The following is a 270,167-nucleotide window of genomic DNA, read 5'->3' on the forward strand; positions in this document are numbered from 1 at the left end:
GAAGAAGAAGAAGAAGCAGTCACCCTTGATTCATTGTTTTCTAGACCAAACACTTTCTTCTTATCTTTGCTGAGTTCAATTGTCTCCGTCTCCAAAACGTATCTTGTACTTGACTCCTCCTCTCCACCATCTATACGCTGGTCTAAGCCACCATCGTTGCTCACTCAGGCAATCTCCACCCACCACTTCCCAGGGCTCCCTTCGACTGGACTGCCGCTGCCCCCTGCAGTATTCGATGTCCTCCCACATCAGGCAGAGAGGAGCCTTTAAATGCAAATAAGAACCCTCCTTCCCACGCTTCCCATCTTACTCAGACTGAAACCTAAGCTCTCACCTTGGTCTCCACTCTGCTAGCTACCCCCTCATCACCCTCCCCCTCACTCATGAAGCTGCAGCTGCAGTGGTCTTTGTGTGCTTGATGATATCAAGTTTGATACAACCTCAGGGCTGTTGCACATGCTGTTCCTGCTCCTTTTTTTTCCCAGATGTGCACATGGCCAGGCACTTCTCATCTACTGGTTTCAGTTCAAAGGCCATCTCCTTGGAGAAGCCTTCCCCAGCAACTCCAAATCAGCACCCAGCCACACTCCACCTGTTATCTGGTTCTATTTTCCTGATAGCACCTATCACTAACACAAATTATCTTGTCTGTTTATATACTTGCTTCTTTTGTCTGTCCCCTTCCCTCCCCCAGTGAAATGTACACTTCAAGGAACCTTGTTTTGAAGTTCCCGTCATGGCTCAGTGGAAACGAATCTGACTAGGGTTCGATCCCTGGCCTTCCTCAGTGGGTTAAAGATCCGGCATTGCCGTGAGCTGTGGTGTAGATCACAGACATGGCTCAGGTCCTGTGTTGCTGTGGCTATGGTGTAGGCTGGCAGCTATAGCTCTGATTTGACCCCAGCCTGGGACCCTCCATATGCTGTGGGTGTGGCCCTAAAAAGCAGAAAAAAAGAAAGAAAGAGAGAGAGAGAGAGGGAGGGAGGGAGGAAGGAAGGAAGGAAGGGAAAGGAAAAGAAAGAAAAGAAAGAAAGGAAGGAAGAGGAAGGAAGGAAGGAAGGAAGGAAGGAAGGAAGGAAGAAAAAGACAAAAGGGGGGGATGGAGAAAACAAAGACACAGGGAGGGCTTTCTAAGATGGCCTTCAACGATGCCCATCTCTCCCATTCATGCCCTTGTGTGACCCCACCCACTGAGCCTGGGCTGGACCTAGTGATTGCTTCTGGCCAACAGGATGTGACACAGGCAATGGGAGGCCATTCCCGAGACTGAGTTGCAAAAGCCTGTGACTTCTGTCTTGGCAAACTCTTCTGCCTTCTCAGCTTGCTTGCTTTGAGGAAGCAAGTAGCATGTTGGGAATGTCCACCTGTCAGGGCAAAGAACTGAGAGTAGTGTCTGGCCAACAACTAGCAAGGAACTGAGGCCCTCAGCCCGTGATGCACTGAAACCTGCCAACAGCCACTTCGTGAACTTGGAAGAAGATTCTTTTTCAGTTGAGCCATCAGCTGAGACCACAACCCAACAGACATCTTATTACAACTGAGAGACCCCACACTACAGGACCTAAGTTGTGTCCAGAGTCCAAGCCCCCCCAGAAACTGTCAGAGAATAAATGTGGGGGTTTTGGTTTTTGTTCTGTTTTGTTTTGTTTGCATACTTGCTGCATATGGAAATTCCTGGGCCTGGCATCAAACTCAAGTCACAGCAGTGACAACACCAGTTTCTTAACCACAAAGCCACCAGGGAACTCCTATATGTGTGTTCTTTTAAGTCACTAACTTAGGATGATAGATTACACAGCAATAGAAACTAATACAGAGAGGTCAAATGACTTGCCTAAGGCCTAAAAGAACTAGGTAAAGTCTTGAACCCAAGTCTCTCTGACTCTAAAACTCTTAACCACCCACCTGACCCATCTACCATAATAATAGACAGAACATATCAAAAGATTGATTCAGGCCTGGCCTCATATTTCACGTGAATTCTCTCGAGCCCTCACGGGATCTTTGAGGCACTTACTTGTGTCATAGGTACAGAAAGAAGGAGTGTCCCACCTTGAGATCACACATCAGGAACGTGAATTCTTCTATTATCCCCAATCCAGGGATTTGCCATTGGATTGAATTAGAGTGAATTTGGGGCTAGCTCTACAAATGTTATCCCTGTCTTAGTCTGGGCTGCTCCCAGAATCCCACAGACTTAGGGGCTTATCAGCAACAGACATTTATTTCCCAGAGTCCTGGAGGCTGAAGTCCAAGACTAAGGCGCTGGGAGATTTGGTGTCTGGTGAGAAGTTGCTTCCTGGTTCACAGATGGCTGTCTTCCTACTGTGTGTCTTTGCATGGAAGAAGGGGTGAGGAATCTCTCTGGCATCGCTTTGATGAGGACATTGATCCTATTTATGTGTGCTTCACCCTAGTGACCCCCATCTCCACATACCATCCCCTTGGGGGTTAAAATTTATCATGTAAATTTGGGGGAGGCACCAAAATGCACTCTATAGCAAAGTCCGAGAGTGTAAGAGGGGGAAAGGGATGCCTGGGGTACACTGCACCCCTGATCCCCAACCCTTTCTGGAATCCAGCACCCCTTGGAGAGAAAGAGGGCACCAATCTGTGTTCATCCTCATTCACCTATGTCTTGGCCGGAGGCTTTGGATGTGTGTGTGTGTGTGTGTGTGTGTGTGTGTGTGCATTCATATGCTTATGCTCTCCCCCCTTCCCCAAGCACTTCCTCAGCATGGAAATACCCTTGCACCCAGAGTCATATGGACATGCACAGAATGAAAATCCCCAGTCATCCACATCCTCACTCAGCCCAATAGACTAGACACAAATTCCACAGGCACGCGGACACACCGCATTCACCCCCATATATCCCAGGCCATGCCGGGTCACATGTGGATTCATGCAAATTCTCACCCATATCCATATAGACATTCTCAATATCTTGCAGGAGGCTGAGCAATCTTGCAGACTCGGGTACATTTTTCCTTCTTTTTATTCAGCTGCTTTCTTTCTTTCTTTTTTTTTTTTTTGGCTGTGCCTGTGGCATTTGGAAGTTCCAGAGCCAGGGATAGATCCCTTGTCACAGCAGTGACCCAAGCCACAGCAGTGATAATGCCAGATCCTTAACCCACCAAGCCGCCAGGGAATTCCAACTGCTTCATTTTGACTCTCTGAGTTTGTCTGTGTGATTTCGTGTGTGTGCATGACCACGAGTACCTATTTTGTGTCCTGCCTTTGTGCCGGCAAGTGTGTCTATGTATCTTTGTTTTTCAACGTGACTGTCTGCTTGGGTGTCTGCCTGTTTCTGAGTCTGCAGCTCTGCTTGAGTGGGTGTCTGGCTGTGTGTCTCTCTGTGTGTGTGACTAGATCTGGCTATAAATTTGACTTGTGGCTGGGCCCAACTGTGTCTGTCCCCTTGTTACTGCTCTATGTCTATGCGCTTTGCGTTTCTGTCTCTTGTCTGGGTCTCCTTCTCTGTTGTCCTCTTTGAATTGCCGGCTGTGGTCTCTGCATGTGTGTCTGCTGTTGGTTGTCTCTGTCTGGAACTGTCTGCCCGCTGCTACTGTGTGTTGTCTTTCTGCATCTGTCATCTAGATGGACAAGGACTGCTCCATGCTTGTGCTGTCAGTTTGTGTCCATGACTATGTTCTGCCCACATGACTTGATATCTCTCTGTGTCTGTTTGTCATCTGTGGCTGTGCTGATCTGTTTGTCTGTGCTGGTCACTTCCTGGCCCTGTGTCTGTTGTCTGTCTGTGTGTATGTTTTGTCTGTTGTCTGTCCACCTGCCTGGTACTATGTCCCCTCTCCAGCCTGGCTCCCTCTGGTGGTCATACAGGGAATGGCCAGCGCAGATGGACCAAAGGAAAGCAAGTTGAGGGAAGAGGAAGCATTTTAGGCAAACTGGAATACTTGGCTGCCACAGAGAGGAAGGCTTGGGTGTGATATCAGGGTCCAGATGTGGCCCAGCCTGGCAGCATGAAGCTGGGGGTCTAGCCGATGAGCCTGCACCACCTGCTGCCCACCTATCCAGTGGAAGGCTCTAAGCAGGATGCCTAGGTCTCTGGTTGTGGGTGGGGGCGGGGACCTGCCTCCGGGGACGTCACCCATTAAACTTCCTCTCTAAGCCACACAGGAAGCTGAGCCAGCTCAGGGCCCAGCCCTGTGAAAACACAGGCCCCCAGGACCCTGGGGAAAGGGCCCCGCTGGGCCAGCCCTGCAGGGACCATGGGATCCACAGCCGAGTAAGAGCCACCCCCTCTCCCATCCTCTGGACCAAGATTCCCAGACCAGGCCTGGGCTGGGGCCAAGGGAGGCAAGGTTGGGGCAGGTCCAGGAGGGACCGTGAGCCACAGGGACAGGTGGCTGGAATCTGAGCAGGACTCTCAGCGGGCATACAGTATGGACTCTACCCTCTGGCACACTCAGGCCACTTGGGACCTTCTAATCCCTCCCTCTCTCTCTTTCTCTCTCTCTCTCTCTCCTCTTGGCTCTATACAACTAAGTTTGTAACTCTGAACGTGTGTCTCTTGGTGTAATTTCTGAGTGATGGGGAGGCTGGCTTCCGGGGGTTCAGCAGCAGGGACGGGGGCGGGGGTCCTCTGTGTATCCATGTGTGTGATTTGCTGTGTGGGTCCTGTGTCGGCGTGAGGATGAAGGGATGGGGGTCCCCATATTTGAGACTGTGTGTCTGCACTCACTCCCCATTCTCTTCTTCTCTCTTTCTCCCCAAGACCAAGTCCCAGCATCCCCTGCGTGGTGGACGGGGGAGGGAGGAGGGGAGGAAGGCAGAGACTGCATGGTTTGCAAAAGGACCAGGGCATACTGCTTTCCCTCCTCTGATGAGAAATCTGGGGTTGGTATCCAGGACCCCAGGAAGTCTCATACTCAAAGACACACATGCAGGGGCTCAGACATAGACCCAGTGACCTGCATGGCCTTGCAAGAAAATGGAGGTGATATTCACCCTCACTCTGGCCACACCTACAATCAATCTTACCTGACACATATCCTGGACACTATTTTTCTTTTTTTGCCTTTTTTTTTTAGGGCCGGGCTTGCAGCATACAGAAGTTCCCAGGCTAGGAGTCAAATCAGAGCTGCAGCTGCCAGGTCTGCCCCACGGCCACAGCATGCAGGATCCACACCCCATCTGCAACCTATACACAGCTCATGGCAATGCTGGATCCTTAACCCACTGAGGCCAGAGATCAAAACTGCATCCTCATGGATACTTGTTGGGTTTGTAACCCCGGAGCCAAAACGGGAACTCCAGCCCTGGACAGTCTTATCCTTTCAGGCAGATACAGAATAGAGTCACACACACACACACACACACACACACACACACAGGCATGCACACATGTGTAGACTCCGCACAGACACAGCCATATACACAGAAGGGAGTCCCTGGACCCACTAAACACTTTCCTGTCCCACAGAGGGGATCCCCCTGCTGTGTTTGATTGGTTCTTCGAAGCGGCCTACCCTGCCTCCCTGCAGGAGGGTGAGTGGGGGCCTTGGTGGGGGTGGGAAGATGGGGGGGTGGGTCCAGGACCTTCAACTTAGGGCCCGCTCTCCACGCAGATCCCCCTATCCTGCGGCAGTTCCCCCCAGACTTCAGGGACCGGGTACGTAGGCTGGTTCCTTGCTTCCCCCCCTTGCCCAGGGCCTGCCCACCTGGCGGAGGGGATGGGGGCTCAGGGGTGGGGCCCAACCCGAGTGGCCAAGCAGTGTGTGCTTCTCTCCACCCCCAGGAGGCTATGCAGATGGTGCCCAAATTCTGCTTCCCTTTTGATGTGGAAAGGTATGGAAGGAAGCAGACACCCAAGGACCCGGAGACTCAGACCCCAGGGACTCAAACACTCAGAAACTCAGATATCAGACACCATATCCCCAGGGACACTGGGGCTCAGGGACCCAGGGACTCAGACACTTAGGCACCTGGGGACTCTGACAAATAGTGACTTAAACACAAAGGGACTCATTTACCCAGAGACCCAGGGGTCCAGGGGCCCAGGGATCTAGGGGTGTAGGGACCCAGGGACGCAGGGATCCAGGGGCTCAAGGACCCAGGGACTCAGAGGTACAGGGCCTCAGGGAGTCAAGGCCTCAGGGATCCTGGGGCTTAGGGACCCAGGGACTCAGATCCAGGACCTCAGGGTGTCAAGGGCTCAGAGACACAGGGACTCAGGGATGGGGGACCAGGGATCCAGGGCCTCAGGGATCCAGGGGCTCAGGGACCCTGACATCTAGGGACCTATACACTCAGGGCCCCAAACGGTGAATGCAGTACTAGGAGTATTGCTGGGGGCATGGAGAGGGGTGGTCAGGGAGGTGGGATGCTTAGGTCTCTCTGAGAGCCTTTCCTGCTTCCAGGGAGCCCCCCAGCAGCGCTGTACAGCACTTCACCTTTGCCCTCACGGACCTGACTGGTACCCGCAGATTTGGTTTCTGCCGCCTTCGTGCTGGTGCCCACAGTTGTCTGTGCATCCTCAGGTGTTAGGATATAGGGGTCTGGGCATGGGAGCTGGTGGGGAAAGGGCCTCTGCCTAGGGGCACTGCGTGGAAACTGTGTCTTCTCTCCACAGTCACCTGCCTTGGTTTGAAGTGTTTTACAAGCTGCTAAACACAGTGGGGGACCTCCTGGCCCAGGACCAAGTGAGACCAGCCCCCTTGGTATTCCCGAAGAGGTCCCAGCCCCCACCACACTAAGCCCCAGCCTGGCTCAGAACTCCCAGGGTGGGAGTTCCCACTGTGTCTCGGCAGTAAGGAACCCAAATAGTATCCATGAGGACGTGGGTTCGATCCCTAGCTGTGTAGGTCACAGACCTGGCTCAGATCTGGTGTTGCTGTGACTGTGGCATAGGCTGGCAGCTGCAGCTTGGATTCAACCCCTAGCCTGGGAACTTCCTTATGCCCAGGGTGCAGCCCTAAAAAGAAGAAGAAAAAAAAGAATTCTCAGGCCAAACCTGGGCCTCTTGGCCCCTTCCAGACCACCCAGCCTGAGCCAAGGTCCTCAGAGTCCACAGCCCACGTTCTGATTCAGACACCCCACCCCCACCCAGGTCTCAGAGGTGGAGGAACTTCTTCTAAATCTGCTGCAGCAGCCCCTTCCTGGGACTCCGGGGCTGGAGCTGGTGAGTAGCCCCTCACCCCTGGAACGGACCTCAGGTGGATGAAGAGAGGCTGCATCCCAGCCCTGACGACCACATACAATTCTCACCCAGGGCAGCGAAGTGACGACCTCCAGGGCGCATGCCATCCCTCCCCCTGCCCCCGGGAAGAGCAAGCCGGTGAGGAGAGCTAGGGACCCTGGAAGGCTGGGCACCTATGTGGGGCCAACCCCCTGACTGATCCGTCCCCCGCCAATCCTTCCACCAGCTTTCCTGCTTCGTGGCCCCTGACTCTGGCCGCTTGCCTTCCATTCCTGAGAATGTAAGTGGAGACCAGAGCGGGAGGGAAAAGGTCCGGGAAACCGGAGGGGGCTATCAGGTCTCATGGTCCCTCGAGTCTAGCCTTCCTCTCTGTTCCTCAGAGGAACTTAACGGAGCTGGTGGTGGCGGTGACCGACGAGAACATCGTGGGGCTGTTCGCCGCGCTCTTAGCGGAGCGAAGAGTCCTGCTCATCTCCAGCAAGCTGAGCACCGTGAGGCGGGGTTGCTGAGCTGGGGAGGGGCCGAGACCCGGCTTGACCCCTCGGGGCGGGGCAACCGGGGCGGATTCCTAGCTCTAACCCAAAGTCTCTAACCCAAAGGCGCGAGATCCAAGGGCAAAGTCCTGGTTCTGCCCCCTTTGAAGGTCAGGGTTGAGTTGAATTCTGGTTCCACCTTTATGGGGGTGCTGAGAGGGGTCTGCGCTCTAACCCTACCCCTTTGGGATCTCTGAGTCCAGACTCCACCCACTACGGCCCAGAGCAAGACTGGCTCCTCCCCTTTGGAGAGTTAGATCTGGGCGAGCTAAATTCTAGCTCCGCCCCTAAGGGGGAAGGACGGAAGTAGGGATGGAGGCTAAATGCTGACTCCATCCTTAGGGGGCGGGCCGGGGGGGGGGGAACTGACTTCTAGTCCCGCCTCTTTAGGGGAGGTGTCAGTGGTCCCTGAAGGATGGACCAGGGCAGGCTCAGTCTTAGCTCTGTTTCTTTCAGGGTAGGGTTAGTGGAATGAGTCACTGTCCGACCCTTAAGGAGCGAGATCTCGGAGGGCTGAATGTTAGCTTCGCCCCCTACAGGGACTAGTATGTGCTGAGTCCTCGCTCCCCAGTCCCATAGTCCCAGGCACTGTAATTTATGGAATTCTTGGCCTTCACATGAAAGGGGTTTGAGTTTTCACCTCTTCCCCAGGAGCTAGTGGGGAAGAGGGGAGGGATGTGTGGAGAGATAGGAAGCTGGGGACATGGTAAATTAAGCCAGGAGAGCTACCGTCCCAGAAAGGGTCCTTGAAGCTGGAAGTCTAGGCCCTGACTCCTTGTTCCCCGACCCGTCCCCAGTTGACATCGTGTGTCCACGCGTCCTGCGCCCTTCTGTACCCCATGCACTGGGAGCACGTGCTCATCCCAACGCTGCCACCGCATCTGCTGGACTACTGCTGGTGAGGGGCAGGGACTGGGGAGGGAGGGATTGGAGGAGAGGCCTGGGGTCCTGGGGAGGGTGAGAACTGCTCCTGCATGACCAGCCCCCTGGGTCGCCCGCAGCGCGCCCATGCCCTACCTCATCGGAGTGCATGCCAGTCTTGCCGAGGTAAGTGGGAGTAGGAACTGGACGGTGGGGGGGGGGTCCCCCGTAGGGGGGGTCCCCTTCCCTCTGCATCCCCAGGTACTCTTCTCTGCCTGGGATCCTCAAGCTCTGAGTGCCCATACCCTCGTGCTACTCAACTTCAGAGAGTGCGGGAGAAAGGCCTGGAGGATGTCGTGATGATGAACGTGGACTCCAATACCTTGGAGACGCCTTTCGATGATGTGCAGGCGCTGCCCCCAGACGTGGTCAGTGTCAACCCCTTCCACCCTCCTGCCGCATCCGGGAGGCGAGGCTGCACAGTTGCCTGCTCAGTGCTCCCCCCTTGTCCTCCAGGTGTCCCTGCTGAGGCTGAGGCTAAGGAAGGTCGCACTGGCCCCAGGGGAAGGAGTGTCCCGTCTCTTCCTCAAAGCCCAGGCCCTGCTCTTCGGGGGCTACCGCGATGCACTTGTTTGCAGCCCGGTGAGCAGCCAGGATGTGGAGGGAGAGGCCCAGTGGGTCCCTGAAAGATTCAGAATAAGACCTTGCATTTATGGAGTGCTTACTCTGTGCCTCTGATTGCTCCTCTGTAAAATGGGATTCCAACAGTACACCCAAAATGGTCATGGGAGTCAGTCAATGGGCATTGCAAAACACTCAGATTGTCCCTGGCACAATCTGCAGCATTGGATAAATGCTAGATTTTGCCATTTCTAATATGACTTCATTTAATGCCCACAACAGTATTAAGAGAGAGATACTATTATGGCCCCATTTTACATATGAGGAAACCAAGGCTTAGAGAAGCCCTACCATGTGGGTGTTGAAGCCAAGACTTTGATCTGCTGACTTTTGACCCTGACACCCCCTCCTCCCAGTTTTCCACAACTATTCTATAAGAATGTGGTCAGGGAGTTCCCTTGTGGCTCAGAGGGTTAAGGATCCAGCATTGTCACCGCTGTGGCTCTGGTTGTAGCTTTGGCGCGGGTTTTGATCCCTGGCTGGGGAACTTCTGCATTCCATGAGTGTTGCCGAGAGAACAAACAAAACAACAACAAAAATGGTCAGGAGTCCTAGTGTTTGAGAATCTTACTTTCCTGTGGGCTCTGCCCTTAGAACCCAACCAGAAGCTACCCATCTATCCCCCTCCTCTGTTTCTACCCTGACCTGGTCCTCACTGTTGCTTGCCTGAATCAGGGCGCTCACCCTTCACCATGAGTCCCCTCTCACGGGTTCCCACCCTTATGCTCCATGTCTGACCTCCCCATGTCAGACCTGGGAGCATCTGAGCCAGGTCCTGTCTGCCTCTGCCCACCACCGTCCTAGGGCTCCCACCTCCCTGAGCATAAAAGCCCAAGTCCTCCCTGTGGCCCACAAGGCCCTGCATGAGATTGGGCACACAGAGGCGCTCCATCAACCTTTGCTACAGAGATGAACGGTAGAATAAGAGAAGCCCAATCAGGGATCAAAGCAAGCCGCGGGGAACTTAGAATCCAGGTTCTTCTTCCAGGGCCAGCCTGTAACCTTTGATGAAAAAGCCTTCTTGGCCCAGAAACCCGGGGCACCCCTGCAGGCCTTCCACCAGCGGGCTGTGCACCTGCAGCTGTTCAAACAGGTGCGCCAGAGACCTTGGGGGGAGGTGGGGGCTGCAGGGGCAGGGCTAGGGGCACAGACACCCAGATCCCAGGCAGTGGAGCCAGGGGTGGAGGGGTGGACACCTGGATCCACTGGGTGGGGCCAGAGTCAGCCTGGTCAGTCGGATCCCCCAACCCAGGGATGGGAGAAACAGGACTGAACTCTTGGGTCCTTAAAGAATGGAAACCCTGATCTGAGTTCCTAGGGATAAGATCTACTTCTAGGTCCCTGAGGAGACCGGAATGGAACCAAATGATTGAGCCTCAAGGCAGAAGCCATCTGGGTCAAGGGTGGATGTCCATGTCAAAGACTCTTTGGGGGCAGGGCAGATGGGCTGGACTCTTAGGTCTTATATGCACGGACTTGGGGGGGAAATGGAGCCGGACTCCTGGGTTCTTGGGAAAAGGTGGGATGAACTTCAGGGTCCTTCAATGCAGGCTGGCTTCTAGGGTCCCAAGAGGTGGGGCCCCTGGAAGCAGGCCTGTCTGGAGTAACAAGAGATCTACTTCCCAGACCCTGTGAGAGGTGGGACTGGGGGTGGAGGGTGGGGCAGGGAGCGTGTGGACCTCTGGCTTCCTGAGGGGGGATCCAGACTCCTAGGGCTTAAGGATGGGTTTCTGGAGGAGTCAAGGATGGCTTCTATGTCTTGAGGGTGAGCGGATCCCTAGCCCTCACATTCAGAGTTCTGGGGCACCCCTTCCCCCACCCCCAGTTCATCGAAGGCCGACTGGAGAAGCTTAACAAAGGAGAAGGTTTCTCAGACCTCTTTGAGCAGGAGATCACCTGCAGTTGCGCCTCATCAGGTGAGCTCTGCACCTGGTTCAGAGCGCCCACCCCACCAGCACCCCGGCCTGAGCCTGACCACCGTGACACCCCTCTCTCCTCTCTCTAGGCACCCTTCGCTCCTACCAGCTCTGGGCAGACAACCTGAAGGTAGTAACACTGAATGTCCCACCCTTAATTTTTGTGAGGTTAAACAGTCCCCACTATGCATTTACAGATTGAGGTGGAGAAATTGAGGGGCAAAGAGGGCACAGGGCTGATCCCGTGCCACACAGCCTGAGTGGGTGGGTGTGGCCTGACACACCCCCATATGCCCAAGCCTCTCTCCCTTGGCTTTCTCTCCCCAGAAAGGTGGTGGTGCCCTCCTGCATTCTGTCAAGGCCAAGACCCAGCCAGCTGTCAGGAACATGTACCGCTCGGTGAGGCTGGGCTGGACGGGCTTCTTACTGGGGTGACAAAGGCAGAGGACAATCTAACCCCTCGTTCAGAGCACCAACATCTTTATCAGAACCAAAACAGCAGTTACACCATTTATGTTTCCTATTTTTATTTTCTGTTGACCGCCTTCATTCATTTTTGTCGGATCTCATCTTTTCTATTTAAAATTGACAAGCACAATTCTTTGGCAAATGTCTTCTGTCCTTCTGAGACGCCACAATCCCAGCTTTTGCCCTCGTGTTTCTTTCTCCCAAGCCCAAAGTTTCCCAGGACCAACTTCTACAGCTCAGAACTGTCCACTGGATTTTATCCTTTGCTCTTTTGAACACTGACACGTTTTTATGATGCTCTGTTTTCTGCCACTCCTCTGTTTCTGTTTCATTGGAAGGGCTGGTTATTGCCTCCAGGAATATTCCTTTTGTCTTAGTCAAAGGGGCAAAGTGTGTATTGACTTCGTAGGTGGTCCACGGGGAATTTGAATATATTGTTGAGACACATGTGAGCAGATAGCAAGACGAAGCAAAGCTGTCCACAGGGTTGGAGGGCTGAGTTCTCAAGATCCCGGGGCCAAATCATGCTCAAGTCTAATTCTCTTTTGGCTCCTCCAAAGGCAAAGAGTGGCTTGAAGGGTGTGCAGAGTCTTCTGATGTACAAGGTAAAGCTAGGGACCAAGGCGAAAGGGGCGGCGGGGGAAGGGGCTCCTGGCTCACCCACCTTGTTCCTAGGATGGGGACTCTGGCCTGCAGAGGGGGGGCTCCCTGAGGACCCCTTCCCTCACCAGCCGATCAGATCGCCTGCAGCAGCGGCTGCCCATCACCCAGCACTTTGGACAGGTGAGAAGCCCCTGCCCCCATCACCAATGCACACACCTGGAACTATCACCAGGTCCTCCTCCATCCCCCATCTCCATCCAGACATCTCGTCTACCCCAAAATGGGGTGCCCACTTCACCCATTCACCCTCCTTTCACACAACCCCCAATCCTGAGGCCCCACCCCCACCGCCCAAATCTGTCCTTTGCAGAACCGGCCCCTTCGGCCCAGCAGGAGACTCCGGCTGGAAGAGAGACCTTCTGAATCCCTCGGGGAGGGGTAAGGCTCCAAAGCAAGGGGAGGAGGCAGTGTTGGAAATGGGGGTCCAGGACTGATGAGGAAGTTGGTCCCCAAACTCCAGACCCTTCAGAGTAGCCAGTCTTGGGCAGATATCTGAGGCCACCCATCCTCACCCAGGACACCCCCTCTGAGTCCTGGGGATGCCCAGGAACCATGGGCAGAGGAAGCTCTGGACGGCAGCTTTCTGGGCTCTGGAGAAGAACTGGATTTGCTGAGCGAGATTCTGGACAGTCTGAGCACCAGAGCCACAAGGACCAGCAGCCTGCGGCCCAGCCAGAGTTTAGATTGCTGCCACAGAGGGGACCCGGACAGCTGCTTCAGCCTGGTGAGAGCCCCCTTGTCCTTCTCCATTTGCCCATCCACCTTGCCAGCCTCTCCTCCACCTCCAGGACGGCAACTTCTCTCCCCACCCCGACCCAGCCTGACCTATCAGGAAGACCAAGATGGCAAGCAGATGACGAGACACCACCAGAGCCCCGGCCCTTGTCCCTGCCTGTCAGCCCGCCATCTCTGCACACCCCCCAGCTTTTGGATGCCGGGACCTCCTCAGAACACCCCATTTCCCAGCTGCCCCCAGAGGCCAGCGGAGAAATCGCTTCTCCATCAGGGCCTTCAACAGCTTCTGCAGACCCCAGCAGCAAAGGGGACTCCGTATCCTCCCTCACAGAGCCCCAGTCTCTAACCCTCCACCTCTCCCCTCCCCACAAGGCAAGCGAAGACCCCATAGCCCAGGAGAACCCCAGCTCCCAGCTCTCCACCCAGCCCCACCCTCCAGAAAGCCCTCAACGTCCGGTCCCCACCAAGCCCAACTCAGATACGACCTGGACATCCCAACCCCTTGATTCTTCCTCGGATCCTGGTTCCCCAGAGAATCCCAGAGCCCAGCCTTCTGAGGTCCTGCAAGTGGAGCACACTCACCTCCAGCCCCCCAAGGAGCTGGGAGGCCCCGGACGCCCTGCTAGCACTTGGCAAGAGCCTGCAACCAGGAGCCGGCCCAGAGTCTCTGAGCTTAAAAAGTGTTTTGAAGCTTAAGGATCAGGGTCTGGAGGAGAATCCAGCCCCTCAATAAAGCCGCCAAGATCCCAAAGCTGGTTTTTCCTGGTGGGTTTATCTGGGAGCCTTCTTTCTGCTCAGAAACCGCCCCCCCACACACACACACCTTTCCTGCTGAGGCAGCCTCCAGCTGACTCTTGGGTGCAGCTAAAAGCCCCTCCTCCCTTCCAGGAAGCCCTCCCAGCCCCTAAGTTCCTCCAGACCTTACAATTCATCTCTCAACAGCCTCTGCACCCTGCACGTGTCTCCTTCACCTAGGCTAATACCTGTCCCCACCAGCCCTCCAAAGGTTTAATTATATATATCGCACTCCCCATTATACATAGAGAGATATATAAAAAGTAAGCCACCTCACTCTCCCTTGCCTTCAAGGGCAGAGTCTTTGAAGCACCTTCTTCCCTTCTATTCTTAAGCCCTGGCCGGGTTTGATTGCCCAGAAAGGACTCTGCCTTCCCCCAAGGTAACACAGCCAGGAAGGGTGATGGATAGAGGAAAGGGACCTAGATGGGCAGGCAGCCCCGCACCGTCTCCTTGGAGTCCTGGGGAGCCCGGGCCTCAGCTGCGTGGGAGAACTGAAAGGAAAGGAGATGGGAGTTGTTGGGCTTTTGTGGCAAGGGGACAGATGGCTGAGCCAAGGTGGTGCAGCAAGCGGGGAGGCGGGTCCCCAGCCCTGGCACCCCAACAGCGGGCAGAGACAAGCAGAGGTGGCATGCTTCGAAGAGCCCGCCCAGCAGGCACCCCTTGGCCCCCCAGGTCCTCCTGAACCATCAGAGGCTGGTGTCTCAGTGGCGGCTGCCATATGTGAGCAAGTGCCGGGCAGTCCTGGGTAGTGGTGGTGGCTGCGGCCAGCCCCAGGGTTCAGATGAGCCGCTCCTCAGGCGGCAGCTTGAGGTTGGGGGGTGGTGGAGCTCGGGCACCCACCTGCTCCTCACTGCTGGGCCGGTAGGTGCCCTCTGTCTGCCGCTTTTCCCGAAGCTTCCGCACCAGTAGTGCCAGGCCCACAGCCAGGAGCAGGGCGGCCAGGAGGGAGAAGACCACAATGATGGCAGTGATGGCCTCCTGAGACTGTGGGAGAGGGGAGAGGTGTGACCCACCTGAACCTGGGTCTCCTGTCCACCCCCACCTGAGAATCAGCTGGGGAACCCTAATCCCTTCCCCCCACACCTGCCACTTTTGCTGATGGGGTTCCTCTATCAGGATTCCTGATCTCCATCAATCACATCTGGTCCTGGACTCCCCCATCTGCCATGTCTGGGGTCCACCCGAAGCACCTGCCACATCTAGTTCCTAGCTCCCCCCTACCCCCTGCATGAGAGGCATATGAGGCTCCTGACTCCCCACTCTTGCTATGTATGATATTCTCTCTTTTTTTTAATGGCTGCACCCGAGGTACATTGAAATTCCTGGGCTAGGGATCCAATACAAGCCACAGCTGCAGCAACATCCAATCCTTAACCCACTGCACTGGGCCAGGGATTGAACCCAGGCCTCAGCAGTGACCCAAGCTGCTGCAGTTGGATCCTTAACCCGCTATGCCAGAGTGGGAAGTCCCCGTGTACGGTATTCCTGTCCACCCCTTCCTGGGATTCTTGGCCTCTCCATTTGCCATGCTGGAATCTGGTCTCTCCCACTTAGGGTCCTCCAATGCCCTCCTCCACAAAAACTTAACCAGCTACCTCCGGGAGTCTAGGCCCCTCCACCTGCTAGAGAGGGACTCCTGAATAACACATCCCTGCCGCCCTTCTGCACGTACACCCCAACTCACCAGGCCCCCACTGGAGCCAGAGCCGGCGGCGGAGGGTGTAAAGGAGCTGCTTGCATTTGCAGGGGAGACTGATGCTGTGGGAAGGGAGGGAGGAGAAAGGGTAGAGAAGATGAATGAATCTCCATCTACCCTTTCCATCTTGAGACGTCTGCATCTTCCTTGGGCATCCCCTCATCAGACCTCTGCACTTCTGCGTCTTCCATTAGGTCAGTACCCTCCACACAGGGGCCACCCCCAAACCAGCAGTAAGTAATCAGCTAACAAGTTTGCAGTTAGCATGGAGTTGGGGGCTATTGTAATGGATGGTGTCCGGAAGCCCAACCCCACCTCTCCGGCCCTCCCTCTGCCCTTAAGGATCTGGGCGGATCCTGCCTTTCCCTGGAGTGTCTGACTCACACCTCCCCCAAGGCTCCCGAAACTGGACTAGAGGGCTCACTGAAAGGCAGGGTCCACACCTATGGTCAACCTGGGCTTGGAGCCCCAGGCAGGCCTCCTCCTGACTCCCAAGTCCCCCAAACTCTTCAACCATACTGAGACTCAGGCATGCAGGCCTCTTCCCCCAGCTCACCATTCCGCCCAACTCAGGAATTCTCCTAGGCCAGCTCTAACCATCCAAGGAAGAACTCAGAAATTCTAACCCCTCAGCCCTGACCCTGTAGAATCCTGCCCCCCAAGGCATTCTGTGTCAGCTCCTGGGTTCCTGACATCTCAGGGACCCAGGAACCCAGCGCTTCTAACCCCAGAGCCCAGCAACCCCAGCTGGTACCTACTTTGCCCCCAGACCCGGCCCCAGCGGGCCAGCAGCAGCGGCAGGCCGAGCGCCAGGAGCAGCCCCAGACCGGGGCTCGCCATGGGCCGGGCAACGAGCTGGTGGCACCAGGGACGGGGCTTGTCGCGCACACCACTCCTACCGCATCTCCGGCCGGGGATACCTTCGACCCCTCACCTGGGAGCAAAAGAAGGAGAAAGGCCGGGGCGTGGGGGAGGGGGCCAGACCCGGGCGCAGGCCCATGGGAGGGGCGACCCGCGCCGTGCACCCGGGAGCCCCGCCCCGCCCCCGTCGCCAGAGGTCAGAGATTAAAGATTAACTCGCGGCGGCGCGTTCCAGGGGCTGGGAAAAGGGGAGAGGAAAGGGGGAAAGGGCGGCAGGCCAAGCCTAGCGACTTGCCTCCCTACCTGGCCCGAGCGTCTTCAACCTCACTCAAGTTCCTGGTCCCGGTCCCTCTCTCGAACCCTCAGTGCGTCGGTCAGTGCTCGGTCGGACTCTTCCAGCTCCGCCCGCTCACGTGACCCGGAAAGTTTAGTCACTTACCTGGGAGGGGAGCGCACTTCCGGCTTATGCACCTGAGCCTAGATGAGAGGGCGGAGCCAAGCAGGGGCGGGGCCGCGCCACGGACGCACCTGTAACGGGAACCCAATCCTATTATTCGGAGGGAGTAACTAGGGGCGGAAGGGCGCAGGTGCAAAAGAGGCCTCCCACCACCTGCACTGAGGGCACCTCTGTAGAAGCATCCAGATGTGGAGACACCTGAGACTTGGAGACACTCCTGTCTGGGACAGACCGGGATAGGGGGCCTCTAATGAAAAAAACACCTGTGTGGGACACACCTGCATGGGAGTGAACGTGTATAGAAAACATCTGCACGGATGTGTAAGAATGTCTATTGGAGACTTCTGCTTTGAATCCTATCTATTTGGAGTATAGCTGAATGGAAGCATAGCTGTGTGGAAAATAGCTGTATAGAACACACTTGCATTATAACAAACACCTGGCTGAGGCACTTTGGCACCGGTTACATCTGCTTGGAGAACACCTCTGGGTGGCTCACCTATGAAATGAACAAGACTTGCATGAGAAATTTCTGTGTGAAAAGATGTTAGAGACACCTGTATGAGACACACCTGCATTTAAGTACACCTTCAGGGGACCCAGATCAATGGAAAGCCCCATATGGGTGAATACTTAAACAGAACACATCAGTGGTAGGGTAGGCCATATAATGCATACCTGGGTGGTGTAACACCTGTTGAGAAACATACCTGTGAGGTGAAGGAAAGAGACTTGCATGAGGGGAAGCTGGGTAAAACTGAGCTCGACTGAGATGAAGAGCTGAGAATGTCTGCATGAGGAACACTCACTGAAGCACAAGGTGGGGGGGGCGTGTGCATTAACGTCTACCTGTCAGGGATGTACCTGTGAGAAAACACTTGTTTAGGGCATCTTCGTGGGAAAATATCAGTATCCCCCGGATTGTAGGGCACCTTCCAAGAACCACCTGTGAATAAAAACATCTCTGAGGGGACTCTCTATAAAAGGCTTGTCTTGGACACACCTGTTTGAGCACACCTGTCTGGGCAGAAGCTTAGTGGAACCATATGTACCCTCACTGGCCATATATCTTGGGATAAAGAAGGGTGGTGATAAGACGACCCCCTTCTAGGGACTCTGGAGTGAAGAGTGATGGTTAAGGAAAAATTAATCCCTTCTAGGATACAGAGTATTGATGGGTAAAAATCTCAGGTCGGCTTAAAGCTCTGCCTTGCCCCTTACTGATCATGTGGACTGGGGCGACTGGCTTACCCTCCTGTTTCTTTATCTGTGTACTGGGAAAAACAGACCCACCTACTTTATAGGGATTTGACGAAGACGACTCGAGAAGTGAGTAAAAGGCCTGGCTTGTGCAACGCACTGAATCAGTGTTAGCTATTGTTGTAATTATTCGCCTTCAAAAGGTCTGGGCGCCCCTCCCCCTAATGGTGAATCGAGAAACTGCGCCCGAAACTAGTGGGAGGGACATTCGGCAGGTGCAGCGAGCGCGACAGACCGGTGCCCCGCCTCCATCGCTCGGCTATAAGGTCTTCATCCCCAGCTACTCCTAGGACTCTGAGATCTGCACCAGGAGAGTCGGGAGAAAGCAGACTGCTTGGTGTCCGGCCAAGGCCCCTTTAAGACTTTTGGGCGAGTCGGGGGCGGTGGGGCCCAAGGCAGCCCAGGGTCAGAGGGGAGGCCCCGCCTAGATGGGTGGGCAAGGCGGGACAGGCGGGCGCAGCTTCTGCGCTCTGGCCAATAGGAAACCGACTCCGCAGCCGCGCCGCGCGTTGATCTTCCGTTTCCCGGCCTGAGTGGGACCGAGAAAGGAGGCGCGCGGTCGAGATGAAAACACAGAGGGAGAGCAAGGCTTCGGCTTCTGTGGCCGGGTGGGGAATGTGAAATGAGCCGGCGGGCCGACGGAGGGCTAGATGGGGCAGAGTTGGTTCTTGAGTACGTCTAGGAAAAGCGAGAACGTTCGTTCCAGAAGAGGATTAGTAGAGGAGAGAGGTCAAGTGGAAAAGGATTACGTAACCCACTCCCTGACATCTCCCTACCTCGCCCCGTTGGGCAGAGGGTAAACTGAGGCATGCAGGAGCGGAACTCAGAAACCAGATCTGAAATCAATGATCTCTCTAGCCTCCCTTCCCAGAATGAACCCTGTTGCTCCCTAAACTGTGCTAACACCAGAGCATCCCTGACACCCGCCCCCCGCAACAGCTCCGCGCCCAGCCCCCTCCCCCAAATGCAGGTCGGGGGAGGAGACGCAAGTTCTGGCGCAGGCGGCGACAGCAAGCAGTCACCACCTCCTACAAGTGCGGGAGCCCGGCAGGCAGAGCTGAGGCTGAGGTAGCAGTGGCCGCGGAGCTGGCCCTGCGGGGTCCCGGGGGGGAGAGGGGGAGCCGTCAAGCCCCCGTTGAGGCCGCCGCTGCCGGGCCTCCCCTCCCCCCGGGCTGGCGCCATGCGGGGGGGCCCGGGCGATGCGGAGCGGCGTCAGCGCTGGGGTCGCCTCTTTGAGGAGCTGGACAGTAACAAGGATGGTCGCGTGGATGTCCACGAGTTGCGCCAGGGACTGGCCCGGCTGGGAGCGGGTGACCCGGACCGTGGCGCCCAACAGGTACCCCCTCTGGGACCCTCTCCTGGCTCGCCGCGCTGGGGCCCATTCCGAGCCGGGTAACCCGAGCCCCTGAATGGAGCGCCGGGAGCCGCCCTGGACCGCCTGTGGCTGGACTCCGGGACCTGTGACCAGCTTGGGTGTCTCGGTCCCTTCCCCCTGCCCGCCCGTATCCGGGCTTAACGGGCTCGCTCAAGACAGGGCCACTGAGGCCCCAGGCCTGCAGTTCCGCTGCCAAACTCGCCCGCCTCCTCCGTCGGAGTGGGGGATGACCTCCAGGGAATGGGACCACGTGTGCTTTCCTGCCCACTGCCCGGGACACACCCTCCTCTGAACTCTTTGCACAGCCCAAGACATGGCCTGCACCCCCCTCCAGTAGACACACTCTCCCCACCTTCCTTCCCTTCTCTGGGCACCCACTGTCCTCCTAGGCAGCAGCCCCAGCCTTTATGTTTACATTCCTTTCCTGGTCCTTTCCTGGTCCTGGCTGGATGCCCCAGGCTGTCCTAGTCAGGGACCCAATCCTCTCTGAGGTCGCCCCTCAGCTGGGGATACACATATCAAAGCAGGAACTCAACCCCCAGCGCATTCAGGTGTCCCCTCCACAACTGGAGCCCCGGATGCCACTGGACTGTCTCCAGAGATAGCATCTTGAGATCTCCATTCAACTTCCCACTTTACAGATGGGAAAAACAGAGGCCCTGTGGCTGCTCAGCTTGGCCGATGTGTCATTGTTCCACATTACCCAGAGCTCTCTCCAATGGGGAGCTCCTGGAACTGCTATGTGGATGCATTCTTATGAGACAGCTGGAAGGACAGGCTTTCAGAGATGAGAGCCCAAGTCCACCCACCCTCTTCCCAGCTCTGTAACCTTGAACAAGTTACTTGACCTTGGAGAGTCTCATTTTGCTCTCCAGGAAAACTGGACAATTACTGTCCACCTCATAGACCTACTGTGGCCTTGGGCATCTTGGGAGGGGGTGATTTCCCCACCCCAATCCTCTAGGTGCAGGGCTGGGGTGGGGGAGGCAAGGCAGCTGGGTTCCTGGGGCATAAGCTGGTCATGCACGTGCCCTCTAGATTGGGGAAGCAGCTTCCTGGAGCTCTTTCTGACCCTTCCCCCTCTGCCAGGGCATCTCCCCAGATGGAGGCCTTGACCTGGAGGAGTTTATCCTCTACCTGCAGGAGCGGGAACAGCGCCTGCTGCTTCTGTTCCATAGTCTGGACCGAAATCAGGATGGTAAGGCCCAGGGATGGGGCTGTGGGGGCCCCGGAGGAGCCAATGGGGTTAGAACTGGCAGCGCTGGGCGGAGGGGGGGAGGGCCGCTTCTTCCTGATGACTCACAGGCTATTTTGGGAGCTCTCCTCACCCCCAGCTAGGTAGTTCGGGGCCCAGCCGGCCTATCTCACCTCCTTTTCTTGCTGGGGTGGGACCTCTTTTATTTATTAGTCTTATTTTTTTGTGGGGGAGACAGAGATTCCCCCCCATATTGCTCCTGGATTCCCTATGAGATAGAGATATCCTATCACCGCTTCTGGGTGTCCAGTATTGCTTCTCAATCTCCTGCGGATTACCCCTGGATTCAGTCCTTCATTCATTCATCAAACAGAAGATCTCCCAGTGTCCAGTTTCACCTTTCTCATCCCAGTGGGTCAAGGACCCCCCCACACACAACCCTGCCACAAACCTCACCTTGGGTTCCTGGACCCCCTCGACTTATGAGACCGTCCCCATTCCAAGCTGTCCTGCTTCTCCATCTCAGGGTCCCCACTCACACCATTCCCCACCTTGGGTCCCCTCTCCAGGTCATATTGATGTCTCTGAGATCCAGCAGAGTTTCCGAGCTCTGGGCATTTCCATCTCACTGGAGCAGGCAGAAAAAATCCTGCACAGGTGAGTAGATGGGGGGTCCAGAATTCTAGGTCACTCAGACCCCTCGGTCACCATGAGCCTCTGGGCCCCAGACCCAATCCCAGGGTGGGTGGAGCTGGGATCTCGGGCCAGTTGCTCCCCGTCTCTGAGCCTTAGTTTCCCCCTCTATAAAATGGGGACCTCCCCAGGGCTGAGGAGTTGGTCTCCCCCCAGAACCAACTAGAACCTCACCTGGCTCACCCCTGGCTCCAGGCACTGATTCCATCCCACCCATACCCCTCCCCACCAGCATAGACCGTGATGGCACCATGACCATTGACTGGCAGGAATGGCGTGACCACTTCCTGTTGCATTCGCTGGAGAACGTAGAAGATGTGCTTTATTTCTGGAAGCATTCCACGGTGAGGTGGGGGCAGCTGTCCCAGCCTGGTGGTCGGGCCCTCTTCCCCTGGGGACTTGCCCTGGTCTCCCCAGGGCAATGGGGGGGAAAGGCTGGGTCAGGACGTTAGAAGGAGGAGCTACTGGGAGTGGCTGAGAGACAAGGCTCTGCACCCCTCTTCTGCCATCTGGGGCTTGGGGGACCCATTTGGGGAGGTTTCTTCTGGCTGATTTGAGCCCTTCAGACTTACTGCAGGACCTATAGGGGTGCAGGGAACAAAAGGCTCACCAGATGGGGCTGGCCTCCCACCCCCAACCCACATGGCTCCCCTTCTGCTGGTTTCTTTCTTTCTTTTTAATAGTTGATTTACAATGTTCTGTCAGTTTCTGCTGTACAGCAAAGTGATCCAGTCATACATGTATATACAAGCTTTTTCTTTTCTTATTTTTTTGTTTGTTTTTTTAGGGCCGCACCCGTGGCATATGGAGGTTCCCAGGCTAGGGATCTAATCAGAGCTGTTGCTGCTGGCCTGCACCACAGCCACAGCAGTGCCAGATCCGAGCTGCATCTGTGACCTACACCACAGCTCATGGCAACGCCGGATCCTTAACCCACTGAGTGAGGCCAGGGATCGAACCCACAACCTCATGGTTCCTAATCAGATTCATTTCCACTGTACCATGACAGGAACTCCCCAAGCTTTTTCTCATATTGTCTTCCATCATGTTCTATCACAAGTAATTGGATATAGTTTCCTGTGCTGTACAGCAAGACCTCATTGCTCATCCATTCTGAATGTAATAGTTTGCATCTACCAACCCCAAACTCCCTGTCCATCCCTCTCCCTCCCCCTTCCTTCTGCTGGTTTCTATCTCCCTTGGGAAGGGATTCTGATGCTGAAAATATAAGTTAGGAAGCCTCTGGAAGCTGGGGTGGGGTGGTAAGGAGAGCGCTGGACTGCCATTTCCTGGCTGGGACTCCCAGAGTGGTGCTTCTGGTGGGATCTGATAACATCTGAAAGGATTCCATCCAGGGGATCTGGTGAGAGCCTCTTGGGAGAGCCAGGGATTCCTACCCTGAAGGGGAGGCTTTGATGGGATTTGGATGGTGGTCCCTAGGAAGGGTGTTGTTATATTTTGTGGAAACTGGAGTTCTGGATCTGGTAGAGATCCAAGACAGATCTCTTGAAGTGAGATTCATTGAGGGACTCTATGGGTGTCCTGGGATTCATGGGGGAGACACCCCCCCCAGGGGCATGACACCCTCAGCTTCTGCATCCCCAGGTCCTGGACATTGGTGAGTGCCTGACAGTCCCAGATGAGTTCTCAGAGCAAGAGAAGCTGACTGGCATGTGGTGGAAGCAGCTGGTGGCAGGTGCAGTGGCAGGTGCCGTGTCCCGGACAGGCACCGCCCCTCTGGACCGCCTCAAGGTCTTCATGCAGGTGAGGGGCCCTGGAGAGTCCCATCCCTTCCCCCACTTCTGGGCCCAAAGAAGGGACCCCAAAGCCACCTCGTCTCCCCACCCAGGTCCATGCCTCTAAGACCAACCGGCTGAACATCCTGGGGGGCCTACGGAGCATGATCCAAGAGGGGGGCGTCCGCTCCCTGTGGCGTGGCAACGGGATTAACGTGCTCAAGATTGCACCTGAGTCGGCTATCAAGTTCATGGCCTATGAGCAGGTGAGGGCCATTGTGGGCAGGTGCGGGCTATGGCCAAGAGGATTTGCAGGATTGGCTTGGGGCAGAGGTGTCTGCAGATCCTCAGGAGTGGGTGTCTGCTCCCCTGGGAGATGCCCACAGCAGGGGGACAGCAAAGGGGAGGGTCCAAGTGCTGGGAAGGCCCAACCGCTGAGGTCCTGCTACTGCTATGTCTCCCTCTCAGATCAAGCGGGCCATCCGGGGACAGCAGGAAACATTACACGTGCAGGAACGCTTCGTGGCTGGCTCACTGGCTGGTGCCACAGCTCAAACCATCATTTACCCCATGGAGGTGAGAAGGAGGGAGCCCCTCGCCAAAGAGGCACCACTACAGGGTGGGGAGCCTGCAATAACCATTTTACTCCATGGTTTGATAAGCATGGGGATTATAACATTGCCTCTTCCTGATGCTGACTGTAACTCATTGGAGCAAGACTGTTTCATGTGTAGCTGGTCTGGGTATCACAGTTTGAGATGTGACTTCTGGGGACAGTAGCATTGGTTTAATTGTTTAGATAGGGGCCAGCCATGTATAGACATCCCTCTTCAAAGGATTCTTATCCCCAGGGAATCCTTTCCAAGTGAAACTGTTTTCAAAGAAATCATTTTCAATTTTCAGGTTGTGCCAGGCATCAGTTAGGGTTCTGAGTGATGGAAAACTAAAATCGCATAAACGCAATCTAGAGGTGTGACATTCAGGGATAGTACAGGGGCGTAAGAGTGTTAGAAACCCAGATTCCTTGCCTCTGTCTTGTTCTAGTATTTCAGCGTGTAACACGCACCTCATGGACCATAGTGGCTGCTTGTGCTCCAGCCACAGCATCCACATTCCAGCCAAGAAGGAATAAAAGAAGGAATACCTCCCTGCCTTTAAGGATGCTTTCTGAAAGTCTTGCACACCTTTTCACCTTCTTTTTCATCTGCTAGCACTGAGTCACATGGCTCTATACCTAGGGAAGCTGAGAAAGGTAGTCTTTTTTTGGGAGGGGCATGCCCGTAGCATGCAGAATTTCCCTGGGACCAGGGATTGAACCCATGCCACTGCAGTGACAATGCCAGATTTTTAACCCACTGCACCACTAAGGAAACTTCATGAGAAAGGTGGTCTTTATTTCAAGAGGCTATCTGCTTGCTGAAATAACAGCAAATTCCCTTCATGGCTCAGTGGAAATGAATCTGACTAGCATCCATGAGGACGCAGATTTGATCCCTGACCTCAATCAGTGGGTTAAGAATCTGGCATTGCCATGGGCTGTGGAGGTGGGGGGTGTGTGTGTCACAGACATGGCTCAGATCTGGCGTTGCTGTGGTTGTGGTGTAGGCCAGCAGCTACAGCTCCAATTCGACCCCTAGCCTGGGAAGCTGCATATGTCATGGGTGCAGCCCCCCCCCAAAAAAAAAGAAGAAAAAACAAAATAACAGCTTCTATTGCTAAGAGAGAAGGTATCAAAATACTGGGAGGCAGTTCTGATAGGTATAACCATCTGTAGGTATGGAGTTTGGGGCTAGAAGAAGATTCTTTTTTTTTAATATTAGCGTTTTATTTTTATTTGCTTATTTCTTTTTGGCCACCCTGCAGCATATGGAGTCCCCAGGCCAGGGATCAGATCTGAGCTACAGTTTTGACCTGAGCCACAGCTACAGCAACACTGGATCCCTAACCCACTGAGCCACCAGGGAACTCCAGGGAATGCCCAGTGAGTGTGTTTTTAAATTCAGTTATTTTCAGAGTATCTCCCTCCAGGAGGAGCTATTTCTAGGTGTCCTCATTCCTGGATGTAGTGCTTGGAGGCAGCTTTCCCACAGCTAACCAGGTTCTCCCCAGGTGCTGAAGACACGGCTGACCCTTCGCCGGACAGGCCAGTACAAGGGGCTGCTAGACTGCGCTTGGCGGATCCTGGAGCGAGAAGGGCCCCGAGCCTTCTACCGAGGCTACCTACCCAACGTGCTGGGCATCATACCCTACGCAGGGATTGACCTGGCCGTCTACGAGGTCTGTGGCAGCCTGTCCTGTCCTCCCTTCTCCTCCCCTTGGGGTTTGCCCCTGGGACACCAATTGGCCCCCATAGCTAGGGGTGGAGAAGCACCATGGGCCTCAGGATCTTGAGGAACCCCTTCAGGCGTTGAACTCCTCTACTCTTCCCTTAGTGTTGTGAGAACCTTCCCTTTGTAGTTTGGCTTTTCTAGGTCTTAGGAGCTGAAAAAGGCAGGGTCTACACTAGTTCACAGTGTCACTGGAGCAGGCAAAGATGAGCTTCGAAGATGTCCTTCTCCCACAAAGCATGGGGCCGACCTGCCTCTGTGTCCAGGCCAATGTTTTCTTCGAGACCCGCACATTTCAGTGTCTGCCATCACTAAAAACCAGCATCTTGGGACCTTTATCAGGAGAGGAAGGAGCAGGGAGGTTTTGCTGTTTCTCTTCCAGGGGCCTCATCCATTGCTTTTCCTGTCTCCTGGTGGGACCACCAGGTTCTCCCAATTAGCACAGCCTCAGAAGTCCCCAGGCATCTGCCCCGCCAGACTTTTTTTTTTTGTCTTTTTTAAGGCAGTACCTGCGGCATATGGACATTCTCAGGCTAGAGGTCAAATCGGAGCTGTAGCCACTGGCCTACCCCATGGCCACAGCTGGTCTTTTTTTTTTTTTTTTTTTTTTTTTTTGTTAGTTTGTTTTTTCTTTTTAGGGCTGCACAGGCAGCATATGGAAGTTCCCAGGCTGGGGGTCAAATTGGAGCTGCAGCTGCCAGCCTACACCACGGCCACAACAATGTCAGATCTGTAACCTACTGAGCCTCCACGGATAGAATCTGCATCCTCATGGATACTAGTCAGGTTCGTTACTGCTGAGCCACAGCAGGAACTCCTCAAGTCTTTGTATCTAGCCCAGCGTCAATGGGCAGGCCACTTGTACGGTCCCCAGTTCAGAAGAGCTCTGTGCTTGGTTTAAGGCTCTGCTGTCCCCATCTTGAAATTCTTACCCATCTTTAAACAAAGAGCCTCCCCTATTTTTATTGTACCCTGGGCCCCACAAATAATATAGCTGGTCCTGATCTGAGACCCTCCATATCTGCCATCCACACGTGCTTGCCCAACACCCACCATCTGTGGAGCCAAGTGAGGCAAGGCTTCATTGACTTGTTCATCCATTGATTTATTCATTCACTCGTTGGCTTAGCAGTTGTTCCCTAAACATCCCTATGTGCTGGGCACTGTGCCAGCTGCACATTCAAGAAGCACAACCTAATTCTTGTCCTCCCAGGACAAACCTCCAGTGAACAAGGAAGGCAGTCAACCATCAAACAAGTAGTTTCAAATCCTAAAACGTTCTCAGAAGATCCTAAAACAAGATGTGTAACCGAAAGGAGCCGTGCGGGAGTTCCCATTGTGGCTCAGCAGAAACGAATCTGACTAGTATCCCTGAGGATGCAGGTTTGATCCCTGGCCTTGCTCTCAGTGGGTCAAGGATCCGGTGTTGCTGTGAGTGGTGAGGTAGGCTGGCAGCTGTAGCTCCAATGGGACCCCTAGCCTGGGAAGCTCCATATGTTGCAGGTGTGGCCCTAAAAAGACAAAGACCAAAAAAAAAAAAGATGGACATTCTGACCAGTGTGAGGTAGTAACTCGCTGTGTTTTTGATTTTCATTTCTCTAATAATTAGTGATGTTGAGCATCTTTTCATGTGCATTTTAGCCATCTGGATGTCTTCTTTGGAGAAATGTTTATTCAGGTCTTCTGCCCTTTTTTTTTTTTTGATTGGGTTGCTTTTATTGTTGTTGTTATTGAGAAGTAGGAGTCTTGAGTGGCTGGAGGGAACTGAAGAGTAAGCAAGGACTTAATGATCATGAGTTTGGGTTTCTTCTAAGTGCAGTAAGAAGCCATTGAGCATCATGAGCAGAGATGAGACACAATCTTATTTCATTTATTCTTTACCCAAAAAGGGAGTTCATAGGTCTAAGAAGCTTGAGAAGCCCTGTGGCCTACTGAAGATTCAAGATCTGTCCCTTAAAGGATCTGAGAAGTCCTGCAGAAAAGTGATTTTTTTTTTTTTTTTAAGCCCAGTGTTGGTCATTCTTATCCAGTCATCAGAACTTCTTCTTAACAGAACTACTCTTTTTAAAAACTCATTAAGTAGCTCCCATTGTGGCTCAGTGGATTAAGGAACTGACATAGTGTCTCTGAGGATGTGGATTCTATCCCTGGCCTCGCTCAGTGGATTAAGGATCCGATATTGCCTCAAGCTGCAGTGTAAGTCACAGATGTGGCTCAGATCTGGTATTACTGTGGCCGTGGCGTAGGCCAGCAGCTGCAGCTTGGAGATTCAACCCCTAGCCTGGGAACTTCCATATGCCACAGGTGTGGCCTTAAAAAGGAAAAAAAAACAAAAACAAAAAAAACAAAAACGCTTTAAGGGCATTCGCTCATGGCTCAGCAGGTTAAAGATTTAATGTTGTCACTGTTGTGGCTCTGGCTATAGCTGTGATGTGAGTTCAATCCCTGGCCCAGGAAACTGCATGACATGGATATGGCCAAAAAACAAAAAACAAAGAAACTCATTAAACACCTATTTGGCAGGTGCTGCACCAGCCCTAAAAGGCGACAATTAAAATTACAAAGGCAGTAATGGTAAATGCTTTTTATTTGCTCAGTCCATGCCCAGGTCAGACATCACCAATCTACCACAGCACTGAGTGACCTCTCAACACAGTTCCAGGCAGCCATTACCAATGGAAGAGAATTGGTATAGGGGAATTCCTATTGTGGTGTGACAGAAACGAATCTGACTAGTAACCATGAGGTTGCAGGTTCGATCCCGGGCCTTACTCAGTGGGTTAAGGATCTGGCATTGCCATGAGCTGTGGTGTAGGTTGCAGATGTGGCTCAGATCCTGCATTGCTGTGGCTGTGATATAGGTGACAGCACCTGTGGTTCCAATTTGACCCCTAGCCTGGGAACCTCCATATGCCACCGATGCAGACCTAAAAAGGAAAAAAAAAAAAAAAAAAAAAAAGAATTGGCATAGGAAATGAAACCTATGAGCCACCCCAGTCTCAAGGCCAAGTAGAGATCCTGGATTTTTGAAGGCCTTGCAGAAGGGATTGGCCAAGAGCTCTGTACTTGGATGTGGCTTTGAATATTGATTGCCACCTTTATTTGGGGGCTTTGGGCAAGTAACTTCCCTTGGTACTCAGTTTCTTTTTTTTTTTAATTTCTTTATTATAGTTGATTTACAATGTTTTGTCAATTTTTTTTTTTTTTTGGTCTTTTTGCTATTTCTTGGGCCGCTCCCACGGCATATGGAAGTTCCCAGGCTAGGGGTCAAATTGGAGCTATAGCCACCGGCCTACGCCAGAGCCACAGCAACACTGGATCCGAGCCACGTCTGCGACCTACACCACAGCTCACGGCAACACCGGATCATTAACCCACTGAGCAAGGCTAGGGATGGAACCTGCAACCTCATGGTTCCTAGTCGGATTCATTAACCACTGTGCCACGACAGTAACTCCTGTTTTGTCAATTTTTGCCTCACAGCCAAGTGACCTAGTCATACATATGTATATACATTCTTTTTCTCATATTATCTTCTATCATGTTCTATCACAAGTAATTAGATATAGTTTCCTGTGCTGTACAGCAGGACCTTATTGCATACCCATTCTAAATGTAATAGTTTGCATCTACTCACCCCAAACTCCCTATCCCTCCCACTCCCTCCCCACTCCCCCTTGGCAACCCCAAGTCTGCCCTCCAGGTCTGTGAGTCTGTTTCTGTTCTGTAAATAGGTTCATCTGTGCCATATTTTAGATTCCACATGTAAGTGATATGATATGGTATTTGTCCTTCTCTTTCTGACTTACTTCACTTAGTATGAGAATCTCTTGTTTTGTTCTTTTTTTATGGCTGAGTAGTATTCCACTGTGTATGTGTATTGCATCTTCTTAATCCATTCATCTGTCAATGGACATTTAGGTTGTTTCCATGTCTTGGCTATTGTGAATATTGGCCATTGTGAATATGCAATGAACATAGAAATGTGTGTATCTTTTTGAATGAGAGTTTTGTCTGAAGACTTAGTTTTTCATCATTAAAATGGGGATACTGGGGAGTTCCTGTCATGGCGCAGTGGAAACAAATCCAGCTAGGAACCATGCGCTTGCAGGTTCCATCCCTGGTCTGGCTCAGTGGGTTAAGAATCTGGCGTTGCCGTGAGCTTTGGTCTAAGTTGCAGACACGGCTCAGATCTGGCATTGCTGTGGCTGTGGTGTAGGCTGGTGGCTGCAGCTGCAATTCGACCCCTAGCCTAGGAACCTCCATTGCTGTGGATGTGGCCCTAAAAAAAAAAACTTAAGAAAATAAATAAATTAAATGGGAATACTAATAGTATTTGTCTTAGTTTGAGGTCTTCCAGAAGCAGGAATGGAAAGGCAAGTGGTTTGTGGGGAGGTCCGGAGGCAGGGAAGGGATGGCAACAAAAGAGTAGCAGGCTTGGAGTTCCCGTCGTGGCGCAGTGGTTAACGAATCTGACTAGGATCCATGAGGTTGCAGGTTCGATCCCGGGCCTTACTCAGTGGGTTAAGGATCTGGCGTTGCCATGAGCTGTGGTGTACGTCGCAGACGTGGCTCGAATCCCGCGTTGCTGTGGCTCTGGTGTAGGCCGGCAGCAAAAGCTCCAATTCGACCCCTAGCCTGCGAACCTCCATATGCCTCGGGAGCAGCCCTAAAAAAGGCAAAAAGACCAAAAAAAAAAAGAGTAGCAGGCTTTAGTTTCCTGAGGCTGCCATAACGAAGTGCCACCAACTGGGTAGCTTAAAACTGCAATCTATTGTCACATCTGGAGGCTAGAAGGTCAAAGCTCCCTTTGGAACCTGTAGGGGAGAATCCTTCCTTGCCTCTTCCCAGCCTCTGGTGTTTGCCAGCGATCCTTGGCTTTTGTCAGCTTATGGACACAGGACTCCAGTCTCTGCCTCTGTTGTCACATGACTTTCTTCTCCTCTGTGGATCTTTCTCTTCTCTTCTTCTAAAGACCCCCATCATAATGGATTAAGGGCCCACGGTACTCCAGTATGACCTCTTTTTTATTTATTTTTTTTTTTTTGGTCCTTTTTAGGGCCACACCCATGGCATATGGAGGTTCCCAGGCTAGGGGTCCAATTGGAACTATAGCTGCTGGCCTACACCATAGCCACAGCCACAGCCACAGCAACGTGAGATCCAAGCCACGTCTGCGACCTACACCACAGCTCATGGCAGCGCTGGATCCTTAACCCACTGAGCGAGGCCAGGGATCTAATCCGTGTCCTCATGGATGCTAGTCGGGTTCGCTAACAACGGCTGAACCACGACGGGAATTCCTTTTTTTTTTTTTTTTTTTTAAATGGCTGCACCCATGACATATGGAAATTCCCAGGACAGAGACTGAATCCGAGCCCCAGCTGGGAGCAACGCCAAATACTTCAACCCACTGCACCAGACCAGGAATCAAACCTGCGCCTCTGCAGTGACGCAAGCAGCTGCAGTTGGATTCTTAACCCCCTGTGCCACAGCAGGAACTCCAGTATGACCTCATCTTAACTCGTTACATCTGTAAAGACCTTTTTTCCAAATAAGTTCATATTCTGAAAATAAGTTAAATAAGTCCTGGGGGTTAGGACTCCAACATGTCTTTTTTTTTTTTTTTTGGCGATGAGGGGGTGAAATTGAAGCCATAATAGTACATTATCAAGCAAGATACCTCAGTAGATGAACAGGTGGAGCTCAGCCTTGGTAGGGACATCCGAGAGAAAGCATCGAACATGCCCCCATCAGAATGGATAGGGAGCTTTCTGGGTATGGATACACCAGGTCAGTTGTAGTTTGAAGGCTGCCTCTGGGGATGCTAATTCCCCAGCACTTCCCACAAGTTCCTGTGTGCTCAGAGAACCAGAGAAAATCCTCAGGTAGAGCTATGGATGCTGCAGGTTTGAAATGATAAGGGCTAAGCGTGGGGCAGCCACCTTAGAGACTGTATTAGCTTCCCATGGCTGCTATAACAAGTGACCACAAATGTAGTGGCTTAAAACAGCATAAACTGGAGTTCCCATTGTGGCTCAGCAGAAGCTAACTAGTATCTGTGAGGATGCGGGTTCAATCCCTGGCCTCACTCAGTGGGTTGGGGATCCAGCATTGCCATGAGCTTTGATGTAAGTCGAAGATGCAGCTCACATCTGGCGTGGCTTGTGGCTGTGGTATTGGCTGGCAGCTGCAGCTCTGATTCCACCCCTAGCCTGAGAACCTCCATATGCCGCCCATGCAGACCTAAAAAGGAAAAAAAAAAAAAAAAAAAAAAAAGGCCAAACTCATTATCTGACAATTTCAAAGGTCAGAAGCCCAAAATGGGCCTTCCTGGGCTAAAATCCAGGTGTCAGCAGGGCTGCTTTCCTCCTGCAGGCTCTAGGGGAGAATCTGTTTCCTTACCTTTTCCATTCATAGCAATGCCCACATTCCTTGGCCAGTAGCCCCTTCTCCATCTTCAAGGCCAGAGCATAGCATCTTCCTCTTTCTGCCCCCGCCCCCATCTCTGTGTCCATCATCACATCTCCTCTGACTCTTCTAAGGAGGCTTGATGACACTGGACCCACCCAGATACTCTAGGATAATCTCCCATCTCAAGGTCTTTAGCCTAATCCCATCTGCAAAATCCCTTTTGTCATGGAAGGCACATAGGGTATTCACAGGTTCCAAGGATTAGGGCTGGAAGTAGGGGGAACCTTTGAGGGCTCAGAGAGAGGATGCAGCTCTAAAGTGTTTGGCCCACCCCAGGGCATGCAGAAGCCAGCCAGCAGGGCCTCTGAAGTCAGGGTTCTGATGTCACCCACCTGCAACCCACCCTCCATTTTCCACCCCCATCCCCCCACCAGACCCTGAAGAACCAATGGCTCCAGCAGTATAGCCACGACTCAGCCGATCCTGGCATCCTCGTGCTCCTGGCCTGCGGCACCATCTCCAGCACGTGTGGCCAGTTAGCCAGTTACCCCCTGGCCCTGGTGCGGACCCGCATGCAGGCCCAAGGTGAGGCCGGGGCAGTGGGAGGAGAAAGGGAAGGTCTCAGGTGGTCCACCCCCCCACACCCCCCCAGCCCCTCCTCCTGAGAAGGCAGAGGCCCGGGCTGGGATCCTCCTGGATTGGGATGGCCTTGACTAATGTCCCTACTTTTCTCTGGGCCTCAGTTTACCCCTTTGTGACTTTGGCATGGGCTCCCTTTATCCCAGCTGGGAAACAGATACAGCCAATGTCAGAAGAGCATCCTAGCAGCCTCAGCTGGGAGCTGCCTTCTGGGCTGGTGACTTGAGTTCTAATTTGCAAGTCTGGGTTATGGGGAGGGGAAGGTTAGGAACAGGATTAAGGAGCAGCAGGGCCTGGCTGCTTATTGTTTTAGTGTATTTCTCTGTGTTGCTCTTTTAAGGTTCTTTTTTTCCTTTTCTTTTTCCTCACCATCCCTGAAACTTTTTTTTGAGAATTTCCCCAAGGGTTTTAGCGTGTGTCCTTTGCTATTTTTGCTGGGAGTTGTCCGTACATAAAACACAGTACTCCCCCACCCCCAAAGAACTCCCAGGCTAGAGGAAGATGCTGAATAAATCATTCCACAAGTCAGTATGGATTTAGGGTTGAATAAAAGGGAGAAGGAAGAGCTACACTCAGACTGGGGCACCAGGGAAGGCTCCCCTGAAGAGCTAGTTTGGAATGGAGGCTGGGAGGATGAGTAAGACTTAACTGGGAGAAGAGGGCAGGAATTGAGTTCCAGGAAGAGGAAACTTCTGTGCCCTCTCCCACCCCACCCCACCTCCACACATACCTGCTCTGTGTCTAATCGTTCCCAATCTTGGGCCCTCCAGATTGGGGTGAAAAGGTGAGCAGCCAGTTCCAAGGCCAGTAGAAGTCCTGACTCTGAGTGGTAGGTCCCACTGTTAGTCTAACCCTCCTCCTTCCTGCTGCACTGGCCACCTGACGCAACCCTGGGGGGCAGGAGGGGGAAAGAGAGGGGGGTACCTTTGGCCTTACCTGGCCTCCCCACCCACCCCCCAGCCTCCATCGAGGGAGCCCCCCAGCTCTCCATGCTGGGTCTGCTCCGTCACATCCTGTCTCAGGAGGGCGTGCGGGGCCTCTACCGGGGCATCGCCCCCAACTTCATGAAGGTGATCCCGGCTGTGAGCATCTCCTATGTGGTCTACGAGAACATGAAGCAGGCCCTGGGGGTCACGTCCAGGTGAGGGACCCAGAGCCCGCCCCCTCCCCCAGATCCCTCACCTCAATCATGACGTCCCCCACACCTGGGCCACTGGAGACTGATGAGCCAGCCTGTGGATCCCCGGTCACCCTCCCACCTCTGTTCCTCACACTTCATGCACTGGGCCCTGCAGTCCCACATCCCAGCTCCTGGATCCCACATTGCCCTGTTCCCCCACAACTACTGAGTCCTGGACCTCCGTGTCTTAACCACTGGATCCCCCACCACTGATACCCCCATCACAGCAGCACAAATCCCATATCTAGATACCCAGACCCCAGCTGCCTCAGGCACCAGATCCAGTGTCTTCATGCAGTCCTGGATCCTAGATCCCCAGCCCCACTGGTGGATCATAGATCCCCATGCTTCAAGCCCTGCACCTCCAAGCTCAGCCACTGGATTCTGGATTTCAAGAAACCTCAGCCACCGGATCCTGACAGTGCAATGCCTAGATCCTGGGGCCCCAACCACTGGATCCCAGATCCCCTCACCCCAACCACTGGATCCCTGAATTCTTTTACCTCGACACTGGGTCCTGGGTCCCTCTACTTCAACTACCGGATCCTTACATTTCAACTATTATAACCTCAATACACCCCCTCAACCACCAGATCCCAGATTTCCAAGCCCCAACCTGTCAGATCCTAGCTCCAAAAACCACAGTCGAGAGAGCCCATGGGAAGAGCAAGTGGGTCCTGACAACCTCAGAAGGGATCCTGGATCCCTTCACTACAGGGACTGGATATTAAAACTGCACCCATGAGAGGCAGACCCTGACACCTCCAGGCACTGGAGCCCAACGCTCAGCCCCCAGTCGAGCTCCCCACTGGCCAATCACAGCATCCTGGATCCCATGCACCCCCGTCCCAGACACAGACCAGAGCCCAGTTACCTCCCACCATGACACACACCCCAGAGTCTAGGGAGCCTCCAGGAAGCCCAGGTCCTGGGCTCCCAGCTCCAGAAAACCCACGGGACTCATCCACTGTCGTGACATGACACAGATACCAGCCACAAGGGGAGGAGATGCCCCTCCCAGGCCCTGCACAGACACTGAACTCTCCTCACCTTCCCCAGTACGACCTCAACTCTGCGCCTGAGGGGAAACTTCTCCCTCAAATGCCCCCTTCCTAGCCCTCTGCTGTGTCTTCCATCCCCTCCTCACCTTACAGGTGGCTAACAACCCGGAAAGCCTAGGTCCCTCTGGAGGATCCAGTGGTTCTTTCTTTGGGGCTGGCAAGGAGGCAATCCCAGGCCGGGGACACATTAAGGGGACCCTCCCACCGACTCACACCCCAGCACTGCCACCCCTTCCCCAGTCTTCAAAGTTGGAAGCCAGAAGCAGCTTCCTTAAACCCAAGCATCCAAGGATGCAAAACCAACAAGTCCCAACCTCTCCCCCCAGTTCACTCCAGGTCTATTTTTCTATCAGAGGAGCATCTGCCCATCCGCCCGACTAACCCAAGCCCCCAGCACCCCCACCCTGTACCTTCTGCACTTTACAGTTGGATGCTGAGCTTAGGATCACTGGGGGGCCCCTCTCTCCACTACTTCCATGCCCTTGGGGAACCCCATTAAGGGACTTTGAAAAAGGAACCAGGCTGTTGGGGGGAGGCGGGAGGCCCCCTCTCCGAATGCTTCCACCTCCCCCATGCCCCACCTCCCTGCCTGTGTGTGTTATTTCAAAGGAAAAGAACAAAGGAATACATTTTCTAAGCTCTTTCCTTGTGGTTTTTACTGAAAAGGGATGGGCGGATGTGGGACCACCTCAAACTACCTGTAGGGAAGGGATGTGGTTCTGGGAGGCCGGAAAATGATTCCCTCTTTGAGCCTCAGTTTCCACATCTGTAAAGTGGGTGCGAGGAAGAGCCCACATGGAGGAGCCCTTTTAACTTTTCCAGTAATTTTTCTAATTACACAAGTGTGTTTTTTTCCCCCAGGCTGTCGTAAAAAGTTACCACAAACAGGGGGGTTAAAAACAGCCAAATTAGGAGTTCCTGTCGTGGCACAGTGGAAATGAATCCAACTAGTATCGATTAGGATGTGGGTTCGATCCCAGGCCTCTCTCAGTGGGTTAAGGATCTGGCATTGCCATGAGCTGTGGTGTAGGTCGCAGACCTGGCTCAGATCCCGAGTTGCTATGGCTGTGGCATAGGCTGGTGGCTACAGCTCTAATTCCACCCCTAACCTGGGAACTTCCATATGCCATGGGTGCAGGCCTAAAAAGCAAAACAAACAAACAAAAACCAGGAATTTATTCACTCTCAGTTCTGGAAGATAGAGGTCCAAAATCAAGGTTTCAGCAGGGCCATTTTCCCTTGGAAGGCTCTAGAGGAGGTTATTTCTGTGCCTCTTCCTAGCTTCTGGTGGCAGCCCCACACTCTGGTGTTCCTTGGATGTTGACTCATCACTCCAATTTCTGCCTGCCTTCACATGACCAAACTTTCTCCTCCATGGACCGTGATAATCATCCTCCAAGATGTCCCCTCAATGATCTCTGCCTCTTGGTATTCACCTTCATGGAGAACCTCCTCTGTCATTGTACCAAGGAGGGTCTCTGTGACCAAGGGAATACCGCAGAAGTGATGGTATTTTACTTCCAAGATTAGGTTATAAAAGACACTTCAGCTACCATCTTCGTGTTTTAAGCTACTATGGTTGGGGGGATGGTTGTTATGCAGCAATAGCTAACATATATATATGCACATACATGCGTAGGATTTTTCACACACTTAGATAAGGGATCAAGCCTTGCTAACTGTTTTGTATGTTTACTTCCTTTGAATTATGTCCTTAGGATCAATTCCCAGAAGTGGGATTTGTGGGTCAAAGGCAATGACTAACTCAGGGTCATGCCTCCACCAGAAAAATTATATGCAACACACATAGCTACCAACAAGGAAACAGCATTACCAATTTTACTGCAGCCATGCCAGCATTGAGTGTTACCACTTTTTTCCTTTTATCTTTTTTAAATTTTTAAATTAAATTAGTTGATTTACAATATTCTGTCAATTTCTGCTATACAACAAAGTGACCCAGTCATGTGCAGTTGCTGTACACATTCTTTTTCTCATATTATCTTCTGTAATGTTCTATCATAAGTGATTGGATATAGTTCCCTGTGCTATACAGCAGGACCGAATGTTACCACTTAATTTTATTTGATTGGGTCAGTTAACATCCATTTTTCCTGTCCACTTTCTTTTTTAAAATTCCAGTTTTAATGAAATACAATTGACATATAGCACTATATCCGTTTAACTGTACAGCATAATGATGTGACTCATGCAGATCTGAAGTGATTGTCACCATAAGTTTAGTGAACATTCATCATCTCATATAGATAGAAAATTAAAGAAATAGAAAAGCTTTTTTCTTGAGAACTCTTAGGATTTACTCTCTTGATTTTCCTATGTAATATACAGCAGTGCTAATTACACTTGGCATGTGACATTACATCCTTAGTATTTTTTTTTTTTTTTGTCTTTTGTCTTTTTTTTAGGGCCACACCCGTGGCATATGGAGGTTCCCAGGCTAGGGGTCAAATCGGAGCTGTAGCCACCAGCGTACACCACAGCCACAGCAACGCCAGATCCAAGCTGTGTCTGTGACCAACACCACAGCTCACGGCAACACCAGATCCTTAACCCACTGATCGAGGCCAGGGGTGGAACCCGAGTCCTCATGGTTACTAGTCAGGTTCATTAACCGAGCCACGACAGGAACTCCTATTTATCTTTTTTTTTTTTTTTTTTTTTTTGGTCTTTTAAGGGCTGCACCTGAGGCATATGGAAATTCCCAGGCCCAGGATTAAATCAGAGCTGCAGCTGCCAGCCTATACCACAGCCTCAACAATGCCAGATCCAAGCCACATCTGCAACCTATACTGCAGCTGAAGACAACACTGGATCATCCTTAACTCACTAAACGGGATCAGGGATTGAACCTATATCCTCATGGATACTAGTCGGGTTCGTTACCGCTTAGCCACAAAGGAAACTCCCAGTACTTATTTATCTTTTAACTGGAAGTTTGTGCCTTTTGACCACCTTCATCCAGTTCCCACTGTCCCCACCCCATGCCTTTGGTAACCACAAGTCTGAATCTCTTTTTCTATGTGTTTGTTTTTGAGGTGTAATTGACCTACCACACTGTTATTTCCTGTTATGCATTGTCCACATTCTTTTTTTTCCCACAACAATACATTTAACACTTAGGCTCTGCTGGAGTTCCCATTGTGGCTCAGCAGAAACAAACCTGACTAGCATCCATGAGGATGCAGGTTTGATCCCTGGCCTTGCTCAGTGGGTTAAGGATCCGGCATTGCTGTGAGCTGTGGTGTAGGTCAAAGATACAGCTCAGATCTGGTGTTGCTGTGGCTGTGGCGTAGGCTGGCAGCTGCAGCTCCAATTTGACCCCTAGCCTGGGAACTTCCATGTGGTGTGGCCCTAAAAAAAAAAGGCTTAGGCTCTGCTGATATATAGTATGACATCAGACAGGCTGCTTCTCTCTTTCTAAGCCTCAGTTTCCCAGCCCACAAAATAAAGGGAAGAGAACTTAACATTTACTGAACAAGTACTAGGTTCCCTCGCTCTGTGCTAAGCCCCTTAATATATTACCTCATTCATTTATTTATCATGTATTTATTGAACACTGACTTTGTGCCAGACCCAGTTCTTGACAGAATGAATGCAGAAATGAATGAAAACAAACAAAAATCTCTGATCTCATAGACCCTACATTCCAGTGGAGCAAGATGAACAAGAAATAACACAAGTAAGTGAATAAGTAGCAGTGTAGAGAGCTAAGGTGTTATGGAGAAAAATAAAGGAGAGAAAGGGGATGAGATATACTGCAGGGCCAAGTTTAAATTTTAAGTAGGGTGGTCAGAGAAGGCATCAGGGAGAAAGTGATGTTTGTGTAAGATTTAAAAGTGGTAAAAGGGAGTTCCCATCGTGGCGCAGTGGTTAACGAATCCGACTAGGAACCATGAGGTTTCGGGTTCGATCCCTGCCCTTGTTCAGTGGGTTAAAGATTCGGCGTTGCCGTGAGCTGTGGTGTAGGTTGCAGATGCAGCTCGGATCCCGCGTTGCTGTGGCTTTGGCGTAGGCCAGTGGCTACAGCTCCGATTCGACCCCTAGCCTGGGAACCTCCATATGCCGCGGGAGCGGCCCAAGAAATAGCAACAACAACAACAACAACAACAGTAACAACAACAACAACAACAACAACAAAAAAAAAAGTGGTAAAAGGAGTTCCCATCATGGCTCAGCGGTTAATGAATCTGACTAGCATCCATGAGGACACAGGTTCGATCCCTGACCTGGCTCAGTGGATTAAAGATCTGGTGTTGCCATGAGTTGTGTAGGTTGCAAACGCGGCTTGGATCTGGAGTTGCTGTGGCTGTGGCGTAGGCCGGCTGCTACAGCTCCAATTCAACCCTGGGAATCTCCATATGCCATGGGTGTGGCCCTGAAAAGACAAAAAATAAAAAGACAAAAAAAAAGTGGTTAAAAAAAATTAAAGATGGTAAGGGAGGATGCCACGGGGATGTCTAGGGAAACAGCATCCCAGGCAGAGTAAATAGCCAGTGCAAAGGCCCAGGGGCAGCACGACGCCTGGTGTGTTGGAGGAACTACAAGGAGGCCCATAAGGCCAGAGCGAGCAAGGGGGAGAGAGGGAGGAGGTGAGGGCTGAGAGGGAGACAGGGATAGGTGGTGCAGGGCCTGGTGAGCCAAGGAGAGGACTTGAGTTTTACCCCAGGGAGGTGGAGCCCCTGTGGCCTGTGGGCAGAGGCAGGGTGGGGCTTGACTTGGGTGCTCACAAGCACCCTACGATTGCTGCTGCAGGGAGGACAGGTTGTGAGGGGTGAGGGCAGGGGCTGGGGGATCTGAAGTGGAGGCCACTATTCAGGTAAGCGACCATGGGGCTGAACCATGGTGAAGGCCAGGCACATGGTAAGAAGCAGCCAGATTCTGGATATACGCTGAAGATTAAGCCCACAGGATTTGATGACAGACTATGAGAAAGAGAGGAATCAAGGATGACATCACGGCTTTTGATCAAACATCTTGGAAGATGGAGATGCCCCCTAATGAAGACTCTCACTGGATCCTGTTGACAACCCTCTGTGGTAGAGTTAATCATTACTTCCAATTTCCAGATGGGGGAACTGAAGCTCAGAGAAGTAAAGCAGATATCCCGAGGTTACACAGCAAGAAGTGTCTGAGATGGGATTCAAACTCAGGTCTATTTGGCTTCAAACCTATGCCTGTCTGATTTTAGGAAAAAACTGTGTGTCTGTCTCTCCCAGAGCTCCAGAGCCTTCCCGTTCTCCCCACGTATATCTCCTATTGCCATGACAACGAAACCCAGTGTATCAGTTTCCCGTGGCTGCTGTAACAAATGACCACAAACTCAGTGGCTTACTATGGAGGTCAGAAGCCTGCCGGGAATCTCGCTAGGCTAAATAAAATCAAGCTGTTGGCAGGGATGGCTTCTTCTGGAAGCTCCGGTGGAGAATCTGCTCACTGGCTTCTTCCTGCTTCTAAAAGCCACCTGCTTTCTGCGGCTTGTGGCCCCACCTTCCATCTTCAACGCCAGCAATGGCCAGCAGAGTCTTTCTCACATCTAATTCCTCTGACTGTTCTGCCTCCCTTTTTTCAGTTTAAGCACTTCTCAGATGGCACTGAGCCCCTGCAGTTAATCCAGAACAATCTTTCCATCTCCCCATCAGCTACTTAGGAACCTTAATTCTATCTGCAAACTGAATCCAGCCCCTCCCGCTTTGCCAGGTAACCTACCACGTTCACAGATTTAGAGGGATTAGGATGTGAACCTTTTGGGGATGGGGGGAGATGCTCCCTCTGTCTACCCCATCCAGTGAGGTCACAAGGGCCTCTGTGACATCATCAGCCCCTGGAACCCAAATTACAAGGTGCCTCTCCCACATGGTTGCTGGATGGGCAAACCTCACGCCAGGGATTTGAACCTGAATGTCCTGACCCTCCAGTTGCCATGGGAGCCCAACCACAGGAGGCTCAGGAGCCTTGCTCCAGAGTCCAGACTCTGTTTAAGACGGTCAAGGCCTTACTCAGCAAAGCCCACACACCCCCACCCCCTTGCCGCTCCCGAAACCCAGGCTGTACACACGTGTATGGGTACGTGTTTGGGCACGTGCGTGAAAGTGAACTGGAACACCTCCCCACTCAGCAGGTAAGTTTGGGAACCGAAGGCCTCCCTGTGCCACTAACCCAGTCCTCCCAGTACCCAGGACTGCAGGGGTACGAGACCACATTGCCCATCCCCTCCACATGGCCTGCTCCCCTCCAAGCAGATGAGGGTGGAATTCCATCTTGAAGCAGGGGGGACCAGGGTAGCCCTTTGACTGGGATGGGGTTCAGAAGCCATTTTGGGGCAGGAGCTCCAGCCTGGCTGAGTGTGGGCGGGAGCTGGGTCTCCCCTGCAGGTGCTGGACACGGGGGAGCAGCTGATGGTCCCTGTGGATGTCCTGGAAGTGGATAACGAGGGAGCCTTGTGGAAGTTTCTCCTCTCAGGAGCCATGGCTGGGGCGGTGTCTCGCACTGGCACGGCCCCTCTGGACCGTGCCAAGGTGTACATGCAGGTGCGGGGTAGGGTTGGGGAGCATGGCGCTGGGGCTGTCGGGGTGGGGACAGCCGGAGGTGGAGTTCAGGATGGGGGTGAGGGTGCAACCAGAAGCAAGTATGAGGGGGGAGTCAGGGCCTGGAGTTAGAAGGGGGCTCAAAGGAGATGGGGTGGGGAGCTGGAGTTGGGAGGAGAATTGTACCAGGTATAAGGTGGGGGTCAGAGAATTGGGGATGGGGTCTTTGGATGGCTTTGAAAATAGGTCTGGGGAGTTCCCGTGGTGGCGCAGTGGTTAACGAATCCGACTAGGAACCATGAGGTTTCGGGTTCGATCCCTGCCCTTGTTCAGTGGGTTAAAGATTCGGCGTTGCCGTGAGCTGTGGTGTAGGTTGCAGATGCAGCTCGGATCTGGCGTTGCTATGGCTCTGGCGTAGGCTGGTGGCTACAGCTCCGATTCGACCCCTAGCCTGGGAACCTCCATATGCCGCGGGAGCAGCCCAAGAAATGGCCAAAAGACAAAAAGAAAGAAAGAAAGAAAGAAAATAGGTCTGGGGAGGAGATGAAAATGAGGGGTGAGATAGGAATGTGGTTGGTAATGGGTCTGAGTCTGAGCTGTGTTCAAGATTTCTAGGACTAGCCAGGGAAGGTGTCGAAGAAGGAATGGGGGAGGAGTTCCCTTCTTGGCTCAGTGACTAATGAACCTGACTAGGATCCACAAGGATGCAGGTTCAATCTTTGGCCTCACTTAGTGGGATAAGGATCCGGCATTGCTGTGGCTGTGGTATAGGCCAGCAGTTGCAAGGCCGATTCAATCCCTACCTGGGAACGTCCATAGGCCACAGTTGTGACTGTAAAAAGCAGAAAAAGAAAAAAGAAGAAGGAATGGGGATGGGAGGGGGTAGGGTGGGGGTTGGGCAGCTGGCGACAGGAGGGGTTGAGCTCCAGGCTTGGAATGGGAATGGAGATGGGGTGGAGGACTCCTCACAGAGCCAGGGGCCCCTCCGTATCCCCAGGTGTACTCCACCAAGACGAATTTCATGAACCTGCTGGGAGGTCTACGGAGCATGGTCCAGGAAGGGGGCTTCTGCTCACTCTGGAGGGGCAATGGTATCAACATACTCAAGATTGCACCAGAGTATGCCATCAAGTTCTCAGTCTTTGAACAGGTATGGGGATGGTCTGATTTCCCCAGCCTCACCGTCAAGTCTTCATTTCTCCTGTACCACCCCTCTAGCACTGCCCCCAAAAGCCCATATCCTCCCCCCCCCTTTTTTTTTTTTTAGGGCTGCACCTGTGGCATATGGAGGTTCCCAGGCTAGGGGTCAAATGGGAGCTGCAGCTGCTGGCCTACACCACAGCCATAGCCATGAGGGATCCGAGCCACGTCTGGAACCTACACCACAGCTCACGGCAATCACAGATCCTTAACCCACTGATCAAGGCCAGGGATCAAACCTGTGTCCTCATGGATGCTAGTCAGATTCATTTGCACTGAGCCACCACAGGAACTCCAAACCCAGATCCTTATCCAAGATATATTTTCAATCTCCAAGTCCCAAACCTCTTCCTCTGAGTGCGTTTCAGGAAGGAAGAAGCTTAGCTATTTTCTCACATTTCTCTCTCCTGTCCCAGTGTAAGAACTACTTCTGCGGAGTGCACGGATCCCCACCTTTTCAGGAACGGCTCCTTGCTGGCTCCCTGGCTGTGGCCACTTCCCAGACACTCATCAACCCCATGGAGGTAACAGATTATCTGCCCTGTGAAAGGTGAAACAGGATGTTGCTGCTATTATGACTTCCTTTCCCCTCCCCCTCCCCCTCCCTCTTCCCTGTCCCTCCTCTCCCTTTTCCTATAAGATGTATATCAAACTTTTATTCCAGATTGAAGTTCCTGTCATGGCTCAGTGGTTAACGAATCAGAGTAGGAACCATGAGGTTTCGGGTTCGATCCCTGGCCTTGCTCAGTGGGTTAAGGATCTAGCGTTGCTGTGAGCTGTGGTGTAGGTTGCAGATGTGGCTCGGATCCCGCGTTGCTGTGGTTCTGGCATAGGCTGGCGGCTACAGCTCCGATTGGACCCCTAGCCTGGGAACCTCCATATGCCGCGGGTGCGGCCCTAAAAGGACAAAAGACAAACAAACAAAAAAAACACTTTTATTCCAGATGGCTACCTGGTCACCTCAGCAGTATTTACTGAGTGGGTCCTCTCCTTCCTCATTTCCAGTTCTTAACCTGCTGAGCCACAACAGGACCTCCTAGGCTTTACTCTGTAAAGCAGTTTTAGGTTTAAAGAACAATTGAGCAGAAAGGACAGAGTGTTCCCAATACCTCTCCACATGTATACAGAGTTTCCGCTGTCATTAACATCTTGTATTTGCCCCATAGGTTGGTTACAATTGATGAGCCAATATTGATATATTATTAGATACATTATTTATTTATTTTTGTCTTTTTACCAACTGCATCTGCAGCTTATGGAAGTTTTCAGGCTAGGGGTTGAATCAGACCTGCAGCTGCTGGCCTACACCACAGCCACAGCCATGTGAGATCCAAGCTGCGTCTGTGACTTGCACCACAGCTCATGCAATGCTGGATCCTTAACCCACTGAGTGAGGTAAGGCATTAAACCTCATGGATACTAGTCGGGTTCGTAACCCACTGAGCTAGATACATTATTATTAATGGAGGTCCATAGTTGACATTAGGGCTCACTCTTTGTGTTGCAGTTTGCTATGGGTTTTGAAAACTTGCGAGAGAGCCACCATAATAACATCGCAGAATATTCACTGCCCTAAAAAGTCACTGTATTCCACCTATTTACCCCTCCCTCCATCCCACAGGCCCTGGCAACCACTGATCGTGATTCTGTGTAGTTTTACTTCCTGTCTTTAATTTGTTTAATTAATTTATTAGTTTTTTGTCTTTTTCAGGCCGCACCCACAGCTTACGCAAGTTCCCAGGCTAGGGGTCAAATAGGAGCTGTGGCCTATGCCACAGCCACGGCCACGCAGGATGTGAACTGCATCTCATGGCAACACCAGATCCTTAACCCGCTGATTGAAGCCAGGGATCGAACCTACATCCTCATGGATATCAGTCGGATTCGTTAACCACTGAGCCACAACAGGAACTCCCTTGTCTTTAATTTTTGAGGCCTGATATTATGTCTTATTCTCCATCCCTTCTCTCTCCCTCCGTGTGTGTGTGTGTGTGTGTGTGTGACCATCCACATATGGAAGTTCCCGGACCAGGGATTGAACCCTAGCCTCTGCAGCAACCAGAGCCGCTGCAATCAAATCCTTAATCCACTGTGCCAGAGCAGGAACTCTTTCCCTCCCTTCTCCTCTTTATCAGTTTTCCAGGCTATTCTCTGTTGATTTTTCCACTTAAACTTTAGGAGCAACCTGCCTCATTCAGAACACAAAATCACCTACTGCTATTTGTTTTCTACTGGACAGGGAGCAATTCGTAAATGAGTGTAGAGATTATTGCCATCTGTAAAATATCAGGTCAACATATCCACGAACACTTCCATTTGCTCAAGTCTCTTTTTTTTTTTTTTCTTTTTTGTCCTTTAATACTCTTGTAAAGCTTTCTTCATATAAATCCTGCCCTTTTCTGGTTGAGTTGCTTCTGAAGTGTTTTTGTTTATTGCTTGCTGCATAGCAAATTAACACATGCAGTAGCTAAAGATGATACAGATGTACTATCTCATTGTTTCTGTGGGTCACCACCTCAGGGCACTGGCTAATCCGGTCCTCTGCTCAGGGTTTGATCAAGTGGAAATCAAGGTGTCAGCTGGGCTCCCAATGAAGCCATCAGAGACTTGGGGTCATCTGCCAAACTTGTGTTTGTTTCTTATGGTTGTAGGACTGAGGGCCTCAGCTCCTGGAGGCCACTGTCTGTTTCCTGCCACATTGTCCTCTCCGCCAGTTTGCTTGTGGAAGACCAACTGGAGAGTGTTCTGATGTTTCCAATCTCTCTGAGACCTTCTGTTTCTGTCTTTTAAAGGGTTCGCCTGATTTGTTCAGGCCCACCCTGGATGATTTTTCTTGTTTAACTTAAAATCAGCTGTTTAGGGGCTTTATTACATCTTTTTTTTCTCTCTCTCTTTTTTTTTTAGGGCCGCACCCATGGCATATGGAGGTTCCCAGGCTAGGGGTCCAATCAGAGCTGTTGCTGCCGGCCTACGCCAGAACCACAGCAACGCCAGATCCGAGCCGTGTCTGTGACCTACACCACAGCTCACGGCAACGCCAGATCGTTAACCCACTGAGCAAGGCCAGGGATAGAACCCGCAACCTCATGGTTCCTAGTTGGATTTGTTTCAGCTGTGCCACGATGGGAACTCCGGGGCTTTATTACACCTACAAAATCCCTTCATCCTTGTCATATCATGTAACCCCAGATATGATCCGGGGAAGCAATAGCCCATCCCATCCACAGGTCTAGTTCATGGTCAGGGGCAGGAGGGAGGGCAGACAGTAAGCCCAGAATGTGTATCAGGGGAATGGGAACACTGGGGACCACCTTAGAATGTTGCCTACCACACACAGTGTGCTGTCTTTTGCACAACTGTAGAGTTGCCAGTATTTTGATAATGGGCATTTCATAAAAATTCCAATTCCTAGCTTCTTTTGGGAAACTGGTAGATCTGACTACCTGGGATCCACAGGGCTACATTTGGCTGGTATTAAGACAGAGATGCCACAGGAGTTCCTGCTGTGGCTCAGTGGGTTACAAACTTGGCTAGTATCCATGAGGATGTAGTTTGATCCCTGGCCTCACTCAGTGGGTTAAGGATCTGGTGTTACTGCAAGCTGCAGCATAGATTGGAGATGCAGCTCAGATCTGGTGTGGTTGTGGCATAGGCCTGTAGCTGCAGCTTTGATTCAATCTGTAGTCTGAGAACTTCCATATGATGCAAATGCAGCCATGAAAAGATTAAAAAAAAAAAAAAAAAAAAAAAAAGAGCTGCCACAGACCCCACCCAGCTCACAGCGCTTCCTTCACCCTCTTGGGGCCAAGGGATCTGATGGCTCTGGCGTTGAAAGCCAGCTGTGTGCATTCTTGAGCAGTTTCCTCCTGCATAGATGGGCACAATGGCCACTGCTGGGCATCACTGAGAGGAGGAAATAAGCTGCCTCACTCCCTATCCTCCCCAGGTGCTGAAGACGCGGCTGACCTTGCGCCGGACTGGCCAGTATGAGGGGCTACTGGACTGCGCCAGGCAGATTCTGCAGCAGGAGGGCACCCGCGCCCTTTACCGTGGCTACCTGCCCAACATGCTCGGCATCATTCCCTATGCCTGCACCGACCTGGCTGTCTATGAGGTGTGGCTCCCGCAAATGGGGTGGCAGGAGTGGCGTGAACCCAGGCCCATAAAGAGCTTCCTCCTGGCTTTTTTCTCTTGCAGATGCTCAGGTGCCTTTGGCTGAAGTCAGGTAGGGACATGGAGGACCCTAGTGGCCTGGTCAGCCTGTCATCCGTGACCCTGTCCACGACCTGTGGCCAGATGGCCAGTTATCCACTGACATTGGTACGCACCAGGATGCAAGCCCAAGGTCAGCCTAGCCCCGGGAGGCACTTTCTATGCTCCTCCCTACCTTGCTTCCACTCTGGACTTTCTCGCCCACCCAAAACTGACTCCCAAACTTTCCATATCTGATCCTGACCACCTTTGCTGACCCCTGAACCCGCCAAGACTTACATGCACCCCCAGACCTAACCCCAGCCCTTAAAACTAATATGACATACCACTGAAAGGAACATCCAGGAGTTCCTGTTGTGTCTCAGTGGTAATGAATCTGCTAGTATCCATGAAGATGTAGGTTCAATCCCTGGCCCAGTGGGCTACAGATCCAGCATTGCCATGAGCTGTGGTGTAAGTTGCAGATGAGGCTCAGATCCCGAGTTGCTGTGGCTATGGTATAGGCCAGCAGTTGTAGCTCCAATTCACCCCCTAGCCTGGGAACTTCCACATGCTCTGGGTATGGCCCTAAAAAGAGTAAATAAATAAAAGGACCACCAGCTCCCAAACAACTCTGACAAACCTCCCTGAATGTGACCCAGGCCCCCATACTGATCTCAAGACAGATGGTCCCCAAATGACCTCCCAACTTCTCCAAATCAGACCCAGCCCTCAACAGGCTCCACAAATCAAATCGTTCTTAAATTTGCCAGTTCTGACACTTAAGACATCCCAAAACTTATAACTACTTCTGCTACTCTCCTGGAAACTCCCCAAATGGGACTCCCCCAAGTAGACTCTCAAACCCCTAAAGAAATCCTCAAACATCCAAAAAGGTCCTTAGCCCACCACCCCGATCTTGAAAACATCTCCAAAGGACCCCTTAGCACAATCTCCACATCTCTAGCAGAGCTTGAACGTTGAAATGTTTTCTAAAATTCTCTAAAAAACAAATCCTGGGAGTTCCCATCATGGCACAGTGGTTAATGAATCCGACTAGGAACCATGAGGTTGCGGGTTCGGTCCCTGCCCTTGCTCAGCGGGTTAAGGATCTGGCGTTGCTGTGAGCTGTGGTGTAGGTTGCAGACGTGGCTCGGATCCCGCATTGCTGTGGCTCTGGCATAGGCTGGTGGCTAGAGCTCCGATTAGACCCCTAGCCTGGGAACCTCCATATGCTGCAGGAGCGGCCCTAGAAAAGGCAAAAAGACAAAAAAATTAAATAAAAAACAAATCCTGAGGAGTTCCTGTTATGGTTCATCAGGTTAAGAACCCAACTAGTATCCATGAGGATGCAGGTTTGATCCCTGGCCTTGCTCAGTGGGTTAAGGACCTGGCATTGCTACAAGCTGCAGTGTAGGTCACAGATGTGGCTCAGATCCCAAGTTGGAGCAGCTGTGGCATAGGGTGACAGCTACAGCTCTGATTAGACCCCTAGCCTGGAAACTTACACATGCTGCAGGTGTGGCCCTAAAAAGAAAATAAAAATCATGAAAATTCCTGCCCCTCACTCTACCCAAACTGGCCAATTTCCTCTAAAAGCTTCCAAACTTCTTCTTTTTCGTTTTTAATTCTTTTTTGGCCGAATCGGGACACAGGAATTCCTGGGCCAGGGATCAGATCAAGCCAAAGCTATGATCTACATTGCAGCTGTGGCGATGCTGGATCCCTAAACCACTGTGTTGGGTTGGAGACTGAACCTGGGTCCCAGTGTTCCAGAGACACCACTGATCCAGCAGGAACTCTTCTTCCAAACTTCTTTCGAACTAACACCCAGATCCCCTGCTCCTGACTTCACTCCCCATTCCCCAAAATTCCAGCCCCGCCCCCAGGAGGCCAAATCATCTCTGGCCCCTGGCTCTTAGCTTGCCCCTGTCCCTGCAGACACTGCGGAGGGTACGAACCCCACCATGTGTGGAGTCTTCCAGAGGATCCTGGCCCAGCAGGGCTGGCCAGGGCTGTACCGAGGCATGACCCCCACATTGCTGAAGGTGTTGCCAGCAGGTGGTATCAGCTACGTGGTATATGAAGCCATGAAGAAGACCCTGGATGTGTAAGCAGTGAGCTAGGCAACATGCCCTGGGCAGAAATGGACAGGAGGATCCAGTGTCCCCTGGCTCCAAAGAGTCCTTCCTCCAGGCTTGGGACTCAGGGCATTTTTTGTCAGAAGTAGGCTCGGGGCCTGGGTCAGAAGATTCCTGGGGCCTCCTCCCCAGGGTGCAGCCTGGGACTAATCTGGAGTCCACTTTGTCTGGTTGTTACTTGTTCTGCTTCCAAGGCAAAAGGGTGAATGTAGAGACAACCAGGAATAAAGAGATGGTTTCTGCTGTTCGTGTCTGGGATACCTGGGTCCAGGAGGGCAGCTGGGGACCTGGATACCTGGCTCCATGGTGTAACCTGCGGACCTGGAATACCCTGAGTCTAAGAGGAAGCTGGGTGCTTCCAATATCTGGGCCCAAGAGAGGAGCTGGACATATGGGACCCCTGGGATTTGGAGGAGGGGCAGGTATTATGGGCCCCTCCGTTCTGAATGGGAACTGAAGCCCCGACGATGCCTTGGGTCCAGGAGAGAAACTGAGGGGCCTGGGATCAGAGCCTGGAGTTCATATCCAAGGACCTTATGTGAAGCGACTGTGGAGTATGGAGTTAGAATCTAGGATCCCTGGGTCCTGGGAGGGAACCAAAGGCCCTCGACCCTTGAGTTCAGGAGGGGAGCTGGTTCCGAGTCCTGAAAGAGAAGTGGAAGCTCTAAGATCCCCGGGTGGAGAGAGGAGAAGGAGGTAGGTACAGAGCATCAACGGATTTCCTCTTGCTCTCGGGCCACCCCACCCCCTGAGGCACCCGTCACCGAGGCCTCAAGCAGGCCACGTGCCTGGCCTCCCCAGCTAGGCTCCTAGGGCGCTAACCCAGACGACAGGCCTGAATTCCGCCAGCCGATCGCCAGTGCCCACGTTGGCTGCCATTCACTTCGGCTCTGGCTAATCCCCTCCCGCCGCTTGGTGGCCAGCTCCGCCCCAATGCAGCTGCGCTTCCACTGGCTCCCACCAAAACCAGGCACCTTTATTTCCTTCATTACCGTTTGTCCCGAACAGAGTCAGTCACCTTACACCCGCCCCCGGCGCTCAGCGATTGGCTTAGAAGACACGACTAGAAAAGGATTCTGGTTAACAGGGAAAGTAATCCTCCCTAAATGCAAGCCCATCACACAGAACCCGTCAGAGACTGGGTTAGGATGACTGCCAATCTCTACAAGAACCGCCTTTCCTGTGTACTTATTGGCTTGCGTACCTGACTATCTCACCCGGCTCCTGCCCAGCCCGTTCAAAAGAACCCTTTCGCCAGGCCCCTCCTTCCTGTCCACTTGACTCTTCGGAGCCGTCAATCCGGTTCTGAAGCCGCCCCGCGATTCTGGAACTCCCGCTTCATTGGGCCTCCAGCCTTCTCGGATCGCTTCGATTTGCCCGCCCAGTGCCGGCAACCCGCAGCCCATTGCCTCCGAGAGCTGTCGATCTCGCGGCGCCTCCCGCCCACTGCCTCTCGCGGAACTCCGATTGGCCGCTAGCCTCCAGAGCCTGCGATTGGGGTCCTGGGAGCGGCGGCCACCTCCCATTGGCCCTGCGGCACCGTCCATCAAGCCGGCGTCGGGAGGGGCGTCCCTCTCCCTCCTCGTCGTCTTCCCAGCCGCTGGGTTCCCAGAGTGCTCCGCGGCCGTGTGGAGCGAGGCCTTGTTCCCGCGTTGAGCCGCCGCTGCCGCCGCCTCCTCCTCAGCTTCAGCCTCCGCGCCAGGCCCGGCCCCGCCGCGCCATGTCGGACTACAGCACGGGAGGACCCCCGCCCGGGCCGCCGCCACCTGCCGGCGGGGGCGGGGGATCCGGAGGAGCCGGGGGCGCCGGGGGAGGCCCTCCGCCGGGCCCGCCGGGCGCGGGGGACCGGGGTGGCGGCGGCCCTGGAGGCGGCGGCCCGGGCGGGGGGTCGGCCGGGGGCCCCTCGCAGCCGCCTGGCGGGGGCGGCCCGGGGATCCGCAAGGACGCCTTCGCCGACGCGGTGCAGCGGGCCCGCCAGGTGAGGAGGCCGCGGGCCTGAGGGGCGCGCGCGCGGGCGGGCGGGGGAGGGGGCGGGGTCACGTGCGCGCGCGCGCGGGGTCGCGAGGCGAGGGGGGGGCCGGGGCCGCCGCGAGGTCACGTGGGGCGGTAGGTGGGGGCCTGGGCCTCCCCCGACGTCTGGAGTGCCCCCCCCTCAGGTTGACCCCCTGCAGGAGGAAGGGTCGTCCGGGGGGTCACCCAGAGCGGCCCCTGGGTGTGCAGGGGCTCGGGAGCGCGGGGACTCACTTAGTGGACTTCCCCCCACCACCCCAAGCTCCACTTCTGGAAGCAAGGGTCCGTCTTCCCAGGGAGAAGATCTAACTCTGCCCCCATCTCCCTTGAGGGCAAAGAGCCCTGCCTGCTCCCCGAGAAGGAGGGACTTTGGTGGGGGAAAAGTCTTTCCTTTTGAGCCCAGAAAGTGGAAGGAGGACCCTTTGGCTACCAAAGAGTGGCCAAGCACTTAGATGAAATGGGGAGGGTGGGCATAGGAGCTGGTCTTTTTGATGCTTCTGGTGGCTCGAAAGCTTGGTTTGTCTTGGGGAAAGAGGGGAAGGGTCCCACCACTGTGTTTAGGGGCATGATGACTACACAGGGGGGTCACATGCTTGTCGGACTGACCTCCCTGGCCCCATTCTCGGCCTCCCCACAGTCTGAGGGGAGGAGGCCCATAGAAAGGCAGCACTTTGCCGCCCTTTCAGGAAGCAGACCTGGCTCAGGCCATTGAGTGCTTTCTCACTCAGGGTTCGTCCCACTGCCTCCAGGACAGGGTGGGAGGTCCCGTTAGGTGAACGCCCTGTTCCCCTCCCAGTGTGGTCTGTGTCTTTCACCTCTGAAGTGGAATAGTGCAATTGATCTGGTTGCCCACCCCATTACTGTCTTGATTGAGAAGCAGCTATAACTTGGGGAGTTGGTGCTGTCTGTTGGAGTGGGATAAGGCCACATCTGGGCATCCCAAGAGCTTTGGCTCAAATTGTTTTTTTAAAAAAATGAAGAGGTGAAAAGATAGATCCTCAGTTTATGGTTTGTGTTTTTTTGGAACATTTGTAATAATCCCACCAGCAGACTCTGGTTTTAAATTTGTTGGGATTTATTTGAAGTTGCTGTTTGTGTGTTTAAAATGTAACATGTGTTCCAAAAGGCCTTTTATTTTGGTCAAATGAAGGTTTCAGATGACTTGAACCAAAACCCTCCCTAAAATTTGTTCAACAAATGCAAAGATTTTAAGGGTGATGAAGATGAAGGAGAACCGTGCTCTTCAGCATCCCAGAGGAGTGAGCACTTAGGGAAGGAAGTTTCTGAAAGTTCCCTCTCTTAGGAGGTGATCTGAGGACCTTCCCTGGCACCTGAACTTCTGTTCCTTTCACCCCTAGAACAAGTCAGTGGGGATTACAGTCTGGCACAAACGATTTAGGCATAAGTACCATAGAGAAGGGAAGTTTTTAAATTCCCAAATAACTCTTAAACTCTAAGACCTTAGATGAAAATTCTAGAAGGTTTTAACCAACAGGCTGTTTCCTAAATCTGGGGAAAGCCACTCCCAGGCTAGATAGCAAGACCCATTGGGTTCTTAGGACTCAGAGAGGGGAGAGTGAGAGGATGATCTGCAGCATGGAGGGTAGTCTTAGGTGGTGATTCTTCTCTGCTTACAACTTTATTTCTAGATCGCAGCCAAAATTGGAGGCGATGCTGCTACAACAGTGAATAACAGCACTCCTGATTTTGGTTTTGGGGGCCAAAAGAGGCAGTTAGAAGATGGAGGTAACTACCTGCTGGGGGGGGCAGAGAGCGAAGTGCCTTTGTTTGAATGTGGTTGGGGGCTTGGGGGGGGGGGCTGCTGCTATTAAAACCTCCCTGGTCCCAGCTTTGTTCATTCTTTTTGTTTGGGCTGCCATCCTGAGGTATCAGGTGGCTGAGAGGAGGGCAGATTGACTTGACCAGGTCTAAATTGTAAGTTCTTGAGATTGTTTCTCCCTGCCTGTTAAGTAAGCCAGGGAAGTGCAGGTGGTTTTGTTGAGGCCCCATGTTAATATGGTTTTATTGGCCCTGGGGCATGCAACATTATTCATAGCAGCCAAAATTATCAACTCAGTGATCTGCCTGACTTCCCCAGGGCAGATTTGGTCCTTAGCTGGAAGGGCTCAGGGACCACCATCATTTTCCCGCTAGGTGCTAGTAGTGGGATTGAGGAAGTCTGGGGTTGATCTCTTCTACTCTGCTGTCTTGGCTTTGGGGTTGAGGGGACGGGACAAGGCGGGTGGCGGGAGGATTGTTTGCCAGGACATGTGGGACCAGCATCAGATTTGAGGCAGCTGTGGGTGGGTAGGTGGGTGCTGCATCTGACATCCTCTTTTCTTTTCACAGACCAACCAGAAAGCAAGAAATTGGCTTCCCAAGGAGACTGTAAGTCCATTGGGTGGCACAGGCAAAGGGCAGCTTCAGGATCTTAGGTTTTTAGCGCAAAATGGGGACCTAGAAGTACTGAGCAGACAGTACCTCTTTTATGGAAGCTTTTGGTGTTCATCACCTGGTGTCCATGGCTCTGAGTGCCTTGACTGGGGCAGAATCTCAGGGCATATGCGTTGTGAGACGGGCTCCCATCAGAAGCAGTGTTAACAAGTGCTAGTCGCCCCTCGTGCAGGCAGTAATGACAGGGTCCCAAAGAGGAAGGAGCCAGGCCAATCTTTGCTTTGGATTTTCTCTCTGCAGCCATCAGTTCTCAGCTCGGACCCATCCATCCTCCCCCCAGGTGAGTTGTGATTTGGAGAACGTGTTTCCTGTCAGTCTCTGGCCTTTCTTACTGACTTGAGGGAGAGCTCTGTGAGGGCCACATCATTTAGGGCTTTGTCTCTATTGCTGGTCAACTGGGGAGAGGCCTGAGAGGCAGAAGGGGTTTCATTTGTCCCCTGTACTTACCTGTCTGGGCCTGTAGGGAGGACAGGGCCGTGGCCTTGGGCTGTATTGAAGGCAGGTGGTCTCTACATCCCCTTGCTTTTTCGTTGGAGTGGGGACACTCAGAAGCACAAGCATCCCTCCTAGAAAAAGGTTGGGAGCTGGCCTTGGCCTTTTCATCCACTGTCTGCAAATGCTTGTTCCCTGAGAGCTGGTGGGCCGGGGAAAGGGAGGGGCGGGTCTTTCCTACCTTTTTGCCCCCAGAGTGACTTCAGTGAATCTGACACAGGTGGATGCTTTATGAAGGACTACGTTGTCTTTTCTTCTTTTTTTTCAGTTAGCCAAAGTTTTGTGACAGTAAATTAGTAGGAAAATGAAATGAAAAAGAAACAAAACCATTTCCTCCTAATTAAAAACTAAAATCAACAGACATCAAAAGACACCGTGAGGTTGCTGTGAAAGTGTTCAAGTTCACGCTCTGGCCCTGAGTCAGTAGGGCAGCACTGGTCCAGGGGGTCACACCATCCCAGACCAAGCCTCCCGTGGCCCGGATGGGGAAACAGGCCTTGAGAGGTTGAGATGATTTGTGGGGCAGGGAGCCCCCGTGCCATTGTCAGACCCTGCTTATGCCTGTGAGATCGTGGTCCCCATGTCATAGGAGGCTCTTCCATCCCCTTTACTTCCCTACCTGAGGCTGACTCTCGTTGTGTCTCTTTGCAGGACTTCAATGACAGAAGAGTACAGGGTTCCAGACGGCATGGTGGGACTAAGTGAGTGTGGGTCACCATGGTCAGGGATGCCGGGGGAGGGGGGCAGTCTCCTGGCAGTCCAGAAACCTTTGGTCTGAAAGAGCCCGTTTTGTGCTCTCTCCACCATCATCCCTGGACAGTGGGAAGCTGTCAAGCTCTGCTTTTCTCCTTTTTCTCCACATAGTCATTGGCAGAGGAGGCGAACAGATTAACAAAATCCAACAGGATTCAGGCTGCAAAGTGCAGATCTCTCCAGGTAACGAGAAAAGTAGATCTGTGCCAGGATGAGCACTGGGCTGGGTGGACTTAGGCTGTTGGCATTTATCTTCAGTAACCACTTGACTGTCATGATCTGGTAGAAGGGCTGGTGTTCTGTTGTTTATTTTTTAATTTATTTATTTATTTATTTATTTTGTCTTTTTGCTATTTCTTTGGGCCGCTCCCGCGGTATGTGGAGGCTCCCAGGCTAGGGGTCCAATCGGAGCTGTAGCCTCTGGCTGTAGCCAGAGCCATAGCAACACAGGATCCGAGCCGTGTCTGCAACCTACACCACAGCTCACGGCAACGCCAGATCGTTAACCCACTGAGCAAGGGCAGGGACCGAACCCGCAACCTCATGGTTCCTAGTCGGATTCGTTAACCACTGCGCCACGACGGAAACCCCTGTTTATTTTTTTATGTTTTTTTGTTTGTTTTTTAGGGCTGCACTCGCAGCATATGAAAGTTCCCAGACAGGGGTCAAATCAGAGCTACAGCTGCCGGCCTGTGGCACAGCCACAGCAATGCCGGATCCGAGCATCATCTGTGACCTACACCACAACTCACAGCAATGCCAAATCTGTAACCCACTGAGTAAGTCCATGAATTGAACATACATCCTCATGGATACTAGTGAGATTCGTTTCCTCTGAGCCACGACGGGAACTCTGGGCTGGTGTTTATTGAGCACGTTCTGTGGGCGAGGCTCAGCACAGTATCTCAACTAGCACAACGCCTCAAAGTACAGCTGCAACTCCTGTTTCCTTATTTCCAATGAGGCAGAAGAGCTAGAATTGAGTACTGAGAGCCTCACCTCAGATCTTTGCTCTGACCATGATGCTCAGTTGCCACCTGAGCTTAAATGCCTGGTGGGGAGCAGGTGGGAATGTGTGAGGCGAGAGAGCTCATTAGAAAGAATAGCTTTGGGGTCAGGCTTGGGGTTAAATCCAATTCTCCCTGTTCCTTAGTAAGTGCCTGCTTTGCAGGGGTTTCTGGTACATGCGGTTCATTGACTAAAAAGTGCTCAGTCGTCAGTGGTGATAGAAGGGGCCCAAGTTTTGGACCTTCTGAAATCTACATCTCCTTATGTTTTTCTTTAAAAGTTCGGCCTCCCTTACTGAACTTTAAGTTCCTGGTCTTGGCCTTGCGTAGAGTATCCTTCCAGGCGCTTGGGGAGGTAGATTGTCAGGCTACCGAGTGATAGCAAAAGTAGCTGTTGATTGTTTTAGAGGTCTCCTTACTTCCATGGAAGGTCTCCCTGGTGTCCACAGACCCAGGAAGACATTGACCCTGTCTTTTCTTCTCTCCCAGACAGCGGCGGCCTACCTGAGCGCAGTGTGTCCTTGACAGGAGCCCCAGAATCTGTACAGTAAGTCCCCAGCTGGGCCTGTCAGGCGGGCAGAGGCCCTCTGGATCCCTCTGAAGTTAGGGTGACTCCTACACCATGCTCCTCAGCCCTGTCTTCCCTAGGGGCCAGTATTGACACAGTGAGTCCCCTGCTTCCTGAGATCTGGGGAACCTGAGCCTGAATGGCCCCAGCCCAGGGATGGGACCCCTCTCCTATCATCTGTCAGACATACATGTTGTAATCCTGTTCCCTTGGCCCTGGGTGAAACTGCCAGTGACAACACTACTCTTCCTCTTCCCAGGAAAGCGAAGATGATGCTGGATGACATTGTGTCTCGGGGTCGTGGGGGCCCCCCAGGACAGTTCCATGACAATGCCAACGGGGGCCAGAATGGCACAGTGCAGGAGATCATGATCCCCGCAGGGAAGGCTGGCTTGGTCATCGGCAAAGGCGGGGAGACGATTAAGCAGCTGCAGGTGAGGGGGTGGGACAGAGGTTCCTCCCATCCTAAGAAAGTTTCCTTCTTGGGGCTGTGTGTCTGTACACCACCACCCTTAGCTGCTTTCCAGAGTCCTTTACATCCTCTTTCGTCCTCCCTGCTTGCCCTCTCATGGCCCCAAATGCTTTGAAAGCTCAGCACTATCAACCTTGGTTGTAAAGGAACGGGCTGGAGTGAAGATGATTTTAATCCAAGATGGTTCCCAGAACACAAATGTGGACAAACCACTCCGGATCATCGGAGATCCTTACAAAGTGCAGGTGAGCACCCCCTGGGGGTTGGGAGGACAGGTTCTGGGGAAGAGAGAGGGTGGGCAGGTGGGCTGGAGATTTGTGTGCCAGTGGAGAGGTTTTTAAGAGCACCAGCTAGTGTTTTCATGCTGAATTCTACCTCCCAGCTGTGAGCAGGTGGCCTAAACTCTAGAAAATGGGGGTGCTCATGACATCTGTCTCTTATGGCAGCAGATAAAGAGCTCAGCACATTGTGTTTCAGTCGTTAGCTTAGACCTGTGACCTCAGCACCCAGTGGGGCGGCAGTGCTTGCGTGTGCTCCATGCCTTGTGTGTTTGCAGCAAGCCTGCGAGATGGTGATGGACATCCTTCGGGAGCGTGACCAGGGAGGCTTTGGGGACCGGAACGAGTATGGATCCCGGATCGGTGGGGGTATCGATGTGAGTGTGAGCCTCCCCAGGAGGGTGGAGCGCTAGGGTGGAATGGGGGCTTGGCTGGTGGGCAACAGACTGCAGACAAAACCTAGCTGAGCCTCCTGTGTCCCGTTCTCCCCCAGGTGCCAGTGCCCAGGCATTCTGTGGGTGTGGTCATTGGTCGGAGCGGAGAGATGATCAAGAAGATCCAGAATGACGCCGGTGTACGAATACAGTTTAAACAAGGTCAGGAGCCAGCCCGGCACCAGGGTTCGCCTTGTCAAGCCTCTTTTTGCATTGCCTTGTTACTCCTAGACCAGCAGGACACGCTTTGTTCCTCCTCCATGGGACAGCCACGTGAGAAAGTGGGTGACAGGCAGACTTGGCAAGTCGAAGAGGAGTGTGTTTTCCTCTTCTGTCAGATCATCCCTTTTGTCTCCCCCATCAAAGGGCTCTCATGATGGCAACCTGGGCCCCTAGGCCAGGCTTCTGCCAAGCCTTGGTAAGAATGTCTGAGCAGGTTTTTTTGGCTCTGCCAGTAGCATGTGCAAGTTCCTAGGCCAGGGATCATACCTGAGCCACAGTAATGACAACACCTAGTCCTTTAACCTCTAGGCCATCATGGAATGTGCTTTTTAAGAGATTTGTGGCCATTCTTTTTTTTTTTTGTCTTTTGGTCTTTTTTTAGGGCCTCACCCGCGGCATAAGGAGGTTCCCAGGCTAAGGAGTCCAATCGGAGCTGTAGCCGCCCACCTACGCCAGAGCTGCAGCAACACGGGATCCAAGCCATGTCTGCAACCTACACCACAGCTCACGGCAATGCCGGATTCTTAACCCACTGAGCAAGGCCAGGGATCGAACCTGCAACCTCATGGTTCCTAGTCGGATTCGTTAACCACTGAGCCATGACAGGAACTCCAAGCTTTGTTGTCACTCTTAGTCCTGGGGGTACCAAATGCAGAAAGAAGCCTCAGCCACCACCCTCTTTTACCCTATCAGTTTCCTTCTCTGGGAGTGTGGGCCTGCGGGCCTCTTTCCCAGCTGCTGAATACGTAGAGGGCGGCCAGTGGCCCTCAGTCTGAGATATTTCAGACGCTTAGCCCAGTAGGGGCTCTGCCCTGAAGGGGCACTGTTGGGGGTGTGGAGTGCATTTCCCTTGTAACTGCATTTCTGCTTTCTGGGTGCTGCCTCAGATGACGGGACGGGTCCTGAGAAGATAGCTCACATAATGGGGCCCCCAGACCGGTGTGAGCACGCCGCACGGATCATCAATGATCTCCTCCAAAGCCTCAGGGTAGGTGGTGTCAGGTGCATGGAGAAGGGTGAGGGGGCCAGGTTGGCTTCCTGCATTCACCCTCTGTCTCCTCCCTGTCTTGCAGAGCGGTCCCCCAGGCCCTCCAGGGGGTCCTGGCATGCCCCCCGGAGGCCGAGGTCGAGGCAGGGGCCAAGGCAATTGGGGGCCCCCCGGTGGGGAGATGACCTTCTCCATCCCCACTCACAAGTGCGGGCTGGTCATCGGCCGAGGTGAGTAGGCTCTGCCACTGGCTCTGTCCCTCCACCACTGTCTTCCCACTCTCCCCTCACTGCCTGTGGCTCCCACAGGTGGCGAGAACGTGAAAGCCATAAACCAGCAGACTGGCGCCTTTGTTGAGATCTCCCGACAGCTGCCACCCAACGGGGACCCTAACTTCAAACTCTTCATCATCCGGGGCTCTCCCCAGCAGATTGACCACGCCAAGCAACTCATTGAGGAGAAGATTGAGGTGGGCCCAGGGAGGGGTTCTGGGATACTGGGTCTGGGTCCTGCCTCCCATCCTGCTGACCTCGTCTGGTCCTCCTTCCTCCAGGGTCCCCTCTGCCCAGTCGGACCAGGCCCCGGGGGACCAGGCCCTGCTGGCCCCATGGGGCCTTTCAACCCCGGGCCCTTCAATCAAGGGCCACCTGGGGCACCCCCTCAGTGAGTATTCCTGCCAGCCTCCTGGGATCTGGGCTGTGGGGTCACTGTTAAAGAGTAGCAGTCTTTTTTCTTCACAGCAGGAGGTCCATGCCCGCCTTACGGAAGTGTAGTGTTTGGGCCCCCAACACCATCCAGTCCAGCCCCTCACTTCATAAGCACCGTTTTTAAAAGATGCCACGGTGTTGCCCCTGGTCTTCTCCACCCCTTACATAGATTCCTACGTGTTGCACCTGGGGGACTTTCACATTCTTAAGCCAAGGCAGCCCATGGCCTTCGCATTGTTCATCTCACACCTTTCCCTGGGTCAGGAGCCCACAGCTCCGTGTGGGCAGTGCTCTGGGCCCCCTGCCCACCCATACCATCCTCAGTGGACACAGCCTGGTTCACGTGTTCCGTCTCTTCCCCTGCAGTGCCGGAGGTCCCCCTCCTCACCAGTACCCACCCCAGGGCTGGGGCAACACCTACCCCCAGTGGCAACCACCTGCTCCTCATGACCCAAGTAAGTCAGAACCTGGCCAGGGGAGGTGGGGAGGGGCCAGCTTCCTGGGTCACCCCTCAGCCCACACACCCGTCTCCTGCAGATAAAGCTGCAGCAGCTGCCGCAGACCCCAATGCTGCCTGGGCCGCCTACTATTCACACTACTACCAGCAGCCCCCAGGCCCTGTGCCAGGCCCTGCACCGGCCCCCGCGGCCCCCCCCACCCAGGGTGAGCCTCCTCAGCCCCCACCTGCTGGCCAATCAGACTACACTAAGGCCTGGGAAGAGTATTACAAAAAGATTGGTGAGTGCACGGGCTGCCCCGGGGGTGCAGGTCAGAGGGGCAGGCCGGCGGGTGGCCATGTCCCTGCCCTGTTCTCTGACCTCTGGGTGCTTGCCTCCACAGGCCAGCAGCCCCAGCAGCCTGGAGCACCCCCACAGCAGGACTACACAAAGGCCTGGGAAGAGTACTACAAGAAGCAGGGTGAGCTGCTGGGGCCTCAGGGGACAGGGACAGGCCCATTCTCACACCAGCCACACTCACCCACCCTCTCTGCTCCCCCACAGCTCAAGTGGCCACCGGAGGGGGTCCAGGAGCACCCCCCGGCTCCCAGCCAGACTACAGCGCCGCCTGGGCGGAATATTACAGACAGCAAGCCGCTTACTACGGACAGACTCCAGGTCCTGGCGGCCCCCAGCCTCCACCCACACAGCAGGGACAGCAGCAGGCAAGTGGGAATTGCCACCCTCCTCCTCCTCCTTTTTCCTTCCAACCCCCGGCTACCGTCCATCCTGCCTTAGTGGGTAGCGCCGGAAATCCCTTCCCCTGCGGGGTGTGTCCTTGATGCCTGCAGCGGGGGCCGTGTGGCCAGAGGTCTCCAGGAGTCCCCACAATCCGGGGAAAGTGTGCGCTGGGTCCAGAGGTTAAACGAAGAGGCCTCCCTCCGCCGGCCCGCTTGTTCCTGTGTAACGCTGTCGTGATGCTGGGGGAGAGTGTGAAACAAATAAAAGAAGGAACTGTTGAACTGGTGGGTAGTCCTGGGGGTGGGGGGCAGGCCGTCCGCTCAGATGTTGGTCGCCGTCCTGGCTGCTAACACTCAAAATCTGGCCACTTGGGAAGAAAACGGATATTTTTTTCCCCTCTCTGCATTACTTGTATGGTTTTTGTTCTCTTTATTCCTTTATTTTTGAACCCATGATCTCCCCGCGTGTCCAAGTGACTGTGCTGCAAGCGGCCTGGTGTGGCTCGGTCGAGGTGCCGAGGTGTGGGCGGGGTGCAGAACAGGTGCGGGGAGCCCCCCGCCGCTCCACCCGGCTTGGCCTCTGTTCTGGTGCCTGCCTGCGTGTCCCGGTCTTGTCTGTGAAGTGGGCGTGACGATCGCTGCCACCTTCCAACCTACCTCACAGGGGTGTTGTGGGGACACCGTGATCTCGGGTTGTTCATGTTGTGATGCGCCGGGAGCCACCTGCCGCCGCCTTCCTCAAGACAGAGGGCACCCTCCTCCCCTCCCACCCTGAGCGCTTCTCTCTCTCTCTCTCTCTCTCTCTCTCTCTCTCTCTCTCTCTCTCTGGCCCCTGCTTCTCCTTCCTCTGTCTATCTCCTCCATCAAGGAGCCATTCTGACTTCAGCCGAGTCCCTGGAGCACTGACTAGACAGCTACAAACACATCCTTCAGGCTCGGGAGAGGGGCTTCCTGGCCCCCTCCTTGCCACCGCCCCCAGTCTCCTGCCCCCCTCCCCTTCCCGTAGTGACCAATTCCTATCTCTTCCCTCTCCGCAGGCTCAATGAATCGAATGAATGTGAACTTCTTCATCTGTGAAAATCTTTATTATTTTTTTTCCATTTTGTTCTGTTTGGGGGCTTTTTTTGTTTGTTTTTTTTTTTGTTTGTTTGTTTTTTTTTTTTTTCTGTTTGTTTGTCGAGAGAGCGATGGCTGCCAAGGGGGGTGCCGGGGGAGCCCTCACTGTGAGTGGCTTGCAGGTCATGGCACGGGCTATGCCAGGCTCTCGCTCTCTCGCTCATTCTGTGTGTCTCACATGCTTTTTTTCTTTCAAAATTGGGATCCTTCATGTTGAGCCAGCCATAGAAGATAGCGAGAACTAAATCTCTGCAAAAAAAAATAAAAAATAAAAAAATAAAAATAAAAAAGCAAAACCTATAAAATTATATATATATATTAAAAAAAAAAATCTATCGCCCTCCTCTCCCCTAGCCTTCCTGAAACTGCCTCTTTTCAGGAAAAAGCAATTCATTCACTCCCTACTACCATCCTTGGCCCTCTTCATGTTTTTAAAATAAACTTTTAAAAAGGAAAAAAGTCATTCTTGCTATTTCTTTTTTTTTTTTTTAGTTAGAGTTGGAACATTCCTTGGACCAGGTATTGATATTGCAGGAAAAAACTGCCCCTGCCCCACATCAGGCAGCCCCTCGGCCTCTCTGCTCCTCCTCTCGCTCTCCTTCCGCCCCAGCTCATTTCTCTTCCCCCCGCCCCGCCCACCCTGCGGTTCCTCCCGCCCCCGACCCCCAGGACTGGTCTGTCGTGTTTCATCTGTTCAAGAGGACATTGAAACTGAAAACAAATTGAGAACAAAACAAAAAATTGTATGGCAGTTTTTACTTTTTATCGCTCGTTTTTAACTTCACAAATAAATGATAACAAAACCTCCCCGTGTCTGCTGGGTGCCGTCTCTCTTTCTCTCCCCGTAGAGTTTTGAAGCAGATGTTTGTTCTTTATAGATGTTGTAAAAAGCCTGATAACGGTGATTGGAAATTACAAGCTTTGTGTTGTTTTTCTTTTTTTCTTTTTTTTAAAGAAAACAAAAATTATAAGAGAAAATAGTTTTCTGCAGGCGCATTGTGCTTTCCTAATCTGCCCCCCACCCCTTTTTTTTTGGTTAAATAAAGTGCTTTTTGTCTAAAACTGCGTTCTGGCCGCAGTTGTGTTTGTAGAGGAAACAAGTTGAGGAGGAACAAGGCTTGGCCGATGAGAGTGAGGTGTGGGACCCCCAAAGCATGCCCGTCTAGTTTTGTAGGGAGAAGCGGGCTGAGCTCCAGTGGTGCAGCCCTCCCCCAGCTTTTTCCCTCTGGGAACTTGGGGAGCAAAGCACCCAGGAGGGTCTCTGGGGACAGGCGTTCCCTTGGATACAGCTGCCTCCACAGCAAACCCACGGCCATGCCTCACAGGAGTCAGCCTGGCCTTGATAGGTGCCCAGCTGTGGCCCGTTTTGTTAGTGAGTCTTGAGGTGAGAACTGGGCCTGTTCTAGGTAATGGTGTCCCTTCCAGTGGTTGTTGGCAGCCTGTGGGTGAGGGCAGAGGTAGGAGAGTGAGGTGTCTGGCCCAGGGGTGATTGTTTTGAGGCATACTCTGGAGTGTGCCTTTGGGGTTTATGGTTGAATACCAACACTTAAAAAACCAGGCCCACAGGCTTGAGTGGCAGCATCCAGCAGAGGCCAGCAGCAGCTGCCACCTCTAGGCAGGGCTGTTCTAGCCCACATGACATTACAGGTTTGTTAGGGACCTGCCCTGTGAAGAGTGTTCATTGGTGGCCCCCGGTCAACCCACTTGTGGAGTAGTGACCCAGGAAGGAAGACGCTGTTCTGGGGTCACATGGGCAGTTAGCTTGGATTAGAATCCCTCACCAGGTGTCTCACCTCAGGCGGTGTACCCTCTTTGAGCTCTGGGGTGAGGGGAAAGCCTCCAGCCCTCTCCCGCCTTACTGCAGACCTTCCGTAACAGAGCAGCACTTAGCAAAAATGTTTTCTGGAGCTGCTTCTGCCAAGATCTGGAGAAGGGGAAGCAAAGGGGGTCAATTCTGAGTGTCACTGTCCTCTACCCCTGACAAAGGGAAGACAGGTTCAAAGGCCTCTTTTCATTAATTACCCGTAGAGTGGAGAGGTTTGGCCTCAAAGCCATGTGGGTGAGGGAAAGGGGGAAATGGGTCTGGAAGGCTGTGGTATAAAGTTTTGCATTACTAACAGCTGGGTACTTGGCCACACAAAATGTTTGGAGGTTCCATCACTGGGAACAGGCCATAGGATCAGGGTTGTGCCAGGCTAGCCCACTGCCTCCCCACCCCATCCTTGGTAAATGAGGTTAGCCTGTGTCATGCTCACTCTTAACTTTCGTTTGGGAAGCAGGAATAACATAGAAATTCTCTATCTTACACAGTAACAAAAGTACAAGAATTACATGGGTCACTCATCCCTACTTTCTACCTGGAGAGCACATGGCTGAATTTGAGTTAAACTCTGGTTGACCAGTTGTCATAAGCTTATGTTTTATAGACATGTTTTAAAGTATATTTAATTTTGCAGTTTTGGAGCCGGTTGTCCTGTTTAGACCATAAATGTCCTAGCAGCCTGCACCCATTCTGCCTCATGGAAGCAGTGGAACTTAGTGTACATGCCTGGGAAACTGAGGCCCAGAGAGGCCTGGGAAGCAGGGCGATGGCATAACCCTTGGGCTGTTTCATCTGGACCTGCTCCCCTGGGGGGCCAGGGGAGTGAGTGGCAAGCTGGGAGTACCTACATTTCGGAGCAGATTCTTCTGCAGGTAGAAGGTCAAGGTGGGCTTGAACAGGCTGAGGTGCGTCTCCAGGCACTGGCAATGGTGGTAGACTCGCAGTCATCGCAGTCATCTGCCTGAAGCCAGGGATAGAACCTGCTCACCTGGCCCCGGTCAACACTCTTCAGGACCCTAGTCTCCATGGAACAATCAAACATGACGATGATGATGGAGGGGGCCCGGCCCACCTGGACCCCTGTGAAAGGGGCTGGGTGAGGAAGAGGCTGGATGCAGTGGTCCCCAGGAATCTTGCCCCCAGTAATCTTGCATGGAGCAGCAGAAACCAAACAACACCAATGGGGAAGGGTGAAGAGTCCCCTCATTGTTCCCAGGTGCCCAGTTTCACCCTCCCTGGAGGCAGTCGAGTTTCACCTGTTTCATGCATCTCCTTCCAGAACTATTTAGGCGTATATTGTACCTGGCAAATCTAGTTCTGATGTTTTGTTCCTCCTCCTTTATAGAAATAGTAAAGATACTGATTTGCACTTGATTTTATTCACTTAGTACTGATTGGCACATGAGGAAATTCCTGGTTATTTTTTAAAAATTATTTATTTTGCTTTTTAGGGCTGCACCCGCAGCATACGGAGGACGTTCCCAGGCTAGGGGTGCAATCAGAGCTACAGCTGCTGGCCTACACCACAGCCACAGCAGTGCGGGATCCTACACCATGGCAACGCCAGATCCTTAACCCACTGAGTGAAGCCAGGGATAGAACCTGCAACCTCATGGTTCCTAGTTGGATTCGTTTCTGCTGCACCACAACGGGAACTTCCCCAATTATTTTTAATTACTATATAGTATTCTGTTGTGTGGATGTGTCATCATTTACTTGACTGGTTCCTCACTGGTGAGTATTTAGATTGAAATAGTCCTTCTAAGATGGATTTAAGCAGTTTTCAATTGCCTTCCTTTTGCCCAGGCACTTTCACTTGGGAAAGGAGGAGAGTTCCCGGCTCACGGCTACCCACACCCACTGCTCTGCCCTCCCACCTCGGGACACCTCCCTGGATCTCCAAGGTCGCCCAACTGTGAGCTCTACCTCCTCCTAGTTTCTCCAGCATTAACTTGTAAAATAGAATCCAACAGCATTTTTAAAGAGTCATGATCAAGTGGGATTCCAGAAAAGCAAAGATGGTTCAATATAATTTATTGGGTCAACATCATAAGTAAAGAAAAAGGCATGAGAATCCTTATTAACAATAATTTTTTTTGGTCTTTTGTTGTTGTTGTTGTTGTTGCTATTTCTTGGGCCGCTCCCGCGGCATATGGAAGTTCCCAGGCTAGGGGTCGAATCTGAGCTGTAGCCACCGGCCTACGTCAGAGGCACAGAAACACAGGATCCGAGCCGCGTCTGCAACCTACACCACAGCTCACGGCAACGCCAGATCGTTAACCCACTGAGCAAGGGCAGGGACCGAACCCGCAACCTCATGGTTCCTAGTCGGATTCGTTAACCACTGCGCCACGACGGGAACTCCTGATTTTTTTTTTTTTAATGAGAGTTTCAATGTTTATTTGAGGTTCTCTCTTGTTTTTTTGTTTTTTTTTCTTTTTTGCCGCATGGGCAGCATGTGGAAGTTCCTGAGCCAGGGATTGAACCTGGGCCACACAGCAAACAGGCACAGCAGTGAGAACATAGCAGCCTTAACCCGCTAAGCTATCAGAGAACTCCCAGAAAGAGCAATTTAATTGCCAAAATTTTTGCATTCCTGGAGTTCCCATCATGACGCAGTGATTAACGAATCTGACTAGGAACCATGAGGTTGCAGGTTCAATCCCTAGCTTGCTCAGTAGGTTAAGGATCTGATGTTGCCGTGAGCTGTGATGTAGGTCGCAGACTCGGCTCGGATCCCAAGTTGCTGTGGCTCTGGTGTAGGCTGGTGGCTACAGCTCCTATTAGACCCCTAGCCTGGGAACCTCCAAATGCCACGGGTGTGGACCTAGAAAAGACAAAAGACAAAAAAAAATTTTTTTTTGCATTCCTGGTTAAAAAAGAAAAAATCCTAGGAACTCAGAAAATTTCCTCAGTATCTTACTTAATGAAAACTTGCTTTCCCACTAAAGTCAGGAATAAAATTGCTCATTCTTGCCATTATGACTTAGTAAGATATGAGAGGATTAGGAATGAGATAAAGCAAATGGAGAAACCCAGTTGGAAAGGAGATAAAATGTTTGTTTGCAGGTGGTGTGATATATTCTGGAAAACTCAAGAAAATAAACTAATACAGACTGAAGATAATTTGATAACAGAATGTAGCATTAACAAACAGACGTCAAGAGCCTACATGTGTACAAAAACCACCAGTTAGAAATAAGAAAGAAGGCCCCATTTACAACAACATGACAAGCAACAACAAAAAATGTATAAAACACTCAGGCCATACTTTTCCCCAAAGTATGCAACATGGAGTTTCTGTCATGGCTCAATGGAAATGAATCTGACTAGCATTGATGAGGACGCAGGTTTGATCCCTGGCCTTGCTCAGTGGGTTAAGGATCGGGCATTGCCGTGAGCTGTGTGGTGTAGGTGGCAGATTCAGCTCAGATCCCGTGTTTCTGTGGCTGTGATGTAGACCGGCAGCTACAGTTCTGATTAGACCCCTAGTCTGGAAATCTCCATATGCTGTGGGTGCAGCCCTAAAAAAAAAAAAAAAAAAAAAAAAAACAAAAAGCAACATCTTTAAAGAAGATCTTTAAGGAAAACTTACACAAAAGATTTAAGTGACTCAAAAGGATTTTGAGGAATTCCCTGGTGGCCTGACAGGTTAAGGATCTGGTGGTGTCACTGCCATGTGTGGCTTAGCTCACTGCTGTGGCATGGGTTTGATCCCTGGCTTGGAAACAGGCTCAGCCAAAAAAAAAAAAAAAAAAAAAAAAGTAATTAATTTAAAAAAGCAATCCCTAAACGTGGAAAGCCAAGCTGAAATGAATGGACCTGTGTGTCAATGCGATACCACAACTACACAGAGAAAATAATTATCTCAAGGGACCAAGTGTTTTTTTTTTAAATGGCCACACCTGTGGTATCTGGCAGTTCCTGGGCCAGGGATTGATTCTGAACCACCACTGCGACCTATGTCACAACTGTGGCACCACTGGACCCTTTTAACCCACTACACTGGGTGGGGGAATTGAACCCATACCTCTACAGCTACCTGAGCCACTGCAGTTATTCTTTTTTTTTCAATGTTTGTTTTTATTTTACTTTATTTTTCTCTCTCTTTTTTTTTTTTTTTTTTTTTTTTTTTTTTTTTTGCCATTTCTTGGGCCACTTCTGCGGCATATGGAGGTTCCCAGGCTAGGGGTCGAATCGGAGTTGTAGCTGCCAGCCTACGCCAGAGCCACAGCAACGCAGGATCCGAGCCGAGTCTGCAATCTACACCACAGCTCACAGCAACGCCGGATCGTTAACCCACTGAGCAAGGGCAGGGATCGAACCCTCAACCTCATGGTTCCTAGTCGGATTCGTTAACCACTGCACCACGACGGGAACTCCTATTTTTCTTTTTACAGCCACACTTTTGCGGCCTTTGAAAGTTCCCAGGCTAGGGGTCAAATTGGAGCTGCACCTGCCAGCCTCTGCCACAGCCACGGCAACACTGGGTCTGAGCTGAATCCGAGACCTTTACTGCACCTTGTGCCAATGCTAGATCCTTAACCCATTTGAGCAAGGCAGGGATCGAACCCACATCCTCACGGACACTGTCGGGTTCGTAACCCACTGAGCCACAGCGGGAACTCCTACAATCAAATTCTTAACCCACTGGCACCCTGGCAGAAACTTCTGAGACCCAGTGTTTTTATTATATATCCACAGTGAGATACATTGTATGGAAAACCAGAGCTGCAAAAAATTCCTAAACTTCCTTTGGTAGTTTTATTCTCAGGAGTTAATATGGGTTATGTTATTTGGAAACCATTTTTCATCTAATGAAGTAATGTAAATGAGAATATCAGTGGTTTTAGGAACCAAATTTTTTAGAGAAATGACAAATAAAACCCTGAGGTTATGTGTGAGCTGGAAATCACAGTATGAACTTGTGATTTTTTTTCACTTTCCTAAGTGTGTATTTCCTAGCTCTGCTGGAAAGGCTAGGAAATGATGACAACCAGTAGCAGTGAGTACCTGGCACCCAGATAGGACACCCCTGAAAAAGGGCTCCACGGACAAGTAGCTGATTCCAGGGCTGGGCAAGAAGTGTGAAAGGGAGTGGTGGGGAGTTTTGTGCAGAAAGAGACAAGTGTGAAATGGGGCTGTATCTAAAGGACACTGTGCCAAAGATGTGCCAACTTGAGCAACAGCAAAAGGGAAGACTGATTGAAACACTTTTAAATACACTGAGATCGGGAGTTCCCAATGTGGCACAGCAGAAATGAACCCAACTAGGAACCATGAGGTTGTGGGTTCGATCCCTGGCCTCACTCAGTGGGCTAAGGATCCGGCATTGCCATGAGCTGTGTGCCGTGAGCTGTGGTGTAGGTGGCAGACGTGGCTCGGATCCCACGTTGCTGTAGCTGTGGCATAGGCCAGCAGCAACAGCTCCGATTCTAACCCTAGCATGCGAACCTCCATATGCCATGGGTGCGACCCTAAAAAGCAAATAAAATAAAATAAAATACACTGAGATAGGAATTCCCACTGTGGCGCAGTAGATTAGGAATCCACTGCAGTGGCTCAGGTTGTTACAGAGGGGTGGGTTCGATTCCTGGCCCAGTACAGTGTGTTGAAGGATCCAGCATTGCCGCAGCTATGGTGAGAGAATTTCCATATACCACAGGTGTGCATCAAATCAATCAACCAATCAATCAATCCACCAAGGAGTTCCCGTCGTGGCGCAGTGGTTAACAAATCTGACTAGGAACCATGAGGTTGCGGGTTCGATCCCCGGCCTTGCTCAGTGGGTTAACCATCTGGCGTTGCCATGAGCTGTGGTGTAGGTCACAGACATGGCTCGGATCCGGCGTTGCTGTGGCCCTGGCATAGACCGGCGGCTACAGCTCCAATTCAACCCCTAGCCTGGGAACCTCCATATGCCACAGGAGTGGCCCTAGAAAAGGCAAAAAAAAAAAAAAAAAAAAAAAAATCAATCCACCAAGATCCCCAGGTTGGTAAGGATGAGCGAGAGAACAAAACCAAGGCAAAATAATGAACCTCACTATCGAGACAACTAGGACACCCACCTCTCAGTCTGAAAATGGCCCCTAAGGGGAAAGGATAACCATGTATATACCACCTACCACTGTGTTGTAGCAACTGTATTTCACAACAACCAAGCAGCCCTCATTGAGGAAGGACATTTCTTTTTTAGGGAAGAATTCCAGCGAACCTATGTGAGAAAAAAAATGACTGAAAGAGAAAACCACGCATTTCTAAGGCTTCAGATCGTTCAGAATATGAATTGATCCCCATCAGCAACGAATGCAGCAGCAGATACAGAGGTCGATGGGGCAGCTGATCTTGTAGGAGTTTGCGAGGACTGCCACACCAAGTGTCATAAATCCAGTGACCCCTACAATAGAAATTCCATTTCCCCACAGTCCTGGAGGCTAGAAATCTGAGACTGAGGTGCTCCAGGGTTGATTCCTTTGGAGGCCACTGTCCTTGGCTGGAAGATGGCTGTCTTCTCCCTGTGTCCTCACGGGGTGATTCCTCTGCATCCAGGTCTCCTCTTCCTGTGGGGACGCCAGTCATACTGGATCAGCAATGATCTTAATGACCTCTTAACGTAAACACCTCTTTAAGGATCCATCTCCACATCTGATCACATCCTGAGGTACTGGGCATTCAGGCTTCCACATGTGGATTTAGGGGGACACAATTCAGCCTACAACAGGTCACTTAGTAAGAGTGGGGCAGCCGGGCATGAAGGAGCCTCCTGAAATGATGCAGTACTAAAAAGTATCAAGTCACAGTGCACCAAATCCACACCAAATCGGACAGCAAAAGAACTCTGCAAGCACAACACAAATTCTGTTCTTCCACTTTTTCAAGTCTACTGCCTGAGCCCAGGGCAAACATTCAAGGACCTGACTTCTCTTAAATAACACATTGAAACACATTTTTTAAAAGCTTTTTTTTTTTTTTTTTTTTTTTTTTTTTTGTCTTTTTGCCATTTCTTGGGCCACTCCCGTGGCATATGGAGATTCCCAGGCTAGGGATCAAATTGGAGCTGTAACCACCGGCCTACACCAGAGCCACAGCAATGTGGGATCCGAGCCGTGTCTGCAACCTACACCACAGCTCATGGCAACACAGGACATCCTTAACCCACTGAGCAAGGCCAGGGATCGAACCCACAACCTCATGGTTCCTAGTCAGATTTGTTAACCACTGAGCCACAACGGGAACTCCCTTTAAAAGCTTTTTTAACCAACCACAGCAAAGAGACAACTAAACATTCCTTGCTACCCAACAGGAGTTCACATCATTGTCTGTGAAGTGCAGTTGGAAAAATGGAATCTAAGTCCCAAACCAGACTCTAGGCATGCTACCAATTCACAGGACACATGGAGGAGAAGGGAACATAGTTTAAAAACAAAACCAAAAAAACACAATCAGCAAAATCCACACTGTGAAATAAAGGAGAGCCAAAGACTAGGTTTCTTCAATAAATAGACATAGGGAGCTCCCTGGTCTCAGTGGGTTAAGGATCTGGCATTGTCACTGCTGAGGCTCTGGTTACTGCTGTGGCTCAGGTTCCACTCAGGGAACTTCTGCATGCCCCGGGTTTGGCCACAATTTAATTAATTAATTAATTAGAGAGATGGAAAGGGCACCTAACAGGCAGACATCAGAGATATGGTGGGTTTGGGTCCAGACCACCACAGTAAAGTGAATGTCACAATTAATCGAGTCACTTCAGCAGCTTGGGTGGCTGCTGTGGTGTAAGTTCGATCCCTGGCCCCGGAACTTACACATGTCAAGGATGAAGCCAAAAAAAAAAAAAAAAAAATACTTTCTTGCTAAAAAATGCTAACCGTCATCTGAGTCTTCAGCGAGTCATGATCTTCTTGCTGGTAGAGGGTCTTGGCTTGATGTTGATGGCTGCTGACTCTCTTCCTTTCTTTCCTCTTTCCTTCCTCCCTTCTTCCCTTCCTCTCTTCCTTTCTTTCTCTCTTTCTTTTTGCCATGCCCACAGCATGGGGAAGTTCCCAGGCCAGGGATCACTCTTCCTTTCACGAACAATTTCTCTGTAGCAGGCACTGCTGGGTTTTTTTTTAAGATTTTTATTTTTATTATAGTTGATATACTTATTTTATTTTTTTATTTTTTTGTCTTTTGAGAGCCTCACCCGCGGCATATGGAAGTTTCCAGCCTAGGGGTCCAGTCAGAGCTGTAGCTGCTGTCCAACGCCACAGCTACAGCAACTTTGGATCCGAGCTGCATCTGCAACCTACACCACAGCTCACAGCAATGCTGGATCCTTAACCCACTGCGCAAGGCCAGGGATTGAACCCATGTCTTCATGGACACCGTTTGGGTTCATTAACTACTGAGCTGCATCGGGAACTCATATTTTTATCAGTTGATTTACGACGCTGCTATTTGATAGCATTTTCTCCACAGCAGAACTTCTTTCACAATTGGAGTCAATCCTCTCAAACCTTCTGCTGCTTTATCAACTAAGTTTGTGTAATATCCTAAATCCTTTGTTGTCATTTCAACAGTCTCCAAAGCTTCTTCTCTAGGAGTTGATTCCATATCCAGAAACCACTCTCTCTGCTCATCGATAACAAGCAACCCCTCATCTGTTAAGTTTTATCCTGACAGGGCAGCATCTCAGTTCCATCTTCAGGCTTCTCTTCTATTCTAGTTCTCTTGCTATTTCCACTGCATCTGCAGTTCCTCCTTCACCAAAGTCTTGAGCCCCTCAAAGTCATCCAGGAGGGTTGAAACTGACTTCTTCCAAATTCCTGTTACTGTCGATATCTTGACCTCTTCCCATGAATCACAAATATTCCTAATGGCATCTAGAATGGTGAGTCCTTTCTGGAAGGTTTTCAATTGACTTTGCCTGGATCCATCAGCGGAATCACTGTCTATGGCAGTTATCATCTTACCCAATGTATTTCTTAAATCAAAAGACTTGAAAGTTGAAATGATTCCTTGATCCATGGGCTGCAGAATGGATGCTATGCAGTGGGCAGGAAAATAACATGCATCTCGTTGTCCATCTCCACCAGAGCTTTTGGGTGATCAGGTGCTTTGTCAATGAGCAGTAGTATTTTGAAAGGAACCTTTTATTCTGAGCAATAGGTCTCTATAGTCGGCTTACAATACACAGTTAACCTGCTGTCAACAGATGTGCTGTCATCCAGGTTCTGTTGTTCCATTTATAGAGCATGGGCAGAGTAGATTTAGCATAACTCTGAAGGGCTCTAGGATTTTAGGGATGCAAATGAGCGCTGGCTTCAACTGAAAGTCATCAGCTGCATCAGCCCTAACAAGAGAGTCAGCCTGTCCTTTGAGGCTTGGAAGCCAGGCGTTGACTTCTCCTCTCAGGCTGTGAAAGTCCTGCATGGCACCCTCTTCCAACAACAGAAGGCTTTTTCATCTTTACTGAAACTCTGTCTAGTGGAGCCACGTTCATGGATGCTCTGAGCTGGATCTTCTGGGTAACCTGCTGCAGCTCCCACACCAGCCCTCACTGCTTTCCCCTGCTCTTTTCTCCTAGGGAGACAGCTTCCTTCCTTCAGCCTCATGATCCAGCCTCTGCCAGCTGCACACTTTGCTCCTGTAGCTTCCTCACCTCTCTTAGTCTTCATAGAACTGAAGAGAGGGCCTTGCTCTGAATGAGGCTTTTTTGTTTTGTTTTGGTTTTGTCTTTTTTATATTTATTTATTTATTTATTTTGTCTTTTTGCCTTTTCTAGGGCCGCTCCTGCGGTATACGGAGGTTCCCAGGCTAGGGATCTAATCGGAGCTTTAGCTGCCAGCTATATCACAACCATGGCAACCCAGGATCTGAGCCACATCTGCAACCTACACTACAGCTCATGGCAACGCTATATCCTTAACCCACTGAGTGAGGCCAGGGATTGAATCCAAGTCCTCATGGACACTAGTCAGTGTACAGGGCAGATGAGGGATGGAGGGCGACAACTCACATAAGAACAGTCCCAAGTGTGAGATGTTGCACAAAAGAGCTGAAGTCTTTAACAAAGCAAGCAGGGAGGACTGCCTGTCTTGTATTAGGAGGCACCTGGCAAGACATGGCCCTCTGTTTTTTCGTTTTGTTTTGTTGTTTTTTCTTTTTAATAGTTATTTCCCCAATATAATTTTTTTCTACTGTACAGCATGGTGACCCAGTTACACATACATGTACACATTCTATTTTTGCACATTATCATGCTCCATCATAAGTGACTAGGTATAGTTCCCAGTGCTACGCAGCAGATCTCATTTCTAATCCATTCCAAAGGCAATAGTTTGCATCTGTTCACCCCAAGCTCCCCAATCACCCCACTCCCTCCCCCTTCCCCTTGGCAACCACAAGTCTCTTCTGCAAGTCCATGATTTTCTTTTCTGTGGAAAGTTTCCTTTGTGCCGTATATTAGATTCCAGATATAAGTGATATCCCATGGCATTTGTCTTTCTCTTTCTGACTTACTTCACTCAGGATGAGAGTCTCTAGTTCCATCCATGTTGCTGCAAACATGGCCCTCTGTTTTACTCCTAAATCTGACCAGCTGGAACTCGAGATCTTTTTCAGTTGTCAGGGAAAGGCAGATGTGGACAGGGCATCAGATGGCCTCAGGGGATTCATGTTAATCACCTGGGATGCAGTTGGACAAGGAAATAATGCCCATGACAGGATTTGGGATATGTTTCTGAACACATAACGGGCCATCTCAACCAGACGTTTTGGCACTGGTAAAGCAAGGATGGCCAGACCGCAACAGCAGTCCGATGGGGATATGAGGAGATCTATTGGACCCTTCCAGTCTTGCACGTGTTTGAAATTTGGCATCGTGAAAACACCAAAGATTTCCTTGCTGGCTCTTCCACTCGGGGAGCACAGAGCACACACAGATACCAAGAATACTTCTCTTTCCTAGTGAGGACAGTGGCTGTGATGCGGGTGTCTTTATTCTGTCCCCAGCTCTCCAGCATCAGGCTTCGAGGGGTAAACATTCATTGGCTGACTTCAGTCGGCGGTGTTTCACTGGCAGCGATGTTATTTTAAGAATTTGAATTCCATCCACTTCCTTTTTCTGTTTGACTTTTTTTTTTAAGGCAGTGGTGACATTTTGGGAAATGGAAAGTGGATGTCATTTGGCCATAGAGGCGACTGTGAAAACAAATACAAACCAGGGCTAATAGCCTGGTTCTGATATTGGACGACAGTTGAATAAGATATCACCATTCCCAGGAGCCTGGTGCAGGGTTCTGCATGACTCGTCCACTATCTTGGCAATTTCCTGTGAAGTTATAATTAGTAAACAGGCTTTTTTGTTTTTCGGTTTTTTTTTTTTTCTTTTGGCCGTGCCTGCAGCATGTGGAAGTTTCCCAGGCCAGGAATGGAATCCACCCTACCACAGCAGTGCCCAAACCACATCAGTGACAACACAGGATCCTTAACCCACTGAGCCACCAGGGAACTCCCAGCAAACAGTTTAAAACATACATCATGTTTGGAGTTCCCATCATGGCGCAGCAGAAATGAATCTGACTAGGATCCACGAGGACACAGGTTCGATCCCTGGCCTTGTTCAGTGGGTTAAGGATCCTGCGTTACCGTGAGCTGTGGTGTAGGTCACAGACATGTCTCAGATCTGGTGTTGCTGTGGCTGTGGTGTAGGCCAGTGGCTACAGCTCTGATTGGACCCCTAGCCTGGGAACCTCTGTATGCCATGGGTGTGGCTCTAAAACAAAAATAAATAAAAAGACATCGTGTTAAAATGTCCTTCTTGGACCCTCCCCAGATTATCTTTTGTTCCACAATATAGGAGACACTTTGGGAGAATGTGGGCCTCCTGTCCCTGGACATTGTAGGGAATCTGTTCCTGGGGGCTGCAACCTAATTAGGATAACTGGAGCCACGCGTGCATCCTCAGGTCCTGCCCGTCCTTCCTGGGTAATGATCATTCAACTTACTCTACTCGCTGAGGGCTGGGCTGAGATCTGGACAACAGTCCCAGGTTGACTCCCCAGAGCTTGGGATCTCAGGATAGGTGCAGAGGTGACTGCAGCCATCTTGGGCACAGATGTCAAGGTGTCCTCGGCATCAGCCCCACCCTCTGGAGGAGGTGCTGGGAGTATTTCTGTGTTCACAGATGAAACTCAGCCTGGGAGGGCCAACCCAGTGTGGACAGGTGGAGACAGCGGCCAAGTATGACCTGAGCCCCTGTCTTGCTGCCTCCAAAGCCAGAGCCTGAACTAGGCCGGCGCACTGCCACCCACCAGGCAGGGCTAACCTCAGGGAACCTTCTCTGCTCCGGTCTCATCTTCCCCAGATGTTAAATAGGGACATTGGTCTTCTGGGAACATCGAGGTCGTGCCTAACCCTGGCCTTCTGTGAATTCCAGCACCTTCGATCCCCAAAGCACAGAGAGAGCAGGAACAGCAGAGGGAAGAATTCTTGGGCATCATGCCCTTGAGCTTGAGACTACTGCTCTGGAGCTCCAGCCTCTCACCAGACCTGCTCCTCCAACTCACCACCAGCCAGGCTGGCAAGCCTGGCAGATCACAGCTGAAAATCCAAGCTGGGTGGCTCCAGGGACACCTTCCAATGCAGACCCCAGACAGAGCCTAAGGCAGGGACCGCCACAAACTCGAAGGCCTACAGGACCCAGGCGTCTCGCAGAAATGTAGAAAATTCTCTGCAAGGAAAACTCACTCTTCATAACCTATAGCTCCATTCATCTTCATTTTCTTGATTCTGAGAGCTTTCCAGAGCAAAGCATGTGTCCTGTTCCCTTAGTGTGGAACCACAATGCAATCTGGCCCCTAAATAGGCCTCCATGAAGGACAGGGAGCTGGTGCAGGGGGGACGGCAGTGAGTACAGAGGGCACACCCCATCCACGTACTTCAAATTGGGGCCTCGGTCCTGCCTCAGCCGCCTAAATTGTGTGACCTGGGCAAGCTCCCTGATCCCTCTGTGAAAAAGCAGGTTGCTAATGGTGTGGGCTCCTGGAACGTTCAGGAAGATCAGAGTTCATCTGTGCAGTGAGTCGAGAACAGCCCTGGACTGGTAAAAAGCTCAGGAGGAGTTCACGCTGCTGTTGCCATGGGGATGTGCCCCCTATGTTGCCAAGTCAGGCTTTCTTTCAAGAGAGGCTGGGAGTTTTGTTGTGGCCTCGCTGGATTTTCGAAGGTTGTCCACTATTAAAAAAAAAGTGTCAAACGCTGAAGAGTCCAAACCAAACGCATCCATGGATCACACGGGGCCCGAGGGCAGGGAGTTTGGAGCCTCTGTCCTGATGCTTTACAGCCACTGGTGGAGCCTATCCAGCTGGCATCGGTGACCAGGCTCCTACTTTTGGCAGAGGTTTTCATTAGCCTGGCCTTTGCCCTCTGAGCTCCCAGGCCAGGAGAGGTAGCCCAGTATTTACCCTTTACCTTCATCACCATGAACCAGGACAGGGTTGCTTCGTGGATTCAGTGGAGGTGTGAACAGAGGGCAGGGCCCCACCCAGCCCCTCCCAGCCCTCCCCACCACCTCCTGCCAGGTGACCTTTGTCTGATTCCTTTACTGGGCCTGGAGGCATTTCTACTGGCAAGTCCCAGCAGAGCCCAGAGGCCCCCAGCCTGCTGCAGTTTCTCTTTCCCTGCTCAGCCCTCCCCAAACACTCCAGTTGTGGCTGTTCAGGTGCCCGGGTGGATGACTTTTCATGAAGTCATCGCCGTCTGTCCCGCTGGCTCCTCCTCCATTGCTTAGCTCCCAGTGTCCCCACTGCAGGGGCCACCCCACCTGGACCACCCAAACTGATGTGGCCCACTGGTGCCTCTCCAGGATGTCATTTTGTTTTTTGTTCTTTTTTTTTTCTGGCCCCGCCCACAGCATGCAGAAGTTCCTGGGCCAGGGATCAAACCCACACCACAGCAGTGACAATACTGGATCCTTTAACTGCTAGGCCACTGGGAAACTCCCTTTATGTTCTTCACGGCCCTTACCACCACCAGAAATTTTTTTTTGCCTTTTTTTTTTTTTTTTTTGCTTTTTAGGGCCACACCCATGGCATAGGGAAGTTCCCAGGATAGGGGCTGAATAGGAGCTGCACCTGGTGGCCTACGCCCCAGCCACAGCAACACCAGATCCAAGCCGCATCTTCAACTTACACCACAGCTCACAGCAACAATGGATCCTTAACCCACTGAGCAAGGCCAGGGATTGAACCTACATCCTCATGGATACTAGTCAGGTTCCTTTCCACTGCGCCACAATGGGAACTCGTCTGTTTTTTTTTTTTTTTTTCTTCTTTCTTTTTGTTCCCCCAACTGCCCCATGGCATATGAAGTTCCTAGGCCAGGGATCAGATCTGAGCTGCAGTTGGGACCTATACAGCAGCTGTGGCAATGCTGGATCCTTAACCCACTGTGCTAGGCTGGGGATCGAATCTGTATCACAGCTTTGCAGAGATGCGCCTTTTCTGTTGTGCCACAGTGGTAACTCCTGTTTTGTTTTGAACAGAACTTGTTGATGGTGCCTGTCTGTCGAGCCCTAAGAGCAGGGACCCCATGTGTTATGGTATAGTCCCAAGGATGTAGCTCATCCTCAAGAGCTATTTCAGGGACAGAAGTTCAAATAAACAGATGAACGAAGAGCTATATTCCAGCTTTACGGTGATGCTAAACCCACCCACCAAGCAGTGGGCAAATTGTCTACAAAGTGCAGGGAAATGTTAAAATGACTTTGTCCCTGCCCTTGGAGAGCACACCAGCTCTTTACCCAGGTTCTAGAGGCTTCCAACAATCTCCTGGATGTCAAATTCCATTTCCTGGTCTCAATTCCTCTTGCCTCTTCTGATCTCCACTGCAGGTGGGGAGGAGGCCCATGCCCTCGCATGCTTTGGGGTCACTCATAATGCACTCAAACTCCTTGGCCTGCTTCAGTTCCCCAGGGAAAGCTGTCAATGAGGGGAGCCCCAGCTCTTGGGACAGGACAGCACGTGGTCACTGATCATATAGAGGATGACGCCCTGGGGAGAGAAGGGGTGGCTGTGTTCAGGGCCCAGGGCCCCTCACCTGTGAGGTCACCTTGACAAGTTCTGGTGAATTTGGGGGGAATGCCAGCCTGCCTGGCACCCTAGATTCGGAGTCTGCACTAATGTGGTGGGGCCTCTGGGAAGCACTTCTGAGAACTGGGCTCATTTGCTCATCACTACTGTGAGGTAGTGGAGTAACTTCCATTTTACAGGAGGAAAGGGGGCCAGAGGTGACCACTGATACATATGCCCTGGGTCTGAAAGGGAATAAATATTAGCCAAGTGTGGGTGCTTCTTAAAGGGCCAGGCACTCTGCCAGGCACTTTATAGGAATGATGTCATCCAACCTGCAGCACAGCCCTGCAGCATAGGCCTTTGCTGTGGGTCCAGCTGCTCTCCTATTTTACAGTTGAGGACACAGAGGCTCAGGGCAGTAAAGCAGCAGCCAGTGGCCATGGCCTGCAGGGCCTCTCGGCTTCCACACGGCCTTCCTGGGAAGTTCCTCCCTATGCACCCCCTTCATCTCTCTGCCCCTACCTCCCCGAATCCAACCCCCCACCTCCTCGTGCCCATGAGCTCTCACCATGGGCACCAGGAGTCCCTGCAGCATGATGTCTCGGATCTTCTGGCCCCATCCGGTGCCCTGTTGGGCCTCCTGCCCCAGCAGCTGGCCCAGCCCCATATGGCAGAAGCCATACTTCGTTGCCGTGTTCTTGCACTGTGTCCCTTTGCTACAGCCTGGGCCACCATGAAGATGATCAGGGGGGACTTGAGGATGTCTCTGGTGCCCAGGGAGGAGGGAGTAGGGTTGGTGCCTGGTAGGGGCCGACAGGCACCAAGGTGATTGTAGGCACAGCTTGACAACATGGGACACACAAATGCTGGTGGACTCGTTTTTGCCCTAGGGTGGCATCTACAGGTGCATTTCCACATCTAGCGGCATATCCAGGTAGGGCATGCATTAGTGTTGCTGTGGGTTGTGTGGATAAGGATGTGAATCCGAACAGGCCAGGCCCTTTGCATGCAGCACCTTCTTGAAAGCATCACAATAACCCCATCACCCCATTTTACAGTTGAGGAAACTGAGATGCACAGAGGGGCAAGGACTGGCCCATCCCTCCAGTGTCATTCCATACCATCTTCCCCTTCCTTTACAGTATTTCAGCCTCAGTGGCCTCCCTTCTGTCCCTGGAACTCATTCCTCCCATGATGTTCCTCCCCATTCCCCCCTCCCTGGAAGTCCCTCCTTCAGGTCACAGCTCACCCATCAGGTCTTCTATATGCTCTGTCTAAAGAGCCTCCCATTCCATTATTCCCAGTCTTGGAATCCCATTCCCTCCAGCAATGCCCCGATCAGTAATGATTTTGCCTGTTTACTTGCTCTTGTCTCCCCAGCCAGATCGCTGTATTCCATACTCCATGAGGACAAGGACTATTTGTCTTTCTCATCCCATCTCTATATTTCTTGTCTTTTCTTTTTTTTTAGGGTTGCACCGGGGGCATGTGGAGGTTCCCAGGCAAGGGGTCCAATCGGAGCTACTGCTGCTGGTCTACGCTACAGGTACAGCAACGTCAGATCTGAGCTGAGCCTGAGACCTACACCACAGCTCACAGCAACGCCAGATCCTTAACCCACTGAGCAAGGCCAGGGATCAAACCCACAACCTCATGGTTCCTAGTCGGATTTGTTTCTGGTGCACCACGATGGAACTCCCCGTCTCTATATTTCTAAGTAGTTGGTGTGGTTTCTGACGTATGGTATTGGGTAAGGAATAAATGAAAGTCCATAACTATCAGACCCACCCATGGAGTGCTGTAGTTTATGGTGCAGTTTTGGTGTCTTTGCTTAGCCAACTCCTAGTTTAAAACGTCCCTCTTGGAGTTCCCGTCGTGGCTCAGTGGTTAACGAATCCAACTAGGAACCATGAGGTTTCGGGTTCGATCCCTGGCCTTGCTCAGTGGGTTAAGGATCCGGTGTTTCCATGAGCTGTGGTGTAGGTCACAGATGCGGCTCGGATCCCGCGTTGCTGTGGCTGTGGCGTAGGCCGGCGGCTACAGCTCCGATTGGACCCCTAGCCTAGGAACCTCCATATGCCGCGGGTGCGGCCCTGGAAAAAGACAAAAAGAAAAAAAAAGTCCCTCCTCCCTGAGCCACCTGCTCTTTCCCCGTAGCAGCCCTGTTCTTCCTGGCTTGTAGGTATCATTTTCCGAGACTGTATAATCCACCACAACCTCCAAGAGGACAGGAGATGGTTTGTCATATTCACCATGAACTGCCCAGAACCCAGCCAGCAGGTGCTGAAAGTGGATGGAAGAATGGCTGGTCCCGAGCATGCGAGCATGCGCAGTTGTGTTACTACATGGTGGGGGAGGGGTGTGTGCACACCTGGAATTGGACAGGGAGGGTACTCGTACCTCTCGTACCTCTCTCCTGCCCTCCATAGCCTCCTTCCCTTCCATCCAGTTAGCCAGCCACCTCCGCGATGTTACCCTTCTGGGGCCTCAGGGCCCTGGCCATCTGTGCAGCTTGAACTTGCACAGACCCACTCCGCCAGCGGCCGGTGGGGTGATCCCCACCCAGGCCTTGACCCCTCCTGGCTCGGTTCCAACGTCACAAGGGCTCCTGGCCCGATCACTTGACGAGATTATGGTTTCCCTCCTGGGGCTTAGGGAAAAAATGAACACCAAAGAGACTCAGGTGGAGCCGCAGTGTTTCCGTGCGAAGGAGGTCTCAGGCACCATGGTAACGCGGCCTCCTCGGACTCACTTCCGGAGTGGAGTAGCGCATGCGCAAGGCTTCTGGGCGGCCAGGAAAAAGGCTTGTTTCTCCACCCCTTCCCAAGATGCCCCGCGGTCCTTAATTGGGACGTCACGAGCGGGGTGTTACTATACAGCGTGATTGAGTTATCCGCACTATATATTGCAGTCAGCTGGTGCAGGAGCAGTAGTAGGTGTTGCTTTTAAGTCAGATTCGGAGCCTGTGACGCGGCCCACGGGAGAGTTTCGCTTCCGGTTTAAGTGGCTGCGCAGGCGCAGACGTGGCACGAGAGGCCTCAGAGGCTGACCGCTGTTCCAGCGCCACCCCCGGATAGTTTTTCCTAGGATTGGCGGCTCGGGGTTCTCGATCAGGGACCAGAGAGCCGAAACCTCGAGGGCGGCTTCCGCGGGACCTAGAGACCCTCATCCCGGGGGAGTCGAAAAGGACGAGGATCCGACCAGATTTCTACCATTGCGCATCGCCCATGGCGGCCCTCGTAAGTGTAAGGCGAGGGGTTTCCGGGGTCCTGGCTGCAGCCTTTATACTCCCTCACTCACTGCACTGCTTTCTCTCCCCTCAGGGCCCCTGCAGCCAGAATGTCACTGAATATGTTGTCCGAGTTCCCAAGTAAGTCCCAGACCCCAGTTCCCCGTCTCCTCCCAAAAGGGACTAAGCCTTCAGGCACCTCCTGATTCTCCTTCCAGACCGGTAGCAATCTAAGGGCAGGGCTGAGGTTGAGCCGAGGTGTCTGGGGCATCACTGTTTTTTGAAGAGAGTGAATGAATGAACGAATGGGTGCATTATTAATACACAGTATGGGGAGTTCCGTGTGGCTTAGAGGTAAGAAACCCAGCTAATATCCATGAGGATGCGGGTTCAATCCCTGGCCTCACTCAGTGGTTTAAGGATCCAGTGTTGCTGTGGCTGTGGTGTAGGCTGGCAGCTGCAGCTCCGTTTAGACCCTAGGAACTTCTGTATGTGGCCGGTTTGGCCCTTTTAAAAAGCAAAAAACAAAACAAAAACAGTGCCGGTATGATGCAGCCCCCCTACCTAGCATTCCCTCTGCCACTGCCCACTGTGACTGCTGGGTGGATTCTTGTTGATCCTGGAAATCCTAGTTCCACTATATTCCCTATCTGCCACCTCACCCCCCTTGCCTAGGGCTGAGTTCCCAGTTAGCGCCAGATCTTGGGTTCCTAGAAATCTTTGTCCGTTTTTCTGAATGGAGTTGAGAATATGGATCCCACTTTGCCAACAGACTGGGAACCTCTGAGGTCTTTTATGGGTCCCCAGCATTGCCTGACACAAAGGGCTGAGCCAGGGAGGGTTTACTGAATGAATGACTGAGCACTGCCTCTTCATGTCCATTCCAGAAATACCACCAAAAAATATAATATCATGGCCTTCAATGCAGCTGATAAAGTCAATCTTGCTACTTGGAATCAGGTATGTTGAGGTTCGGAGGGGGTGAGAGAACCCAATCATGGACTTTGTGGTTGTTATAGTTGTTTAGTTGTGATAGTAACCAAGGCTTAGCTTCCTCAGCTCTTCACCATGGAGATAAGTGATGACTAAGGCCGAGGCCAAGTTGCTGAGCATGCCTGAGGGGTAAATGCAGGAGGTTTTCTCCTGAAAGGAGCTGTGCCTACCAGTGGGCATCTTGGGCCTGGATTTATCTGGGCAAGGGAGGGGGCTGCCTCCTACAGATGCTCTAAGAGCCCCCATTGTCAGAGGCTCTAGCAAGGGCTTTGGGAGCTGTCTTAGCTCATTCAGGAGGCTATAGCAGAATACCAGAGACTGTGGTTTCTCAACAGTAGAAATTTATTTCTCACAGTTCTGGAGGCTAGAAGTCTAAGATAAGGGACCAATAGGTTTGGTGTCTGGTGGGGCTCTGCTTCCTGGTTCACACCTGGCTCATTTCACTGTGTCCTTGCTTGGTAGAAGGGGGAAGGAGCTCTCTGGGATCCTTTTTTTTTTTTTTTTTTTTTCCGTGGCATGCAGAATTTGTCAGGCCAAAGATCAAACCCGAGCACCAGCAGTGACCTGTGCCACTGCAGTGACAACGCTAGATCCTTAACCTGCTGCACCACAAGGGAACTCCTCTGGGGTCCTTTTTTTTTTTTTTTTTTTTTTGGTCTTTTTAGGGCCGCAACCACGGCATATGGAGGTTCCCAGGCTAAGGGTCAAATCAGAACTGTAGCCACCAGCCTACACCAGAACCACAGCCACAGCAATGCCAGAACCGAGCCATGTCTGCAACCTACACCACAGCTCATGGCAACGCCGGATCCTTAACCCATTGAGTGAAGCCAGGGATCAAACCCGCAACATCATGGTTCCTAGTCAGATTTGTTTCCACTGCACCATGACAGGAACTCCTGGGATCCTTTTTAAGGGCGCTCATCCCATTCATAAGGCTCCAACCTCATAACCTAATCACTGGCAGGACCCGTCCTAAATATCATCACACTGGAAATTAGGTTTTAACATATGCATCTTGGGGGGACGCAGACATCCATCCATAACAGCAGCCATTAAAGGTTAAACAGAGAAATTGTAAAGTGAACTGGCCACTGAAGGGTCAAAGGCAGGTGAAAGGAGAACAGGGGAGAACAGGGGGAGGTGAGCCTTGATGGGGCTTGGAGCAAACAGCTTATGAGAAGTGGCTGGATTCTGACTTTTCTTTTTAAAAATTCTTTTTCTTACTTTCTTTTTTGCTGCCTCATGGCACATGGAGTTCCCTGGTCAGGGATCAAATCCCAGCCGCAGTGTGCAGCTGTGGCAACGCTGGATCCTTAACTCACTGTTCTGGTGAACCTGTGTACTGGTGCTGCAGAAACAGCATGGATCCCACAGCTCCATAGCAGAAACTCCTCTTTCCTTTTTTTTTTTTTTTTTTTTTTTTTAAACTTTACATTACGAAATGACTTCAAACTTTCAAAAAGCTGCAAAAAAGAGACATAGTACAGGGCTTAACCTAGATCCCTTTACCCACAGTCACTGAGCACCTTTTGGCCAAGCCAGAAATCAGCTCTGAATGGCCACTTCTCAACTTGGAAGGGAGGAAGGGGTGTCGTTGGCAGGGGCAGAGGGGGGCGAGGGCAGGCTCCCTCATGAGAGGTGTTGCTCCCTGATCCCTCAGGCCCGGCTGGAACGTGACCTGAGTAACAAGAAGATTTACCAAGAGGAGGAGATGCCAGAATCAGGCGCTGGCAGTGAGTTCAACCGCAAGCTCCGGGAGGAGGCCCGGAGGAAGAAGTACGGCATCGTCCTGAAGGAGTTCCGGCCGGAGGACCAGCCCTGGCTGCTCCGCATCAATGGCAAGGCAGGCCGGAAGTAAGTGCCTTTCCCGCCCTCACTCCTTGGGTACCCTGGCTGAACTTGCACGGGAACTTGCACGTCCGGCTGTACAGTGTGGGTGACACCTTATCCTTTATTTGGGAAGATGAGCCGAGTGGATGCCAGGGCAGGAGGTCGGAGGGGCAGGATGCAGGAGGGCGAGGCTCAGGTCCTGGTGCTCACACTGAGGGGCTGCTGGGGACCTGGGGGTTGGACGATTGGGAGCACTGGAGGTTAGGTGGCTGGAGGGCCCTTAGGCAGAACAGAGAGCATGGAGGCAAAGAACGCCCAGCCCTAGGGACTGTCACAGCATGATACTGACAGAGTGGGCAGATTGGGAGGGCTATGCGCGCCAGGTGGGTGGGAGGGACCCTCTAAGATTGCTAGGAAGAGGGCCAGGACTTGTGGGGCAGAAAAGGGTGAGGGTGGGAGTTCCTTGGTGGCTCCATGGGTTAAGTACCCAGCATTGTCACTGCTGTGGCTTGGGTACTGCTGTAGTGCAGGTTCCATCCCTGGCCCAGGAACCTCAGCATGCAGCATGTGTGGCCAAAAGAAAAAAGAGTCAGATTTCCCATTGCAGCGCAGGGGAAATGAATCTGACTAGTAGGATGCAGGTTCGATCCCTGGCCTCCCTCAGTAGGTCAAGGATCTGGTGTTGCTGTGAGCTATAGTGCGGGTTGCAGATGCGGCTTGGATCTGGTGTTGCTGTGGCTGTGGCTGGCACCTGCAGCTCCAGTTCATCCTGTAGCCTGGGAACTTCATATGCCGCACCTGCAGCCTTAGAGAAGAAAAAAAAAAAAAAAAAAAGTGAGAGTGAAGGCCAGGAAGATTCTGGAAGCAAATGCAGAGGGGTCTAACTGTAGAGTCCTTGCTCTTCACAGCTAATCTAACGCAGTCCTTCCAGAAGGGACCATGAAATGTATAAGGCAGGGAGCCATAAGCCCTCTCTTCAAGGTGGGGAGCCCTGCTTTCGTCTTTTGTTTTTTTAGGGCCTCACTCTCAGCATATGGAAGTTCCCAAGCTAGGGGTCTAATTGGAGCTGTAGCCACCGGCCAACACCACAGCCACAGCAACGCCAGATTCGAGCTGCGTCTGAGACCTACAGCACAGCTCACTTAACCCACTCAGCGAGGCCAGGGATGGAACCCAAAACCTCATGGTTCCCAGCTGGATTCGTTTCTGCTGTGCCATGATGGGAACTCTGGAGCCCTGCTTTCCAGATGTCGAAATCCAGGCTCAGACAGTGGAAGGGCCAGCCTGAAGCTTTCCAGCCTCAGATTTTGCTGGAGAACCCAGGTGGCTCTGGAGAGAGGGCAGGTCTGGGATGTGGGCAGGGGGCCTGGGGCTGAGGCTGGGGCTGGTCCCTTTTCCACGGGCAGACCATGACCTTCGACTCCTGCAGGTTCAAGGGCATAAAGAAGGGAGGCGTGACAGAAAACACATCCTACTACATCTTTACCCAGTGCCCCGATGGGGCCTTTGAGGCCTTCCCCGTGCACAACTGGTACAACTTCACACCGCTGGCCCGGCACCGCACTCTCACAGCCGAGGAGGCAGAGGAAGAGTGGGAGAGGTGAGTGTGGGAGCCAAAACGATTGGAAATGGGGTGTGTCCCCCTAACTTTGATCTGGGCTGAGAGGTGGGGACTCAGTGGTGACCAAGCCAGCCTCACCAGCCCCTCAGGGAGCTCCTGGACCAGTGGGAAGCCCTCAGGGATGCACCCGGCCCTGTAAGAGCCGTGAAGGGATGGCTGAGCTGAGCCCTGGAACAGGAATTGGCAGAACGGGGCAGCGGTGGTGGGGGGTCTCCTTGGCCTACAGGGCTCCCTCCAGGTAAGAGGTCCCATGGCTGGATCAATGGCTGGTAAAATACATGTAACATAAAATTTACCTTTTTTTTTTTTTTTTTTTTTGTCTTTTTGCCATTTCTTGGGCCACTCCCGCGGCATATGGAGGTTCCCAGGCTAGGGGTCCAATCGGAGCTGTAGCTGCCAGCCTACACCAGAGCCACAGCAACGCAGGATCCGAGCCGCATCTGCGACCTACACCACAGCTCACGGCAATGCCGGAACCTTGACCCACTGAGCAAGGGCAGGGACTGAACCCGAAACCTCATGGTTCCTAGTCGGATTCGTTAACCACTGCACCACGACGGGAACTCCAAATTTACCATTTTTAAGTACACAGCTCAGTGTCATGAAGTTACATTCACATTGTTGGGCAGCCATCCCCACCATCCAGCTCCAGAACTTTCTCATCTTCCCAAACTGAAACTCTGTCCCCTTTAAACACTAACTCCCCACCTCCTCCCCGATCATTTACTTCCTATCTCTGTGGATTCTACTCCTCTAGGACTGTGGGTTCAGACAATGTTTGTCCTTCCGTGTCTGGCTTATTTCACTGAGCATCATGTTTTCAAGATTTATCTGTGTCGTATTGTGTATCAGTGCTTCATTTCTTTTTTTTTTTTTTTTTTTTTTTTGGCTGTGCCTACAGCATATAGAAGTTCCTAGGCCAGGGATTGAAACCACACCACAGCAGCGACCCAAGCTGCTGCTGTGACAATGCTGGATCCTTAACCCACTAGACCAACAGGGAACTCCCCCTTTATTTTTCTTTCTTTGTCTTTTTAGCGCTGCACCCACGGCATATGGGGGTTCCCAGGCTAGGGGTTGAATCACAGCTGCAGCTGCTGGCCTACACCACAACCACAGCAACAGGGGATCTGAGCTGCTTCTGCGGCCTACACCATAGCTCACAGAAACACCAGATTCTTAACCCACTGAGCAATACCAGGGATTAAACTCACGTCCTCATGGATACTAGTTGGATTAGTTCACCCCTGAGCCACGATGGGAACTCTGGGAACTCCCTTTCTTATAGTTTTCTGAGTATAGGTCTTTTACCTCCTTGGTTAGATTTATTCCTAGGTATTTTGTTCTTTTGGATGCAATTGTAAATAGGATTTTTTTCTTAAATTCTCGCTCTTTTTTTTGCTTTTTAGGGCCGCACCACAGCATATGGAGGTTCCTAGGCTAAGGGTCAAATTGGAGCTACAGCTGCTGGCCTACACCACAGCCACAGCAATACAGGATCTGAGCCGCGTCTGCGACCTACACCACAGCTCATGGCAATGCCAGATCTTTAACCCACTGAGTGTTGCCAGGGATGGAACATGCAACCTCATGGTTCCTAGTCACATTCGTTTCTGCTGTGCCAGGACGGGAACTCCTTAAATTCTTTCTGATAGTTTGTTAGTGTATAGAAATGCAATAGATTTTTATCTGTTAATTTGTTATCCTATAACTTTACTGAATTCATTTATTCTAACTGTTCTTTGGTGACATCTTTAGGATTTCCCTATATGTGGTATCACGTCACCTGCAAACAGTTATACTTCTTCCATTCCAGGATTCCTTTTATTTTTTATTTTTTCTTATCTGATTGCTGTGGCTAGGACTTCCAGTGCTGTGTTGAATAGAGCTTCATTCCTTTTTACACTACCATGAGTTCTGCTCCTGCTATTAGGTATAATCCTAAGACTTCCTGAATGCAATCACATTTTTAAAAACTTTCATCACCACAGTAAATAGAAACACCAGTATCCCTTGACATTTAAAAGAAGGCACCCTTGGAGTTCCCTTTATGGCGCAGTGGTTGACGAATCCGACTAGGAACCATGGGGTTGCGGGTTCAATCCCTGGCCTTGTTCAGTGGGTTAAGGATCTGGCGTTGCCGTGAGCTGCGGTGTGGGTCACAGACGTGGCTCAGATCCTGTGTTGCTGTGGCTCTGGTGTAGGCCGGTGGCTACGGCTCTGGTTGGACCCCTAGCCTGGGAACCTCCATGTGCCATGGGAAGCGTCCATAGAAAAGGCAAAAAGACCAAAAATAAATAAATAAATAAGTAAAAGAAGGCACCCTAGGTAGAGTTCCCTGGTGGCTCACTGGGTTAAGGATCTAGTGTTGTCACTGCTTTGGGGTGGGTTCAGTCCCTGGCTTGGGAACTTTTGCATGCTGTGAGCTTGGCCACAGAAATAATTGGAGTTGTCACTGTGGCTTGGTGGCTTAGGATCCGGTGTTGTCTCTGTGGCAGCACAAGTTCAGTCCCTGTTAAGGATCCAGTGTTGCTCCAGCTGTGGTGTAGATCACAGCTGCAGCTCAGATTCAATTCCTGGGAACTTCCAGATGCTGCAGGTACAGCCAAAAGGAAAAAAAAAAGGCATCCATAAACTACAGTAAAAACAGATGGATGTGAATGCATTGTGGCTAGATTCTGTTGCCTGAGAAAGGCCCTGAGCCCGAGGGCGGTTCTGGGGCATCAACATCACATGAGACCTTCTCATGGGGGGCCTTGGCAGAGAGGGACCTGAAGGAGGGCTGGCTCTCCCCGTGTGATCTCAGGGTGTTCTGTGCCACATGCATGTGTCCCCACAAGTGAGGTCAGACCAACCCTCACATCACCTAAGTAGTGTCTGTGGTTCCCCTCTGGGGAATGCCTGGTGGAAGAGCAGGGAGGAAGAGGGAGGCTGGGGAAGAGTTCTGGCTCCTGGAGGAGGGCTCTGGAGCCAGCCCTATGGTCAACCCCTGCTATCCCCCGGCCCCTTCCCAAAGGAGAAACAAAGTCCTGAACCACTTCAGCATCATGCAGCAGCGGCGACTCAAGGACCAGGACCAGGATGAGGAAGATGAAGACAAGGAGAAGCGTGGCCGCAAGAAGGCCAGCGAGCTGCGCATCCATGACCTGGAGGATGACCTGGAGATGTCTTCTGACGACAGTGAGGCCAGCGGCGAGGAGGGTGAGGCTGGGCAGAGCTCCTAGGTGGCTGGGGTGGTGGTAGTTTATCAAGGTGGCCATGCAATGACCCAGAGAGGTTAGTACCATTGAAAGGAAAGCTTGGGGAGTTCCTATTGTAGCTCAGTGGGTTATGCACCCAGCATAGTATCTGTGAGGATATGGGTTTGATCTCTGGCCTTGGTTGGTGGCTTAAGGATCTGGCGTTTCTGGGAGCTGTGGTGTAGGTCACAGATGCGGCTCGGATCTGGCATTGCTGTGCCTGTGGCATAGGCCTGTAGCTGCAGCTCTGATTTGACTCCTAGCCTGGGAACTTCCATATGCTGCATGTGCAGCCCTAAAAAAAAAGAAAAACAGAAGGGAAAGCCTGGTTACTCACGGTTTCCCTGGATACCGGGGCTTAGCCACCTGGGGAAGCAGCAGAGTTGGTAGGAGGCGGTGGGCAGGGAGCCACAGGAAGGCCTCAGCCACAGCTTCAGCTGAGGTTCCCACGGGAACAGCTTAGGGCTGGCTAGTTAGGGCTCTAGGCTGAAAGGTGGTCTCTAGTTGCCTGGATCCTGGCCCCAGTGACTTAGGGCAGGGATAGTGGCTCTGTGTGTGAGTAAGAAAGGTGGGTGGCTGGGAGTGTGGAGTCAAGATTGCTCAGTTTGGGAGTTCCCGTCATGGCTCAGTGGTTAATGAATCTGACCAGGAACCATGAGGTTGCAGGTTCGATCCCAGACCTTGCTCAGTGGGTTAAGGATCCGGAGTTGCTCTGGGCTGTGGTGTAGGTTACAGACGCGGCTTGGATCTGGCGTTGCTGTGGCTCTGGCGTAGGCTGGCAGCTGCAGCTCCAATTTGACCCTTAGCCTGGGAACCTCCACATGCCGGGGGTGTGGCCCTAGAAAAGACAGAAAGACAAAAAATAAAATAAAATAAAATAAAATAAAATACATATATATATTAAAAAAAAAGATTGCTCAGTTGGCCTGTGGGTGAGAGGCATACCCCTGGGCCCACTCTTTGCCTCTTGGAGGAATTGGCTGGTCCTGGCATCTCTGCCCAATCAGCAGGGCCCCTGAGATGGCACATGGTGTCAAGTACACTAACACTAAACTTGCCCACCTGAGCCCTTCACCTTCTCTACCCTTCCCCCAGGTGGCAGAGCCCCCAAGGCCAAGAAGAAGGCACCGCCCAGCAAGGGAGGCAGGAAGAAGAAGAAGAAGAAGGGGTCAGATGACGAGGCCTTTGAAGATAGTGATGACGGGGACTTTGAGGGCCAGGAGGTGGACTACATGTCCGACGGCTCCAGGTGAGGCAGGCGGGAGGCGGGTGTGAGACCCTGGGCCGGCCAGGTGGACGCGCTCACTCACCCTCTGCCCGCTCTCTGTCTTACAGCAGCTCCCAGGATGAGCTAGAGGGCAAGCCCAAGGTCACGCAGCAGGAGGAGGGCCCCAAGGGCGTGGATGAGCAGAGCGAGAGCAGCGAGGAAAGCGAGGAGGAGAAGCCACCCGAGGAGGACAAAGAGGAGGAGGAGGAGAAGAAGGTGCCCACGCCACAGGAGAAGAAGCGGAGGAAAGGTAGGCTCGCTTTGACCTGGGCCCCTTGGGCCCCTTGACCTGAGCTGGGACTGAAGGTGGGCGCAGAGTCCCCAGTCTGACACCCCTCCTCTGGCCCCTTGCAGACAGCAGTGAGGAGTCAGACAGCTCGGAGGAGAGTGACATTGACAGTGAGGCCTCGTCGGCACTCTTCATGGCAGTAAGGTCCAGCCTGGAGCAGGGCAGGGTGGAGAGGGTGTCCCTTTCCAGACTGACATCCCCCAACCCCCATCTCCACAGAAGAAGAAGACACCCCCCAAGAGGGAGCGGAAGCCATCGGGAGGCAGCTCTCGGGGCAACAGCCGGCCAGGCACACCCAGCACGGAGCCTGGCAGCACTTCTTCCACCCTGCGGGCAGCTGCCAACAAACTGGAGCAGGGTGAGTGGCCACCCTGTCCCACCCCACCTGCTTTGATCTCTTGATCCCATCCTCCTCCTCCTGTCAAGCATCCTGTCTGCCCCCGAGCCCCTTGCACATAATCCTGGCACCACCAGCCAGCTGGCCTGGGATCCTCCCAGGAGTCCAGCCTCCCAGCCCCAAAGCTCAGCCTCACCTCTACTCCCATAGGGAAGCGGACCAGTGAGACTCCTGCTGCCAAGCGGCTGCGGCTAGACACTGGGTCCCAAAGCTTGTCAGGGAAGTCCACCCCTCAGCCACAGTCTGGGAAGTCGACCCCCAGCAGCGGGTAAGTTGGTGAAGACAGTAGGGGCGGGGGAGGGCAGGGGGCCCTCAGGGATGGAGGGCCACCCATTGACGCCTACCTCCCCACTTCTGTTGGGCTCCAGTGACGTGCAGGTGACCGAGGATGCAGTGCGCCGCTACCTGACACGGAAGCCCATGACCACCAAGGACCTGCTGAAAAAGTTCCAGACCAAGAAGACAGGGCTGAGCAGTGAGCAGACAGTGAATGTGCTGGCTCAGATCCTCAAGCGCCTGAACCCTGAGCGCAAGATGATCAATGACAAGATGCACTTCTCCCTCAAGGAGTGACGCTCTGCCCCTGGCCACCCTCCTGCCCAATAAACAGGCTCTGTTCTCCAGAATCCTTGGGTTCTTGATTCCCACACTGTCCCCTGGGTCTGAGGACCCCCAGCATTTTATCTCAGTTTACTTCTCTCACTCTTCTCTTTCTCAGGCCTCTTAGAACTTAATTCTCTTCTTGCCCCTTAACCTCCTCCACCGAGCTGCTGCTGGGTGATTTCTTTCAGCTCTGTCTTCCACTCGACTGGTTCTCTCTTCAGCTGTGGCTTATCCACCGCCTAAACCCATTAAGTACTTAGTTTCATTGTCTGTTTTCCAATTTGTAAAGTTACCTTTATTTCTTTTTCAGAACAGCAGTTCTGATTTGAGTGTCTGGCCCCTTCTGTTTTTGATCCTTTCTTTCACATTTTTAGTTAAAGCACCCTTGTCTTGAGAGCCTCCATCACACTCACCTAATACCTGAAGCTCACGGGCATCTTATTGTATCCTCTGACTCCTCTTCATGATCAATTCTTATGTTTTGTAATCTGGGATCGGGGGGACCTCATGGCCAGCTCCAGACTCTATCTAGGTGGTCTGCTTTGCAGGTAAATCCTTCCAGACTTGTTTTTGCACATGGTGCCACCAGGTGCCCCAGAAGTCCTGTCCTGAGCCCGTTTTAGGTGTGGTTCTCAGCTTGTGGCTCTGTCCCTACGTGGCTACAAAATCCCAGACCTCTTTGTTGCTGATGGTGGTATCTGGACCCTATTTTTCACCTTCCCAGTGATGTTTCTAGGGGCGTCTCTTAGATTCTTACAAGTTTGTCAGGCATTTATTTTAGTCGGCATTGCTAGGTGTTCTGTAGCAGGAGAGCTTTCTGAATTCATGGACAGTTTCGTTGCTCGAAACAGAAATTTGGCAGTAGTCGCTACTTTTGAACCCCTACTTGAGTGATCTGGCTGGAGACGGGATGTTGGGCTTCCGTCCTGCCCAGGCTGGAGACTGCATGTGGAAAACTTCCCCTCCCAGTTTTACAGGTCCTTGGCTGCCGAATGGTAATGCCTGGGATGTCAAGCTAATTCCTAGGAATGTCTCAGGTCGGTCCCACCTCCCTCCCCATCCTTCCGCCAGGCCCTTTGGGACAGTAGGAGAGAAGCGCTTGCCCCTGGCCCTGGCAACATCACCCTTGTTCTGTCTGCCACGTGGACCAAGGTCTAAGGCCTTCCCACCAGATCAGGTGTTGTGCCCTAGTGGTTCAGAGCACAGGCCTTGCCTTCAGCAGGACCTGGGTTCAAACTCCATCTGTGTTTCTTAATTCTGGGTGTGTTGTCTTTTTTTTTTTTCTTTTTTGTCTTTTTGTCTTTTCTAGGGCTGTTCCAGCGGCATATGGAAGTTCCCAGGCTAGGGGTCTAATCAGAGCTGTAGCCTTCAGCCTACGCCAGAGCCACGGCAATGCGGGATCCGAGCCGCGTCTGCAACCTACACCACAGCTCACGGCAACGCCGGATCCTTAACCCACTGAGCAAGGCTAGGGATGGAACCTGCAACCTCATGGTTCCTAGTCGGATTCGTTAACCACTGAGCCACGACGGGAACTCCTCTGGGTGTGTTTCTTAATTCTGAAAGTAGTATCGACGTGCAATGCAGTAAGGACCATCATACCAAAATCATGGAAGCAATTCCTGTCAGTGGAGGTGAGGTCTTTTCCAGCTTATTTGTTTCTTTCTTTTTAGAGCCACACCTGTAGCATATAGAAGGTCCCAGGCTAGGGGTCAAATCAAAGCTGCCAGCCTATGCCACAGCCACACCATGCCAGATCCGAGCAGCTCGCACAGCACTGGATCCTTAACCCACTGAGCAAGGCCAGGGATGGGAACTGCATTCTCGGGGATACTAGTAGGGTTCATTACCACTGAGCCACCACAGGAACTCCTTTTCCAGCCTTTTGCTGATACAAAAGGCAGCAAATATCCTGAGTAGGACAAAGTTCCTGAAGCAGGTTTCCTGGGTCAAAAGGGTGAGATTTGGGGGTCCTGTAGCACATGCCTGGCCCTAACCCATTTATACTCCTACAGACACGTGTGCTTATGTCACACACAACCCCCCCCAGCCATGTGTAAGCAAACTCTTGATGTTTGCTAATCTTGATCTTGGGCACAGAGTCTCATCCGATTTTTAACCCAGTGTCACCTGCGTGAGATGGAGCACTTTGGCAAACCTACACAGGCTGTTGCTATTTCCTTTGCCTCAAAGCACTCACGGCTCCTCAGTTCCAGGCACTGAGTTACACACTCAATATCTGTCCTCAGAACTCCCTGTGGGAGGGACTCTGGCCCCCTTTCACAAGCTATGATGGAGGATCCCTTCCCCAGGTAGGTGATGGAGAAGAGTGGGGAAGTCACCTGGACCTGGGTGAGGGCTTAACCTCCCCTCCAGCTCTGATGTCCTCTGACCCCAAGGCAGGGCTGAGCCCTGGAGTTCAGGTGGGACTTCTAGAGACTTGAGTCCTTGCAGGGTGAGTTTCTTGCCCCTGATGTCCCAGCTCTTGGCCGTCCCTGGGCCTCTCCCTTTTCCTGTTTTGATGCTGGCTCAGCCAGGCCCGGAGACAGGGGTATGATATCTTAATCTTCCAGGCGGGAGCCATGATGGATTCCTGGGTCACCTCACCCACCTGCCGACCTGCCTCTTTCCCCACACACACATCTGCTCCCCCTGGTGCTCAATGCAGGGGTTATTGAGCCCCAGCACTCTTGAGTGGGAGGGATCCCACCAGGGCCCCCACCTTATCCTCAAGATAGCAGGTAGGGTGGGGACCCTGGTTGCCCGCTCTGGGCTTGGCCCTGGCTGCCGCCACAACACTCATAAATCAGGGGGCGGAGGGGGTGTCGGAAATAGGTCTGGAATGTCTGGATGGGGTGTTGGGGGGTGTGTGCGCCCTTAACTCTTAGAAGGATGGTGTGTGGGGCAGGAGCAGGGCTGCCTGGGCCCAAGGTGTGGTACGTGGGGGCCCTCGTGCAGCCGGCAGCGAAGAGGTTACCTCTCTGGCTCAGGCAGGGGGATAAATTGAGGGCCGGGGCATCCCCATCTTCAGGACCTGCCCATCATCATGGCCATGGGAAGAGTCATGCTCAGCTTGCTGCTACTCCTGATCCTGCATTTGGACCTTGGCGGGGACCCTGGGGCCTGGGGGACTCCAGTGGTGGAAGGAGAGCTCTCATCCCAGCCAGCAGCAGACAGAGGGATCCAGAGGACACAGCTGGGTAAGCACCCCCAGAACCCTGTGTGCTCCCCAACTCCTTCTTGCCCAGACCCTGACTATCAGTTGCTCCTCGTCCCCACAGGCGCCCGCCTGCCCCGAGCCCTGGCTGGCCCATGCCAGTTGTGGAGCCTGCCCTTGCCCGTGGCCGAGCTGGGCTTGGGCTACACCTCAGAGGAGATGGTCATCTTCCACTACTGCGCTGGCAGCTGTCCCCGCGGTGCCCGCACCCAGCATGGCCTGACATTGGCCCGGCTTCGGGGCCAGGGCCGAGCCCATGGTGGGCCCTGCTGCCGGCCCACCCGCTATGCCGACGTGGCCTTCCTCGATGACCGACACCGCTGGCAGCGGCTGCCCCAGCTCTCCGCAGCAGCCTGTGCCTGCAGCGACTAAAGATGCCGGGCCTGGGGCCCTGCACCCACTGGAGGAGCTCTGCTTATTATTGGAGACTTGGATGCTGAGAAGAGAAGGGGAGGTGGGCTGGGGCTGCCAGCAAGGGGCACAATAAAGGAAACTGCTCCTCTGGCCCCATGACTATGTGTTGAGCTGGGGGAGCTCCTGGTGGGTGTGGTGGGGTCCTGGGCTTCCCCTGCAACTCCAGCCCCCCACCAACAGGCAGGAAGGCCAGCTTGTCCATTCTCCAACTTTATCCACTAAACACAGGTGTCTTATGAAGCTTCGAGAAGGTCAGCAGGCTGGGGGTGGCTGCCGGGGCTCCCCTGATCCCATACCCTCAGGGAGGGAGCGGCAGATCACTGAGATGCGTCGGCCTCGGGGAATCCGACGCTCTCCAAAAAAGGATTCTTCATCCCGAAGGATCTCATGGGAGAAGTCGTAACGGGCCGAGTCCCTGCAAGACAAAACAGTATGGTGGGTGGGCTGGTGGCAGCCCCTAGTCCAGGCAGAGTGCCTGCCAATAGGGGGTGGAGTTTGCTGTGAGGGCTGAATGACCAAAAGTGCTGGGTGGGTGTCTCAGGAGTTACTGGTAGGGTGGGGGCTCCTTGGGTGCCGGTACCTAAGAATGTAGAGGGAGCCTGGCTCCAGCAGGAGTTCCAGCCACTCCCCTGGCTCCTGAGTGTGCACCAGCCGCATGACACTGGGAGACAGCAGGGACAGGCCGGCAATGGTGGATCCGCAGAACTGGAAGAGGGAACATGGAGGGTAAGTCAATCTTTGGCTTGGCCGGCTCACGCCCAGCTGGGAGCTCTAAGGCACGGGTCTCTGCCCACCTTGATGCTGTCTACGTGTGGCTTGATGTAGCCCCGAGGTTCCAGGTCCAGCACGTGCACTGAGGAGAGCAGGCTCTGGCCAGGGCCAAAAGCGGCCGCCTGCACACGCTGCAGGATGACCCTGCTTGCCTCTGACCAGCGTGACTTCTCAGTCTCTCGGAAGCCATGGATGGCCTGCCCAGAGAGCTAAAGTCAAGGCTGGAAGCTTCCAGGGAGAACAGGGAAACTGAAGTATGGGTTTGGGGCTGGGGGTGGGAAGGAAAAAGCTGGTGGAAGTACAAAGCAAAGGGCTGGTTTTCCCAGCAGAACACTTGACCCCACCCTCAATTCACAACCTTGACCCTATCAACCTGATGATCCTGGGTCTCAAAACCCAACCCCTGCCCCATCTAGCTGGCCTCAGTCCTTTCTATCCACCCTGAGGCTTCAATTCAGTCCCAGATCCCGGCCCCATTGCTGGCCAGTCCCCGATATTCACAGTTTGATCCTACCCAACACCAGTTCCCTGGTCTTCAACCCCAGCCCCTGACTTTCCATCATCTCGCTCCACACCCGTCCCCGTCCCTAACTTTGGTTCTGTCCTCCAAACACCCCCTAGTTCCAGGTTCTGCCTTTAGTTCTGGCCCTTGCTGTCATTTTCCAAAACTGTTTAGGTGCCCCTAAACCCCTCCAAGCTTCAAGACTCCGCCCCCCACCCCAGGTCCCGCCCACAACAGTAGCCCTGAACATCCAGCGCTCCACTCTTCCCACCCATAACGCCCCAGGCTCCGCCCCTCCGTAGCTCCGCAGTCCGGCCCCCCAGCGCCGCCAGCCTCACCGCGTCCCAGTGGTCGTATTCGTATCGGCGACGGCGTAGCTCAGGTTCCAACTCGCGGCTCAGTGTCTCCTCTTCGGCCGCGCTCAGGAAGCCGGGCCGCACCACAGCGGCGTCCCGCAGGCGGCTAAGGAGAGCCGGACCCGAGCCCCTCACCCAACCGTGTCCAGACAGCGTTCGCAGCGCCAGCTGCCCGCCCCCTGCCATAGTTCCGTAGCCGGATCTTGGAAGCGGCGGGGGGTCAGGGCCACGCCCTAGCCCCAGAACCATTGGCTGTGGCTGCTTGGAGTCCCTCCAGTGATTGGTTTCCCTTAGAGTCCCGCCTCTCGCTCAAGGCTACTGGTTATTACTCGGCTGGGCGTCCCAAACTGTTGGCTCTCCCCAGAACCCGTCTCCTCTCCTGCCCTATTGGACGCCATCGACCGCTGTAACTCAGACTACTGGCTGTCCGTCCTTCAGGGGGCGGAGGCGGGGAGGGGGAAAGGGGCAAAGGCGAGATCTGGCTTGGGGTCAGAGGTCAGGGGTCATAGAAGGATTGGGCCGAGGCTATGAAGTCGGCCAGGTCTGGAGGATGCGGGTAGAGTACAGTCGGGCTGAGATGTAGGGGTCAGGGGAATGACCTCCAGCCTATGATTATGGGCTGGGGCCAGATTTGTGGAGTTAGGGGTTTCAGCCAAAAGTCAAAACGAAGCACGTCCCGTTACCCCCTCTCTACTGGGTCATTCCCACCCGCATACGGGCTGGCTCCCATCTTAAAAGCAGGATATAAACAAAAAATCCCCTTCCTTCAGTGACAGAATTGGCATGACACCATTTTGCAGCCCTATTGGACTATTGGTGGATATAGACAGAGACCAAACAGCTCCTAACATCTTGAAAAGAGGGGAACTGGATTTAATGTGCCTCCTGCTGGCAGATCACTTGCCAAAAAGCAGAACCTGAATCCCATCACACTTGTCTAGATTCATACACTGGAAATATCAAGGACAGGACCCAATCAACAAAAACCAGAAAGTGGGAAAGTCCACAGGACAAAGGACCCTGCTTCTCCAACAAGTGAATTTCAAGGAAAGAGAAGAAAAATAGGGAGAGATTGAGAAATTAACGGGAAACCTGCAGTTACAGGACACTTAGAGATCTATCCACCAGTGGTGATGTATGGACCTTAGTTTGATTCTGATTGGAACAAACTAAAAAATAGACAACGGGGGAAATTTGGACATTGGCTGAATATTCACCCGTGGTAAGTATTTTTCCTTTTTTAGGCTTGAAAATGGTATTGTGGTTGTCATTTTAAAAATTCCTTTTATTTACTTATTTGCAATTAACTTTTTTTGAATGAAAGATTCTTTATTGTTTGTTTGCTTATTTATTTATTTATCTTTTTAGCGGGGGCACCCGCGGCATATGGAGGTTCCCAGACTAGGGGTTGAATTCGAGCTGTAGCTGCTGGCCTACACCACAAGCACAGCCACAGCAACGTGGGGTCTGAGCTGTATCTTCGACTTACACCACAGCTCATCAATGTCGATCCTTAACCCACTGTGCAAGGTCAGAGATTGAACCTTTGTCCTCATGGATGCTACTCAGATTCCACTGAGCCATGACTGGGAACTCCTGAAAGATTCTTTAAATTCTGTAGTGCTTTACAATTTCCAAATTTTCACACACACACACATGATTTTACATAATCCCATAATAACCCCCTTTTCTCCCTCCCCTGTCTTGCCCCACCCCCCTCCTCCTCCCCACTGGTAACCACTAGTTTGTTCTCTTTAAGTCAGTTTCTTTTTTGTTTTATTCTCTAGTTTGTTGTATATTTTAGATTCCACATGGAAGTGATATCATACAGTATTTGTCTCTCTGACTTAATTCACTTTGCATAATGCCCTCCAAGTCCATCAATGTTGCTGAAAATGACAAAATTTCATTCTTTTTAGCGGCTAAGTAGTATTCCATTATATATACACCACGTCTTTATGTATTTGTCTGTTGATGGACACTGGAAACTTAGACTGCTTCCATATCTCGGCTGTTGTAAATAATGCTACTGTGAATATAGGGGTGCATGTATCTTTTCTAATTAGTGTTTTTGTTGTGGGTATATACCCAGGAGTGGAATTGCTGGGTCATGTGGTAGTTGTGGTAGTTCTGTTTTCAGTTTTTTGAGAAATAAATATTCCTTATCCTTCAGAAATACATACTGAAATAGATGAAATGAAAAGCTGGGATTTGCTTCAAAGCAATCCAGGGCTGGGGGCCGGAGGGGATCGAAGAATCACAATCAGCCTTGAGCTGGTCATTGTTGACTTGGTGCAATGGGTACTTGAGACTCATTATCCTAGTTTCTCTGCTTTTGTGTGTATTTTAAGTTGTGTGGAATGCAAAGTTCAGCCAAATGTAACCAATGAATGAAGCCAAATTAAAAAGTCCTCTGAATTTAAAAAAAACAAAACATTGACCTCAGTACTCTTCAAAGACAGACCCATGTTTTCTGCTCTCCTCGACAGCAAAATTCCTCGAAAGATTTGTCCAGCTCCGATATTTTCCCACCCCGTCTCTCTGGGTCCACTCCAATCTGGCTTCTGGCCCCTGCAGCACTGAATTGATATTTAGCGCCACTAGTGATCACTGTGCCAAATGCCAGAGCCTCCTGCATTTTTATTCCCAACCCTGACCCCAGACTTACCCATCCCCTGGGATGTCTGAGGCTCATCAGACATCAACCCCTGCTCTTGGCCCATCCTGCCTCTCCTTCTAGCTCTCCTGGTTTCATCAGGGAAAAATATCTCATCTTTCTAGCTGCCTTGGGCCTTGTAGTTTTTGGAGATTACTTTCTCTCTCAAATCTCATACTATGCCTGTCAGCCCTGCCTTTAAAACCTGGCCGGGAGTTCCCTTCGTGGCTCAGTGGTAGCGAATCCAACTAGTATCCACGAGAATGTGGGTTCGATCCCAGCTTCACTCAGTGGATTAAAGATCTGGCGTTGCTATGAACTATGGTTTATGTCTCAAACAAGGTTCAGATCTGGCATGGCTGTGGCTGTGGCGTAGGCCAGCAGCTATAGTGCCAATGGAACCTCTAGCTTGGGAACTTCCATTATGCTACAGGTTCAGCCCTAAAAAGAAAAGAAAACCTGGCTGGAATCTGACCTGTCTCACCGCATAGCTGGGGCCACCAGCCTTCCTCTGGATTATTCCAGATCTTCTGGCTGGTCTCCAGGTTTCTGCGCTTGCTGTACTCCACCCACAATTCTGTGCATCCTCTTTTGTTCTTCTTAAATCCCCGTGGGGCATCTCCCTCCTTGCTAAGACCTACCAGGCCTTTTTTGATCTGTGCTTCTCCCCTTCCTGCTCGCATCTCCTCCACTCTCCCCCTCACTCACTCCACCTGCATGCCAGCCACAGTACTGTCCCAGGGACTTTGCATGTGCTATGCCCTCTGCCTGGACTGCTGGATCCCAAGACAGCAAGCTATCCCCCCCCAACACCCCACCCCACATCCTTAGGGTCTTTGCTTAAATGTCACTTTATCAGCAAGGCCTTCGCAGGCTACCCCTAAAACTGTCTCTCTCTCTCTCTCTCTCTCTCTCTCTCACTCACACACACACACAATTTCCCTGATTTTCTTTTTTTTAAAAAAAAAAAAAAAAAAAAACTCTCTATGCCCACAAGAATGCAAGTTTCTTCAGGACAGGGATTTTTGTGTTTTCTTGACAATAAGTTGTGGCCTCTGGAGCAGTGCCTGGAATGCCGTGTATGTGCAGTAGATCTGCTGAAGCTAGGCAGCTGAAGGTCAGGGTGAAAGCAGAGGCTGCCTGAAGGGCACACATGTGCCAAGGTGGAGGACGGAAGGAGGGAAGGCGCCACAGGCAGGAGCAAAGGCTACAAAGATTTAATTTAAAGTCACAGTGTCTCAGCTGGGGATGCCACCTTGAGGGGCACTCCCAAATCCAGAGTTCCTCAAGGGGCCCCTCCAGGCTCAGGGCCAAGAGATGGGGAGGGCTGCCCCCCGCCTTCCTCCGGAGGGTGAGGGTGAGGGTGAGGGCTGGCTCTCAGGTGCTTGCTGGGGCAGGTTCTGCTGTGGTTGCCGCGGCCGCGGGCTCCTTCTGCACCAGCTCAGGCTCGTCCTCACCATCCTGGGGAGGGTGGACCAGGACTTTGTCTAAGATGCCAAACTCCTGGGCCTCCATGGGGCTCATGTAGCGGTCCCTCTCCATGGCCGACTCTGCAAGGGAAGCAAGGTAGTGATTAAGGTCTGGGGTTACATTCCGGTTCCTGATCTACCCCCTTCCTCCCTGTGTGACCCTGGCCTTCCCCTCCCTGTGCCTCAGTTTTCCCATGAGTAAAATACCTGCTTTAATTTTTTTTTTTTTTTTTTTTTTTTAAGAGAAGCACCTGTAGGATATGGAGTATCCCCCTGGGGTCAAATCGGAGCTGCAGGTGCCGGCCTACACCATAGCCACAGCAACGCCAGATCCGAGCCGTCTCTGCGACGTATTCTGCAACTCATGGCAATGCTGGATCCTTAATCCACTGATTGGAGCCAGGGATCAAACCCGCATTCCCATGGGTACTAGTAAGTTTCTTAACCCTCTCTGAGCCACAACAGGAATTCCCTATTTCAGTTTTTTAAAAAACTTTGTTGATATGTGAATGTCCATCCAGGAAAGCACATGGATCGAATAAGTGGGCACTGCTGATTTTCAGAGTGAACACACCCACGTGGCCAGCACTCCAATCAGCCCCCCAAACCTCACTGGTGCTACTTCTAATCACTGACCCCCTGCCAAGGAGTAACCACAACCCTAACAGTGGCCTAAAACAGCACAGGTTAGTTATGCCAGTCTTTGCCCTTTAAATACAGACCCTTAGCGCATTCACTTCTTTTAGCACACAGTGCTGTGTTTTTCTTCTTTTTTTTTTTTTTTTTGCTTTTTAGGGCCGCACTCACAGTATATGGAGGTTCCCAAGCTAGGGGTCCAATTGGAGCTACAGCTGCTGGCCTACACCACAGCCACAGCAACGAAGGATCTGAGTCACATCTGCAACCTACACCACAGCTCATGGCAACGCCAGGTCCTTAACCCACTGAATGAGGCCAGGGATCGAACCCGCAACCTTGTGGTTCCTAGTCAGATTCACTTCCGCTTCGCCACGACAGGAATTCCAGCACCGTGTTTCTGACATTCATCCAGGCTGCTGTGCGTCCCCATGGAACGGTCCTCCTGGCTGTGTGGCGTCCCACCTCCTGAGGAAACCACCCTTGATGCGCAACTTCTGCCGTGGGCCATTTGGGTATTGCCCTGTTTGGGGCTCGCAGGAACAGGACAGCCCTTGGCACTCCCGTCTGCATCTTTGGTGGACAGAAGCACTCAAAGGCCTCGGTTAGGTGTTGAGCAGAGGAACCACGCATCTTCCTGTGTGTTCAGCTTCACTGCCTCACAGCTTTTCAGAGGGGCTGTGTCCTGTCCATGGCCACCTACAGTGGATGGACATTCTAGTTGCTCCACACGCCCCTCAGCAATGGGTGGTGTCTGTATTTTCTCTTAGCTGGTGCAGCGGATTGAAGTGGTATCTCATGATGGTCTTATCTGCCTTTCCCTAATAACTACTGACATCATTATTAAACATTATCACCAAAGATGATGAGGGAGTTCCCGTTGTGGCTTAATGATTAATGAATCCGACTAGGAATGATGAGTTTGTGGGTTCGATCCCTGGCCTTGCTCAGTGGGTTAAGGATCGCCATTACTGTGAGCTGTGGTGTAGGTCGCAGACATGGCTCGGATCCCATGTTGCTGTGGCTCTAGTGAAGGCCAGCGGCTAGAGTTCCGATTAGACCCCTAGTCTGGGAACTTCCATATGCCGCATGTGAGGCCCTAGAAAAGACAAAAAAAAAAAAAAAAAAAAAAAGATGATGAGCCTCAGAGTTCCCGTTGTGGCATAGGTCATAGACACGGCTTGGATGCTGTGTTGTTGTGGCTGTGGTGCAGGCTGGCGGCTGCAGCTCCAGTTCAACCCCTAGCCTGGGAACTTCCGTATGCTGTGGGTGTGGCCCTAAAAAGCGCACGGGGGGGGGGGATGATGAGCCTCTTCCGTGTCTTGGCCATTTGGAACATTCCTTGTGGAAGACCCTGTTCAAACCTCTGGACCTATTTCAGTGAAGTTTTGGCTAGGCTCCTGTAAGTGGGTCTTTTTAAAGTGCTCATGGAGCTCCCTGGTGGCTCTATGGGTTAAGGACTGGGTCTTGTTACTGCTGTGGCTGCTGTTCAATCCCTGCCCTGGGCAACTTCTGCATGCTGCAGGCATGGCCGGAAAAACAATAACAACAAAACAACACATTAAGTGCTCAGAACAGGGGTTCTCAACCAGGGTGGGGAGGATTCTGACCCCCAGGGGACACTGGGTGACATCTGGAGACAGTTTTGCTCTCACAGTTGGAGGGGCTACTGGCATCTAGTAGGCAGTGCCCAGGGATGTGCCACATATCCTGCCCGGGAAGGCTCCCGCACAGATGGTCCAGCCCCGAGTGTCAGTAACACCGAGGTCCAGGTGTGTGTTGGTCATAATAAAAGGGAGCAGCTGGGAGCCCACGCGGGACAGGGCACTCACCAATCACCTGCAGGCTCTGCTTGGTGTGCTTGGCGTAGATGCTGTAGAGCTGCTTCTTGAGTTTCATGATCTCCTCTGCCTGGATGGCAATGTCTGTGGCTTGGCCCTGGGGGACGTCCCAAGAGGGAGAAGGTTGGGGTCAGTGGGTACCACTCTTGGGGAGAGACTGGAGACGGGGATTCCAGAGCAGGCCCTGGGCTTCTGGCTGGGCTTTGTGAGTCCCTCCACATCCTGCTTCATCATCAGCGCCACCAGGAAGGCTTCCTGTATTAACTCTATGTTATTTTCTGCAGCTGGGACCTCCCTGACCTGGAGAAATGGCGCCTCCCAGGGCAGCTACTTCCTACTTCTACTGTCCAGAGCACACTTTTTACATACAAACCAGCCAATCCAAGCCCACACTCTGGGTCACCATCCCCCTGCCCAGATATTGGGGTACCAGATAACTAGGGACAGTCCTTATGCCCCAGAGACCACTGAAACTGTTCACACTAGCCAGTCCTAAGCCTGATTATCTTGCTTGCTCATTCTTTCCTGCAGAAACCAAACGAAGGCTCTTGCCCGCTTTCTCCTTCTGACCAACCCTGGTGCCTCTCTATGTGGCCCCCATAGCCTGGCCTGAGATACAATCCAGTAACCAGAGCCACAGCAGTGATTACACCAGATCCTTAGCCCACTGAGCCACCAGAGAATTCCCAAACTGTCTTTTCAATGGCAATCCTCTCCTGATCTCTTGGCTTCACTATACCTGCATACTAATCAAACCTACATTTTATTAAGAGTTCCCCTCATGGCACAGTGGAAACAATCCGACTAGGATCCATGAGGTTGCGGGTTCTATCCTGGCCTCACTCACTGGGTTAAGGATCCGGCATTGCTGTGAGCTGTGGTGTAGGTCACAGATGTGGCTTGGATCCTGCATTGCTGTGGCTGTGGCCTAGGCTGGCAGCTGCAAGTCCAACTGGACCCCTAGCCTGGGAACCTCCATATGCTTCAGGTGCAGCCCTAAAAAGCAAAAAAAATAAAATAAAAATGTTTTATTTATTTTTATTTTTTGGCCATATCTGTGGCATATGGAAATTCCTGGGCCAGAGATTGAATCTGAGCTGCAGTTGTGGCCTGAGCTACAGCTATGGCAATGCTGGATCCTTAATGCATTGTGCCACAGTGCGAAGTCCTAAAACCTACATTTGAAAACACTCTCACACCCCCATGTGACTTCCGGCCAGCTTGCCCTTCTGTTCTAGACCCTGTCCCCTATCCCATCCCCAAAGCAGCTTGCAGGGCCTGGCACTCACCCTGGCGCCCCCAGAGGGCTGGTGGATCATGATGCGGGAGTTGGGGAGCGAGTGGCGCATGCCCGGGGTGCCTGCGGCCAGAAGCAGGGAGCCCATGCTGGCGGCCTGTCCCACACACCACGTGCAGATGGGGTTCAGGATGTACTGCATCGTGTCGTAGATGGCCAGACCCGAGGTCACCACGCCACCTGCAGATGGGGCACAAGTGTGGGGCTGTGCCACCTCCTCCCACTGTCCCTTCCCTAGGGCAGCCTCTGGCCCTGGGGAAGGCTGGTGTAGACACCCTTGAGAGCCAGGTCCCAAGCACAAATACTTCTGGGGGTAGGGAGGTGACAGAAACAGGTGATACGAAGCAGGTGGGGCAGAAGAGAATGCATGCTCCAGAGTGAGCTGACAGTTGCCAGAAGTGCATGTGGGCCCAGGAGGGCCACATCTGCCAAAATTTCAAGAGAAATTAGAAGTTGGGAGAGTATGGTGGCTAAGAGCCAAGGCTCTGGAGCCAGCCTGCTGGGGTTATGACCCCTAGCTGGGCAGGCAGTTTATCATGTGTGACCCTGGGCAAGTTAGCCAGCCTCTTGGAACCAGTGTCTCCTTGTGGATTGGAGATAATTAATACCGATCACGTGAGGTTGCCATGAAGATAAACTGAGTTAAATGTGTGTAAAGCGCTTAGAAAAGTGCCTGCCATGGTACATGCTCAATGAGGATTGGCTCTTCTCCCTTTGGTGGGGAGCATGGGGTGTGTGGAATCTACCAATTAAAAAAATCTTGACATTTATTTTTAGGTCAGGTCGGTAAAACACTACACATAGGATAAAAGAGGCAGGTTCAAGCAAGGGGCAGGCAGCTTCTGGAGGTTCCAAGACACTCTGGGGATTCTGAAGGAAGCTCCACACCTTTTCCTTCTCCAGAAAGTGAACATCTCTGATTGGGGGTTCATTCCTGGGAGTTACCAAGCTTGTCCCCAGGAGTGCCCCTGGTACCCAGGGAAGGCCCTGCTCACCAGGGCTGTTGATATACATGTGGATGGGCTTCTTGTTGCTTTCAGACTGCAGGAAAAGCAGCTGTGCGATGACCAGGCTGGCAACACTGTCGTCAATCTGCAAGTGGGGAGGGCATGGGTGTCCCCCAGTGGGGGTAAGGGCTAAAGGAGTCAGTTACAGGGTGCCTGGGGGTGAGTCAGGGCATCCTAAAGGGGGTCAAAGCCGAAGTAAGAAGAACTGGAAAGAGTTCAGGACCCAGGAGGGATTCGGTGGGGGGGGGGGTGATCCAAATCCAGGGGGTTTGGGGCCCAGGAAGGGGGCTGTCAGTAGACTCAGGGTACAGGAAAGGAAGGGATCAGGAGTTTGGGGAGAGGGAGTGGAACCCAGGAATGGGGAGGAGAGTTATTGGTGGGGTAGGCAATCAGAGATTAGTAAAGGGGAAGCAGAGGGTTTGATAAAGGGGTGGAGGGGGTTCTAGGGGCCAGGAGAGAGGGAGGACTTAGGTGCCCAGGGAGAGTGGTGTCAGGTTGGGAGAAGGGCGGAGCCTAGGAAGGAAAGTCAGGAGGCGAGGTTAGGGAACCTAGGAGGTTTGGGCAGGGGTACATGGGGTCTGGGCAGGTGCAGGGGAGGATCCGGGCGCAGGGCACTCACTGGGCCCATGACGCACACGATGCGCTCCCGCAGCAGCCGTGAGTAGATGTCATAAGCGCGCTCCCCGCGACCCTGCGGGAGCAAGATGAGGCTGAGGGTCAAGGGCCCGCCGAGCCCTCAGCCCTGAGCCCTCCCAGCCCCAGGCCGTGTCCCCGCCCGGCCACTGTACCGTCTGCTCCACCACGATGGGAATGAGCGGGAGAGCCCGGGACACCGTCGCGTGCAGGCTCCGCTGCATGACCAGGCGGTTCTCGGGCGTCCGCTGTGGGGAAAAGCGGGCAACAAGACGAGACCCCAGCCCAGGGAACCTGCCTGCGGCCACCCGGGCCCCCCGCACCAATATTTCGGGCAACATCGTGCAGCACGCCTATCCCAGCCGCCGTACGTTGCCGGAACTACAATTCTCGGCGTGCTTTGCGCTTGCGACCCTCTCACGAGACCTCCCACTTCCGGGAAGCGACAGGGCTGGTTTGTTGACGGGGCGGAGTCTGAAAGGGGCGGGATCAGGGAAGTATTGCCAGTGTAGAGCCAGAGAACTTCAAAGACGCCTGCTTCAGTCTCTTGCCCAGAGATTCTTCACAATTTTCTGCTCTTCATTGCTTATCTTAAAAATCAGCTCCGTGTGCCCGCTGGGCTTCGGCCTCAACGATCTTCCAGCCTGGCGGGGCAGACTGCTACTGAGATCTTCCCATCAGTCTGTAGTTACGGGTGGGAGAGAGGGAGGGACCCTAGGCTATAGAAACGGAGGGGTGGCCTGGGAGGTCAGTCTGGAAAGCGTCCTAGGAGTGGGTATTGGAGCTGGGCTTTGAAGGAGTTTCTGGTAGAGAGAAGAGAATGGAGAAAGGAGTGGGGGAAGAAGGGTTATGTCCCTGATAACGTTTGGGACTCCTCTCTGCCTCCACATCTTCTCAAGGTGGATTCTTTTTCGTCTTTCATTTCAAATGTCTTGGCAGCGTTGTCCCTTATTTTGTCCCCAGAGCCTAAAACGGTGCCTGGCACACATTAGGTGCTTATCAACTACACTTTGAGCCAAGAGATGGAGTTCCCGTCGTGGCTCAGTGGTTAATGAACCCGACTAGTATCCATGAGGATGAGGGTTAGGTCCCTGGCCCCGCTCACTGGGTTAAGGATTCAGTGTTGCCGTGGGCTGTAGGTCGCAGATGCAGCTCGGATCCCGCGTTGCTGTGGGCTAGGCCTGCAGCTACAGCTCTGATTGACCACTAGCCTGGCAACCTCCATATGCCTCAGAAGCAGCCCTAAGAAGACAAAAGACCAAAAAAAAAAAAAAAAAAAAAGAGAGAGAGATGAAGAGGTGAGAAAGGTTAAGAGCTGAAGGTTTTGGAGTCTGCTGCCCACGTGCCAAGCCTGGCTCAACCACTGATTTGCTATGCGATCTTAAGTGCATTGTTTAAAGATGATGACCAACCTCACAGGGAAGGACTTAACAATACCTGCTGCTGAGGCAGCATATTGACATCCCCTGAGTTTATCTTTATTTATTTATTTATTTTTTTGGCCACACCAATGGCATATGAAAGTTCCTGGGCCATGGATCAAACCCTCATCACAGCAGTGACCCTAACCACTGCAGGGACAATGCCAGATCCTTAACCCTCTGGGTCACAAGAGAACTCTAACATCCCCTGAATTTCAGTCTTGGATCCACTACATACAAGTTGTGTGTCCTGGAGCCTTAGTTTCTCATCTATAAAGTGCAGTTAATGATAATAAACTATATCCTAGGGTTGTGGGCCTCAGCGTGGACCTGGAATGTAGTAAGTGCTCAATTTGTATTAGCCATTGATGTGGTGTTAGGTCAGCAACCATGGGCATCCAAGAAATCCATCCAAATGAGGGTCTATTTGAAGTGAGTTTTGATGCATAGTTAGGAGTTCACAGGCAGACCACTCCTAATTGCTGGACTCTCGACTTGATGCTGGGTAGTTTTGTGCCTACTGAGATCCCATTCTTCTCAGGAGACAGAGCAGGACACAGACACTCCTCGCCTTACAGGATCAAGGGCAGTATAGAGGGTAAGATATTGAAGTGGGGGAGTTTGGTGGAGGCCCCTGGAGGCATTCGTGGTACTAGGAGTGGTATTTCCCCAGCGGTGGCTGAGGAGGTATGTGTCCCAGTTCCCAGTTTCTGCTGCGAGTCAGGTGGGTGGCTCTGCCCAGCTGGTTCCCCTGAGGGCTGAACTCCTGCCCTGCCCTGGGGAGAAGGGCTGTGCCTTTGGTTGCCACAGCCCCCTCAGTTCCCCCCTGGCTTCCTCTCCCATGTCCTGACACTGCCCCACAGTTCCTGCCCTCACTGCCTTTGTTCTACCTGCTCTACCTATTCACAGTTCAACTGCTTTTCACATCCTCCTTTTTTTTTGGTCTTTTGCCCTTTTAAGGCCACACCAGCGGCATATGGAAGTTCCCAGGCTAGGGGTCTAATTGGAGCTGTTGCTGCTGGCCTATGCCAGGGCCACAGCAACACCAGATCCAAGTCGCATCTGCGACCTACACCACAGCTCAGAGCAACACTAGATCCTTAACCCACTGAGCAAGGCCAGGGATCGAACCCACAACCTCATGGTCCCTAGTCAGATTCGTTTCCGCTGCACCCTGATGAGAACTCCTCACATCCTCCTTTTAACCATTCCTGATAATACCCTCCCAAGTGTTGAATACCCTCCCAAGTGTTGCAACTTCACCACTGACTCAGGCCCTGCTGTTTCTTCATTCAGCAGCCTAAGTGATCCTCTTAAAAGGTAATTCAAACCATATGGGGAGTTCCCGCCCCCTCCTGCCCCACAGCTCACCTCCTTGCTCTGACCCCCTCACTCACTCCACTGCAGCCACACTGGCCTCCTTGCTAATCCTCTCACTAATAAGGTACACACCAGCCTCAGGGCCTTTGCACTGGCTGTTCCCTCTGTCTGGAATGCCCTTCCCGTGGCACCCTCCTCACCTCACATCAATTCCATACTCATTGTCCCCTCTGACACCCCAGTTGAAGACCACAAGCCCCACCCCTTATATCCCAGAACACTGTACCCCTTTCCCTTGCTTTTCTTTTCTTTTCTTTCTGCTGTGTCACGACAGGAACTCCTTTTTTTTTGTTCTTGTGCTTTACTTTTCTTTATAAGACTTATTAGCCTAGTCCCTCCTTGCTCAAAATAGGCTTCACAGACCAGCAGCATCACCTGGGATCTTGTTAATAAGGCCGACTGGGAGTTCCCAATGTGGTGCAACAGGATCAGCAGCGACATTGCCGTGACAGGTGCAGGTTCAACCCCTGACCTGGCACAGTGTCTTAAAGTAGGTTGAAACTGTGGCTCAGATCCCCAAGAACTCCATGTGCCACAGGATGGCCAAAAAAAAAAAAAAAAAAGGACCCCTGTTAGGCTCCACTCTAGACCTACTGAGTCAGAACTTTCATTTGAACTGGATCCCCAGGCCATCCATCCACAAGCACACTGAAATTTGAGAAGTGCTCCCATAGGATACATGTACTGTTTTTTGTTTGTTTGTTTGTTTGTTTTTTGCTATTTTAGGGTCACACTCATGGCATATGGAGGTTCCCAGGCTAGGGGTCAAATTGGACCTGTGCCGCCGGCCTACACCACAGCCACAGCAACATGGGATTTGAGCCATGTCCGTGACCTACACCACAGCTCACGTCAATGCCTGATCCATAACCCAGATCGAGGCCAGGGATTGAACCTGCCGTCCTCATGGATCCTAGTGAGGTTTGTTAACTGCTGAGCCACGAAGGGCACTTCTACTGCTTACTTTTTTAATGTTAAATTTTATGGGTTTTTTTTGGCTGCACCAGCAATGTACAAAAGTTCCCAGGCCAGGGATTGAACCCAGGCCACGGCAGTGACCTGAGCCACAGCAGTGACACCAGATCCTTAACCACTGGGCCATTTACTGAGTTAAAGAACTCCCATTTACCGCTTATTTTGTTTACTGTCTGTCTTCCCTGCTAAACTATAAGCTCAGCAGAACAAGGCATTTCTCTACTTTTTTCAGCATCTGGAACAGTGTTAAGCACACAGTAGGTACTCCATAAACATTGACCGAGTCAATGAAAGAATGGCTCATGGGTGGAGAGTGGGGAGATTGAGCAGGACATAGAAGTGAGGCAATGATGAAGGCAGATGTGTCCATCAGTTGGTGGAAAGTAACAGAAATTGTCTGGGAGTTCCCTGTTGGCTCAGCAAGTTAAGGATCCACCATTGAGGAGTTCGCATCGTGGCTCAGCAGTTAACGAACCCGACTAGCATCCACGAGGACGCAGGTTCAATCCCTGGCCTCGCTCAGTGGGTTAAGGATCTAGTGTTGCCGTGAGCTGTAATGTAGGTTGAAGACTCGGCTTGGATCCAGCCTTGTTGTGGCTGCGGCATCGGCTGGCAGCTGTAACTCCAATTCAGCCCCTAGCCTGGGAACCTTCATATGCCTCGGGTGCAGCCTCGAAAAGACAAAAAAAAAAAAAAAAAAAAAAAGGATCCAGCATTGTCACTGCTGTAGCTTGGGTCACTGCTGTGGGATGGGTTTGATCCCTGGCCTGGGAATTTCTGCATGCCATGAGTGCAGCTAAAAAAGAAAAGTCTTACCCCCAAAGAGGATTTTTTTTTTTAAACACTGGAGCTTTCTCAGTATGGATGTCAGCCTGGAATACCCACCTTGGAAAAGATAGAAGTTTCCAGAGGCTGAGCATTAGGAATGGTTTGGCTAGTCATAGCCACTATGATAGACATTGCCACAAGGAATAAAGTCACCACTCCCAAAAGAAATAACTGAATATTGGGGGGAAAAAGCTCCAAAACCCCAAGCCCCACAAAAATAAAAAAGACAGTGTTCATTGCAGCACGATTCACAATAGCCAAGACATGGAAACAGACTAAATGTCAATCGACATATGAATGGTTTAAGAAGATATAGTACAGGGAGTTCCCATTGTGGCTCAGCGGTAGTGAACCCGACTAGTATCCATGAGGATGCCGGTTCCAATCCCTGGCCCTGCTCAGTGGGTTAAGGATCTGGCATTGCCATGAGCTGCAGTGTGGGTTGCAGACATGGCTCAGTTCCCTTGCTGTGGCTGTGCTGTAGGCCACCAGCTATAGTTCTGATTGAACCCCTAGCCTGGAAACTTCCATATGCCACAGATATGGCCCTAAAAAAAGAAAGAAAAATAAGACTATGTAGTACATATATACAATGAGATACTACTCGCCATAAAAAAGAATGAAGTAATGCCATTTGCGGCAACATGGATGGACCCAGAGATTCTCATATTAAGTGAAGTAAGTCAGACAGAGAAAGACAAATAATATATATCAATTATATGTGGAATCTAAAATACGACGCAAATGAATCTATATAATGAAACAAACAGATTCAGGATCAAGGAGAACAGACTTGTGGTTGTCAAGGGGGCAGGGGTTGGGGAGGGAGTGGAGTGGGAAGTTGGGGTTAGCATATGTAAGCTACTATACACAGAGGGGATAAACAATCAAATCCTACTCTGTAGCACTGAGAACTATATTCACTGTCCTATGATAAACCATAATGGAAAAGAATATTTACAAAAGAGAATGTATATATATGTATATATGTATAAATGAATAACTTTGGTGTTAGAAGAAATTAATACAACATTGTAAATCAACTATACCGCAATAAGAAATAAAAATTAAAAATTAAAAACAAAAACAAAAAGATAAGATAAATGTCTTCTGCAAAGGGAGACCAGCAATAGGCAGATGCAGCCATTCAGAAGAGACATGAGGTGGCAGCTTGTGTGAGGTAGAATCTGGAGCACGGGAGTGGGGTGGGTTTGTGAAATGTTTAGGGAGAACAGACAGAGCTTGCAGATTGTGTGATAAATTGTTCTCTAAAAGTCATAATTTCTTGGCATTTCCTTCGTGGCTCAGCGGTTAACGATCCTGACTAGGATCCGTAATGTTGCGGGTTCGATCCCTGGCCTTGCTCAGTGGGTTAGGAGCTGGTGTTGCTGTGAACTGTAGCTCTGATTCAACCCCTAGCCTGGGAACTTCTATATGCCACAAATGCAGCCCTAAAAAGCAAAACATAAATTAATTAATTAATTAATTAAAAAATAAAAGTCCTATTTCTTTAGCAGTGATCTATTGCTGCATAACATATAATCCTGTAATTTAGTGACTTAAAATAACAGTACATTCAACATTATCATTTAGAATAAACATTATCTCATAGTTTCTCTGGGCAGCTTATCAAGGTGTTCTGACTTGGGGTTTTTCCTGAAGTTGGGGGTCAAACTATCAGCCCGGGCTGTCTGTTGTCTTATCTGAAGGCTCAGGTAGAGATGACAGATCCACTTCCAAGATGGCCCACTGACATGGCTAGCAAGTCAGATACTGGACAAGGTAGGTAGCTAGCTATCAGGAGGCTTCAGTTCCTCGCCAGGTAGACCTCTTCACTAACTGAGTGTCCTCACAACATGGCAGCTGGCCTCTCCCTAGAGCGAGTGACCCAAGAGCGCACAGCGGAAGCTGTAAGAACTGATAAACCTGGCTTTGGAAGGCACACATTATGACTTCCACAGTATTCCAATGGTCTCATGGTCTAGCCACCATTCAGCGTGGGTCAGATGACTCTGCCAAGGGGTGAATATAAGAGGTGGGCACCCTTGGAGGTCCCTCAAAGGGTGGTCACTGCACCCTTCCATCCCGGGACTACATTTCTCAGCACCCCCTGCATCCAAGGAACCATGTGATGAGTTCACCAGTGTATCCTGAAAGGAAATGATGTGACCCTTCCAAGCTGAGGAGCTGGAGAAGCAGATTGGCTTCTCCCTTCTCTTTCCCCTTCTGCCAGCTCTTGCAGTTGAATGCAGTGGCCTGATAAAGATGGTAGAACCACAGAAGGAGCCTGGAAAGGGCACCATCCACCTATCAGGAAGACATTTTTTGGATCTGGCGTTGCCACAAACTGTGGTGTAGGTTGGGATGGGACCACACACGCCTAGATGCTAAGAGTGTGAGTGGAGGGGTATGGGTAATACTTATTTTCTTCTTTTTGTTCTTTTATGGGTCATGTCTGGCTGAGGCCATTGGGTGCATGGAGGTATTCTTTACTGAGATGTTTTTTTTTCCCATCAAAATTGTGTGTTTATTTAATTTGAGACAAACCCATTACATATGAAATTGTGTGCTCACTTGCTTTTGTTGTTGTTTATAAATTTATTTTAGTGGGGTATAGTTGATTTACAATGTGGTATTAATTTCTGCTGTGCAGAATTAATGACTGTAATTTGTTATACATATATATATATATATATATTCTTTTTCAGATTTTTTTTCCCATTTGATTTATTACAGGATATTGCATAGTGTTCCCTGCATTCTACAGTGAGACCTTGTTGTTTACCATTCTATAGTTTGGGGAGTTTGCATTGTGGCACAGTGGAAACAAATCCGACTAGTAAATATGAGGACACCGGTTTGATCCCTGGCCTCACTCAGTGGGTTAAGGATCTGGCGTTGCCATGAACTGTGGTGTAGTTTGCAGACGTGGTTCGGATCCTGAGTTGCTGTGGCTGTGGTGTAGGGCGACAGCTACAGCTCCAACTTGACCCATAGCCTGGGAACTTCCATATGCCTCAGGTGCAGCCCTAAAAAGACAAGAAAAAAAAAAAGAATAGTTTGCCTTGCTAACCCCAAACTCCCAAGCCATCCCTCCATCACTTCCCTTCCCTCTTGGCAACCACAAGTCTTTTTCTGTGTCTGTGAGTCTGTTTCTGTTTCATAGATAAATTCATTTGCATAAACACATTTTTTTGTTTGTTTTATGGGTTTTTTTAAAAATTATAGTTGATTTGCAGTATTGTGTTGGCTGTACAGCAAAGAGGAACACGTTTTTTATTTTAGAGCAATATACTTCCATCACATCTCAGTAAAGAGTACCTCCATGCACCCAATGGCCCCAGCCAGACATGACCCATAAAAGAACATCCATCACATCTGGGTCATTCAACATTTTGGGATTTGTTCGTTGTAGCATTGTAATACTAATCAGCTAGTATTACCTGATTAATTCAGGAGTGGATTGATTATGATAGTGGAGGGGGGAAGGTTCAGATCTTTCTGGCTGGGGCCACTGGGTGCATGGAGGTACTCTTTACTGAGATGGGGATGTGGGTGTCAGGGGAAGGTGATGAGTTAGTTTAGGGCAGCATCTCTCAACCTTGGCACTACTGTCATTTGGGGTTGAATAGTTCTTTGTGGTGAGAGGGTTATCCTGTGCATTATAGAATGTGCAGTAACATCCCTGGCCTCCATCCACTAGGTGTCAGTAGCGGTCCCCGATCAGGTCAACTAAGACGGTCTCTAGACATTACCCAGTGTCGGAGAACCCCTGGATTAGGCTCTGATGAGTTAGGGCAGCCTGTGGATATCCAAGCAGAGATTTCCAAGAAGCCTGGGTTCTGTAATTCTGGCACTCGGGGAGTATAGGATCTTTCCTTCTCCGCCCTACCCCAGGAACGGGGAGGGAGTGAGTGGAGGGAGCCAGGATTGGGGGTGGGGGCAGTCACAGGTCCAAGGAAGAGAACGGATCAGGCAAAAGAATGAATCCGGCAGGGGCACAAGCTGCTGAGACCAGCCAGCAGTTTCCGAAGCATCAAATGTGCAGGGGACGGATATTTAAATGGGGTCCGAGAAAAGCGATGTTGCGCTTTTTTTTTTTTTTTTTTTTGTCCTTTTAGGGCCGCACTGGGGGCATGTGGAGGTTCCCAGGGGCTAGGGGTTGAACTGAAGCTGTAGCCGCCGGCCTACACCACAGCCACAGCAACGCCAGATCCTAGCCGCATCTGGAACTTACACCACACCTCTTGGCAATGCCGGATCCTTAACCCACTGAGCAAGGCCATGAATGGAACCTGTGTCCTCATGGATGCTAGTCAGATTCCTTTCTGCTGAGCCACGACAGGAACTCCTGTGCATTCGTTTTTATAGACATGGTAATAGTCCCTGGGTGTGTAATTCTAAAAAAATTATTGGAGTAGAACATATACTCAGTAAAGTGTACCCATCTCTCTCTCTCTCTCTCTCCTTTTTGATTGGAGTTTTGTTGACTTATAATGTATTCTTTTCAGGTGTACAGCAAAGTGAATCAGTTATTCATAGACATATGTCCATTATTTTTTCCCAGATAGGTTATTACAAACTATTGAGTAGATTTCCCTGTGCTATACAGTAGGTTCTTGTTAATTATCTATTTTATACAGTAGTGAGTATCTGTTATTGCCCTCCTCCTAAGTCATCCCTTCCCCCCAAAGTGTATCCATTTTAACTGTAAAACTCTACGAATCTTTTTTAACCCAGGTGTACACCCATGTAACTCGTCACCCTGTTCAAGATCTAGAAAGTTCCTCCATGTCCTTTCTCAGTCACTACACCCTGAATATCCCAAGATGACCCGCTTTGTAAAGGAGAAAACAAACAGGTAATAAGACAATGGTGACACCCCCATCTCGTTGTTGCAAATATATGTGCGGATGGGACCACACACGCCTAGATGCTAAGAATGTGAGTGGAGGGGTATGGGTAATACTTATTTTCTTCTTTCTGTTCTTTTATGGGTCATGTCATAAGCATGACATAGTTTTGTTTGTGGGTTTTTTTTTTTTGGTATATTTGGTCACACCCATGGCATGTGGAAGTTTCTGGGCCAGAGATTGAACACCAGCCACAGCAGCAGCCTAAGTCTGCCAAGAAACGCTGGATCCTTAACTCGATAAGCCCCCAGGGAATTCCAGCATGTTGTGCTTTTTTAAAAATTGAGGTGGGGAGTTCCCGCCGTGACACAGTGGCTTGAGAATTTGACTGCAGTGGCTCAGGTTGCCACGGAGGTGTGGGTTTGATCCCTGGCCTGGTGCAGTGGGTTAAAGAAGCCAGTGTAGCCACATCTGCAGTGTAGGTGGTAGCTGTGGCTTGGATTCAATCCCTGGTTTAGGAACTTCCTTCTGCCACAGGTGCAGCCATAAAATTAAAAAATAAAAAATAAATTAAAAAAATAAAAATTGAGATGAAATGCACATAAGATTAACATTTTGACATATACAATTCAGTGGCATTTAGTATATTCACAAAATTGTACTGCCTCTTTCTAGTTTTAAAATATTTTCATCAACCCCAAAGGAAGGGCTATACCCAGTAACAGTCACTCTCCATCCCCCTTCTCCCCAGCCCCGGGCACCTGCCAGTCTTCTTTCTGTCCCTAGGGCTTTATCTTTTCGGAATATTTTATGTAAGTGAAGTCATACAACAGGTGATGTTTAGTGTCTGGCCTCTTTCACCAAGGATGGTTTCAAGCATCATCCATGTTGTAGCATGAATCTGCACCTCATTCCTTTCTATGGGTGAATAATATTCCACTGTAATAGCTAGAGCACAGTTTGTTGGCCCATGTACCTGTTGATGGAATTTGAGCATGTCTTGTGTTTATCATAGGAGTAGAGATGGCTTCAAATTTTTGAATTGAAAAGTATTGAATTATTTTTTAGTGATAATCTTTTTTTTTTTTTTTTTTTTTTTTTTGTCTTTTTAGGGCCACACCCGCAGTATATGGAGGTTCCCAGGCTAGTGGTCAAATTGGAGCTGGAGCTGCCAGCCTACGCCAGAGCCACAGCAACACCAGATCCGAGCTGCATCTGCAGCCTACACTGCAGTTCACGGCAACGCTGGATCCTTAACCCACTGAGTGAGGCCAGGGATCGAACCCACGTCCTCATGGATACTAGTCAGGTGCGTTAACCACTGAGCCACGATGGGAACTCATGTTTAGTGATAATTATTAATAGTTAAAGCATGGTAGAGTAGGGGAGAGAGGGTCCTGGGTTCAGTTGTTTTCTTTTTTTTTTCTTTTTTCCACCCTATAGTATATGGAGTTCCTGGGCCAGGGATCAGATCCAAGCCACAGCTGCCACCTAAGCCGAAGCTGCAGCAACACCAGATCTTCAACTCACTGCACCAGGCCAGGGATCGAACTTGAATTCCAATGCTCCCAAGATGCTGCTGCTGATCCGTTGTGCCACAGCGGGAACTCCCTGGGTTGAGTTTTTATTACCCCACTACTTATCCTGTGGCTGCCGGCCTACACCACAGTCACAGCAACACCGGATCCTTAACTCACTGAGCGAGGCGAGGAATCTAACCTTCGTCCTCATGGATACTGGATTCGTTTCCACTGAGCCACGATGGGAACTCCTGGGAATACATTTATTTTAATATGGAATACATTTATTTTAAAATGGAAACACTAAATGACTGCCATACATGGGAAAATGGAATCACACACCAGAAATGGACGGAGATTGAATTAAAAGTACAGTGAAAGCAAAACACTGTTTTTAAGTGGGGGAGAGGAGCCCCACTTCTCCATATGCTCCTGGTAAGCTGCCTTAGTCAGCCTGACTGCCTTAAATTGCCAGGGGAACCATCAGTTAAACCCACTGGACCCTGACCCATTTCTGGCAGTTTCTCAACGTGCCCAGGGCTCTATCCCCCAGAGACCATAATTCTGTATACCCCTGTTTTTTATCTTCTCCCTTCCCTGTCCAACTTGTTTTAAAGTCAGCTCTGTTAGAGTTCCCTGGTGGCTCAGTGGGTTAAGGCTCAGGTGTTGTCACTGCTGTGGCTCCATTCGCTGCTGTGGTATGAGTTCCATCCCTGACCTGGGAACTTCCACATGCCCAAGGTGCAACCAAAAAAAAAAAAAAAAAAAAAAGTCAACTCTCTTTTTTTTTTGTTCTTTTTCTTTTCTAGGGGCCACACCTGTGGCATATGGAAGAAGTTCCCAGGCCAGGGGTCAAATTGGAGCCTCAGCTGCTAGCTGCAGCCCTAGCAATGCCAGATCTGAGCCACGTCTTCGACCTACATCACAGATCATGGCAACCTTGGATCCTTAACCCACTGGAGGGATTGAACCATGGATTGAAACCGTGTCCTCATGCATACTAGTGGGGTTCATCACAGTTGGGTTTGTCACCACTGAGCCAATATGGAAACTCCAAAAAAGTCAACTCTATTGAAGTATAATGTCCATTTAATAAAATGTATCCATTTTAAGTGTATAGTTTGATGAGTTTTTGACAAATCCATAGTGTCACCAATACCCCATCATTACAGAGAACATTTCCATCACCCTCGAAAGATTCCTCTGGGTTCCTTTGCAGTCAACCCCCTTCCCATCCTTATACCCAAGCAATCATTAATCTAATTTTCTGTCACTCTAGATTAGATTTCTCATTACTGGGATTTCATATAAATGGAACCATATAGTATGTGTCTTTTGTAACCAGCTTCTTTCATTCAGCATAATGCTTTTGAGATTCACTGGTGCTCTTGTGTGTATTCATTGATTCATTCATTCCTTTTCATTGCTAAATAATATTCCACTGTATGCATGTGCCAGTTTATCTGTTCTGGAACTTTGGGTTTCCAGTTTGGGGCTATTTAAAATAAAACTGCTCTGGGAGTTCCCGTCGTGGCGCAGTGGTTAACGAATCCGACTAGGAAACATGAGGTTGCGGGTTCAGTCCCTGCCCTTGCTCAGTGGGTTAACGATCCGGCGTTGCCATGAGCTGTGGTGTAGGTTGCAGACATGACTCGGATCCCATGTTGCTGTGGCTCTGGCGTAGGCTGGTGGCTACAGCTCCGATTCGACCCCTAGCCTGGGAACCTCCATATGCCGCGGGAGCGGCCCAAGAAATAGCAAAAAAAAAAAAAAAAAAAAAAAAAAAACTGCTCTGAATATTGGTGTATAAGACTTTGTGTGAGCATAAATTTTTGCTTCTCTTGGGTAAATACCAAATGTGGAATAGCTGGATCTTATGGAAGGTGTGTGCTTAACTTGGAAAGCAACTGCCAAACTATTTTCCAAAGTGGCGGCACAATTTTCCACTCGCACCAGCAATCTCTGAGAGTTCCAGTTCCTCCACATCCTCAGTATCGCTTCGTATGGGCAAGTTCTTGTTTTAAAATCTCAGTTTTTGAGAGTTCCTGTTGTGGCTCAGTGGGTTACAAACCCGACTGTATCCATGAAGGTGCAGGTTCAACCCCTGGCATCACTCAGTGGGTTAAGGATCTGGCATTGCCATGAGCCATGGTGTAGGTCACAGATGAGGCTCCTATCCTGCGTTGCTGTGGCTGTAGCTTCTATTCCTGAGAAGCTAGAATAGAATAGGGTAGAATAGCATAGCATAGCATAGAATAGAACTTAGTTCTTCAATGGATGTGTAGTGATATCCCATTGGGGTTTTAATGTTCATTTCCCTGATGACTAATGCTTTCGAGCATCTTTTCATGTGCCTGTGGCCCTCTCTATGCCTTGTTTTTTGAAGTGTCAGTTCTGAACCCTTGCCATTTTGTTTGTCTTATTATGAGTTGTAAGAGTTCTTTACGTGTTCTGGCAATAAGACCTTTGTCAGATATATGTATTCCAAGTGCCTCCTTCCAGTTAATTGTATGCCTTTTCATTTCTTTTTTTTTTTCCTAATTTTTTTTTTTTTTTGTCTTTTTGCTATTTCTTTGGGCCACTCCCGCGGCATATGGAGGTTCCCAGGCTAGGGGTCGAATCGGAGCTGTAGCCACTGGCCTACGCCAGAGCCACAGCAACGCAGGATCCAAGCCGCGTCTGCAACCTACACCACAGCTCATGGCAACGCCGGATCGTTAACCCACTGAGCAAGGGCAGGGACCGAACCCGCAACCTCATGGTTCCTAGTCGGATTCGTTAACCACTGCGCCACGACGGGAACTCCCCTTTTCAATTCTTAATGGTCCTCTTCAAATCTTGAGATGCTTTAATTGTCCCTTCAGGAAATCACGGTCTTTTCAAAGCAATATTCTCTGTATTCTCAACGTCCTTAGAAATCCTTCTCTCCACTTTCTCTCCCTAACAGATGCCTGGATGTCCCCTGAGGACCAGAAGCTCTTAAATCGTAGCTCTTTTCTTTCCAGCTCCTCACAGTTGTGTGCCTCTTAGGGCAAGGTGGGTGTCTTTGCCCTGTCATTGATCCTGACTCTCCCCTAAAACTCTGCAGCTTTGACTCTCAGGTCATCAGGCATGCTCTCTGCTACTTGTCCTTGCTGCTTTCTCCATTCGCCCTCAGGGTCACACTTTCCTTTAATATTTTCCTTCCTGGTTCCTTTCTTGAAAACTCTTCTGGGCTTTTTTTTTTTTTTTTTTTTTTTTTTCCTTTTCACCAGCAAAATGGCTTTACTCAGGAGCAGCAAAAAAATTACAATTTGGGACATGCAATGCAATGAACCACATAACTGTCTAGTAAAATAAAGTAGAGGAAACTCTTTTATAGAGGAGAAGGGGAGCATGTCTGGGAGAAGCTGTTATAAACAAAAAGTCTATAGGTGGAAACTGGGAGTTTGAAGTACCGTGGCTTTTCATTGGCTGATTTGTGACTGTCTCTCATTGGCTAAGTTGTTGCCAGGCAAGGAGATCTTTCTTCCTCCTGCTTGTGGTGATCATGTAGTGCCACTTCCTGCCAGAGATGCTAGGTATGTCTCCTCCCCTTGGGATCTGTATTGACGTAGGGTGGTACATGCATGAGAGCTCGCCCTTGGACATAATTCTTAGTGACTCCAGCATCCACGTGGACCAGGGTTTCCCAACCTCAGCACTTACGTTTGAGGCCAGGTCACTCTTGCTCATGGGGTCTGCCCTGTGCATTGTAGGATGTCCAGTAATATCCCTGGTTTCCACCTCACCCCAGTGCTAGTAGAACCCCACCACCACCAAGTTCTGACAACCAAAAATGTCTCCAGATGTGGCCAAATGTCCCCTGGGGAGCCGGGAGCAGACTCACCCTTGACTGAGAACCACTGAGCTTGATGATCCTTCCTGACTTTCAATTCCTTCAACTCTTCTCACCCAATGACCCCGTCCTCCCCTCTTCTTCAGCCTCCAGCTCTCAGGGTCTTAATTTAGCTTTTTTTGTTTTTTTTTGTTTTTTGTCTTTCTGTCTTTTCTAAGGCTGAACCCGAGGCATATGGAGGTTCCCAGGCTAGGGGTTGAATCAGAGCTGTAGCTGCTGGCCTACACCACAGCCACAGCAATGCCAGATCCGAGCCACATCTGCGACCCACACCGAAGCTCACGGCAACCGCCAGATCCTTAACCCACTGAACAAGGCCAGGGATCGAACCCACAACCTCATGGTTCCTAGTCGGATTCGTTAACCACTGCGTCACGACGGGAACTCCTTAATTTAGATCTTGTGGTTTCCAAAAACTGCATCCCTGCCGTATTCTCACACACTCTGTTCATCCACCACACTTCTTTTCTTCCCATCTCATTCCTTTTGGTATTCCTATCCAAACAATCCTTTAACTCTGTTAGAACCTGTAATCCGTGGATCCTTCCCCTCCCCCACACACACTTTCCCCTGTTCCCTCACTGAGTTTAGAGCCATGGTCTGTCATTACAGTCCCTTCTTTTTTTTTTTTTTTTTTTTTGTCTTTTGTCCTTTTTTAGGGCCGCTCCCATGGCATATGGAGGTTCCCAGGCTAGGGGTCTAATCAGAGCTGTAGCCACCGGCCTACACCAGAGCCACAGCAACGTGGGATCCGAGCCACGTCTGCAACCTACACCACAGCTCACGGCAACGCCGGATCCTTAACCCACTGAGCAAGGCCAGGGATCAAACCTGCAACCTCATGGTTCCTAGTTGGATTCGTTAACCACTGAGCCACGACGGGAACTCCTGTATGTCTGTTAATCCCAAACTCCTAATTTATCCTTAACCCCTCTTTTCCCTTTGATAACCATAAGTTTGTTTTCTATGTTTGGGAGTCTCCTTCTGTTTTGTGAAAAGTTCCTTTTTTTCTTTTTTTTTAGATTCCACATATTAGTGACATCATAAGGTATTTGTCTTTCTCTGGCTTACTTCACTCAGCGTGATAATCTCTAGGTCCATCCATGTTGCTGCAAATGACTTTATTTTGTTCTTTTTTCTGACCAAGTAATATTCCATTGCATATAGGTACCACATCTTCTTTATCCATTCCTCTGTTGGTGGACATGTAGATTGCTTCCATGTCTTGGCTATTGTAAATAGTGTTACTGTGAACATTGGGATGCATGTATCTTTTCAAGTTAGGGTTTTCTCCAGTTATATGCCCAGGGGTGGATTGGTAACCCTATTTTTAGTTCTTTTTTTTTTTCTTTTTAGGGCTGTACCTGTGGCATATGGAGGTTCCCAGGCTGGGGGCAAATCGGAGCTCTAGCTGCAGGCTTACACCACAGCCACAGCAACGCAGGATCTGAGCCTCATCTACAACCTACACCACAGCTCACAACAATGCCAGATCCTTGACCCACTGAGCGAGAGGGATCGAACTTGCGTCCTCATGGATACTAGTCAGATTTGTTTCTGTTGATCCACAATGGGAGCTCCTATTTTTAGTTCTTTAAGGAACTTCCATACTGTTCTCCAGAGTGGCTGCACCAATCATTTTAACTATTTAATAGCTCAGTGGCATTAAATACCTTTACATTTTTGTACAGTCATCCTCACTGTCCCTCTCCAGAACTTTCTCATCTTCCCAAACTGAAACTACATCCCCATTAAACACTGACTCTCCATACCCTCCCCTGGATCCTTAACCCACTGGGCCACAAGGGAACTTCCTGTCCTCCATTTTTTAAGGCTGAATAGTGTGCCGCTCTATGTATAGACAATATTTTGTGTATCCATTCATTCATCAATGGACATTTCGATTGCTTCCACCTTTCGGCTATTGTGAATGATGCTGCTGTGAACATGAGTGTACAAGTGTCTGTTTGAGTCCCTGCTTTCAGTTCTTTTGAGGAGATACTTAGGAGTGAAATGGCTGCATCACTTCTGTTTCTGACTTTTTGAGGAACTGCCATGCTGTTTTCCCTGCCTTAGCTTTGAACCTCATCTTCTTTCTAAAGGGAAGTCAGCCACCATTAGTGAGGTGTTAAAAATATGTATCACCAAACTGAGCCTTTTTCTTGAACACAGTCAGAAGAATCTAACAATCAAAAAGGGAAGGAGTTCCTGCTGTGGTGGAAGGGGACTGGCCGCCTTTCTACAGCGCCAGAACACAGGTTCGATCCCCGGCCTGGCACAGTGGGTTAAAAGATCCAACATTGCCCCAGCTGCAGCATAGGTCATAAGTGCAGGTTGGATCTGATCCCTGGCCTAGGAACTCCATATGCCAGAGGTCGGCCAAGAAAGAAAGAAAGAGAGAAAGGGGATGAACTTTCTCACCAGGGGAGTCAAGATTATTTGAGACTGTGTTCAGACTCCATCTCACATCCTTCCAGGAACTAGGATGAGCAACCCTCCCGGCTGTCCTGGCATTTTCTCAGCACGAGGTATTATCAGTGCTAAATCTGGGGAAATCCTGGGCAAAAGGGCATGAGTTCACCCTACCCAGAGCACTCTGACCTGCTCTCTGCACAGTATCTCAATCCACCAAGTCGGTTTCCAGATGGACAAATGGAATCTGTTTGAGTTTCTTAAGGCTACAGTAACAAAGTACCATAGACCTGGGGGCTTTAACAACACAAATGTGTTGTCTCACAATTCTAGAAGCTGGAAGTCCAAGATCGTGTTGCTAGGGACACCATCCCTCTGGAACCTGTAGGGGAACCTTCTTCCTTGCGTCTCCCAGCTTCTGGTGATTTTGTAGCAATCTTTGGTGTAGCTGTAGCTTGGCTTGTAGATGCATCACAATTATTTACTTACTTATCTATTTTTGGCCGCCCCGAGGCATATGGAGTTCCTGGGCCAGGGATCAGATCAGAGCCACAGTTTTGCGACCTACTCCGCATCAATGGCAACTCTGATTCTTAACCCGCTGTGCCAGGTCCGGGATGGAATCTGCGCCTGGATGCACCACAGCAGGAGTTCCTAGATGCATCACTTTAATCCTGTGTCTTCTGATGACCTTCTCCCTGTGTCTGTTCACCTGTTCACACGCATCCTGCTGTGCATGTCTGTGTCCACATTCCCTGTTTTTCCAAGGACACCAGTCAGATGGATAGGGCCCACCCTAATCACATCATCTTAACTTGACTACTTCTGCAAAGACCCCCTTTCCAAATAAGGGCACATTTCAAGGTCCTGGGGGTTAGGAGTTCAACCTAACTTTTTTGGGGGGGTGTGGGGGGAGGACACAATTTAACCCATAACCCAGCCTTTGCGGGGGGTACTAGGAAGGGACAGGCCGAATCTCTCCCTTTGCACCACGGTGATCTCAGCTATGATGCTAAAGAGAAACATTGAATTTTGGGGGCTAGATTTACAAACCTGAATCCTTTGTGCCTTAAAATCTGGCAGAAATCTCATCTGGCAACGTTGCCCCAACTGTAACCATTTCCCTGCAGATGAATAGTAGCGGGAGGACAAAAAAGGTTAATCTCAGAATAACCATTGGGAGTTATTGGATTTCGGAAGAGGAGGCAATGAAAGATGCATTTTACAGACCTCTCTTACTGAAGGGAAGGATAGGACAGAGGTTTGGTTAAGGAGATACTTTTAATTAGTTGTCAGATTGAGCAAATAAAAATACAGAATGTCTGTTTAAATTTCAATTTCAGATACACAAGCAACGATGTTTTAGTGTAAGTCAATCCCGTGCAGTATATAGGACACACATGCTAAAAATTATTCATTGTTGGAGTTCCCTGGTGGCTCAGTGGGTTAAGGATGTGGCATTGTCCCTGCTGTGACTCAGGTCACTGCTGTGGAGTGAGTTCAATCCCCTGGCCCAGGAGCTTGCATGCTATGGGCATGGCCAAAAAATTATTCATTGTTTATATTATCTGAACCTACATTTTATCTGGCAGCCCCTTTTCCAAATGAGTAATGGAGTTAAGCCACATTAAAAGGGTGTTATGATGGATTTCTTGAAACTTTGAATCGCTTCAGGATGTGGCTAAAGCAGAAGTGGTTCAGAACACACACATACACTGACCCCAGTGAAGCCCTGATGTGATTCTTATTAGATGTCGCCTCTCCCCCGACCCCCTTTCTGAGATGTCCACTTTTCTGGATTTGGTGTTCACTGTTCCTTTGCCTTTTAAAAAAAGTGATTTTTATTTTTTCCATTATAGTTGGTTTACAGTGTTCTATCAATTTTCTACTCTACAGCAAAGTGACCCAGTGACACACACATATGTACATTCTTTTTTTTTTTTTTTTTTAATTCTTTTCTAGAGCTGCACCTGCAGCATATGGAGGTTCCCAGGCTAGGGGTCTAATTGGAGCTGTAGCAGCTGGCCTACACCACAGACCCAGTGATGCAGGATCCGAGCCACGTCTGCAACCTACACCACAGCTCATGGCAACACCGGATCCCTAACCCACTGAGCGAGGCCAGGAATCAAACCCATGTCCTCATGGATGCTAGTTAGATTCATTTCCACTGAGCCACGATGGGAACTCCCTTGTCTTTCTCTTTCTGACTTAGTTCACTTAGTATGAGAGTCCCTAATCCCATCAGTGTGGCTGCAAATGGCATTATTTTGTTCTTTTTTATGGCTGAGTAGTATTCCATTGTGTATATATAGCATATCTTCTTAATCCATTCATCTGTGGATGGACATTTAGGTTGTTTCCATGTCTTGGCTATTGTGAAGAGTGCTGGGAGTTCCCGTCGTGGCGCAGTGGTTAACGAATCCGACTAGGAACCATGAGGTTGCGGGTTCGGTCCCTGCCCCTTGCTCAGTGGGTTAACGATCCGGCGTCGCCGTGAGCTGTGGTGTAGGCCGGTGGCTACAGCTCCGATTCAACCCCTAGCCTGGGAACCTCCATATGCCGCGGGAGCGGTCCAAGAAATAGCAACAACAACAACAAAAGACAAAAAGACAAAAAAAATAAAATAAAATAAAAATCTTTAAAAAAAAAAAAAAAAAAAAAAAAAAGGAGTTCCCGTCGTGGCGCAGTGGTTAACGAACCCGACTAGGAACCATGAGGTTTCAGGTTCGGTCCCTGCCCTTGCTCAGTGGGTTAAGGATCCGGCGTTGCCTTGAGCTGTGGTGTAGGTTGCAGACGCGGCTCGGATCCAGCGTTGCTGTGGCTCTGGCGTAGGCCGGTGGCTACAGCTCCGATTCAACCCCTAGCCTGGGAACCTCCATATGCCGCGGGAGCGGCCCAAGAAATAGCAAAAAGACAAAAAAAAAAAAAAAAGAGTGCTGCAGTGAACATATGCGCACATGTATCATTTTTCAAGGAAAGTTTTGTCTGGATATATGCCCAAGAATGTGATTACTCTGTCATATAGTAGTTCTATATTTACTTTTCTGAGGTATTTCCTTACTGTTTTCCACAGTGGTTGTTCCAATTTACATTCCCACCAACAGTGTAGGAGGGTACCTTTTTCTCCACACCCCCTCCAGCATTTGTTATTTGTGGACTTATTAATGTTGGCCATTCTGACTCGTGTGAGTAATTTTATTTTATTTTTTTTTTATTTTCCCACTGTACAGCAAGGGGGTCAGGTTATCCTTAGATGTATACATTGCCGTTACAGTTTTTTCCCCCACCCTTTCTTCTGTTGCGACATGAGTATCTAGACATAGTTCTCAATGCTATTCAGCAGGATCTCCTTGTAAATCTATTCTAGGTTGTGTCTGATAAGCCCAAGCTCCTGATCCCTCCCACTCCCTCCCCCTCCCATCAGGCAACCACAAGTCTCTTTTCCAAGTCCATGATTTTCTTTTCTGAGGAGATGTTCATTTGTGCTGGATATTAGATTCCAGTTATAAGTGATATCATATGGTATTTGTCTTTGTCTTTCTGGCTCATTTCACTCAATATGAGATTCTCTAGTTCCATCCATGTTGCTGCAAATGGCATTATGTCGTCGTTTTTTATGGCTGAGTAGTATTCCATTGTGTATATATACCACCTCTTCCGAATCCAATCATCTGTCGATGGACATTTGGATTGTTTCCATGTCCTGGCTATTGTGAATAGTGCTGCAGTGAACATGCGGGTGCATGTGTCTCTTTTAAGTAGAGCTTTTTCCGGATAGATGCCCAAGAGTGGGATTGCAGGGTCATATGGAAGTTCTATGTATAGATTTCTAAGGTATCTCCAAACTGTTCTCCATAGTGGCTGTACCAGTTTACATTCCCATCGTGTGAGTAATTTTAATTTGCATTTCTCTAATAATCAGTGATGTGATCATTTTTTCATGTGTTTGTTGGCCATCTGTATATCTTCTTTGGAGAAATATCTATTCAGTCTTTTGCCCATTTTTCCATTGGGTTGTTGGCTTTTTTGCTGTTGAGTTGTATAAGTTGTTTGTATATTTTAGAGATTAAACCCTTGTCAATTGCATCGTTTGAAACTATTTTCCCTCATTTTGTAGTTGTCTCTCTCTTTTTTTAATGGTTTCCTTTGCTGCCTTTTTAATTAATTAATTAATTAAGTTTTGCTTTTTAGGGCCGCCCCTGTGGCATGTGAAGGTTCCCAGGCTAGGGGTCGCATTGGAGCTACAGCTGCCAGCCTACAGCACAGCCACAGCCACGCCAGATCCAAGCCGTATCTGTGACCTCCACCACGGCTCATGGCAAACCCACTGAGTGGGGCCAGGGATCAAACCCACATCCTCATGGATACTAGCCAGATTCTTAACTCACTGAGCCACAGTGAGAACTCCAGTATTGTCATGTTTTATCAGCTGATACATTCATACAGAGGTGTGACTGTTGAGTAGCAGCCCCACCCTAAATACTGTTTGTTGAATTTGTTGAATGTAGCCCAGTTTTTTAAATATCATTCTATAAACAGATATACTGTTGTATGACATGTTTTAATTTCTTTCCTTCCTTCCAGCATGCTCTCGTTGGGAGCCATTCCCGTTGATGCATGTCTTCGCTGTTCATTAATTTTCCCAAAGACCATTGAAAACTACCCACCATTTATTTATCTAGCCTACAGTTCATGATATTCCAGTGTTTTGGCATGGCTAGCAGGGCTGCTCTGAATAATCTTGTAAAAAATCCTGGATCCATGAGTGAGAGATCCTCAAGGGGACGTAAATCTGGGAGGGGAATTCCCAGTTGTAGGCTTTGTTCATTTTTAACTTTATTGGATGTGTCATGACGTTTCAAGCTCCCTTTCCATGGGGCAGAGTTGTTCTTGGGGAGCAGCTGCTGTACCAGAGACTACATTTCCCAGCTTCCCTTGTAGCTGGTTGAGGTCATGTGACTTGTTTTGACCAATAGATAATAGCCCAAAGTGAGGTGCGGCTTTCTAGGCTGAGATGATTAAGGATGTGGTATGTCTTCCATATACTGCCCTTTTCTGCTAGAGCCAAAAGCTTCAACATGTGGGTGGAAGCCACATGTTGGGAATAGGGACAAAACAGATGGAAGGACCACTTGACGGACAGCCTTCCACGGTAGAAGCCCACACTCAGTGAATTAGACCTACCCTGCCCAGTAATATACAAGACAATGTCAAATTGTTTTCCAAAGTGGTTGATTACCTCACATCAGTGAGGAATGAGCATCTCCTTGCTTCTCATCCTCACCACTATTTTTAATTTGCCAACTTAAAAAAAAAAAAAAAGGCTTTTTGGAGTTCCCTGGTAGACTAGCAGATTAAGGATCTGGTGTTGTCACCAGTGGCTCAGGTTCAGTCCCTGGCCTGGGGACTTCTGCATGCCATGGGCACACCCTCCAAAACCCCCAACTTTTTATTTTGAAATATTTCTTTCTTTCTTTCTTTCTTTTTTGCTATTTTAGGGCCACACCTGTTGCATATGGGGGTTCCCAGGCTAGGGGTCTAATTGGAGCTGTGCCAGCCTATGCCACAGCCACAGCAACGCCAGATCCGAGCTGTGTCTGTGACCTACCTCACAGCTCAGGACAACGCTGGATCCTTAACACACTGAGGGAGACCAGGGATCAAACCCACATCCTCATAGATCCTAACCGCTGGCTCATAAACATTTCTATTTTTTTTTTTTTGGTCTTTTTGCTATTTCTTGGGCTGCTCCCACGGCATATGGAGGTTCCCAGGCTAGGGGTCGAATCAGAGTTGCAGCCACTGACCTATGCCAGAGCCACAGCAACGCGGGATCCGAGCCGCGTCTGCAACCTACACCACAGCTCACGGCAACACCGGATCGTTGACCCACTGAGCAAGGGCAGGGACCGAACCCACAACCTCATGGTTCCTAGTCGGATTCGTTAACCACTGCACCACAATGGGAACTCCCTAAAACATTTCTATTGCAACAGAAAAGTTGTAAGAAGAACTGCCATGTACCTTTCACCCGAATTTATCAATCGCTAACATTTTGCCATATCCCCCTGGTCCCCACACCTGTTTTTGCAGGACAATTTCAGAACAAGTTGTTGGACATCATGTCCCTTCTCCTCCAAAATTTTTAAGCATGTATCTCCGAAGAACTAGGACACTCTCTTACATAACCACAATTCATTTATCAAGTTCAAAAATTTTACACTGATATAATTCTATTATTTATTTATTTATTTTATTATTATTATTATTTTGTCTTTTTGCCTTTTCTAGGGCCGCTCCCGTGGCATATGGAGGTTCCCAGGCTAGGGGTCGAATCGGAGCTGTAGCCGCCGGCCTATGCCAGAGCCACAGCAATGCCAGATCTGAGCCGAAGACCTACACCACAGCTCACGGCAACACTGGATCCTTAACCCACCGAGCGAGGCCAGGGATCAAACCCACAACCCCATGGTTCCTAGTCAGATTCCTTAACCACTGAGCCATGACGGGACTCCCCTAATTCTATTGTTTAATATACAGTCCATATTCAGATTTCACCACTTGCCCAATCATGTCCTTCGTAGCCTTGGGCATTTATAGACTTCAAATTTTTGTCCCTCTGTACCTGTAGCAATGATTTACTTAAACATTGTCTTCAGATGAACTCACTTTTCAAAAACGTAATTATGTACATTTATTGCAGGAGGCAATTTTATATTGCTCCCCTAAATGGAAAGCTGGAAGAGTAACTAGAAAGCAACCACAAAAGCTTATGCTAAGATCGGTATGTTGATTATCTGGATTTTAGTGGTGGTTTCGCAGGTGTGTGTGTATGTCAAGATGTTATCTATTTACATATATATGTGTGTGTGTGTATAATTTTTTTTTTCCTTTTTAGGGCTGCACCCTCCGCATATGGAGATTCCCAGGGTAGGATCAAATCAGAGCTATAGCTGCTGGCCTACACCACAGCCACAGCAATGCCGGATCCAAGCCACATCTTCGACCTATACCACAGCTCACGGCAAGGCCAGATCCCAACCCACTGAGCAAGGCCAGGAATTGAATCCGCAACCTCATGGATACTAGTCGGATTTATTTCCACTGTGCCATGAGGGAAACTCCTCATGTGTCATATTTTAGATTCTGCCTATAAGTAATATCATATGGTATTTGTCTTTCTGTTTTTTAAATTGAAGTGTAGTTGATTTACAATGCTGTCTTAGTTTCTGGTCATACACACACACACACACACACACACACACACACACACACACAGGGGGCTTTATATGTGTGTGTGTGTGTGTGTATTCTTTTCTTTTTTACCAGCTGTGCTCATGAAGTTCCTGAGCCAGGAATCAAACATGCACCACAGCAGTAACAACGCCAGACCCTTAACCTGCTAGGCCACGAGGGAAGTCACTTTTTCATATTCTTTTCCATTGTGGTTTATCACAGGATATTGAATAGAATTCTTGGAGTTCCCGTCGTGGCTCAGTGGTTAACGAATCCGACTAGGAACCATGAGGTTGCGGGTGCGATCCCTGCCCTTGCTCAGTGGGTTAAGGATCCGGCGTTGCCTTTAGCTGCGGTGTAGGTTGCAGACGCGGCTCGGATCCTTAACCCACTGAGCAAGGCCAGGGACCGAACCCGCAACCTTATGGTTCCTAGTTGGATTCGTTAAGCGCTGCGCCACGACAGGAACTCCCTCTTCCTTGTTTTGTCTTTTTAGGGTCCGCACCTGTGGCATATGGAGGTTCCCAGGCTAGGCGTCCAATCGGTGCTTCAGCTGCCAGCCTATACCACAGCCACAGCAACTCGGGATCTGAGCTGAGTCTGTAACCTACACCACAGCTCGCAGCAACGCCGGATCCTTAACCCACTGAGTGAGGCCAAGGATTGAATGTGCGTCCTCATGGATGCTAGTCAAGTTTGTTTCCACTGAGCCATGATGGCAACTCCTCTTTCTTTCTTTACTGTTTTTTTTTTAATTGAAGTATGGATGATTTACAATGTTGTGTTAGTTTCAGGTGTACAGCAAAGTGATTCAGTTATATATATATATGTATACATATGTACGTATATATATATATATAGACACACACACGTATATATATGTTCTTTTTCAGATTCTTTTTCCTTAAAGGTTATTTTAAGATATTGACTGGAGTTCCCTTTGCTGTACATTTGGTCCTTGTTGTTTATTTTAGGTACGGTAGTATATATATGTTAATTCCAAACTCCTAGTTTATCCCTCCCCCAAATGTGCGTTCTTTCAAACCACTGTTTGTGCTCATTTGTGTCACTGGCCACAGAGACTTGTAAGCCCTCCTCCCGGGCCCTGGCCCTTCACACTTGCCCTCCAGCTGAGGGAGGGCACCACCACCTCTGCACCTGCACACCTGTCTGACAGTCCTGTTCCCCCAGTTCACTTGTACAGGGTGCTTTCCCAAACTCTCCAGGCTGGGCTGGGCGTAGGCACCAGTCACCACCTTGCTTCCGGCTGCTAAACCCTTGACCAAGATCCAGGAGAGCAGATCCTGACAGCTGTGCCCTGGCCCAGATTTGACTAGGGAGCCATGGGAGGGGCTGTCTGCTTCCACCTGGACTGGGAGAGGCTGGGCTGGTGGCAGCAGTGGTGTGTGTTTTCTCTCCTGACCACCTGGGGAGGGGACTTGGGGCCAGGGCTATGGCCACAGGTTGGGTTGTCTCTGATCTAGGGAAATAGAGAGCCAGGTCAAGATTTTAATTCCAGCTCCAGAAACTTCTCATCTCCAAATATCTCATCTCTTTCCCATGCCTCCAGAGGATCTCGAAGGTGGCTCTCTGCATCCTTGCAGGGGATGAACATGGAAGCATCTGACATCTTGTGGATGATAAGGATGATGATAATAACAATGATGATAATAATAATAATATTAATAGTAGCCTCTTTTCTTTCAGTGCATGCTGTGGGCTGAGCCCTCAGCATGCACGACCTCAATTGTTCCCAGTTTTTTTTTTTGTTTTTTGCTTTTTTCTTTCATGTGTGTGCGCGTGTGTGTGTGTTTAGGGCAGCACTTGTAGCTTAAAAGTTCCTAGGCTAGGGGTCAGTTAGACCTGTTGCTGCCAGCCTACACCATACCACAGCAATGCAGGATCTGAGCCGCGTCTGCCACCTACACCATAGCTCACAGTAATGCTGGATCCTTAACCCACTGAGTGAGGCCAGGGATTGAACCTTTGTCCTCATGGATACTAGTCAGGTTCGTTACCACTGAGCCGTGATGGGAACCCCTGTTCCCAAGTTTTTGACTTTACCAAGGACCCTCAGGTTTGTCCCATATCCACCTCCCACCTGAACTCTTAAGACACTTTGTCAGATAACACCCCCTTTAAAAACCTAACTCAGGGAGTTCCCATAATGACTCAGCATTAAGGAACCTGACTAGTATTTGTGAGGACAGGTGTTTGATCCCTGGCCTCACTCAGTGGGTTAAGGATCTGGCATTGCCATGAGCGATGGTATAGGTCACAGTCATTGGAGGGATCTGGTGTTGCTGTGGCTGTGGTGTAGGCTGGCAGCTACAGTTCTAATTGACTCCCTAGCCTGGGAACTTCCATATGCTGCGTGTGCAGCCCTTAAAAAAACCCAAAAAACAAAAAAAAAGAGAGTGAGAGGCAAAAAAACCTAACTCAATTACTTTAAAAAAAATTTTGGGGAGTTCCCATCATGAATCAGCGGTTAACAAACCCAACTAGCATCCATGAGGATGTGGGTTCGATCCCTGGCCTCACTCAGTGGGTTAAGGATCCGGCATTACCAAGAGCTGTGGTGTAGGTTGCAGACACGGCTTGGATCCTGCATTGCTGTGGCTCTGGCATAGGCCAGCATCTACAGCTTCGATTGGACCCTTAGCCTGGGAACCTCCCTATGCCACAGGTGCTGCCCTAAAAAGACAAAAAAAAACCCCAAAAAACAAAAAACAAAAAAAACAAAAACACAAAAAAACCCTCCAAAATTGTGGTAAGATACACATAACATGAAACGTACCATCTTAACTATTTGCAAGTCCATGGCTCTGCGGCATTAAGTACATTCACATTATTGTGCAACCATCCCTTCCATCCATCTCCAGAACTTTCCCATCTCCCCAGACTGAAACGCTGTCCCCATGAAACACTGAGTACCCACCCGCCTCCCCCAGCCCCTGGCCCCACCATCTATTTTCTGTCTCTATGGATCTGACTCCTCTAGGGACCTCCTAGAGGAGTGGAATCAGCCAGTGTTTGTCCTTCTGTATCTGGCTTCTCTCACTGAGCATCATGTCCTCACGGTTCATCCATATTGTAGCATGTTTCAGTATGTGCTTCCTTTTTTTTTTTTTTTTTTTTTTTTTTTTTTTGTTGTTGTTGTTGCTATTTCTTGGGCCGCTCCCGCGGCATATGGAGGTTCCCAGGCTAGGGGTTGAATCGGAGCTGTAGCCACTGGCCTACGCCAGAGCCACAGCAACGCGGGATCCGAGCCGCGTCTGCAACCTACACCACAGCTCACGGCAACGCTGGATCGTCAACCCACTGAGCAAGGGCAGGGACCGAACCCGCAACCTCATGGTTCCTAGTCGGATTCGTTAACCACTGCGCCACGACGGGAACTCCATGTGCTTCCTTTTTAAAGTTGAATGATATTCCCTTGGATGGACCACATTTTGTTGATCCATTCATCCTCCAATTAAAAACCTAAATCAATTACTTTTTTGTCTTTTTGCTTTTTTCTAAGGCTGCTCCCTCGGCATATGGAGGTTCCCAGGCTAGGGGTCTAATCGGAGCTGTAGCTGCCAGCCCACACCAGACCACAGCAGTGCCAGATCTGAGTCACGTCTGCAACCTACACCACAGCTCATGGCAACATCGGATCCCCAACCCACTGAGCAGGGCCAGGGATTGAACCCACAACCTCAGGGTTCCTAGTCGGATTCGTTAACCACTGAGCCACGATGAGAACTCCTAAATCAATTACTTTTTTAAAGAAACCTCTTTATATTGGAATGATGATATACTCACAGGAAGCTGCAAAAATGGTACAGAGCCATCTCCTGCATCCTTTACAGAGATTTCGCCAATGGAGCATCTTAAGTAATCATACAGTGTCAAAACCAGGTAATTTACATTGATGTGATCTACAGACCTCATTCAGATTTCAGCAGCAGTTTACATTTATTCATATGTGTGTGTGGCTATGTAATTTCTTCACCTGTATCGATTTATAGAACCAAATCCAGAATTCTGAGGCTTCAGTCAATTTGTTTATTTTTTATTTTTTTTGTCTTTTGTCTTTCCAGGGCTGCACTCGAGGCCAGAGCCACAGCAACACCAGATCCGAGCTGCGTCTGTGACCTACATCGCAGCTTACGGCAACACCGGATCCTTAACCCACTGAGCAAGGCCAGGGATTGAACCTGCAGCCTCGTGGTTCCTATTGGATTCGTTTCTGCTGTGCCACAAGGGGAACTCCCAGTCAATTTATTTTTAAAAAGAAACTTTGTAACCCTGCCATGAATGGAAAGTGGCTATGACAAGCCACAAGGCAAGCTTATTTAAAATAAATACAGTATAGGAGTTCCCTTCATGTCTCAGTGGTTAGCAAACCCCACTAGCATCCACAAGGACATGGGTTCGATCCCTGGCCTCACTCAGTAGGTTAAGGATCTGTCATTGCCATGAGCTGTGGTATAGGTCGCAGGCTCAGCTCGGATCCCACGTTGCAGTGGCTGTGGCATAAGCTGGTGGCTACAACTCCAATTGGACCCCTAGCCTGGGAACCTCCATATGCCTCGGGTGCAGCCCTAAAAATAAATAAATAAATAAATAAAAATAAATAAACGCAATGTAAACAATGTCAAGACAGTCTAGCTGGGTACTCTCGCCTGCTGAAGGGCTTTTTCTCAAACCAAGTGATTAAGTGTTGAGGCATAATCATGTATTAGAATCAACTGAGCTTCTCTCTTAGAACTACTGAGAACTGAAAAGGGCGTGAGGGAGTTCCCCAGTGGTCTAGTCGTTAGGACTCGGCACTGTTGCCGCTGCACGATCCCTGGTCTGGGAACTAAGATCCCACATCAAGATGCTGCATGTGGTCAGCAAGGGGGATGAAAAGGAAAAGAAAAGGGAGTGAATTGTTTGCCACAGAGTTCAGTGATCTGAACGCAGAGGCGCCATCACCAAAAATTGTCTTCCTAGGGAAGCGCCGTGTCAGCTCATTACAGCTTCACAGTAGCCTGGAGAGCCATATTATTATTCCCATCTTACAGGTGAGAGTACCAAGGCTCAGAGAGGTCAATTCATTTGCCCAGGGCTACCCAGCTTAGAAAGGGGAGGGACTCAAAATTCAAACTCAGGCCTGTCTGACTCTCCAACCAGAGACCCCAGACCTGGAACTCCCTAGATTCCTCCTCTCATGGGTGCTCTGAAGGTGGCCCCTGGTGGAAGCTGGGATGCTCTATGCACATCAGGTCTTGTCTGGCCAATAGAAATGGCTTCAGTCCAGCCCCATAGCACAGACAGAAGGATCGAGGCCCTGAAAGAGGTTCCGTTACCAAGAACTTCAAGGGAACTGAGCCAAGTCCGTTGGGGTGGGCGTGCAGCTGTTGGCCCTGATTTGAAAAGCAGCAGCGTGGTGCTTTGAAAGTGTCCAGGTAGTAAAACCTAATGGTTCGGAGTGTAGAGTCTGGACCCTGCCTGTTTTCACATCCTGGTGTCACTACCTAGCATGCTTTGTGTAAATACCTCTGCCCTCTGCTTCAGTCTGTCTGGCTGCAAAGTTGGGATGGCCAGGATACCCATCCCAGTGGGATTATTTAAAATGACTCTTCTGGAGTTCCCTTCATGGCTCAGTGGTTAGCGAACCCAACTAGCATTCATGAGGACTCGGGTTCAATTCCTGGCATTGCTCAGTGGGTTAAGGATCCTGCATTGCTGTGAGCTGTGGTGTAGGTCACAGATGCAGCTTGGGTCCCACGTTGCTGTGGCTGTAGGCCAGTGGCTACAGCTCCGATTCCACCCCTAATCTGGGAACCTCCATATCCCACAGGTGTGGCCCTAAAAAGACTAAATAAATAAATAAATAAATAAATAAAATGACTCTTCTGGTAGTTCCCCAGTGGTTCAGTGGGTGAAGGACCTGATGTTGCTGCTGTGGTGTAGGTTTGATCCCTTGCCCAGGACTTTCTGTATGCCTCAGGCACAGCCAGAGAAAAAACTACCATGCTAAAAACCAGTCCCCTTCACTCCCACTCCTAGGGGGCAAGGATGGGAGAGGTCTCTTCCCCACCCATGCCCACCCTGCCTGGATGGTGCCAGGCCCTCTGCTTACAGCCAGGGCAGCTGCCACCACTACGCAGCCAGCCAGCTAGGCTGTCCTGGCGTAACCAGGGAGCCGTCCAGCAGGTTTTTCCTCTCGGCCTGCCTGCCTGGGGGCAGCCCGCCATCCTCTCCCTGCCTGGGCTGGGCCCAGTTCTTCTAGACTGGAGCCTCTCTCTGCCAGATGCAGCCAGTGGGCAGTGGGTGCTGCAGCAGGATGCCCAGCATCTTCGCCTACCAGAGCTCTGAAGTGGACTGGTGTGAGAGCAACTTCCAGCACTCGGAGCTGGTGGCTGAGTTCTACAACACGGTGAGAGCTGGTCGGGAGGGCTGGCGGCACAGCATCTCCCCCAACGGGGGTTCAAACCCCGGCTCCTCCACGTCCTCCCTGGGAAATCCCGCTTGAGCAATTCACCTCTCTGAACCTCGGTTTGCTCACCTGTTAGACCGGGCCTGCTTGCAAGCTTTCATTTATTAGGTTTTCTCTGTTTGGCATGAGGCTCTGCTGTAGCTTTTATGTTTTTGTTTTGTTTTGTTTTGTTTTGTTTTCTGTGGTAGCTTTTGGAAAAACAGCAGCAACCAGGAGAAAAGCCATCTTGGCCCTCCTGGAGCAGAGGACACAAGTTTGACTCCAGGCATTCACAGCTCAGGGTGTTGGTGCTGTAATGGTAGGCACACAGGCAACCTTAGGGGAGCCCAGAGGCAGCTCTTGAGCTGGTGATGGAGGGGTGGATCGGGGAGGGCTTCCTGGAGGAGGTGGCTGTGTCTGCTTTGTTCTCTGATGTACCACCAGCCCAGAGTGCCCAACTCATCCTGGTTTGTCGTAATTGTCCTGGTTTCAGCATTGTACATCCCATGTCCTGGGAGACCCTTCTGTTCCCAGGCCTAACAGGATGGTTGGTTATCCTTCCCTCAACCCCTGCTGTGGGAACCACATTCGAAGGGCTCAAAAAATCTTGGCTGCCTGAATGGCAATGACATTTAATCAAAGCTTGAAAGATGCAAGCGGCCAAAGACAGGATAGCTGTGCTCTCCCGTGTGGGGTGTTGGGGACATCACAGTGAATCAGGCAGGGTGCTTGCCTCCTGGGAGCTCCTGGGATGGTGGGTGATGAGGCAGCATCTTCGCTCTGTGCCCTGTACATAGTATGTGCTCAGTAAATGGTGAGCCTGCAGGTGTGCGAATAATGACATTTACTGAGCGCCAAGCATCCTCCTAAACGTGTTGCCTGAAAAGCCACATTTAATTTTTTTTTTTTTTTGGTCTTTTTGCCTTTTCTAGGGCCACTCCCACATGGCATATGGAGGTTCCCAGGCTAGGGGTCAAATCAGAGCCGTAGCCACTGGCCTACGCCAGAGCCACAGCAACGCGGGATCCAAGCCACGTCTGCAACCTACACCGCAGCTCACGGCAATGCCGGATCCTTAACCCACTGAGCAAGGCCAGGGATCGAACCCGCAACCTCATGGTTCCTAGTTGGTTTTGTTAACCACTGAGCCACGACGGGAACTCCAAAAGCTGAATTTAATCGGGAGTTAAATGTCATGTATAGATGGTAGAGTTAATCCCATTCTCCAGGTGAAGAAACAGGCATTCAGGGAGGTTGAAGCATATGCCCAGGGTCACCCTGGTACTTAGAGCTGGGATTTGAACTTGGCATGACCAGGAGAGTGTTTCTGGTGGGGAATTCAAGGGAGCTCCGTGCCAAGATACCTGAGTTGCTCTGACTGTTACCTTTCCCTCACCGCTTTCCAGGGCTGGGAGGCAAGGGTTTGGGATTCGAGGGGTCCCTGAAGTTGCCCCAGCTTTCACTTCTCCCGAGTCAGAGACACCCACCCTTCCTGGTCCTCAGTGGCCTCCCCTGTAAAATGGGAGGGGGTTGGAGTTCCCGTCGTGGCTCAGTGGTTAACGAATCCCACTAAGAACCATGAGGTTGTGGGTTCAATCCCTGGCCTTGCTCAGTGGATTAAGGATCCAGTGTTGCTGTGAGCTGTGGTGTAGGTCACAGATGCGGCTCGGATCCGGCGTTGCTGTGGCTGTGGCGAAGGCTGGCAGCTACAGCTCCGATTAGACCCCTAGCCTGGAAACCTCCATATGCCATGGTGGGTGTGGCCCTAGAAAATACAAAAAGACATAAAATGGGAGGGGGCTGAACATGCTGATGCCTGGAGACTGAGAGGAGGGTTTGGGGTTTTCGATCCCTCCTCTCTGCATCCACTAGCAGTCCCTGAAGTCCAGAAACTTCCCTGTCTAGCCCACTCCCCAGGCTGCATGAGATCCAGCCATGTGCTTTCGTGCAGAATCCCCCTCCACCCCGACCTCCTTCAGCCTGTCCCTCCATGCAGAAAACTGGACAGCCTGTAGATACTTGCCAAGGCTGCAGGTCTAAGAACTTACCCTGGTTTTGACACAAATTTTTACATCATCGTAACCCAGTATCTGCCTTTCCAGATACTTATCAAGAAGAATCAAAAGTTTCACCAGACAGTACTTGCCTTTCCCTGGTGGAGACACACATGGATCTCTACTCTTCTACTAAAGAGGCTCTGGTGCAGTTCCTGCTGTGGCGCAATGGGCTTGGCAGCATCTCTGGAGCACTGGGATGCAGTTTATTTTATTTTATTTTTTTTGTCTTTTTGTCATTTTCTTGGGCCGCTCCTGAGGCATATGGAGGTTCCCAGGCTAGGGGTCGAATCGGAGTTGTAGCCACCGGCCTACACCAGAGCCATAGCAACTCGGGATCCAAGCCGTGTCTGTGACCCACACCACAGCTCACAGCAACGCCAGATCCTTAACCCACTGAGCAAGGCCAGGGATCGAACCCACAACCTCATAGTTCCTAGTTGGATTTGTTAACCACTGAGCCATGACGGGAACTCCTGGGATGCAGTTTAGATCCCCCGCCCAGCACAGTGGGTTAAGGATCTGGTGTTGCCGCAGCTGCAGCATAGGTCACAACTGTGGCTCACATCTGATCCCTGGTCCAGGAACTCTGTAGGCCACGGGGCAGCTAAAGAAGAAGGGCTCTGGCAAATAGGTTAGGGCATGAGGAATTGAGTCTGAGTTATGTTATCAAGGCTTTTCCCCAAGACTTTATCCTCCAACATGCTTCTGAGTATCCCAAACCGGCCACCATAGCTAATAAATCAGAGAGTTCAGGGATGGACAAATTTTTTCTGTAAAGGCTGGATAGGTAATAGTTTTGGCTCTTGGGCTATATGGTCTCTGTTGAAACTACTCAACTCTATCCTTGCAGCTGGAAAGCTGCCATAGACCGTATGTAAACAGAAGAGTAAGGTTGAATGTCAAGAAGACTTTATTTGTGGACAGCAAAATCTGAATTTCATGCCATTTTAATGTATCACAAGGTACTGTTCTTCTTTTCATTTCACCATGTTTTAAAAATGTAGGGTGTTTCTGTTGTGGTTCCGCAGGTTAGGAACCCAGCTAGTATCCATGAGGATGTGGGTTCGATCCCTGGCCATGCTCAGTGGGTTAAGGATCTGGAGTTGCTGTGAGCTGTGTTGTTGGTCAGCAGCTGCAGCTTTGGGAACTTACATATGCTGCAGGTGCAGCCCTAAAAAGAAAAAAAAATGTAAAAGATCATTCTTAGCACATGGGCCACACAAAACAAGACAGTGGACAGCAGGTTAAGGATCCAGAGTGGCTGCAGTGGCTTGGATCTCTGTTATATTGTGGGTTTGATCCCTGGCCAGGGAACTTCCATGGGTGCAGCAAAAAAAAAAAAAAAAAAAAAAAAAAAAAAAAAAAAAATTGGCTCTGGAGGCTATAGTCTGCCAGCCGCTGATCTGTATTGTATTTTATTTTTATTATTATTATTATTATTTTTTTTTGTCTTTTGTCTTTTTGTTGTTGTTGTTGTTGTTGTTGTTATTGTTGCTATTTCTTGGGCCACTCCCGAGGCATATGGAGGTTCCCAGGCTAGGGGTCGAATCGGAGATGTAGCCACCGGCCTACGCCAGAGCCACAGCAACGCAGGATCCGAGCCGCGTCTGCAACCTACACCACAGCTCACGGCAATGCCGGATCGTCAACCCACTGAGCAAGGGCAGGGACCGAACCTGCAACCTCATGGTTCCTAGTCGGATTCGTTAACCACTGCGCCACGACGGGAACTCCTTATTTTTATTATTATTTTTTTAAGGGCTGCACCCACAGCATATGGAGGTTCCAGGCTAGGGGTCTAATTGGAGCTGTAGCCGCTGGCTACACCACAGCCACAGCAACGCAGGATCCAAGCCAAGTCTGTGACCTACACCACAGCTCATGGCAATACCAGATCCTTAACCCACTGAGCAAGGCCAGGGCTCGAACCTGCAACCTCATGGTTCCTAGTCAGATTCGTTTCTGGTGCACCATGACAGGAACTCCCGCTCATCTATATTTTTAAAAAATAATAGAAAACAATAAGATTTGTTGTTCTTTTTAGTCTCTCAAATCAGGAATAAAAAAGAGTCAATTTTTAAAAATTAATGTGGGCACACTCACATTTTGCATCTTCCTGTGAGCAAGTTGACACCTTGTGTCAAGACATAAGTGTACAAATAACCATCACCTTGATTTCCTATTTCTAGGAACTTTCACCACAGAGATAATCCCTGTAGCTGGCAAAGTTTGTGTGTAAAGTCATCTCTGAGACATTTGCTATTGAAATAAATAAATGCAAAAATAGAAAGGAAGCCAAATGTTTTCACCAATATATGTCAAAGTACTCTGCAGCTATTTGGAGTTCCTGTCATGGCTCGGCAGTGACAAATCTGACTAGTATCCTTGAGGATGCAGGTTCAAGCCCTGGCCTTACTCAGGGTTAAAGATCTGTCATTGCTGTGAACGTGGTTTAGGTTGCAGACTCAGCTCAGATCCATTGTTTCTGTGGCTATGGTGTAGGCTGGCGGCTACAGCTCCAATTGGACCCCTCGCCTGGGAACCTCCATATGCCATGAGTGTGGCCCTAAAAAAATAATAATTAATTAAAATAAAATAAAAGCGTGCCTTTGATCTAGGTATGTAAATGAAACATGAAATGTAGCAGAAAAACCTTTTTTAATCTGATGACATGGATTTCCTTGTGATTTGCCAAGGAAGAATCTTTTGTTTTCTAGCTGATCTGCTTACAAAACTCTGACGCCTGAAGTTGAGGGAGGCAGAGCTCAGCCCCACATGGTCAGGGTATAGAAGAAGGAAGCACTAGAGGACTCAGCTTAGGTGTTGGGAGGCTTTGTAAAGGAAGGTACCTAGGAGTTGGGTTTTGAAGGATGAATAGGAGCTTACCAAGTCAGGTAAAATTCTGGGAAAGGAAGCAGAAGAAAAGAAAAGGATGTGCCAAGTCCTGGAAGTAAAAGAGGGACAGTCAGTTTGGAAGTTATGTCTCTGTGGCTAAAATATGGGGCGAGATAAAGATAAAGTTTTGAATGCTGAGTTTGAGTGTTTGAATTTCATATTTATTTATTTACTTATTTTTGGCTACAGTGTGCCATGGCTTGATGTGAGAATGATCTCAGTTCTCAGACCAGGGATGGAACCCAGGCCCCACAGTGGTGAAAATACCAAATCCTAACCACTAGACTACCTGGGAACTCCCTGGAATGTTTGAAATTTATCCTGTATTCACTGTTGCACTCATTCATTCAACAAAAATGCTATAAATCAACCTCCTCTGGGTGATCCTGGGGTTCCAGCAAGGCTCAGCATCCCCAGGCTGTGGAGGAGGGTGGCTCAGAATTAGAAATGGACTCTCCCGGAGTTCCCGTCATGGCGCAGTGGTTAACGAACCCAACTAGGAACCATCAGGTTGCGGGTTCGATCCCTGCCCTTGCTCAGTGGGTTAACGATCCAGCGTTGCCGTGAGCTGTGGTGTAGGTTGCAGACGCGCCTCGGATCCAGCCTTGCTGTGGCTCTGGCATAGGCCGGTGGCTACAGCTCCGATTAGACCCCTAACCTGGGAACCTCCATATGCCGCGAAAGTGGCCAAGAAAATGGCAAAAACACAAAAAAAAAAAGAAAAAAAAAATAAATGGACTCTCCCATGGTTAGCTCTTGGCAGAGGGAGAATTGGGGACAGAAGTGGAAGGTGGGAAACCATGGGAATGGGGCATGTGGTCTCTTCTTTTTTCTTTTGTTTCTTTTTGTTTTCTGTTTTTTGGCTTTTTAGGGCTGCACCTGCGACATGTGGAAGTTCCCAGGCTGGGGGTGAATCAGAGCTGCAGCTGCTGGCCTACACCACAGCCACAGCCACAGCCACTCAGAATCCGAGCCACATCTGCAACATACACCACAGCTCATGGCAATACTGGATCCTTAACCCGCTGAGTGAAGCTAGGGATTGAACCTGTATCCTCATGCATACTAGTCAGGTTCATAACCCCTGAGCCACAAAGAGAATGCCTGGCTTCTGCTTGTTGAACGGGGAAGGAACCCCAATGCTTAAAGAATGAATAAGTGTTCTCTAAGGTGTGTGGGGCAATGGAGACGGCATATGCAAAGGTCTTGAGGTAAGAGAGAAAAACCGGTAGTTCGAAGCCAGCTCCCCAGCTGCCTGCCTGAGGGGGAGGGACAGAGGGTGAGAAAAAGGGCTGGTGAGGTTTCCGGGGGCCAGATCAGGAGTGCCAGGCAGAAGAGTGTGTGTGCCATTGTGAGGGCACTGGGGAGCCATGGCTGACTTTGGAGCGTAGGAGTTGATCATGTGGGGGTGGCCAGCACACCTGGTTGCATTTTACAGTCTGGCCTGGAGCCAGGGAAGGGCTCTCCACCAGGAACAGAGGTCAGGGGTGTGGGGGGGCTGGGTCAGGTGGGGCAAGGGAAGGAGTCAAGGTGTGGGCTGCTCCAGTTTGGCACCTATTTGCTTTGCCTGGTGGCCTCCAGGTGTGGCCTCCTTCTGGGCCACTGATAACTTAGGAGCATTTTAAGTGGCTAAGGGAGAAGTTGCAAGGCCCTCTGGCCCTCAGAGGCAATTGTGCTGCTGAATTTCTTCCCTGGAATCCTCCCAAAGTTTCAGAAGCTCCACGTCCCATCCTCTCTAGAAAGCTCCCTCTCAGATGCTCAGATCTGGAACAAAGGGCTGGCACACCTAGTGTTGGAACTACATAGGAAAGGTGTGGGGCGGGGGCAGTGTGGGAGTCTGGAAGGGCGGGTGTTGAAGAGACCAGGAGGTGAGAGCCAGAGGGTGTGCCTCCAGTGGCTCTCCCACCTCTCTTCCAATAGCCCTGGCCTCTGCGGCGTGCTAATAATTCCAGTCCCTCTCTTCCCTGGATGCTGTATGACCCAGGCGGGAGGCCTGCCCCTCTCTGAGTACCTGGCTATGACTGGCAGGTCCTCTGAGCTCTAAATTACACCTCCCTCTTCTGCCTTTCTTCTCCCCAATATGCACAGGAACAGTAATGAATTATGGGGTCCCTCTGGTATGCCAGGTCCCACAGGAAACTAGGACGGCATGGTCCCTGCCCTCGGGGAGGGCAGATGCCATTAACTGGCTAATCACACACATGAAACTGGTGATCATGCCCATGACACATCCCAGGCCCAGACTCAATAGGTCCCTCTGGACTTCTTTTCCCTTTTGAAAAAACAGTCATCTCTGATTCCCATCACCCTCCCTGCTGCTGGCATCCTGGGGCTGATGCTGGGGTCTGCTTCAAAGGACCCTTTCATTTCCCTCTTCATTCATCAGGAGTTGATGGAGCCAGGCATTGTCCCAGCTCTGGGGACACAGCAGTGACCACAGCAAACAAAAACACCTGTTCTCTTGGGGCTGGTGTCCTGGGCAAAGGAGGAGACAGACAAACAAGAGTCAAGGGTATAGGATGCCACTGGGTGGTACATGCTAGGGAAGAAAAATTCATTCATTCCTTTTGCTCAGCAAATGTTTACTGAGTACCTATGCACAAATGGGGCAGATGCGGTGTGCCGGAAAACCTCAACTCACAGGACCATGGAGAGGATGGAACAGCTACTGATGATCCCAAATATCCATCAATGGATAAATACAGTGTGGTCCATCCATATAGTGGAGTATTACTCAGCAATAAAAAAGAGTAAAGGGTACCTTTTGCGGCTCAGCAGTTAACAAACCCGACTAGGATCCACGAGGATTCAGGTTTGAGCCCTGACCTTGTTCAGCGGGTTAAGGATCCGGTGTTGCAGTGAGCTGTGGTGTAGGTCCCAGACAAGGCTTGGATTCTGCATTGCTGTGGCTGTGGTGTAGGCTGGTGGCTACAGCGCCGATTGGACCCCTAGCCTGGGAACCTCCATGTGCCAAAGGTGAGGCCCTAAAAAGCAAAACATAAATAAATAAAGGAGTTCCCACTATGGTGCAGTGGGATCAGCAGTATCTTGGGAATGCTGGGTTACAGGTTCGATCCTTAGCCTGGCACAATGGGTTAAGTTGCCAAAGTTTTGGCTTAAGTCATGACCGCGACTCAGATCTGATCCCTGGCCGGGGAGCTCCATATACTTCAGGGCAGCCAGAAAGATGAAGGAAAAAAAAGAAATAAAGCACTGACACGTGTTACACTGTAAATGGACTTTGAAAACATGATGCTTAGTGGGAGAGGCTGGACCCAAAAGACCACATACTGTCTGATTCTGTCGATATGAAATGTCCAGAACAGGCAAGTCCATAGAGATAGCAGAGACTGGATTCGTGATTGCCAGGGGCTGGGGAAAGGGAGGGGAAAGTGTCTGCTGGTGGATATGGGGTTTCCTTTTGGGGTGATGAAAATGTTCTGGAATTAGCAGTGCCGGTTCCACAATCTTTGAATAGATTAAGACCCACTGACTTGGAGTTCCCGTCATGGCGCAGTGGTTAACAAATCTGACTAGGAACTGTGAGGATGCGGGTTTGATCACTGGCCTTGCTCAGTGGGTTAAGGATCTGGCAATGCTGTGAGCTGTGGTGTAAGTCACAGACTCAGCTCAGATCCTGCGTTGCTGTGGCTGTGGCGTAGGCAGGTGTCTACAGCTCCGATTAGACCCCTAGCCTGGGAACCTCCATATGCCGTGGGTGCAGCCCTAGAAAAAGACAAAAAAAAAGAAGAAGAAGGGCTGAGGTGAGGGGTCAACTCAGGTCAGTCTGTGCCTCTCTTTCTCTCCCTCCTTTCCCTTCTTCCCTCCTTCCAGCCCTAAGGAATCCAACCACATCCACTTACCAGACACCCTGCTGGGTACCAGTGATCAAACAAGCAAAGCCTTCTAGGATAATAATCACTCTGTGGTACAGAGCTGTCACAGTACACATGCCAGGCCCATGTGTGCATTATTGACATGTATTATTTGCATGCATTATTCTCCACAAAAATTTACTGAGCTTCTGCTCTGTGCCAGGCACTGTTCAAGACACCGGGAATTTGCAGCAGTGGACAAAACAGCCAAACTCCCTGGCCTCATGGTACCTGGTTCTCTAACCATCACTGAGACAGTTGGAGACAGGGCCTCTGTTTTATAGAGGAAATCGAGGCACAGAATATCCCCCAAACCCTGACTGGATACCCCATGAAGGCAGAGACTTTGTTTTCAGGCACTGGTAAAGTCCTTGAACACATAGTAGGTACTGAAGGAATGATTGTTAAGTGAATGAATGAATGAATGTGAAGGCACCTGCTGGGGCCAGGACCCAAGGAGTCCCACTCACATGTGTTCAAAGCTCAGGGATGGGCTGATTCTGGCCACGATCCTGGGCTAGTGCCTCACCCGCCTCTCCAAGTCTGGGTGGGGCCAGTGGTTGGGAAATGTGGGGGCCCAGCCCCAGAGGGCAGGGAGGGAGACCCTGGCATCAGGGCGGCCTCTGATGCTATCAGAGACTCTGGAGCCATTTGGAGCCCATTACTCACAGGCATCGCCTATTGCTCTGTCCTCATTCTGCATACTTGGGGCATTATTGAGAACACCTCGCTTCATCCTGCTGGCCACTGAGTTTGGAACATCTGTACCACTAATAAGCCTATTATTATTATCTCCTTCAACAATGACAAGAGCAGCAGTAGCCTTTGCTCTTTTTGAGAGGGACCCATGTCCCTGGCAAGTGGCTTACCTTTCTTTCCTTTCTTTCTTTCTTTCTTTCCTTTCTTTCTCTCTTTTTTTTTTTTTTTTTTTTTTTTTTTGTCTTTTGTCTTTTTTTGTTGTTGTTGTTATTGTTGCTATTTCTTGGGCCGCTTCCGCGGCATATGGAGGTTCCCAGGCTAGGGGTCGAATTGGAGCTGTAGCCACCGGCCTACGCCAGAGGCACAGCAACGCAGGATCCGAGCCGCATCTGCAACCTACACCACAGCTCACGGAAACGCCGGATCGTTAACCCACTGAGCAAGGGCAGGGACCGAACCCGCAACCTCATGGTTCCTAGTCGGATTCGTTAACCACTGCGCCACGATGGGAACTCCTCTCTTTCGCTCTTTCTTTCTCTCTTTCTTTCTCTTTCTTTCTTTCTCTCTTTCTTTCTCTTTCTTTCTTTCTTTCTTTCTTTCTTTCTTTCTTTCTTTCTTTCTTTCTTTCTTTCTTTCTTTCTTTTTCTCCCTTTCTCCCTTTCTCCCTTTCTCTTTCTCTTTCTTTCTCTCTTTCTTCTTTCTTTCTTTTTCTTTTTTCTTCCTCTCCCTCCCTCCCTCCCTCCTTTTCTTTCTTTCTTTCTTTCTTTCTTTCTTTCTTTCTTTCTTTCTTTCTTTCTTTCCTTCTTTCTTTCTTTCTTTCTCTTTCTTATCTTTTTAGTGCCACACCCACAACATATGAAAGTTCCCAGGCTAGGGGTCCAAACAGTGCTGTAGCTGCCAGCCTACACCACAGCCACAGCAATGCCAGATCCGAGCCACATCTTCGGCTTATACCACAGCTCATGGCAATGTCCAATCCTTAACTTACTGAGCGATGCCAGGGCTTGAACCCGCATCCTCGTGGATACTAATTGGGTTCGTTTCTGCTGAGCCATGATGGGAAGTCTGCAAGGTAGCTTTTCAATACCTTGCCTCGTGCATCCCCCCCTAACAGCCTTCCTGGTAGCATTGGTGATCCTCTCCTATTTTACTGGCACAGGAATGGGGGACCCAGAGACATTAGGTCACATGGCCAGAAATCTGGGGAGCCCCCTCTCAATCATTGCCACCTGTCTGGTCCTCCTATCTTTCCAGGTAGGGGGTAAAAGCAAACTTTGGAGTCCCCCAGAGCTGTTCAACCTCAGAGAAATCACTCCACCTCTCTGAGATTCAAGCTCCTCATTGCCAGAGAAGAACTAGAAAGCCTGACTTTGTGGGGTGTGTGAGGATTAAGAAAGTGCATGTGGTGGGGTTCCCGTCGTGGCTCAGTGATTAACGAATCGGACTAGGAACCATGAGGTTGTGGGTGAGATCCCTGGCCTTGCTCAGTGGGTTAAGGATCTGGCGTTGCTGTGAGCTGTGGTGTAGGTCACAGACACGGCTTGGATCCCGAGTTGCTATGGCTCTGGTGTAGGCCGGTGGCTACAACTCCGATTGGACCCCTAGCCTGGGAACCTCCATATGCCACGGGAGCGGCCCTAGAAATGGCAAAAAAGACAAAAAAGAAAAAAAAAAAAAAAGTGTAGATGGTCAGAACATTAGGAAGTAACAGCCACAGCACCTTCTATCCAGAACTTTTCTAGATGCAAAACCCTCTGCCAGTTGTTTTCATGGTGATCCATCTGAGCTGTTTTGAGATCCAGTCAGCAGGAAATATTTATTGAGCACCTACTATATTCTGGTTCCTGAGGTTATAATGTAGGAAGGGGGAAGTCACATTCCCTGTTCTCACAACCAAGTTTAGTGGGAGAGCCAGGCTGTTCCAGAGCAGCTGGATAAGTGCCAGGAAAGTGGGATGGCATGGGGCTCAAAGGAAGGCCGCCTTACCCTGCCTCGGGGGATTGCAAAGGTTTTAGGGAGAAACTGATGCTCAGGCTAAAGGTGAAGTAGTCAGCCTGGCAAAGTGGGGTAAGTGGGAATGAGTACATTCCAGGTAGAGGGAAGAGTATGTACAAACTCCTGGAAGTAAGAGGTAATAATAAACACGGCTCATTCGGAGGAACTGAGTTATTCTTTCCACCCAGATTATAAAATTGAAGATGTAAAAAGGTGAGTTATGGAGGGAATTTATAAGCCATGTTTAAGAGTTTGGATTTTATTTATGGGAGTCACAGAAGTGTTTTAAGTGGAGGCTGGACTTAAGAATTTAAGAGGCTAAATGGCTCAGCATCTTCAGGCATGATTGATTTGCCCAAGGGCTGGCATTTGGTTGTAGGTAGAGGGAGTATCAGATTTGTTTGGGGTTTTGCCCAACTTGCTTATGTCGTTGGTAGGATGGTCGATCAAGGTGGTCCCCCTCCTATGATCAAGGATGGGATGTGGCCCAGGTGGCACTCTCCAGAATTTGAATCTTGAGCTTAGATAGAAGGACCAAACACCGTTTTCATTCATACCCCAAATTGTGCCCTGAAGAGCTTGTCCTTCAGAGGGTCAGAGCTATTCTGGTTTCTGGTTTTCCTTGTCTTTTTCAGTTTTTAATTAATGAGATCACTGTAATGAATGTATATGAATGAATGATTTGATTAGTTAAATAAATAACCCCCACACATGTATATTTATAGTGTAAATTCACCAGAATCATTTTCTGTTGCTTGCTACCAAAGAACCCTAGCTAATAGATCAATGCTGTTGGTTTTGTTGGATTCAAGCAATAGAATTCAAGCTTAAGCAAAAACCAAAAAAGAAAGAAAGAAAGAGAGAAAGGAAGGAAGGAAGGAAGAAAGAAACCAAAGAGAGAGATAGAGAGCGAGAAAGAGTTGGAAAGATAGTGAGATATCTTAAAAAAAATAGAAAGATGAGTTTTTGGGAAAGGCTGGCACCCAGGGTAGGTCTGCAGGATTCAGCAGAAGGACAAATACTGCCCTCAAGTATTTACTTTTTTTCTCAGCCTTGTCTTCTCATGGTGACAAGATGGCTATTTTACCTTAAACATCACAGCACTATCCCAGGCCCTCTTTAGAGAGTTCCCAATGGTGCAACTCAATTTTGGTGACTCCCAGGCTCTGAGTCTGCTCTGAGTGTCAACTTTCCAAAGGAGAAAATCTGCTTTCCCAGTTTGGGATAGGCGTCTATTCCTGTTGGGTAGGGTTTCATGACACAGACTGGGCAAGTCAGTGGGTATCTCTATGTGCTGGGGGAGCCACTGTGGACTGGGTGGCCAAGGTTAAACTGGCCTTGTCCATTGATAAGCATCAAAGACTTTAGCATGGGAAACAAGGACATATGTGGGCCCATGGGCTAGAAAACCAGTTTACCAGGCTGGGTTCTCAAACTGTGACCTTTGAGCTGGTTACACCATCACTCCAGGAGAGCTGTGGGCTTCCCTAGATTCAGGAAGGCTCCTGCCTGGGGAACCTGTACAAGGTGCCCAGGACCTAGGCTGGCAGACCTTGACCTTGTATGGGGTGAATGATTTCCTCACCCCCACCACTGTGCTCTGTAGTTTTTTTGTTTTTGTTTTTGTTTTGTTTTGGTTTTGGGTTTTTTTGTTTGTTTGTTTGTTTGTTTTTTTGGTCTTTTTACCTTTTCTAGGGACCTTTCCTCTGCATATGGAGGTTCTCAGGCCAGGGGTCTAATTGGAGCTCTAGCCACCAGCCTACGCCAGAGCCACAGCAACAGTGGATCTGAGCCTCATCTGCAACCCACACCACAGCTCTTGGCAACGCCGGATCCTTAACCCACTGAGCGAAGCCAGGGATTGAACCTGCAACCTCATGGTTCCTAGTCAGATTCGTTAACCACAGAGCCACGACAGGAACTCCTGCTCTGTAGTTTTGAGTCAGCATCAGTAATACTGGAGTTCTGAGAAATAGCAGAGCACCCTAGTTAATAGGGTACTCTTTCTTTACTTTCTAAGATGGGAGGGACATAGGCAATTGAGAAGACCTTTACGAGGAGAAGATTTTATTGGGGAGGAAATTGTATCATTTAGGGAGCAAGCTGGCTGACCTCCAGTTGTCAGGGTGAAAATGCTTATTTCTGAGCTCATGTGAGATATTCTTTGGGGCCCCAGTATATCTGGAGGAGACTTTGAGGGGCATCAAAATCCCACATCAGCATTTGGGGACTTTGAGCCATTGAAATTATGGTGCAAATATTCTCCTCACAGGAGTTTCCATCATGGTTCAGTGGTTAATGGACCTGACTAGCATCCATGAGGACATGGGTTCATCCCTGGCCTCGCTCAGTGGGTTAAGGATCTGGCATTGCCGTGAGCTGTGGTATAAGTTGCAGACAAGGCTCAGATCCAGAGTTGTTGTGGCTGTGGTGTAGGCTGGCAGCTGTAGCTCTGATTCAACCCCTGGCCTGGAACCTCCATATGCCGCAGGTGCAGCCCTAAAAAGACAAAAAAGGCAAAAACAAAAGTTCTCCTGATAGTAATTGTGTTCATGCGGTGAGAAAGGTCTGGGGATCTTTGGGTCAGTAGTACCAAGAAGCAAGTGGCATTTGCATATGTCACAAATGCAGAGGAGGAAGCCTAGGAGATTGAAGTTACATTCTTAAGTGAGCAGGGGTGCATGTGTCCAGCCCCACACCACTTGGATCCCAAAGCCCATTAATTGGAATGCTTTGGTATCAAACAAAACACCCAACTAAAAACAGCTTACCTAGAACAGACAATATCTTTTTTCTTTTTATTTTTTTTTTTATTTTTTATTTTTTTTGTCTTTTTGCCTTTTCTTGGGCCGCTCCCGTGGCATATGGAGGTTCCCAGGCTAGGGGTCTAATCGGAGCTGTAGCCACTGGCCTACGCCAGAGCCACAGCAACGCTGGATCCGAGCCGCGTCTGCAACCTACACCACAGCTCACGGCAACGCTGGATCGTTAACCCAAGGGCAGGGATCGAACCCGCAACCTCATGGTTCCTAGTCGGATTCGTTAACCACTGCGCCACGACGGGAACTCCCTTTTTTCTTTTTAAATGAAGTTGGAGGTAGATGACTTCAGAGTAGATTAACTCTTCAAGCTGCTTGGTTCTTTCTATCTTTCTTCTCTGCTACTCCTAGAGAGGTGGTTCTCAAAATATTGGATAAGGACCCTTACAATGTAAGCAACTCACATGGGATCTGGTTACAAATCCTGGATTCTCCACTTACTGGCTGGGTGCCCTGGGCTAGACCATATGACCATTCTGAGGATCAGTATCTTCTTCTATAATATGGTCGAGGGCAACTTGTTTGTCAGGGCTGTCTTATTTTATTTTATTTTGTTTTTTTGTCTTTTTGCCATTTCTTGGGCCGTTCCCGTGGCATATGGAAGTCCCCAGGCTAGGGGTCTAATTGGAGCTGTAGCTGCCAACCGACACCAGAGCCACAGCAACTCGGGATCCGAGCCGCATCTGCGACCCACACCACAGCTCACGGCAACACTGGATCCTTAACCCACTGAGCAAGGCCAGGGATCGCACCCGCAACCTCATGGTTCCTAGTCGGATTTGTTAACCACTGCACCACGACGGGAACTCCTGGGCTGTTTTAAGGTTGAGAGAAGATTCTGGGAATAATAAACCTGGCCTGGGCCCAGAACATTGTAACTGCCTAATCATGAGGAGACAAATAACCAATCCATAGAAAATATAGCTGAGCAGTTATGGAGTTCCGAACAAAGTGTAGCTGTACCTGCTGACCTATCCTACCCCAGCCCACAGTAATATTTCCTCTTTGTCTCAGCTAGCGAATGCTGAGAAACAAATCACCCTAAAGTTTAGTGGCTTAAAACAATGACAGCTCTCATTTTGCTTATGAATCAGTAATCTGGCTGGGATTTGGCAGGGACTGTTCATCTCTGTTCCACAAGGCATCCTTTGGTTCGGTTTGAAGCACGGGGAAGGAGACCAGAATCATCAGAAGGTTCATTCACTTATGCGTGTGGCAGCTGGGCTGGGAAGTGTCAAACATCTGGGGACTGAAACAGCTGGGACTCTTCCAGTATCTCTCTTGATCTTTCTGTGGTCTGTCCATGGAGTCTTTCCAGCATGACAGCTTTAAGGGTACCAAAGCTTTAAGTCTTTTTTTTTTTTTTCCTGTGCTTGTGACATTCAGAAGTTCCTGGGCCAGGGATTGAACCCAAAGCCATGCCACAGCCTTAACCAGAGCCACAGTAGTGAAAACACCTGATCCTTAATGCACTGAGCCATGAGGGAATTCCATGTACCCAGTTTTCTTGCATGGTGGCTCAGAGCTCCAATGTCACAGTCTGAGATAGCAGCTGTCAGGTGGAAGCCACTGTGCTTTTTATGACCTAACCTTGGAAGTCACACCCTATCACTTCTGTTTCATGCTGTTTTTTAGAAGCAAGTCACTAGGGTACTGCATTTTTCTTTCCTTGTCTACAAGGCCAAGGCTAACTCCTCATGACCACCACATTTGCATTTCAGTCCACTGGAACTAGAGGGCAAGCCTCAAACTGCTTCTCAAGGACTGACCTAGATGTATAGATTAATTACATTCCTCGCCCTTTTGGCTAAGGGCACAAGGCCACAGTGAGCTGCAAGGAAGCCTGGGAAATGTAGTCTTTTGGGGGGGGTGGCGTACCCACAGCATATGGAGTTTCCCAGTCTCAGGTTGAATCCGAGCTACACACAGCCACAGCAATGCCAGATCTGAGCCGCGTCTGTGACTTACACCACAGCTCACGGCAATGCCGGATCCTTAACCCACTGAGCAAAGCCAGGGATTGAACACGCAACCTCCTGATTCCTAGTCAGACTCGTTTCTGCTGCGCCCCGACAGGAACTCTGGAAACGTCTTTACTTGAGTAGTCATGTGCCCAATTCAAACTTGGGGGATACTGATGCTGAAAGGAAAATGTGGAAGGTTAGTAGATTGTCTTTGCCACACTCATCGAATGAATGAATGAACCCATAGGATAATGGATGCAGTAATGGATCTACTGATAACTGGTTAACTGTTACAATCAGGTGAAAGAATAGTTAGGCTCTGGGTTGATTAACTCCCAGAAGGTGCCAGGTGACCAATTGGGTAATGACTGAGGACAGCCCCCCTCTGCTTCACCTATCTGACAATCCCCTCCCCATATTTTCCCCCTCTCCAGTTCAGCAATGTCACCTTCTTCATCTTTGGACCTCTCATGATGTTTCTGATGCACCCATATGCCCAGAAACGCTCCCGCTACGTCTACGTCGTCTGCACCCTCTTCATGATCATAGGTATATAGGGGTCTGTGACAGCGGGCCGGTTTGGAAGAGGGGAAGGGACAGCTCTCTTGACTGCCTGCCTTTGTCTCTTTTTCCAGGCCTTTTCTCCATGTACTTTCACATGACGCTCAGCTTCCTGGGCCAGATGCTGGACGAGATCGCTATTCTGTGGCTGCTGGCCAGTGGCTACAGCATATGGATGCCCCGCTGCTACTTTCCTGCCTTCCTTGGGGAGAGCAGGTCAGGCAGGGCTGGCCCCCTGTGCATCCTGCTGGAGCCCACCTATCCTCAGCGCCCCCTCCCCAAGCCCTCTTGGGGTCCTTGGAATCCTTCCCTTGACCACCCCAGGACTTTTTCGGGATCCTGCTTGAGCTAACTGTGGACTTCCAGGGACCCCTCCTCTGAGAGTACCTGGAACTCCTGGAAATCCTTCCCTTGTTCTACCTGCTTATTTGGGATTCCTCTCCTGATCCCACCTGGATAGTTGGGACCTTCTCCAAACACTGTCTGAGCCCACCTTGGGGTCCAGGATCCCATTCCTAAGCTTACCTGGGGCCCAGAGGCCTCTCCCCTGAGCCTATCACCTGGGCTCCCTGGAATCTTCCACTGGAGCTTCCTGACCCTCCTTTTTTTGGCTAGAGACCCATCTGACTCTCTCTCCTGACCCTATTTGACCCCCTTGAGCCTTCCAGGACCCCTCTCCTAATAGCCTCTGGGACCCCTATAATTCTTTCCTTAATCCCACCTGACTCCTCCAAATCCCTTACCTGAACTCACCTGGGCCCTGGGACCCTCTTCTAACCTAAGCCCCCTTGAGACCTCCTTGTCAGTCTACCCACTCCCTACCCTGGGGCCCCCTTCAAACCCTGCCGTGCCCACCTTGGTCCCCTGGTACCTTTTATTGAGCCCTCTGGGACTCCTAAGACCTTTTTCTGAGCCCAGCTGGGCTCCTTGGAACTCTTTTCCTTTGCTCACCCATCTTTGCTGTAAGATCTTCATGTGACCCTGCTTAAACCCCAGAGGTGCCCCCCTTAAGCACCCCCACACCTGAGCCCTTTCTCTCCCCAGGTCCCAGTTCATTTGCCTGGTCATCACTGCCACCGTGGTCAGTACCTTCCTGTCCTTCCTGAGGCCCACGATCAACGCGTACGCCCTCAACATCATCTCCCTGCACATCGTCTACATTGTGTTCCAGGAGTACAAGAAGTGGGTGGTGGCACCTGGTGCCCTGGGAGGTGACACCCCCTTTCCCCTCCAAGAATCCACCCCCCTCCAAAAATACCTCACTGTGTTCCCAGCATGGAGTTCTCATTGACTTCCGGGTCAAGGAGGCAAAGTCCCCTCCCCAAGACCATTCACCAGCTAAGGGTCCGACCAGGATTTGAACCTAAGGCAGACTGCAGAGTTTGTCCTTTTTATTATGAAACTCCCAAACGTACATATAAGTAGCCTCAACAACCATCAGCATTTTGCCAACCCACATTCTGTAGTCCCCCCAGATTTCATATAATGTCACCCATTAATGGTTCAGGGTTTGGAGTTCCTGCTATGGTGCAGCAGGTTAAGGATCTGGCATTGCCAAAGTTGTGACATAGGTCACGGCTACAGTTCAGATTTGACCCCTGACCTGGGAACATCCATATGCCATGGGTTCAGACTTTCACTCTCCTGATAAGGAATTAGCTGTTTTGTTTTGTTTTTTCTTTTTCGGCCACCCCCACAGTATATGGAAGTTTCTGGGCCAGGGATCGAACCTGAGTTGCAGCTGTGACCTACACCACAGCTGCAGCAACCCCGATCCTTAACCCACTGTGCCACAGTGGAAATTCCCAGGAATAACTATTTTTAACCCATACTGGGTCATAGCAGGCAAGAGAGGGGGCTCTAAATGGGCCCATTTGAGGAGTGTTGAGTAGAAGGATTCTTTACAAAGGACTGAGGGAAGATCTCTAGGGATCTTCTAAAACCTCTGTGCTAATAAAAGTGGGATTCTGTGATCATCAAGAGACCTGGAATGGGGAGCAATGGGAGGGAGTGATTGCAAGAACCTAGAAAGAGAGAGCTATCAGAGAAGGTCTCTTTGGCAAGAGTTGTGACCTCCAGATGTTGGTTGCCTCCAGCCTACGCCAACCCTGCAAGGAGATTTTGTGGACCAAACCCAGGGGCTCCCTTGTCCTTGGGACTTTTTTTTTTTTTTTTTTTTTTGTCTTTTTAGAGCTGCACCCATGGCATGTGCAGGTTCCCAGTCTAGGGGTCGAATCAGACCTATAGCCACTGGCCTATACCACAGCCACAGCAACACGGGATCCAAGCCACGTCTGTGACCTACCACACAGCTCACAGCAACGCCAGATCCTTAACCCACTGAGCTAGGCCAGAGATCGAACCTGTGTCCTCATGGATCCTAGTCGGGTTTGTTAACCTCTGAGCCACAACAGGATCTCCTGTCCTTGGGCTTTAAGTTGGGTTGGCCAATGGTTTCCAGTTGGATTGGCCAAAGGGGAGCCCCAACAGAGAACCAAAGGGAGGGAGGAGGGTGCTGTAGGAATATTTATTTTCAGGTCCACATAGTTCATCCCTCCCACCCCTCAAGGCACAGGGCAGAGTGGGTACAGGTAGGGAAGGATCTAGATAGACAAGTGGAAGATCTGGCACACACATCTCTCACAAAGTAAGTGATCCTTCCTTAGAAGAGCGTCTGGTAGCCAGTTCGCACTAACCTTTCCTAGGCTTCCCAAAGACGCTCCCTTACACCTGGTCATGTCTAACTCAGAATGCGAGCACTGCCTCTCAGATCTTCTTCATTTCATACCAGCCCCTCCTTCCCTCCTTTCCTCCCCCTTTCTTCACACCTCTGATTTGATAACAGACACTTGATCATTTGTCCTATGGTACAACCTGCATTCTGGGTTTGGTTGACTGTTTCCTGTGGTGTCTTTTTTTTTTTTAATTTCCTGCAAATTAATAGAGCTAGATTTAGATTTTTTTTTTATCATTTCATGTGTGGCACTAGGTGCTCCTTGTTACATCTCACTGAGACCCCATGATGAGTGGTCGTCCCACATTTCATGCTAAGATCAGTAGGTGGATTTGGATGGTGTCAGCCAGGTTCTTGGCTATAAAGTTTTTTTTTGTTTGTTTTTGTTTTTTGTCTTTTTGCCTTTTCTAGGGCCGCTTCCATGGCATGTGGAGGTTCCCAGGCTAGGGGTCTAATCAGAGCTGTAGCCACCAGCCTACACCAGAGCCACAGCAATGTGGGATCCGAGCTGCGTCTGCAACCTACACTGCAGCTCACGGAAACGCCGGATCGTTAACCCACTGAGCAAGGGCAGGGACCGAACCCACAACCTCATGGTTCCTGGTCAGATTCGTTAACCACTGCGCCACAACGGGAACTCCTAAAGTTTTCTACTGACCTTTCACCTACTGATTCCAGCAGTAGGAATCCTCACCTCCATCTGTGATCTCAGGAGAGGGTGTAAAAGGGTGATTTTCAGGTTGTCTTATTCCTTTTGCTCTGATTACCTGGAGTTTGTCCATCTGGATAGGACTTTGGCTCATCAGCCTTGAAACACAACTTGGACAGGAGAGACAGGACACAGCGTTGATTCCTTCCCTTTTAAAAATCAACGTCCAGCGTAACGAGTTGGTGCCTTCGCCATCTCTAATCGGGACCAATGAAGTCGTTCTTTCTCTAAGTATTTTTGTCAATTCATGGACATTTATATCTCTGAAGTGTTTCAATCCATTGCAATCACTATGCTGTATTTTTAACTTTTTATTTTGAAATAATTGCAGACTCAACTCAGCAAGTTGCAAAAATAGTACAGAGTCCTGTGTACCCTTCAACCAGATCCCCCACCCCTCCCAAGCTTCCCCCATGGCAGCATCTTATGTAACCTTAGTACAGCCTCAAAAAAGGAGAAAATTGACCATGGGACACTACTGTTAACTAGACCACAGGCTTTATTATAAAGATTTCACCAGTTCTGGGAGTTCCCATTGTGGTTCATGGGTTAAGAAAGAACACGACACAGTGTCCATCAGGATGCCGGTTGAATCCCTGACCTCGCTCAGTGGGTCAGGGATCCAGCATCGCCATGAGCTGTGGTATAGTAGCTTGCAGATGTGGCTTGGATCCTGTGTTCCTGTGGCATAGGGCAGCAGCTGCAGCTCCAATTTAACCCCAGCCCAAGAACTTCCATATGCTGCAGGTGCAGCCCTAAAAAATAATTTAAAAAAAATTTCAGGGAGTTCCCGTCGTAGCGCAGTGGTTAACGAATTCGACTAGGAACCATGAGGTTTCGGGTTCGATCCCTGCCCTTGCTCAGTGGGTTAACGATCCTGCGTTGTTGCTGTGAGCTGTGGTGTAGGTTGCAGACGCGGCTCAGATCCCGCGTTGCTGTGGCTCTGGCGTAGGCCGGTGGCTACAGCTCCGATTCGACCCGTAGCCTGGGAACCTCCATATGCCGTGGAAGCGGCCCAAGAAATAGCAAAAAGACAAAAAGACAAAAAAAAAAAATTTCACCAGTTCTCACTCCTTTACTTAAGTTTAAAAAAATTTTTGGTGTTCAAACTGTCCCATTTTATTTTATTTTATTATTTTTTTTGATCTTTTGTCTCTTCAGGGCTGCACCTGCGGCATATGGAGGTTCCCAGGCTAGGGGTCAAATCAGAGCTACAGCTTCCAACCTATGTCACAGCCACAGCAATGCCAGATCCGAACCGAGTCTTCGACGTACACCAGAGCTCATGGCAATGCCGGATCCTTAACACACTGAGCGAGGCCAAGGATTGAACCCACAACCTTATGGTTACTAGTCGGGTTCGTTAACCACTGAGCCACAACGGGAACTCCCCAAACTGTCCCATTTTAAGCTGGCAGGCAGGGCTTATGCTTTTACCCATAAAGGAGCTACTCCTTCATTAATCCCTGATATGCTCTTTCATAAGGGCAGTGGGTTAACTCTGCTGTTGGGGAAACAGATCCTAATATTTTTTTTTTTTTGGTCTCTGCGCATATCATGCAGAAGTTCCTGGAGTAGGAATCGAACCCACACCATAGCAGTGACCTGGGCCACAGCAGTGACAATGCCAGATCCTTACCCCCTAGACCACCGGGGAATTCCCACAGATTCTAATCTCGAGGTGTCCCAAGACATGGCGTTCAGAAGACTGTGCCCTCCCACATACTGACACGTACATTCTCACAGCTTCACAGACATAGATTCTCATGCGCAGACCACTAGGTGCACACACACACTTACACCCCAAGACACAAACACAGAATTCTGCATTTCTATAAAACTGATTCAGGCCCTACCTACTAGCTGTGTGGCCTTGGGGTGGGGCTGGGGCTTACTTAATCTTGCAAGCCTCAGCCTTCTCATCTACAAAATGGGAATAACAGCATAGCTGTGAGGACCCAGCACCCTGTAAATGCTCAGCAAGTGTTAGCACCGAGAGGGGCCCCCTCCTCTCTCACCCCCTCAATGATCCATCCCTCTGTCCAGCCTCATCTCCTTGGACGGAGGAATTTCCCATGAGCCCCTTCAGGCTCTGCAACCTGAGTCAGGCTCTGATCTCTGTGCTTCCTTCCCTAGGACCAGAAACAAGGAGCTTCGGCATGTAATTGAGGTCTCTGTGATTTTCTGGGCTTTTGCATTGACCAGCTGGGTCAGTGACCGCTTGCTTTGCAGTTTCTGGCAGTGGATTAATTTCTCCTACCTGCACAGCATCTGGTAAGCACCCGTCCTGTGATTGTGGGCCCCAAACCCAGAAAATGGCAGATGCCAAAGCTTGGAGCAGGAACCTGAGGGGCAAGTGGGGAAGGCAGATACTGGGACGTGTGTGTGTGTCTGTGTGTCTGTGTGGAAGAGGTGGTTGTAATCAGGAGGTCAGATCCAGGAGTTTCTGTCATGCTCAGCAGGTTAAGAACCCAACTAATATCCACGAGGTTATGGGTTTGATCCCTGGCCTCACTCAGTGGGTTAAAGATCCGGCATTGCTGTGAGCTGTGGTATAGGTCACAGCTGAGGCTCAGATCTGGTGTTGCTGTGGCTGTGGTGTGGACCAGCAGCTGCAGCTCTGATTCAACCCCTAGCCTGGGAACTTCCATATACTGCAAGTGTGGCTGTGAAAAGAAAAGAAAAGAAAAGAAAGAGAGAGAGAGGAAAAAAAAAAAAAGGAAGTCATATCCAGGAGCTCTCATTAGATGGTCAACATCCCTGAGGGTGAGGAAAGTACTGAGGTGGGAACAGGGCATCCAGCAGGCAGCAGGGCCATCTTGTACCCTCCCTACCCTGTCCCACAGGCACGTGCTCATCAGCATCACCTTCCCCTATGGCATGGTCACCATGGCCTTGGTGGACGCCAGGTACGAGATGCCACATGAAACTCTCAAAATCCGATACTGGCCTCGGGACACTTGGCCAGTGGGGCTGCCCTACTTGGAGGTCACTGACGACGAGAAGAGCTGCTGAGATCTGCCGGCCTCTTACTACCCAACCACCTGCGTGATTTTGTTTTTGTTTTTGTTTTCAGGACCACACCCACGGTGTATGGAAGGTCCCAGGCTAGGGGTCAAATTGGAGCAGCAGCTGCCGGCCTATACCACAGCCACAGCAACACCAGATCTAAGCCACATCAGTGAACTACACCACAGCTCATGGCGATGGCAACACTGGATTCTTAACCCACTGAGCAAGGCCAGGGATGGAACCATGGATACTAATCGTGTTCATTACCACTAAGCCATGACAGGAACTCCTGCCTGTGTCTTTGTTTCTTTGTCTTTTTTTTTGGCTGCTCCCTTGGCATGTGGATGTTCCCAGGCCAGGGATCAAACCCTTGCCACAGCAGCACCGCTGCAGTGACAACACTAGATCCTTAACCTGCTGCACCACCAGGGAACTCCCCCGCTTCTGTCGAGAGAGTGGCCTGAATCAGGAGACAGAGGGACCCTAGTATTTCCTTCCTCCAGCTCCCTTTCCCCATCCTCCTTGTCCTAGGGAGCCCCACCCCCAATGCAGGGACTTCACGATCTCTGGGCGCAGTAGTTTGATGAGCCCTGGGGGGCCGCCTGGCCAAGCTCCCCTCCACCACCTGCCCCTGATCCCTCCACCTCCTCTTCTGTGTTCACTGCTTCCCTGTTGTCAACATGCCTCAGTGGGGCTGGATCACCTGTGCTGTGATGATGTGACATCCACTGGGAATGACCTCAGGCGGGGCCTGGCTCCCCAGGCAATTTCTAGACTGTGGCGGTCACTACCAGACTCTCTGGACCTGGCTTTGGCCAGACAGTGTCCCTGGCACTTGGGGGCCATCCCAGAGAATGGACACACTTTCCAGTCCCCTCGTTCTTCACTCACATGTGTGTGCAGAGACCTCGCAGATGCTCACAGCGCTCCCAGGTGCTGCCACGGACTTGGGGCTATCGCACTGGTGGACAGTGGGGCAGTGTGGAGGCCTGGACTGGGTGGTCTGGGTGCTGTCAGGGCATGGGCACTGGGAGGGGAGCTGGAGTGGCCGGTCCGGGCTTTCAGAGTGAGGGGAGGTGGGGAGGGTGGTTTCCATGCTGGGGAGGTATAAGTTTGAAGCCTGCTCCACCATTGCCTGCTTGCATAATTCAGGGGGAGGGATTTTTCCTACCTCTGAAATGCTGGCACCTTGTCTGTAAAATGGAAGCATGCCTTCCTTTATGAAACTTCTGTGGTGATAAAACAAGATAATGTATCTGAAGTGCTTGGTGTTGGAGTCTGGCAAATATCAATCCACCTATGCACACATTAACTTATCCATCTATTCATCCGTTCAATAGTTTTTTTAATATGACCATGGCAAGTGAAATTTCACGGTCAGGGATCAAACTGGTGTCACAGTAGTGACCTGAGCTACAGCAGTGACAACAGATCCTTAACTGCGAAGCCACCAGGGAACTCCATTCATCCATCTTTTGAATTCTTCATTGAACCATCCATCTATCCTTTAGTTTACTCTTCCATTAATTAATTTAGTCATTCTTTCACCCTATTATCTATTATCTTAAAAAATACTTGTTCATTCATTAATGTATCATCCATTCATTGAATCATCCATGCATCCTTCTACTCATGCACTCATCCATCCACCACATCCATCCACCCATTGATCCGTCTATATTTAGGCATCTGTTTATATTCATTTATCCTTCTATCTATTCATGAATATGTTATTTATCCATCTCCCATCCATCCATCCATCCATCCATCCATTATTAGCCATCTATTTATTCATTTATCCATCCAGATAGTTCAATCATACTTCCATTTGTCTATTTTCCCACCTACTCATTCATTCATCTCTTCAACAACATATGTTGGATTCCTGCCATATATTTGACACTAGCCCTCGAGGATATAAGACAACAAAGATGTGCAAAGTCCCTGCCCTAATGAGTAGGCACACATTAGATAAATAAAAATACACACAACCGGAGTTCCCGTCGTGGCGCAGTGGTTAACGAATCCGACTAGGAACCATGAGGTTGCGGGTTCGGTCCCTGCCCTTGCTCAGTGGGTTAACGATCCGGCGTTGCCGTGAGCTGTGGTGTAGGTTGCAGACGCGGCTCGGATCCCGCGTTGCTGTGGCTCTGGCATAGGCCGGTGGCTACAGCTCCGATTCGACCCCTAGCCTGGGAACCTCCATATGCCGTGGGAGCGGCCCAAGAAATAGCAACAACAACAACAAAAAGACAAAAGAAAAAAAAAATACACACAACCAAGGCAATTCCAGTTACTGATGGGTGCTGCCAAGAAGATAAAGCATGATGATGTTCCAGAGGCCGTGGGGTGGGGGAGCAGCCCTTTCAAATGGGTGATCGGTGGGTGGTGCACTTTCTAGCTGAGCCCCCAGGGACAAGAGGAAACCAGCCATACCAAGAGCTGGGCAAGACCACTCTGGGCAGAGGGAATGGAAGGTGTGAAACTCCTGGAGTTGAAATGAACTGGAGAAACAGAAAGCTGTTGTTGGAACTTAGTAAATGAGGGAGAGTTCGTAGCAAGAGGTTCTTATTCTGGGGGTCCGGGAGGGGTTTTAATATCAATGGACCACTTGTCATTCTCTGCAAAAGATGGTTATCTGGGCATGTCATTTGGCCCCTGGATTACATCACTCCAAAGGAGTTAGCAAGCCCATCTGGCCTGCAGGAGAGAAGGGGACATTGAAAGGGGAGTGGCCATTCATATTTACATGCCCATGATATGCATCGTTGAAACTAACACCCCTCCCAAAATAGACAAGAGTAGAGATGGTGCTCAGAGAGGACAAGCAACTTGCCCAGGGCCACACAGCCTGGACTTGAACCCAGTCTGTCCTTCCCCCCAATTCCCTGCACCACAGTGAGTCAGCAGAAAGACTGTACTTGGATCTTAGGTCCTCTGCTTCTGGGTTCTTCTGACTTTCTTGAAGAAAACCAGAATGTCTTCTTCATCCATGGCCCCATGATATATTGTGGCGGGGGGAGGAGGCGTTGGAGAGGTCGTGAGTTTTTGCAGACTGGTGAATTGTCTGCAAAATATTGTGTCTTGGTGTTTTTAGTGGGGAGCAGAGCTGTGCTTCCATGATCTTCTCTAAAGAGCATTTGACACCCTAATGATTAAGAACTTCAAAGTCTTCTGGGGGCAAATAGAAAATTGTCTGCCTCCTGTCCCCCTTGCATCTCTCCTTAAATGCATGGCCATGATTTGTCTGCAGCTTCTGTCTCTGGGATCCTGCTAACCTCTCCGCACACCCTCCTCTTGGGGCATGGAGGCAGCAGGTAGGTAGGAAGGAGGTCTAGGTACTCATCCAGTTTGTAACTCTAACCATGTGACCTTGGCAAGTCCCAGTCTCCATCATGGAGGACACTTGGTGGCAAAGGACAAAATGTTCAACTCTAGCTGGCTGAAATAACAGAAGGATAATCAGCATATATACTTTGACGTTAAGGGTCAGGCTGCAGGTGTGGCTGGATCCAGACAGGAGATTAGTGGTTGCTGGGGGCTGAGGAGGGAATGGGAGTGACTGCTAAGGGCATAGGGTTTCCTTTGGCATTGAAGAATATGTCCTGGAAAAACTAGAGGTGATAATTGTTCTACATTGGGAAGGTTCTAGATGCCTCTGAATTGTACCCTTTACCATGGTTAATGGTTAGTTTTATGTTATGTGAATTTTACCTTAATTAAAATTTAATAAAATCTCCCAGAGTCACACTTGGCTGGTGTTAGGTCATTCCTCTCCTCCCCTCTCAACCAATCCCAGTAGCCAGAAGGACGCAGCCCTTTGACTGGCTGGGCTTGGGCACGTGCTTCCTCTGTGGAGGGAGGGGAGCCTCACTCTGGCTATGGGTCTGAATAGGGAGAAGAGGGAGCCAGTCACAGTTTAATTCCTCTCAAACCTTATGCCCTGTCATGAGTTGGTATCCTCCCAGAAAGGCTGACAGTTGAAAACTCACACAAAGGTGACATATGGGCTCACATTAGCACTGGAGGGAGCCCTCAAATCAGGAACTATTGCCAAAAAAATGGGGGGAGGATGATGCTCAGAGGGAGAGAATCACAAATGTCCAGTGTAGTGCCCTTTTCTAGGGGGAAAAGCTTTGTTGCACATATTTTTGGTCTGCTCCAAAGCCATTCCTATCCCCCCATTGCCTATGGGATAAGGGTCTAGTGCCTCACTGTGATATTCAAGGTCTGCTCTGAGTTGACATTAATCTGGGGTAGGTCTGCAACACCCCACTAGGCTCAGTTTGGTCTTATTCAGTATCACTCTTTGTGGCTATCAGGAAACTAGGAGGTACAAGGAACATGCTGGAAGCCAGAAAGAGGATTTAAAAAATAAAAAATCTGGAAAGTCTGAACCATCAAAAGGTGAAATGTAGGAGAAATAAATGCCCAAGTCCTCCCTTTGGGTGCAAATAAACTGAGTCACTAGAGGGCGGTAGAGACCTAACGTCACAGTTAGTTACAGCCGGGAAGCTAGACTCCCCAAGTCCAAAATGTTACTTTCTAGTCGGTGGGGCTTGTGTATCAATTTCATCATTTGTAACATCAGGATAACATGTAGCAATCATGCATTCTGGCAAATGCTCAATTTACTATTTACTTTTTGTTTCTTTGAATCTACTGCCTTTGCTGGCACTAAGTTATTTAAATAGGAAACATTGTGTCACTTCCAGAAGATCAAAAATAACCACAAAACTAGATACAGTAACAGCAAAAAGTGTTATTAACTGCAGCTCAGTGATTCTCTCTTTCCTTTTTTTTTTTTTTTGTCTGTGCCTGAAGCATGTGGAAATTCCCCAGTCAGGGATTGAACACTCTCCACAGGAGTGACCCTGGTGGTGACAACGCCAAATCCTTAATCCGATGTAGGTCAGTGATTTTTTTTTTTTTTTTTTTTTTTTTTTTTTTTTTGCTTTTTTTAGGGCTGTACCCTTTGGCATTTGTATGGAGCTTCCCAAGCTAGGGGTTGAATCGGAGCTATAGCCTCTGGCCCATGCCACAGCCATAGCAATGCAGGATCTGAGCTAGGTCTGTGACCTACACCACAGCTCACGGTAACGCCGGATCCTTAACCCACTGAGCAAGGCCAGGGATTGAACCTGCATCCTCATGGGTGCTAGTCAGATTAGTCACCGCTGAGCCATGACAGGAACTCCAAGGTTCTTAACCGCTGAGCTATGACGGGAACTCCAAGTCTGCACATGAGAATCCTCAGATGAATTTTTTAAAAACCATCAGAGGCAGGGTGGAGATACATATAAGAAACTAGTGGTTAGCAGGGGAAAGAAGGGTTGTGGCAGAGGACCAAAATAGGTGAAGGGGATTAAGAAAGGTGAAGGGGTACAAACTACTAAGTATAAAATAAGTTACAAGGAACAAGTAGAGCACAGGGATATAGCCACTATTTATCATAACTTTCTATGGAGTGTGAGCTATAAAAAGATTGAATCACTATGTTGTACATCTGAAAGCAATATAATATTGTAAGTCAACTACACTTCAATTTTTAAAAAGGAGGAGTTCCCATTGTGGCTCAGCAGTAAGGAACCTGACTAGTATCCATGAGGATGTGGGTTCAATCCCCGGCCTCGCTCAGTGGGTTAAGGATCCAGTGTTGCCCCAAGCTGTGGTGTATGTCACAGATGTGGCTTGGATTCAGTATTGCTGTGCTGTGGTATAGGCCAGCAGATGCAGCTCCAATTTGACTCCTAGCCTGGGAACTTCCATATGCCGCGGTTGTGGCCCTAAGAAAGGGGGGGGGGTTCAGGGAGGAAAGGAGGTGCAGGAGTTCCCTGTGGCCTAGTAGGTTAAGGATCCAGTGTTGTCACTGCTGTGGCTTGGATCACTGCTGTGGTGTGGGTTTAGTCCCTGGCACAGGAATTTCCACATGCTGAAGGCATGACCAAAAAAAAATAAATAAATAAAATAAAAGAAATGATAAGGAACTAGCCCTCTCACATTGTGGCTCAGCATTATTTCATGTCATGCAACAAATATTTATTGAGTAGCTATTATGTGCCAGGCAATGTGTTTAGGAAACATTATCAAACAAGCCAGAAACCCCTGACTTCTTGGAGTTTCCATTCTAGCCAGGGGAGCTAGGCAATAGATTTAACAACTAAATATGTGTAAGGAGGTGATAAATGCTGTGGTGGAAAAAGAAAAAAAAATAGAGTAGGGTGAGGAAGGTTGGGGAACTCGAGGGTGGAGGATTAAATGAAGTGGTCATTGAGGTCTCATTGAGAAGGTATAATTTGAGCAAAGACTTGTTTTTTTGCTTTTTGGGTTTTTTTTTAGGGCCACACGCACAGCATATGGAGGTTCCCAGGGGTCTAATCGGAGCTCTAGCTGGCAGCCACAGCCACAGCCACACCAGATCAGAGGTGCATCTGTGACCTACACCACAGCTCATGGCAACACCGGATCCTTAACCCACTCAGGAAGGCCAGGAATCAAACTCATAACCTCATGGTTCCTAGTCATATTTGTTTCTGCTGCAGCAGGATGAGAACTCCTGAGCAAGACTTGGAACAGGTGAAGGGGTGAGCCAAGGCCGTATCTAGGGGGAGGTGGCTCCAGGCAGAGGAAAGAGCCATGCAAAGATGTGGAGGTGGGAGGGCATCTGGTGTGATCAAGAAACAGTAGGGTGGAGTTCCCGTGTGGCTCAGTGGTTAACAAATCCGACTAGAAACTATGAGGTTGAAGGTTCGATCCCTGGCCTTGCTCAGTGGGTTAAGGATCCGGCATTGCCTTGAGCTGTGGTGTAGGTCACAGATGCGGCTCCGATCCCGTGTTACTGTGACTCTGGCATAGGCTAGTGGCTACAGCTCTGATTTGACCCCTAGCCTGGGAACTTCCATATGCCACAGGAGCGGCCCAAGAAATGACAAAGAAGGAAAGAAAGAAAGAAAGAAAGAAAGAAAGAAAGAAAGAAAGAAAGAAAGAAAGAAAGAAAGAAAGAAAGAAAGAGTAGGGTGGGATGAATGGGGAGTGTGGGGTTGGTAGCTGCACACTATTCCATTTAGAATGGATAAGCAACGAGGTCCTGCTGTATAGCAGAGGGAACAATATCCAAACACCTGTGAAAGACCATGATGGAAGATAATATAAGAAAGGGAATGTGTGTATGTGTGTGACTGGGTCACTTTGCTTTACAGTAGAAATTGGCACAGCATTGTAAATAAATTATACTTTAATTTAAAACAATGAAGAACATTGAATGAGAGAAAACCATAGGGAGCAGCATGAGCAATGGGGAGATGGTAAGAGGTTGGGGTCTGTGCTTCTCTGTCCTCATCTGGAAACTTGGATGTCATTATTTGGATTCTGGGCTTTCCTTTTTTTTTTTTTTTTTTTTTTTGGCCGCCCCTCAGCTTATGGAGTTCCCAGGCCAGGGGTCAGATCCCAGCCACAGTTTCAACCTATGCTACAGGTGCAGCAACACCAGATCCTTTAACACGCTGTGCCAGGCTAGGGATCGATGGTGCTGTACAGACATCGCGGAACTCATTGTGCCACAGTGGGAAGTCCTAGCACAGGACTTTATTTTATAATAATTTAAAGAAAGTTTATTATTATCATCTGTCATTACCCAGGATCTGGTTTTCTGAGATCAGACTTAATGACTATGGAAGGTGGTATATTTTCCAAAATCGCTGCAGTGATATATCTTCCCGTCCACAAGTTCTTCTTATAATGTGACCTTTATGCTCCTTTGGGAAGGAGCCCTTGCATATGGGTGGGCTTAGACTGTAGTGGAGGTGACTGTATGTGACTTCTGAGGCTAGTTCATCCAAGATGATACAGCTGTCTCCTGATTTTCCTGGGACACTCATTCTTGGAACCCAGCCACCATACTGTGAGGAATTCCAAGCCACCCCATGGAGGAGCCCCCATGGAGAGGAACCAACACAGGCACCAACTTGCTGGTGTGGTGAGTGGGTAGTTTTGGAGAGATTTTCTAGCCTTAGGGAGTTCGTATCATGAGGGGCGGGGACCAGCCATTCCTACCAAGCCCTGCTCAGACTGCAGTTTCTTGTAACATCAGGATCAATTGTATCAAGCCTGCACTCTGCCGCAAGGCTCAAATGACTCTTTGCTTTATGTTCTTTAAATCTACCCCCTTTGCTCACACTGATGTAAATAGGAAACATTGTGTCACTTCAAGAAGTCATTTGTCATAGATCAAAATAACCACAAGACTGGATACAGTAACAACAAAATGTGTTATTAACTGTAGCTCAGTGATTCTCAACAGCCAGCTGCACATGAGAATCTGCAGCTGAACTTAAAAAAAATGGGGCAGCAGAGGTGGCCCTGTCTTACTCCAGCCTAATGAAACTAGAATCTCTGAAGGTCACTGGGTCCCAACAATACACGAAGAGTATTTTCCGAGTCATTCAGTTTAGGGTGGTTTGTTGGGCAGCAACAACCAGAGCGATGCTGTACACAATCTCACCTTCTAACTTAGTGTCGAAACATTCTCCCTCCCTCTGAAAGAAATCGGAATTCACCTTCAATGCAATTCAAGTCTCAGCTTCAATCCTGCCCCATGCCCCCCACCATCAGGAAGTCTTCCCAGATTTCCTTATTCAGGAAACATATACAGATGGTCTTGTGGAGGAGGCTGCTGGCAGGCACTAAGTGAAGACACAGGGTGGCAAATTTGTAGCTGTGGACTCTTGGCAGGTCCCTGGCTCTGCCATATATTTAGCATGGTTTAGCATGGGACTTTCAGCATTTCACCTCCCCTGAGCCTGTTTCCTCACCTGTAAAATGGGTTTACCTCTTGGTATCATGAGGATGAAGTCAGTTTAAAATTTGTCCTCTGGAACCTGTTCACAGCAGGTGTTGGCTATGACACATCCACACTAATGAGAAAATGGAGCAGCCCTCTGTTTACCTCTCAGAGGAAGGCAAACCGTTGTTCTGTTTTAGGCAAAAGATGCATTTAAAAATTTTTTACTTTTATTAGAGAAATTTCCCACATCCAGAAAAGTATAGAGACCAGTTTGATGAAATCCCATACACCCATCATTTAGACTAAACAATTCTTAACATCTGCCATATTTGTGTCATCTATTTCTTAAATTAATGTATTTTAAAGGCAATTTGCCTGGTGGTACTTCACCCCTATGCATGTCTAGAAAAATAAGGACATTTTGGAGTTCCCTTGCAGTACAACGAGTTAAGGATCCAGTGTTGTGCCTGATGCAGCTCAGGTTGCTGCTGTGGTGTGAGTTTGATCCTGGCCCCGGAACTTCCACATGTTGTGGGTATGGCCAAAAGAATAATAAAATAAGGACATTGTCCACACAATTGTAATTCGATGATCACAGCTAACCAAATAAAATTTTATTGTTTTAGTTTTTAGACTTTAACATACCTCTCTTTTTTTCAATTTAATTTTTATTTTATATTGGAGTATGGTTGATTACAATGTTGTGTTAGTTTCAGGTATTCAGCAAAGTGATTCAATTATTCATATACGAATATCCATTCTTTTTCAGAGTCTTTCCCCATATAGGTTCTGGCAGAAGACTCAGCAGAGTTCCCTGTGTTATACAGTGGGTCCTTGTTGATTATCTATTTTATATATTGTCATGTGTATGTGTTAACCCCAAACTCCTTAGTTATTCCTCTCCCCAACCTTTCCCCTTTGGATTTCTAAGTTTGCGAGCCTGTTTCTGTTTTGTAAATAAGTTCATTTTTTAAATCATTTTTTTAGATTCCACATATAAGGGACATCATATAATATGTGTCTTTCCCTGTCTGACTTACTTCACTTCATATGATATCTCTAGCTCCATCCATGTTAAAAATTCAAAATCTAATTTAATCTAAGTCAAGTTCGAATTTCCCCAGTTGATGTAGCTGCTTTGTTCAAAGCCAAGATCCAATGAAGGACCCTATATTGCATTTGGTTGTGACATCATCTCTTTCTTTCTTAAAAACATTTTTTTTAATGTGTGTTTTTTTTTTTGGCCAGTCTGTGGCATGTGGAAGTTCCCTGGGCCAGGTATCAAACCCAAGCCCACAGCAGTGACAACACCAAATTCTTAACCACAAGGCCACTGGGGAACCCCCGACACCATCTCTGTCAACTCTGGGTAGTCCTCGTCTCTTTCCTCCCATCCTGTTGATCTGAAAAATTCAGACTGTTGAGAACTCCACCTTCTGGATTTGACTGATGGCTTCTCATGCTGTCATCTCCCATGTTCCTCTATTCCTTGTGTTTCTCTTGTAAACTAACTATGATTCGATTCAAGTTAAACTTGGGGAGCAAGAACACATATTTTCGAGTGCTGTGTATTTCCCATTGTGCCCTAGCAGGAGCTTGGCATCTGCTTGTCTCCCTACTCACCTGCTAAAAGTATTCACTGAACTAAGGTGGCAACAGTATGACGCTTCCATGGGAAAGTTATTTTTTCCCTCTTTGCTTCTAGCAGGCAATCTGTGAGGAGATCGTTGGTGGACATGGTACTCTTCAGGCTCCCATCAACATTTCAGTTAATGGTTTTAGTGTCCATTAATGACTTTTTTTTTTTTTTTTTTTTTTGCCTGCCAATGGCAGCTGAAGTTCTCAGACCAGAGACTGAACCCAAGCCACAGCAGTGACTCGAGCTGCAGTAGTGACAACATCGGATTTTTAACCCTCTGAGCCACCAGGGAAGTCCCATAAATGACTCCTGTCTGCAATGATTACTTCATTAGGGGTTTCAAGGTAGTCATTTTTCCTGTCATCCTTTCAACATTATTGGCTGGCATTTTTCTGTAAAAAGGGCTTTCTTTCTTCATCAACTGGGGCTGGTTTCATGCTGTAAAGCCTTGGTAAGTGAGGAGTTTATACAATTGTCACCTTCAAAGGTGGCAAATATGCTTTGTTGTATTAATATCATTATGGACTCATGGATATTTCTATGTTCACAGTGTCAAATGGCCCAGTTTTTGAAAATTGTGGTAAAAACATATATAACATAACATTTGCCATTTTAACCATTTTTAAGTGCATACTTTTGTGGTGTTAAGTACATTCATATTGTAGGGCAACCGTCCATCTCCAGGACTTTCCCATCTTCCCAAACTGAAACACTGTTCCCTTTAAATACTCACTCCTCATCCCCCCAGTCCCTGGCCTCACCAACTACTTCCTGTCTCTATCAATTTGACTCCTTAGGGACCTCATGTGTGTGAAATCATACGGTATTTATCCTTTTGTGTCTGGCTTTTTACAATGAGCATCATGTCCTCAAGGTTCATTCCTGTTGAAGCCCATGTCAGAATTTCCTTCCTTTTGGAAGGCTGTATAACATTCCATTTTATGGATAGACCACATTTGGTTGTCCATTCTTTCACTGATGGCTACCTGGGTTGTTTCTCCGTTATTCTTTTTTTTTTTTTCCTTTGGCCATGTGTGTGGCATGTGGAAGTTCCTTGGGCCAGGGATCAAACCCGAGCCACAACAGTGACCCAAGCTGCTACAGGGATGATGCTGGATCCTTAACCCGCTGCACCACAAAGGAACTCTTCCATTATTATTATTATTATTATTATTATTATGCTTTTTAGGGCCGAACCCACGGCACATGGAGGTTCCCATGCTAGGGACTGAATCAGAGCTACAGCTGCCAGCCTACGCTACAGCCACAGCAACACAGGATCTGAGCCGTGTCTGTGACCTACACCACAGCTCACAGTAATGCCAGATCCTTAACCCACTAAGGAGGCCAGGGATTGAACCTGCAACCTCATGGTTCCTAGTCAGATTTGTTTCTTCTGTGCCATGACGGGAACTCCCCATTATTTTTGATGCTTAAAAAGTTACACCTGATCTAGTAGGAGGTCCAGGAATGTTGTTTTGAAAATGTCCAACAGTTCACAATCTAATCTAGAGATCATTTCTTAGATGAGTTAATGGTGGTAGCAGGGAGACTGAGTTCCTGAATCTCTTCTTTGCAACAATCGTAGTAAACGTTCTTGGCTGAAAGCTTCTGTTAGAGACAAATTCTGCACACACACCCCCACCCCCAGTTGGCCACACATCTAGTTTCTGATTCCATAAATCAAGAGACCAGAATTTGCATTTCTAGCAAAGTTCCCAGTGATGCTGAACCTCCTGGTTCAAAGACCACTTAGAACCAGTGATCTACTTACATTGAGTTATACGATTTTTTAAAAAATTAAAGTTGTGCTTGCATTAAAGTGGCTGTTTATTTTCTCAGCATGATCTCAAACTTCGCCCCCCCCACCACCTCCACACCCCATGCCCCAGCTCACCCTCCTCTGGACTAAAAAGCATGGTGTTACTCTCTGCAATGACTCTGGCCCTCTTCAGAGTATTTGTGTGGACTTACTTTCATCTTCTCAAAGTTACCAATTTTCTGGTGCTGTTCCTCAGTGCAAAGCACCAGCCAGAACACATAATGAAGCCTTGCCTGATACTTAAATGAGGAGTGGAGTGGGGGAAAAGAAGCCAAACAACACCCCCCCCCCGATTTTCTTTCTTAAAGGACAAACCTGCAGCATATAGAAGTTCCCTGGCTAGGGTTCCATCTGGAGCTACACAGCTGCCAGCCTACGCCAGTCACAGCAATGCCAGATCTGAATGTCATCTGTGACCTATGTTGAAGCTTGCAGCAATGCGCAATCCTTAACCCACTGAGCGATGCCAGGGACCCAACCCCACACATCCTCACAGACACTATGTTGATTCTTAACTCACTGAGCCGCAGTGGCAACTCCCCAAACCCCTGATTTTTAATTATAAGAAGGGATTTTAAATAACTGCATAAGGGACCCCAAATCCCAGGCAGAATGCCCAAGAGACAAGTGGCTTACAAGATCCAAAAAAGATGGGGCAATATGTTTAAGACCGATCTAAACACAGTTTACAAGTCGTGGTGAAAGCATGTCATAGTGGGGAAATTAAAGATGGGGTTTTGGACGGACCGGGATGATAAATCTCGTGGATAAAATGAGAGCCTCTTGTTTACGTAGCAGATTCTGATCTGTATCATTCAAATTAGCGTGAACTAGCATCACACTGTATCTTGATGGTCCCCATTTTATGGATGCAAATTGAGACTCAAGGGAAGAAGGGAGATGACCAGGTGGGCCATGATGTAGATCCAAGATTGGAAAATTAATCTGCAGTTCCAGAGACCAGGGTCATTCCATCACACAGTAGCAACACGTGGCCAGGAAACAAAATTGTCCCTGGAGATCCCTCCCCAGACCCCGAACCCTCCACCAAGGCTACCGCCGCCTGGGGAGGCTCGGCCCAGGAATGCTCCGGGCTCTAAGCAGCGCCCCCTGCGGGCCACAGTGCGCAGGCGCGGCGCGCCCGTCCCGCCCCCGCCCCCCTCCACGTGCGGCGCACACCTCGCGCTCCCCTCTGCGGGGCTCGCCTCGCGCCTCCCTCCCTGCCTCCTCCCGCCCCTCCGGTCCGGGTCTCCCATTGGCTGCGGGCTTCGTCCCTCCGACCGCGGCCCGGCAGGCCCCCGCCAGGCCGGAAGTCCCACCCCTCAAGAGGCCGTCCGCCCTGCCAATTGGCCCAGGAGCCTGTCTGTCGGGGCGGCGGGCCCGAGTCGGCGGCGGGGGCCCGCGGTCGGTGCGCGACCCGGGCTGGCGGTGGTTTCCGGTTCCGCGGGGCTGGCGGGCGGGCGGGCGGCCGGGAGCGGCGGCGGCGGCGCCTGACACACAATGAGGGCGGCGGGGAGGCGCTGAGCGGCGGCGGCGGCGAGCGACGCGGGGCCCGGGGGCGGGGCGGGGCGCCAGCCATGGACAATCAGGTGAGGAACGGCCGCGCAGCCCGCGCCGCCCGCCCGGCCCCCTCCCTCCCTCCCTCCCTCCCTTCCCCGCCCGCCTGGCCCGGCCCTCCTCGGTCCTGTCCTCCCCGCCCCCGCTCGGCGCCCGCCCGCCCTGCTTTGTGCGCGCCCACTGCTCCCCCGGCCTTTATGTGGGGCGGGGGCGCCCTTCCCCCACCTGCGACCCTCAGCGGGTCAAAGCGCCTCGGACTACCCTGGAAGCCCCGGTCTCCCGCTGCCCAGAGCCCCCTGGGACTGCCCTCGGAGCCCCGGTCCGTCCCAGATCCCCGTGGGACGTCCCTTGTGACCCCGCTTTAGCCCAGAACCCTTTGGGACGCTCTTCGGGACCCCGGCCTGGCCCACATCCCCCTGGGACGCCCCTTGTGATTCCATTCCGACCCGGAGTCCCCTGGGACCTCTCTTGGCACCCCCGCCCATTCTTGAATTCCCGCAGCCTCCCTCCCCGCAGGGGACCCTTCATTCCTCAGATCCGGTCAGTCCCCCGTTCCTCTCTGAACCTAGGGCTGGTTGGTGTCTCCTTCCTCCTCTGGACCCTTGGCCCCCGGTCCCCTCAAACTTCCTGAGCCCCCCAGCCTGCTGCCTCTTCTAATCATTCAGCCTTTGCTGGGGTTTGAGTCTCCCCAGAACTCCTGGGACCTTGATCTGCAGCCTCTTCCTTTCTTGAACCCAGGCCCACCCTAACCTGTCCTCTAGTCCTTTTTCAGGCCTGAGCCCTCTCTCCCCTCTGATCCTGCCCCTGTCTCAGCCTGAGCATCACTTTCTCCTCAGACCCTTTTCCCATCAGGAGCCAGGCCTGCATTGAACATCCCCCTTTTTGGACCTAGGCTTGCTTCTTCAGATCTTTGACTCACTCTGCTGCTTCAGGGTTTCAGGCCCTGGTCACTCTCCCTTGGACCCAAGGGGCTGTGTCTTCACCTTCAGATCTTCTCTGTGATCGGGCCCATGGGCCATTTCTGCTCTGACCTGGAGCTCTAACACCCTTGACACCAAATGCCTTACTTCTCTCAGCTTGAGCCTTCTTTGCCTCTGTGACTCTGATTTTTTTGCTTCCCTACTTTTTTCCCCACCAGTGTTGAGCTCCTTGATCTGTCTCCTCTGACCTCAGTTGTCCTCTCTTCACAGGCCCAGTCTCTTCAGAACCCCTGTTTCTCTTCTTAGGTTCAGGATCACCCCCTTCCTCCCACCATCCACCAGTTTGATGCTGTGGCATTGACCACTGCCCTTTCCCTCAGCACACCCCATTTCCCCTGCCTTCGCCAGCATCTTGGAGCCTCCACCAAGAACCTTGCTGCAAACCTTGGGTGTTCCCCAGCCTCCATAAACTCTCCCCACAGCCCCTCTCCCTTTGATCTGGAAAGCCAGAGCCAATCCTGGTAAAACCCAGGTCATTCTCCTCTCTGGTACCCAAGCCCCTTCGCCTCCTCAAGCCCAGGACCATTGGCTCATTTACCTCTTCATCCTTCCCTGCTGCCCCTGAAGCGGGGGCGCCAGGCCAGGAAAGTCGGTGTGGGGCTGTGGGGGTGGCAGCTGAAATCTCCGCCGTGAGCGTTAGTGAGGGCAGGTTGGGGCGTCCCTCGCTGCTGGCGCCACTCTGGCGGCCCTGTCTGGTGAGGCGCTGTGTGGCAGTCGGGGTGCAGGGGTTGAGGGTGGGGTGGGAGACCTCTCCCCTGCCCATCCTGGCCGCCTGAGATGGTGCAGGACCATTGAGGCCTGTGCTCATGGCACCCCCTCACCATGATTTCCCTTTAGCCTTGGTGCTCTACCTCTTTCTTGGGAAGAAGAAATGGTTTATGGCAGTGGAGTGGTGGATTTCTCCAGTGTGGTGTGTGACTTCATTTCCCCTGAAGGGACAGAGCTTGTCACCTCCAGTCTGTATTAAGAAACAAGACAAAATATACCCTCGCTGTCCACTTTTAGTGAAGCCTGCCCCTGGGAAAGTCTTGTTGGGCACCACACAGGTATTGAATGTAGCTCCCGCCACTCACCCCACTGCTGGTCCCTGGGAGAGATGTCAGGCCCAGGTATGTCCTTTCCCCTTGTGTATTGGGCCCTGGCTGGCTGGGCGGTTGTCATCTGTGCAAGTGGAGAGGTGGGGAGGGGCGGCCTTCCCGCTTTGTGATAGTCTGGGAGACAGCAGCCTTACTGGGGCAAACTGGTGAGCACCCTGGGCCCAAGAGAGCCGTCTTGCCACTGCCTGGTGTGGCAGGCGCTAGCGCTTGTGCTTATTTAAACTTGGGCGAACCAAAACACAAAAAAATCAGTTCTTCAGTCGCACCAGCCACATTTTAGTACCCAGGAACCGCCCCTGTTGAGGTGCTGGTCACCTCCTCTGGCAGTGCAGAAACACCTCCATCATGGCAGAAGGTGCTCCTGGACAGTGCTGGTCTGGCTCCTTGCACATGTATTTGCAAGTGAAAGTGGTCCCAAAGCCAAGTATGTGCCACCATGTAGTCTAATTTCCCATCCCCGCCTGTGTTCTCATGCAAATTTGGGAGAGGCCCAGGGCTCTGGCCCTTCCTCACAGGGACAGCAGCCTCTGGGGAGGCAGGAGAGAATGGTTTCTTTTATCCAAGTAGGTGAGCAGGCTGTAAGCAGTCCAGGATGACTTCTGGCAAGAGTGAAGCGCTTTGAATCCAGCAGGATCATGCATGGCCTTCTTTTCTCCCCCCCAGGTGCCCCAAACCCGTCACTGCCTCAGTGGGATGGGGAACGACAGGGCTTTCCCCCTCCCTGAGGCCCGCTTGCTTGGGGAGACTCTGATTCTCTTGACCTTCCTGTTTTATTCTCTAGAACTTTCAGGCTCAGCTGAGAAGGGGGATTCTGCCTTTTGCTCTGGACTCCCAACTTCTCAGCATCAAAGTCGTTCCTCCATGGTCAGAAAAAAGTCTTTCTGGTTCCCTTCACCCTGACCACACCCCCACCTATTTGACTCCCCCAGCCTCTAGTCTGTACTTGCACGAATATCATCTGTGGGATTTTTTTTTTTTTCCTTTTTTTTTAGGGGGGCAGGGATGATGTATTTTTGGGAAAACAGATCTTTGCTCCCTTAGGGGTCATGGCGGAGAGGTGTGTGATTTACCTCCAAGGGTGGTGGGGAGGGAATGGGCATGGTTACCGACTGAGCAGATGCGGGGAAAGATGGGAAAGGAGGCTGGGGAGGGAGCCTCTGGGGACAGGGGTTGCCTAGGGAGCTGGCAGTAATGTTGGCCTCTGGGAGGTCGTGTTCGCCACAGGAGTCTTCCCTTCACAGAAGCATCGGGCCTGGCACCTGGGGTGGGTGCCCAACACATCGAGCCACACAGTTGCTAACCCTTCAGAAGGCTCTCCCAAGTTTGGACTTGGGAACCGGTGACCATGCTCTGTTGTTCTGGAAGGGAGGTTTGTTTCTAGTGGTGAAGGCCCATTTTACAGATGTGGAAAATGCAGGCCCAGGAAGGCCCCTGAGGAGTTGAGGCCTGGGGGGATGCTTGGGGAGCACCCGGTCTTTCCCAGACCTCACACAGAGAACCTGGAACTGCGTCCTGTGCCGAGCACTAACGGGAGAGTGACGGTGACAGTGACCGGAGCCTCCCCACCCAGCTCTGAAGCTGTCACCTGGGAAGGTGACCTGCCAGGGTTTGAAGTTGTAAAGTACTCGAGAGCAGGGACCAGAGTCCTCCTCCCCTTCATGTCCATGGCAGTTTCTAACGCCAAGTTTTGCTCTTGGCTTCGCCAACAGTTTGTTAAATAAAAGCAACTAGAAATGATTCCCTTTGTCGCCAGGCCAGGTGATGGATATCTTGTCCCAGGCCTCACTGGCAGGCCGGTGAGGGTCAGGCTTCCCAGCACCCCGACAGCTCTGACAGTTGTGCGAGTATTTGCGCGTCGTCATGGAAGGTCTGCATGCTTATCTTTAGTGACCTCCCAGAGGTACATTCATTGAGCCCCTTGTTCTTTTGTCATTAACCTTGTGCCCTGGGTCAAGGGATGGGGCTGGATGGAGCTAGAAGAGGGTGCAGGGGCAGGCCACCCGTCCCTGAGGCTTAGAGGACCAGGGCCTCCTGTGGCCACTGTGACAGGTCCCTGCCTCCAGAGAGGAGTGGCTGGCAGGGAGGCCCTCTTTCCTGTCCTTCTCATGCCCTGATTCAGGGGCTGCTCCCAAGAACTCCTGGCTGGGTCTGGAGGGAGAGAGTTCTGGGAAGAGCATTTTCTTTGGGCTCGTGTGGCTGTCGCTCCAAGGGACCAGCTCATTTCCCTCTTTGTGGGCATGTGGACCAGGTTGCCAACGACCCCACTGAGGTCCAGTGGGACCTGGCAGCCCCAGTCTGGGCTTTGAGGAAGAAGACTTCCTAGCCTCTTCCTCCCTGAGGAAGGGAGGTTTGAGGGAATTAGTCACCAACTTCAGGCCTAATTACGCCACTTGGTAAAGTGTCAATTCCCAAAGGAAAGGGCATTTGTTGAAGAGAATTCCCACTGGAAGGTCTGGGGAAATCTTACAGATACTCTTCGTTGTTAAAGACCTGCCTTCTGGGGCCAGACTGAGGGCAGGGTTGGAGGGATGCGGGAAGCATTTGGGAAAGGAGGGCTGTGAGGCTGGAGGAGCTGTTGGCACCAGGCTGCCCCAGTCCACACCTGGAGGGATCCGTGCTCGGTCAGGGAGTGCTGGGGACGCTGCCCTTCGATTGCCTGGCTCGTAGGACTTAGGCTTCTGGCCCTTGGGTTCCAGCCGCCCACTGCCAGTTGGCCTGGAGAGAGGGCAGTGCTCAGCTGAGGCCCTCAGCCCAAGCTTAACTGTCCCCAGATGGCCCCTGGAGCCCTCCAGCCACTCCCTCTCCATCCTCCCTTGCAGGTCTTAGGGATGATTTCCCAGAAGTAAAATAGTTAACTCTTTCTGGGGCAGGCCTGGAATTGCTCCTTTGTCCTGGGCTTTTTTTGGGGGAGTGGGTGGCCGAGTGGACCCCAAGATGCTGGGACGTGCCAGTGACTGAGGCTGGGCCCTTGGAGCTGCCTCCAGCTCTCCACTCTGCAGGGTCTGCGAGTGCCTCCAGGCTGCCGGTGGGGCAGGTGAGATGCTTCTCTGTAGGCAGCCTGTTACTCCAGCCGGTGTGAACCTCTCTAGCCAGGCGCCCTTCCTGGGGAAATGGCTAACTGATCTGCTTCAGTCCAACCCTGCACTTGGTCTGGCCCCAAGGCAGGTCTGCTGGACGGGGAAGGAGTCCAGGTGGAGTAAGGAGGGAGGGGGCAGTGCCCTCGGAGCTGAAATTGGCTGAGCCATGTCATAAATTACTGTGACTCGACAAGTCGGAGTAGTTGGCCAGGGCTCAGCTTTGCGTGCTTCCAGTTCAGTGTAGCTTGAATGTCTTACTGAATCAGGGATTTCTAACATAGCGTCTCCAGATTTGTGTTATTCCACCATCTTTTCTTCTTAGAAGATCCCAGTACTGGGGGGAGACTTTCCTGAGTGCTCCGGCGTATGTGGTCATCGGCACCTGGGATCTGGGGGTGTTGAGGCCGAGTTGGCACCAGCCTCTGGGGCAGAGATACCTCCCTGGCAGAGCTTTGGGCATGGGCTGCCGGCTGCAGAGATTACCCATCGCGCTTCAGAACTTTCCTGTTTACTTTGGCCTCCGGAGCGTCTTTTTGGCGCTTCCATTTTCCCCCTCAGATGGAACTGTGGTCTTCCCTTCTTTCACAATCACTGCTCTGCCGCTTGCTCCGTGCCCTGGGTAGGAGCCCCACGTGATCAGAAATACCGGGAAGGCGGCCGAGGCTGGAGCAGGATTGTTACACTCCGGATTGGTGGACAGTAGACTCTGAGGGGACATCCCATCACCTTGGTGTTAGCTCTGTAAAGTCCCAGAAGTCGCTGGCCAGCGACATGTTGTGATTGTATGTATCTGGTTCCCCACCTGCAACCCTCCCCAAACCCTCAGTGCAGAAACAGTTCAAGAGAAAGGCTGTTTCTTAGCCACTCGTAAGTGAATGCGGTGATTATGGCCTATTCGAATCATGTAAATATCGTTGGGGTTTGTTTATCTTGAACGCTGTCCATAAGCAGCGCTCTGCGGATAGATGCTGGTGGTTGGTTGGAGCATGACTTGTTTATCCAGACATCCAGTCTTTTTCTCCAATTTTTGGTGGGATTTCTTCCCTCAGACGGGTCCATCTCCCCGCTCTGCCCTGCTGGCCACCATGGGCATCTCAGCCTCCCAGCCGCCCGGCTCTCCTGTCTCCCCTCCTCCACCCTTAGGTCCTCCCAATCCTCCCATCTCATTTCAGGCTCCTTTTCCAGCCACTCCCTCTTGTGCCTCCCAGCGGGCTTGTTTGTCTGTCTGTCCTTTCCGCCTTCAGCCTTGAGTGTACAGTTGCTGGGGTACTTTCACTCAGATGCTCTCTCCTCGACTCCATCATCTTTGTATAGTTGGCTGTTGTTTCTGTTGGGTCGCATACAAATACTCTCTCCGTATCCCCACTCCTCCTTCCAGTGGACTGGTCCTGGGGGTTCCTGCTCTTTTCCTGAAGAACCCCAAGGGGAATGTCACCCTGTGCCAGCATTGGGGAGCTCCTGCTGTGTTTTCACAGCTGACTCACTACCCACAGCCTCCTGCCAGCTCATCCATATATGTCAGGACCACCCTGTCCTTATCTGTCACTTAGGTCCTTCCTTCTCGGGGTGCACTGATCTGGGAAGCCCCTCTGGTTTAATCCAGTGTTGTTGATGCCTCGTGCAGCATGGTTCTAGAATAGAGTTAAAAGGACGGGTGGGAGGTGGCCCCGGGGAGTCAGCAGTATGTAGTCAGGAGCAGGCTGGGGATGAAGTGGCCCTGCCGAGTTGGTTGTGCATAGACTGCTGTGGGATCTGGTTGGTTTCCAGTGTGGTGATGGATCAGAAAGGGCCTGGTAGAGAGTGGCGCTTGAGTCAGGGCCAGTGGAATTTCAGTCAGCAGGGAAGTAAGTGTGTGTGGGGCACCCAGGCTGCAGGCTGGGAGTAAAGGTGGAGGTGTGGACATTCCTGGTGTGTATGGGGATGGCTGGTGTCCGATGGAACTGGGATGTGGGGGTTGTGTGTTTCCTGTGTGTTCTGAGTTCTCCGCCTCTAAGGCATGCCCCCCCCCCCGACTTAGCAGCAGCTTCTCTGCATGTGAGCGCAGATGCAGGTGCACGGGGGACTTCATCTGGGAAGCTTGCATGCCCTGCAACATGCTCTCTGACTTAGGGTGAAGAAAAGGTGGTAAACCTGGAGCATCCCAGACTTGAGGAAGCACAGGTGGGGCTGTGGAGGTGTGCTGAGGGAGTGGTGAGCCAGCAATGGGCTCTGGTTGCCCTGCTTCCTGGCAGTGACTGAGCAGCCAGAGGAGTGGCAGGAGGGCCGGGTCTCTATGGGCTTTCAGAGCCCAGAGAAGAGGCAGGGGGGCGGGGGAGACAGGAGGGATGGGGCCAGTCCCTGGGATGCACCCAGAATGCACCCAGGATGCACACGGTCATTTGGTGACAAAAAGGGAGGAAAGTGCAGGAGGAGGTTTCTGGTCCTGGTCCTGGGTTGATGTGCCCTGAGGAGGAGTTCCCTTAAGGAAGTGTGGGATCCAGGCCATTGCCGTTATCTCAGCACTTAGGCACAAGTGTCCACTTGGCCTCTGCCTTCTATGTAACATTCTTGGTTTGGATACTAGGTGTCGGGCTATGTCTGTGCAAAGTCTAGGGAGAATTTTATGGACCAGGGTGGATGTGGACAGTAGGTCCCTGTGGGTGGTTTTGGCTAGCATCACTGGTGGGAGGACTTTTAAGTGTCTTGGCTGCTTGTTTGGTGGGATGGGGCTTGTGTGAGTGACCTCACATCTCAAGGGAGCGGCAGACACGTGCCTGAGGAAGGAAACTGGGCCATGGGGGTTGCGGGTCCACCTGCACCTGTCCCCAGTTGGCTTCACACCTGCCCCCCATTCTCACTGTGAACCATCATTCTGTTTTTAAAATAAAGCCAGCATTGTGCAGGTGACTCAGGTGACCCCAGGGGACTCTTCTCCAGGAAGCATTCTGTGGGACAACAGAAAATGAAAACACTGTAATCAAAGACCGGGGTGGGTTGGCCGGCGTGGCAGGATGGCAGAGTGGCTAAGGGGTGAATCTTCCTACGGCCGAGCCACCTCACATGTGCCACTTAGCTCACTCTGGAGCCTTAGTTTCCTCAGTCATAGAACAAGGTACAGCCCACCCTCCGTATCTGTGGGTTCCCTGTCCACAGGGAAATTGAAAATATTTGGGAAAAAAAATTCCAGAAAGTCCCAAAAAGCAGCACTTGAATTTGTCATGCCCCAGCAACTATTTCCATAGCACTTATGAGTATCTGCAACTATTTTCCTAGCGCTTACGTTGTACAAGGTATTAGAAGTAATCTAGAGGTTGGAGTTCCTGTCCTGGCTCAGTGGTTAATGAATCTGACTAGGAACCACGAGGTTGCGGGTTCGATCCCTGGCCTTACTCAGTGGGTTAAGGATGCGGCGTTGCCGTGAGCTGTGGTGTAGGGCGCAGAAGCGACTTGGATCCTGCTTTGCTGTGGTGTAGGCTGGTGGCTACAGCTCCAATTAGATCTCTAGCCTGGGAACCTCCATGTGGCGCGGGTGCGGCCCTAGAAAAGGCAAAAAGACCAAAAAAAAAAAAAAAAAAGGGACCTAGAGGGGCTTTAAAGCATGCGGGAAGGTGTATGTGGTTCTGTGTAAGCACTGTGCCGTTTTATGGTGCCGTTTTATGTAAGAGACTTGAGCAGCCATGGATGTTAGTGTCCTTGGATCCTGGAACCAAAGGGCGGCATAATTGCACCACAGTCACACTTTCATATTCCAGGAGAGCTTGCTGAGGATTGCTGCTCCAGACAGGGAGCCATTCCCATGAGCCACTGTAGAGCACGTGGGACAAACCATTAGCAAGAGGATCTCTGATAGTGGAGAATGCTGAGAAAGAGCGCCATGGGGGTGGGGTGGGGTGGGTGCTTTCAGATGGGGTGGTGACAGAAGGCTTCCCTGAGGCAGTCAAGGCTCGACCTCAGTGACGGGAAGGAGTGGGCCATGGGCGGTGGAGGAGAGCATCCAAGGCAGAGGGAGCTGCAGGAGCCCAGCCCCTGGGGCAGGGTAGGGAGGAGACTCGGGGACCCCCGTGAGCTTGCTGGGGAGAAGAGACGTGGAAAGCCAGTCCATAGGCCTGGTCCGTGAGCCTGCAGCCCTTACTTGGGGCTCTGCACTGACCCCGTGCCTGCCTTTCTCTCTGTCCAGTGCACTGTCCAGGTCAAGTTAGAGCTGGGACACCGCGCCCAATTGCGCAAGAAGCCCACCACGGAGGGGTTCACGCACGACTGGATGGTGTTCGTCCGCGGCCCCGAGCAGTGCGATATCCAGCACTTCGTGGAGAAGGTGGTCTTCCGGCTGCACGACAGCTTCCCCAAGCCCAAGCGCGGTGAGTGCCCCAGGCCTGGCCCACACCCGGCCCTTCCCTCTCCCTTCCCTGTGAGATGCCGGCCTGCACCCTGGGGTATGCGGTGAGAGCTTGCGGGCCCTGCTCTGACCCTGCAAAGGGCCTCTGCCCTCCCTTCTGCTTCCCCTTCAGCCGTGGGCCTCATCATAGGGAAATCCTGGTGGAGCTGATGACTGTGTCTTGTGTCATTACCTAGACTCAGCCCCTGAGGAGCATCCAGAGGAGGGAGCCTGTGGTTGTGGGTGGGAGGGGCAACTTAATGCCCACCCCTGAGTAAGCAGGAAATCGCTTCCTGGGCCCATGTTTGATGAGACATGCCATTCCAAGAACCACCACGTGTGGGGCAAAAAGCAGAAAAGGCACTCACCTCGCTGCTGCCTTCCCTCCTGGCCTCACCCCTCAGCCTGCCGTCTATGAAGCACCAGGTTACCTGCAGCCTGGTGTCTGATGGGGCGAGACGAGAACTCGCTGGTGTGAGTGTGTGGGAGTAGAGGACGCTTCTCAGGGAATTTGATGGGGACTTTGGAGTGAAGTTGGAGGCTGTCTTGTGAGCCCTGTGGGACCAGGGCCCTGCCTGCTGGTTGCCCCCATGTGAAGCCGGGCATGTCACAGGGGTCCATGATATATTTCTTGAATGGATGTGTTGATAAAGCAGGGAAGGGCTTATTCCTGGAAAAGGGCTTCAGGGCTGGGAGAGCCACTGCCAGGCTACCAACCCCTTCACCCGTCCAGGCGGACAGGGACGGGGCCAAGTCATGAGAGAATGTGCACGGCCTGTGGTCCAAGCAGGAGCCCATCCCAGGACCCACTGGGGGCCTGTGCCAGTACGGGTCTTCCTGTCTAGTGGGGAAATGACCTAAGTTACAGAAATAGAAACTTCTGGCTCAGCAGGGAAGGCCACTGTTTTTTGGCTTGTGGAAGTTCCTGGGCCAAGAATTGAACCTGTGCCATAGCAGCAACCCGAGCCACTGCAGTGACAATAGCAGATCATTATCCCGCTATACCATCCTCCTTTCTAAGCGCTGCATTTTGCAGCATCTGTCCTTGTGACTTCGAATGAGGGAGCTGGCCTACCTTCAGTTCTCCACAGAAGGCTCCCTCACCCTTTGGGGCCCTCCGGCTGCCAGTCTGACTCGTAGTTTCTTTGCTCAGTTCACCTGTACAGCTTTGTCTTCTTAGCCTTTTTCTGTTTTCTCTCCTTAGCACCATCTTCCGACGTTGTATACATTACTTACTTATCTCGTCCATCTCGCCCTCCCCCGAAGTGAGGGATTTGTGTCTAGTGGTAGAGTTTACGCTGTGTCCCGGGTGCTGAAAGGCTAGAGTAGGTGCTTGCTGAATCCTTGTCTAGTGAATGAATGGATTCTTCAGCACCGTCAACTTTGGCCAAGGTCTCCTGACTGTCCACTTAGAAAGAGAAAGGCAGGAGCACCCCGTCTTTACTCGAACCTTACACCCCTCCTTCTGGGAGCTACACTTGACATTGTAAAGGTTGTTCTGCTCCAGGCCTGGAGATTAAGCCTAGAAGCTGGCAGCTGGCAAAGGGCACTGACTGTATTGACTGTTTCCACTCTTGGCCCAGTTGGGATCCTCTCTGAACTCTGGGCCACTCCAGGAAGAAGGCTCAAGGTCATGTCAGGGTCATATGGGCTCTTTATCTCAACCTTGGTTGAAGTTTGGCCCTGTTTACTTGGCTGCATGTTTGGCCCTTGGCTTTGTGAACACCCTTTGCTTCTCCTCCCACCCTTTCGTCATTTGTCTTCATCAAAGATGCTTCGTCTTTCCTCCATCCTCTGCAACACCTCGTTTATTCAGTGGAGTTTTTTCCCCCTTTGGATGTTTCATTCTGGTCTCTTCCACCCCTGATCAGAACTGGCTCCTCTCGAGGCTGCCTCTTTAGCCATCAGTCTGGGACTTTACTTTTCTCCTGGGGGGATTTACTGTCTTCTTACCCTATGTTTTGGTTTATCTTCCTGTTTTACTGGAGTCGTTCCTCAAGAAGTATCCCAAGAGATTAATTACTGAAGCAATTTCCTCAGAAAGGCGTGTGGGGAATAAACTCTGACTCCTGGTGTGTTTGAAGTATCATTCTTCTCTTCCCACACTTGAGGGGAAGGTTAGTTGGATATGGTGTCCTAGTTTGAGAATTACTCTCACTTAGAGCTTTGAAAGTGTTTCTTCACTCTCTTCTGGAAAGTCTGATTCTACTGGGTTCTCGTTCTGTTGTGGGTGGCCTGTCTTAGAATTATCCCCCGCCTCCCCCAGAAGGATTTAGATGTTTTAATGACATTGTTTCTGGGGTCTTTTTTGTTTGTTTCTTTATCATATTGGACATTGAGTGTCCTTTGTTTCAGCGTCAGACAGTTTTCTTCCATTTCTTGGGCAGTTTCTTTCCATCTGATTTCTGTTTTCTCTTTCTTAGGTTGTTCATTACATAACTTCTCTATGCTTTACTGTTTTCATCTGTAAAATGAGAACAAATTGCATCTGTTTCATAAGGTCGTTAGGAGGATTAAGTGAGTTAAATGTATAAAGTGCTGAGAATACTGCCTGGCGCATAGTAGGTGCTTTATAGATAGTAGCTACTGTTGACATTTATTAACCTGCTGATTTTTTTTTTGCATCTCTCACCCTTTTATTTTTTTCCTTTTTTAAAATTATAGTTGATTTACAATGTTCTGTCAATTTCTGCTGTACATCATCACCTTTTATTTTTTTATTTTTTATTTCTTTGTGTTTTGATTTTTCAGGGCAGTACCTGCGGCACATGGAAGCTCTCAGGTTAGGGGTTGACTCGGAGCTACAGCTGCTGGCCTACCCCACAGCCACAGCAACTCGGGATCCAAGCCACTTCTGTGACCTACACCATAGCTCATGGCAACGCTGGATCCTTAACCCACTGAGCAAGGCCAGGAAACAAACCTACATCCTCATGGATACTAGTTGTGTTAACCACTGAGCCACAATGGGAACTCCCATCATCACCCTTTAAAAAAATGTCTTTTTGCTCTACATTCTGGAAGATTTTCTTGGCTTTGTTTTTTGGTCTTTCCGTTGAATTAAAAAACTGTAAGTACTCTATTTGTAATATCTAAGAAGCCTTTCTTACTAGTTTTCCTTTTTAAAAGTATCTTGTTTTCGGAGTTACGCTCAGTTGTTAACAGAACCGACTAGTACCCATGAGGATGCGGGTTTGATCCCTGACCTCGCTCAGTAGGTTAAGGGCCTGGTGTTGCTGTGAGCTGTGGTGTAGGTTGCAGATGTGGCTTGGATCCCAAGTTGCTGTGGCTACAGCTACAGGTCCTATTGGACCCCTAGCCTGGGAACCTCCGTATGCCATGGGTGTGGCACTAAAAAGACCAAAAAAAATAAAAGAAGTTCCTGGTGTGGTGCAGTGGGTTAAGGATTCAGCTTTGCTGTAGCTGTGGCATAGGTCACAGCTGTGGCTCAAATTCAGTCCCTGGCTCAGGAACTTCCATACGTCGTGATTGTGGCCAAAAGAAAAGAAAAAAAAAGTATCTTATTTTCATTTGTTGGGCATGTCCTAGATCTGAGGACAGTGACTTTTTTATTTTTCCTTTTCCTCAAGTTCTCTTGTGGTCCCCAAAGTATTCCTGTTTCTTTGGCCTCTTTCCTCCAGGTGGGAGCTCCTACCAAGTGCTCTGTTTAGGTGGGGTGGGGCTGTTTGCCAGTGGGCTTCTGGTTAGCACGGTGGGCCCCCAATTTCCTGAATGAGGAGGGCTTGACTCGGGGTCCAGTTTTCATGCTGTGAGCTTTACCCTTTTCCAGACAGTTGACTCTCCTCTCGAGATGTAGAGCCATCTGGATTTCTTCCAGGAAACGAGAAGCTGCCTGTGCTGGGCTACGAGAGGATGGCGGGAGGGATCCCCAGGGCTGTTGTTTTAATTACAGCTTCTCTGTTTGCCTTTTTTTTTTTTTTTTTAATTACTGCTTTACTGAGCTATTAGTCCCACGTGATAAAGTTCACCCTTACTGTGCCCAGTGTGTTCATAAAGTTGTGCAACCATCACCACTCTTGTTCCAGAATGTTTCCATCAGCCCACGAAAGACCCCTTGCCACCGTTAGTCGCTCTCCCTTCCTCCCTTCTCCTCTCCCAGCCCCAGCCTCCATGGGGCACCTGCCTGCCTTGTGGTGCCTGTGCCACATTCTGGGCTGCAGCTTCTTCTTATTTCCTTGCCCAGCATGCTCTCACCAGCTTTCTGCCTTCTAGAAATTTCTTGACTTCTCACATCACCTCCCTCCCACTGTGTCTTTCAGCTTTATTTTGTATCATATTGGCCTCACTTTGCTTTCTGAGGGCCCTCAGGTAGGCTGGCGGGATGGTGCATGTGCTGGTCTCCTTTGTCTGGAAGCCTGTGTTCTGCCCCCTCCCCCACGCCATCTCTGACAGGTCGAGATGTGTTTCAGCCCCAGAGTGCCCATTGTGTGATAGGCCTTTGGAGAGAGATTGAGAAACACGCAGTAGGGTCCATTTCCTGAAGGGGTTTGTAAATTTCAAGAACAGATGTGACACATGTGCTTGGGAAGATAACTGCCCTCAGCAGAAGTAGGTGACCTGGAGGCCAGAGGCCTAGGGAAGCCAGGTCTGTCCTTGCTGGAGGGGGCCCTGATGTGGGCCCCCTGGGTTGCGGGGGAGGAGATGGGCACAGGGGTAGAGCGTGCAGCCAAGTCCTCGGTCCCCCCTTGCCTGTGCCTCTCACTCGTCCCTCTTCCGTTGGCAGATGAGAACAGGCTGCCCTTATGCTCTGCTTCCACTCCTCTTCTTGGATGCAGATTAGTTCAGCCAGTATTCAGGTGCCTGGCCCAGGGCTGACACAGCAGGTAGGGCAGACTGCAGGCACTCACATCGGTGGGTTGGGCAAAGTGTTTACGCAGTCAGAGAGGCCCCCTTCTCTCATTCTGCTCAGAGAGGATCGAGAGACGGGTTGGGGATCTGGCATTGTCACTGTTATAGCTTTGTTACTGCTATGGTACACATTCAATCCCTGGCCCAAGAACTTCCGCATACTGCAGGTACAGCCAAAAAAAAAAAAAAAAAAAAGTCATGTTTAATAATGTGCCGTGTACTGTTTTCTAGCAATTTCTGGCCCACTTAAGAATTAGAGTACATGGGCTTCCTGTCATGGCTCAGTGGAAACAAATCCGACTAGGAACCATGAGATTGCGGGTTCAATCCCTGGCCTTGTTCAGTGGGTTAAGGATCCAGCCTTGTCGTGAGCTGTGGTGTAGGTCACAGATGCGGCTCGAATCCCGTGTTGCCGTGGCTGTGGTGTAGGCTGAAGGCTATAGCTCCGACTGGACCCCTAGCCTGGGAACCTCCATATGCCGTGGGAGTGGCCCAGGAAATGGTAAAAAAGACAAAAAAAAAAGAATCAGTACAGACATATGTGTATAAAGGTTTTAACAGTTGGCAGGATTTTTTTCCTCACTCCCAGTAGTGGTTGCTTTTGGAGAGGGAGGGGTGGAGGACAAGGGGGATTTGATCTGTACTGTTTTTTTTTTTTTTTTGCTTTTTAGGGCCACACCCAGCATGTGGAAGGAAGTTCCCAGGCTAGGGGTCAAATCGGAGCTAGAGCTGCCAGCCTACGCCACAGCCACAGCAATGCCAGATTCTTAACCCACTGAGCAAAGCCAGGGATCCAACCCGCATCCTCATGGATACTAGGCAGGCTCGTTACCACTGAGCCACAACAGGAACTTCCAGTCTGCACTGTTATGACTTTTTTCTTAAAAGTGGGAGAACATTTTCACGTTACTTGCATAATAACAGCCACATGTCAAAACATTGACAATTCATCCTGGAGGGTGAGATTGTGGGAGATTATTTTACTTGTACTTCACTGTTTACTAGTCTCTTTCCCTTCCTTCCTCCCTCATCTCTTTTTCTCCCTCCCTCCCTTTCTTCCTTCCATCCATCCATCCATATTCAGGGTTAATGAGTCTCTATTCTCGTCACCCTGGAAATGCTTTTTTTTAGGTGCTAAAGGCGAGTCCCAGCTGAGAGCAGGGCATCTAAGTCTACTGGCCTCCAAGTTCCTGGCCTAAGCTGGCCTCAGTTGAGGTGTTTGGTGGGTGATGGAAGGAAGTGGACACAGCAGAGCAGAGTGCCCTGCTGGGAGACCAGGGTGCCCCAAGCTTGAAACTGAGCTGCACTCGCTGCACTGAGTTGGTTGAATTTGTGGGACCCGTGGCCAGCTCTGGCTGCTTTGCCTTAGCTGGGGCTGTTCCCCTTCCCGCTCTCCCACCATGGCGTGGTGGGGTCATCTTTCTTCTGCTCCGTTCCTCCTGTCCCCCATGACCCCATCAATGTGGAGTGGGGCATGGGGTTTCCCCTCCCAGGGGAGCTGGCCTCCTGGAAGCCCTGCTGAGCCCAGACAGGAGGTGCAGGGCATGTGCTTACTGTTGTCAGTAGCTGATGGTGCTTTCCCTTTCTTTTCAGTGTGCAAGGAGCCCCCCTACAAGGTGGAGGAGTCGGGTTATGCTGGCTTCATCATGCCCATTGAGGTGTACTTTAAAAACAAGGTAGGATCCCGGGTAGCAGCAGGGTGGACACACAGCTCTCACAAGGGCTGTGGGACAGCGGTGCCGGGGTGATGGGTTGGGAGTTGGCACCTGTCTGTAGCAAAGACTCCTTGTCATTGGTACTCCTGTGGGCCTAGCAGTGAGGCTGTGGCGGTGGCTGGGGGAGTGCCGGGCTAGGCCTTGTCCGTGGTCCTGAGAGTGGTCCCCGATTCAGCTGCTACCTGCCGCAGCAGGGCCGCAGTCTGTGGACAGTCCTAGAGGGGTGGTCACCTTGAGGGGGGAGAGGAGAAATCTGTACGTCACCTCAGCATCCAGCAGAGGCTGGATGCATCTTTTGAACAGAAGCTTTGCTGACCTTGGGGGAGTGTTCAGTGTTGCTGAACGAGAAAAGCAGGTTTTACATCTATTATTTATAGGAAAAATGAATTATATACCTGAAAGGCATTAACAAAGGTATTTTGGGTGGTAGGGTCACCAGGGGTCTATTTTATTCGTTTCCATATGTATTCTCCATAAACATTTACAATAAAGGTGATAGAAATAGTCTTCGTCCTTTCATGCTGTTATAACAAAATCCCACAGGCTGGGCAGCTCACAATAGAAATTGTTTGCTCAGAGTTTTGGGGACTGGAAGTCCAGATCAGGTTCTGGTGAGGCCAGGTGAGGGCCAACTTTGTGGTCACCGACTTTCTGGCTGTGCCCTCATGTGGTGGAAGCGGCCAGTCTCCGTGGACTCCCTCTTTGTGGAAGTGCTAATCCCATTCCTGAGGGTGCTGTTCTCATGCCCTAAGTGCCTCCCAGCACCGTCAACACAGGAACTAGCGTGGACACAGTCAGACCATAGCTTTCTTTTAAGCCCAATTACTAACATCAAACAATTGTCCTCCTGGCATTCTGCCTCTGCTGCTTCTCAGGGTGCTTCCAGGAGGCCAGTGATGACCTCTCCTGGCTCCATATGGCTTGGATGGGTGCTTCTCTGCAAGTCCACGTAGACTGGCTGCGGGCAGCTCTGCTGTCTTTCAGAAAGGACACCTCCCCGAGAGGCCCTAGGGTGCCACCGCTCACTTAATGAGTTCCTTATTTATGCCTGGGCTCTGAGAACCCAGCAAGGGCCTCTGGGGGTGGAGCTCAGGTGTGTGGGCCCCCTGGTTGGTGGATGACATTTCAGCAGGTGTGGCTCAGTGGGATTTGGCTGCAGGGCTTGCTGGGTCATCCCAAAACTTTCCTGGCATAGAAGCCGCAGAGTCTGCTGCTGAGAGGGGGCGAGCATGTGGAGACGGGGAGCCAGTGGGGGGCGAGTCCCCAGCAGGCGTGCACCCGCCTCTCCTGCTCCCGTGGGAGGCTGTGTAAATTGTGATTGCAGCCCCTTGGCAGCTGGGGAGACAGAGTCCATCTGGAGGAAGCTCTCAGCTGCGGGTGCGTGGGTGTCTGCTTCGGGGTGGGGTGGGGGCAGCACTGGGGCCCGTTCTCAGGACAAGTGTGCTGCATCCTGTTATTGGAATCCTCAGTTCCCGGTGGTGGTGCTTATTACTCAGGACGAGCCCCGGAGAACGGTGCTCACCCCCATCTCGATGAAGGAGTGTCTGGCTGCCTGGTCCTGTGGCCAGGGCTGCACAGTGACAGGCAGAGCTCGGGTTCCAACCAGCAGCATGTGTATTCACGTGCGTACCCATGGCTTCAACACCCTTGACAGGCATGACCCAGAACGACAGCCATTCCTGAATTCTGGTGTTTGCCTACTTCTGGGTAACAGTGACAGTGTTGTTTCGTGTATCACATTCTTCTGCAAATGTTGTCTAAGTAAATGTGGGCCTGTAGAGGTTTGTAAAGGTCAGATGGGGGTGCAAAAGTGAGTACGGGATTTTTGCAAAGGCAGCTTCTGCAGGCGTTGGGGTACTATTAGAACAGGGCCGTCGTGAGTGTGCCTGCTGGTAACTTCCACCCTGATGTCGCAAGGGCCGTGGTGGGTTTTAGCCTCTCCTTACTGCTCCGCTGCCGGTGAGCTGAGCTGATGTTTGCTGTGGTGAGAAAGGGAAGCAGCTGTGGACTTGCCACTTCTCTGGGGCCCAAAGGATGGGTTCCTGGTCGAATCTGCCTCTCACGCTGTTGGGAAGATGGGGAGAGATGGAAGGTAAAGCACGTGGCCTGGTACCTGGCACATAGTAGGTGCTTCATCCATGTGGTGTCACTGCTGAGGCGGTGTAGCCTTGGCCCAGTTGGCCTGGGTGAGTGGGGCGCATGCAGCACGCAGCCTCTGAGGCCTTCGGGCCCAAGGAGTTGAGGATCCAGAGATGGAGGAAGATGCTGCTTGGCCTCTGGACAGTGGGTAGATCTGCACCCAGAGCAGAAGGGATGCTGTCTCAGACATGAGGCATTTGTTGTGTGAGCGTGAGGCATTTCAGCCACACTGACCGCAGGTGTGGCCTCACTGTAAAATGAAGAAATTCTCTTCTTCATGATGTTTGGTGCAAGAACTTATCCAAGGCTACATTTCATTTGACTTGCGAGTAGGATGTTCTTTTACAGATAAACCGCTCCTTTCCCTAAGGGAAAAAAAGCAGGTTGAGGGTGCGTTGGTCTGATTGTAAAAGCAACCTCTGCCTGTCATCGAGTGGTTCCTACTCATACCACTTCCGTCCTTCCCAACACCGTGCCTCCTGCTCTGAGTCTCCAGACATGCTGGAGTGGTCAACAGTTCAATGCACTTCTGACATAGGCTGCTCGAATAGGGCTCAGGTGCACAGGGCTGTCCTCAGCTCAGACAACAGTCACAATCTGTACCTCCTTTGCTCCTGATGGACTGGTTCTAACTTGGGGTTCCCACAACCTCCTCAGGTGCCCTGATATGCTAGGACAGCTCACAAAACTGATGACCATTTTTTTCCTGTTACCAGTTTAGTGTCAGGAATACAATTTAGGAATAGCCAGGTGGGAGAGATATGAGGTGCCGAGTTTCTGTGGCCTCTTCTTCCACACACCGCCTTCCCAGGACTTCCGTGCTCACCTGCCCTAAAGCTCCCCCAACCCCGTGTTTGGGGGTTTTGCTTTGTTATGTAGGCATGATTCAGTCATTGGCCATTGCTTTTTCTTTTTCTTTTCTCATCTTTTTTTTTTTTTTGCTTTTTAGGGTCACACTCGCAGCATATGGAGGTTCCCAGGCTAGGGGTCGAATCGGAGCTATAGCTGCCAACCTACACCACAGCCACAGCAACGCTGGATCCTTAACCCTCTGAGCAAGGCCAGGGATCAAACCCACATCCTCATGGTTCCTAGTTGGATTCATTTCTGCTGCGCCACGACGGGAACTCCAGCCTTTGCTGATCAACAAAGTCTCCAGCCCTCCCCCTCCCCTGAGGTTGGAGGTTAAGAGTGGGGATGAAAGTTCCGAGCTTCCTATCAAGACTTTGGTCTTTCTGGGGACCATTCCCATCCTGAGGCCACCTAGAGGCTCACCATGAGCTGCCTTGTTAGAACAAAAGATGAGTCTGTCACCCCCATTGCTCAGGAAATGCCAAGGCCAGGAACTGGGGACAAAAGCCAAGTATCTTTCTGTGATAGCACAATTGTAAAATAAAATTTTTATTGAGGTGAAGGAATATGTACAATTAGACATTTTAAAGTGTACAATTCAGTGGCATTTGGTGCATTCATAATGTTATGCAGCCACTGCCTCTCTAGTTTCAAGTTTTTCTTCTCCCCATTTCTCCCGGCCCCCCCATCTTTTGGCAACCTCTGTCTGTATATTTGCCTGTTCTGGACATTTCATATAAAAGGAGTCATATAACATGTGACCTTCTATGTCTGGCTTCTTTCAGCGTAATGTTTTCAAGGTTCATCCAAGTCACAGCATGTGTCATGCTTGATTCCTTTTTATGGCTGCATGATCTTTTCCACTGTATGGAGATAAACACACACACACATACAGTTGATTCTTGATACTCAAGATAGGTAAGTTCTGGGAGTTCCCGTCGTGGCGCAGTGGTTAACGAATCCGACTAGGAACCATGAGGTTGCGGGTTCGGTCCCTGCCCTTGCTCAGTGGGTTAACGATCCGGCGTTGCCGTGAGCTGTGGTGTAGGTTGCAGACGCGGCTCGGATCCCGCGTTGCTGTGGCTCTGGCGTAGGCTGGTGGCTACAGCTCCGATTAGACCCCTAGCCTGGGAACCTCCATATGCCGCAGGAGCGGCCCAAGAAATAGCAACAACAACAACAACAGCAAAAGACAAAAGACAAAAAAAAAAAAAAAAAAAAAAGATAGGTAAGTTCTGTCAAGTCACCACAAACATTGAATTAGTGCAAACCGAACCATTGTTACAAGGAGGCTAAAGGGTTAAGTTCCTGTGAACCTCTGGTCACATTTTTGTCAACTGATTCATGACTTTGTTTTATGGGTCCTTCTGTTTGAAGGCTCCATATTTATTGTACATCATTGCTTCATTAACATTGAACTCACAGCCAATGCTTATCTAATAGACATGTTTTCTTTGTAAGGTACATCACACCCTTCCTGGGCTTAGGGACCCTAGACAGCACTTCAGCACCATGCTTAGGGCCATTTCAGATAGCAAAAGCACAGAAAGTTGGTTAAAAATGGCACTAAACACACCGTGAGAAGGATGCTTGTTTAGTGTGAGGACTGTTTAATGTGCCACAGCAGCTGGGCATGAGAGTGTCGGCAACAGGGTGCATGTCTGTGAATGGATGGGAAAGCGAGTACTGACTGGGGTTTTGTAAGTATACTTTAGTGAGTAGATGAATGTGGAAACATGGAATGCAAGAATAGGGAAGATCCACTGTACCAGTTTGTGTATCCCTACATCTTTTGGTAGACATCTGGGCTGTTTCTGCCTACTTGCTGCTGTGAATCATGCTGCTCTGCGCATGCGTGGATGCAGGCACGATTGAGTTCCAGTGTTCAGTTCTTTGGGGCTAAAAGCCTAGGAGTGGGATTCCTGGGTCTTGTGGTAACTCTGTTGAAGTGAGGAACTGCCAAACTGTTCTCTATATTGGCTGCACCATCGTATAGCCCCACCAGCAATGTATGAATGTTCTTATTCTCCCCCATCCTCCTTGGTGCTTGTTATTTTCCTTTTTTTTTTTTTTCGTTGAGGGTGTGAAGTGGTTTCACATTGAAGTTTTGATTTGCATTTCCTCAGTGACCAATGATGTTGAACATCTTCTTACATGCTGTTGGCTATTTATATATCTTTATTGGAGAAATGGCTGAATGTATCTTTTGTCCATTTATTTGTTTTATTTTTGGATTGTAAGAAAGAGTTTTTTTTTTTTTTTTTTTTTTTTTTTTTAAATGTATTCTGGGTAATAAACTTTTACTAGATGTGTGACCTGCAAATATTTTCTCTCATTCTATGGGTTGTTTTAATCACGTTCTGATAATGTCCTTTGACATTTTACAGTGATTTTTTTTTTCTTTTTTCTTTTCTTTTTGGTCTTCTTAGGGCCGCACCCAAGGCATATGGAAGTTCCCAGGCTAGCGGTTGAATTGGAGCTACAGATGCTGGCCTACACCATAGCCACAGCAACACTGGATCTGAGCTGTGACTGCAACCTACACTACAGCCCACAGCAATGCCCTTAACCCACTGATCAAGGCCAGGAGTTGAATCCGAGTCCTCAGTGTCCTCATGGATTCTAGTCAGTCCGGATTCGTTACTGCTGAGCCACAATAGGAACTGCATTTTTATGACTTTTGTGAAGTTCAGTGTATCTGCTTTTTCCCTTCTCTTACAGTTTTGGTGCCAAATTTGACTCCATTGCCAAATCTGAGGTCATATAGATTTACCCCTATGTTTACCTGTACTAATTTTATGATTTTTTTCCTTATATTTAGATAGTTGATCCATTTTGGGTTAATTTTGTTGTTGTTGTTTTTTGTTTTGGCTGTGCCTACAGCATGCTAAAGTTCCCAGGCCAGCATCCTTAACTGCTAGGCCACCAGGGAACTTCTCGAGTTCATTTCTGTATGAGGAATAATTAGGTAGGGTCTTACTTCACTCTTTTGCATCTGATTGTTTGGTTGTCTCAGCACTATTTGTTGAAGAGACTGTTCTTTCCCCATTGAGTGGCTTTAGCACCTTTTTTGCAAATGAGTTGGAACAGATGTTTGGTTTATTTCTGGATTCTAGTTCTGTTCCATTGGTCTTTATGTCTTTTTTTTTTTTTTTTTTTTTTTTTTTTTCGCTGCACCTGCGGCATGTGGAAAATCCTGGGCCAGGGATCGAATCTGAGCTGAAGCTTCCACCTATGCCACAATTGTGGCAATGCTGGATCCTTAACCCACTGAGCTGGGCTGGAGATCAAACCTGTGCCTCAGCGGCGGCCTGAACCACTGCAAAGACAATGGTGGGTCCTTAACATGCTGCTCCACAGCAGGAATTCCATATCAGTTTTTATACTAATACCATATTGACTTTTTTTGCTTTTTTTTTTTTTTTTTTTTTGGCTTTTTAGGGCCACGCCTGTGGCATATGGAGGTTCCCAGGCTAGGGGTTGAATCAGAGCTGTAGCCACTGGCCTACACCACAGCCACAGCAACACCAGATCACAGCCATGCCTATGATCATGGCAATGCCGGATCCTTAACCCACTGAACAAGGCCAAGGATCGAACCTACAATGTCCTGGTGCCCAGTCGGATTCGTTTCCGCTGCACCACGACGGGAACTCCATGTTTTGATTACTGTAGTTTTGTAGGAAGTTTTGAAATCAGGATGTATGAGTCTTCTAACTTTGTGGGAGTTTTTGTTTTCTTTTATTTTTTTATTAAAATACAGTTGATTTTAAAAATATAGAATGCGTCACAAATTTGCATGTCATCTTTGTACTAGGGCCATGCCATGCTAATCTTCTCTGTATCATTCCAATTTTAGTATATGTGCTGCTAAATCGAGCACTTGTGTTTGTTTATATTTTAATACAGTTTTTTGGTTATTATTGGCCTCTTGGGATTACGTATGAATTTGACATTTAGCTTTTCCTTTTTTGCAGTAAAAGCCACTGGAATTTTGATAAGGATTGCACTGAATCTGTAAATACATTGACAACATTACCACCTTAACAATATTAAAGTCTTCCAATCCATGAACATGGAATGTCTTTCCATTGAATTAGGTCTTCTTTAATTTGTTTCAAAAATGTTTTGTAGTTTTCAGTGTTTAAGTCTTTTACTTTATTGGTTAATTTATTCCTAGATATATTATTCTGTTGTATGCTACTATAAATTCAATTTCCTTAACTTCCTTTTGGGATGTTCATTGCTGGTATTTAGAAACATAACTGATTTTTTATACTCTGCAGCTTTACTGAGTCTCCTTGTTTATCTCTAGAAATTTTTTGTGGCTTCTTTGGGATTTTCTGCATAAAAAATAACATCTGCAAATGGAGATAATTTTACTTTTTTCTGCTCAATTTGGATGTCGTTTTTCTCTCCTTTTTTCCTTGCCTCGTTGCTCTGGTTAGGACTTCAGTACAGTGCTGAATAGTAATGATAAGAGTGTTTTTTTTTTAAAAGGCTGAACCCACAGCATATGGAAGTTCCCAGCCTAGGGGTCGAATTGGAGCTGCAGCTGCTGGCCTATGCCACAGACACAGTAACACCAGATCCGAGTGGCGTCTACAAACTATCCCATACTCATGGATCCTTAACCCCACTGAGTGAGGCCAGGGATTGAACCTGCATCCTCATGCATACTAGTCGGGTTTGCTACCACTGAGCCACAATGGGAACTCCCAAAGTGGTCTTTCTTACCTTGTTCTTGATCTCAGAAGGAAAATGTTCCAATTTTTTTTCACCATCGAGTATGATGTTAGCGGTGGATTTCTCATAAATGCCTTTTATCAGGTTAAGGAAGTCCCCTTTTTTTTCCTGGTTTACTGAGTGTTTTTATGAAAGGGTGATACAATTTTCCAAACACTTTTCTGCCTCTCTTAAGATAATCATGTGAGTTTTTCCTCTTTATTTTATTAATGTGGTATATTGCACTGATTGAACCATCCTTGTGTTCCTGGGATAAATCCCACTTGGTTGTGTATAAAATGCTTTTGGATTCGGCTTACAAGGTTTGTGTGTGTGTGTGTGTGTGTGTGTGTGTGTGTGTGTGTGTGTGTGTGTGTGTTTTATATAAGGAATATTGGTCTGTAGTTTCCTTGTGGTATTTTTGTCTGGCTTTGGTGTCAGGGTAATACTGGCTTCATAGAATGTGTTAGGATGTATTCCTTCCTCTTTTATTTTTGGAAGAGTTCGAGTAGAATTGGCATTAATTCTTTGAATGTTTGGTAGAGTTTAGCAGTGAAACTCTGGTTCTGGACTTTTCCCTAATGCCTTATGGCATTGAGCAGATTTTTATATACTTAATTGACTTTCTATCTTCTTTGATGCGTTGTCTGTTCAAAGCCTCTAACCATTTTTTAAAAGTTGGGACATCTCTTATTATTGACTTTGAAATAGTTTTCTGTGTTTCTGGATATCAGTCCTTTATTAAACCTTCATTTTGCAGGTATTTTCCTCATCTGTGGCTTATCTTCTCAATCTCCTAATCTCTTAGTGCCCTGCAAAGAGCAGAAGTTCTTGATTTTGATCAAATTCAGTTTGATTTTGTCATTTGTGGTTTACGGTGTATCTATGTCTGTAACATATTTATCATTTTAGCTATTTTTAAATGTATAATTCAGTGGCATTAAGAATAGGCACAATGAAGAGTTCCTGCTGTGGTGCAGTGGGTTAAGAATCTGACTGCAAGAGTTCCTGTTGTGGCTCAGTGGTACGAACCTAACTAGTATTCATGAGGACCCAGGTTCAATCTCTGGCCCCACTCAGTGTGTTAAGGATCTGGCATTGTCGTGAACTGTGGTTTAGGTTGCAGCCTTGTCTCAGATCCTGTGTTACTGTGGCTGTGGCTTAGGCCAGCAGCTGTAGTCCCGATTAGACCCCTAGCCTGGGTATTTTCATATGCTGGCAAGTGTGGCCTTAAAAAAAAAAAAAAAGAAAAAAAGAATGACTGCAGTGGCTCAGGTTGCTGCTGAGGTGTGGGTTCAATCCCCAGCCTGGTGCAGTGGGTTAGAGAATTCAGTGTTGGGAGTTCCCATTGTGGCTCAGTGGTAATGAACTTGACTTGTATCCATGAGGACTCAAGTTTGATCCCTGCCCTTGCTCAGTGGATTGAGGATCTGGAATTGCCATGAACTTTGGTGCAGATTGCAGACGCAGTTTGGATCTGGCATTGCTGTGGCTGTGGTGTAGGCCAATACCTACAACTCCACTTCAGCCCCTAGCCTGGGAACTTCCATATGCGGTCCTAAAAAGACCAAAAAAAAAAAAAAAAGATTTAGTGTTGTCAGAGCTGTGGCTGGATTCAGTCCCTGGCCCAGGAACTTCCATATGCTACAATAGGCAAATTCACAGACATAGAAAGTAGAAAAAATAGTGGTTACCAGTGGTTACTGGGGGAATTATTGTTTAATGGGTACAAGTTTTGTCTGGGATGATGAGAAATCTCTAGAAATAGATAGTGATGATGGTTGCACAACATTGTGAATATACTTAATGCCATTGAATTGTACACTTGGAAATGGTCCAGATATTAAGTTTTATGTATATTTTATCACAATACAAAATTCACCAAAAAAGTAAAAGCCAAAACAAAAGGAATATGCACAATATTGTGCAGCTATTACTGCTGTTTCCAGAACCTTTTGATCATCCCAAATAAAACCGTATCAATTAAATAATAACCTGTCCTACCTCCAGTCCCCAGTAGCCTCTATTCTACTTTCCATCTCTATGAATTTGCCTATTATAGGTACCTCATGTAAGTGGACTCGTATAATATTTGTCCTTTGTTTTTGGCTTACTTCACTGAGTATAGCATTTTCAGGGTTCATCCACATTGTAGTGTCTGCCAGTGTTTCATTCCTTTTTAAGACTGAACAGTCTTCCATTGTGTGGATGTACCACATTTTGCTTATCCATTCATCTATTTTTGGATACTTGGTTGCTTCTACATTTTAGCTACTGAGAATAATGTTGCTGTAAACATGAGCATACAGATAACTCTTTGAGACCCTGCTTTCAATCTTTTGGGTATATGCCCAGAAGTAGAATTGCTGGATTATATAGTAAATCTGTTTTACTTTTTTTTTTTTTGCTTTTTTTTTTAGGGCTACACCCACGGCTATGAAAGTTCTCAGCCTAGGGGTCAAATTGGAGCTATAGCTGCCAGCCTACACTTCAGCCACAGTGATGCCAGATCCGTAACCCACGGAGTGAAGCCAGGGATCGAACCCGCATCCTCATGGATCCTAGTTAGGTTTGTTAACCGCTGAGCCACAAAGGGAACTACTCTGTTTTACTTTTTTGAGGAACCACCATGCTGTTTTCCACAGCAGCTGCACTATTTTGCATTTTCACAAACAGTAGGCAAGGGGCAAGGGTTCCAGTTTCTCCACATAATTGTCAGCACTTGTTGCTTTCTCTCTCTTTTTTTCTTTTTGGATAGTAGTCATAATAATGTGAGGTGGTATCTAATTGTGGTTTTGATTTGCTTTCTCTAATCATCTCTAAAGATGTTGAGCATTTTTTCATGTGCTTATTGGGCATTTGTCTATCTTCTTTGGAAACATATCTGTTTGAGTCCTTTGCCTATTTTTGAATTGGGTTGTTTGGTTTTTTGTTGTTTAGTTTTAGGAGTTTTCTATATACCTGGGGTATAAATCTCTTACCAGTTATTCGATTTGTGACTATTTTCTCTCATTCTGTGGGTTACCTTTCACTCTGTTGGTCATGTGCTTTGATGCATAAAAGTTTCTAATTTTCATCAAGTCTAATTTGCCTATTTTTCCTTTTCTTGTGAAGCATTTGCCCTATGTTTTCTTCTAAGAATTTTATAGTTTTGGCTCTTAACATTTAGATGTTTGGTCTGTTACGAGTTAATTTTTGGATATGGTGTTAGGTAAGGGTTGAGCTTCATTCTTTTGTATATAGATAGCCAGTTTTCCTAGCGCTATTTGTTGAGAAGACTGTCCTTTTCCTATTGAATGGTCTTGATGCCCTTACTGAAAATGGTTTGACCACATATAGGAGAGTTTGTTTGTGGGTTTTCTAGTCTGTTCTGTTGGTCTATATATTTGTTTTTATGCCCAGTACCACGCTGTTTCAATTATCATAATTTTGTAGTAAGTTTAAAAAATTTTTTGTAACTTTACTGAAGTTTATTTTCTACTTATTTGCTAATTTATAGAAGTTATCTCTCATGTAAGATTCTATCCACTTAGATCTGTATTAAAATGTATTTTACATAAGTAAGTCAGACAAAAAGTCAAACCTCACATGGCATCACTTATGTGCATTCTCAAAAAAGAACACAAATGAACTCATTTGCAGGACAAAAACAGATTCACAGACTTTGAAAACAAACTTATTGTTACCAAACAAGACAGGTGTGAGGGGATGGATGGACTGGGTGTCTGAGATTGGCACATGCACACCATGGCATATGGAATAAAAAAATTTTTTAACTGAAGTGTAGTTGGTGTACCATGTTATATAAGTTGCAAGTATACGACACAATGATTCACAATTTTTAAAGGTTATATTCTATTCATAATTATTATAAAATATTGGCTATATTCCCTGTGTTGTACAACATATCCTCATAGCTTATTTATTTTATACATAATAGTTTGTTCCTATTAACTCCCTACCCCTATCTTGCCCCTCCCCCTTGCCTCTTTCCACCAGCAACAGTTAGTGTTCCTCTGTGTCTTTGAGTCTCTTTCCTTTTTGTTATTTTCACTAATTTATTGCATTTTTTAGATTCCACATATAAATGCTATCATACAGTGTTTGTCTTTCTCTGTCTAACTTATTTCACTTAGTATGATACCCTCCAAGTCCGTCCATATAGGCCAGGGATCGAACCTGTGGATACAAGTCAGATTCCTTTCCACAGATTCCTTTTCCTTTCCCAAAATGGTGTTCTTTTTTATGGTTGGATAGTATTCCATTGTATGTGTATAGCACATCTTCTTTATCCATTCCTCTGTTGATTGACACTTAAATTGCTTCCATTATCCTCGGTAGTTGTAAATAAAGCTTCTATGAACATTGGGTTGCCTATATTTTTTTAAATTAGTGTTTTTGGTTTTTTTCGGATATATGCCCAGGAGTGGAATTGCTGGATCATAAGGTAGTTCTAGTTTTAGTTTTTGGAGAAACCTCACTACTGTTTTCCACAGTGGTCACACTTACCTGTATTTCCACCAACAGTGCACCAGGGTTCCCATTTCTCTCCATCATCACATTTGTTATTTGTGTCCTTGTTGATGATAGCCATTCTGATAGATGTGAGGTGCTATCTCATTGTGGTGTTTTTTTTTTTGCTTTTTTTTTTTTTTTTTTGCTTTTCTAGGGCCGCTTCCCGTGGCATGTGGAGGCTCCCAGGCTAGGGGACTAATCGGAGCTGTAGACCCTGGCCTATGCCAGAGCCACAGCAATGCAGAATCCGAGCCATGTCTGCGACCTACACCACAGCTCATGGCAACACTGGATCCTTAACCCACTGAGCAAGGCCAGGGATCGAACCCGCAACCTCATGGCTCCTAATCGGATTCATTAACCACTGCGCCGTGATGGGAACTCCTCATTGTGGTTTTAACTTGCTTTTCTTTAATGATTAACGTTGTTGAGCATCTTTTCATGTTGTTGGCCATCTGAATGTCCTGTTTGGAAAAATGTCCATTCAGGTTTTCTGCCTATTTTTTAATTGAGTTGTTTGTTTTTTTTGATGTTGAGTTGTATGAACTGTTTATATATTTTGGATATTAATCATATCATTTGCAAATACTTTTTCCCATTGATTAGATTGTCTTCATTTTGTCAGTTGTTTCCTCTGTTTTGCAAAAGCTTTTAAGTTTAATTAGGTCTTACTTGTTTATTTTTGTTTTTATTTCCTTTGCTTTAGGAGACAGAGCAAAAAAAATATATTGCTACAATTTATGTCAGTTTTCTGCCTGTTTTCCTCTAGGAGTTTTATGGGTTATGGTCTTACATTTAGGTCTTTAATCCATTTTGAGTTTATATTTGTATATGGTGTTAGAGAATGTTCTAATTTCATTCTTTTACATGTAACTGTACAGTTTGCCCAGCACCACTTTACTGGAGAGACTGTCTTTTCTACATTGTATATTCTTGCTTCCTTTGTTGTAGATTGGCTGTTAAGTGCATGGGTTTATTTCTGTAGTAAGTATTGCAGTCAGGAAGTGTGAGTTTTCCAAGTTTTTTTTTTTTTTTTTTTTTTTTTTTTTTTTGGTCTTTTGTCTTTTTAGGGCCACACCTGTGGCGTATCGAAGTTCCCAGGCTAGGGGTCTAATCAGAGCTGTTGCTGCCGACCTACGCCAGAGCCACAGCAACTTGGGATCTGAGCCGCATCTGCGACCTACACCACAGCTCACAGCAACACCGGATCCTTAACCCACTGAGCGAGGCCAGGGATTGAACCCACAACCTCATGGTTCCTAGTTGGATTTGTTTCTGCTGTGCCACTATGGGAACTCCCCAAGTTTATTCTTATTTTTCAAGATTTGTTTTGAGGTCCCTTGGGATTCCGTATGAATTTTAGAGTATATTTTTCTATTTCTGCAAAGAAAATGTCATAGATTTTGATAGGGATTGCATTGAATCCCTAGATCACTTTAGGTAGTATTGACATTTTAACAATATGAAGTCTTGTAAATTCATGAACATAAGATATCTTTTCATTTCTGTCTTTAATTTCTTTCAGCATTGTTCTATAGTTTTCATTGTACAAAACTTTATTTCCTTGGTTAATCTCTGAGTATTTTATTCCTTTTGATGCTATTATAAGTGGAACTGTTTATTTCCTGTTCACATTGTTCACTGGTAGTTTCTGGAACTGCAGCTTATTTGTGTTTGTGTATTGATTTTGTATTTTGTGACTTTGCTAATTTATTAGTTCTAACAGTTTTATGTGTGTAATCTAGGATTTTCCACATATGAAGCTATATTGTCTGATTGGAGGAAATTTTACTTCTTTTCGTTTCCAATTTGCATGTTTCCTTTTTTCCTTCCTTTTTTTGCCTAATGCTCTAGCTTTGACTTCTAGGTGTATGAAAGTGGTGAAAGCAGGCATCCTTGCCTTGTTCCTAATCTTAAAGGAAAATCTTTCTGTCTTTCACCATTGAGTATGATATTTGCTTTGGGCTTTTCCTATATATGGCTTTTATTTTTAGTTTTTTGAGAGGTTTTTTTTTTTTTTTTTTTTTTTAATCATGAACAGCTGTTGAATTTTGTCAAATGGTTCTTCTGCATTATTGAGATGCAGTAAATACTGAGCAATGTTACTTATAATATTGCTCCACCTCAGATAGCTGTATACTTGGGAAAAAAGTATTGAAGGATAATAGACCAAGGGCTGTGTGAGGCATTTCACATAATAGCTGCTATAATCCTCATACAGTCCCACAGAAGGGTAGGTCTCATCTTGTAGGTGGGAAAATGAAAGATTAGAGAGGTTTCCTGTGCGGAGTTACACATTGATGACGTGGGAGAGCACAGCCATCTGCTCTGATCTTCGGATCTGAATTTGGTCTTTGCTTCCATTCTTTCTCCTAGCATGCTGTTCTTCCCTTTTTACTGAAATGTTTACCTGTCTGATGCCTGTTGCTACCACTAGAAGGCAAGTTCTTGAGGGCGGGGCCTGTTGGTGTTGTTCTGTCTGTATACTGGCCTCTGGCACAGAGATAGCACTTGAAAAACCTTTGCTGAGTGGGAACCTGATGGACGAACCAGATTGATTCTGGAGGGGCAGCTGTTGTTGGTTAAGAAACCAGGTGGCACAACCAGTGTATAAGTGTTTTAAGAAATTTCTTTTAAGAAATTGAGGTGAAATTCACATACCACAAAATTAACCACTTTTAAGTGAACAATTCAGCGGCATTCACAGTGTTGCGCAACAGCCACTTCTGTCTAGTTCTAGAATATTCTCTTCACACCAACAGGAAACCCCATATCCATTAAGCAGTTGTTCTCCATGGGACCTCCATTATACCTGGCTGAATAACTGTTTATAAGTTCACCCACATTGCAGCCTGTACCAGAATTTCATTCCTTTCAGGGCCGAATAATTGTCGATATACTACTGTTTGTCTGTGCATTCACCACTTGATGGACCCTTGGGCTGTTTCCACCTTTTGGCTGTTGAGACTCATCCGCTGCTATAACATACTACTGCTGTGAAAAGGTGTATACATGTACTTGTTTGACTACCAATTTTCAATTCATTTGGGTTTATACCTAGGAATGAAATTGCTGTGCCATGATAATTCTCTAACTTTTTGAGAGTTTTCCACAATGGCTGAACCATTTTACCTTCCTACCGGCAGTGTTTGAGGGTTCCAGTTTATCAACATCTTATTTCCTATTTTTATTTAATAGCTTTTAAAATTACAGCCATCCTGGTGGGTGTGGAGTGGTATCTTGTTGTGGTTTTGATTCACATTTCCCTAGCATCTTTTCATGTGTTTCTTGGCCATTTGTGTATCTTCTTTATGTCTGTCTGTGTCTTTACCTTTCATTTTTTTGGTATTTTCTAGGGCTGCACCCACAGCATATGGAGGTTCCCAGCCTAGGGGTCTGATCAGAGCTGTAGCCACCGGCCTTCGCCACAGCCACAGCAACACAAACTTACACCACAGCTCACGCTAATGCCAGATCCTTAACCCACTGAGCGAGGCCAGGGATCGAACCCACAACCTCGTGGTTCCTAGTTGCATTTGTTAACCACTGAGCCACGATGGGAACTCCATCTTTACCCTTTTTTTTGAGTTGGGTAATTTGTTTTTTTGTGGTTGAGTTGTAAGAGTTTTTAAATGAATTCTGTATTGGTGCCCATTTATAAATGTGGACAGAATTTGTTGGGCAGAATGAAAGTGTGATATGAAGTTTCCTGAGTTGGGAGCTTGAGCTCCTCCAGGGGGGGATCCAGGTAGTTGCTCTCTGTTCACAAGTTGACCCAGAAACCTCTGTGAGCTGTACCTGAGCTGTTCCTTTGGCGGGTGATCTGGGGTATTGATTGTGGCCTGGGAGAGCAAGCGTAGACAAGGCAGTGTGTCCAGGAGCAGTAAAGTAGCCTAGGACCCTTAAATGGCCAGTCTTGCTGAAATGCTCCCTTGATATCTGCTGCTTGTCCCAGAAGTGACTAGAGCTATTTGAAGCCCTTCTTGATGTGACAAGTGAGTTAAATCCTGTGCCCCATCTGCCCAGAAGAAATGTATAAGCCATGTATGCAATTTAAAAACTTTTAGTAGCCACATTAAAAAAGGTTAAACAGATGAAATTAATTTTAATAATGTAGCATTTATCCCAGTAGAGCCAAGATATTATCATTTCAACATATGTGATCCGTATTTTAAAATGAGCAAGCTATTTTACATTCCTTTAGTACTAAGTCTTTGAAATTTGGTGTTACACTTACTGCACTTCTCAGTTTGGACACTACATTTTATTGGAAAGACTTGATAAGCATTTAGGTTCCATAAAATTCATGGTCAAAGAGACAGATTTGCAAACCCAAGTTGCTTCAAGTATACATAAAGATCTTTGAGTAACCCAAAGAATTACTCAATACTAATTGAGTATTGAGTAATATTAATGGATGGACTAATATTTTTTTGGGGGGGGGCGCTCACACCTGCAGCATATGGAAGTTTCCAGGCTAGGGGTTGAATCGGAGCTACAGCTGCTGGCCTACACCACAGCCACAGCAACACCAGATCCGAGCTGTGTTTGCGACCTACACCACATCTCACCACACCGATCCTAAGCTTATCCCACTGGGTGAGGCCAGGGATTGAACCTGCATCCTCATGAATACTAGTCAGATTCATTTCTGTTGAGCCATGACAGGAACTCTGCTAGTTGAGCCATGATAGGAACTCCTTACTTTTAGTTTTGTTTTGTATTTTTGCTTTTTAGGGCCACACCCGTGGTGTATGGAGGCTCCCAGGCTAGGAGTCTAATTGGAGCTGCAGCTGCCAGCCTACACCACAGCCACATGTAGCAACTCGGGATCCAAGCCCCATCTGCAACCTACACCACGGCTCACACCAATGCCAGATCCTTAATCCACTGAGCAAGGCCAGTGATCAAACTTGCGTCCTCATGGATACTAGTCAGATTCATTAACCACCGAGCCACAGCAGGAACTCCTCCTTTTAGTTTTGAAATAACTTTAGAAACACAGAAGAGTTCAGAGGTCAAACAGAGTTCTGTAACCCACACCCGGCTTCTCCTAATGTTAACATCTTGCAAGACCACCATACGTGATGAAAACAAAGAAATTAACATTGGTACAGTACTTCCTATTAACAGACTTTATGTGGATTTCCCTATTTCTCTTCTGGAATCTATCCAAGACCCTACTTTGCATTTAGCTGTCCTGTCTCTTTTGCCTTCTTCCGCCTGTGACAATCTCTTGGTTTTCCTTATCTTTCATAGCCTTAATGTTTTGAAATACATTAGCTAGGCATTTTGAAGAATGTTCCCCAAACTTAGGTTTGTTTTCTCATGATTAGAGTGGGGTTGTAGATTTTGTAAGAAGACTACAGAGGTGAGGAGGCCCCCCATCATCATACCATAGTAGGGAGGACCTGATTTTTTTTTTCTGCCACACTCCCAGCATGCAGAAATTCCCAGGCCCTTGCCACAGTAGTGACCAGAGCCACAGCAGTGACAATGCCAGATCCTTAACCCACTGAGCCACCAGGGAATTCCAGGAGGACCTGATATTAACTTGATTTATTTCTAGGGTTGTTACCTTGATCTAGTTAAAAGGTATCTGCCAAGTTTCTTCACTGTGAAGTTACTCTCCCTCCCTTAAGCGAGTCTCTTACATCTAGCCCTCTCTCAAGGTGGGGAAAAAATGAATCTGTACATTCAGGTGGGCATAGTTAAAACCGCCACAGTAACTATTTTCTATCTGGGAGAGAGACTTTGAGATTATGATAATCACTTGTTTCTTCTTCAAGTTTCATCCACCAGTTTTAGTATCCATCAGTGGTGTTCTGTGGTGATTTCCACTTCCCTCTTTTCTTCTGTTTATTAGTTGAAGTTGTTCTCTAAGGTAGTTGACCTTTCTCCTTTTATTTATATTAGGATAAATTTGTGGAATTTTTTTTCCCCTTTGTGTTACAATCCAGGCCAATTGTCCTTTGTTTTGTGGCTCAGGTATTTCTCACTCTGGCAGGTGGGGACTCCCTCAGTTTGGCCCCTGTGCCTTTTTTTATCATGTTTCCATGTTTTGGGGGGTACTTTCTCTTTACTGGCACCACAGGGTGCACGAGGCTCATCTTGGTTTTCCCTGCCCTATCTCTCTAATCAGCCCTTTATCCAAGGAGCCCTGGACCTTTTCATTGGAGAAGGGTGTTTAAAAACCAAGATCTGGGAGTTCCCATTGTGGCTCAGTGGTTAATGAATCCGACTAGGAACCATGAGGTTGCAGGTTCAATCCCTGGCCTCGCTCAGTGGGTTAAGGATCCGGTGTTGCTGTGAGCTGTGGTGTAGGTCACAGATGCGGCTCAGATCCACTGTTGCTGTGGCTGTGGTGTAGGCCGGCAGCTACAGCTCCGATTATGCCCCTAGCCTGGGAACCTCCATATGCCTCGGGAGCGGCCCTAGAAAAGGCAAAAAGACAAAAAAAAAATTAAAAAAAAAAAAACAAACCAAGATCTGGTAGCAAAGCATGTTCATTGTTCCTGGGGTATCGCTGCTTTACTCCCTTAATGTGACAGATCAGGGAGGTTTGTGCATGTATACTAACACCCCACCTATGTTTATTCCTGTATCTGTCTGTATATACATTGAATAAACGTCAATTCATGCCAGCACCCCCACCTCCAGTCCAGCACCACTGGGTTCTTTCTAGCATCCCCACCCCTACCCACTGCCCCCCCCTTTTTTTCTTTTTTGGCTTCACCTGGGGCACATGGAATTTCCCAGGCCAGGATCGAATCTGAGCTGGAGCTTTGACCTGCACCACAGCTGCAGGAATGCTGGGTCCTTAATCCACTGCTCTGGGCTAGAATCAAATCAGCACCTCCACAGAGAGAAGCCTAACCATTAACCCACTATGCCAGTGTGGGAACTCCCCCACCTTGCTTATTTAACTTCTTTCCCTAAAGGGAAAAACCTGGTTTGCCTTACCTACAATATATTTGCTTATTTATTTAACCTTAGTTTATCTGGAAAGTAGTTTCAGAATCTCTAACCAGTATTCCTGAGAAGTAAATTTAGTGTCTTAGTGCAGCTCTGTTTTACTTTGGCCTTCCAGTATCCAGTTAAAACACTGCTTTTCAAAGTCATTTGTGACCGCTCTTTTCCTCCATCTCTGTTGGTGTGGTTGTCATACATTTGTGTACAGTTAGATTCATCAGTCCTGGGTCCCTTCCCCCGCCCATCTGGTTATCATTATTATCATCATTTTAGTTTGTTGTCAGTGAAGTTCATTCTGCGTTTTCATGCATAAAGTCATGCATCGACCACAGTGTCACCATACAGAACAGTTCCAACCTCCCCACACCCCCTCAAAGCCGTCCCTTTGAAGTCAGCTCCTCCCCCAACCTCAGAGCCTCAAAACCACTCATCTGTTTTCCATCCTTATAGTTTTGCCTTTTCCAAAATGTCATATAAATAGCCTCATACACTATGTAGCCCTTTGTGTCTGGTTTCTTTCACTTAGCAAGATGAGCTTAAGATTCATCCATGCCGTTGCATGAGTGAACAGTTCATTCCCTTTTATTGTGTGGATAATACGGCATTTGTTTGTCCATTTGCCGGTTGAAGGACATCTGAGTGGTTTCCAGTTTTGGTGATTATGAATACAGTTGCCCTAAACGTTTGCACACAGGTATTTGTGTGACTGTAAGTTCATTTGCCTTGGGTAAATACTCAGGAGTGGGGTTTCTGGGTGATCTGGTACCGGTGTGTTTAACTTGTAAGAAATGGTCCCCCACCATCTACAGTGGCTGCCACTTGGCACCCTCACCAGTGGTGGAGGAGGGGTCTTGCCAGCCTGGATAAGGTCAGCTGTCCTTTTTTTGCCTTTCTTGGTGGGCATGTAGTGGTATCGCTCTTCTTTAAAAAACTGGTATACTGAGACATAATTTATGTACTGTATAATTCATCCTTTTAACCTATACATTTCACTGTTTTTTGTTTGTTTGTTTTTTGTATATTCAGAGCTTTGCAGCCATCACCACTTATTCCAAAACATTTTCGTCATCCCAAAAGAAGCCCCGTCCTCATTAGCAGTCACTCCCCTTAACCCCCTCCCCCAGTGCCTGGCAACAAAGAATCTACTCTCTGTCTCTGTGGATTGGCCTGTTCTGGACAATTCACATAAATGGAATCACACATTCTGTAGCCTTTTGTGTCTGGCTTCTTTTATTTAGGGCAGTGTTTTCAAGTTTCATCCACATTGTAGCATATGTCAGTGCTCCCATTCCTTTTTGTGGCTGAATATACTCCATTCAAAATGCATTTTTTGTATCCATCCATCAGTTGGTGGGCATTTGGGTTGTTTCCATCTATTAGCTATTTTGCCTACAGGGTTTTTTTGTGTGTGTGCATATATGTTTTCATTTCTCTTGGGTATGTACCTAAGAATGGAAATCCTGTGTTTAACTTTTTGAGTAGCTGACTCTGTTGACCGCAGCTACTGTACCATTTTACATTCCCACCAGCAACATCTGAGGTTTCTAATTTCTCCACGTCCTGAGGGTCACACTTCCTGTCTCTTTGATTATAGCCATCCTGGTAGATGTGAAGTAGTATCTCATTAGGTTTTTTGTTTGTTTGTTTGTTTGTTTGTTTGTTTGTTTGTTTTTTGGTTGTGCCCATGGCATGTGGAAATTCTTGGGCCAGGGACTGAACCCATGCCACAGTTGCAGCCTGTGCCACAGCTGCAGCAACACTGGATCCTTAACCTGCTGTGCCACGTGGGAACGTCCTCATTAGCTTTTGATTGGCATTTCCCTGATGGCTGATGACACTGAGCATCTTTTCATGTGTTTGTTTGCAACTCATATTTTCTTGGGAGAAGTAGCTGTTCAGAATTTTTGCCTTTAAAAAAAAAATTGAGTTAGTTGCTTTCATTGTTGATTTTGATTAGTTCTTTAAATTCTCTAGATGAAAGTTCTTTATCTGGTATATTATTTGTACATATATTCTCCAAGTCTGTGACTTGTCTTTTCATTCTCTTAATGGTATCTTTTGCCCAGCAAAAGTTATACATTTTGAGAGCCTAATTTATCATTTTTTTTTTTCTTCTATGGATTGTAGTTTGGGTCTGGCAAAGGGAATCTTAGAACCTATGAGTTTGTTTTTGCAGCCCCCCCCCCCCACTGGCAGCATGCTCTGAAAGAGCTGTTTAAAAACACAAGGAAATTTCCTGTGGGAAGGTGGTGTCTATAAGGGATGCCACTGTCATTTATTCTTTGCAATTGAGGGTTTTTAGAAAAATGTATTTACAATGAGAAGAAGGAATCACTTTTCTTTTTTGTTGTTGTTATTTGGTTTGGTTTTTTTTTTTTCCACTGCAGCTTCATTGATTTTTTTTTTTATGCAGCAGATATTTACCGAGTCCAGGACACAGTGAGGACCCAAGTGGATCCAGTCCTGTGTGTTGTGGAGCCCCCAGACCATCTGGGTGAGAGGCACTAAATAAACAAACAGCGGTACAGCTTTAGCACCAGTCAGGGCTTTGAAGCAGGGACATGGGCGCTGTCCTACGTCACAGGGACCGTCAGGCCTGTGTGTGGCAGTTGGATGTGCTGTTAGAGATTCCATGGAGGGTCGAGCACTCGGACTCCTCTGGGCCCATCTGCCTCTTTGGGCGTGAGATCTTCCGGCTCAGCCTCAGAATTCTGGAGAGGCGCCATCTCATGCCTGTCCCAGATGGTTTTGGGGTAGCATTGCGAAGCAGCCCTGGCCCAGCCCTCCCTGGGAGTAGTTCAGTAGCTGCCGAATAGGAAGAACTTGTCTGTGTCCTGGGGAAGCACGGTTGGTGTCTAAGGGTCAGGGAAGTGTCCACATGAGAGTGGGCTTGGTGGCTTGGTCTTGCATGTGAGCACATGTGGGAGAGCTTATCTCATTTTTTTTCTCTTTCAAATTAAAGCTCATTGCCTCTTGGTCCCAAGTTTCTGGCTTGGAGTGATTGGTGAGACCAGGAGAGAAGAGAGTCAGTTGTAGGGTGGGGACAAGAGGTTGTCTGAGTTCAGAGAAACCTGGTCTGTCATTTCCCTAGTCCACATAGGCTGGCAGCCTCCGCCTGTGCCCTGGAGACGTCTGTTAAGGAATGGATGCAGGTGTGGGCACTTGGTATTGAACCCTCAGCTGGGCCACTTGGGGTGTGAAAACTTCCTTGCAGCTGACCTTGATCCTGTTTCTTCTGATGTCTACCTCCCTTTATTGTACCATCAATTTTTTTTCCTTTTGGGTTTTTTGGCCATACCCGCAGCATGTGGAAGTTCCCAAGGCCAGGGATCAAACCCATGCCACAGCAGCGTCCCAAGCCACAGCACTCACAACGCCCGATTTCTCAATCTGCTGAGCCACCAGAGAAGTCCTGTACTGTCAATTTAACAGCACACTTCAGGAGGAGAAAGAAACATAAAAAGGGTGCGTGCTGATGTCAGGGGAGAGCCTGATTTTCAGAAACATAAAACATGAAGTTTATTTTGGTTGTTTTCTGCTAATATTAGACATCCTCCCTGCCCTTCCCCCCACCTCCACAACAGACTATTATTGGTCAGATGAGCCCTAACCATCACTAACTTTCCATGACTTTCCTCAAATGCCGTTATCTTGAGTCACAGAAAGGGCATTTTGGTACATTTTGTTAGGAGGTTTGCATAGTTTTATTCAGAAAAGGTTTTTTGTTTAAAGTAAGTAGTCAAAACAGCAAGGCTGAGCCGGAAGCCCTCAGAGGCATCTTTGATGCATCCCCTCTGACTTGTGTTGGGGGGATAATGACATAGGTGGTGTGGCAGGACTGGTGACCTGACCTGTCGGTGGAGGTGCTAGGGCCCCCAGAGTGGAGGTGGCTTTGGGCTGCTACCTTGCTTGCTGCAGCTGGCCAGACTTTTCCCACTTGCCCTCAGTTTATTAAGGCTCTGCAGATGGCAGTGGGCCTTGGGTGATTAAGGTGGAAACCCAGACTGTCCGAGTTCAGCACATCTCTCCTGGGGTTGCCATCCTCTCGCCCCTCGCCCTGCCCCTGTGGGCTCCCCCAGCCCTGTGCTTTGCAGAGTTCAGGAGGCGGGCAGCCCTTCGTGGGCGGCTGCTGGCGGCTGTTCTACGCCAGGGACAATTGCTGGTGGATTGCCGAGGAGCCCAAACAGAGAGGACATTGTGTGAGGATACCAGGGAAAGGTCAGGGGGCTGTTGAGTTGTGACAAGCCGCATGGGTGCCGGCCAGCTGTGCCACTCAAATAGTCTCCCTGTAGCATCCTTTTGTTCCTCCATGTGGGGCCCCAGAAACATCTGTATTTCCAGGAGGTGGGTGTGGAGCCTGGGAGAGAAGCACCTCAAAAGAGGAAGTGAGCCAAAGAAGAGGTGCAGCCTGACCCACATGTGTAACTGAATCAACTGAATCATTTGCACTGTCACCCCCCAAAGTGAGGGGGGGCGGGCAGTGGTGAGGGAGGCCTGTCCACATCAGCCAGGGGGCTCTCTCAGGTGTCAAACTTTGGGTTCAAACAGCCTCAGTCCTCAATTGAGAGAGGTGGTCCATGTTTTTGCATAACTGGCTCTTGTGTCTCTTTGTCTCAACAGCACTGGGGGCATGGAGGTGTGGACTCTTTTGGATGGGGTCAGTGAAGTCCAGGAGGAGACAGACAACTCCTAGGTCCCTTTTAACTCCAGCACCCATGGGCTCATCCTGGGATGCCTCATCCTTCCTTCTTTTTTGTCTCTTTTGGTCCAGATTTCTTTGTCAAATTGCCGTCTCATGTGTATGTTCATATCGCTGGCTCCTTTCTCACCTTTTTTTGGTGTTAGACTGAGGATAGATCATTAAGTGAGGGCTCCAGATAATAGACGCTAACTTTAAGTGGAAAATATTTGTTTCCAGAGTTCCCTGGTGGCCTTGTAGTTAAGGATTTGGCATTTTTACTGCTGTGGCTCACTGTCATTCCTGTGGCTCAGGTTCAGTCCCTGGCCTGGGAACTTGTGTATGTCTTGGGTATGACCAAAAAATTTTTTTTGTTTCCATACAAAGTTCTTTAAATTGTGTTTTCCTTCCTGCTACCTTTTATTGTTTTTGTTTGTTTGTTTTTCTTTGTTTGGCTGCACATGTGGTATGTGAAAGTTCCCAGATTAGGGGTCACACTGGAGCTGCAGCTGTGGGCTACACAACAGCTGCAGCAACGCTGGGTCCTTAACCCACTGAGTGAGGCCAGGGATCGAACCTGTGTCCTCACAGAGACTATGTCAGGTCTGTAACCTGCTGAGCCACAAAGGGAACTCCCTGTTTTGGTTTCTAATTGTTTATCAATACACAAATATATTCAGGTTACCAAAAATTCAGACAATACTGAAGCATGCAGAGTGAAAAAAAAAAAAAAAACTCTTCCCTTTCCACATCTGTCTGCCACTGTTTTTGCTCTTTCAGGGGTGAGCAGTGGTTATGTGTCTCCGGCTGTTCCCCTGTGGGTGTTACATTCATGTGCAAGACTTTGTTCTAGAGCCTTGGGCTTCTCTCCTACTCGAGGTTTCGCTCTGGCTGTCCTCCCTGGGAGGCAAGGCTTGGAACTTTTCCACATCCGTGTGGAATGATGAGTGCTCGTATGTGGTGTGGTCTGTTACCCCATTTCACAGGTGAGGAAACTGAGGCAGGAGCTGGTAACATAACCTGCTTGATGTTACCCAGCAAGTACAGCAGCCAGCGCTTTCCAAAGTCCGCCTCCTCGGCCACTGTGTTCCCTCTGAGTACCTCTCAGTGGGCATGGACCATTATGTTCAAGAGTTAAAGGTCCATTTTCAAAGAAAGAAAATGTCCCTGGCACCCCCGACATCCAGACATAGCCCCATACTGACAAGCGTCTCTGGCTGTGACCCACAGTGCTCTGGTGACCGTCCCCATGCACCTGACCCAGGCAGGTCTGAGTTCATGGTGGCGCATCCTCCTGGCCTGGGCAGAGCAGGCTCAGAGGCAGGGAGGGCCCAGCAGGGGCCACCCACTTCTTGCTGCCAGCCAGAATCATAGTCTGCTGCCACCTTCCCTTTGCACCCAGAACCCTGTGGTTTTCTTTTCTCTTGCCAAGATTCAGCGAGGTCAAGTGGCAGGTCCAGTGTCACAAAGCAAGACAGCAGTGAAGCTGCTTTGGCATCCGGGAGACCTCAGGCCCCAAAGCCTATGGTTTCCAGCCCACGTCGCCCTTTTCTTAACACTTTTTAAGTTTTTCTCTTCTAACTGTAAAGGGTGATATATGTGGGTTGCAAGGAATTAAAGCCACTTCCTCAGTCTACTTCTTGAAGTAGCCACTCTAACCACTATCAGTAACCTTCCAGAAACAGCTTTGTTTTGGTCCCATGCCCACAGCATGCAGAATTTCCAAGCCAGGGATCAAACCTGCGACACGACAATGGCCTGAGCCACAGCAATGACAATGCTGGATCCCTAACCCACTGAGCCACCAGGGAACTCCAAGAAACAACATTTTTTTTTTTTTTTTTTTTTTGTCTTTTGTTGTTGTTGTTGCTATTTCTTGGGCCGCTCCCGCGGCATATGGAGGTTCCCAGGCTAGGGGTCTAATCGGAGCTGTAGCCACCGGCCTACGCCAGAGCCACAGCAACGCGGGATCCGAGCCGCGTCTGCGACCTACACCACAGCTCACGGCAACGCCGGATCGTTAACCCACTGAGCAAGGGCAGGGACCGAACCCGCAACCTCATGGTTCCTAGTCGGATTCGTTAACCACTGCACCACGATGGGAACTCCAAGAAACAACATTTTTTTCTGTGTGTGTGTGTGAGAGAGAGAGACAGAGGCAGAGACAGAGACAGACACAGAGAAAGGGAGAGGGAGGGAGACAGAAGTGCAGTTTTAAACTAAACACCTGTGGGCCTTCCTCTGTCAGTACATGGACCTGCCGAGTGCCTGTGCTGTCTGTGTAGGTGCCCTGTAGCTCAGATGAGCTATGACTGCCCCTGCTGAGTGGCACTGTCGCTGCTGTAAGCCGCCTCAGTGGCCCTCCCCGAGCTTTTGTTTACTAGGTCGGTAGACTCGATCTTGGAAGTGGAATTTCAGGTGTTTGCTTTCAGATGTATTTTTCCATGTTTATTCCTTTGCTCTCTTTCCTGGGCAGGAAAGCACCCTGTTCCAGTTGGCCATGGGCCAGGGACCAGTGGGCTGGGCTTGAGGAGCTATGTGTGCAGGAAGAGTAGGGCCCTGCACATGACCGGGACTGCAGTGTGGTTCTGTGTGGCCTTGGCAAGTGATTAAATACCATGAGACCTCAGTTTCCTCTCCTGACAGGTGGTGAGAGCAGTGACTGATGCTTAGAGCTTTGGCGGATGAAATAGGGTGCCTCATAAAGCCTGTTGCAACAGCAGCTGGCCCCAGGGAAGGCTGGTGAGGGCTGCTGGTGGTGGGGTGGCGCGTGGCCCTGTGGCCACAGAGGATCCTGGGGGACAGAGCTGAAGGGTGGCACTGGGCCTGCCTGCCCCCTTTCCCCAGTACCAGGATAGAGTCAACTCATAGGTAGTCAGTAGGTGCTTGAATGCGAAGCTATGAGCAAGCCTGGGGTGGGGCCGAGCATGTGTGTTTAAACTTTTAAATATAGAAAACCAAAAAAATATATATAGAAGTAAAGAGGCCAGCAGAGCAAACCGTCACAGCCCCCATGACCCAACTTCAGCTGTTACTCACCTGTGGAGTGTGCTGTTTTCTTCTCTGCTCCCAGGATATTTTGAATCAGGTCATAGGCATCCTTTTTTTTTTTTTTTTTTAATCTGTAAATATTAATTTAAAAAATTTTAATAGGTATTTTTACTGGGCAAAAAAAAATATCAGATACCCCACCCTGCATAGTCCTCCTCCTTTCACCCTGAGCCACTGTTGTTCTTCCCTGTACAGTGTGTGTACCTGTCAGATAAACATGGCCTCTGGTAGCAGTCCTTGTCCTACGTGAAGCAGCCTGCTTGGGTATCGTACATACTCTTCACACGGGGATGCCATCACCATGGCAATCAGCAAGTCTTGTTCCTGGAACCACTCAATCTAAAATGACTTTTGCACAGTGCCTTGATTGTCACTGCCGTGGCAAGGGTTCAGTTCCTAGCCAGGGAACTTCTGTGAACCGTAGGCTCCACCAAAAAAAAAATGACTTTTGCAACTACATACGTACGTACATACATACATACATAAAATGACTTCTGCATGTACCTAATGTCATTAACTTTCTCTTGGTTTTTACTAAGTCAAGGGAGAGAGAGGCACATGGACTAGAAGTTTAATCTAAGAGAGGATGTTTGTTTAATTATTTTGCCCCTTTGTGCAAATATTAATTTTTTTTTTTAGGCCCTCACATGTGGCACATGGAAGTTCCCAGGTTAGGGGTCACATTGGAGCTACAGCTGCCAGCCTACACCACAGCCACAGCAACACCAGATCTGAGCCATGTCTGGATCCTTAACCCACTGAGCGAGGCCAGGCATCAAACCCCACGTCCTCATGGACACTAGCTGCATTCATTACCGCTGAGCCACAATGGGAACTCCTGTAAATATTAGTTTAAAGTAATATTAATATTAATCTGTGTCTGTAAAAAGATAAGACTTTTAAAAAACCCAAACCTAATGCAGTATCTTCATATCTAGAATTAATAAATTAATAATTCTTTAAATCATCAAATACCAGTGATGCCAAATTTTCCCATGTTGTCTCACACATATTTTGTAATAATTTGTTCAAATTAGGATTCAGATAAAGTCAGTGCATTGCTATTGATTGTTGAATCTCTTAAGCTTTATTTTTTTTCTCTCCATTACTCTCTTCTTCTCCCCCACCCCCCGCAGAGCATTTTAAGAAGCTATATTGTTGTCCCAAAGGGCTGTTGCTGACTGCAGCCCTGTAAACTGGCAATTAGGTCTAGTGCCATGATCAGATTCACATTTACCTGGTTTTCCTTAAAGCTCAGCATATGCAAACTCCGGGGCCTCTCTCAGGGACTGTCAAACATGGGCAGAGAAAACAGTGAGGAAACAGCCCTATTGGCAAGACTGGGAGTCTTCTCTTTGACCCTGCATCCTCCGAGCCATCCCTGCTGCAGAAGAGCCAGGCCCTGAAGATGGCCCTTGCCTTGGCCCTTGCCGGGTCCAAGGTGGTGGAGGGAGCATCTAGAACTTAGGTCAGCTAGGCCCAGGGCTTTGGGCTGTTTGCCTGGATAGGCCCCATGGCCCACATTCCCTGTGCTGTGGATAAATGTGTGTGCTGCTGGCTTTGGGTGCTGGCACCAGTTTGGCCAGTTCCTCTGCATCTTAGTTTGCTGAGGCTGGAGAAAGAAGCTGGCCTATGGCCACTGGCCTGGGGAGTGGGTGACTGCCCATGGCCTGGCCTGAGAACACTTGAGGCCTTAACACAGAGAGGGGTCCGGCTAGAAAGGCTAAGGATGTTACTTCTGGAATTGTCGTCCCCACACACCTTGAATTTGGCCACTCCTCACCAGGTGTGCTGCTGGTGGTGCTGCCTGCGCCTCAGCTTTCTCAGGAGTTTCCCGGGATTGGGCAGGAAGTAGTCCACCAGCCTCTTGGAGTTCCTCAGCTTCTCAGGCCCGGGCACTTATCCTGGGGGAGGTCCGATCATCAGTGTGCTGGGAGGCACGTGTCAGCTGCAGGGCACATGCTGGGTGCTGGGGGTGGGGTGGAGAGGCCTCTGACCAGCCCAGACTCCGCCCCTGGCTCTGCTCCATACCGCTCACCTCTGTGAGTCTGTCTCGGGCCAGTGTGTTGCCCTGTTTGGTTTGTGTGGGTGTGAGAACCCGCTCTAGGAACCGGGGGTTCCAGAGAACACCGCCTGCCTGGGGTGATGCTGGCTCCCTGTTGACCAGCCTCGTGGCACCAGGCATGTTATCCGCCTCTGTTTCAGTTTCTTCATCTGTGAAATGGGGACAGTAAGAGCACCTGTGCTTTGGAGCATTCATGTTATGTGCTTGGAAGAGTGCCTGGCCTGGCAGCAGCAATGCTCTGCAAAGTCATGTTATAGAGCATCGTCAGTGTCACATCAGTACTACTGAGGAAGGGAGAGACCCCTCCTTGGCCCTGGCCTTGCAGTGAACACACAGCCAGGCACCCGTCAGGTTTCTGTAGGACAGACAAGTACATAGGTGCATCCAGCAGACACAGGTGCCTGCTCAGTGCTGCCCCATAGGAACAAAAGGGGTCCCTTTGTCCAGCGGGGTGGGTGGACAGACAAGAGACATCCATCCTGCGCACCGTGACGAACGCTGTGATTGGGGATAATGGTCAGAGAAGGCCCTTGGAGGGAGGCCATTGGCAGGTTTTAAAGGAGTGGGTTGGGAGTGAGCCCTGAGCCAGTTTAAACTCTGTGGATTGAAGGGGGCTGCGGTAGAAGCAGCTGGGTGACTGGGGGGTGGCAAGCGGTCTGGAGGAGAGTGGTCTGGGGGATTAGGGGGGTCGGTTGAAGAGCCTGGGTGAGTGGAGCAGCTGGACCTGCCTGGCACCTGCACCACCAGGATACGGCTGTGTGGGCAGGGGTCACCAGAGAGGGTGGAGACTTGAGGAAGGCCTGGTTCTGAGCCTCCGGCACCTGAGTTTGGCAGTGGGTAGAGTCAGAGTGTCCCTGTGAGCCCCATCCTTGCCTGGGGAGTCCTGTGCGTGTCCCATCTGTCTGCTGTGTCTCCTCGGGGCTCCTCAAGCCTCCATCTCTTCCTGCTGAAAACAGCAAGCAGTTTCCATCTCTTGATGGTGCAGAGCTGAGCACTGTGGCTGTGTCTCATCCTCCCCATGCTACAGGTGAGGCAGCCAAGGCCTGGGAGAGCAGGCCTTGTCCTAGGAGAGCAGGCCCCAGGCCCAGCCTAGCCCTATGCCTTACAGGGTGGGGACGGGGGTGTCACTGGACAACCTGCTACCTGTCCACCTCCCCTTGCTGACACCTGCCCTTAGCTGAGTTCCTCCTCCCAGCCCATAGCCTTGCAGCCCTGTGTCCACTCAGCAACCAGGGAGAATTTGAAGCCCCTGCAAGAGCAGATGGGGTGATGCACCGAGCCCCTGGGAGCCGTCACCTGGTGCTAGTGGTCTTGGGACTGCCGCCCCCTGCCTGGGTCATCCTGCAGCGAATCCCAGACACTTTCATTTCACGTGTCAGTGTTTCAGATGATGTCTCTAAAAGATACGGACTGCTTTTCAGCAGTCCAGCAATACTGTTGTCAGGCCTGCAAATGAGTCCTTAATCTCGAGTCAGGTGTTCAGAGTTCTTCTCTGTCTGAATCAGGATCTAGGTTAGACCCACACGTTGTGATTCAGGGCATTTTGAGTCTATGGATTCTCTTTCTACCATCTCTTTCTTTTTTTCTCTTGGCAATTTATTTGTTGAAGCTCCTCTGTGTATTTGTCCTGGAGAGTTTGGTGCCATCTGGCTTGTCACTGCCCTCGTCCCCGAGGTGTCTGTATTTAGCACAGTGCTCCAATCTGTGTCTTTCCTGCCAAGGTGAACTTGAATCTGGAGGTGAGATCTTCCGCGAAGGTGGTCTGTGCTTGTGGTGTTGGCAGAGTGGACAGTGCCTAGATTACTGGTCCATCAGCAATCATAAACTGGTGAAAATCTCATTCCTTCTTCACAGATCAGCCAGAATACATTTGTGCTGTTCCCCCCCCCCCCCCCGCCGCCGCCCCCGGTATGTTTACCTGGCAGAAAAGTAGGACAAATGCTGAATGCCCTTCTCCTTTTATTTACAGTTTCAAGCCTCTGGGTCCAGCTCCTCTCACGGAGCATCATGTTTTTGATTGTCATCCATGCTGTCGCATGTCAGTGCTTCGTTCCTTCTTGTGGCTATCATTCCATTACACAGGTGGACCACAGTATGTTCGTGCATTCACCTGTTGATGGACACTTGCGTGGTTTCCACCTTTTGATCACTGAGAGTGATGCTGTGGACGTAGGTGTGTGTGTTTTTTATGTGAATGTGTATTTTCATTTCTGTTGGGTGTACATCTAGGAGGGGTATATGGATCATACAGTTACTCGACAGTTAACTTTTGAGGAACTCTCACACAGTTTTCCAAAGGGACCACCATTTTACATTCCCGCTAGCAACAGCACAAGGATTCTGGTTCCTCCACATCCTTGTCAGCACTCATTTCTCTTTTAAAAACTAATTGCCATCCTAGTGGGTGTGAGGTGGTATTCTGTAGTTTTGATTTGGTGGTGAGCATCTTTTCATGTCCTGACGGCCGCTTGTATGTCTTTGGAGAAATTTCCCTTCCAGGAAGGAGCCCAGGGGTTGAGGCTGCAGGATCCTGGGCCTTGAGCCTGGGGTCCAGTCTCAGCATAGGTGATCAGCAGCTGTGAGTCTTGGCACCTTGTTCTCCCTGTCGGTGGGCCAAGCACCGTGAGGGTCGGGGTGCAGAGGGGTGTGTGCGGGACCCACACCATCAGCAGGGCTGCTTCATTAACCCCCTGAGAACGTCATCCTCATGATCCCTATTTCTGTCTACTCTGCCGGGTCCTCTGCAAATAGTGACTTAATACATTTTGGGTGAGCAGATAGATGAGAAACACACAGAGGGAGGTGTAAGAGGGTCCAAGGGGAGGAAAGGGCAGGCCCGGCAGTGGGGAGCACAGCCACATGTCCCATGCTGTCCCTGAGGCCTCCTGCCCACCCCTCTGAACCGACTTCCTTGTTTTCTTTGTTTAAGGAGGAGCCAAGGAAGGTTTGCTTCACCTACGACCTGTTCCTGAACCTGGAGGGCAACCCGCCTGTCAACCACCTGCGCTGTGAGAAGCTCACCTTCAACAACCCTACTGTGGAGTTCCGGTACAAGCTTCTGATGGCCGGCGGGGTGAGTGTGCTGCAAGCACGTGGGTCCCACAAGGCTCCCAGTGCTGGACGGCATTGGTGCCGGGGGTGCCCAGGGCTCTTGGGGGCACATCTCTCCAGTGTGTGATCGGATACCCGGCAGGTTTGGATGGGACCTGGGTGTCCTGAGTCTGTGCTAGGCATTGTCAGCTGTGACAGTCTCTAGTTAGCCCCATAGCTTCTTGTTGGCTGTGAGTAATTAGCATCTTCCTCCATGGAAAGGGGGCAGGGATGGGCGTGAGGCCAGCTTGTCAGCGTGGCGAGGTGCTGGAGCCAGTGTTTAACCGGATCAGCAAGGCTGCGCTTGGGCCGCGTCATCTGGGGAGGCAGCGGCGGCTCTGTGTGGGGTTTCCTGATGATGCATGCTCCTGGCAGTTTTGTCCTTGTGACACAGGCCAAATAAAAGGATCAGATCTCTGTAGTGACCTGGTGGCCAGTGATCCCAGCGTGGTGGTGGAATTCCAGGAGCACGTGTGGGGCTCTCAGAGAGAGCACATGGGTCTGGTGTGGGTGGGATGGCTGGTTGTGGGGGAGGGGCACAGTCCGGACTGTCTTCACGGAGGTGCAGGTGGAGCACATGGGCATCCTGGAGTCACAGCATTTGCCCTGGTGCCAGCCAGTGCCTGTGCAGAGGAGTCGGGAGAGGGGTGTGGGTGGGTGGGTGTGGTGGGGGCAGGCCCACCTCCCCAGCGCACATAGGGAGTTTGGGTTAGGTTCGTTTGGGCCTGGGGAGCAAGTCCTTTCCTATTCATTGCATTCAGTTGGGTCTTTCCATACATACTTTTTTAAAACTATGAGAGCCAACATTTATTCATTGCAGAACGTTTGATTAAGTTCTGCTGTGTTCCTACTGAAAGAATAGTGTGTGAGTCTAATCCATGTGATGGTTGATGGAGTCCAGTGACAGAGCAGAGGGGTACGGGAGTGGGTTTACACGGATGTCCGCCTGGAGTTTGCTTGGGAGTTCTGGGAGAGCCACGGAAGCAGGCCAGGCTTGCTGTGTTCAGTAGTCTCCCCACTGGCTCTGCTGCTCCGCCTTGTTTTCACTGCCAAGTATTTTCCAAGGTATTTTCCCAAGGTGTTCCTGGGTGTTCCCCAAAGTTTCCATAGGTCACTCTTCTCCAGGAGACAGACACACAGACAGAGCTCTGAGACCCAGGGACCGAGTCCTCGGCCCCCTGTGTGGAGATGTTTTCTTTGCTCTGAGGAGACGAAGGCTAAGTGTGCATCATCTAAACACATAAACCGGAGGGCGGGGGACGAGGGGGTGTGAGAGGCCAGGGAGCGTGCTTGGGAGGGCAGGTGCGGCTGGCAGTTGGGGAAGGCCTGCTCCGAGGAAGGCAGGGAGGAGGAGGCCTGGGCTGCCGAGCTGTGGTCTTTGCTGGGCGCTGTCCTTCCACCGTGGGGGCTGCCAGAGAGCTGGTTGGCTGGTCAGGAACTTTCTCGCTCTTGGGGCTGCGGGCCTTTAGGGCTGGTGCTGGTCTGAGGAGCCACCTGAGACCTTTAATGGGACAGTGGCTCCTGAGCCCTGAGTCGCAGTCCGTGATCGCCATTCTGGGGCTCCTGGTCCTGTGGGGCTGCCTTTGCCATGCGGTGGCAGATGGCCCCAGAGCCCACTCGGGTTCATGTTGGCACTGGAAGAGCGGGAGGAGCAGGCCAATCCGTAAGTCTGAGACAACGGCTTTCTGTGCCACCCTTGGTTGGGGGGGCGGGTGTCACTGAGATCTGTTGTTCCTCACATGAGGTTCAGGTACCCTCAGCAGTGACCAGAGCCACTTCCCACTGTGTGGGGCAAAGGCCAGCCCTGGATGGACAGTCACCCGGCCCCTCGGCTTTGTGTCTCGACCTTTGCCCCATCAGCCATTGAAGGGCACATAACTAGTGGCTCCTTCAGTGGCTGAGGTTGAGACAGGTCCCCATGAAGCCCACGGAGGAGGTGAAGGTAGAGCCACATGCTGCCACAGAGAGGAAGGGAGGGCCAAGGAGGGCATCCACGCACTGCCCTGAAACGGTGTCCATCGAGGACGTTCATTTGCGGGGAGAGGAGGAATTGCAACAAAAGTAAAAGGAAAAGTTCTGTGGGTAGAGGAACTCAGGCCTACTGTGGCCCTAGCTGTTTGCCTGGGCTGCGCTCTCAGTCGCTTCCCTGTGGCCTTAGAGTGTGTGTGTGGCCCCTGATGGTGTGGCCCCAGGCACCTGCCAGGGCAGGTAGGTTCTGGGTGCCTGGTGAAGTGTGCTGTGCTCACACAGGCTCTGAGCAGGTGGCCTCAGGCTCCAATGCCCTCCTATCAATGTGGTGTCCCCGTGGCCTCAGCCGGGTGTGACTTCAGCCTCCTCAGATGAGAGCTCTGGGCCGTCGGGGAATCCCAGGGTCTCAGGGCTATTGATAGTCTGTTCTAGCAAGCTAAACGCTTTCTTCTTTTTTCCCTGTGCACTTTATTCTTTTGTTCTGGCTCAACACCATCTGGAAGGCTCCCTCTGAGCAGCTGACCGCTAGTAGTGTTAACTTGCAGTGTCAGTGTTTTGAGAACTTGCCCCCAGCCTTCTCCCCCTGTGGCAGGTGCCACTGGAGCCCGGCTGGAACTGGGCAGGTGTTTCTGGAACACCGCCTGGTTCCTCGGGCTCCTTCCCTGCACCCACCCCCCACAGTTCTCTTGTCTGGCCTCGCCGCGTGTACCCCATCTGTCCACCTCACCCTGAGATGGTGAGGACACTGGGACCTGGGAGTCAGGAGCGCTTATCCCACAGACGCTGCTCCCTCTGCCACCGCTGCCTGGTGCGGTGTCTGGCTGGCTTCCCACCTTTCCCAACCGCGCTTCTGGTCTGTCTTCACCGCCGTGTGCGGGTCTGCTTTGGCCACAGCTCCTTGTGCTTCTCGGCACGCTCAGCATCTTCTCGGCCGGCCTGTGGTCCGCCATGCCCAGCCATCCTGGGACCTGGCTTCTTTGGCTCTCCGCCGCAGCCCCGCTTCGCTCCAGCGCTCGCACGGCCCCTCCCGGAGGAGACGCCTGCCGCTGAAGCTCCCTTGCCCCTCCCCAGAGGGAAGCTCCACAGGCCCACTTCCTCTTGCCGATCGGATTCCAGTCGGCCTCCTTGCTCGTTGATAACATCTGTCTCTTCTTTATCACTAGGTGATGGTAATGCCCGAAGGAGCAGAAACGGTGTCCAGGCCCAGCCCTGACTACCCCATGTTACCCACAATTCCACTCTCTGCCTTCTCTGACCCCAAGAAGACCAAACCGTCCCACGGCTCCAAGGTTAGTGAGGCGGAAGGCCCAGGCACGTGGGCGCACTGGGGCCCAGCGGCGGGTCCTGGGCTCAGGGCGCCCCCTCTGCAGAGCTGGACCTTCCGTCCCCGGACTCGCTCCCTTGGCATCCTCCTCTCGGAGCACATCTGCGCTCCGCACAGCTGCTCCCCTTTGTCAGGAGGCTGGCCCTCCTGAACTGCACAGACGGCCAAGTGATCACAGGGCTTCCCCCGTTCCTCTTGAGGCCAGAGAGCTGGCCTCATTCTCCCTGCCACTGAGTCAGAGGACATAGGGCCAGAGCCCCAAGTGGCCAAGTGGTGGGGTTCGTGGACAGAGTGTGTCCACCACAGCCTCCTGAGCTGTAGCCAGGACACCACTCCGTCAGGGCCAGGTGCTCCCTCCCGTGGCTGCTTCAGGCTTGGCCTCCTTGGACAGCAGCCCTGGGCGGCAGAGAGCACTGACTGGGGGAGGGCCAGGTGGAGCTACGTGTGTGAGCGAGCTCTTTCCCAGGGAGAAGCGTCTCGCCGTCTTCTCTCAGCCCCAGTGGGCAGGGGGCACTCTGCCCTCTTGAGCCCCTTCTCTGAACTGTACTGGAGTGGACTCCTTCTTGAGTGTGCATTCCGTCCCCTGAGGCCACCCCGCACAGCTCGGTTGCGGAGGCCAGGCTCCACCTGGCTCTCAGCACAGCTGCTCCTCATCCACCACCGACCCCACGAGTTTATCCACTCTTCATCTTGCAGTTTTCTTGCTTCACCCACCATTGGGTGTTGGGAGCCTGGGGCAAACTAGATGGGGCAGGTTGAGCTCTCAGCTGTCTTATAGCCTTATGCTCATCAGCGGCCTCAGAGGAGGGCCACATCACCCAGGTAGGGTCTTTCTGCACTTTCCGCAAGGCCACCAGGTCTCTGAAATCCTCAGATTCATCTATCTGACTTAAGCCCTCCAGACCTGCAAGGCCTGGGTCTTCATGCACAGGGTGTGGCTCCGGGCTCTTGCCCATACCGGCCTCCTGGGTCTGTCTTTCCCTAAACTTCATGGAGCTTACATGGAAGAACAATTCTTGCTAGGCCTCTTGGCAGCTTCTCTCTCAACCACCATGGTTTTTCGGAAGTCCATGCAAGATATAGAAAGAGTGGGAATTGCCATCTCTTCCGTACACATCACTTTCAAGTCACCTGAGAAATTCCCTCCCGGGTGGCAAGGACGCTCCAGTGGCTGGCAGAGCTGCAGCTGCTGAGGCTGCTGCTGGCATCTCTTGCTGAGGTCTTTGAGAACCCTGGGTGGAGTATTTGCTAGGCCCAGAAGGCCTACGGGCACTGTGACCTTGGGGTCCTTGTGAAGGTTTTCAGGCAGCACAGTCAGGTTCTGTGCCCATGGCTCTCCAGCAGACCCCTCTGCCTGCTGTCACAGTCCTGCCCTCGGAGTCACTGGCCTCTTCCCCCAGTGGAGGGCCTCCCTTTGGGCACTGGCTCTTTTCCCCAGATGGGCTCTCTGCTGCTGGGACCTGAGGAGTCTGGCTTGGCCGGGCTGCATGCTCCGGGCAGAAGGGCTTCGCCCATTACCACCCCCGGCCTGGGGCCTCTGTGGAGTCTGGCTCTTGCGGCCCTGGGTGGTGGTTTTTGGTTTTGCCCAGCTTGTGGACCCCCGGAGGGTTGCTTGGCAGGTAGGAATTGGAACCTCCTAGGAGGGGAGCCTCCGGAAGGCTCACTCTGAAGGCGCCTATTCCTTTGGTCCCACAGCTCCCTGGCCTCATGTACCTGTAGCCTCAGGGCGCTCTGCCCCTCCTTGTCTGGTGTCAGCCAGGTAGCCTAGTCGACCTTGCTCTAACACTTGATTCTCAGCTATTTGGGGTCATCAACGGCTTTGAGAACATGACTGCCGTGGTTCTTGCCCCTATGAATGTCTACGTGATGCTCAAAACTTAGTGTGTGACTTCAGAGAGCCACTGGTCTCAGATGCCTGCACAGGCCTCTGGGTGACGAGCTGCTGCTCTGAGGCTTCTGGTGGCCGTGCCTGGCCCACGGGAAGCTCTGCTGACCCGGGCTGGGGACATCCGCGGATGTGCCCATCAGGTGTGCTCCATTCCACCTCTTGGGGCCAGGGCCGTGTGGCCCAGTTGGGCACATGGCCACTGCAGGAAGAGGCCAGAATTGCGTGAGGGTCTCTGTTTCTTGCCTCCCTCCTTGAGGTGCAGCTTGCCTGGAAGTGGAACCCTCAGAGATGGGCCCCATTCCACATGCCAGCCCCCAGGATGCTCCTTTAGACAGGCTGCTGGGGGCTCGTGGTGTGAGCACTCCTTCCAACTGCTGTGGCGACTTGAGACCAGGGCTCAGGGGCTGACTTCTCTCCAGGGAGGCGGCAGGAGCCCACGGCCATGTGGGGCCATCTCCAAACTTTGGCCCTGCTGTAGGTTGTGGCTTTGCAAAAAGACAGGGACTTGAGTAGATTGGAGGTGGTTGAGACTGTGCCATCTTTGCTGGGAGGGCTCTGCTGGACCCTCAGGGGGGCCTGAGAGCAGGAAGCAGAGGTGCAGCTGCTGGGCAATCACCTGGCTCACACATTCCCTTGGCACTTGGGATAAGCTGGTAGAATAGGGCTGCTTCAGGGGAGCCTCTATAGAAGGGTCCCTCTGTGTCTGGCTGTGTTGGTTTCCTGGTGAGCTTTGATCTGGAGAGCATCTGGGCCCAGCCGTGCCCCTGTCCGACAGCACCCCTGGCTGTGATGATGCAGTGTTGGCAGGGAGGGGGCCCAGCAAGGTGTCAGACAGGGTTCCCACCTGCAGGGCTGCATGGCTGCGTGGGGGTGGGATGGGGTGGCAGCTGCCCTCCGGTTGTGCTTCTGCTGTCCACCTGCCCGGCACCATCACTCAGTGAGGTAGGTGGTCTTGCTCCTGTTCAGAGGGAGCACAGGCGCACAGGGCTGTAGTCCCCAGCCCGACCTTCCTGGCGGCCTGGAGCAGGGCTTCTTGCTGCCTCTGTCCCCAGTGGGAGGGCCATGACCTGGCTCATCAACTCGAGTCTGGACTCCACCCCCAGCCGTCTGAACTTCCAAGGTGGCGATTCAGGCATCATGCATGTTTTAGAAAAGCTGCCCAGGCAGCGTTAGTTCTGAGACATCTAGGAGCCCTTTATCCTGCACTGCGCCTAGGAAGCCAGCAGGCGCTCAATAAACGCTGACCGTGGAGCTCAAAGAGGGCCAGCCGGGCCAGAGCTGGGCTACCTGGGGTGGGGGTGAGGGTGACCTGGGGAGGCACCAGACTCTGGTGGGGCCAGAAGAGTGGGCCCGCCTGCTGGCGCCCCCAGCCCCCGTGCCACTGCAGCCTCCCATTCCCCTGGCCCGCGGGAAGCTGCCAGGCACTGGAGCGGGAGAGGGTCAGTGTGGCTTGCCTGTCTCATATCTGACTTACCGTGTACTCTTCTTGAATCCCTCAGGGGAATCTTAGCCTGCAGCCGCCCGGGACCTGCTGACACTTCCTAGTAGTTTAAAGGGACAGCTCCATTTAAAACTCTCACCTGCTGCCTTACTTTTTCGCTTTATGGAAGATTTTCTCTAGCTGAGTCTGAATCAGGTGGATTATACTTTGTAGGGGTCGGGGGAGGCGGAGCAGGGCGGCCCTGAGATGCCATTTGACCGTGTCCCCCTCCTGCCTGGCCTTTCAGGACGCCAGCAGGGAGAGCGGCAAGGCCTGCAAGGCCCACAAGACAGCAAAGGAGCACCGGGAGCGGCCACGCAAGGACTCGGAGAGCAGGGGCCCCTCCAAGGAGCCGGAGCGTGAGCAGGCCCGGAGTGCCAAGGATGCCACGCGGAAGCTGGGTGAGGGCCGGCCACCTAAGGAGGAGAAGGCCCCACCCCCCAAGGCCGCATTCAAGGAGCCCAAGATGGCCCTGAAGGAGACCAAACTGGAGAGCATGTCTCCCAAGGGCGGACCCCCGCCACCACCCCCGCCCAAGTCTTCCAGTAAGCGGCCGGCTGCCGCTGACTCGCCCAAGCCCAGTGCCAAAAAGCAGAAGAAGAGCAGCTCCAAGGGGTCCAGGAGCGCCCCCAGCACCTCGCCCCGCACCTCGTCTTCCTCCTTCTCAGACAAAAAGCCGGCCAAGGACAAGGGCAGCTCCAAAGGGGAAAAGGTCAAGGCCGAGAGCGAGCCCAGGGAGATCAAAAAGCCTCCGGAGGTGGAGGAGTCCAACTCTGAGGATGAGGCCTCCTTCAAGACCGAGGTGAGGTGGCTCCTTCCCTGCCCTTCGCCCCTTTCCCACCCCACCCCCATCCTCCTCCTCTCGGCTGCGCTGAGCCTCCTGACAGCGACAGGGAGACTGGGGTGTGGGGCCCTGGGCTTCCTTCTGGGAAGCTTTGAGAAAGCCTCTGTGCCTCGCCGAGCCTCAGCGCTCCCTTCTGTCGGGCGTGATGAAGCTGCCATGTGGGTATAGTGCTTGGGTGGAGGATGCTGGGAGAGCCTGATAACCGAGGACCTAGGTTCAGAGCTCTCCTTGGGCAGCACCCTTGCATGGGTCGGGGTCTCACTGGCTGCATTGGGGTCAGGGTGAATGATTGTGTCCTCACCATCAACTCCCTCCCAAGACCACCGTGAGCTCAGGGGGTCAGGGACCTCTCTATCCACTCGTGGGGCAAACCTGTACTATTTTCCTCCCGCTTTCTGATCTGGGTACCAGGGACCCTGGGCTCCTGAACAGCGCTTCCATGTGGCTCTGAAGGTCCCATCAGAGATGGCCTGAGCCACAAAGGAGCCAGATTGTCAAGTGGACACCCAGACTATGCTGGGCCCTGGGTGGCCGTGTCATTGCTCAGTGCCATGTTTGGCATCCAGTGGTCAGAGCACAGGGCCCTGGATGGATGGGTGGGGAAGTGATTGAGCCCCTCACTGTACCCCCACCCCAACTCTTTGGGGCCTGTTATGGCTCCCAGACTCTCACTCACTCTCAAAGGCAGACGCTTTGCTGCTCGAAGCTCCACTGGGACTTTGAAAGTGGTTCCTAGAGATGAAGCCCAAGGTATTTTGTGTCAGTAGCACCAATGTCATGAGTGCGTGGTTTCCAGGGCACCTTGTTGGAGGTGGCTGGGGGTGACAGTTCAGAAGACTCCTAGTGGTCCAGCCCATCTCAGCCGCCCGCTCGGCTGCTGGGGTTCTTGGGGTGCTTACTGATGCCCTGTCTTGGCATCCTCCTGTATCTGCTCAGACCCGACACTCCGGCCAGGTGCCCTTCTCTCCTTCCTGCCTCTGGTGCTTCCAGTGAGGCCTCTCTGTGGCCAAGACTGGTGTGCCTGCACTGGGAGGAGGTTCCCTGCCCCCCCACCCCTGCTCCCAATGGAGCTGAGTGTTGGCACCCTGGCCCTGGGTGTCCACCCTGATATCCCGCTGTGATTGTCATGAGCACCTGAGATGCCATGTGGGCAGCTTCCCCCACCTGGGCACTGCTGATCGGAGTGGGCTGGCTGGATGTTGTGCATCTGTGGCCTTGGGCACCGTGGGCCACAAGCTGGAGTTGCTTGAGGAAGCCTGGGGTTTTCTCCTGGCTAAAGAGGCACATCCCGTGACATCTGCTCAGTGAGCCTTAGCCATTCAAGGTTCTGCAGCCATGAGACCCAGGCATCAACAGGATGCCCTGGGGTCACAAGGGTTGCTGGACAGTGACTCTCAGAATTTCCTAACCCTGGGCCCTTGGCCAGGCATGAATGTCTACAATGGAGGAGGCGAGATGGCCTCCCCAGCCTCTTTTGATCGTCTCAGGTCATCCCACGCTGGAAGCCAAGTGGGCACCAGAAAGCTCTGACCACTGCGTGGAGTCTGAGTCTCTTCCTTCCTCTCCACCCTGAGGGGACAGGGCAGTACCTGGTCTGAGTCCCCAGGCTTGTCCCCCAGCTCCTCCGGCTGCCTCTCTCTGGTTTTGGCCGTGGGGATTCTGACAGTCGGTTCTTTTCAGTCATGGGCCCAGGAGTGTTGGGAGCACAGCAGGCCCTCCGCCCTTGGATTTGTGTGGAGGGAAAAGGAACGAGCATGGCTGAGAAGGGCCAGCACTCCTCTGCCCTAGACCTTCCCAAGCCTGCTGGCCTAAGCCTGAGTGCTGGCGGTCCCACAGCAGGGAGAGTGTGTGCGCAGGTGCCGGGCAAGAAGGCCTGCCAGCATCTCCCCAGCCCCGGAACTCTGTCCACATTCCCAGCCCTAGAGGGTGGAAGCACAACTGGCACCAACCTCTGTGCTGGCGGCTGGTACATATCTGTGCTCAGCAGAGGCTGGCAAGCCTGCTCTTTTACAGATGGGGAAACTGAGGCTTAAAACCAGGGGCTGCCTTGCCATCTGGGGAGAAAGCCAAGGTCAGAACCAAGGCATCTGCATGCACGTGGGGCCGTGTGGCTCCAGGCCTAGCCAGGCCTGTTATCGGTGGTGGGAGGTCACACATTGGTCTGTGTGGTACCCCCACAGTGGATGGTAGTTGATGGTAATCTAGGCTGATTTGCCGGGGAGGGGTTCCTTAGGGAACACCACACTGTCCCAGGTGAAGGTTTCAAGTCGGGGATGTTGGCAGGGGAGCATTGGGAGGGCCTGGAGCATGTCTGCTTAGGCTGCGGAAATCTTAGAGAAGAGAGCCCTTGAACTCTTGAACCCAGGCAGCCTGATTTTTGCTGGGTCTGCCCAGTGCGGAGAGACCTGTGCCTTCCTGGGTCTCCTGGGGCTGGGCCTGTGGGCCACCGAGAGTTGCTGTCTGGAGCCCCAGCAGGTCAGTGGGTCCTCTCACGTTCCAGGTCGAGCTAGGTGCCCCCGCCTGTCTCTCAGCGCCTCTCTCTGGCTGCTCCCAGGTGCTCAAGCTGCTTAGTGGCCCTAGACAGTCCCTGAAACCAGAGGGCTGGATGGTGTCTGGGCTGGACTCTGCCCTTCTGCCTGTGGAGCCAGGTCTGGCCCAGACCCAGGCCCTCAGCTTATTAGTCTGGGGCATGTACCTTTGCATAGTCTGTTGGTTTCTACTGAGGGCCAGGAGCAGACGCTGCTCTGTTCTGGCTCAGTGCCCAGACCACCCCCCCCCCCGCCCCCCGCTGCTGGCCTCTTAAGTGGGAGGTGCAGCCCAGGCATCTTACCCCTTGTCTCTAAGGGCCTAGGGTCCTAGTTTTGGCTTTTACTGCCCCCTGGTGGCTGAGTCAGGAAGAGGTGGAGGAGAGGGATACGACCAGCCCTGGGTGCAGTGGGGCCAGGCGCAAATCTACCTGTCTTCAAGAACATGTGCACATGCTTCTCATCACCTCAGGGGCATCTGGTGGCACGGAGACAGCTTTTGTCATCACTCAGCCTCAGGATAGTCTGAGGAAATGAGGGGCAGAATGGGAAGCTGGGTTTGTGCACCCACCTTTCCTGTTCAGACCATCCACTGCAGCGCTGCAGCCCACACTGGGGCCGGTGGGGCTACTACCACGAGCACCACAGACGTGTTGCTCCTTCCCTGCAGCAAGAGCTTGCCTTGTCTCCATCTGCCTAAGCAGGCAGGAGATCAAGGGGCTGGAGGCTTACAGTTCTTCAGTGGGAAAAGAAAGATCATTGGTTTGATTTGAAAGCAAACAGGTGGCGTTTTGAGGTGGAGGTGGCATGGGGTCAGGGTCTCAGGCGCACAGGTCTTGAGCCAGGGTGCTGGGAGCTGGCGCCTCGGTGGCCTTTTGAGTACGTGTCTGTGGTGTCCCACCTGGCTCTCATCCTGCCACAGGGCTTTGTCTGCTCCTTTTCTTTGGACTGAAAGGTGATTGTTGTCTTCTCTCTCTGCCACCTGGCCCGCCTGCTGTGGGGTGAAGTCTGCCCAGTCCAGCCCGTCCAACTCCAGCTCCAGCTCCGACTCCAGTTCGGATTCAGATTTTGAGCCATCTCAGAACCACAGTCAAGGTTTGTGCAGAGAAAAGAAAGAGCCAGGGTTGGAGGGCACGGGGGCGGGGGGTGTTCTTGTGAAAGGCCCACTGCTTTGGGAGCAGCCCCACAACCTCCCCTGGAGGCCAGTGGTATGTACTTACTGGGTTTATTATGGAACCAAGGGGTTCTCGAGGAATTGCTGGAAGCCAGTGGCTTGGTGAGGGCTTACCCATGCCTGAGTTTCAGCTGGAAAAGCCCGACAGCAGGGGAGAGTGGGGAGGCCTGGGCAGACCTTGCCTGAGGCTTTTATTCGGGATATGTTGTTTGCCCAGACTGGGCCCCCCAAGATCTATGGGTGTGTGGAAGCCCAGGGAGTCTGTGTTAAAAGCCAACGAGCTTTGAGCTGTGCTTTGTGGATGTGGGGACAGGGCACTTTCTGACTTGGGCCCTGCCTGTGACTGGACCCCTCCTCTCTAGCTCTTCCCAGATGGAGGCTCTCTGGCCAGTGCAGTGTCCTTTCCTCTGTCCCCCTGTCCCATCCCAGCGCATTTCTCTGCTCTGGGCTTGCTCCAGCCCAGGTCTGCAAAATACAAACAAAAGCCTGCAGTGCTACCTTTTGCCTCCAGGCCACCTGGGGTGCTTGTGGGGAGGCGAGGTGGCACCAGGCCCACTTGGCTGCCCAGAGTTGGGAGGGTGCCCCCAGCCTGTAGGTGGCTGAGGGCACATGGGGCCTAAGGGCCCAGCCGAGACCTGTCCATCCTCAAACTGGAAGCACTTCTGATGGACTGGATTGAGGATTCCTGCCTGGAGTCCTTTTTCCAGGGTGGGGAGTGCTGGAGGAGGCGAGCGTATTTGGGGAGCCGGACATAAAGACACACAGTCCCGAGGGGGCTGGGGGATGGGGTGCTCCAAGCCCACACTCTCTCCAAGGGTTCTTATCTACAGGGAAGGGAGGGGGAACCTGCCGTGAGCAGGATCACGTGACCAAGGTAATTGAGGGCTTTGTGTCCCTCTGTTGCCTTGGTAACAGGAATATAAACCAAGATGCCGTCTGTAGGGGACTGGAACTGAGTGTCTCTGGAGAAAGGGGAGGACGGTGGGTCGGGAGCAGGAGAAGGGGCTACCAGGGGGCTGGGCAGGCCCCAGTAGGGGCCAGGCTGGTAGGCTGGGGGGTGGTGTGCTGTGCCCCACAGCTCCGGCTCCCTTACCCTCCCTGACCAGGGCTGGTTCGTCCTGCCTCCAGGCAGAGCTCTAATCCCAGCCGAGCAGAGGAGGGCTGCTCCTTCCCTTTGCAATGGAGGGGCCCTGCAGTCCTGTGTCAGCCCAGGGCCCGGAGGCCTGCGAGCAGGGCCAGGAAGGTAGGGGGGTGGGGAGCCAGGGGTCCCTTAAGGAAATGGCTGCAGGCGCAGTGCTTGGAGATGGACAGCAGGCCCCACCTGGCCAGAGGGACCTTCGAGGTGGGTCTGCATGGGTGCGTTTTGGGGGTCGTGGTATCGGGAAGCCCATATGGCCCTGGGGGTGGAGAGACCTCTGGGGCACGGGCCTGAGCCCCCTTCTCTCCTTGTCTGTCCCTCCCCACCCCCAAGGACCCCTTCGTTCCATGGTGGAGGGCCTGCAATCGGAGGAATCTGATGAGGACGACTCTTCATCAGGCGAGGAAGCTGCTGGCAAGACGAACGCAGGGAGGGACTCCAGGTGCCTGGGCTGGTGGGAGAGTGGGTGGATGGGGGGAGCCAGGGGGGCTCTGCCTGGCCCTGCTGTGATGGGGGCTCTGAGAGGAGGGCCGGGGCGGGTGTCCCCAGGTGAGGCAGAGGGAGCCTCCGAGCCTACTGGGCAATGCCCTACCTGGGTATTGAAGTGAGAGGCGGGGGCCTCAGGTGGCATCTTTCCTCCCATGGCCACCTGGTGAGAAGGGGGTGAAGGTAGCGCCAGGACCAGCCCTGGTTCCAGGCGTATGAGGCAGCAGGGCGTGCTTTCTCTGCTCTTGGGCCGGGGGTCCTTGCTCACATGTGACATGGGGCGAGGACAGACTGAGAACTATCCTTGGACTATAGACACCACATTTGCGAGCAGCTTTGAACAGCCACTGGCCTAGGGCAGTTGACATGTGGCCTTCCCCCAGAGTTGGTTGAGCTTAGGATGCTTCCAAGCCTTTGGAGTGAGCCTGCCTCCAGGATGGCTCTGCGTCCTCAGCCCCCACCCTAGAGCACATGCCACCTGGGCGCCAGGTTTGCGGAACAGGCAGATCAGGGTTCAGCCGCCTGATCTGGGTCCGGCCCCTCCCCCCTCCTGGCCTCAACAGCCCTTTTTAAGGGTGGGTCCCTGTGTCGGCACCTGGCGGGCAGGGAGGCCGAGCAGGTGCTTGTGGTGGTTTTGTGTTGCTATTGCTGATGGTTGGGGCTGGGAGATGGCCTAGGAGCTGCACCCAAGCCAGTGCTCTGTGGGCACCAGGGCTGGAGCGAGGGGCAGGATGACTCTTCCAGGACAGGACTAAGGGCAGCAGCTCCAGCCTGTGGGGCTGGCGACCTTGAGCATGGATCCTGCTGGTCTTTGAGAGTGGATCCTCAAAGGCAGGAGCTAAGGGGCCAGTGACTGGTGTGCTGCTCTCAAGGGGAGTGGCTGCACATTGTGTTGGGGGCTGCAAATCAGAAGGCCTTTAGCTCCCATTCTAGGGGTGGACATGGGTGGGGGGGGGCACCTGGGAGCCATGTCCCTTGTCAGGGAAGGGGCGACAGACACAGGCCCTGACTGATGCCCAGCTGCTCTCAGCAAGGAGGCCCAGGCTTCGCCATTGCCCCCAGCTGCCGCCCAGTAGACGCGGGGCTGTCAGGCTACTCCTGGGCCCCGCTGACTGGTAGTGTCACTTGGGCAACAGGGAGACAAACTGGCTACCTTTGCCCTGATGCTGTGCAGCTGAGAGGCCAGGGAAGAGCAGAGGGCCTAGAGCAAAGGAAATGGCTAACCCCGGCCTGAGGCTGTGGCCGTCATGCTCCCTGGCACTGCCACTGTGGTAAAAGCCGTTTCAGGCAAGAGAGAGAGGTGGTGGCAGCAGGCAGGATTTATCTTGTCATGGTGCAGTGACAGGTCTCGGGCTCCCCCTTTGTGAGCGGAGCCCAGAATGTCCCCGAGGGACCAGGGATCCCAGAAAGGTACTCTGCTTGAGGGTAGCACTGGAGAGGAGCTCTCTCTGCACTGCCCAGCTGGGCCGTGAGAAATTCTGGAACAGCACAAGGAATGGGCTACCACTTGCTGTGGACCAGAGGAGAGGCTTTCAGATTCCAGCTAGCTGGGGGTTGAATGTGGAACAGCCACGCCCTTCCCTCCATGAGGCTTGTGGCCATGTGGCCTCCCCGTGCACTCTCAATCCAGCCTGGGCCCTGCCCCAGGAGCCCAGAGTAGAGCCACCACCAGATACACCCTGTTCAGGTTCTGGCCCCGCCCAGGCAAACGTGGATGTCACATGGAAGCCTACATCCCTCCTGTGGCATGGGGCTCAGGTGGAAGGCCGAGCTGCTCTACTCGCACACTAGGTGTGGAACCTGTGAGCCCGACTAGCTTGCCTGGCCACCCGCCCAGATTCTGGCCCAGGGACCACACCAGGGCTGGAGAGAAGAGCCCGTGTGCTGATCCGTGGGCTCTTTCCTTTTTTTTCTTTTTTTTTTTTTTTTTTGAAGTTGGCAGTGGATGCCCAGAGCAGGGTGAGGTGGGTCTCCTGAGCTTTACAGGGGCACTGCATGCTCCTGGCCCTGGGGGCCAGATCTGTCCCAGAGCCCAGTGTGGTATTTGCTGGGTGGGGTTACCTTCCTGGAGCCGAGGGTGGCAGAGGTCTGACAGGGTGTTGTGTCCATGCTCAGATTGAGCTTCAGTGACAGCGAGAGTGACAATAGCGCAGACTCCTGCCTGCCCAGCCGGGAGCCCCCTCCTCCCAAGAAGCCGCCCCCACCCCACAGCAAGGTAACTGCCCAGCTGAACCCAGCCCCGAAGAGGTGGGGCTGGGGACTGGGCCTGGGGTTCTCCAAGGGCCTGAGGCCGAGGGTGGCGGGTGCAGAGGGACGATGGTTCACCCCCAGGCCCCAGATGGGCTGCCCTTGGAGTCGGGTGAGGGTCCAAAGAGGGAGGATGGGTGGGCCTGGGGCCCAGAGAAGACAAGTGCTCACATATATCCCACTTCACCCTGCAGGCGTCAGGCCGCCGGAGCCCAGAGCCCTGTAGCAAGCCTGAGAAGATCCTCAAGAGGGGTGCCTATGACAAGGTGGGGGGCGGTGGTGGCATGTGCAACAAGGTGGGGGTTGGTGGGGGGCAGCTGCCTGAAGATGATGTGGGTATGACCACAGGTTGGGGCGGGGGGTGGGGGGTGCGTGTCCTGGAGGGCAGGGTGACCTACTGAACGGGCCTCTGCCACCCAGGCCTACACGGACGAGCTGGTGGAGCTGCACCGGCGGCTGATGGCGCTGCGGGAGCGTAACGTGCTGCAGCAGGTACTGGACAAGCCCTCCCCGGCACAGCATCTCAGAGGAGTCCCGGGTGGGGTGCCCCTGCGGCCCAGGGGCTGCTGGACCCTGTTGGGTTGCCCCAAGGAGCCACCCCCTCTTTCTCAAGGTGCCCTGTTCCCTTAAGCCACTCTGTCACCACCTTTCAGATTGTGAACCTGATCGAGGAGACTGGTCACTTCAATGTCACCAACACCACCTTTGACTTCGATCTCTTCTCCTTGGACGAGACCACCGTGCGCAAGCTGCAGAGCTACCTGGAGGCTGTGGCCACATGACCCTGGGCCGGGTGCCAGGCCCTGTCCCCAGGGTCCTGGGAGGCCATGACCGGGCCCTGCCTTCCTTCCTCTCTCGACTTGCCCACCCGCAGCACTGCCTTAGTGACCGCCCTGCCCTCGGCCCACATGGCCAGCTGCACTTTCCTCGTCGGGAGCCCCAGGGCCGAGGGGGGCCAGGCCTGCACCACTGCACCACTCTCAGGGGCCGTCACCTGGGCCCCCTTGGGAAAGCAGCTTGAGTTGAAGGCAGTGCCAGGCCTCACTCCTGAAGGGGAAGAAATGTGCCCTGCAGTGGGGGCCTCGATTCATAGTGGGGCATGGGGCATAGCTCCACTGCCGCGGCCCCTCTGAGCAGCTGGGGCACTGCCTCCAGCCTCCACAAACGGTTCAGAACACACCCCCTGCACCCCAGGACCTCCGAGGGCTCCCACCACATCGGGGCAGCCCGGCTCATCCTCTGTGTGAGCCAGACACAGTCCCTCGTCGGCTCTCACTGTGCTGGGGCTCTGTGCTGTATAGTTGTCTCTATTATATATATATGTATGCACTGTAGGTACCAGAGCGGTTTCCGGGTGTGCGTTTCCGTGGCAGCAGAGCACGTGGGGGGTGGGGGTGGGTGTCAGATGGGACTTTTAGGTTAAGATGTCTCCACTGGTCTTGTCGGGCTGAAGGCGAGCTGGAGCGCCAGCTGGCCCTCTCTGGGTGCCGGGAGGAATCCTCCCTCAGTGGTTCCAAGGACACCGCCTCGCCCAGGCCGGAGAGCACTACAACAGGGCAGCAGGTGCTCACTGCCCGGGGTCTGTGTTCCCGGCCGCCTGGTCAGACTGGCGCTGTCCCCAGGAGTAGCCTGCCCGGGCCCCAGCCAGCCGCGGGCCGTGACTGTGTTGGCGCCCTGGGATCGCCCTCCTCCTCCTTCCATAGGATCCTCTTCCTTCTGTTGACTGAATCTTTGAACTTTGAAAAACAATGAGCTTTTGCCAAATAAGACGGGATAGTTTGTGGAGTCTTTTGAGGAGCATCAGGACTCAGAGCCAGCCCCTCGTGCCTGGGCCCGGCCAGTGGCGGGCCCTCCCACCCCTGCGATTCACACCAGTCCAGGGCTGGAGACCCGACTCCTCGCACGCCTGAAACTCTCCAAGGGCCAAGCCAGCTCCTCCTCCCGGCCAGAACACCCTCGAGGGGTCAGCCCACCTTGTGTGGGGCTCCTGGGGGCTGGGTGCCTGTCTGCTCCGCCTGTGTTCCCCCAGACCTCTACTCAAGGCTCCTTGTCCCCATCAGCTCTGGGAGAGGAGGTCAGGGCTGGAGCCGGGCTCACCTTCTCACCCCAGTTTGTGAGTTCCCGCATGGGGCACGCCCAGCTCCCCTCCCCTGTGGTCCCTGACTCCTGGCCCTGCTCCAATTCCGTCTGTCAGGCAGACGCCGAACACTCCCTTGGGAATCCTGCCTCCAAGGCCTCCCCAAACGCCAGCCATCCTGGGAAGATCCCAGGACTCTGGGAAGGCCAGAACTTTCAGAGGAAACAGCCGTGACTCCTCGCCATCTGCTCTGATTCTCTCCTGACCCCACTGCCTTGAGGTATTAGGAAGAGGGCAGGCCTGTGTGGCAGGCTCTGTGCTGCCACCAGCCCCTTCCCCAGGCAGGCCAACAATACTCCAAAGTGGGGCACTTTCTTCTCTGGAAACTAAGACATTGGACAGAAAGGACTGGCTTAGGGGCAGCAGCTGCCTGGTCCTCTATGCACAGAGGCCACCAGGGGTCACGGGCAGGCGCCTCAGCCCAAGGGCACTAGTCTTTCTCCTTCCAGGATCTCCTGGGAAGGGCTGCAGGCCCTCCTGACTTGGTGACTCAGGCAGCCCTCTGCTCAGGAGCCGGGCTTGCCCCCAGAGACAGCTAGAGGAAGGCCAGGCTCGCGGGCCTGCCCTTGGCTGCAGCAAGTATCTGGCCCTTCCTGCTGTTTCCAGGGCCTCTGGAAGCACCGACCCATTTCTGTTACCTCTTCTGGCCAGAAAGCCCCAGCATTGTCCTCCGGAGCTACTCTGGGCTCAGTGCTGGCCCTGTGACCACCTGATGGACATGCCAGGCAGCCAGGGCCCCAACCACGGCATTTCCAGCTGCTCCCCCAACCCACCCACAGCTGCCCGGCAGCTGGGCCCACCGGGGCTCTGGGGACACTTCCATAGGAAGGGGCCAGCACTTTGTGACTGCCGTGTCTTTAGTGTTAAGCCCCCTGCCCCCAGTGCAAATCCCTGTGTTTTGCTATCTCCTGAACAAAATGTAAACCGACGCCTGAAAGCAAGAGGTATCGAATACCTTTCTTACCCATAAGGGTTTTCTACAAAGAATGTGTCTCACTAGGAACTGGGATACTCATTGGCCGAGACCAACTCCTGGATAAAAGGAATAAAGGAGAATCGTGTTTGTAATAAGTTACAGGATTGTTTCTGTCCTGGATTTTAAACTTTTTGTTAAATTGTGAAATTATGGAGGAGTTTTATAGAAAAAAAAGTGAAATAAAGTCAGATGGGAAAGCAGACCTATGTGTAGAGCTTCATGCATCTCCTTGGTTCTCCCTTTGTGGAGTTGATGGGTGGAGGCATAAAGTAGCATGAGCACCTTGTCTCCTCTCCCTGTCCCAGTGCTTCCAGATCAATGATCAAGAAGAAGGGAGAGGGTTGGACCAAGCTTACTGGGCATGAGGAGTGGGGACAGGGAGTGTGAGCAAGGTTGGCATCCTGGAGGAATAGAGATGGCACCACCAGAAACCCAAGAGGTGCAGGATGGTGGGGAATTCAGTATCTGGGCATGATTTTGATGGTGTATTCCTTCTTGCAAGCAGGCAGCAAGTTCTGGGTTGAAAAGCAAGCTTGACTTCACAATATGGATGAATGGGGTGGGGGGTGGGGGCACGGATGGATGGGTAGATGGAGGGATGATAGCCAGATAGAAAATGTGGGCAGGAGTTCTCGTGGCTCAGCAATAACGAACCCAACTAGACTTCATGAGGATGCGACTTTGATCACTGGCCTCACTCAGTGGGTTAAGGTTCTGGCATTGCCATGAGCTGTGGTGTAGGTCACAGAGGTGGCTCGGATCCCACGTTGCTGTAGGCCGGCAGCTGTGGCTCCAATTGGACCCCTAGCCTGAGAACTTCCACATGCTGTGGATGTGGCCCTAAAGAGGAAAAAAAAAAGAAAAAAGAAAAAGAAATGTGGGCAAAGACATCCTTTGCCAGGGACCAGGGTGCTTGTCTGCCACTTTGTCCATGGTGAGTTTTGGACTTGGTTTGGCAGAACTGAGTGAATCCCAAGGAGACAGCTCTCCCAGACCTTGTCTAAGCAGTCTAGTCCACTCTGTGGGCTCCATCCCCAGCAGAGGAGCAGAAGTTCCATTCCTGAGTGGTCAGCATCACAGGCCAATACCCTCTGGCCACTCTGCCTGCCACAGCTGCAGCTAATTAAAGCCACTTGGGGAGAGAACTGGCCACGCTGGGGTACTCTGGAGCATTTCTTCCTTCTCGTTAGTAGCCGGGATTTGCATTTCCTGACGTCAGGGCCGTGGCCTCCCTGCCCTGATCCTTCCTAGCAGAGTAAGACTCTGCAGGCCTCTGGGGACAGTTTCTCATGTGAGCTCCTAATGATGGACACAGAGTGAGAGAGGGTTAAGAGTGGTTCCCACGGCTCCCAGACCCCCAAAACACAGTGAAGGAGGACTTGTGTGTAAAAATAAAATAGGGCTCACTATGGGCCAGGCACTGGCCGGAGAGTGGCCTCACAGATTTCCACAAACACTCAATGAGGGTAGGTACTGCCATCAGTATCCTCACTGACAGATAAAAGTCTCCAAGTGTTGTCCCTCCTATGATACAGCGAGTGGGCACATTCCTGAGACTCAAGCCCAGGTATGTGTTAATTTTGTTGCTTACAGTCAATAGTTCTGTGTATTTACCCCCATAATCGCCTCTCGGGCTGCTTTTCTGTGTTTCCATCAGGAATCATTTTCCTTAAACCTGAAGAATTCTTACTAGCATTTCATCTAGTGCAACGAGGAACTCCCTCAGCTTTTTCCATCTATAAACGTCTTTGTTTCATCTTTTTTCTGTAAGGATATTTTTTAAATGATTTTTATTTCTTCAGTTGTGGTTGGTTTACAGTGTTCTGTCAATTTTCTACTGTACAGCAAAGTGACACACTCACACATATGTATACATTCTTTTTCTCACATTATCCTCCATCATATTCCATCACAAGTGACTAGATATAGTTCCCTGTGCTACACAGCAAGTAAGGATATTTTTGCTGGGTATGTTTTTGCTAGATTGTCTGGTATGTTCTTTCCCCAATTTCAACTTGTTGCTCCTTTGTCTTTTCAACTTGTTTCCATTGTTTCTGTGAAGTCAGCTATTCAGTCTCAATGTCGCCCTGTTGGGAACCATGTGACTTTCATCTCTGGTGCCTTTTAAGATTTTTTCTTTGTCTTTTGGTTGGAAACAGTGTCATACATTTTAGTGATTTGTTTATTTAATCAAGATGACGTCTGTGTCCCTTTTAAGTGTTTTGGCCTTTAGTTTTTTTTTAATCTTTTTTTTCCCCTCAAATGTTGAATTTATATTTTGGCGATGCAGGCACAAGAAAAGTCTGAAGTTTCCAAGGGCAAGTGCACAGTGAGCAGCAATCCTCATTCCTGCTGCTTTTCCTTCTCCACTTTCTTATATAGCTCTGGAGAGCCATCTGTACACAAGACTCATACTTCCTTTATGAGTGGTGGCCTACATGCATCCTTTTTTCTTAATATATCTTGGAGTTCATTCCAAATTAACATGTTATATAAACGTGCCATAATTTACATAACTAGTCCTGCTGGTGGGCATTTATTTTCCTTGTTTATTTCCATGACCACACAGCTACACACGTGAAGATGTGTGCCTGCTTCTATGATAACAGCTTTGGCAGTAGACATGCCCATTTTCTACCAAGTTTCTTGGTGTTTGTGTCTATGTGCTTGTGTATGTGTGTGTTATGTTTTTTGTTTTTGTTTTTGTTTTTTTTTGCTTTGCTTTTTAGGGCCACACCTGAAGCATGTGGTGGTTCCCAGGCTAGGGTTCCAATCAGAGCTACAGCCACCAGCCTGAGCTACAGCCACCAGCCTAAGCCACAGCCACAGCAATGCCAGATCTGAGCCGAGTCTACAAACTACACCACAGCTCACAGCAACGCCAGATCTTTAATCCACTGAGTGAGGCCAGGGATTGAACCCACAAACTCATATTTCCTAGTCAGATTCACTTCTGCTGTGCCATACGGGAACTCCAGTGTGTGTTTATTTTTAGGAGCTCCTTATGGAATATGAGATGTAGACCTCTGCAATGTATTGTATTCCTCCAGTTTGCCTATAGGTTTTCTTCATGGCATTTGCCATCATGTTGAAGTCTTTTCTTTCAATGGCTTTTGGGTTTTTATTTAAGTTCTCTCATGGTTTTTTCCTCTCTCCCCTTTTTCTTTCTCACCTTTCAATTTGTTCTGTCTGGGGTTTGTTTGCTGTGGGGTAGGTCCCTTGATACATTACTCAATGCCTGCATGTATTTGTGTCTGTTCCTCCCTGGCTTTTCTCTTCTTCTAGTTATGCCCCATCACCAAGCTTTTAGTTACTGCTGCTTTGTAGTTTATTTAACACCAGGTAGGTTTAGCCCCCCTTCATCAATATTCTTTTTAAATAAATTTCCCAGGTATTCTTGCATGTTTTCTTTTCCATGTAACCTAATCAGCTTATGTTTTGGAATATTTTTCTTAACCTTACTCTGAAGTTTCATGTTAACATTTTTTTGGTTTTGTTTTGTTTTTAGGACCGCACCTGTGGCATATGGAAGTTCCCAGACGAGGGGTTGAATTGGAGCTGCAGCTTCCAGCCTGCACCACAGCCACAGCAATGCCAGATCTGAGCAGTGTCTGTGACCTACACCACAGCTTATGGCAACACCTGATCCTTAACCCATTGAACAAGGCTAAGGATCTAACCCGAATCCTCATGGATACTAGTCAGGTTCATTTCCACCCAGCCATAATGTGAACTCCTCATGTTAACATTCTGTTTTTAATTCTAATTTTTAAAAATGTATTCCAGGTAGCATTTGGTGGGCTCCAGGAGAATTCTCAGCCATTATGTCTTCAGATGTTGCTCCTCTGTTCTCATTCTGGACCTTCTATGACATAGATTGGAACCTCCAGGACTATTCACCTTTCAGATCTCTAACCAGGTCCCATTATGTTTGTGTTACACCTTTTGTAATTATGGTACTGTTCTTGGATATTCTCCTCCTTCCTTTCTACCTTCCTTTTCCTCTCTCCCTCCCTCCCTACTTGCTCATTCTTTCGTCCTCTTCACTTTTCTAGTTTGGAAAGTTTCTGTTGACATATCTTCAACTCCCTGATTATTTCCTCAACTGTGTCCAAAGACCCTCAAAGGCGTTCTTTGTTTCCATTATGGTTCTTCAATTCTAGCCTTTCATTTTGATTTCTCTTAGAGTTTCCATTGCTCTGCTTGTGTGACTCATCTGTTCTTGGATGGTGTCCAGTAAGGGTCCATAGCATATTAATCATGCTAGTCACAGTTTTGTTAAGTTTACAGACTGACAACTTCAAAATCCCTGCCGCATTGGAGTTTGGTTCCAAATCTTGCCCTGTCTCTTCAGACTGTTTTTTGCCTTTTAGCATGTCTTAAAATTTTTTGTTGAAAGCTGGGCATGTTATACCCAGTAAAAGGTAAAAGGAACTGAGCTGAACAGACCTTTAGGATGGGGGTTCATGGTCCTCTGACTGGGAGTTAGGCTGTATTCACTGTTTGCTGTAGCTAGAGGTGTCCTTGTTTTTGTCTCTCCTGTCATCATGGGTGTTCCTAGTGATTCCTTTTAAAATAGGGTCTGAGGAATTCCCGTTGTGGCTCAGTGGTAACAAATCCAACTAGTATCCGTGAAGATATAGCTTCCATACCTGGCCTCATTCAGTGTGTTAAGGATCTGGCGTTGCTGTGAGCTGTGGTGTAGGTCGCAGACAAGGCTTGAATCTGGTATTGCTGTGGCTGTGGTGTAGGCCGGCAGCTACAGCTCTGATTCGATCCCTAGCCTGGGAACTTCCATATGCCGGAGGTGTAGCCCTAAAATGACATACATACATACATACATACATACATAAAATAGGGTCTGAGCCTTGCAATCCTTTCATCTATAATCCCCTGTTATTATACAGGAGCCCTACTAACATGGTGGCAAAATATGAGAAAGGGGAAGCATTCTGTAGTCTTTGCCTTTTTTTTTTTTTTTTTTGATATCTTTAGGTGGGAGGAAGTCCAGAGAGGACTGAAGTTGGGTTTTCCCCCAGGTCAGTTCAGTGCTGATAAAACCCACTTTGGTCAGGTTCTGTTGAAAGAGTTTCTCTTGAGGGCAGGCCTTGGTTAAGGAGAAAAAAGTGCTCTGAGATATTTCAAAACAGTTGCTTTCCCCCTCCTGCAGGAAGCCCCAGAGAACCTGGAAGTAAAACTCATGAATGTGCCCCCCCCCGCCCCCAGCCAGGTCTCCAGGTATCCTGCCCCTCAAGCTAGTCCATGCTGTCTCCAGCAGTGAGTCGGCAACCCCGGCCAGACACCGCCTCCATCAGTGGTTTCTGCTCCAGGTGAGCTGAGTGTCTCTGTATCCACCCCTCTCCTGTTTTTAGGGTAATGGGTTACTCTGTGACCTCAACTCACTGACAGATCCAAGAAGAGTCATTGAGTCTCAGGTTTTCAGCATTCTTGTTTTGAGAACAGAAATGATGGCCTCCAAGTCCTTTGCTCATCAGATGCAAATGGCTCCAATCAACTCCCTGTGTTTATTTCTTGGATACAATTTCCTAGTCCTTCTCCAAGGAAATAGCTCTACTTCCCTGGCTGTCAGTTCTTCTTCACACAGCCTCTGTCTCCTGGTGTTGGCCTCCCCTGATGTTTTATGTTTGTGAGCATGGTTCATGAAGGAGAGTTCCCTTGAGTGTGTCCTGGACAGTGATGGCCTTGTCGGCCCTGCTCTGAGCCTTGCTTTCAGTGGTGTCCCTCATCTAAGCCAGAGGCCCTGCTGTGCAGCATGATCACTCCTGCCAGGCAATTCTTATATTTTTTCCATAGGTCAGGTGCAGGGTGGCATTTTTTTCTTTTCTTTTTTTTTGTCTTTTGAGGGCCACACCTGAGGCACATGGAGGTTTCCAGGCTAGGGGTCAAATCGGAGCTATAGCCGCAGGCCTACACCAGAGCCACAACAACGCCAGAGCCAAGCTGCATCTGTGATCTACACCATAGCTCATGGCAACACCGGATCCTTAACCCACTGACCAAGGCCAGGGATCAAATCTACAACCTCGTTGTTCCTAGTCAGATTCATTTCCGCTGCACCACCACAGGAAGTCTTTTTTTTTTTTTTTTTTTTTTTCCTTTTTGGCTACTCGCAGCATATGGAGTTCACCAACCAGGGATCAGATCTGAGCCACAGTTGTGACCTAAGCTGTAGATGCAGCAATACTGGATCTTTAACCCATTGTGCCAGGCCTGGGATTGAACCTGTGTCCCAGCACCCCCAAGACACCGCCAATCTTGTTGCACCACAGTGGGAACTCTCAGGGTGACATTTAGTATATACCCTTTGAACCACGAGTCCAGTGTGTGAACCCCTGACCTCAGCCAAGACCCCTCGATATATAAGTGGGAGCTGGCCTCATGCTATCCTTTCCTCAGACACACTCCAGGGTGATTTCAATTACTCAGAGGTGTTTCCGCACCATCTCTCAATAGGATGACAAGCATCTACAGCAATCCCTCAACTTCTCACTGAAAGAGGAAATATATTTTTCGAAGTGAAAATACCCACAAGGAGTTCCCGTTGTGGGTCAGCAGTAATGAACCCAATTAATATCCATGAGGATACAGGTTCGATCCCTGGCCTTGCTCAATGGGTTAACAATCTGGCATTGCTGTGAGCTGTGGTGTAGGTTGCAGACATGGCTTGGATCCTGTGTTGCTGTGGCTGTGGCGTAGGCCAGCAGCTTCAGCTCTGATTTGACCCCTAGCCTGGAAACTTCCATATGCCACGGGTATAGCCCTAAGAAATAAATAAATGAATAAAGACACCCACGAGCTTTATCACATCAATTTTTGTCTCTTTCAGAGCCCTTGCCATGAAATTCCTCATCCACTTTGGCACTATGGACACTTTGGAGCCAGGCAATCAATCCTTCCTGGGCACAGTGGGGTGTTGATCAGCACCCATGGGCCCCACCTACCAGATGCCTGCCTGCCTTGTTGTGACAATCACAAATGTCCCCAGACATTGCCAAGTGACTCCTGAGGTTGGGGTGGGAGAGGGGCAGAATCAGCTGGGTAAGGACCAGGAATTTAGTGAACCCAACTTTATTTTTCTTTTACACTTAAAATGCTTCCTCAGAGAGGGGCATCTTAGTTAAAACTGGGCCTTCTCACTGAGAGTAGCTTTCTTCCCTCTAGAAGGCAGCTCCTCTATCATCAAACAGGAGAGATGGGGATGCGGGGGGGTCTCAGTCATTTCCATGAAGAAGGGGGCCCACAGCAGTTTCTTGGCAGTTAGAATTCGCCACCCTCCACGTAAAAGCTTTCGGTCTCAGAGTTCCTGCTCAGCGGAAGTGAATCTGACTAGCATCCATGAGGACGCAGGTTCAATCTCTGGCCTCTTGAAGTGGGTTAAGGATCTGGGGTTGCAGTGAGCTATGGTGTATGTCATAGATGCCGCTCAGATCCCATGTTGCTCTGGCTGTGGTGTAGGCCAGCAGCTGCAGCTCCAATTCAACCCTTAGCCTTCAAACCTCCATATGCTGCAGGTGTGGCCCTAAAAAAGGACAAAAAAAAAAAAAAAAAAAAAAAAAAAAAAAAAGGCTTTTGGTCTCAGCTTGGTACAATGTCCCTCTTCAGCTTTGTGGCTGCCCTGTAACAGAATCAAGTTCCAGGCGGGGGTCTTCCCTCCACCCGTGACAGGACTCCCCTCATCACCACAGGATGAGGTGTCAGCAGATGAGTTTGCTCTAAGGATCCAGAGCAGCGAGTGGTGTGGGAAGAGCAGGAGGCCTTGATTGAGGAGCCCCGAAAACGCAGGTGCTGGGGGTCCCAGTCAGGGTGCTGGTGTTTTAATGAGCACCCCAGGGTCTCAGGTGAAGTGACCCTGGCGGGACCCCTCCCCAGGGCCAAGCCTGCTCATCTAGCTCCCCACCAGTCATGGAGAAGTGCGTCTCGAGGACAGTCCACTTGAGGATCTCGGCGCTGTGCAAGATGACCTCTGCATGCACAGTGTTGGTGACCAATGCCCTCCTCATCTTTGTTCTGCATCTTGGTGCAGGTGCTAGGGAGAGACTTCCAGAGTCGGTGGGGGGGTGGTGGGTGGGGCGGGGGTATTACAGACACAGCTGGACACAGACTCCCCACCGGGGTGGGGACAGCTCCTGCTCACAGCCCCCCTTCCTCTAACTCAGAGGCTCATTTAGGGGAACTTGTTGCTGTTGAGGGTGTCCAGGCAGGGGAGAGAGAGCAGTTAACCCAGACCTGGAGAGAAGGAGTGGTCTTGACATCCTCTTTATCCCCTTGGAAACCATGGATGGAGACAGCTGGCACTTCACCTCGACAAGTGTCAGGTTCCCACCAGGGGCCCTACCCTGCTTTCAAGTCTCTAGGCTGTCTGGAGACCCAGGGCGGGGCCTCAGACCTGCACAAACTGATCGTGTCCTGCCTCCCCCACCAGTTCCTATGTTGCGGCTCAACCCCCTCCCCCCCCCATGGGATGGTATTTGTAGGTGATTAGATGAGGTCCTGAGAGTGGGGTCTCTGTGATGGGATGGGTTCCCTTTGGGAAGGGAGACCTGATCAGGGACCAGGGAAAAGGTGGCCATCTACCAGCCAGGAGGAGTGCCCCCACCCGGAACTGAACCAACACACATTGACCTTGAACTTCCGGCCCCAAGGACCCTGAGACACAGACTTCTGTGGCTTTAAACCCCCAGTCTGCATATTTGGTTTTGGGCAGCTTGCACCAAGACTCACCCCTCCCCCCACCCCATGCCCTGGGGGCAGGGACCAGGTGGTGCAGGTCCAGGGTCATGTTCAACTGTTCCCTGGACGAACCAACCACCCATCCAATGAAAGATTCAGGGCTTTGTCGAGTTCCTGTGATGGCAGACTGACTTCACATTGGCTCACCCCACTTGCCTTCGAGCTGTTTGCATCTTGAGTGGAAGGGTATGTTCTATGGGCACCTACGGCCACCTAGATTGCACATCCCCCAAAGCAGGGATCTTTGCTGTAACCCAGTGTCTCTGACACTGCAGGCTCATGTTGAATGTGTGAAGGGTCTTCCCAGAAAGCATCGTTGGTGCCCTGGAATGGTAACCCTGTATACCACCTCCCCACCAGGCCATAGCCTCAGCTGAGTCACCTTACCTTCTTTTAGTCTCATGCCTGTCCCCATGTCTGCCCTGCTCCTCTGCTTGTGAGGGTCAAGGAGACCCCATGGGTGGGAAAGAGTTTTGTGACTGGCTCCTTGTCCTAGCTCTGCTGAAAGTTGCTTCTACCTCCCCAAAGCCAAGATCCTCCAAGGATGGGGACACAGATGCTCTCAGGGGTCAATGTCCAACCAGCTTCCTCAGAGCCCTCTTTTGGACTCAGCCTTGGCCCTGGAGGCTCTGAGCACAAACGACTTTGTCTTCCACTCACAGCCCCCACACTTGGAGACTTGAACAAACATTAGAATCCTTTTAAACAGTGTCCCCTGCCTCAGAGGGACCCCTCATTGGCTGCCTTCCCCACCCATGCCTGTACCCATCACACCAAGGGGGCCAGAGAGCTTCTCCCACCTTCAGCGTGTCCTGTGGGGCGAAGCAGTGTGTTCTAGCCACCGAGATGGAGACCCACATGTCACAGACCTGGGACCTTCTGGCCCTCCAGAGGGCTCTTGCGGGACAGGCTCTGGGCAGTGGCCACTGTGATCCAGGTGCTCTGAAAGGGAAACTTCAGGAGCTCTCTTTCATCCAGATGGTACCCAGATGATGGTGACTGGATCAGGGTAAAGGCTCTCGAGGTAAGGAAAAAAGGTCGGATCCTGGGGACATTAAAATGGGTTGTTTGTTTGTTTTTGTTTATTTTTTTGCTTTTTAGGGCCACACCCCCGGCATATGGAGTCTCCCTGGCTAGGGGTCTAATCGGGGCTACAGCTGCCAGCCTATGCCACAGCCACAGCAACGCAGGATCCGAGCCAAGTCTGCAACCTACACCACAGCTCACCGCCACGCCAGATCCTTAACCCACTGAGCAAGGCCAGGGATCGAATCTGCAACCTCATGGTTCCTAGTCGGATTCGTCAACCACTGCGCCACGACGGGAACTCCAGTACACATATTTCTTAAAGACTCACTTTAGGAGGTCCCGCTGTGGTGCAGTGGGTTAAGAATCTGACTGTAGTGGCTCAGGTCTCTGCAGAAGTTCAGGTTCAATCCCTGCCTGAGACGGTAGATTAAAGGATCTGGCATTGCCACAGCTGCTACTCAGATTCAATCCCTGGCCCAGGAACTTCTATATGCTGTGGGTGGGGTCATTAAAAAAAGAAGAAGAAAAAGACTTGCTTTAAATTCTTTTGGGTGTATATCCAGAAGTAGAATTTCTGGATCATGTGGTAGTCCTATTTTTAATTTTCTGGGGAACCTCCATGCGGTTTTCTATAGCAGCTGCACCATTTACATTCCTACCAACAGAGTTTATATCTTAGATTTATCGAGGAATCACTTTCATGCAGTAACAGTCGCCTTTTTAGGTGTACTGTGTTATAAGTCTTGACAAACATAGCGGTGTGACGGCCCCCTGAATCCTGATCTAGAAATATTTACATCACCCCTGAAAGTTCCTTCAGGCCCCTTTGCAGTCAATTCCCACCTCTGAAACTGGCAACCACTGATCTGATTTCTGTTCCACAGCCTTGCTTTTTCTGGGCTCCTTAAATGTGGAATCACACAGAATGTAGCCTTCTGTCTGGCTCCCTTCATTCAGCACATTTGATTTCATTTTTTTTTTGGCTTCACCCATGGCATGTGGAAGTTCCTAGGTCAGAGAGAGAACCTGTACCACAGCAGCAACCTGAGCTACAGCAGGAAAAACACCAGATCCTTTAACTGCTGAGCCACCAGGGAACTCCTTTCCTTCCATTTTTATTAGATAAAATGGGGTGAATATCATAGCTCCAGCTCTGCCTACACACATGATTACTTGTGCCGATGCTTGGATTGATTGACTTGAAAATTCAAGATGGCCCACTGTTCATTTGTCCTGGCAGGACCAGGTGATGCCATCAGATCCAGGTGGGGCCTCTCCCCTCCATGCCAGACCCTTGGTTACAACTGCCCACCCCTTGTGTACTGGTCTAACAGGGTTCTCAAACTCAACAAGGCCCAAAAGGAATCACTGATGGTATTCCCCACTCCAGCCTTCCACAATCTCAGTTAATGGTAGTTTCATCCTTCAAGCTGCACAGGCCAGAAATCTCAGTCACCCTTCACACCTTTCTTTCTCTCAGGCACCCAGTCCTTCAAGGCTCCGGTTTCAGAATCTGACTGCTTCTCATCTCCTCCCCTGCTGTACCATCCAGGTCCAAACCTTCTTCAACTCAACCTCAACTGATGTTCTCTATACAGCCACCAGAGGGCGCGAGTTAGCATCTGAGTCAGATCGGTTCCTGCGCTGCCCCCAGCCGGGATCCCTCGGTGGGGAAAAAGACCCAGGTCCTGCGCCACCCCGCCATTGCCTGTTAACCTCTTCCTAGAACACCTTCAGCCCAGATACTCGTGCAACTCCCTCCTCCACCTCGTTTAAGTCTTTTCTGAAATCTCTCTCTCAGGCTCCCCTTGGCCACCATAGGTTAAAATCCCCACCACCACCCAAATTCCACCATGAGCCCTAGCTAGACCACCCCCTTCCCTAATTCAGTTGTTTCCTGATCATTGTCTACTTACTGCATACTTTATTTATTTTTTCTTTTTAGGGCTGCATGTGCGGGATATGGAAGTTCCCAGGCTAGGGGTCCAATTGGAGCTGTAGTGGCTGGCCTGTGCCACAGCAACGCCAGATCCGAGCCCAGTCTGTGACCTACATCACAGCTCACAGCAACGCCAGATCCTTAGCCCACTGAGTAAGACCAGGAATCAAACCCGAGTCTTCATGGATACTAGTCGGGTTTGTAACCTGCTGAGCCACGACAGTAACCCCTGGGTAGAACATTTTAAACGGGTGTGTGATACAGGGTGGGGCTGGGTGGCTAGTCAGGGTGGTTGAGACTGAGCTTGTTAAGGAATGGGACTCACTGCAGAGGAGACACAATAACAGCGACCTTAAGACTAATAACTAATGCTGATGCAATGCTTGGTGTGCCAGGAGCCACTTGGTAAGCGTAAACTCACTGAATCCTTGCAGCAGATCTTTGTGGTAAGTGCTATTATATATTATTTTATAAATTTATATCAAGATGCCAATATAAAAATATCTTGAAACAATGTAAAACAAGGAGTTCCCTGGTGGTGCAGCAGGTTAAGGGCCTGGCCTTGTCACTGCTATGCCTTGGGTCACAGCAGTGGTACGGGTTCAATTCGTGGTCCAGGTACTTCTGCATGCTGCAGGTGCAGCCAAAAAAACCCCAAAAAACTTAATATAAAATAAACTATGAAATGGATATGTTCATATATACGTTTAAGATTTTTAATACTATATTTAGCTATCTATAATGCCCCATTTTACAGATGGGGAAACTGAGGCACGGTGAGGCTAAGTAGTTTTTTTAACAACAAAAAAATCATACGCATTCAATGTATACATCTTGATGAGTGAGTCTAAGTAATCTGGGCAAGAACAAGCAGTTAATGGCAGAGCTGAGAGTCAAACCTGTGAACACACGCTGCCTCAAAGAACCCCGCTAAAAATGCAAATGGAATGTAGGCGCTTTGCTGGAGGGAAGACACAGTACGCAGGCGCAGGCGTGAAGACGCAGTACACAGGCGCAGTAGGGAAAGAGCGGTGCGAGAGGGTGTGGTGCGCAGGCCCAGGAGGGGGTATATGCAGGCGCAGGAGGGCACATGGTACTTTGAATTAGTCCTGGGCCCATGATGGCTCTTCTCTGTGTAGGTGAGCAAGTGTAGCAGTTTCTGTGCTTGGAGCTGTGCGGTTGGCATACTTAATGGCCCTGCCCAAGACTCTTATGATGGGTGCCTCTCTGGCGAAGGAGGCCTCATGCCGCAGGCACACCTCACCATGGTGCTTCGTGGTCCAGTAGTAGCGGTCCGCAGGCAGGCCGAGACACCCCAGGTAAGCAAGAAAGACGGGGAGCAGGGGTACCGAGGCGGTGGGGGGCGGACATTAATGTGGCAGAGAAAGTTGGGGGAGAGTTAGGGGAGAGGCGTGAAGGATAGAGCAAGAAAGGGGCTTGCCGACGGAGAAAGGACGCACGGACAGAAGGACGGACAGGTGCACTGGTCCTTAGAGTAGAAGACAGTAGCAGACCCGCCAGCAAGCAGGCTACTCAGTCCCACTGTCCCTCCTCTGGATCCTCCCCCTCAGGACCAGGCGCTTCTGACAAAGAGTGACCACCTGCACACATATGTACTCCCAGCCCCACATCCAGGCAGAGGACCCTGCGCTTCCCCCCCCCCCCACCTAAAGTCCTGACTGGACCTCAGGGGATGATCCCTGCTGGATCATCCCCCGAGGGACCCCACCAACCACAGTGAAGGCCCAAGGAGCCCCCAATCTCTGACTTTCGTGTCTGGTGCATGAGGTCTTTCCTTCCTTGACCTCAGTGTCTTGGGTGAGGACTTAGTGTCCAGGGTACTTTCATCTCTGTGCCTACTTGTCTGCAGGGCACTTGGTCTCCTGGGACTGGTTAGACAGATATTCATACAAACAGTTCCAGTGGCGTGGAGGGTGGGGAGTGTCCAGTGTCGGAAAGGCACAGGGCTCCCACCTTGCCATGGAGGTAATCAGGGAGGGCGTCTCTGAACAGTGGCAGGAGTTGACCAAAGAGGGGAGGGGGAAACATCTGAGAAGAGAGTAATGTGATGTAGGCTGTTGGGGCTGGAGGATAAAGAAAACGGGGGGGGGGGGTCCTGTAGAAGGACATGAGACAAGGCAGGTGGTAAAGACAGATCCCATGGGGTCCTCCTGGCCCTGTTAGTAAAGAATTGTCTGCTGGTACTTTCTGTGCCCATCCCCCACCCAGGTGCAGAGATTCATATGGTAGAAGCTGAAATATTTGGGAACCCAACCCCTGCTTTCCACCCACAACACATTTTCACCCCTTTCTGTTGTTGGGAAAGTGATACCTACTCCTGTCTCCAGTTTCTTTTCATTCCTTTTGGTTACCTCACCCCCATGCTCCTTTCTAGCCACAAGGAGACAGGCTTTGCAGAGGACAGTCTTAGAGGCAGGCCCTGCACCCCCTGCCCCTTACAGCCTATGGTTCCCAAGACTGGAGCAGGCCCTTCACCCTGTGCCTCTACAGCCCGTGGTTCCCAAGGGAGGAGCGGGTGGCAAAGTCTTGGGTTCAAGTCTGGCAGTGGCAGGATTCCAGAGTCACTGCTCAGCGTTCATGGTGGGCTTTCAGAGAAAGAGTTCACAAGGGACCCTGAAAAAGAGCAGTGAGATGCCAGAGGCAGACTTGGAAGGTGGGACCTCACGGAGGCCGAGGATGCAGAGGATTTCAAAAGCAAGGCAGGGTCAGCAGAACCCAGGGCTCCCAATCGGTCAAGGACTTTGAGTTGCTATGCCTGGGGGTTTGTGAATTCATTTGTCCACCAGGCCTGATCTGTAGATAGAATAGTCTCCTGTGTGTGTCCCAGCTTCATTTCCAAATACTGTTGAGTGTTGAGATTGATAAGCTAAGAAATCATTTAAAAGCCTCTCTGGTTCCTCAGAAAGTTAAACATAGAGTTACCATATGACCCAATAATCTCATTTCTGGGTGTTTATATCCAAGAGAATTGAAAGCGGGACTGGGAGATTTTCACACCCATGTTCACAGCAGCATTATTCACTATAGCCAAAAGGAAGCAACTCATTGTGGAAATGTTACGGCAGCTGCCCTGCAGCCCTGCGCCGCAGCGTATCAGCTCTGGTGACAGCCCTGTGGCTGTAGTGTACTAGCTCCAGCAGCTCTGTGGCTGCAGCGTATCAGCTCTTTTACCCGGCGAGAAACCAAGCGAGCCCTCGGAGAGTTGGAGAACTCAGGTTTATTACACCAGCAGGCTCAGAGGAGATGCTCTCTGGAGTCTGAGCCCCGAAGAGGGGTTTCATAAGGCTTTTATGGACTAGTTCTTCTGGGTCCGTGCTTGGCGGACCAGAGTGAGAACTGGCAAAGTAATCAATGCGGAAACAAGTTTACAGAAGTAGATGTGTGAGGGAGGTGTGGTTGGGGCAGTTGGCTGGACTTTGCTTAGTCATCATGTCCTGGGTCTCTCTACCTTTTTATCAGGACATTTTCTCCTACACATGGATGGATGAATGGATAAAATGTGATCCAATGGAATGTTATTTAGCCTTCAAAAGGAGAGAAATTCTGATACATGCTATGACATGGATGAACCTTGAGGATATTATGCTCAGTGAAATAAGCCAATGTCAAACAGATAAATAGTCCACTCATATTAAGTATTTAAATTAGTCAGATTCTTAGAGACAGAAAGTAGTGTGGTGGTTGTCAGGGAAGGGGAGGTGTCCGGGTTTGTTTCATGTATACAGAGTTTCAATTTTATAGCATGCACAACAGTGTAATGTCTTTAGTGCGGATTTAACCACATTTAAAAATGGTTACAATGGGCATTCTTTTTGTGGCACAGCAGAAACAAACCCGGCTAGGAACACTGAGGTTGTGGGTTTTATCCCTGGCCTGGCTCATTGGCTTAAGGATCTGGCGTTGCTGTGAGCTGTGGTGTAAGCTGCAGACGAGGTTGCAGTGGCTATAGCTCTGATTCGACCCCTAGCCTGGGAACCTCCATATGCCACAGGTGTGGCCCTAGGAAGCAAAAAAGAAAAAAGAAAAAAAAAAGGTTAAAATGGTGAATTAACATAAAATAATAAATTTTGCACTTACCACAATTTGAAAAATAAATGTAAAAGAAGTCTTTATGGGCGTTCCCATTGTGGCTCAGTGGGTTAATAACCTGACTAGTATCCATGAGGATACAGGTTTGATACCTGGCTTTGCTTAGTGGATTAAGGATATGGCATTGCTGTGGATGTGACGAAGACCTGCAGCTGCAGCTCTATTTTGACTCCTGACCTGGGAACTTCTATATGCCATAAATGCAGCCCTTAAAAAAAAAAAAAAAAAAAAAAAAAACAGAAAAGAAAAAGTCTTTCTGAACTTAGTAGCTTCTTTCCACTTCTCAAAGAACAGCTATTAAAAGAACAGTGAGGCCAGGTAGAAAACCATTGAGAAAATACATGTATTTCTCTACTGTTTGAGCATTTTTGGGGGGACAGTATAATCAGCTATATGTATTTCCTCAATGAGGGATAAATACCGAGAAGAAAGTGAAAAAATATTGCTGAAGATTTAATAATCTATGTAAAAAGTCTATACTTTTTGAGAAATAGTAGTGAAGTATCTGATATAAATACTAACATACAAAAAACAATGTTCCCATATATTGCTTTTGATCCCTAGAAAAAGGGGAAAAATCACATTCACAGTGGAAACACAAACTGTAAACCAAAATTAAATTCAGCAAAAATTGTATGCGATAGTTGTGGGTAAAATTATTGAGGCTTACTAGAAAAAGATACAAATAAATTGAAAAAGACATCATATTAATGATTGAGAAGGCTCTATCAATAAAAAAGTAGATGTTATTCTTTCACAGATCAGTGTAAATGCAATTTCAGTGAAAATCCCCAACAGGAATTTTTGTGGAATTCAGGTTTATTTTAAAGTTTACAAAGGTAGGAATTCCCTGGTGGCATAATGTTGAAGGATTCGGCATTGTCACTGCTGTGCCTCAGGTTCATGCCCTAGCCTGGGAACTTGTGCATGCTGTGGGCATGGAAGTGAAGGAGAAGGAGAAGTTTACAAAAATAGTAAAGTACAGGAAAAAAGTAACAAAGGAAGCCTTGTTCTGCCCACATTAAAACATCTTATAAAGCTATAGTCATTAAAACAGCATGAAGGACTTGTAACCAGAAAGTGTGAAGAAGTCCTGTAACTCAACCATAAAAAGACAGAGAACTCAGTTCAAAATGGGCAAAGAATTTGAATGGACATTTCTCTAAAGAAGATATGTGTATGGGTATGCATGGCACAACCAGTTAATGGAATACCACTCAGTCAGAAAAGATAACCAATGACATGCTCAGATGAATTCATGCCACGTGGAAGAAGCTGGTAGAGCAGCCACTACTGGCCTGGCGGATGATGGGTCTCAACCCTATTCTAACAAATGGAAGCTAGAAAGCTAAAAACTGTATTCCCAAGAATCCCACACGGGGAAGGTTTTAGACATAACTTGGGTTCCACTAACCGTGATGGATTTGTAAGTGACACACGTGAGGGGGAGAGCCAGGCTGGAGGCCAGTGGCAGTGGCATCAGCTTTATATCTTGGCTGGCAGTTTCCTGACTCAGTGGCCTCTTGGGCACAAGCAGTTTTCTGGGTCACATCAGAGGTGGAGTGATTCCACTGTCAGCTGCTGAAGAGGAGCCTTCTGGAGGTCAACTAGGGGTTGTTTTTGGTGCATACTCTTCCAGCCCTGCCAGTGGTTTTTTCCACCTGTTTTTTTTTTTTTTTTTTTTTTGTCTTTTTTTAGGACCGCACCTGTAGCATATGGAGGTTCCCAGGCTAGGGGTCAAGTTGGAGCTGTAGCCATTGGCCTACACCACAGCCATAGCAACACCAGATCCGAGCCACATCTGCATCCTATACCACAGAAAATGGCAATGCCGGATCCTTAACCCACTGAGTGAGGCCAGGGATCCAATCTGCATCCTTGTGGTTATTAGTCAGATTCGTTTCTGCTGAGCCACGATGGGAACTCCCTCCCCCTGATTTTTTGAGCTATGATTTACAAACCTTAAAATTCACCTCTCGGAGTTCCCGTCGTGGCGCAGTGGTTAACGAATCCGACTAGGAACCATGAGGTTGTGGGTTCGGTCCCTGCCCTTGCTCGGTGGGTTGACAATCCGGCGTTGCCGTGAGCTGTGGTGTAGGTTGCAGACGCGGCTTGGATCCCGCGTTGCTGTGGCTCTGGCGTAGGCCGGTGGCTCCAGCTCCGATTCGACCCCTAGCCTGGGAACCTCCATATGCCGCGGGAGCGGCCCAAGAAATAACAACAACAAAAAGACAAAAAAAAAAAAAAAATTCACCTCTCGTGACAGTACAATGATTTTTAATAAATTCATATGGCATGAAACCATCACCACAAGCTAGTATGGGGACACTTCCATCACCCAGAAAATTTCCTTTGTGCTCTTACTCCCAGCCTCAGGGAACCACTGGTCTGCTGTCAACATAGTTTTGTCTTTGCTGGAAATTTCACTTAAAGGGGATAATATATGTAGTCTTTTGTGTCTGGCTTTTTCCACTTAGTGTAAGTTTGTTCATTATTATGGTTGAGCAGTATTGCATTATTTGGATGTACCATGTTTATTGAGTTGTCACTTGGTGGGCATTTGGTCTTTTCCCCAGTATTTGGTGGCTGTGAATAATGCTGCTGCAAACATTCATGTACAGGTTTCTGTGTATGAAGATACTTTCACTTCTCTTGGACATATATAGACCTAGGAGCTGAATTACTGGGTCGTATGGTAGCTCAATGTTTAACATTTTCAGAAACTTCTAAACTGTTTTCCAAAATAGTTATTCCATTTTACATTCTCACCAGTGGTAATGAGGCTTTCAGTCTCTCCACATCCTTGGCAACATGTGGCATTATTAGATTTTTTAACATTAGCTGTTCTACTGGGTGTAAAGTGGTATCTTGTGGCTTTGATTTGCATTTCCCTGGTGGCTAATGATGTTGAGCATCTCTTCATGTGCTTTTTGGTCATTTGTATATCTTTAGAGAAATGATCGTTCACATCCTTTGCTCGCTTCCAAGTTGAATCATTTGTCTTTTTATTGTTGAATTGTTAAGTGTTCTTTATATATTCTGGCTACAAGTCCTTTAGCAGATACATGATTCTTAAATACTTGTCTTCCTTTTCAAAGTTGGCACTTGATGGACAGTATCTTTTGAAGGGCAAAAAATTTAAGTTTTGATGAAGTCCAGTTTTGTCATTTCTTTCATTTATGGTTTGTACTTTGATGTCATGTTACCTAAGCAAGGACATAAAGATTTTCTCCTTTGTTTTCTTTCCCCCAACAGTTTTATCATTTTGGCTTTAACATTTTGGATGTATGATACATTTTGATTTAATTTTTTTGTATATGATGTGAAGTAAAAATCTAAGTTCTCTAAGTTATTTATTTGCATATTATCCAGCATTGTTTGTTGAAAAAGCAGGTATTGAACTTGTCTTGAAAACTTTTTTTACAATTGAATTATAGTTGATTTACAATATTGTGTTAGTTTCATTTGTGCAGCAAAGTGATTGAGTTACACACACACACACATTCTTTTTCAGATTCTTTTTCTTTTTCTTTTTTTTTTTTTGTCTTTTTGTTGTTGTTGTTGTTATTGTTGTTGCTATTTCTTGCGCCGCTCCCGCGGCATATGGAGGTTCCCAGGCTAGGGGTCGAATTGGAGCTGTAACCACCGGCCTACACCAGAGCCACAGCAACGCGGGATCCGAGCCGCGTCTGCAACCTACACCACAGCTCACGGCAACACAGGATCCTTAACCCACTGAGCAAGGGCAGGGACCGAACCCACAACCTCATGGTTCCTAGTCGGATTCGTTAACCACTGCGCCATGACGGGAACTCCTCAGATTATTTTTCATTACAGGTTATTACAAGATGTTGAACATAGTTCCCTGTGCTATAGAGTAAATCCTTGTTGCTTATCTATTTTATGTAGTTTGTATCTGTTAATCTCGTGCTCCTAATTTATCCTCCCCTCTCCCTTTCCCTTTTGGTGACCAAAAATTGTTTTCTGTGTCTGTGAGTCTGTTTCTGATTTGTATATAGATTTATTTGTATTATTTTTTAGATCCTATGTATAAATGATATATTGTCTTTCTCTGTGTGAATTACTTCACTAAGTGTAATATTCTCTAAATCCATCCATGTTGCTGCAAATAGCAATATTTCATTATTTTTTATGTCTGAGTAATATTCATATATATATATATATATGCATGTGCACGTGTGTATGTGTGTATATAACATCACATCTTTTTAAGCCAGTTGTCTGTTGATGGGCATTTGGGTTATTTCCATGTCTTGGCTGTTATAGTGCTGGTATTGAACACTGAGGTGTGTGTATCTTTTTGAATTAAAGTTTGTGCCTTTTCCAAATATGTACCCAGGAGAGGAATTTCTAGATCATGTGGTAGCTCTATTTTTAGTTTTTTTAAGGAACCTCCATAGTGTTTTCCATATTGGCTGCACCAACATACATCCCCACCAACAGTGCAGGAGGGTTCCCTTTCTCCACACCCTCTCTAGCATTTGTTATTTGTGGTCTTATTAATGATGGCCATGTGCACTGGTGTGAGGTGGTACCTCATGGTAGTTTTGATTTGCATTTCTCTAATAATTATTGATGTCGAGCATTTCTTCATTTGCCTACTGGCCATCCATACGTCTTCTTTGGAAGAAATATCTGTTTAGGTCTTTTGCCCATTTTTTGACTGGGCTGTGTTTTTTGATATTGTATGAGCTGTTTGTATATTTTAAATATCAACCCCTTGTCAGTCGTATTGTTTGCAAATATTTTCTCCTATCCATAGGTTGTCTTTTCATTTTGTTGATAGTTTCCTTTGTTGTGCAAAAGCTTTTAAATTTGATTAGGTCATGTTTGTTTATTTTTACTTTTACTTCTATTACCTTGGGAGATTGAGCCAAGAAAATATTGCTACAATTTATGTCCAAAAATGTTTTGCCTATGTTCTCTTCTAGGAATTTTATGGTGTCATGGCTTATATTCAGGTCTTTAAATTATTTCGAGTTTACTTTTTGTTTGGTATGAAGATGTGCTCTAACTTGATTTACATGCAGCTGTCCAGCTTTCCCAACACCACTCGTTGGGAAAGCCACTTTTCTTCATTGTATGTTCTTGCCTCCTTTGTCACTGATTAATTGACTATAGGTGTGTGGGTTTATTTCTGGGCTCTTTTCTATTCCATTGATCCATATGTATGTTTTTGTGCCAGTACCATGCTATTTTGATTGCTGTAGCTTTGCAGTATAGCCTGAAGTCTGGAAGGGTTATGCTTTCAGCTTTGTTCTTTTTCCTCAGAATTGCTTTGGCAATTCTGGGTCTTTTATGATTCTGTATAAATTTTAGTGTTATTTATTCTAGTTCTGTGAAAAATGTCATGGGTATTTTGATAGAGATTGCATTAAATCTGTAGCTTGGTTTGGGTAGCATAGCCATTTTAACAATATTAATTTTTCCAACCCAAGAACGTGGGATGTCTTTCCATTTCTTTGAATCATCTTCAGCTTCCTTTATCAGTGTTTTATAGTTTTCATTGTATAGTTCCTTTACCTCTTTGGTTAAGTTCATTCCTAGATATTTTTTGGGACACAGTTTTAAGTGAGACTGAATTTTCTCTTTGTGATAATTGCTCGGTTGTGTAAAAAACCAGATTTCTGTATATTGGTCTTGTATCCTGTGGCCTTGTTTAATTCATTTCTTCTCATAATTTTGTGTGGAAATTTTAGGGTTCTCTATGTATAGTATCATGACATCTGTGAATAGTGACGGTTTTACTTCTCTTCCATTTTAGATATCTTTTTTTTTTCTTTTTTCTTTTTTGGCCACCCCATGGCATATGGAATTCCTAGGCCTGGGATTAGATCTGAGCTGCAGTTGTGAGTGCAGATGCAATGCCAGATCCTTAACCCACTGTGCCAGGCTGGGGATTGAACCTGTGTCCTGGTGCTGCAGAAATGCTGCTGATCCCGTTGCGTTATATCAGGAACTCCTAGATGCTTTTTATTTCTTCTTCCTGTTTGATGGCTGTGACTAGGACTGCCAGTTCTGTCTTGAATAGAAGTGGTGAGAGTGGGCATCCTTGGCTTGTTTCTGAATTTAACAGGAGGCTTTCAGCTTTTGGTCGTTGAGTATTATGTTGGCTGTGGGTTTGTTGTAAGTGGCTTTTATTATGTTAAGATATATTCCCTCTATACCCACTTGGGTGAGAATTTTTATCATGAATGGATGTTGAATTTCATCAGATGCTTTTTCTGCATCTATAGAGATGATCATGTGATTTTTGTCTTTACTTTTTTTTTTTGCCTTTTCTTAGGGCTGCTCCCACAGCATATGGAGATTCCCAGGCTAGGGGTCTAATTGGAGCTGTAGCCACCAGCCTACGCCAGAGCCACAGCAATGCGGGATCTGAGCTGCGTCTGCAACCTATACCACAGCTCATGGCAATGCCAGCTCCTCAACCCACTGAGCAAGGCCAGGGATCAAAGCCGCAACCTCATGGTTCCTAGTCAGATTCGTTAACCACTGCACCATGACAGGAACTCCTCTTTCCTTGTGTTAATGTGGTGTATCACAATGATTGGTTTGTATATGTTGAACCATCCTTAGGATGGACACTGGAATGACGCCAACTTGAACATGGCATGTGATCTTTGTTGTGTGCTGTTGGATTCATTTTGCTCATATTTTGTTGAGGACTTTTGCATCTGTTTATCAAAGATATTGGCCTGTAATTTTCCCTTTTTTTTTTTTTTGGTAATGTCTTTGGTTTTGGTATCAGGGTGATGGTGGCTTCATAGAATGAATTTGGGAGTGTTCCATCCTCTTCAATTTTTTGGAATAGTTTGAGAAGGATAGGTGTAAGTTCTTCTTTGTACAGTTGGTAGAATTCTGCAGTGAAGCTGTGTGGTCCTGGAGGTTTTTTTTTTTGGCGGGGGGGGCTGATCCTGCAGCATGTGGAAGTTCCAGGGCCAAGGATTGAACCACACAGAAGCAGTAACTGGAGCCACAGCAGTGACAATGCCAGATCCTTGACCTGCTGAGCCACCAGGGAACTCCCAGTCCTGGACTTTTGTTTGCGGGGAGTTATTTAAAGTACAGATTCTATTTAACTCCTAATAATCAGTCTGTTCAAATTATGTTTCTTCCTAACTCAGTTTTGGCAGGCTGTATATTTCTAGAAACTTGTCCATTTTTTCTTGGTTGTCAGATTTGTTGACGTGTAATTGCTCATAGCATTTCCTTTAAAATTTTTTTTTATTTCTGTGATATCAGTTGTTATTTTTCCTCTTTCATTCCTTAATTTATTTGTTTGTGTCCTTTCTATTTTCTTCTGGGTGAGCCTGGCTAGAGGTTTGTCATTTTACTTATCTTTTAAAAACAGCCTTTGGTTTTATTGATCTTTTCTGTTGTTTTTTGGAGCTTTAATTTATTTCCTCTCTGATCTGTATTATTTCCTTCCTTCTGCTGACTTTAGGTTCTGTTTGTTCATCTAATTCTTTTAGGTGGTAGGTTAGGTTGTTGTTTTTTTTCTGAGATTTTTCTTATTTCTTGAGGAAGACCTGTATTGCTGTGAACTTCCCTCTTAGAATTGCTTTTGCTGCATCCCATATATTTTGTATGATTGCATTTTCATTTCTCTCTAGGTGTTTTCTGAATTCTTTGATTTCATTGTTGACCCATTGATTTTTTAGGAGCATGTCGTTTAGTCTCCATGTGATTGTTCTTTTCTCATTTTTTCCCCCTGTGGTTGATTTCCAGTTTCATACCACTGTGATCGTAAATAATTTCTATCCTCTTAAGTTTTTTGAGGCTGTGTGGTCCCCTAGAGAACGTTCAGTGCACACTTGAAAAGAATGTTTATTCTGTTTTTTTTGTTTGTTTGTTTGTTTGTTTGTTTTCATTTCATGTCCTGAGAATGTCAATTAAGTCAGCTGGCCTGTTGTGTCATTTAGGAATTCTGTTGCCTTATTGATTTTCTGTCTGGAAGACCTATCTATTGATGTCTCTGTGGTGTTAAAGTCTCCTGCTATTATTGTGTTCCTGTCATTTTCTCCCTTTATGTCTGTTAGTATTTGTTTTATATATTTAGGTGCTCCTGTGTTGGCTGCGTGTATATGTTAATTAGTGTAATATCCTCTTCTTGTATTGGTCCCTTTATCATTATGTAACATCCTTCATTGTCATTCTTTATGGACTTTGCTTAATGTCTATTTTGTTTGATATGAGTATTGCTATACCTGTTTTCTCACTGTTTCCATTTGCATGAAATGTTTTTTTTTTCCATTCCCTTACTTACTTACTTTTTTTTTTTCTGTTTTATGGCTGAACCTGTGGCATATGGAAGTTCCTGGGTTGGGGTCGAATCGGAGCTGGAGCTGCCAGCCTACGCTGCAGCCACAGCAACACCAGATCTGAGCTGCATCTGTGACCTACAACACAGCTTGTGGCAGTGCAAAATCCTTAACCCATTGAGTGAGGCCAGGGATTGAACTCACATCCTTATGGATACTATGTTGGGTTCTTAACTGGCTAGGTCACAACAGGAACTCCCTCCATTCCCTTACTTTCAATCTGTGTGTGTCTTTCACCCTTAAGTGGGTCTCTTGTAGGCAGCATATTGTATGTTCTTGTTTTATTATCCAGTCTGCCACTCTGTGTCTTTTGATCAGTGCATTTAGTCCATTGGCATTTAAAGTAAAGTTTAGTATTGTTGAATGCTTTTAGCTTTTGCTTATCTGAGAAATCCTTTATCTCTTCCTCTATTTTATTATTATTTTTTTCTTTTTAGGCTGCACCTGCAGCGTATGGAAGTTCCCAGGCTAGGGTTTGAATCAGAGCTGCAGCTGGTGGCCTACACCACAGCCACAGCAACACCAGATCCAAGCTGTGTCTGCGACCTGTACCACAGCTTATGGCAACTCAGGATCCTTAACCCACTGAGCAAGGCCAGGGATCGAACCTACATCCTCATGGATACTAGTTGGGTTTTTTAACCTGCTGAACCACAATGGGAACTCCTAGAATCCTTTCTTTGACTTGTGCCATTTCAAATGTGACATGCCTTGGTGTGGGTCTGTTTGAGTTCATCTTGTTTAGGACCCTCTGTGCTTCCTATCCCTGGATGTGTTTCCTTCTTTAGGTTTGGGGAGTTTTCAGTCATAATTTTCTCAAATATTGGAGTTCCCATCATGGCTCAGTGGAAATGAATCTGACTAGGAACCACGAGATTGCAGGTTCGATCCCTGGCCTTGCTCAGTGCGTTAAGGATCCAATGCTGCCGTGAGCTGTGGTATAGGTCACAGACGTGGCTCAGATTCCACATTGCTGTGGCTGTGGTGTAGCCTGCGAGCAACAGCTCCCATTTGACCCCTAGCCTGGGAACCTCCATATGCCATGGGTGTGGCTTTAAAAAGCAACAACAACGACAAAAAAAATTTCCTCAAATATGTTTTTGATTCCTTTCTCTCTCTCTCTTCTCCTTCTGGAACCCCTTTATTTATAAGTTGGTATGCTTTATATATTCCATACTACTTTTTCATTGCTTTCTTTCTTTTTTTTCCCCATTTGTCTCCTGTTCTGATTGGGTGATTTTCATTTTCATTTTGCTGTCTTCCAGATCACTTACTGGTTCCGTGTCATTTAGTTTGCTAATCATTGCTTCTAGATTGGTTTTTATCTTGCCGGTTAAATTGTCTCATTTTGATTGGTTCATTTTTATAGTTTCTGTGTTCTTGTTACAGTGATCTGCATTTCTATTAATAATCTTTCTTAATTTCTGTAGCATTTTTGTTATCTCCTTTTTGGACTTGGAGTCTGGTAAGTGAACTGCTGAGGTCTGCTTCATTATTTGTTCTTTCAGAGGATTTCTCTTGTTTCTACAGTTGTAGTAGTTCCTCTGCTTTTTCATTTTACTTAGCTTTCTCTGTCTCTATGAATTTAAGAGAAGCAGTTATTTACTGTGGTCCTGAAGAGATGTTTTTATGTGGGAGCGATCCTGTGAAAACTGTGTGTGTCTGGTGTTTTTGGTGCGAGGGCTGGTTTTGGTGTGGATGCCTGCCACGTCTTTGCTCAGAGTGTGCTGATCATTATCCCTGTGATAGGGGTGTTGTTGGGATTATGTATGGTGTCCAGAGCCTGCATGTGATGTTGGGCAGGGCCTCCTCTTTACTCTGTGGCTGTCACAGCCAAGCCAGTGGTGGGGTCTGCTCCCTAGGTGGTTGGGGGAGAAGCCCTAAGGGTCAGGTTCGATTAGGCCACATTGCCCTCGAGTGCCTGCCCTGCCCCAAAAGAGGTAACTGCTGAAGCAAGTGAGGTCTTTGTGGTAACACCGAATCTATGTGCTATGCAAACCATGCCGGTGTCCGTGGTTCTGCCCAGAAGCAGCCCAAGGTCGCATCCCTTTCTCCACTGTGTCTGTCTCAGACCTAGTGCTAGGCTATGATATGAAGTGGGTGGGGATGGGGTGCTGTGGCTCCAGGAATCGAGGTGGCTGTGGACCCACCCACCCCAGATCCAGCTCCAAGCTGCTGCGTAGTGGGGGTGGGGCTGGGGTGCTCCCACGGAAAATGAATCACTGGTGTTGCTGCCCAGGGCCTTTCTGCCATGGACTCTGTGGCCAGCCACCAAGTGTTTCTGTGGTACCATTCAGTTTCTATGGACAGTGTCTGAGGCGGCAGGACCGGCCGTGCTGTGCCGACAGTGGGCTTCATAGTTCCCCTGGACCACACCCCACCCCCCCTGGTTTGTCTCTGTAGGGGCTTGATTGAGTCCCCTTCTAGGACCATTCTGCCTGAGACTCATCACTCAGCCGCTGGGAATGTTTGTGGCCCCGCCTGGTACATGCGCTGGCAATTTCTGCCTCATTGGATCCGCAGCTCCTGTGTGTGCTTACAGCAGTCTCTGCAGTTCTGCCTTGATCTCTGTGCTGCTGGACCTAATCTCTCCCCTTGTCCTGCACCAGGTTCTGGTGTGGAGCCTATGGGGCCAAGGCATTGGGCCCTTTGGGTTGGGAAGTGCAGCGAGGCAGCGGCCACCAGCACTGTGCTCTCTCTGCCCCAATGGTTAGCCAGCCAGCCAGCCGGCTCGCATGTGCGCCTCACGAGTGGAGGCTGGGCTTCTCCAGCCCCTCTTGTCCCAGCGGGTTTCCCAGCCAGCCAGGGGGCTCCCCAGGGTGAGCGTCTTCTCTCCCCTACACATCCCTCCCCGGGCGCCCATCCTATTCTCCCCTGGTTATGTAGAGATCTTTCCTGCAGCAAAGGTTTTGTAGGAGTTCACTTGCCATTTTCCAGGTGGTTCCCTGTGATACTTGTTCCACACGTGGATGTATTTCTCATGTATTTGCGTGTGTGGGGGGGGTTGAGGTCCATGTCCTCCTGCTCCACCATCTTGATCCCCAGTCACAGCATTTTTATCCAGTGATCAGCACATACCTTGTATCATGTGTGTTTCTGTTCGGGGACACTGTAGTTAATATACATCGATGACTCCCTGGCATCAACCTCAGGGCCAGCAGCACATCATTCATGCCTGAGCAGAGCTTGTTTAATACACATTTGTTTCTCCACAAGGCCCATCACAGCCTTCTTGTTCTCAGGAACCCTGGCCAGCCCTTTAGCACTACACTTGGGGGCCATTTCCAAGAGTGAAAATCACCAACAGAAACAGAAAAAACAAAGCCCTAAATAGGCCCCTCAGAAGACATGCATCCATGGTCTGACCTGAAGCGATGAGGCAGAGTGTCACCTTGTTCGACCTTTAGCTGGGAACGTGCACGTTGGGCAGGTTCCATGCATTTCCAGAGGTGACGGCAAAAGCACCGGAAGCATTTGTTGCGGAATTTTAAGGAGCAGACAGGCTTGTAAACATGGCCTCTGCAAATGAGGATTGGCTCTGCTTACACACTGAAAAATGTAAAAGCCGGAGTTCCCGTTGTGGTGCAGTGGAAACGAATCCGACTAGGAACCATGAGGATGCTGGTTCGATGCCTGGCCTCTCCCAGCAGGTTAAGGATCTGGCATTGCCGTGAGCTGTGATGTAGGTCCCAGACGTGGCTTGGATCCCGCATTGCTGTGGCTGTGGCGTAGGCCAGCAGCTGCAGCTCCAATTCAACCCCTAGCCTGGAAACCTCCATATGCTGCAGGTGTGGCCCTAGAAAAAAAAGAAAAGAAGAGGAAAATAAAGACAAAAGAAAAATGCGAAAGCTTACAGATTCCATGAGGAGGGCCAACACACGTGGCTTTAGCCGTATCCATGTCAGATACTTTTTTGGGAGAAGAACATCTTTACACATTTCTGATCTACTTTTAATTGTATATTTAAATGAGGGAAACTAAAAGAAAAGGGGTGCCTTTGGCTATCTAGAAGCTTAAGGGACATTGGAAACTTTCTTTCTCCTGCCCCTCTGGACTGGGAGGTGTCCCCTCCCCTGCCCCCGTCCCCAGTACTCTTGCAAGGATCGGGACTGTGGATATGCCAAGTCAGCTTTGGTCTGTCTCCTCATGGACCGTTGGACAAGAGAGGAATAACTTTCTGTCTTCCTTCAAGCTGCTGCTCTCTCATACCTTACAATAGCAGCAGACTCGTCTTTCCTGAAAGATGAGTTCATCAAGAATCACAGCTCTTCCACAGAAAAGAAAATCATGGGCTTGGAGAATAGACTCGTGGTTGCTGAGAGGGAGGGAGTGGGATGGATTGGGAGTTTGGGGTTAATAGATGCAAACTCTTGCCTTCGGAATGGATTAGCAACGAGATCCTGCTCTGTAGCACTGAGAACTATGTCTAGTCACTTATGATGGAGCATGATAATGTGCAAAAATAGAATGTGTACATGTATGTGTAACTGGTAGAAAAAAATTGTATTGGGGAAATAACAATTAAAAAAATTTTTTAAAAAAAGAATCACAGCTCTTATATGGGAGCAGACTTGTGGTTGCCAAGAGAGAGGAGGCGGGAGTGGGATGGACTGGGAGTTTGGGGTTAGTAGATGCAAACTATTACTTTTAGAATGGACAAGCAATGAGGTCCTACTGTACAGCACAGGGAATTAATTATAGCCAGTCGCTTGTGATAGAAGATGATGGAAGATCACATGAGAAGAACAGTGTGTATGTATATATGACTGGGTCACTTTGCTATCTAGCAGAAGTTGACAGAACATTGTAAATCAACTATAATAAGAATAAAATAATATAAAAATAATCACAGCTGTTGACCAGGATGGACATGGTGCTCCAGTGATACCACGTGTCAAGGGCTTTGGGGAGTCAGCCACTGCTCCCTGTTTGTCATCTCGATG

General features: G+C 50.0%; 11 protein-coding genes and 1 long non-coding RNA gene across 24 annotated transcripts; 8 read left to right on the plus strand and 4 right to left on the minus strand.

The window, feature by feature from the left end:
• DENND1C (DENN domain containing 1C) lies at window positions 4,101–13,770 on the plus strand. Its single transcript, XM_003480816.4, has 23 exons — window positions 4,101–4,249; window positions 5,447–5,511; window positions 5,592–5,635; window positions 5,762–5,811; window positions 6,384–6,503; window positions 6,596–6,665; window positions 7,073–7,144; window positions 7,235–7,300; window positions 7,389–7,442; window positions 7,543–7,653; window positions 8,493–8,593; window positions 8,697–8,742; window positions 8,883–8,984; window positions 9,073–9,198; window positions 10,226–10,330; window positions 11,063–11,153; window positions 11,243–11,283; window positions 11,481–11,552; window positions 12,182–12,226; window positions 12,297–12,404; window positions 12,595–12,662; window positions 12,801–13,008; window positions 13,104–13,770. Exons 1-23 carry the CDS (start codon window positions 4,233–4,235, stop codon window positions 13,713–13,715), a joined length of 2,394 nt encoding a protein of 797 aa, XP_003480864.1. The 5' UTR covers window positions 4,101–4,232; the 3' UTR covers window positions 13,716–13,770.
• Window positions 11,617–16,824, minus strand: CRB3 (crumbs 3, cell polarity complex component). Its single transcript, XM_003123115.4, has 5 exons — window positions 16,678–16,824; window positions 16,272–16,447; window positions 15,502–15,575; window positions 14,658–14,801; window positions 11,617–14,308 (listed from the first exon to the last, which is right to left on the minus strand). The coding sequence occupies exons 2-5, from the start codon at window positions 16,351–16,353 to the stop codon at window positions 14,237–14,239; spliced, it is 372 nt and encodes a 123-aa protein (XP_003123163.1). The 5' UTR covers window positions 16,354–16,447; window positions 16,678–16,824; the 3' UTR covers window positions 11,617–14,236.
• On the plus strand, window positions 19,102–37,130 carry SLC25A23 (solute carrier family 25 (mitochondrial carrier; phosphate carrier), member 23). Of its 6 annotated transcripts, none has more exons than XM_021079119.1 (11): window positions 19,104–19,427; window positions 20,556–20,664; window positions 21,231–21,318; window positions 21,587–21,698; window positions 22,960–23,118; window positions 23,204–23,356; window positions 23,559–23,666; window positions 25,200–25,367; window positions 32,266–32,416; window positions 33,431–33,611; window positions 35,993–37,130. In XM_021079119.1, the coding sequence occupies exons 1-11, from the start codon at window positions 19,272–19,274 to the stop codon at window positions 36,033–36,035; spliced, it is 1,428 nt and encodes a 475-aa protein (XP_020934778.1). In that variant the 5' UTR covers window positions 19,104–19,271; the 3' UTR covers window positions 36,036–37,130. The 6 variants fall into 6 exon arrangements, with proteins under 6 accessions (XP_020934775.1, XP_020934788.1, XP_020934778.1 ...); XM_021079109.1 differs by lacking the exon at window positions 35,993–37,130 and adding an exon at window positions 33,899–35,354; XM_021079139.1 differs by lacking the exon at window positions 35,993–37,130 and adding an exon at window positions 33,241–33,299 and having other exon boundaries at window positions 19,105–19,427; window positions 33,431–33,541.
• On the plus strand, window positions 39,063–48,798 carry SLC25A41 (solute carrier family 25 member 41). The gene is made up of 7 exons (XM_021083988.1): window positions 39,063–40,850; window positions 41,104–41,259; window positions 42,254–42,406; window positions 42,873–42,980; window positions 46,403–46,570; window positions 46,654–46,801; window positions 48,589–48,798. The coding sequence occupies exons 1-7, from the start codon at window positions 40,653–40,655 to the stop codon at window positions 48,759–48,761; spliced, it is 1,104 nt and encodes a 367-aa protein (XP_020939647.1). The 5' UTR covers window positions 39,063–40,652; the 3' UTR covers window positions 48,762–48,798.
• On the plus strand, window positions 50,509–62,412 carry KHSRP (KH-type splicing regulatory protein). Of its 2 annotated transcripts, XM_021083987.1 has the most exons (20): window positions 50,509–50,766; window positions 52,448–52,544; window positions 53,148–53,186; window positions 53,493–53,532; window positions 54,396–54,445; window positions 54,609–54,680; window positions 55,994–56,051; window positions 56,332–56,506; window positions 56,691–56,789; window positions 57,101–57,199; window positions 57,316–57,418; window positions 58,366–58,466; window positions 58,552–58,696; window positions 58,775–58,935; window positions 59,020–59,129; window positions 59,540–59,628; window positions 59,711–59,911; window positions 60,014–60,091; window positions 60,175–60,335; window positions 61,388–62,412. In XM_021083987.1, exons 1-20 carry the CDS (start codon window positions 50,509–50,511, stop codon window positions 61,394–61,396), a joined length of 2,145 nt encoding a protein of 714 aa, XP_020939646.1. In that variant the 3' UTR covers window positions 61,397–62,412. The 2 variants fall into 2 exon arrangements, with proteins under 2 accessions (XP_020939646.1, XP_020939644.1); XM_021083985.1 differs by having other exon boundaries at window positions 60,175–62,279.
• GTF2F1 (general transcription factor IIF subunit 1) lies at window positions 81,170–91,832 on the plus strand. 2 transcript variants are annotated; one of them, XR_301807.3, is made up of 12 exons: window positions 81,170–81,577; window positions 81,662–81,708; window positions 82,455–82,527; window positions 84,224–84,417; window positions 85,823–85,993; window positions 89,031–89,215; window positions 90,349–90,502; window positions 90,589–90,770; window positions 90,875–90,953; window positions 91,029–91,167; window positions 91,357–91,474; window positions 91,575–91,832. XR_301807.3 is itself a non-coding variant. In XM_003123111.6 (12 exons), exons 1-12 carry the CDS (start codon window positions 81,566–81,568, stop codon window positions 91,777–91,779), a joined length of 1,554 nt encoding a protein of 517 aa, XP_003123159.3. In that variant the 5' UTR covers window positions 81,171–81,565; the 3' UTR covers window positions 91,780–91,832. The 2 variants fall into 2 exon arrangements, 1 of the variants encoding a protein (XP_003123159.3); XM_003123111.6 differs by having other exon boundaries at window positions 81,171–81,577; window positions 90,875–90,948.
• PSPN (persephin) lies at window positions 91,971–95,532 on the plus strand. The gene has a single exon (XM_021083991.1). The coding sequence runs from the start codon at window positions 94,856–94,858 to the stop codon at window positions 95,396–95,398; it is 543 nt and encodes a 180-aa protein (XP_020939650.1). The 5' UTR covers window positions 91,971–94,855; the 3' UTR covers window positions 95,399–95,532.
• On the minus strand, window positions 95,635–97,482 carry ALKBH7 (alkB homolog 7). 2 transcript variants are annotated; one of them, XM_003123112.4, is made up of 4 exons: window positions 97,052–97,294; window positions 96,235–96,408; window positions 96,021–96,145; window positions 95,635–95,855 (listed from the first exon to the last, which is right to left on the minus strand). In XM_003123112.4, the coding sequence occupies exons 1-4, from the start codon at window positions 97,253–97,255 to the stop codon at window positions 95,693–95,695; spliced, it is 666 nt and encodes a 221-aa protein (XP_003123160.3). In that variant the 5' UTR covers window positions 97,256–97,294; the 3' UTR covers window positions 95,635–95,692. The 2 variants fall into 2 exon arrangements, with proteins under 2 accessions (XP_003123160.3, XP_013850173.1); XM_013994719.2 differs by lacking the exon at window positions 96,235–96,408 and having other exon boundaries at window positions 97,052–97,482.
• ACER1 (alkaline ceramidase 1) lies at window positions 98,161–161,032 on the plus strand. Of its 2 annotated transcripts, XM_021083989.1 has the most exons (7): window positions 98,161–98,291; window positions 115,953–116,073; window positions 154,303–154,417; window positions 154,504–154,645; window positions 155,474–155,611; window positions 160,009–160,146; window positions 160,719–161,032. In XM_021083989.1, exons 3-7 carry the CDS (start codon window positions 154,339–154,341, stop codon window positions 160,885–160,887), a joined length of 666 nt encoding a protein of 221 aa, XP_020939648.1. In that variant the 5' UTR covers window positions 98,161–98,291; window positions 115,953–116,073; window positions 154,303–154,338; the 3' UTR covers window positions 160,888–161,032. The 2 variants fall into 2 exon arrangements, with proteins under 2 accessions (XP_020939648.1, XP_003354068.1); XM_003354020.3 differs by lacking the exons at window positions 98,161–98,291; window positions 115,953–116,073 and adding an exon at window positions 137,433–137,525.
• Window positions 100,921–107,039, minus strand: CLPP (caseinolytic mitochondrial matrix peptidase proteolytic subunit). The gene is made up of 6 exons (XM_003480818.4): window positions 106,764–107,039; window positions 106,595–106,666; window positions 105,964–106,060; window positions 104,961–105,148; window positions 103,663–103,768; window positions 100,921–101,275 (listed from the first exon to the last, which is right to left on the minus strand). The coding sequence occupies exons 1-6, from the start codon at window positions 106,947–106,949 to the stop codon at window positions 101,103–101,105; spliced, it is 822 nt and encodes a 273-aa protein (XP_003480866.3). The 5' UTR covers window positions 106,950–107,039; the 3' UTR covers window positions 100,921–101,102.
• On the plus strand, window positions 174,508–241,252 carry MLLT1 (MLLT1, super elongation complex subunit). 2 transcript variants are annotated; one of them, XM_021083992.1, is made up of 12 exons: window positions 174,508–174,716; window positions 183,995–184,175; window positions 190,655–190,737; window positions 222,703–222,846; window positions 225,995–226,120; window positions 229,771–230,325; window positions 233,900–233,987; window positions 235,538–235,646; window positions 237,806–237,905; window positions 238,132–238,203; window positions 238,358–238,429; window positions 238,591–241,252. In XM_021083992.1, the coding sequence occupies exons 1-12, from the start codon at window positions 174,705–174,707 to the stop codon at window positions 238,717–238,719; spliced, it is 1,671 nt and encodes a 556-aa protein (XP_020939651.1). In that variant the 5' UTR covers window positions 174,508–174,704; the 3' UTR covers window positions 238,720–241,252. The 2 variants fall into 2 exon arrangements, with proteins under 2 accessions (XP_020939651.1, XP_020939652.1); XM_021083993.1 differs by lacking the exon at window positions 225,995–226,120.
• LOC110259353 lies at window positions 192,720–222,695 on the minus strand. Of its 3 annotated transcripts, none has more exons than XR_002341682.1 (4): window positions 219,470–222,695; window positions 217,697–217,779; window positions 194,530–194,630; window positions 192,720–193,280 (listed from the first exon to the last, which is right to left on the minus strand). It is a non-coding gene; the product is annotated as an uncharacterized LOC110259353 (long non-coding RNA). The 3 variants fall into 3 exon arrangements; XR_002341683.1 differs by having other exon boundaries at window positions 218,946–222,695; XR_002341684.1 differs by lacking the exon at window positions 194,530–194,630.

This window comes from Sus scrofa, chromosome 2 (assembly GCF_000003025.6).
Source record: "Sus scrofa isolate TJ Tabasco breed Duroc chromosome 2, Sscrofa11.1, whole genome shotgun sequence".
NCBI lineage: Eukaryota > Metazoa > Chordata > Mammalia > Artiodactyla > Suidae > Sus > Sus scrofa.

What these genes read in the sequence shown, in the direction of transcription:
- KHSRP (XM_021083985.1), top strand. Translation starts at nt 50,509, where the DNA reads ATGTCGGACTACAGCACGGGAGGACCCCCGCCCGGGCCGCCGCCACCT. An exon ending in GAGGCAGTTAGAAGATGGAG is followed by an intron (nt 52,545 to 53,147) that starts GTAACTACCTGC and finishes TTCTTTTCACAG; the next exon opens with ACCAACCAGAAAGCAAGAAA. An exon ending in CAAAGTGCAGATCTCTCCAG is followed by an intron (nt 54,681 to 55,993) that starts GTAACGAGAAAA and finishes CTTCTCTCCCAG; the next exon opens with ACAGCGGCGGCCTACCTGAG.
- DENND1C (XM_003480816.4), top strand. An exon ending in GGACTCCGGGGCTGGAGCTG is followed by an intron (nt 7,145 to 7,234) that starts GTGAGTAGCCCC and finishes ATTCTCACCCAG; the next exon opens with GGCAGCGAAGTGACGACCTC. An exon ending in CTGCAGTTGCGCCTCATCAG is followed by an intron (nt 11,154 to 11,242) that starts GTGAGCTCTGCA and finishes TCCTCTCTCTAG; the next exon opens with GCACCCTTCGCTCCTACCAG.
- ALKBH7 (XM_003123112.4), bottom strand. Translation starts at nt 97,255, where the DNA reads ATGGCAGGGGGCGGGCAGCTGGCGCTGCGAACGCTGTCTGGACACGGT. An exon ending in AATACGACCACTGGGACGCG is followed by an intron (nt 96,409 to 97,051) that starts GTGAGGCTGGCG and finishes CTCTCTGGGCAG; the next exon opens with GCCATCCATGGCTTCCGAGA. An exon ending in GGCTCCCTCTACATTCTTAG is followed by an intron (nt 95,856 to 96,020) that starts GTACCGGCACCC and finishes TTTGTCTTGCAG; the next exon opens with GGACTCGGCCCGTTACGACT.
- SLC25A23 (XM_021079109.1), top strand. Translation starts at nt 19,272, where the DNA reads ATGCGGGGGGGCCCGGGCGATGCGGAGCGGCGTCAGCGCTGGGGTCGC. An exon ending in GCCTCAAGGTCTTCATGCAG is followed by an intron (nt 23,119 to 23,203) that starts GTGAGGGGCCCT and finishes CTCCCCACCCAG; the next exon opens with GTCCATGCCTCTAAGACCAA. An exon ending in AGTTCATGGCCTATGAGCAG is followed by an intron (nt 23,357 to 23,558) that starts GTGAGGGCCATT and finishes TCTCCCTCTCAG; the next exon opens with ATCAAGCGGGCCATCCGGGG.
- PSPN (XM_021083991.1), top strand. Translation starts at nt 94,856, where the DNA reads ATGGCCATGGGAAGAGTCATGCTCAGCTTGCTGCTACTCCTGATCCTG.
- ACER1 (XM_003354020.3), top strand. Translation starts at nt 137,433, where the DNA reads ATGCCCAGCATCTTCGCCTACCAGAGCTCTGAAGTGGACTGGTGTGAG. An exon ending in GTGTTCCAGGAGTACAAGAA is followed by an intron (nt 155,612 to 160,008) that starts GTGGGTGGTGGC and finishes TTCCTTCCCTAG; the next exon opens with GACCAGAAACAAGGAGCTTC. An exon ending in TCCTACCTGCACAGCATCTG is followed by an intron (nt 160,147 to 160,718) that starts GTAAGCACCCGT and finishes CCTGTCCCACAG; the next exon opens with GCACGTGCTCATCAGCATCA.
- CLPP (XM_003480818.4), bottom strand. Translation starts at nt 106,949, where the DNA reads ATGTTGCCCGAAATATTGGTGCGGGGGGCCCGGGTGGCCGCAGGCAGG. An exon ending in CCATCGTGGTGGAGCAGACG is followed by an intron (nt 106,667 to 106,763) that starts GTACAGTGGCCG and finishes TTGCTCCCGCAG; the next exon opens with GGTCGCGGGGAGCGCGCTTA. An exon ending in CATGTATATCAACAGCCCTG is followed by an intron (nt 105,149 to 105,963) that starts GTGAGCAGGGCC and finishes CCCCATCTGCAG; the next exon opens with GTGGCGTGGTGACCTCGGGT.
- CRB3 (XM_003123115.4), bottom strand. Translation starts at nt 16,353, where the DNA reads ATGGCGAGCCCCGGTCTGGGGCTGCTCCTGGCGCTCGGCCTGCCGCTG. An exon ending in GGGCCGGGTCTGGGGGCAAA is followed by an intron (nt 15,576 to 16,271) that starts GTAGGTACCAGC and finishes CCCTTCCCACAG; the next exon opens with CATCAGTCTCCCCTGCAAAT. An exon ending in CTGGCTCCAGTGGGGGCCTG is followed by an intron (nt 14,802 to 15,501) that starts GTGAGTTGGGGT and finishes CCTCTCCCACAG; the next exon opens with TCTCAGGAGGCCATCACTGC.
- GTF2F1 (XM_003123111.6), top strand. An exon ending in GCAGAGGAAGAGTGGGAGAG is followed by an intron (nt 85,994 to 89,030) that starts GTGAGTGTGGGA and finishes CCCTTCCCAAAG; the next exon opens with GAGAAACAAAGTCCTGAACC. An exon ending in CGTCGGCACTCTTCATGGCA is followed by an intron (nt 90,949 to 91,028) that starts GTAAGGTCCAGC and finishes CCATCTCCACAG; the next exon opens with AAGAAGAAGACACCCCCCAA.
- SLC25A41 (XM_021083988.1), top strand. Translation starts at nt 40,653, where the DNA reads ATGGGAGCCCAACCACAGGAGGCTCAGGAGCCTTGCTCCAGAGTCCAG. An exon ending in CACTCATCAACCCCATGGAG is followed by an intron (nt 42,981 to 46,402) that starts GTAACAGATTAT and finishes TATCCTCCCCAG; the next exon opens with GTGCTGAAGACGCGGCTGAC. An exon ending in CCGACCTGGCTGTCTATGAG is followed by an intron (nt 46,571 to 46,653) that starts GTGTGGCTCCCG and finishes TTTCTCTTGCAG; the next exon opens with ATGCTCAGGTGCCTTTGGCT.
- MLLT1 (XM_021083992.1), top strand. An exon ending in AGCTTCTGATGGCCGGCGGG is followed by an intron (nt 222,847 to 225,994) that starts GTGAGTGTGCTG and finishes CTTTATCACTAG; the next exon opens with GTGATGGTAATGCCCGAAGG. An exon ending in AACCGTCCCACGGCTCCAAG is followed by an intron (nt 226,121 to 229,770) that starts GTTAGTGAGGCG and finishes CTGGCCTTTCAG; the next exon opens with GACGCCAGCAGGGAGAGCGG.